The sequence below is a fragment of the Corvus moneduloides genome, chromosome 10, assembly GCF_009650955.1.
Source record: "Corvus moneduloides isolate bCorMon1 chromosome 10, bCorMon1.pri, whole genome shotgun sequence".
Lineage (NCBI taxonomy): Eukaryota > Metazoa > Chordata > Aves > Passeriformes > Corvidae > Corvus > Corvus moneduloides.
This window is the reverse complement of record NC_045485.1, coordinates 12116853-12405210: the sequence shown is the minus strand read 5'-3', so window position 1 is coordinate 12405210 and position 288358 is coordinate 12116853. Positions and strand designations below refer to the sequence as shown.

Here is a 288358-nt window from a genome sequence, read left to right as displayed (position 1 = left end):
AAAGGCAAGTCAGGATTCTGAGGTCCTTAGATCCTCACACCTTTCTTGCAGGTCAGCATTAACTCCCGTTACACAGCAACAAAACTGCTTCATTTTGGTACTTCCTTGTTTTATATTAACACTGAAATCCTTTTTCCATTATTTCCTAATTTTAGCATTGTGCCCTGCTGTCCATTTTCCACTTACATGAAGGAAAACTAAAACAGCTTCAGTACAGCCTTTTCCTTTCTATTGCATATGACCTTAACAGGCATCTGAAGACTCAGAAAAACTTGCAGCACTCAAATCAGACTACGAACAACATATGCACCAGCAAGTACTTCATTTCTATAGGTTTTTTTTGTTGTCTGCTTTTTGTTTGGTTTTTGGAGTTGCTTTTTTTCAATTTTTCTTCTGCAGAGAGTGTATACCATAAAAAAAAAAAAGGCCATAGAGAAATTAGAGATAGAAACCATTAACAGCCTTCTTTCTAAGCCTGTAAGAGTTTAAATTATAAAATAAAAGACAAAAACACCTGACTTCGTAAAAAAATAAATTAAAAACAAAACAAACAAATGTAAACCCCCAGAAAACAAAACAAGCAAGCAGACCCCAAATAAACAAAATAAAACAAACAAAAATCAAAAACAAAGTGTTCTTCAAGTATTTCTAGATCCCCCACTGGGTGGACAGGCCCACCTCAATGTAAAAAAATACACTTGTGTCCAGGGTGGAAAACACATGAACATTTCTCACTAATGAAAATAAATAAGCAGCTTATTTAAACAGGGAGGGCAGTAGGACTGTTAAACTAGCAATAATTAGCATAGAGCAGATTAATGAGTAGCATTTTAAATAGCTTCTAGACATACAATTTTAGCTAAGAGTGAAGTCACTTCTGTATGGTTGGGCGCTATGGACTTGAATTTGGCCATGCCAATTAAAGCTCGGCATTAGAAGCAACTGAACTAAAAATGTATTTTGAAATCTCTCCTTCTAAATATTCTTCACTTCCAGGAGGTGGGGGGAGTATGAGCACCAAATGCAGTCTTTGGAAATACAGCTGAGTCATGAGCTAGAATAAGAAAAAAAAAAATCTATCTCCAAAAGAATACAGCTACTTATTAAACTCAATTCAACCAAAAGCCAGGAGAAATAAAGAAAAAAAAATGCAGAAAAAAATCAATCCTTTTCTCTTTTATTTGCATAGAAAGCAGCAAAGCTACAGATAACTTACCAAGAATAAAAGGAAATGTAAATAATTGTAGAACTTAATTGTGTTATGATGTCCAAATATAACTTAATACCTCTAGCTATCAAATCTAAATAGTAAGCATGGAATTCTGATGGACTTTAAACAGAAATGTCAGACAAATGTCCCCAACAGCAAATCTATGCCAATGATAGAAACCACAGATTTGTAAAAAAATATTGCAAAACTGGAGTAGTTTGACCAGATCTGGATGGAAAAGCAGAACTTCTGCCCTTCTCCATTTTTTTCTTTTTAATGGCTATATTTCTGCTGCAGCTAGACATAAACAGCAGCCAGAAGAAGACTGGCTTTAAAGTGAAATCATTGTATTATTACTGAACCATTTCTCTAAATTGTGCCATACATACATTTGTAACAAACACAGAAACAAAAGAAAGGAAAGCTTATACAAATCATGCCGTGTCTCCATCAGGATTCCTGTCATTTCAAGACTAGAGTACACGAATAAACATTTTCTTTACAAAAGGAATGAAAGCCAGTGACTGGTGGCCTAGCACAGCTGCAGTGCTAGCACAGAACAGCTGGTTTCATAAGCCACAGCCCTGGCCTGTCACACATGGTCAGCTGAAATTAGAAACAGCAGAGTTCAGGGGTTAAGAGAGAAGTTTACACGACACACCAGCTACCCAGAGCATTACTGGAATTTGCTGGTGAACTCTCACTGAGGGGAAGAATTTGTCAGAGAGGTTTTCAGCAGAGGAACAATGGATGGGAGTTCTCAAGCCCTCAATTTGTAACATGCTGTCCTGGCAGTGAGCAGGCTGGGGAATAAGAGACAATGTTTAATCAAGCAGAAGTTTTACAGTACATTTCTATGGTTTCTGTTTTTAATTTGATCAGTGCAGCCCACGCTAACATACTCTTTCTAAATTGAAATGCAGTGTTGTGTGCATAACCACCATGAGAGCAGTGAGACATCCACTACTTCCTTCCTCTACATTTTGCGTTCAAGCTTCTCTCAAACTGCTGTTCCCATATGGAAAGCCAATTTCTACTCTGATGTCTTTTCCCAATCCTCTGCCACTTTCTACAGTCAGGGGGTTTGTACTTCCCTCTCAGCAAGCAGAAGACTACAAAAAAAAGTTTATAATCTCATGTGCAACACAGGTTATATTTTAAGTTTAAAGTCAGTATATTTTAATGCAATAGACCTTCACCAGTTTCCAAATGCAAAACTTTTGTGCCATTCGGCAGAGCTTTTCTAGATGTAAGGAGTCTCAAGATCTGGTAATTTATTCTTGGAAAGACATTGCAGTCTCCTATTTAGTGTTTGACTTATCTGCTTTATCAAAGGACACTTGCAGGGAGATAAGTTATTCACTTTAGAGGCTATACCAGCAATACCAACAGTGCAGCCTTTGAAGAGCTCGTGCCACAACAACTCATCCAGTCTAGACCCTCTTGGTCACCTGGGGGAGCACAAGCACCTCCCCACTGCTGGGAACTTCTGGCACAGTCCTGCTGCAAAGAACAAGTGTCATTGCAAACACCACAAACCAATGCTTATTGCTCAGAACATCCTTACTGCCAGTAGTGTCATGCCACTTGTCACACCACTTCCGTGAATAATCATTTATGGATTCCCTCCCCCAACAGTGGATACACTATCTGACCTTCTAACACTTTCATTTCAAAGACAGAATAAAGGGGAATGAGTTGCATTGTTTAAAAAGCAGCCCTATAATATGGATCTTACTGAAAGTTACTAGAACATCACTCATGCAGTCACATCATCTTCAGAAAAAGAGCCCTGCATTCCAGCCTTCCTCATTCATTGTCATAAAGTGGGTAATTGGCATCATTAACATTCTTCCCAGCTGGAAAGAATGCCCTTCTTCATTGCAGCTAAAATAATATCTTGTTCAGAGATGCCTGTTCTTCCACAGACATTCAGTGGCAACTCAAATTTTCCATTTATTCCTTATATGTGGTAGTATTTTAATAAAGAAAGTATTCCTTGAACTCTTAAGGAAGCTAAAATATATCATTCAAAGAACAAATTCTGCAACAACTATAAGCCAGCAATGACTATTTTGGCATTTCAGCATGACTATATCATACCCATTCCTGCGACTGGGAAAAACAAAACTGTAACTACTAAAAGAATCTCACTGTATGAAAACAAAACCACAAATCCCTTTTATACAGAAAGCATACAGTGGAAATTAACACCAAGTGACAGATGCTTAGTTTTTTCTTATGAAAGTTTATGCAGGCTGTGATTTGTATGTCTATTTATATGAAAAGCCAGTTCTCTTTACATAATTAGAACAGCTCTAGAGGCAGAGAGAATACAATAGGCAGTAATGACTTCGAAGGGAGAAAGCCTCTCTGGAGTTAGCACTACGTCACAGCCAAAGCATGTTGCATAAGGAGAGTTCTCAAAACAAGACAAAAGCAATCCGGGGGAGGAGCAGCATTCAACTGCAGACATTTTTCCTATTCCTTGGCTCTGAACACGAACGGCTGGAAAACTGACAAGTTTTCACAGGCATGACTGAGCCCAGTCTTGACTCAGAACTAAATGGGACATAAGGCTTCAGCTGGCCAAGATCACTAAGCATGAACAAAAATTAAAACTAAAATTACCTTCACTGTTTATATCAGTGTAAGAAAAAAAAAAAAAAAACAAGCCCAAAAGTAATTGGGAATGGCACTGTTTATTGCTTGGCAGGAATCCATCATTACTATGGGCTAATGAGAACTGAAAAGAGAGAAAATTAACCTGAGTGTTGTTCCAACCTGGACAATAAAACTAGTAAATTCTTTTTTGCCCAAACTGAAAAATAAGTTAATTGTGTTTACACCTATGATTTCCATAGATTATGGCTTAATTTTGTAAGCTAACATGATCATGCTTTGGGCATTTTGTACTTCATCTGCACTTGTATTTCCAGCTCCTGCAAGTGCCCTGCTGGGGTGCACAGAGCCTGTATGTATCATTGCTGGGTTGCTGAATGAATCAGTAGGAAGGGTCCATGGTAAAGCTAAACCAAGAGGTTCCATGTTAATGGCATTCCCCCACAGCAATACTGATGTGAGGCAATTATTATTCCAGCTCTACCTTCACAACAGTGAAGACCAGCATGAACAGAGGCACCATGATAGTGCTGGCAGCTCTCACCCACAGCCCCTGCAGGCAAGTACTCAAAGCAGGGTGTCAGAGGTAACTTAGCACTACCTTCATGCCTCTTCTACAACTGTGCAGCTCAGAGCTGTTGCCTTCCCACTTAATGACTTCATAAAGCTGTGGGTTACAGACTAAACTGATCTTTTCCGTTTGCTCATGTCAGAAAATAAAAGGCTTTGTAGTACTTTCTACTTCTTAGAAATGAGACTGAGCTGACAGGTTTACTGGCACTCATGACACTTGAAACCATGCTAACTGGACAAAAAACCTGATGAACAAGTTCCCTGCTGAAGTCTGGCAAGCAACTTCCAAGCATGGTTATCTCTTTACAACCAAACAGAAAACTACACTGTAGCCACATTAAAAAAAACATAAGCTGGAAGAAAAATAAAAAATTATCAATGAAGTTCTCAATTTCTCTTAAAAGAACTCTAAAAATCTGAGTCCATTTACTTCATTACAAAATTATCCCTTACTATCCCTATTCCAGCCAGTATAAGCTAGCTACTTATTTACCCTAAAAATAAATAAATTCAGCCCATTCAACATTAACTGACACAAAAACAAAAGCTTAAAATAATTGTTGCAATCTTAGGTTTCAATCTTGCAAAAAATTAAGTGGATGAATAATTCTGTATCTAAGTTATCCCCATTGACTTCAATATATGCAGAGTCAGCTTTAATATCATATTTCACCTGTATGTAATTTACATACACCTGAGGAGAGTCTACAAACACAGAGTAACAAACACTGGTTTAGAGGGATAAAAATTGCACAAAAACAGACACAGGGGAAAAAAAATACTATCTAAATTTACAGTTCTGAAAGTTATAATGTCTACACTGAAACATAGTCCTGGAACTAGTAAGTGGGAAATGGGGAATCATAATTCATTAAAAATTACCTGCTAGTAAAGCTGCAGAATTATGAGCAACTTCTTGGCTAAATTTGGGCCAATGATGAAGGATGGGAAAGGTTGTGGAAACCTGCAAGTTTAAAACAAAATTGCAGATAAAACCAGTTTTGAATAATGGGGAAGTCACAGTGGAGAACAAACACGTAAAACCTCACAGTAATACTGATTAGCTTTCATCAAATACTAGAATTCTGTTTCTGAAGTCTGCCCATAAGATATATGACTTCTTTTCCCTGTTTATTTGGCCTCTCATTCTCCTCTACACATATGCTACTGTGCATCAAAACAACTCACAAAATATTCAAAAAGAAGGTTCAGTACCACTTTGATCTTACCATCTTTGACAGCACCAGATTTTTTTAAAGCAGTTTAAAAGTTTTAAGTTTATATAAACAAAAGTGTTACTACCAGAGCTGTTGTCCTATGAGATCATGGTAGTCATGGAAGACAGTGGCAAGGCCACTGGAAATGCTTGCTCTTATATAAAAGATACAGCAAATCATAATGATGTCATTGTACCATGTGTGGCTATGGTTTGGATAGGTGACCAAAAGAGTGTTGAAGATAACAGGAATGTTTTAGCTGTTGCTGGTCTGTGCTTGCACAGCATCAAGGCCTTTTCCATTTGTCATGCTGCCCTGCAAGCAAGGAGCCTGGGGGTGCAGGAAAAGCTGGGAGGGGCACAGCCAGGACAGCTGACCTCAGCTGACCACAGGGATGTACCATACCATACGGCATCATGCTCAGCATATGACGGTCGTGAAAAGAAAGAAGATGGAGATGTTTGGAACTACAGTCTTAGGATTCCCAAGCAACCATTACATATGGTAAAGCTCAGCTTCACTGAAAAGGGCTAAATATCTGCCTTTCCACAGGAAGCAGAGAATGAATTCCTTATTTTGCTTTGCACATGCATTCAGCTTTTGCTTTACCTATTGAACTGCCTTTATCTAATCTCCAGAGTGTTCTGACGTGTATGACATGGTTCAGGCAGCTCTATAGTCATTGCAGAGCTTCTAGCTCGGGTATCCAATCAGAGAAATCAGAGGTGGATGATACCAGTGAACTGCTATCATGTAGTTCACTTCTGTTCTCACTGCCAATGTAGGGCATTTTTTTGATGTAGATGACAGTATCCCTTCCCATCTCACTTATACTCTTTCAACTGCTCCCATTCCCCTCAGGAATCTCTTGTGCAATAGTCTAATCTCACTGAGCTAAACTGAAATGTAGACTATTCTCCCTTCCTGGGGAATAAGAACAAGGTACAATTTCCCTTTCATTTGGTGCCATACTTAGACCTCAAGTGGTAACACACAAAATTCAGCAGGAAAGTACTGAAAGAGGCAGGTGAGAACTGGAGAGAGGCATGGCTCCAGTCTTGCTTCTCAAGAAGAGCAGCTGAAACAGCACAGAAGTGAAATACCACTGGCATGTAAATCACTAAAGCCCTAAACAAGCATAGAAAATACACTTGTGACTGTTTCTGAACTAATGCTTCCTGAATTTCTCCTGAAACACTTGTTCAGTGTTTTGCTCCAACAAAACCAAAAATTATGAAAAATCTCCACCACACCAAAAAATTTATTTCTTTGCACTACTGAAAAATCAAAGCTATTAGAAACACAAATTAAATTAGCTGTAGCATATGAATACTACACTCAATCATTTTAGTTCCTTCTATGACAAGGCTGTTAATCTTAAAATTTTAAGCTGCCTTCACAAGCTTTAGGTCCAAAATTTCCATCCACCTCCACAAGCTCTTAATCTGAATCCAAGTCTGTAAGACCCTATAAGCTATGCAGCTTCTACTTGCCCCTTTTTTTCACTCTAACCATAACAAGAATGAAACCATGAAAAATTTTCAGAAATATTTTACAGAGACAATTAAGCATTTCTTAGGACATTTTGGCAAGCTGGTAAGTCATCTCCATCAGCCTCTATTTGCAGGTGAATAACTGGTAAATGCTCTTCCCTTCTGAGCCAGCATATCCATCTCTCTGTAGCCCAGACTGACACCCTGTGTACCCCTCCTCTGAGAACAGTTGGGTTCACGGCAGGGAGATCAGTGCATGGGGAAAGTACTAACAAACAACAGAGGATATTTAAATCTCACTGCTTGGAGTTTATTCTTTAAATTTCAGCACAAAACTTTGAATCCAAGAGAGAATCCCAGTCTTGGATAATAGCTATGATGTTTTTCTTTAAGCTTTTGATTCAGTCTGTTAAGAGAAATTTCACTTCCTTCTCCCTCCCTATTAAGAAAATAGACCTTACATAGATCCAACTGTTTACCCAATAATTTATCATCTTTCCCAATATTTTCAACAGCATCTTTTAGCTGATCAGAGCCAAGGCTAATATCCAGACATAAAATCCATTCTCTGTCCTCCAATACAGCAAAAGTCCAAAATGACATTTCACAAACAGCAAGATTTTTTTAAGTAGGCATCCATCAAAAATGCATTTTTCCTTGGTACCTTGGCCTTGAAAACACTGCATTTTCCAATTTCCTACATGCTGCTTAATGTTTTGCAGTGTCAGTCACACCACATTGTGTCATTCTATATAGCAGGTCAGCAGGAGCCACCATGTTCAGAGGTACCTGATATTTTGCCAAATCATTTGGCACATCTCACATTCTCATCAGTTTGAATTACTTGTAGATCATTTCAAAAGACGGACATAATCCTTGGCAATCATTCAGAAAAATGGCAGACAGTCTGAGTGCTTTGCTGGACTTTTCCTCCATCTAGAAACTGCAAGATAGACAGATTTCCCTAAAACAATGTAACTGCATGTCAGATTAATACCTGTGCAATTCTTGCTTACATTTACTATCTCAGGGCAATGTTTTACAGTTCTTCCTTAGAGTGAATTGTACTTCATTCTACAGCTTACCTCAAGGCAGCTCATAATCAGTGTTATTAGGAATACCAGATTCTGACCCTGAGGCAGAGATTAAATAATACTCGATTCAAGGGTTAATTCACTACCTTATACTTTCTAAAGTAAGCATATGTCTTTCATTCTTTCAAAAAATTAATTCTTACAGTAATTCTACACCAACTAGAATAATTAAAGCATTCTTTACATGAAACTCTAGGTGATAAATCCCCTTATTATTATGCACATCTGTTTTTGTGTCTCTTAGAACATTGCATGTAGGAGCACAACAGATAAATAGTGCCAAAATTGATGGTTAAGTTCTGCTTACACAAATAAGAACATTCTTGGAAAGGCCACAGGTAGTGAGAGGGAAAAAAATCCCAGACTATATGTTATATAACAGTGAGATATTTTTCCACAAAAAAATATTTTGCTCTCTGCAAAGCAAAGCAGAGAGCTTCTTTCTGTGTAGAAAAACCTTGCCATCAGAAACTACAGGGAGCTGTACTACAACCACAGCGACTGCAGTTCAGCAACAAGAAAGCATAAAGAATGAAACCAGGAAAGCATTCATTTAAAGTAAAACAATACCAGCTCTTCACCTAGCTGCAAAACAGGCTCCCATGCATAGCAAAAAGACTGCAGAGCAGCAGTAGACCAGAGGATAAAGATCTGTGGTGAGTTTGCACGGATAAAAACGTGGGCCAAGAAGATCGACCAGCAACTGAAGTCTGATGGATCTGACAGACGATGTGTTTGGGGGATGTGCCAAGAGCCTGCAGCCTCACCCAAGGGCAGCCAGGGAGATCCTAGACTGAAATGTCAACACTCTAGAGCCCGATCATGAAATACAAGCCCCCAAGCAGAGAAGACTTGACATTTTCATAGGTTACTTGGCATAACTGCTTTGTCAAGTATAGTTTTCTAATTTAAAAGCCTTGATTTTAATAAACAATAATTTTGAAAGGGGCATAATAGATGATTTATATAGCTAGCAAACCAAATTTACAGAATATACTCCAAAATCAAACCCCAATCCAAAGACCCCCTGAACTGAATTATATGAGTCTCTGCATCCTTCAAGCATATAAAAAAAATATATTTGTGGTATTTGATCATGACAACAATTCAGTGGCCATTCAGTGTATGTTTGTAGAGATAACAAAGAAGATGGAGGCTGTAAACCTCATTACCACCTTGAAGAAGGTGTGGCAAATAGCTCCTCACAGGCAGAGAATTAGAGCAGTTCAAGACTGAACAAGCAGCTTTCCTTGTGATCTGCCAAATAGTGACAATTATTTCAAGTGAGAATATTTTAGGTTGTGCAGGGGATAAAATAGTCTTTGAGTGTTGCAAGGCAGCTAAAGGTTACTCAAAACTATATCTAATTTCCACTTACAGTTTTACTAAACCCAATGATTCAAACAAAGAGTTTGAAAGCAAACCTGAAAACTACATGAACTCATGGACTGCTAAGAAGGTGTTTTGCTGTCAGATACAGCTGTCACTTGTTTAAGATGAAGAAGGAGTAGTCCATAAAGAGGAAGGAAAAAGAGAGTAGGAGAAGTGAGAGTTAGGAGAGAAAAGGAACAGTTGTGTCTAGCAGAGGTGACACTGCATAATACAAACCTTATAAGAAACTGGTTTAATTTTTTATAGTTAAATGAAATCCATTGTCAAAAGAATTTAATTCTGCAAATTCTCAGTAGAAAAGGCTTGCTAAAGAGGTGGTGAAAGTGAGGAGAAAATTATTTTTTATATTCCATTCTATATTGAACAATAGCACTTGTCTAAAAACGGTCTTACTCATACTCCTTGTAATTGCATTTTTCTTTCAATCACCTTCTTTTTCCCCAGTGAAGTTCCGTGTAAGTGAATGGTCTCTTTTCTCCACTGTCTGTAAAAGCAGCTATGCAGCAAATCTAAGTGAGGGTAGACACAGGAATATGCCACCAACATTTCTTTACTAACTTCTCCTGGTTTTAGGCACTTCAGTTAGGCTACTATCATAATATTAGTAATTTGAATTCTATCCCAAACAAGCCAGTACAATAAGTTTTCTGATCAGAGGTGACAAAAAACAGAAGGTTCAACACAAAAGAATATGCATGCTTTCAAATGTTGCTTCCACAAATGAATTAACTTTTTTAAAAATCAAGTGATTGGTTTTGGTCAAGCAAAATATTTTATTTTCTCCCAAAAATAATTTTTCCTCCTCTCCTAGCATTTAAACAGCAGCAAAATCTTTGGACATAGGTAATCAGCATGAGATACAACCACATACAGTGCTTGTGTCCAGATGTTCATTTGTTCACAAGCTTGAGCATTAAAAGTTCCAAAGAGCAGCAATGTGAAAAGCAGAAGTGCACAGTGAGAAAGATAAATCCCTTCAGAGTCCCTCCATTACCTACAAACTACATTGGATTGATAAGGAAACATCAGCATATGTCCTTATACCCACCCCCACCCCCCCAAATTATTGTAATTTCTGGTTTCATTTAAAAGAAATTATATTTTTCTCTTCATCAAAAAGGAATTTTGGTACAGACATGAGTTTAAAAAATAGGGCATGACAGGGGTTACAGTCTTCCAAAAATGGGCAGGTATTTACTTCCTTTCCAATTGGTGTCTTCTTTCAACATTGTGGCTCAGATTTAACGGCCTTAGAATATGACTTTGACTTATAGCTTTCATTATTTGTAAGAGCTCCTACAAACGAATTCATCTGTTTCCTTGCTTTCTACCCAGATTTGGAAAATTTTTATGGAACACAGAGCTCCAGTTAGTCATCAGCATTGTTGGAGCACACAAGAGCCCAGTCAAGATCTGCTCTGGAGCAACAGGGCACTTTGGAAGGGGCCTTTGGTCCAAGGAGCTTAAACTTTTGAACTAACACTGAGAGCAGTTCTGCATGGCTTAAGCCAGGGTTAACTGCACTGCTAACACAAGTGTCAGGCTTCACAAGTGTAAGATTTTAACTGATAATTATGGAAAAAGAAAGGATCAAGCTGAAAATAAGATCTCTTAATTATACAGCTGGGTATTATATAAGTACAGTACAGGCTGATGGCACCTGAAGGTATTAATTATCATTACTATTTCAAGAAAGATCTTCTGTGCAGATGTAAGCCATCACTTGTTCATACAGTTTGCCAGTTACAGGTATCTCAGTGGAATTTTTTTCTTTTTTTAAATTTATTTTTAAATAACAATAAAAGTTTAATTTAGTGATCGCTTTTTTTCCATCCTAGTACTTATTTCACTAGGACCATTTTTTGTGCTTGAAATTGAAAACATATTTTAGCACTTTTCAGAACTAAGCAAGAACTTATAGCCCATAGGCTGTCCTATGAGACATGGTCCAACAAACACAGCCAGCATCCCTGCAGCTCATTGGAAGAGGCTCAGTAAGAATCTCTAGGGAATATTAACAATAAAACTCTTCTCAAATAATGGACACGTGGAGGACTTGGCAGCACTGTGGCAAAAGAAGCTCAGATAAAAAGGTTGTTTCCAAGGTGCTGTGTGAACAGATCCCACGTTCTCTCGAATGAGCTGGTTGAACAGGACTGATAACACGGTTCTGAACGGGATGCTGTGCTAAGGACATAATAAAACAACACTGCAATGCCCCCTGCATGGGGAGAGGCAGATGGACTCAGCATGTTTTCATGCTTGGTCAGGTGTTATTAATCTATGACCAAGAGAGCAGGTGGCTGTCACAAACTGAAAGAATTTTTCAAAAATCATTCAGCTCTCCAAAGCCTGAATATGCTTTTTAAAAAAGACAAAGAGAGAGAAAAAAAAGAAAGAAAAAAAAAAAGAGGAGGAGATTGCAACCAAGTGCTATTTCAGTAATTGCTAAATTTAGACAATGGTGCATAGCATGACAATTTTTGCCCTCTAAAACTTAGCCTACAATAGTGCTTGCTCAGCACAAACAAATATTTCAAAATATTCCATTCTTAAAAAAAAAACCTTAAACCACATATCCTCTTGACAGTAGGTTCCTCTGAAGGATTACCATGGGAAGCTATAACCCAAACCCTGACTGCAATGTTCCCTGAAAGAACATATACAAAATCTCATCTAGAGACAACACACAGAGGTCAGGTTATTGTCTCATAAGGGTGCCTGACACATACTAAGCAGGACAATTTTTACCAGGATAGTATAGGAGAGAACTTATCCAGTGAGGATTTTATGGGTTCATGTATTTAAAAGTCACCACTTTACCTTCATAATAAAGGTAAAATTGTAAAATATTTTTCTCCTTTTCATAAATTAACGCATCTGCTCACACTTTTACTTTGCTCAGCCTCAACAATAAAACTAATTTTAAATGAGGATAGAAAGTCAGTTTCAATGTTTCATGGGCAAAAACTGTCTCAGAAACCCTCTTATCTGTGCCAACTACAGTATCCCCATTCAACATAAACCTTTACATTTTATCCATTTACATTTCAAAAAAAAATCCCTCACATTATGCACAGAGTACATAATGAAAAGTTTAGAAAAGGCAGCTTCATTCAAGCACAATGAAAAACAGATGTTTTCCTCAAAAACTCCTAATTCTGCTACTCTTCTATTTAACTTGGATCCAGTGAACTAAATATAACACTGCAATACTTACATTTGAAATAATTCTGTAATTATTTTTCTATAATCCACACAATTAATATTTCCTTGGAGTGCTGTTTCTCACTTCCACAGTGTTTTGGGGATTGGATGGTTCAATTAGGAGAACAAATAAAAAAGGAGCTACATCCATCTTGTGTTTCAATCTAGGCAATGTCACTGGACATAATGACTCCATTTCCCATCTGTAGGAAGATAATGCAAAATTATCTACTGCAATACAGGCATATTTAAGCAAAAGTATCCTTTCATTGTAGAACCTTTTGGACTGACACAAGCTTTCTCCTAGCAAGGAAGTAAATAGCTGTTTTTAGCTCAAAAGTGTTCTTCACCCTTGTCACCAAGCTGACTGCTCAAAAAATGGGAACTGAGAAGGCAGGGCAGAGAAGAGAACCGACTAAGCCTATAACACAATGGAAAAATAACTCCTGGGTATGTATCTTCAGTGTCAGTGCCCCAAGACAGATTGTGTTAGAAAATGAACTCTAGATTTGCTGGCTAAGTACTGGCTGAAAATCCTTTAGAGAACAGCAGCAAATGCATATTGTCTGCTAATAAATACAAACCAGCAGTAGTATTTAAAAGTAAAGGAAATCCACTATTTCGTTTACAATTCAGTTACAATCTGATTATTATTTCCTTCCTAAAACCAAAGGCACTTTTTCTTTTGAAGGAGGAAGGGTTTAAAAAAACAAACAAAAGAACAACCTCGCTATGTTTAATTGTAATGATTGTTTCTATCAGCAAGGTCATTCATTAACTGCAGCACTGTGATAATTGCCTCTTTTTATTGCAGGGGTTGCCCAAGACTTGATATTCTGTTGCAGCATTGTTGAATAGTAGAAACTGGGCACAGGTTCAGGCAAACAATGTGGTCATTCAACCACCACAAATATGAATTGCTGTTTCTTCCCTGCTTGCAATAACTGATTATCTCAGTAGGCATTTTCTATATGGCTTTAATTTTACATATAATCATTAAAATCTAATTGGTGTGATCTTTCCTTGGAGCAGACAAGATATCCAATATAGTAGTAATTACTGCTTAAAACGTACATTATCCCAGTCTATTTTAAATGCAAAGGAAGAAGTACTGTTATGACAGTCACAACCTTAAAAGACAAAGTTACAAAATATGACCATTGGAGAGGAGCAGGATTCCCATGCAATACCTTCTGAATAGGCAGCGCTGAGGAACTGGGGATGGTTCTTTCTGTGATGCACAGGTCTCCAAAGCTTGATAATATTAACCTCAACATGTGAGGCAGTACTGTCACGATGATACAGTGCTGCCTGCAAGCAAATAACCCTGACAGACCCTATCCAACACTGTCCATGACACAGTCAATCTGTAAATAAATGCAAGCTGACTACCTTCCTGCCTAAAAAAGCCAGCTTGGACTACTGCTTGCCAAAGTATTTGAGAAGTCATGCTGATGTATTGAGGCAAATATTTCAAAGAATATTAGTTTCTTCAACTGTTTTGCAAAAGAGATTAGGTTACGCTTTCAAAAAAAAGGTTTCCCTTCCAAAATGTCTTTGGAATTGCAGAATTTAACATACAAAATCCTACTTAAAAATCAAAATTATTTAAGTTTTTACATTACTGTCTAGACTGAGTGGTGAAGAGTTTACATAAATTCTTTACCTAAATGTCACTAACAGATGTGAGCCATAAGACAACCACCAACATCAGAACACCAAATAGTTTCAGGGAGTATGCATAAATTGCAGAATAAGGCCCCTTTACTAAAAGGCACAATTCTCAGACAGACCACTTCTTCTGGGAATAACTTAAATGAGACACTCCAGGTGGATGCAAGGATCCAAAACTGCAAGAGATGAGTTTCCTATTACGAAGCATTTAATAATAAAGAAAAATGCACAGTCTTTCTATAAAAACAAAGATTGGGAATTTATTTTTCTCTAGCTTTCATCTCTCATTGCTCCTGTAAGCCTAGATTAGTATTTGCAACAATCAAAACCTGTATGCAAAAATATTACACTATTTCTCTTTGCAAATTACTTTGGCTGACCTGTTCCCTGAACACATTTTTAGCATGCTTTTAACACATACTTTTCCTCTAAAAGCTGTTAAAAGGCCTCAGCTCTGTTAATGCAGGCATCCCTTTATCTGACACCAATGATTTTTACCAGGTCACTGGTTTAATGCCTTTAAGCCCTTTATAAATTAATCATCAGTGCCGCCAAATGATTTTGTCAACTTCCTAACAGTATCTGCAGTTCTGAATAACTGGATTCCAGTGGAAGATCTGCAACGAAAACCCCTTAGCAATTTTTAAAATCTCCGTTTGTCCATGAGAGCTAAGGGCTGCAAGGATCGTGCTGCTATCGTTACAGTGTCACATCCCACCCTTGCAGATGGCAAGGCTTGACAAAGGTGGGGAGTGGGAATGGAATTACATCAGGGCAACTGAGGCGTTTTTATTTCTTAGGAGTTAAACACTCACCCCTGTCTGCCCCCCTGGACCAAATCCAGGAAACCATTTCAACTGGAGATCTTCCTTGCTGATCTCAACTGGCCATGAGCATTTTTAATATTAGGCATTGTTTCAATGCTTGCTGGATCAAGCTGCAGCACTAGTTCCTGGATGTAAAGCTAGAAGTACAGTACAGAAATGTTTTACACATGCAAATGCACTTAAAACTCAACATTATACATCTTTGTCTATTTAACACTCCTCCAAAAAAAAAAAAAAAAATAGGTGGCATAACGTAACAGAATTTCAGTCTCCCTTATAGAAATCAAATTCCTTCGTATATAAATTAGAACTCGTAATCGTGTTAAAAACGCAGTCCATGTGGGCCTGAAATCACTGATAAAACAGTGCTTAAGTGAAGCAAATTTATATTATTGATGGTTCTCATGACCTGTGAAGAACTTCTGGAGAGAAGGACAATTCCAATTACTAAACCATTCAGCACTCTAATAGGATCTGCTTTCCTCCTTAGAGAACAATAGGATTTTGGGAGCCAGCCTTAAACGTCTGCAAGATGTATCTGCGTGGGAGACGTACTGATCTGAAAGCATACCTGTTTGGGTCAGGAATCACCACCAGAGTGAGTGGCAGATTTCCAGTCCCTGGCAATGCTGCCCCTCCCCGAGGAGGACAGGGCGTGGGCAGGGCAGCTGAGTGACCTTGGTACACAGAGCAGGTCGCAAGTCAGCATCAAAAAACCACACCCCGGGGAAGTTGTGGTGTTATCAAAGCAAGACAACTGGAGAAGTATTGCCAGAGGCACTGCTACTACAATAAGAATTTGTGAGAAGGGGGAAATGAAAGAAACAGAAGTTGTTGGGAAAGAGGATCATGACAGGGGATGAGAAACCAGCAGGCCAAAGAGAAAGAACTTCGTGGATGTATACAAATCTACTTCATAAAAATAGCTAGCTGCTCTGTATTTTCACAACGTTCTTGAATGTCAGGCATGATGCAGCTAAGGTACCAAGCAGCTGTGCACAGACAAAAATGTATCCTGTGTGTTACAGTTGAGCTGAACAAATAATGAATTACATTTTCCTTAACCAACTAGAAATCACTGGAGGTAGAACTCTCTGTAAAACAGATTCTGACCAGAGAGACAACATATTTATTTCTCAAGATGAAAAGTAATGTATGAAGTATATGCAAGTCTCTAAGGCAATTCTCATAATACATATTCCTTTTCTTTCCCCCTCACTCACTGCTAGTTTTCTATTAGTTTGAAAAGGTGGTAGAGTAAGAGCCTGAACTCTCATTTAAACACCTGAGCATATTTAAAATTGCCATTGCCCATTCCTGTACCAACACAATTCCAAAATAAACAGGAAACTAAAGGCATTCACAATTAGCATCAGCAAGTAAATAATTTTCTATTCTGGATACACATGCTGAAAACCTTTACGAAACCTCAAAACTGGACAGGGGAAAGGGAGAGTGGAAGGGAGGCAGAGTCAGATCTCATTGCTTTGACTTGCCCTAGAGTGGTTGTAGTCCTCATTCTTTGTTGGAAACATGAACCCCACAGTACTTTTCACCGGGCTAAACAGAAAATGTTTGGTTCACAGCATTGTAATTTCAGCATTAAAAATGCTTGCTGGCAATTTTCTAGCCATCTGTAGCTGTTGTTGCCAGGAAGTGCTAACAATCACCAGGAGCCAGATTCCAGCTAAACCTGTCAGCACTTCAGTTTTTGGCAAACATTTCACAGATAGTGTTTTGACGCCTCTGTGCTCACTTGCAGTCCAGTCAGATTAGAGATCACAGGTTGAAGTACGCTGCACTATCGTGCTCTTTAGAACAATTACCCTCTGTTACTCTCTGAAATGAAGGAAACCAGCACTGGCTTCTTAGCAGGTGTTTCAAAAGTAGTATACACTCTGTACAACCTCATAGGTGAATTGCACCCACCTCCATACTAGCTTCCACAAAACAGTCACACACGGGATGAACTAGATGGCCTTTGAGTTCCCTTCCAACTCAAATTGTAAAATGATATGCAGAAGAAATGGGTTTTCCATCGGAACGTGGGAAAATTTTAGTACATAACCTTAAGATTCAGAAAACTTCCACATCAAAAAATGCAATGGCACAAGTGGCACCTTTCCATTACCAGGACACTTTGCAGTCAATGCTTGTACTTAGCTCAAACTCAAATTTCAAAGTGTCGTGAACCTCTGTAGCCACCCAGTGAGGCACCTGCAGATGTGCACAAATTCAAATCAAATTAAAATGGAGAAATAGCCTGAAAAGGGCTCATCCTAAACCTAGGCTCTTACTGTCCCCTCCTCACCTCCAATCTTGGACTCAGCTTCTTGTGGCCTTCCTTGTCAGATTCACATTACCTATTGCAAGTCTCTCATATTTCCTTCCTGACTTCACCTTAGAGGAAAGGCATTAATATACTGAATTCTAGTCCCAAAAATGTTCCCACTGGAACACATTTTGTACAGGACCATGCCCCATTGTGACAGCAGCTGGAAATTTCAAACCAGAAAATAAAACATATTTTCAAGAAAGTAAAATAAAGTGTAATTAACCTTTATAACAGCTTATCAGGGTATGTGGCTTCCAACACTCATCATGTCTCAAATCAAAAACTGAAGATTAAAGATCAGCAATCATTTTAGCTAGTGGGCATGATACTGGAGTTACCTGTGAAATATTCCCACATATTATATAAGGCCAGACAGTAAGATTCCTCTTAAATGTACAGGCAAGAATATCAGCCTGTAATAACAAAGAGAGCTCTATTATCTTTTTCAATAAAAGGACAGAGTTTTGTTGCTTCATCAATATTCTTTAGACAAATTCTGTCCACTACTGCTTCAGGAAAAGGCATCAAAAAATCTAAGACTCGAGTTTAGATAGATTACTAACAAGACACTCAGAGGATATGAAGTACAAAAGGCACCTTGTTTGCAAACCAGCAACCACAATCAAAAGAGAATACGGTGCCTGGAGTTAAAACAAAGTAATAAAAGTTGTTGTCTCTTTAGTGATCCCAGCAGTATCATTCAGGCAGAAAGTAATTATCTCTTCTTTTACCGGGTTGTACTTGATAGTAGTCCTAACATTTTAGGTCGTACAGTTACATCCAAAAAAATAAAATGTCTTGAAGTTTTACCTGGTACAAATAGTAATTTCATATAACCTCATTCAACGTACTATATGTTCTGATATTAAAAAAAAAAAAAAAATCAGACAGAAAAGGTTGCAAACAAAACTCAGACTAGAAACATTATAGGCATACATGACCAGGGAATAAAACATATATACTAACATATTGACACAATATCAAAACGAACTATTGCTGTTTCTTGAAACTAATAATAAAAGTCATCTAGCCTTTGGCATCATTCAGAAAGGTTCATTCATGTTGTAATAGTATGTAAAAAACTGAATCTTATTAAAGCATTGAAGGGTTAATCTTAAATTATCTACATAATCTGAAATGATGCCTGAAGAGTGTATTAGTCTCTAGAGTACTTTTGTTTTCTGACAGCTGCTTAGGCAGCCAAGCTGTGCACTGAATACACTGATGATGAAGCATTCATAAGCTTAAACTGAAGCACTGCTTCACCATATACTTATGCATCACTTTCAGTGTGTGCTTTTGGGATGACTTTTCTTAGAAAGTTTGTAGACAAAAACTTTAAAAATTGGAAGGTTTTTAATTGAAAAGGACAGCCACACCCCAGTGAGGTACCCGGGTGGTTTGTGACTCACTCCAGAACTCTCATGGCTGGGCTTGAAGCCAGGGCAGAGAGGTTTGGGTTTCAGTGATGCTGTCACCTACACAGTGTGTCTGTTCTGCAAACTTAGAAACAAACCCAAAGCACAATGCAAAGCAGCTCCAAAGGAGAGCCAGGATAAATCTTTGCACCAGCGCTCTCAGAGGACTCAATGCGTTGCCCTCCTCGGCCCTGGCTGTCATAGCGGTGACAAGCAGGACCCCGCACAGGGGACGTGCCCTCCATCAAAGCTCCCAGCACTTGTCCCCCAGGAGCTGTGCTGCCAGATCACACTCTGCTCACCCTCACAAATGTCACAGGCACATGGAATACACAGACAGTTTCCAAAGCAACAGCATCTTACACAGCCCACAGGGGAGGGCAGACCGCGGCCCTCCCTGGGGCGCATGACTCTCCAGATGAGACAAGTGTGAAAGGGCTGCCAAGTGCCAGCAGGACGCTCACGCTCATTTTCCTTCCCCATTCCCACCTTCTCCCAGCCATGTTGCCCCTTGGACTGCTGGGTTTGGTTCTCTGTGCTCTCATATGACACTCTCACCACAATGTCCCTGTGTGCCCAGAACTAGACTCTTCTGGAGCAGGCAAAACACGGCACCACCACAGCCTGCTGCTTGGCCCAGCAGGTGAGGCGGCACAGCACGATTCCAAGGAAGAACACACAGTAAAAACAAAACCAGAAACACAGATTAAAAGAGGAGAAGGGTGTGAAAAGCAAGGCTTTAACAGCCAGAACAGTCAGTAAATGTTGACCAGAACACAGCCCAAGCGATGGTATAGCGAAAACAAGTGGTACCCTTTATTTAGGGACAGGCCCAAAAGCTGCAGATAGACCAAGCTCTGTAAACAGTCACATTGCTTTAAAACTAACTGTTCCTAGAGGTGACGATCAAACGGATGCATGAACCACAAGGTTTTACACAAACCTATGCTTAACCAAGGATTTACTGCAATATTCATTTTGCCTACTCAACCAGTGAGTTATCATAGTTAGACAAGTCAAAATTAGTCCTGGAAAACTCATCAGCCATCTCCAGAATCTCACTGTCAGTAACTTTTTTATTGGAATGATGTCAAGGAGCATCCCTTGCTGGCACAGAGCTATACCAGTGCTGCACAGACATGGAGCTAGCACACAGTGCCTGCCTCCACAACACATCTATGCTAAGAGGTGTGACAGAGGAAAGAGCAGGGCAAAAAGGGCTAATTGAGTTGGAAAAATAAATAATTCTGAGAAGATCATGATGTTTCTTCAAAGTTGTTTATGCTGATGAAAATATGCTGAACTGTTCACTTTGCCTTTCAAGCTAGGCAGCTGCTGACTCAGCTCATACTGCAAATTTTAAGTGCTGTGTCTTCAGGGTATTTTGCCAAACTAGAAACTAGTAAAGTCATTGCACAAATAGCTTGTGAGATTAAGCAGTCACAGGTTATAAAGAGGGTCAGTCATCAAAGTAGTTAAATACAGATTTACTCTGTCATATTTTAAGTTAGTTTGATATGCAGGAGGGCCATTGCCTTATTTCCTCCTTCAATCTGTGTTACCTAAAATAAACCAGAAACTTGGTCCCTGATACAAAACAAACTGAAGCCTGAAAAAAAAAGACTATTGCATTCTCCAGTAACGTGTCTCATGGGATTCCTGTAAGCTTCAGTAGGCATAGTTTTGAAGAGAAGGTGGATTAATAGGAAAATATGAAATATTCTATAAGATCAATAGGCAAGGCAAAACATAGTTATCTCTTTTTCCAAGTTAATAATGAAAAATATTTCAGTTAAATTGTCATGGTGAATTTTTTTTCTTTTAATATTAAAAATTCTATACTCTTATGGCACCTGATTTGACCTCAGTCTCATACCAAAGTACACAATCCCTGCAATAATAAGGAAGAAAAGATCTTTTCACAGACCAATTTTTCCTTCTATTTCATAATTTAACTTATAACTTGTTCCATAATATGTCCATCCAGTTGAACAACCAACACACAGGCAGTGCAGGCAGGACAGTAACCAGCCCAGATTAGATCTCGGGAAGGAAAATTAGACAGGAAAAGCAAAAGGAACATATGCCTTCTGAATTTACTGATCCATGTTTTTCTACACAGCCCATAAAACATGCTCCCTGGTAGACCTTTTAAACTGGTGGAATGAGATCAATCTTCTTTAATGTAAAACAGAACTGCATCTATTGTGTATTTTAAATAGTAATTGACTCTGAGATCATTTGAAGAAACGAACTAAGTTTCATTAAAGATGATAGTATCTTTAACCAAGAGGCCCCAGAAGTGATGGGCTGACATGGGCAGTAAGTGTGCACACCAGAGATAATAACCACCCTTGCAGGAGGCAAATTGATTTTCTTCTTCTGTGAAGCCTAACAAATGCTACCACATTCTTTGTTCCCAAATCACTCTCAAACCACTACCATGTTTGTCAGATTTACTCATTCCCTTATTTTCTTTTTTTAATTTTAAAAATTAGCTGTTTATCTTTCAAACCTAGTACCATTTTATTGGACCTCTAAAAGCACAGCAGCTGGTAACTACTGTGCTAGGAAGTTTCCCTTCATCCCCATCATAGCAGAAGCAGTTCCTAAAAATATTGTCAAGCATAATGAGATTATTAGAAATTATTGACTGGGTTTCTGCCTTCATACAATTTACTTGCTCCTGATTTATTATTTACAGAACCTTACACATATAATAAGGGTTAGACAGATCCAGTACAGGACTGACAAAAGATCATTTCTTTCCTATTTGCTGAGCCAGCTTTTTGGGAAGACCTATCCCACTAATATATAGCTGAAGCACGTTGGCATAAGCTCCTGCTTGTGTTTTCATGTGCTGCGTAGGTACTTGCTATATTTAAAGCAGATTACTGTCCATAGGAAAAATAATTCATTTGGATCCAGTAGAAATGCACTGAGGTGTACAGCATGCTTGTCAGAGAGATTAATGTAGACCTCAGTAATAAGATTCACCTCAGCACTAGGGTTAAGCTCTAGTTCAGCCTCCCTGCAGACCGACCAAGAAAGCCACAGCAGCAGAACAGACTGACACCACTTCCCCACGCCAAGGCCGGCAAATGCCAAAAGCCACACACAGCCCAGACAAAACCAGTTAGTCCCTTGGGTGACCCCAGCAGCTATCTCTGCCAGGGTTTAGGCAACATCTCTGAGTTGCTACCAGAGAGCAAAACTCAGAAGGAGCCAGTGTCCAACATACTTTCCTACCCCTGGGCTGAACTTCAAATGAGTGGGAGAGAGGCCCAGGCAGACATCAGCTGGGAGCTGGGGAGTTCCAGATCAACATGCTTCCAGTGTTTTCTGCCAGTTGGTCATAGCTCCAGGGATTTCACCCCAAAACATTAAATGTGCACACATATGAGCCACCTCTCACAACAGCAAAAGACAAAAATCATTCTTGGTTTTACCTACAGCTCTGTATTCTGAGTTATCAAATGTATTATTCTTAAACAAGAAAAGAGAGCTAGAGCTAGGACAAGGCAGAAATGGACTCCTTTTAGGCAGCCACCAGAAGAGCTTCTTAATTAGCGGGCAAAATTTAAACCTACTTGATCACAAAAAAAAAACCAATTCACAGGAATCAGCTACACAGCTGCCACAGTCACAAAGGTGTTAACCCCTCCTCTAGCACAGCTGATTCTGCAAGCACAAATTACCACCATCTTCCTCTCCCATCAAAACCTGCAGCTCTCAAATAGTATCTGTATTTGAAACAGTTTTTATTTCCCAGGTATGAATTCAGTCACCTACAGCATAATTGCATCACTTGGGGTAACTCCAAACACATCCCAAGATGTCTGATTAGGCAGTCCCAAAAAGCCATTCTTGGATCAAAAGCCATTTTCTCAGCCAGGTGTGCTCTAAATGAATACACTAAATGGATTACAGAGAATAAAACACAGACAAACACATTTTGTAGGTGTTCCAGACCTCTTAAATATGTTTGATTCCTGTGAGCACCAAGGAACACCAAACTGCTGTGCTTTAACAGTAATTGGAGCTGAGAACAGAGAATGAAGTTTCTTTAGCTCATTACTCCCTCTGACAAGAACAGGTTTTGCTAATGTAAAGTTAAAAAATAGGGAAGCTGCAAATTTCCCTTAGTAGAAGCTACTAAAATGAAATAGTCTTTAAATAGCAACAGTGGATCTCTCGTTGCTTGGAGAATTTAAAACTGCACTAGCCAAAACACCAAAGTTGGTACATAGCAATTTTCTGCTGGCAGGAAATTGATCTAGAAGAGGAAGAGAATCTTTTTGGTTACAGTGAATTGGTATTTATTCCACTGGTATGAAAACAATGCAATTGTACTGAAGCAGTAATAAATGTTTCATTTTGTGAGACTTAAAAGGCACGGTAAAAGACAGAGATGTTCAGGTCATGTGTTGGTTATGTGTGTTGTCATGGACTGTCACCTGCAAAGCATAAACTGCTGCAGGCTAGACTGTCCTCGGTTACACCTCTGCAAATCCTGCTGAAAGCTGATAGGTTTGGACAAGTTTATTCAAAGTTGTCTCTTAAGAAAGAAATAAAGGGGGGCAAAAATTTTTAATAATGGCCTCATTTAGCCTGTGGTGCTCTTGCAAACAGCAGTGGGGCTGGAAAGGAAAGTATCTACCCTGGCTTTCAGATTTAGGTGAGGTTTACAGAGCTAAGAGAGATCAGAGAAAATCTTTTATGCATAAGCAGAGCACAGTGGATAAAATTCCATTACAAAAGAGAAAGTCTTCTGGAGTCATTGGCACTTTTACAGATCTAGCATAACCAGTTTTGATTTTGACTTGAGAGAATTTTTTTCTCAAGAGACCTACTTCTAGAAGGAAAAAGTATACTCTTATCCTGTCATCCCCTGTCCACAATGGCACACCACATTCTCTTTATAGAAACTACATTTACTGAGATCATGAATATTAAAAAACTGAAATTTTTTCATGCCACTGAAGTAATAATTATAGCTATTTACATAAAAAGTTTTACAAATTAATTAACTAATCTTAATAATGATGCTACCAAATCCAAAGTGAAGCAATAAGGATAAGGCATGACTTGCATGGAGAAAGAGTTCAAAATGAACAATGAAAAGAAGGTAATGAAGATTATTATGTCATCTATAATCGAGGAAGCCATGACATTCCTGAGGGATTACTCTTACTAGGGAGGAACATGACTCTTGGATTAAGGTCAATCAATATAGAGCTAATCAGAAAACCATTGGCTCATATTGATCTCGTGCAGCAGAGCTGAGGTTAAGAACACCCCAGTGCTTGATCTATCGGCACTTGAAGATGAACTGAGTAACATTAACATTTCCATATGAATAAATTCTTTTAAGCAAACTAGTAGTAAACTGGCCTCTGCACCACAATATAGTAACTACGCCATTGTCCTTCCAGAAATAAACAAACTTTCGCCAGTTTTTTGATGGATTTTTTTTTTGCCTTCGTATATGATATAAGATTGAACCCTCTGATCTAACCAAGCACTTTTACTGCAATTGGCAGATCAACAGAGACTATGAACTCCAAAGGAGGTGGTGATGACCAGCTGGAGACAGTAATCTCTGGGATCAGTAAGGAGGATACAAACCACAGTCTCACACTAACATTTTTGCTTATTGCTCTGAGAGAAAGGGGCTACAGAGCCAGTTTTTCAATCCTGTCCTGGCTTGTGGAGTAGCATTTACTCCACTTTCTGTTTGGAAACATGCCCAGAAACAGTGTATGTGAACTGCCTCAGGAGATGAGCAAGTCTTTGCCAAAGTACCTCTAGAGAAAGCCAAGATGTCTGTTCCGTCTCTTACATGCAGAGCTGACAGTACCTCTTACAGTCAGCACATTCAAAGCCTTCCATGATAAGACCTATTTTTAGTTGTTTATAACTTTGCCAGTGTTGACCATTCTGAGGAATTTCCTGTGCTGCTGGGTGATTGCCTCAAGCTGAAAGATTTTGGAAAGCGTCAGCTTAAACAAATGAGCCAATTTCAAGGAAGATGCAAGTGAATAATGATCTACCATTCAAAAAAAAGAAAGAAAGAAGAAATAACATTTCATTTAAAAATTTTGATACCTTCAAGCTAGAGAGTAAGAAATGGAAATTTGGCAGAAGGAAAATATCACTGCAGTGTCATGGTGTGAAAATTCTCCCAAATTTGTTTAAAATATAAGCTTCCAGAATTCCAGTTCCCACGTGAACAGCTGAGACTTTTGGTACAGCCTGACAGTAAAATGCTTTGAATATGCAATTTCTGGCCTGAATTAAGAAAAGGGTTTTTTCTGTAACTGCACAATTGCCATGGTTAATTTAACACCATACTTGAGAAACAAAAAAAAATAAACTCCTCCTACGTTTTTGTAGCTTTGGCTCTGAAGACAAGAGTGAGCTGTGTAATTCAGAAGAAAAGAGCTGAGGCATTTTGGAAAGACAAGAAGTTACAAAGATTTGACAGTGACAGGAGGAAGAAGAAAAAAGTTTAGTGAGAAAGACTGAAGAAAATAAAAAGGATACAATTTAGAAGGGAAGGCATGAAAAGAAGTGGGAAATGGTGTAGAGACAGGATAGGTACAAACATGGTGCCAGGATAGGGCAGGGAATGTGCTGCTAAGGTCCCTGCGGACAGCTCAAGCAGTTGTCTCAGAACGGGTGACATCCCAGACAGACACATGCTAACAATTGCAAACTATTGAACCTCCATTATTTATGTGAAGATCTGTGATGCTTCACATCCTTTCTCCTCTGGCACAGCTGGCAGGATTTGGGTCCAGTCTGGTTTGTCTAAAGCCTTCCACTGTGTTCAGTCTCACCTGAAAGGACATGATCTGCTGAAGAGATCAATAGCTCATCAGCACCTCCTTTTACCTAACTCACAATCATAAAAGGTGGAGTATTTTGTGGGATTTTTAAGGATTATAGAAGCAAGCAACCCCTTGGCAGGTATTTAGTCCCAGCAAGGGTATTAAATTGCATAATAGCACTCTTCAGTTCTCTTTTTCTCAGCAGGGTTCATTTTCTCCCTTCTCACGCCAATGTAACCCTTTGTTGGTGAATATGGCCATGACCTGCTAGACTTGAGCACAGCTGTTAGTTATTAAATAAAACAAGAATACATTCTCTAGTTTGCAGGTTTCAGAAATTTGAAGTGGTTAACCCAGGTGCACACCACCTCAGAAGGCTGTTTTCCTTTCCTGTTTTCTGCTAAAAGGTGTAGGACTGAAGGCTTTCCAACAATATACTGAAGTCCTTGATCTTCTAATCAGAAATCAGAGGATATGCAATGCAGGAGATAATTTATCAACTCATAAATGGAGAGTGATTAGTTTGTACAGTATGGAGGAACAGAAGGGCAAAACTTACCAGTTGCAGTTATCAAGGCAATGCAGACTTCACTAGAACCATAATATAGTTAAGGAAATGTCTCTGATCAAAGTACGGTGTGCTCTTGCTTTTGAGCTCATTCTGAGGAAAGGCTCAGTCAGCACTTTGCTACTGTAAAACTGAAGCCCTCAACCTTTGAAGTTATTAAAGATTTTAGAGCATTTTTCACAATGAAAAAGCAAAGTTTAGCTAAGTCTCTAAGTACATTATATTTGAAGTAAGCATTTCTTCTAAAATCTTAACTAAGCATTTCACTTGCTGTTCTAAAGCATTTTTGTGATGTTACTTCACACAGCTAAGCAACAACTGCATCACGTTTTAGCTTTTAGTGGTTCTGTCAACAGAGTTCAATTTACATAGAGAAGAACATTTTAGAAGGTACAAATTTACTCCTTCAGCTGCCTGCAGAATTAGATAATACATGTGATTATTTTATTTCAGAGACATCCAGTTCTACCCTACCCTTAAGGAAAGGATGTCTGGGATATTAGGTAGGTCATTTCTGTGACAAAGTCTAAAGATAACTGCAGTGCAGGCACAAGCTGCAATGCTGCCAGCCACTGCTAAAGATAAATATTGTGTTTGTTCTTGTGCCCTAGATAGGAAAGTGGTGTGTTAGAGGAGCTGTATCCTCCAGCCTGCATTGAATAAGTGACAGTGGAGAACACCATGCTTTAATTACAAGTCCATGGTCAGATTGGCTCTCTTCAGTTTCCTCATGGATAATGGATACAGAAAGGCAAAAGACACGTGCATTTCTACTGCTTGATTATGGATGAAAATCAGATACACGTCAGATTAAATTACAGATTTGGCGTTTAGATTCTGTGTGAGTAAAACCTTTCCATTTTCCCAGGCAAAATGTTCTCAAATTATGGGTAACTTTCCACCACTTTGCCATTCCTCAAGCAGAAAAGCCTACAGAGGTTACTGGTACCTACATGAGGCTCTGACAACCTCCACAGCTATCTCTGGGCACTCTGCACTGCTTCCTCTGATGTTAATAAAGACTTGGATGTCTATGTTTCCCCATACTTGTAATTTTTTAGCCAGTTCTTAACCCAAGCCATTTTCTTTTCATCACAGAGCTTCCAGCCACCAGTCAATGGCTATTCAGCTGCTAAGAAATAAATGATCAAGATTTCAGCAGGATCCTTTAAGATCAATTTAAGATTCTGCATGGGAGAAACAGAAGGTTTATGTGAGGCTTTAAACCTATTTTTAATTAACTTGACCAGATAGTTGTTTCTACTGCCAACAATAAAATATCTTGTACACACAGTCAGTATAAGACCAGAGTAGATTGCATTTTACAGCCAAACAGTCACTGGCTATTTAGTTCCACATTTACTGAAAGTGGTCTTCTTTCATTTTCCTTTCCTCAAAGGAAAGAAAAGAGATAAAGGAGAAATGAGCATAAATTAGTTCCTTTCCTTACCTCTGAGCTCCAAAGACAAGTGTTCTCTAGCAGAGGTGATTTGTACTCACTTTCCCAGTCACTCTGCTGTGTTTAAACACAGTTATTGCTGAGGAATGCTAACAGGTAACATCAGGACTCTGTACAGAACTCGACCTTTTAACTACCCTTTCAAGCAGACAAGCTGCCACTTTATGGGCAGCTGGGGGTTGCAGTGCTTCCCTAGTGCTTGCTTCTTTTCAGATTATATATTTGAGATAGGGGCAAGAGAGCCTCTGCTGCATTGATCAGCTTTTTCAGTGAACTACTGTGCTTCCAGTGACATCTGAGAACAATAAAATGAGTGTATAACTTCACACCTGCACCATAGGCCTGACACTGTATTAGTGCATCAACTTTGTCAGCTACATTGCATTAATTATGCTAACTTTACTAAATACACACTGCTAAATCCAGATACTGGAAAATGAGGCTTCCATTGTAAAATGTTTCTCTCGAGAATAAAGATATTTCAGAAAGCTTAAATACATACCTTTGCTTACTAATGATAGTGTTCTTGATATACAGAACATTTTAATTCTACAGAGTCTTTAATGTTCCCTGAGTCATTAATTTGACTAGTAAATTCCACACACTGCCTGGAAGCAAAGATCTTCTAGTTGCATAGGTCCACAATGAAAGATAAAGACTGCATCTCAAATTATGGGTTTTGAGACAGCATCCAAAAGTCTTTGAATATGCCTGAAAATGACTATGAAAAGGGACCTACGTTTTTCTTGGCATTTGACTGCTTTCGTTTCTTATTCCACAGTTTTAAACATAAAATTGCTTTTACACTGACTATCTATTTAACTTCTGACTTTATAGCCAGGAGCCTTTTGGGAATATCTAATAACACACAAAGCAAGTTCCCACAGAGGGTGGCATTGTATTACACTCTCTGGCTTCACAGATTCCAAATTTTCAGCTCTTGGCTAACGAAGCACTTCTGAAAACCTTCAAATACCACCCCAGAAATATTATCTTTTTTGCTTGCTTCTTAATTAAGAATTTAATGATTTAGACTTTTCCCAGGACATTTTTCAAGACAAGTTAAAATTTGAATTTACATAAGTTCTGTTGCACTGCATAGATATGTTTCCATTGCCATCAGTATCATGAGCCAAAACTATTGTGAGGAAAAACAATTTATTCTGGTTCAAGTATCAAGTAGCAAGTTTTCTATTTTCTCATGGCACTAGCATCTTTCTTGTTAATATTTTTTGCAGTCCTTTTCCAAGACCTTTTAAAATAGTTAATCTTTTTCTTAAGGCATAATTCATTCAGGATAATAATTATATTTAACAAAGTAGAAGAAACAATTTCTGCTTGGCATGATTTATAAGTCATATTATTTTATATTCATGTATTCCAGAATCATTACTGACCACTTATAACTGAGACAGGGCCCTGGTCTGACTGAAATTTGCATATTGCACTTACTGATAATCTAAAAATATTCTAGTATGAGAAGTTGCTTTCCTTGGTAGCATTTGCAATGACACCTCAGTGATTTTAAGGCCTAAACATCCTTTTTACAATCAAATTGGTATTTATGTTGGAGCCCAATTTTGAATGTACTGACAGCATTCAATACACAGATCTGCAGCCCATTGGACCATGCAGGAAGGCATTTGCATGATTTGGGAAAGCCCAGTGTGTTCTTTAGCTGGTCTTTAGACATCCAAATCCACCCAAAATTTGGCATTAAGTCATAACTGAAAGTGAGACTTGGTTTACAAACTTATTTGATTCTTGCTCTGACTGACAAATATTCACCTACTATTTGACATGGTAGAGAAAACCAACACAGCAGCCTCCATGCAGCACACTTGTGGTTCTTTGGGGGACAGGAAAGCCAGCTTGAATACCTATAAGGGTTTTCATTGACTTCAACAGCTTTTGGATCTGCCCACGACTGACAAAAATCTCTGCTGAATATTTTCAACAATGCCACTGTTCATTTATTTAATTATTCCTCACAAGATCCCTTAAAAAGTTTTATTTTCTATATAATGCATAGCTAAATTATACTGATAAAGCATAACATGGCATCATTATTTCCCAGCAAAAATGGTCATGACTTTTGTTTTATTTTTTAGATGTTTAATTCAATTAATCTTCTAATTTCTCTGAACAGAGAAACCTGTGTATATGGTGGTTTCCAGCAAAGATCAAAGAGCTTAATTTCATGGCTTATCAATAAGAAAATCTTTCATTTTCCCAACTAATGTTTTTATTCATAGGTTGGAAACGGAGATAAACTCCCACAGAAGAATAAAAAGGCATTTACTCTCCTGTGAAGGCTGCAGTCTGCTTGCAGTTAGAAGGAAAGCAGCTCCTGCCAGATGGGTAAATCTCTGGCTAAATGGAGGGCAGAAAACAAGGACAGTATTAGTGCTGCTTCTTTTGCAGCACTGCACCAATAAGCACAGGGAATTCCTCCAACAAATAAAGGGGGAACAAGGACTAAGTGTGACTTCCTGGCTTGAGACAGCCAGAAAGGTGCTACTTTTTTGCAAATGGCATTGCTGCTGTTCTTCTGTTTGTTCTCCCAAAAGATGAGAATAATATTTACCTTATGCAATATGTAGGGATTTGAGGATAAAAAGCACAGGAAGCATTGATATTATAAGCTGCTGAGCAGTTCTCTCAGATAATATGCCATTAGTCCAGGAGATGACAACGATCCTAACCTTAAATCCTCAAAGAATTCTGCCACGAATATCAGACTACTAGAGACAATCATGTATGTTTGACTAGGGTATAGGAACAGTATGTGAAATAAGACAAGATTATATATTACTATATGCCCTGAACCAGAATTCAGTAACAATTTCAGGGCATAATTAATTACTAGCCAAGGTTATGTCTCCAAAAATAACTAAGTATGACTGGCAGCACTGCTCTGACTAAACCAATGTCCATCCTAAAAGTGAAGGAGCTGTGAGAAATAAAGAACACACAGAATCCCAGGCAAAATGAAGCACATTCATCTTGTCTGTACTTGCAGAACCATCAGCCTTGAGTAAGAAAAGACATATGACTACAGTTTTCTAATAAAAGCCCGCTTTATTTGAGAATGAGATTCATTATATTGATAAGGATTTTAAAGTATTCTTTTTGGTTACTGGGGAAAAATCAGAGTTAGAAGTAGAACTGTTTAGTAGTAATTTTTTAGCATAAAAGGCAAGTATTGGGATGGGATGATCCTTGACTGGCAACACTGCCAAGTGAGTAAATACTGTTCAATAAGTGTGTGCTCAACCCCAAACCTCTCCAGTGAAACACCCGGGCTGTGCTCACAACTTCAGTGCCACTCAGAGTTCATCATCCAGACAAGCACAGAGCCTCCAGAGCCTGCTGCAAGGAGAGAAACTTCCAAGAATGTCATATTGACTTCAAATCCACCTCCATCCCAGAAAAAAGCCTGATGTGAAAGTACATTTCCTCAGCCTACAAGAGATGAAAGAGCTGTGTTCAGGTCTCCTGGCCTGCAGCCCAGTGCCATTCCACCAAAAGATTTAAAAGTTTTCCAATGAGGAGTGTGAATTCCAAGTTCTCCAAATGACCAAGATGAAGTTAGGGAAAAATGAAACATATATATACTTGAACTCAGCGCAGAGCTTTTTATTGGAAGAAGATGGTTTGGCTGCAGTAGAATCCTGTGCTTAAAATGTAGAAAAGGATTGTGGGTTTTCTTCCCTCTGGGATTTTGTCTTGTTTATTTTACAAGGCTAACTTCTCAAAAAGGTGACTTATGTTCCAAAGCCATGTATAAGTAATTTATATAATTTGGTATAATTTAGAAAAAAAAACATAGCACTGGAACACTGACTCAGTAAAGTACTGAATATGTGCTTGAATGCCACTATGAATAGACTGCCTTTCCTACAACTAAGCTGAGTACATGAACAGGCAATAGTATGAAGTAACTTGTAAGAAATCCACTTATTCATTCAGCAGCCCCACAGTGTATCCCCTATGCATCCCTGTGTGTCCCCTGTTGCATTAGCACATGCCATCAAAGGCAGACAAGTGCAGGACAATTCGGGACAACCCTTGCAGGCAGCTCTGCTGATTTTTCTTTCATGCAAGTGTCCAAGTGTGAAACAGAAGTCAGGAAATGAGAAAAGGAACAGCTACAGAAAACTGTTGCAGTGGCCCCAGAGGGTAAACTGGTAAATTATGAGGTAAGAGAAAAAAGCTTCCAGTACCTAATATTTTAACTAAAAGCCTAGAAGAACACAAGGAACGTTGTGCTGACAACCATTTTCACACAATGCTTTCTTACATTTTTTATTCTATCCTAATGTGTCAATGTAACAATATTGCCTATCTTGTCAAGGCTTAGAAGGAAAGGTATAAAAAAGGAAAAGCTGAAGAGACAACAAGGAAAGAGTAAATATCAGTAAGAGAAATGTGACTTGACAGGAATGTTTCAGGCTTTTTTTGTTCTCCTGTCTCCTAAATATAACTGCATTTTCCTAGGGTGCAGTAGTGTTCAGATTTTGACCCACTGGTGTTTATCATAAAGGAGTCAATGTTATTCAGCCTTCATTCTGACTTCATTAGTCATTACAACAATTCCATGTTACAGACTTCTCACCCTTCACTTCAGGTTTCTGGTTATTTCTATCAAATCTGGCAGCCTCTCACCACCAGCAAATTCTGATGAACATAAGGGAGTTTAGCAATTAGGAAGAGCTGAAGGCAGGAATGTCTGAACTTCCCCTGCCCTGCAGAGGTCTCTTACATCACTGTAGCCAAACACGAACTCTAACAACTTGCTGTGTCTTGTTCTCTAAGATCTTACTTTAGAAAGACTTACTTTGTTTTCCCAGACTGCTTCTTCCTCCAAACAAAATGGATGTAACCCAGCTTCTTCTCTTTTCTTCAAGGGAGTCACGTATGGTCACATTTTTGGAGGACATTCACACTTCTACATGAAATAAAAAAATTTAAAAAAGAGGCCCAGTACTGCAGCTAGGCTACATAGCTAAATTATAACAGGGAAGAAAATGTGACAAGGGCAACTAGAGCAGGACCAGCTCTTGAACGTGTAAGGTTTATACAAGTTCATTAATAGTGAGGAAAATACATCTCTTGAAATTACTGTCTGCCATAAGCATCAGTATTTCACAGTAGCCTAAAAATTTGTTTTCATATCTATCATTTAAAAACACATGGATACACAAAGCAAGCCAATCTCCAGACAGCTGCAGCAATACAATTTTCAAAGGTAAACTGAGACCTTATGTAAACACTAGTCCCAAATTCACTTCTTATGCTCAGAAAGAGCAACTTACTTTCAAACCAAATTGCACTGGTGATCTTTGCTTTTTCAACCATTCCTAAACATCTTTTTTTTCCCCTCTCAATAGAAATACTATTTTTGTGTTTCTGCTTCAAAACACTTTAAAATTAGTTTGTCATTTCCCATACTACTTGAGGGCCAAACAACACGGGCTTCTAAAATTATGTCAACATTTAATTTCAATAATTTGTACATAAAAATATGTCAATAATTGTTGTCATAAAATTATAAGAGTCATTTCAGCTTCCAGTGTATCCACTGTTCACAGCATTGTTTACAGTCCTTGCCATACAAGGTGCTGGAAGGGTTCTCTCACAGTCACTGTCATTATGCCAAAGCCTGTGGACCTGAACCTGGATCATACAGGTGCATTTTCCAAGTTAGCCAAAGCAGCAATTCTGAAATTCAGGCTGCTTTATGCTTTTATGGAACATTACTCTGGCTCCAAAAGACAAATAATACTTCTTCAGCATAAATGAACTGGTACAATGTTAACTTGTCAATAATTTAAAAACTTATCAGAACATGCACAGGTTTTACACAAAGTCAGCATTTTTGCCATTTGCCCACAGCAATTTTTTCAGTACAAAGAGGGAGTGCTAAATTGGGATTTATTATACCATTAAAACACAGCCCAACTCTGCAAGTTGAGTATCTGGAGAGAAGTACAGTCTCCTGGGTGGGAAGGCCTTAAAATCCATTGACAAATTTAGGAATTTTCATAAAGCGAATGTATAAGGTGATAACGGAGACACTGGAATGGAACGGAGTGAAGTTTAATGCAGTGTCTGTCAAGGTTTAATAGTACAAGAATTATAAAAGGCCCAAATATCCCCAATGTATCAAATGCTCCAAAGTCCATGCTAGGCACCATAGGGAATTGCAGCAGAGCACTGAATCCAAGTAACAACAGAGGGACATTGCACAGCTGCACCTTGGTCAGGCACTGTCCTCAGATGCACAAACATGCAGGTTACGCTGCTCATCTGAGGGCTGTACGTACCTCACCTGCTCACATCCCCAGGCATCGTGAGACACCATCATTCTACCTTCCCTCTACACATCAACGACACCTCTGAATCCATCAGAATCCACTGAAGTTACCCACATCTAACACCTCGAGCCTAAAGCCTGTTGCTCCCTTTTAAGACTCAACAAGACTTGGCAGCATTGCCAAGAGGCATCGACCTCTATGAGCAGCTTTAAATTAAGTAAGAGCCTCTAAACTTCATTATGTGTGGTACCCCGGAAGGCTCAGCTGAATGAAGAGTTTGCAATAATAGCTCAGCAAAATAATTACACCAGTCCCAGATCTGTTGGTTTGAAGCTCATCCATAACCTTCAATTTGGGTTTCACACACATAGATACCATTGTAGAATTGTCATTTTAGTTCTGGTTTGCATAGATTTTTGTTTAACAGTCTCAATTTCAGCTGCCACTTGTGCTACATCACATCTTCGTACAACTTTCTCTCAAGCTCTCAGCTCTTGCCAATGCATAGCAGATTAAAATAATTGTTAATAATATTTTACCATACTGGTTCTTTTCCAATACAGCTTTGTAATTTCATCTCTTTCTCAGCATTGGTGTGTTTTTCTGAGCTCAAAATCAACTAAAACTAATTATTTTTAAAATTATGTAATTTTTATTAAAGAAACTTCTATCATGCAGTATTTTAGTAAAAGGTGTACTGATCAAAGTACTATAGTTCCTAGAACACGCTATTTTCACATGAAGTTCTTTTTTTCCTATCCAATTAAAATAGGAACTTTTGTTACTTTGAAAAGCCCCTATTTCTGATACAAAATACATAACATTTTAAGCAATGCAACACCTTCATAGTTGCTACATCTGTTAGTCTACCTTTTCAGTATGATCTGACCTACTGATTTTATACTCTATTTAAGCCACTTTCTTAAAATAAAATAAAACAATCCACATACATGAGAAATGATTAATCATTTACAGTTTATAATACCTTTCATGAGGGAAAATTAAGAATAGTTTTATGGATTTACAGTTAGTTATCTGTTACTGTGAAGCAGTTTTTGCAAAGCAGTGCTGAATACAGGGACCATTTAATGAGAGCAACCTCTCACAGAAAGTGAAAAGTTATTTATCCAGCTGAAGCTGGAAATGCAATAATTTAATGTCAGTGTAGTACCCTAGATCCACACTGGGACAGTGGCTGATATTGGAGTGGAGAATGCCCTACAAGTAACCCTTGGGAAGCCCTCCCCTTTAGGCATCCAAAATTGAGCCTGTGCAGTCTCTGCTGCTGTGACAGGTTCGTGCTGCTGTCTGGGGCTGGCTGTCATGGTGATGATGGCTCTGTCACAGTGATGCTGAAAAACAAACTCGTAATCTCAAATGTCATTTGTTGTTCCAAAAGCCACAAGCATGGATGAGAGCCTTGGCTGTTAAAATGCTAGAACGGGTTTCAGCTACAGCCTGAGTGATTCTGTGATGCCAGTGGCACCTCTGTACCTCTTAGGCAGGACACATGGCATTTCCTCTGTTGGTGACCCCATGTGCTTAGAATGCCACACATGTTTTGGCGAGCAAAATGACACTTCTTCTTCATATGACTTATTAACTGCTATTCACATTACCTTCTGCAGTGTCTGGTCAGCTTTTAAAAGCCTCAAGACAGGGTACATATCCATCTTCAGAATGAAACAGGACAAGACAGCAACTCAGAGGGAATTTCTGTAGAGTGCAAGCGAGCGGGTGACATGAACACATTCAGTGGGTGTTTCATAGTAGGCAGGAGAGACCTGCAGTTTCCAAGGCGTGCTTTCTGACCTAAGCCCTGTCAGATCTGCCACCTGCCTTGCTGAGAGGCTGCCTCTGGCCCCCAAAAGCACTGAGGCAGCTGAAAGCAGCTAATGCCCCAAGGCCAGATCTGCTCTGTAAAAATAAGCTACTTCAGCACTCTTACTATGCCTTTGCCTTACTGACTTGAAATAGCCCAGTCTGACCCAAGGATGTGCTGTGAGGGATTTGGGTATTGTGATTTAAAAGTGCTGAAGGGCAACTGTGCCACAGGGACAGGTCATTAGTGTTAATCATTGGTTCTGCACAGTTACTCAGTGAGATATTGGGTGATTCCTACTTGTTTTCTTTCTACACTGATTGTAGTGTTTATTCAACAGTTTTCTGTGCTTTAATTTGGTTGATTGACATGCCCAGAGAACAGAGAGTTCTGGTCCTTTTATAAATTCAGAAGAAAAACTAACACAAAATAAATTGGCATTAACCTACATTCAAAAAAAGTGAACTACCTAGCTGATGTACAGTTTTAATCGTGCTTTTCCTGATGCAGGGTAAAATCCTATCCTCAGTGTAAAATCCTACCCTCAGTGGAAGAAGCCATTCTGGGGACAGGGACAAGTGCCAACCACATGTTGTTTCCAGAGCCACCCTGCTGTCCCAGTTCAGCAGCACACACTGCTGCTGGTTTTAGGAATCATTAACGTACCCTCCATCACCGATAACATTAAGCTCCCAGCTGACCATCCATGCTCACTCAGGCCACCTCCAGGAGTGTCCTGTGTTCTACTCCAGCCCCACCCAACCTCTCCCAGAGTTTTTCCCAGCCATGGAAAAAAAACTAGAATGTAACTGCCAAGTGACCTGCTTCATGGAGCTGATTCAGACATCCTGGAGTTGGAAAGCTTGTTTTTCCTCATGAGTTTTCATTTCAGCTGCATGGAGTGGCTGCTCAAGCTGCAGGTTTGCCAGTGCCTGAGTGAGGACAATGGCAGGACTACAGAGCTGGGGAGCCGCAGGGGAGAGTTGAACCTGCAGGCTCAGCTGCTTTCTGGAATCTTTCTTCTGTGTTTGGTCGGCTTTTCTCACCTACAAAGGCAGGGAAGGAGCAAAAGATATCTCTCCCAGTAGCATATGTGCAGATCAAAGAGGATTCTTTTCCTTACACTGATTTCCTGAACCAGTATTTTAAATCTTTTCTAAAACATAAACCTGAATTTAATATCAGTAGTATCAGAAGTATTGGGACATAAATTAAGATCTTGCTCTCTAAAGTCTCATCTCCATCCTACTCATCAACAAATACTGTAGCTAGGTTCTGGTTTTCTGTCTCATCTAGTCTAGACTAACAGCACATGAATATTAAGTTATTCTAGATTCATAACAGTATAATTGAAAGCATAATTTCTCTCTCTTAACTAACCAAGCGGGAACAAAAAAACCCAACCCAAAAAAATACTCTCTCCAAGAAAAACAAAATGAAACAAAACTCTGTAGCTTCAACCTAACACCATTTACAAAGAACAAGACAAAGTGAAATCTGAAAACTGCAAAACCTAAAATCTCACCTCCCACAACACTGGTAAAGCTTGCCAGTTTTTGCCCCACCCTCTTACTGTTAAAAACTTTCTCTCGCAACCTCTTAAAAAATATTTTCACGTTGTTTGTGCCTTTTAGAAATTCAAATGAAAAGGTAACACACATATCTTAAGCCATCTAATAAGCTTTGATTGTAACACTTAAATTGCTCAACAAACTTTCTTGTGCAGTAAAGTCTGCCAAACTCATAGCCTTAGAAAGCCCTGAGATCCTGAATTTTTTAAAAAGAAAGTAAAAAGTGAAGAAGTTGTTATTATTTTAGATAACTTGGAAAGGTTTCTGAAAGTTAGATACAATGCCTGAGGCCATTACACTTGAAATCTTAATCATCAGTGTCTCCAACACTTGGGATATGAAGGTTTTATTAAAACAGAGTTAATAGACATTTTTAAGAGTGTCTAGCCTTTAAAAGTGGTAGGTGCACACATAATGTGCCATCCCCTAAAGAATTATTGGCACAGATTTGATATGACCTACAAAATTAAGCCATGGCTCCACTACTTCCAACTTGAACTCCGGAAACCTCTGAACTCATTATATTATTACTCTGTTCTGCAGATACAGAACTGAACTTCAAATCAATATATAACCCAATTACTAACCTTGTGAGCAACAGAGAGATCTTTCTCAATATTCTTTCCCCCCTACTGTAAATGCATACAAGGGCTGACAGATTTTTGAATGCTTCATTGTTTATAATTTGTTTCACGATTGCAAAAAGAATGCAATTTTGATGATTCTCAAATCAGAAATCTCTCTGACTAGTAAACATTCACCACCCAAAAATGAGTGATATCTAAACAAGTCCTCCTCTAAACATCTGAAATGGGGCATCCACATCACCACCATTTGAAAATAAAGCTCTGTGTGCATACTAGAAGGACACATCCCATAAGTTAAAGCTGAGATGGTGAGCACTGCACACAAGCTCTTGGGGGGGAACAATCTTTTGATTCTCTTTGGTTTGCACAGCATCTGTATTGCCATGCTAGACTTACCCATTTGGCCTTCACTGGTGTGCTGTAGATCTCACTTGGGAATTTAGAAAGGCAATTTTTCCTCTCTTCTCTTGAACAATTATGCAATCTCCAATGCAGGGATAACTCATGGTGTGGCTCTAGGCAAAAGCCTCCTGCAGAGGCTCTGCTAGAAATGCCATTAGCACAGCTGATACCAAGGTCACCCTCAAAGCCTCTCAAGAGCAGCTGCACAGCTTCCCCACCTTTTTGCATATGCTTCAGCTCTAATATTGACTACATTAACAGAAGAACATAATATCTGATTTTTACTGAATGAGGTGTAACATTTGTTGCCAAATTATTTAATTGCTTGGGAAGCAGAAGCTCCAGATACAAATGTATCTCCAAGAGAACGATTAATATACCTCCTCATTTAAAAGTTTTCAAAGACACTGTGTTTTGGTACCCTGACCTATGCTATTTTGGGCATTTTAGGGAGTTGAAACTGACCTCTGTATATTTCCTTACATACCAATAAAATAAACTAAAAACTTAACTCATTACTTCAATTGCTTGCAAGTTTTAGGCAGTTGGCAGTAAATTTCCTTTTATATAAATATAAGTGTTATCTCATTACCAACAATCTCCATTAGGATCTAGCAGACCATGAAATAGACTTTGCAAGTTCAAGCAGTGTGCTAAGGCCCAGAAAACCATTACTTCAGCTCCCAGCTCCAGAAATTATGAGGGAAATGAAGCACTATATTACAGTGTAAAACACACACGCTAAACAAGCCTTTTTAGTCAAGGCATTAGGAAAAGAAGCACAGATTACTCATTACTGTGAAAAGTACAGTTGGGTTATTTGGCACCTTAGCTGAATTTCCTACTGTTAATAACTTCTTACAGAATGTGCTTTTTGCAGAGGAGAGGCTGTAACACATAATGCAGGATCATGAAGAACTCATTTTATACCCTAGGGAAGGCAACTCTATTCTAACATTTTACCCAAAACTACTTACCTGTTCAGAGAAAAAAAATATTTACAGATCTATGGCAAGAAAAAAATCAAAGTACCACAAGAAAAGACAAAAATATTGCTCCGAATGCTAACTAAAATATTTGAGCTTCCCTAGTGTTTGAATAGAAATAATGTTCTGTTTATAAAGCACACTGAGCTTTAATCTCCCTATGAGACTAAAAAGAGATAGTTTAAGTCAGTTTACTAAAATAACAGAGGATAACATTTGGTTCCCTAGATTCCATAAGACACCTAAAGCTCAGGCAAAATGCAAACTGTCAACCAAATACAGCACTGAGCCATCCTATCCACACTTGGTGGGAGAACAGCGATTTTTATTTTGTAAAGGAGCTGTGGCTTCAAACTTAACTGTACTTCCCAAGGTTTCTTGTCAACTTGGGTTTGTAGAGAACAGAGACCCAAATTAGTAAACCCAAAAGGGAAGATAAGCAGAATCAAAAACTAAAGATATTTGCTCGTCAGCAACCACTGGAGGGTCAGCAGTCTTCTCTCCAAACCTCAGCACTCTGTTCTTGCCCTGTGGGGGGATGGAAAACAAGGGAAACCAGCTTCAGGGGGCTGAGGGTACAACACAGTCCAGAGCAAACATGTTTGATTCACTTAAGACCTTAAGAAATGACTTTTTTCTCTTAGCAAAAAAAAAAATATATATTTTTTTTCCCGTCCACAAATATTAAAAAAAAAAAGAGAAAGATAAAATGTTGTGCTCCACAATAAGAATGCTTTTGGAATTCTGTATTTATCACTTCTTCCAGACTTACTTTTCCTGAATCCATATTTAAAATGATCAGAATCAATTTTTAAATTGCCATTTAATTCCATATGATCTTACATGAGCAACAATTGAAACCAAATTTTGTGACACAGAAATCAAGCCATCACAATAACATTATAGTAATCATAATGGTAATACAGTAGCTTCTAGAAATGCATTCAAATACAGGTCTATAGGAGCTTTAAAATGTCCATAATTGATAAATTAAACACCCTTTTGTGAGAATTTACAGTGCAGCCCTCCAGAAATTCCAGCTTTTGCTTTTCAAAATATTAACAATGATCAAAATTCTTTTCAGAATCTGCAGTTATTCTGTGCAAGTGGTTTTGTTATAGCTATATCATTATTATAACATCAGGACAAAAAGAAAAAATGTATTTGTTTGCCATGTTAGTGCTGTTTACAGTAATAGCAATTCTCCAGGTTAAAAGTCAAGGTATTATGAACACTGTATTCTTAAAAAAATAAAGGAGGGGGACATTTGAAATCAATTTCGCTGTATTCTCTCCCCCAAATTACTCCAGAATTATAGTGTCTTATGTATTATATTATTTCTCCCAGTCACATTCTTGAAATCAGTTGAAAACCTTCTAAACTGAGAGATCTTGAGAGTTTAAGACTAAGACTGTAATTCCTTTGGGCGATAACAGGTTGTTCAGCTGTAGCTGATAAACAGTAGGGGCCAGAAAAACCAAGCAACTTTTACTGAAAATCCCTCATGCTGCTTTCCTGCAGCTCCTCAGCCGTGTTACACCCTCAGAGCTGGCAGCAAAAGAACCCCAAAGCAGCCACTGCTTTTCACTCCTCCCTCAGTCCAGCTCCCAGGGCTTTGGGGCCATTTGCCATCAGTTTTATTATCATGCAGCCAGTAGGAAATGTGTATCATGTGTAGGACTCAGCAGAAGATCACATCCTCCACCACTGATTACTGGCATATTTCAGGGTATTTGAAATAAGTACTGAACTGTGCAGCCCATGGAACCTCGTATTCAAAAACAGAGCACAGTCCTTTGGGGTTGCTGAGATAATGGGAAATTGTTCATTTCTGTGGAGAGAATCTGAACTGCTACAAACTCAAATCTAGCTGAGACAGCTACTGTGGGCACTAATTTATCTGTCTGTCTTTGAGAGATATAAACTCACTCACTGCAGGGTACTCCAAAAAAACTCAGAATTGTGCTGCTGCTCTGAAGGGGATTTAATCCTTCAATGAGTTCAAACACAGCTGAACTGTTCTATCTGAGTTCCTATATAGCACCCATCATCCAAATGCCCAAGTGCCTGAAGAAGTCTTTCAAGAGTTAACTTCCATTCATCCCCTCGTGCCACATCAAGACAACTTTGGGTACCTCTTTCCCACAGAGCTTTTCTGAGCCTGTCCGAAAATATTTCCCATTCTCCTCATTATAATTAGGTCATGTTCAATAAACCACTTATCATCCAAGCTCACTCATCAGCCCTCCTAATAGGACAATATCACCCCCAAAATCCAAGAGACTTAAACTAAGCATAAATTGTTGAAATAAACATATTCTCCCTTCTAACAGCTACCTTTGTGAGTCTCTCTTCCACAGTTCCACCTGGATTAATTCAGTACTGGCTTTGGCCAGGCCTGGGTTAATGTTTCATGGCAGCCCATACCGTGCTGAGGTTTGGGGTTGTGACTAGACCAGGCTGGATAATGCACCAGTGTTCCAGCTGGTGCTGAGCACTGCTGGCATCCTGGCAAGGCTTTCTCCAGTCCCCACTGTGCCCCCCAGGAAGCAGGGTGAGGGTGAGCAGGAGGGTAGGAGGGGACAGTCGGGCACACCCCACCCCACCCACAGCCCTGGCACCATTGTGGCACAGGGAGGAACCGGGGTTGCCTTGCCAAGGCGGCTGCTGCTCTGGGACTGGCTGGTGGGACGTGGTGCGTGACTCCCTTTGTGGCACTGAGGCTTTTCCTCCATCTATTAAAATGTCAACCCAGGAGATTTCTGGCTTTTGCTCTCCCTGTTCTCTCCACCAGCCTAGGTCTATTCATATTACCAGACTTCACTGCTCAGGTGCCAAAGCCACTGGACATTTAGCACAGAGGTTTCTGCATTCAACTTCCTTCCTCCCTCAGAAGTGGTTATCACAGTTTATAGAATAAGAGTCATAGGGGCAAAGGAATCCAACTGCTGTTAAATTTCCGCCTCTGAACAATTTGTCTTTGTTCTTTTAAAAATATTTCTGGAAATGCTTCTGTCCCCCCAGAGCAATACATCTTCAGTGCCATGTTATGCAATCACCTATATATGCACAGAGAACACTTGGCAAATAATAAACTCATTAGAAAAGCCACTCTTCCAAAATACTGAGAAAGGTTGGAGGTATGCAGGCTAGCACATATTATGCAGGAATTTTCAAACCAACAGAGAAAACAGATTTCTTGGCCGAATCTCCTCATTTTTAAACAGTCAGGTTGAAAGATGGACAGTTCCAGATGGCACTTGGGTGAAAACATGCAGCTTCACTGACAATGTTTACCAAAGATGTTAAAAAAAACCACAAACAAATAAAGGCAAAGTTTTACAGCAGCATTGTAAAAACGATTTCTTAGCTCTTGAAACCTTAAGAGAAACAAGAGGGTAGCACTGCAGATTGTATGGAGCCGCTTTTTTTTGAGGACAGATTTTTCTCAGTTTCCTTAGGGGGAAAAAAAAAATGTTTACCTGCTAAAAGACAGCGTCTCTGTGGAACAGACCTGTGGAAACCCCAGTGACCACATATGAATGCTCAGAGAAAATGACAGCTCTGCACATTTCTCATCAAGGATTAGTGTGTTGAATCTGAAATACATTTTGGTTTACTGTAACCACATTTAAAGGTTATGAGCCGTATGTAATGGAACTGTGACATTTCAAGAAACATTCATCTTCGAAGTTCAAAATACTGAAGCACCTTTTTCAATTTTAGCCAGCTCTCCTATGCACACAATACTAGAACAATCACTTTTAACTTTTACCTATTCAATTTCATTTGGGAAATATTAAATAACAGTCCCACATTCATATATATCTCTTAGGTCAGACAATCCATGGCATTAAATTTGATATCCATGCACCAGCATTTTTGCTTTGTCTATTCCTTTAGCAGAATTTCCTGAATATTATTGTTTCATTTTTTAATTTATTTTCTTTTTTTAGGTAATATTGAATAATATCTATTTCTAGAAGTAGGTTTTAAACCACTGTCTGAAAGAGCCTCTCCATTATTTATGGAAGGACCAGAGTATAAGAACTTAGTTAAGAGATGATATTGAGACACACCCTCAATGAAGCCAATATTTTAAAAAATGACTGCTATCATGCCAAGCTAAAACAAGTTTTAGTTTCACTAAGGCTAAAATCTTACAATAAGTACTCAAAAGACATTTTCAAAAAATTAAATCAATAAAACTATGTCTCCTTTGTAAACCAAGGAAGAACAGCCCTACACTGCCTGGTAAGGAGACGTTGTCCTCCTCTGCAAGTTTTTTTCATAGATACAGGAGCTCTTCCCTAACTGAGAAGGTGCTACAAATATGTGAAAAGGATGATGCATTCTGTAAACCAGTCTACTCAATTTGCTGCCTCCCTTCAGTCAAATATTACTCCAACTGTAAGAGGAAGTTGGAGATCAATCTTTCTTTAAATGTTTGTCTGATTATAGACTTAAGTCAGCAGAGAAGCAAAACCGAATGGTACTACCAGCTTCTGGATATTTAACAGCTGAAAATGTAACATACAGACTCTAAAATTTACAGAGCATATTCTTTTCACTATTACTAAAGCCTTTTACTTGCATGATAAGCTTGATGCAGTCATAATAATGGTTTCTTAAATATTTTGCTTCTTCTTAATTTTCTATTCTGATCATTAAACCCAAAAAACCAATGGACAGCGATCCCAGTGCATGTTAAGGTTATATAAAAACTAGATGTAATCAATTTCCTCTGGTGTCTAATATTTCCTGAAAGGATGTTTCCTGAAAGGATGGATGTCCTAATTGTCCTCAAACACTTTAAACAAAAAAAATGTAAACTGCATTATGTGCAACTTCATTTAAACTTCAATTTAAAGTGTGTGTTTAAGTGCTTTGCTGAATCCATTCAGCACTGTGGTATAGGGAAGATTACAGTGTTCATATCTTAATTTTTTCAAAATCATTTCCAATAGGACTGAACTCCTCTGATCCTTTCAAGCTGACAGGAAAGCACTGGAGTAAATGGAATCAAGATCACAAATGTTTTTCTTTTTCCCAAAACAGAACAAGGCAAAGTTCCTGCTGGAACTCTTGAGGTGTCTTTTCCCACAGAGGTTTGCATTATGAAACTCTGTACAGGCAAATATTATCTTATTACAGCACAGCATATAAATGCATTCACTTCACAGCATCGTAATCTGGATTTAAAAGCTGAAGAAAAACTAGGAAGAAACGTGTACATCTAAGATGGGAGAATGGGGGGGAAGAAACAAAACATTTTCTGAAAATCAGAATCGTAGCCCGGATTTTCCATGTGCTTTACATTTCAGGATTAACCATTCTTTGCCACTTCTCAGCCTCCCTCCTACACTTTGACTTACTTGTTACAATAAACCACAAGGTATTTTCAAGCCCTCTTCTCAGAGGACTCCTGGACTCCTCTGAGTCCACACACCTGTATTTTCCTTCCGTGAAACCCAGAACATGCAAGGGAAATCAGATGGGAGATTATTACACCTTTCCTACAGGGCTTGGAGAAACTTCCTGCTTCATTCTTCAAAAGTAAAGAAGTATATAGATATTGTAGCACAAACCTTGAACATTCAGTCCTCTGTGAGAGATTTTCACAGCTGAGCCACACTTTAAAGCCAGGAGTGTGGCACTTTACTTACCCAAAAGGATTGCTTAGCAGCCTTACACAGCTTCAGCAACTCCCAAGAGTTCTCTTCGGGGAAAGACTTGGCCTAGAACAGTCTACTTAAAATCCCCACGTTGTACAACAACTGCAGTGATTTCTTTTGTGTCAGTCACTGCTGGAAGCTCACCCTTTCCTTGCTGAATTGTGAAGTGGTAAGAGATTCCCTCATTCCCTACAGCCAGGATGCCCATGGACAGGACAATATGGCAGCAGCTCAGCTGGTGAACTACAGCAGCAGCTTCCAGTGCTCTCCAGGTTTGTTTTATTGTTACCTCCTCCCACATCATTTGCTGGTCCATCCACGGCCCCACCAATACTCAACTTGAGCAGATTCTTTTTTCTTTATCTTTTTTCCTTTTTAATTTCTCCAGGCACTGTTTTGTTCCACCAAAAACCAAGGTGGTATCAAAATCTTTTTTTTTTTACAGAAATCTTACTGTTGTACATGGGCTAACTGTAATGAAAAGATCATCACACAGTATTGTACTGAACATATAGTATAGAGACCTTATGCACAGCAAATAGAAATGAGAGGTTTACCACAGCCTTTTGTACAATTTAACCAGCAGTTAATGCACATGTTCTTTTATTCTATCTTTTTTCACTAGGAAAACAAGTTGGCAGTTAAGAGGCTATAGTCTAGAATTTACACTATCAAAGCAGTTAAATATTACTGGCTTTTAGTACATTCAGCAAGTAAGGTAAATGTTACCAGATTCCATTCAGCTTTGAAATGCGCTCTGTAAGTATTAAAACATTCCCAAACACTGGGAAAAACATCTGCAGATGTACAACCAGGATGAATACAAAGGGTATCTACGAACATTTTGACCCCAAAACTGTAATCAATATATAAAATAAATAAATTTTAGCACTGCTTGGTTTTGAAGCTGCTGAATGCATGAAACTGCATGTTGTTCTTGTTTTCCCCTGTGGTTTGCTACAAACATCAAGGGCTACTTAGCTGTCTATAAGTAGGACAACTGGCAAGAACCTAGGGGCCTTAACAAAAGCCTAGAGAAGAACAGACTTCAATAAATATAACATTAAATAACACAGATATTTGAATTACAAACATGATCTGAATACTTTTAAGTGGTTTGCAAATCATCTGACCATACCTTTCAGCCACTGTGAATTACATCCCCTGACAGTCAGATACTGGTGGAGAAAAGTTTCCTGAAAACTGGGCTCAATCCAGCCACAAGAATTGCAAAAGAATTTTCAAGGCACATGGGTATCCCACAGTTAAACACTGTTTTCTTTTTAACTGGTACCCAACAAGGTGCACTGGTACCTGATAAGCTGCCCCAAAGCTTCCTTTGGCAAGCTACTACTCCACATCAGCCTGAACCAGGAAATAATTTCCCCCAAGTTCTTTGCAGTCTGGAGGGCTGTGGAAGTGAAGCCCTGTGCCCCTTCCTGCAGGATGCGGCACAAGAGCCACCAGCACCCACCAACGCTTGGCCTGAGGCTCCTTTGCCACTAGGTAAGGAAAACATAAGTCAAATTTATTCTGGCTCTTGAATGCAAAGCAGAAAACAGCTACCAAAATGAAATCAGTAGAACAAAAAATCAACATCTACGTGGAACACAGGATGGTCATGGGCTACTGAACAGATTTCCTCCTGCAGACATCTGTCCGCTGCCTGGACCGAGGTGCTATTTCAGCAAACATCCTCCCTTCATTGTTTCTGCTCTGGAAGAAAAAACTCTTACCCTGGCTCATGGTCTTCTAATTATACTTCTTTTCTTTTTGCTAAATATTAAGCACAAATAAATCTTCAAAACAGATCCTGACCCCCCAATACCTGTTCTTCCTGCAATTCATATGCTGATGTCATTGTATACCACATGCAAATCGCCATGTGTAGCTCATGGGAACAAAAGCTCTTCTCTCTGGATGACTTTCCAATGTGTGGGTTATTTTAAACATGGTTCACTCTGCCTGCAATGCACATGAAGTGAGGATTTAACTTCAAACCCATTGCTTTTGTATATTGTTCATTAACCCACTCTACCTAACCTTACCAGCTACTTTCAATTCACACCAACATACCTCAGCCTGTGGCTCATGTACTGGAACCCAAACAGTGCAGCACTTTGCTTAGTTGTCTGTAGAACAGAGAAGTTCTGATAATCTACCACTAAAGAGCTGTGCTAGAGACAAGGAACAGACCCCTACTCCATTTTTAACTGCAATTGTGTCCTTGTTACACATCAATTCTAGCAATAGCAGACATGAAAAAAAGAGTGCCTCCTGGGTAAATCCAAGTGTGATACTAGTGATGGTTTTGGTGGGCAGACAAAGGTCAGTGTATGGAATAAATTGCTAGCCCAAATACAGAAAAAAAATGTGGTTACACTTGGCAAAAATGTTTGTAATTAACTGCTTACTTATGGAAATACATCACATTAAAATTAAAATATTCTATTTAAAAGGCACTAATACAAATTGCTAAAAAGTGACTTTTGCAAGATTTTAACATTATAAAGGCAGCATAGATTCATCTCACAAAATGTAATCAGTTGAACTCCAGACAAGTACAGAATAATGCAAAAAAAAAAAAAAAAACCAAACCACAAAATCACCTATAAGAATATATTTTCTCCTTTTCAGAATGCTTTTGCCTTAAGGGAGATGGGTTACAATTTCTCATGTCTCAAAAATCCAGGCATCAAAAGATACAGTCTGCCTCAATTCTGCATCTAGTGAATTACAAGAGATGTGGTACTTGTAAGAGCATTTCAGAATTCCTACACTGGACTCTGCTGAGGAATGTTGGATGTCTAAAAGCCAGAGCTGCAATCTTTCTCTCACAGTGCTAACAAAACATCTGAAAGTCTAGAAGAGCAGTATTCCAAATCAAAACACTTTTATAACTACCAAAACAATCAGAAGCCACAGTTCCTTTACAGTAAGGCACCAAAATATAAATACAACAGTAGCATGTAAGCTCAGTTATCACATTGCAAATCAAAAATTTAAACTTGAAACGACTTAAAATAAGACCAGGAAGATCATTAGTTTGTTCCAAATAATAGCTGGTTACAGATCAGTTTTTAGGTCCTTAAGACATCAGATCTGATGAGCAGTCGCATAGATAAAGACAAGGTGGGGAAATTATGTTATTAGACTTTCCACAAGTAAAGCACTTCAACTGAGTAAAACATCATTAGTTGAGAACCTGAATTCCAATCTGAATTCTGCAATAGCAGCTTAGGCTAAATACACATATATGGTATATACATGTATATAGATTTGTATATACAGATAAAATTTGAATATGACATTAGCAAAAACTAATAGATAAATAATATATAAACTTAACTCTGAGGAAGCTCAGTCAAAATGCAGGATTCTCATTCTGCCTAATGAAGAACACATTTAGCTCTCAGTCTGGGTTTATATTAACCCTGTTCAGAAGGAGTAAGGCAGATCTGAAATGAATCTCTCAATCCTATTCCTGCTTCCAGGTGCTGGTTTGGTTGCAGAGCAGTGTTGATGCACATGAACCAGGTTCCTTGCCAGCAGCTCTTACCCACATGCACACCAAAGGTCTTCCAAGCCCAAACAAATATAAATTGGAACTGCTAATTGGGCAAAAACACACTGAAGACGTTCAGTGGAGGAGACAAGTCCCAGTTTAGGCTGAGGCAGATCTCAGACATGCACACACTGAGGATGCACAGGCTTTTGTCAGCACTGAAGGGATCCGTAGGGCAACCCAACCCCGAAGGAGCAGAGGGCAGTGCCAGGGGAGAGAGGCCCTGCTCAGGGCACAGAGACCTCCTCAGTTTTTGTCTCCTTCCTGCTGCACTTGCTGGTCAAGCACCTGGATAATGCAGTCATTTATAAATTCAGACAGCTGTGTCCACAAGCAATTTCTACAAAAATGACAAAAAGCATTTCTGATAACATATTTGGTCCTGGAGCAGGTGCATATCACAGCAAGTATGTGCCACATAACACTCAGGGCTGGTCTGTACTTCCACAGTGTTTTCACGTTTCAAACACTGAACACCACCACCACACTTCCACCAGCCAGCTTTTTACCCAAACCCCACCTTCCTGAAAGGAATGAGGTGACCCTAATACTTCTATTTCAAGTGCCAATTAACTATTTAGGAAAAAAGACAATGTTAGCAGAAAGCAAATCCAGTCTATTTATACTATAATAGTCCTGAATTATGCTGAAAATAAACAGGATATATAAAGATCAAAGACAAACACAATTTAATTAACATATGTATACATAATTTTACTGTTTGGCAGAGGCAAAATACCACCTCTTCTAGGAAGATGTTAACAATAACCCTAATATGTTTTCTATAATACCTTTGGGGAAAAAAAGTAATTAGAAAAATAATTGGGAAAATATTGTAATGGACTGCTGACAATATCCACAAGAGAGACTGGGGAGAACTTCAAAAGTATGTACAGCTGAGACGGACAGGAAGGCAAACAGCTGAAGGAATAGTTATTAAACTATCTTCCCTGGCAAGTTCTCCTCCTTTGTAAACTAGGAAGTTTTTAAAACAAAACATCACCAACAACAAAAATAAACACAACCAAGAACATCTCGGTCAAAGAATGCAGGAAGGTGGTCTGAGAAAAGAATGCATTTTCCTAACCTTTGTCAAGTCTCACCCTCCTCTAAAACAAATTGAGAGCTGACAGGTGTTTACATATTTTGATTATATAAAACAGTAAGCAAATGAAATGAGACTTTTTTTACAGAATATTGATTCATATTAGAACTGGAAAAAAAGTAGGATGTGAAATTCAAGACTAAAACCCAGAGTGTGCTTTGCCATAATCCTGTAACTGTGTGCGCTCGCTGTACAAACTCCACTCCTCACAAAGTGTGCTGGCTGTCGATATAGAAGAGAGCAACTCTTAAAAGTTGTTTATGACTAAATCTGCTTTTTGCCAGAGCTCTAAATTTATCCTTAGGAAAGCGAGTGTGAGTGTGCTAAGCTCAACCATCTCCACATATAATTTCTCAAATGAGTGTATCTAAATAAACAATTAAAATTGCTCCTGATATTCTATAAGAAGGGGAATAATTAGGCCCATTATTGGTATACTAATTTTCTACCGTAAGGCACTGAAGTCAGCAAGTTTCCCTTCATTCAATTCCCCAGCAATATTCCCCCAATTTCTTTGCTCAGAATTCTGGTCATATTTTTCCATGCCCTCTCCTGATGGAGGAGGTAGGCCCTTCTTCTAACTGAGAAAATCAAAATTAATTTGTAACAGTAAACAAATTTTTTAATATGTGAAACTACCAAAAATCCCCACTTCTGATGATGGTGCATTCTGGAACACTACAAAAACTAGTTCTATGTATATTTTAATGCATGCTAGACTACGACAATCCCAAAAGACTCAGTTAATCCTAAAAGACTTACTGACCTGAAAATGAATAGCTGAGACAAGGTTCTTAAAGTATTCTTTATTAATATCATTAGAAGTTGCAGAAACAACTTTCTTATAATATAAAGGCACAGGGAGACAATTTTGATAAAATATTCCAAACAAACAGTAACTTACAGTACAAAAGGACAATTTTAATGCACATACAAACCCCAAACATCTCATTCAAAAATATTTCACCATGTTCATCAATAATAATGGGCAATGACTAAAAATATAAATTGTTATTGTACAATAAATATCTCACAGGTGCAAATGGAACAAGATTTATTGCTCTCCACAATGTTTTCCCTGTAGTGTTTTTGTTGTAGTGGGGGTTTTTGCGGCTTGTTTTCTTTTCACTTCAAAGTTCCTTTTACAAGCAGCTTTAGTAACTTGTTTCTGGAGGGACTAAACCCCAAACAAAATCTAACAGAACATTCTGACAGTTACAGAACTGTCTCAAGTAGTAACCAAAACTGGCAGTGTTCGATTCCTTCACAACTTCAACAATCATACTCCACTCTCTCTTTGGGAAATGTGGTAGATGTTTAAAAATCAACTGTAGTGGTAAGTCAAGGCTTTTATGGTAGGGTGGTAGTACCTAGTCTGAGGATTAGTCTATTTTCTTCAAATAAGTGGATTTTATGAAGAAATATAACATGAACCTTTTCCAATAGCTTGTGCCAGAACAAGCACATAAAACTGTTCAAATGAGGGGAGAAATTAAAATTAAAAGCTGCACTGAACATTCTAACTTCAGAAAACAAGACAAGGGACTGGGAACAAATTAAGACTACAGCGGCAATGATCGCGTAAGAGTGAGAATTTCCAATTCTAAAATATACTTAATCATAGAATCTTTAAAGTTGGAAAAGATCTTTAAGATCATCAAGTCCAACCAGCAACCCAGCACCACCACCATCTTCACCATTAAACCATGTCCTCAAAACACAGCGACTTAAGAAATCAAAGAGCACTCTGCATCTCTGCACAGCTCCACTCTGAGCTTTGAGAAAGAAGTCAGTGAGTTTGCCATTTCCCTCACTTGCACTTGCAGAACAATTTCCATCAGGCTTTGATGCAGTACAGGAGGCAGAGCAGCCTGCTCTTGGAAGTAGCACACATTACCTTGCTCAGAACTATGTTTAGCTCGTACAAAATAGTGTTTTATACACGCATTTAAGAAATGTTAGTTTCCTTCATTACTGTTACAAGAAGTAATATGCACACATTTCCTAAGAGTATATTTGTATGAACAAGATTTCAGGAAAATGAAGCATAGTAGTTGTAAAAATTAAACAAAACCAAAAACTGAGGAGCAAGCTTTCAAGTGAGTTCTTGTAGCAGTAACTGAGGCTTTTACAAAAACTGTGATTTATGAGAACAACTCTGTATTTACACAAACCTCAACAAGTCCATTTCAACTGCACTGGGAATAATCAAACTTAGCTCATGAAAAGGTACCTAGAGTGAGTACAGCTTACTGGTAAACCAAAAGATGAATATTCAGGAAATTCCATTCAACACACCTCGAAGGATGTAAAACAAACTGCTAACTTGCTTGACATTATTATTCAAATGAGGGTTTTCTCTAGCATAAGTACACAGTTTTAGAAGTTCTTCAGAAAGTAACCTAGGACAATCAAAATCTGAATTTTGAAAATTATTAGCTTCACTAAAGTATAGCATTTTTTGTTTACTATGTGTTCAAAAACTAATAAACAAAACCATTTTCTTTGGTTTATGCTTAACTACACCAGACTAGTAATTTTTTATTTTTAGTCAATCTTCTATCCCCAATTCAAATTAATACTGAACTTTTTATTGTAGTGTCTTTCCAATTTTCAAATTATCTCTGTTAAAAATAAGAGTTTGCTCATACCATGATTTCCTGTTAAACAGCCATCAGTATATACTGGCACGAAGGGAAGTTTTGTACAATAGTTACATTAAGTGATATTTCCAACAGCAGAACCACAGAAGACATTAAACAAATGTTAGTTCAAGTGAAATTTGAGTTTATGATGATCTCAAAAAAACAAACCACAATGTCTAAGCATGGCAAAATACAGTGTAAAACCCCCTAAAATTAGACAGTAAACTTCAGAATCCTGCACTCACAGTAGGAATGTTCTGCACAGCATTGATGTGAAAGCCTGTTCAGTTTGAAACAATGCAGACAGCTAGATTTACCTGGATGTAAATGCCACTTCAAGGTGTTTAAACAAACACAAAAATGAGACAATGATGTCAGGAAAAAGGCCTTTAAAACAGGCCGCCAGTCTAACTTGACTTTCCAAGTAAGAACATCAGTTTCACAAAACTGTGACACTAATGCAGTTTTATGTAAAGTACCCTTTGACACACAAGCTGTCAATTAAGCTATCACAGTCTTTTGTGACCTACTCCCTTTCAAACAGTTAGGGAGGAAAGTCAATAGTAGCTCAAGTTTTAATTCAGTAAGTACCTTGTTTGTTTGCAAAGGAACATTATAACACCATAAAATTCTATTTTTACAGTATTTAGAAAACTGATAAACTAGGGTTTTTTATTCTCTCTTTTTAACACATGAGTCCAAAGCTTCTTTTTTCTATGTGTCTTTGCAATAGTGTTTTAGCCAGTGTTGCAAAAGAATTTCACTGTGGACTACCTCACGTTGTTGCTCAGTTGTGCAAGGTATTCCCGGAGTTCCTTGGCGGCTTGGAATCGACCGTATCTTTTCTTTGGGTTGGCACACTCATCCAGCAGGGCTTCCAGGCGCCCGTCTTTGGCAATCTCAGCTGGGGGGTCGTGGAGGAGCCCCCCTGAAGTGCCTCGCCATGTGGCATGTCTGGACAAAAGGTTCTGACAAACGGCGTAATAGTTGTGGTCCACAGTGACACGAGCACAAAGAATCTCTTTAGAGAAGGACAGACAAGCTTCTTTATCACAGTCATCAAACTTGCTTTCGTACCACACGTCCCAGTTCTCAGGTTTATCTGTGAAATATAAGGAGACAGGAAAAAGAAGTGAGAGGGGGGAGGAAGAAGCGTGTCTGAATACCATCAGAAGCTCAATACACAGCAAACTGCTAACATTTAAACTACAAACCAATTTTGTTTAGATAAACTCTGAAATGTATTGGCCTAAAACTGCATCTGATAGTTTGGTACATCCTTCTGCTGAAATGGTCCTGACAAAACAAAAAATAAGGGAAAGAAAGAAAGAGGGCAAAATAGATTGCTGCTGGTTTTGCTTCCTTCTCTTTGCTGAGTAAACACATGAAATCTACATTCACACATACCCAGAGGAAAAAATGTAGCATGAGCAAGTACCAGAGAACAATCCACAGCCAAAGCTGAGAGAAAAACAAACAAGCAACATGATTTATTCTAGCAACATAGATTTGGTTTCTCCAGTTGCCCTGGAAACTACTGCTGGCAAGTGGTCTACCAAAGCCTAAAACAACATTCCAAAGTAATTACTATAAACTTCTGAAACTTTATCTTCTATCTTACTTTTGACATGGCAGTAACCATTAAGAATATAAAAAAGCAGATGCATTACTTATAATCTTTGAAGAAAGTAAAATTCAGCAAAGCAAATGGCATTTATGTACAAGTACAAACCTCTCTCCTTGGTAGTTTTCTTTAACTTAAAACCTGATCTACATAACATACCTTATGCAGTAATAATACTTAAAAGGTTACTAAGTGGGAGTTCTCGTGAGTTCTTACTACTTATTGCTAGAAAACTTTCATCTTAAGTTTCCAGACTACTGCCAGCTTTGAGAAGAGGTCCTTGTCATGGAGTCCCATAGCTTTGCAGATCTCTCTTAGCAGTGTGAGGTACAAAAAAAAATTAATCTGTGCTTGGCTAGTCTCTGAGCTGACTATTGGTCTTCTCATTCACGGCACACTGACAGTTTAGAAAAAAAAAGAGTACTGAAGAATGACAGTTAAAACTATAAAAACATGGTGTAAGATGTGTAGAATTAACAGTAAATTCAATGTGGAAAAAAATCCAGCAAAGGAGAATGGGAAAAAAGGGCTTCAGCAAATTCAAACATGATATATCCCACACAGAGTACAATCAGGTACTACTGTAGAGTGCAACTGGATAGAACGTACACACTGAAATAGCTGAACAGGCATATTAATCATTCTGGACAGAGATTGTCTAATGGAACTTTCCAGAAGATTCATGAAATCAGTATTAAATGTCAACCACAACACAAGTTATTGTGTTCTTGATTTAGATCATAGATCACACACCAAAATCCTGGCTGGGACAACAGATGTGACACTTCCAGCATTCAGCTTCTGCAAGGAGCTACTCGCTCCTATTCCACATACATATCAACATTTTCAGAGTTCATCTGGATGTCTTTCTGCCTGAGCAATTCAGACATGCTCCAAAAATGAAAGCCTTCAGTAATATTATTTTAAGAGGGAAGGAAAGGAACAGAACAGAAAAGAATGGAATGGACAGAGTTCTAAAGTAAATGTACTGGATATCCAACACATTAAAAGGTTTCCTTGGTAGGCTCATAAAGTTTTAATCTAAGCTTTAGAACGTATAATAAATCTAATAAAAAACAACCAAACAAACAACCCCGAAACGCATTTCCTTGTAGAAAAGTGTGGGGATAGAAAAACACAGTCCAAAACTTAATTCTGCAGCACAACATATGAAGCCTATATGCAAAGCTTAATAAATCCATTCACCCAAAGCAAACTGGAATCACTTGGCCTGTTGCCATGAACTTCTGCAGAATCCAGGGTCTCATGTTCAATGTCTCCAGCCCTTAGGTCTGTTAAATCTTCCTTATAAGCTCAAAAAGAATATAAGCCTATGTGATGTCACTTTGTCAAACACCTCTTCTGCTGCCACTGCTTTGAGCTTTTACAGTTGACAGAAAGAAAATTAATTTGGAAACAGCACTATAATCACCCATTCCTTCAGTTCCATTATTAGAGAACCAACCAGAACCACTGAAGCAAAGTCAGGCTATGGGACTAAGGCAAAGCAGGCACTAACACTGTTAGTCACTCACGGAAAGTAGAATTCCAAGACCTCTAAAAGTGCTTCCGGGAAAAGACAAAAGGGACCTCTCTCTCTTAGCTAAGGTAGACAAGACAGCCAGGCTGCTTATCTGTCCATTTGTCCAAACACACCCAGCATCAACACTCTCTTCCCATCCCCATCTCTTCCTTTATGCAGCTTTACAGTACTTAAAAGTGTCCAGGTACGCTCTTCATGAAATTGACAAATTGGTCAAGCTAATTAGTAGTCTAACTGCAGAAGAAAGCTAATTCGTTTGTTAATTAGTAGTCTAGTTGTAAAGCCAACAAAATACGTATTTAGCAACCACACATACTTTAAATATTGCAGAGAAAGAAGTGAGACACATGGGGTGAGGGGAGTGAAAGAAGAAACTTACTCTGTCTGATCAACCTTTTGTCTGCTACCAGAACGTTTTCTGCATCTACAATGATAACTTTTCCATCTCTTGGTCCCACTGCAAAGTTGTCAAAGCTGACATCAAGGAGGTAGAGTGCAAATTCAAAGTCATTATTTGTCAGCTGCTCAGCTATTTCCATTAATTGCCAGGCCAGATCCACTCGCTTCTCCCATGGTGCATTAAAGTAACTCCACAGCTCTTCTCCCACATAGTTGACAGCCACCATTCTTCCGCACGCTCCCAAGTACTTTGCGAATGGCCAACCCTCATCAGATGGAAAACTCTGTATATAAAAAATTTTTGACATTTTAATTAATACAAAACAGTTTAGATTTTAAAAGGCTTTTCAATAAAACTTAGAAGAAAAAGCTGTAAATACCCATCAAAACTATAATCCATATATTTCTAAGTTTCAAAGGGAAAGGAAAAACAATAGAAAATGTATTTATGTGAGCAAGAGGCCTTGCTGAACTAGTGAAGGGAAAAAGTTGGATGACCTGAAGCAATACACAACCCATATCTAGCTTTCCATATATACACACACACTCACATATATTCACACACACAATTCCACCAACCATCTTTTTCTCTTGGTGTTTTATTACACATCTCTTGTAGTAATTCAAGTATATTTCCCATCAAGATATTCTTGCATTTGATCTTTTAATTAAAATCAATTCTTTTAATAATCTAAAGAAAAAAAACTTCACAAAGTGGCACCTCCTTCTCTCCATCACCATCCCTTCCATTTTTCCTAGTTGATGGGATTCTTTTGAGGTTTCTTATTTTTCTCGTATACCATAACAGTCTATCTCTTGATTAATTGCTCTATTTATACTATGTGCTTCTTACACAGGGCCACTTAACATTTTTATCAACAGTAAAATCTGTCTCCAACAGTACCTTTCTGTGAAGTTAACACAAGAGACTGAACAGAAATGACACACTAAAAGCAATTACAAAACAACCCACAACACACCAGCATGGTTTTCCTAATTCAGCTATGCTGAATGTGCCCTAGGACTTCGATATGGACAAGCACTTAAAAAGTACCCTCCAAACTGTGGAGGAATGCTGAATAGGAATGCAACAGGAAGAAACTACAAAAGCACTAATTTAAGAAACCACAAATTTATAGAAGTTAGCACTCTAAGAGTATGATGTACACTAATTTTAACTATTAGGAGATACCACGTGCCCATGCCCCTTCCTCGTGTTCTACCTTGCTATCATGTCACCAGACACAACTCATGACCAATTCTGCAGCAATGATGTAGCAAAGGTTCTACCACAGTTGGGGTGAACAGCATGGTGGCGTTTCAGGATGCATGAAAGCTTTATACCTCCTGGAAACCACAATGGAAGAAAACACTTATTGTAAACTGGGGAAAGAGACTGGAAGGAAACACCTCATGTAGACGGATCTGAACTACAAGACCATGCAGGGAAGAGGTGCCTAATATAACAAACCTTGTCTATATAGTACACGTGAAGAAACTAAAATCATAATTAATATACATAATTGACAACGTTTGCCATTTTTATGGCAAAAAGGCATGAAGCTGCTCTCTAAGGTGGCAAAGCGTAGAAGACAATTTCTGGGCAAGTAACCATGTTTACCACTGCAAAGAACCACCCTTCTTGGTTGGGCAAAAGAGCCATGTTAATTACAGAATAGGTTCAAAGTTTTTGACGTGTCTGTATGTCTGAACTTCAACTCTATTTTTATCACGTGATCTACTCACGTAAGCAAAACAGGTTGTGATAAATCCTGACAATAATACAGAACTAATTTCACAGATTTGAGACCAGTATGGCATTTTCAAGCTGTGATACCACATAACTCAGCAGAACTAAATCTCTCTCAGTAATTAAATCTACCATGCAATAGGGAAGACATTATCCAGCCTCCAGGCTTATTTACCTGCAGGATTCAGGGCAATTAATGAAGGTGGTAAGTACAGCCAAATATCTGCCAGTTCAGGTCAAGTGTCACATTCCAGAGTTAAGAGGATTTTGGGGGCATTTTTACTTGTTTTGTGGTTAACAAAATAACCTTCCAACAACTGAAGTATGCGCTAGTTCAGTATTCCTTACTTATTCTAAGCAGACTATATAATAAAAACATGGCTGTGGTATCAATAAATGTCACCAAAGGGGTATTTCATGTGCATTTATCATGACTGTATTCAGCCCTGAACCAAAACAAAATAAGAAGCAAATGGCTGTTTTCCATCAAATGAAATTATTTTACCTACATCAGATAAACTTCTCTTTAAATTGGAGAAAAGTTACCTGATTCTATTTCCTGATAAGCACAGGCTTAACTAATTTCACCAAATGTGCATGACATTTTCATATTGCTGCATTGTATCAGCATGCAACTCGATGCTTAAATATTTTTATTTAAATATTACTTTGGACCACCCCACTCCTTTTCTTTTCCATGGTTCTCCTTTTCTATGTTCCAATCCTGCCCTGCTTATGACTCTGCCTCCCTTTTCAAACACAAATTCAACCACAAGCAGTTGAACCTGGCAAAGGATGTGCTACCATTGGAAGCAAAGGTGTCCCTCCCTTCCAACCCACCAAGCACACTCATTTCAATCCCCTGCACATCATTAGGAAAGCAAGGCTGGTACTTGCTGGGCTGGTGCTCCATTGGCTCAGAGCCCGATCGATATCATCACAGGCTGGGATGTACTGGTGAGAGGAAGAGAGAAGGCCTCAACAGCCGAGTGCAGAAGAGAGAAGGAGCTAAGGGGACTTTTCCTTTCCAGCAGCAGCAGTGATTTATGTAATGGATTAAACTGATTTTCGAGGTACAGCTTTAGACACTGATCTTTCAAATATATCTATTATGGTTCCTGCACTGTGTACACTGAATTTCATTTCAGACAAGAAATCCTAGGAGCAGTCTGGTTTATTCAGAAGTGCACACCTTCATGTTACCAGTAGAATATCTGCATGCCATGCTGTAACAGATATATTTATAACACTGTGGCAATAAAAACATCTTTTGACAACAGGAGTTCGGGGAATCCTGCCAACATCTGCACATGTACAAACAACATCTCTGCTTTGGCCCCCTTCCAACTGGCATGTAACAGCCACATCTACACTTCATTACCCAAGTCAGTAGCCGAAGAAGGGGATAAAAATATGTACAAGTGCCTCATTCAGCAGTTTTTATATTCACTTGGTGAATTTGACAAGAATATTAATTGAGGTGCAGATCTCTTGTCTTTGCAAGCAGCGATTTGTAACTTTTTGCACTATTCTATTTTGAAAGGTGTTTTCTAAGAGGAAACTGCAGCTAACTTAACACAAGGATTTTTTTGTTCATGTATTAAAATTTTGAAAGTAAGAAATGAAAACAAATCTGTATGACTAATAAACATGTTTTCCATGAACAAGTTGCATTTAGAAACAAAAAGCTTCATAGATCGCTGTCAAAAATCTGATTTCTGTGGAGTAATGCATAACCTTGGTTTTGGTTTTATTTTCTCAAATTATCAGTAGTCTAAATATTTAATTAGATAATTTTGTACTTGAATATGCTATTTGCAGACTTAAAAATGTGCATTTGACAATTAAGGTAAAAACTAAGCTCTTGCTGAAAACCAGAATCAGCTGTTTTGTGACAAAATAATCTGATTCTGATGCACCCACTCACATTTCATCTGTGAACACACACATAAATGCCATGGAAACCATAGATATTTAAACTTTTTAATGTGTTTTAAAATAAAGTAACACATATCAAAAACTACAAATAGGTAGCTTAGTAAGTTCCCCCTCAATAACGCTGTTATCTTTCTGTATTCAGACAAATATGTATAACCTTCTAACAGAAAGCCGGAAAACAGTAAAGATACCAAAAACTTCTGCTACCTTCATTCCCACTGACACACCCCCAAAACATATTTTGCTTGCTCTAATTAGTGTAGCTCCAAGATATCTCTCTAAGCAAGGCTCAAAAACCTAAACAAACCCTGTCAAAGGGACAACAGATATGCTGTTCCTGAAAGAATAATACTGCATTTATGCCTTTAAAAAAAATACACTGTAGTCTCAGAAAAAATATTAAGAATTAACAGAGCAAATTTATCACTTCACTGAAGCAGAAAACACACTATCAGTGCATTTGTCTTCCTCACTTCCATCTGTCTAAACCTGAGAAGATGCCAAAATGTGCCAGTGCATTTTGTTCAGAGCTGTGACTTAGATCAGGCAGTGAAGACTCACCAGCTTGAAGCTGATAAAGCCTATTGTATTCTGCAGTAACACAAATCCCCTTTGAATTAAACACTTAAAAGAGTATTAGTTTATCATAATGAAGCATAAAACTCATAATCAAGACCAAAAAGCCAGACCAGCTTAAGTAACAACTGACATTTTTGTTCCACTGTATCACTAAAATCCAAGCTTTTCATTCTCAAAACTATTCCAGAAGATTCTCTGTATGTCACCTCCAACATTTGCAGGAAGTGAGTTCCAGCTCAGAAAAAATACCCCAGACAAAATCTGCCCAAACAAAGACCTACCTCTTATATGTGATGAAATTTTAAAAAACACACACAAAACAGAGTGGGGACTTCTCTCCGTGGGACCCTGAAGAACTTCATGGCAAAATTACCCTCTCCCTGACGCCTTCATTAAATCATCCTGCTAAACCGCATCTGCCCAGGCACAAACAGGCACGGCACGGAGAATTTAAATAGCATGTTCTTCCTCAAAAGGAAAATTGGTTCTCTCTCAGAGCACTGCTGATTCTGCAGTGTAAACAAAAGCAGCACTTGTACTAGTACCGAGGCAAATAAGCAGAGCTCTGGAACCACGAAGAGCTGGAGAGCAGATTTTACAATGATGCTTTTCGGATCAAAGGAGTTACAAAGCACAGTCTAAACACAGATGCCTCCTTTTGTCAGGAATTGATCTGCATTCTGGAAGATATGTATTCAAATGATTTTCTGAATGCTAGTGAGTACAATGAAAACCATTTAATTCTGAACTATATGCCACACCATTTGACATTTACCTAGAAGTCCCACAGAAGTTATACATATATAGCCAACAGCACAGAGTGAACAAGAATACTCCAAACATTGGTGTTCCCATTGAAACCACGTTTCTTTTATTTATTTGACCGCTGTTCAAGTTTGACTACATTTCAAACAGTTATTACATACAATTCATGCCAACAAGAAGTACATACCAGGCTTAATTGACATACTATAGGACAAAAATACACAAAATTCTAAATACTCAATTTTTAAGTTGAACACCTCAGCTATAAAAGCTGTATTTCACAATGCCAGCAGAGATATGCCTCTTTTCCAAATAAATTAATGAACAATGATTAAACTCGAGAACCATAGTAAAGCAAATTTAATGTCATTATTGGTTGTCACCTGTTCAAATTAGTTCGTAGTTCATAAAAGTTTGTTCAGATTAAATTTGCAACAGATGAAAATAATCACTGTGTATTTACTTCTCATCAGTAGTGAGCGAGACAAAAACAAAGCCTCAATTACTTAATTCAGGGAAGTAAAACACAACTCCCCCTATACATCTGACATACCAGAACAACATTGGTATTACAAAGTTTGTAATGTGGGGTAACAAGCATTTTTCTGCTACTGAAAACTACAAGAGCAAGAATTTCTCAGGAGAATTTCTATTTAAGTCTATATAGTGACTTCCCTGCAGCCTTTAAATTCAGACAGCCATTCATCATAATATACACCCCACAATAACGTCAAGAATTTCTAGACTATTTTAAAATATCCCTTATAATTTACCCTACATGTTTTCAGTCTAGGGAACTTTCACTAGAAAGAAGAATGAGAATAGTTTTGATAATTTAAGGAACATAATTAAATATGACAGTTAACATGACAAGTACAAGCCAATTCTGGTCTAATATGTACAGTCATATGTCACTGCAAAAAATGATTCTTCAGTTTTCAATACAACCAAATCAGTGGAACATTCTTGTAACATGAGGCCACTCCATTTTAATTCAACAAAGAACAATTTTCCATTCCTTTTAAAAAGATTCACAATGGAAATTCAGTCTATTAAAATCCTAGTATCTGTATGAGCCAGGATTTAAATAAGTCCACTCAAGGACATGTCAGGTAGTGCAGATAACTGCCTTAAATCCACTACTTGGTTTATGGCAGCAGAATTACAGATCAGAAACACCAAATTGAGTAAAGAAGAAAGTTTAAAGGGTCCCAAGTATTAAAACTGAATTGCCATTCTACATTCTACCAATGTATTTAGAATAGAGCTACAAAAAATAACTTATGATTAGAAGAGCGTGTATGAAAAAATAGAGGAATTTGCCCATTTACTTCTTATGTCTAGATCAGCAAAAAGATTCTGTGGAACGTTTGGCTAAATTGCTACTTTGAGTGAATTCTGTGCAAGAAATTGTTTCAAAGTGATCAGCTGAAGTTTTAATATATGTTTACCAGATGTCAACTATTGCTCTCCCCATAACAAAATCAAACAGAAAACCCAATGATGACATGTAGAGAAACCAGAATAATTTTAGGTTATGCGGCAACAGACTGTTCATGCAGAGTAATTATACTAGGAATAGAGATACAGCTGTTGGGTTTGTTTTGTTTTGCTTTTTCCCCACAAGGAATAAGAATGATCAGAAGTTGTGAGAAAAATAAAGCCATTAAGCTTAAGTATTTAGAGAACTAAAACCATATCTGAGGGAGGGGCAATGATTTACACAGGCTATTAAAAATGCAGAAATACTACTATTTGGCACATAGAGATTGGCATTTCCTCTTAGAGAAATAAAAGTCCTTGAGACTTGTAATTTAAATCCCAGACACAAATGTTCACTATCATTCTTTGAAGAATTGTCATTTAAACTGGTTGTTAAAAGCTACAGCTTGAGACAAAGTTGCATTAATGCACTCTGGATTTAATTGGCAGATACCTTCTAGAGTTAGAAGAAATATTCCTTACGTGAAAGCATTTTACCTTAACAGCAAAGTATGTGTGCAAATTCCAAGTTTGCTTTGTGTTGGTCTAATTTTTTCCATAGTAGCTGGTGTGGGGCTGTGTTTTGGATTTGTGCTGGAAATGGCATTGATAATTCAGGGATGCTTCAGCTGTTGCTGAGCAGTGATTACACAAAGCCAAGGCCTTTTCTGCTCCACATCCCACCAGTGAGGGGAATGGGGGTGCACAAGAAGCTCAGAGGGGACACAGCCAGGACAGCTGATCCAAGGAATATTCCATTCCATATGGCATCATGATCAGCATGTGAAGCTGGGGGGAAGGAGAAGAAAGGAGGGGGGACACACATCCAGAGTGACAGCACATCTTCCCAAGTCACCATTCCATGTGATGGAGCCCGGCTGTCCTGGCAATGGCTGAGCACGTGCCTGCCCATGGGAATTGCTGAACAAATCCCTTGTTTGGCTTTGCCTTCCTTATTAAACTGTCTTGGTATCAACCCACAAGTTTTCTCACTTCTACTCTCCCAATTCTCTCCCTCATCCCAGTGTGACAGGAGGGAGCTGCGTGGGGCTGAGTTCCCAGCTGGGGTTAAACCACGACACTCTGAAAACAAAGCAAACACAATGACATTTCCATATGGCACCTGGCAACACTGTAAACCAACAACACAATGGCAAAATTGAGGGTTGCAAGACCAGTTATATGTGCACTTTTGTGACAACAACTTATAAACCCTGTGTTTCAGTTTTGCCAGGACAGACATAAACTGTCTTTTCAGGTAAGCATAAGATCTTAGTAGAAATACAATCTAACTGAAAAACAGTTTTGTAATCTAGAAACAATTTTTATTTCAGCTGTCTTGAGCCAGATTGAACTTTCTCTAACTCTGAGAAAAGAAATTTTCTGGTTTTACCCTGGATTTGGGGCATTGTTGTTTTTTCTTGTTTTAAGTACTAAACTTAAAACTTTGCCACTGGCAAAATGTGTCAGACACTGCGTGGTTGCACACCATGGCTCACAGCATGGCAGCTACAGTGGCACGACAGCAGCAGCTCAAGAACTGTTATCCAAAACTGTTAGGAGACTGCCACAGCGCCTCCAAAGAGGAAATCTGGAGGCTGACAGGGATCAGGGCAGGAGCTCTATGAAAAATAAGAGGTACCACACCTTTTGGTTCTATTAACAGTAAGTTTATGTTCCAACTTGCAAGTGAAGATAAAAATTAATCAAGTTACTTGATAAAGTTGAATAACATCCACTATTTAAGCAGATATCACTGTTGAAAAAAATCTCAAAAACTTTCTCCACTGCATGTATTTTACAAGACAAACTAGAAGCTGGGTGGTTTATATCAAGTCCCAACACAAGGATAAATCTGCTTACATCCATGGCAGTTCTATGAATTCTACAAAGAGCGAACAGTCACACTGCACTCAGTCTGTAATTCAAGTTATCTTTTAAATTTTTCTGTTTCTTCCTAAGGCAACTTCGGCCAACCTATCTTTGCAAGTGCTTGATGCACACCATCATCATATTCAGTTGGAAATAAGATACCATGCATAGATCCTATCCTCCAGGTGATTCCCATTTAAAACACTCTGCTAATCAGTGAATGAATTGAAACAGCACCAAGTTTTGTTGTTGCTTTTGTCCAAGTACAATGTTCATGCCTATATGAAATACTGATTTAGATGTAGCATTTTGATTACAAATATGACCTTATTTTATTAAAAAGTATTCATCTTTATTGCAGAAAACAGCTATTAGGAGGAGAGAGGAAAAAACCCCAAATCTATCAGAAGTTAAATCTTTAGCATGTAAGTTCTTTCGTTCAAATGTGAATTCATATGAAAACTGCAAAAGGATTTAATTAGTGAGTAGTTTAGCAAGATTCTACAGAAGAAATATTAGTGTTTTAATACCCCAAAAAAATATGTGAACTGTACTTGAACAATACTACCGCTGTCATTCCATTTCCTTAATGAAGTAAAATGGCAAAAGGGTCTGAATTCTTCCCTGAGTACACCTGGACAATAGATGTGAACAAAGGTTAACAAGAAAGTTATGAAAAACACAAATAGTGAGTTAGGATTACAACATGTAATCTACACTAAACTGTGCAGTGTTACACTTCTGATGAACAGTAACATCAGGCTATGGGTTAAAGCCCCACCTGAAAAATTCCCACAGCAGAAGCTGTAAATCAGTTGTGACGATGCAGTTCATGAGCAACATCGCTTCAGGAATAATCCATACTCCACACAGGCTTCAAGCTAAAATCCCAGTCGCTGATGAAAAGCCTCATAATCCACAAATTGCTGGGTCTTGTAGATGACTACAGTGAATTTTCTATTATAAATGAAAGATCAAGCTTTGAATTCCTACTAAATTGCCTATTTACATTTAGCTGTAATGCAATTAAGCAACACAGAACTTAAATGCACTGTACACCAGGAGTTTAGACATTATCTCTACTTCTAAACCAAAACTGTTATGAATAACAGTGCTCAGTCACTGTAGTGTTCCATGAAAGGCTCAAGGCAAAAATAAGCAATATTTTTCCTTGTGCCCTCCAGTGACAGACAGCATGAGTTAAATCCATCTATTTATTGATTTATTTTAAATTAAAATCTGATTCTTCATACAACATTGTGTAGGTTTCTTTTCTTGGAAGCAGATAATTTTTAAAACAAGCCTATAAGTTTCATTCCCATAGCACTACCTGCCTTCATCGACACTGCAGAAACTACACCATAAAATGTTTTATATATGTTACGTACTAATACAAACAACCTTCTCAGTAGTCAGTTATCAATTCTAGAAAGTAACCACCTCTCGCACGTTGCTGTTGCAAGAGCTGCAGAATACAGAATTACCCGTTCCTTACGTGTTTCTCAGGTAGACACAGAGCCTGGAGTACTAGGGAATGGGAAGAGCTCATACAGATTCATGTATTTTAGATATTTCATTCCTAATTGAGGGAAGGTCTTCAAACCTCAAGTACCCATTACCAAAGTTAATTAACACTCTTCTGGAGAAACACTAGGAGTGTTTAAGCACACAAAGCTGGCCTGAAGCTCCCCAGAAATATTGTCCAAGCTATGCCTAAACATCAACATTTACAACACTATGAAACATTTTTGATCTGTTAAAAGGCGGCAGACTTGCTTTAATATGCTCTGAACTGTTAAAAGCTGTCTCATTTCCCACCAGTTTGACCTGCTCTGTTCTCAGCTGCACCTTTGCTAAAATAAATGTCGAGCAGAATGCTTAAGTCCATCCAAGATTTATTCTCTTTAGCAAATTTGCTTGACAATCTCAGGACTCTTCTACAGTTCATCAAGAAGCTGAGAGGAATCAACGGTCTTAATCAACCCACTGCTTATGATCCAGCCCATTACAGTAAATGCTGCAAGTGTACCATACCCTTTGTAAAGAATACGTTGCCCTGTGAATTATGAAGAAACACAGCTGTTCTCTGGCCATCTAGGTCTACGCTCAGTATGTTGAAACCACTGTTGAAAACCAAAAAAGTAAGTTGTATGAAATGCAGCCAAAACAAATCACTTCTCAAAGAATTTCTGAATATACTCAGCAGAGCAAAGCAGTTTTGATTTTCTTACTTAAGTGGAGTTTCCTTTCTCACTGTGCTCAGGAGCAACTTCATAGCAAAATGGAAGAGACTTACTGTTCCCTCAAGTCTGCTGAGAACCAAACTGGAAACACACTTTGAAAACAAAACTGAAGAGCTGTACATGGAGAGACTGAAGGGCAGAATGCATACCACCCAAAAACATATGTAATTTGTAATTAAGTTCATAAATTGATTTTATAGAAATTAGTCAGTAGGCAAACTTTCTGGAGGGTAAAGCCTTGCAGCACTGCTTTTTGAGCATTTCTTGGCCTCTCACTAGAGAAACAGCAGATGTTAACAGTAATCATGAGGTGATGTTTTCAAAACATATTTTCAAATATTATTTTAATCATACACTGGATAAAGGCAAGGACAGTTTAGTAGTTAGACAAAACAGTTCTTATTCCAAACCTAGATACTAAAGGCACACTTGGGAATTCCCTTGATCATGTTAAAAGCCAAAATGCAAGGCATCCCATCTGAATAGATATAGAATAGAAGCAACTGCGTGGTGCCACAGAATAGAAGTTTCCTATGCATTTTTCACGTAAAAATTTACGTAACATATTAAAGCACAAATTTCAGGTAGGTGCACATAACCCACGCCCCTAATTAAAGACTAGGAAATAGGTATTTGTAGTCCGAAAATAGACCGACGAATAAATGAACAGTGTTCTCTCTTCAGCGGTTACCTATCTCTAATTTCTACCAGCAGTAACTATATTTAGTTCACATTAAGAACATGACATAGCACATGAGTCAGTTTCTGACAAGGAAAGCACAACAGCATCGCAGCACAGTCTCTACGCACTCTCTCTTGAACTAGACCTTAAGAAATGAATCACGGGCACCCACAGCTCCCTGGGAATATATGAATTGTGGAACACGCTGACACCGAACTATGCGAAAGGCACAAGTAAGCAGAGAGCATCAGCCGCCAGCACTGACCCGCTGCGCTCCTGCGGGACGGCGGCTGCCGCTCGGTACCCGACAGCACAGCGGTATGGGGATGGAGTTAAAACCCTGAGGAGGACGGCAAATCGGGAAAACACACGCAGTCTTTGAGGGAGGAAGGAAGGAGGAGAGCTGATGAGGCTGAGCGAGCTAAAGAAACGCCTCCTGCCCGGAGGCAGGGACCCGAGACCCTCTGCTCAGCCCGCCCCGCCGGTACCTCTGCAGGAGAGTCAGTCAGGGCACAGAGCCAGCGGCGGCCCCCGCGATCCGGCGGGATTTGGGGCCAGCTGCCCGGGAGCCCTCGGCCCCCGCCCGCAGACACGGCGGCAGCGGCGAGGGGCAGGAAGGGCCATTCCGGCGAGGGTCCCGCCGGGACGGGCAGCACCGGGAGCACCGGCGGGAGCAGGCGGACGCCCACTGGGGCACTGCCGGCCGCCCTTACCTGCAGCACCAGCGGCTCGGGGTTGAAGGCGAGGGTGATGAGGAGCTGCATGCGCTCCGAGTCTTTCAGGTTCCGCAGCAGGAAGCTGCCCGAATCCTTGGTCTCAGCGTAGCGGCGCACCAGGCGGTCGAGCAGGCGCTGCGAGGGGCAGTGCACCAGGTCGGACCAGCCCTCCACGGCGCCGGGGGTGAGCAGCCGCACGTCGCCGTTCAGGCTGGCGAACTCGGTGGCGGGCAGCGCCTGCAGCAGGTCGCAGCGGCCCCTGCCGGTGGCACGGCGGCAGATCTTGGTGTCGATGTCGGCGAGCTCCTGCGCCGAGCCCAGGCGCTTCAGCACGACGCGGCGGGAGCCCTCACGGGGTTCCCCGTACCGCGCGAAGTACACGTTCTTCACGTTGAAGAAGTCCAGCAGGCGCAGGCGGCCCCAGCTCTCCAGCCGCAGCTGCCCGTTGAGGAACTTGCGGCACCAGCTGGTGCCCCAGCAGGCCGGGCACTTATTGAGCTGCAGGAAGCGCCGCTCCGACAGCTCGTTGCGCTGCAGCGAGGCCAGCAGCGAGTGCGTGTTCAGCACCAGCGCCGCCGCCAGGCTGCCCAGCACCGCCAGCTTCACGTAGCGGTACAGCCGCCCCAACTTCAGCGACACCAGCCGCAGCATCGTCCCGGGCCGCGCCGGGCCCCCCGCCCTTCGCCGCGCTCGCTGCCCGCCCCGGCCGCGCCGCGGCTCCGGCTCCAATAAACTCCCCGCCTCGCTGCCCGCCCGATAAAAGGCGGCCAAGTTACTGAGGGGCCGGCGGGGAGGGGGAGGGCAGGGGAGGGGGGGCGGCGCCTGCAGCGCGCGGGCCCGGGCGGACCCGCCCCCGGGGAGGGGCTCGGGCTCCGCCGCCGCCGCTCCCGCCGCCGCCGAGCCCCCCCCGCCCCAGGGGGCTCCTCCCCCTCCCGCCGATGGACACGCCCCCGGGGGCGGGGCCTCGCGCGAGCGCCGCCGGCCGCCAGCGGTTGGCTGCGCGTGACGCCGCACAGTCGCGTGCGGCCCCGCCCCCTCCCCGCCCCATCCCGGCGCTGGGGGCGGGGCGCGGCGCCCTTCCCGCCCCTCGGCCCCCGGCCCCGCCGGACTCTCGAGCCGCTGTGGGAGGGGGCGCGGCGCTGGCGGTGGCTGCCGCCATGTTGTGTGTGTCTGTGTGTGCGTGCGTGCGTGCGTGCGAGCGAGCGAGCGACTCTGTGTCCGTGTCCACCCGTCGTCTCCGTCCCCGCTCCGTCCGGGCCACCAGCGCTCGCCCGCTGCCGGCGGAAACCGCCCTACCCGAGGCCGGCCCGGGACGGCCGTGCTGCGCCAGCAGTGTCCGCCACTCTCCGTGTGGCCGCCGCAGCCTCAGAGCGCTGCGGGCGCGCGCCGCCCGCCCTCAGGGGTCCCGCCGCGGTTCTGGCCGTACCGCCGCGTCCCAGCTTGGCTTGCTGGTGCCACGGGACAGGTTCTCTCTTTCCCAGTGCTGGCAAGGGGCAGTTGGTGTGTCTCGTTTTATCGTTGGAACACTACACCTGATCCTTCGAAAAGCATTCGTCCCATCCCACTCCGGGGGGGAAGAACAGTGCAGTCACCCTGCTGAGGAACGTACCGTGCTGTGAGGCTGCCTCCACAGCGTCCCTGTGACTGGTGTCCCCGGCAGTGCCTCAGGCTCAGAACCATTCTATAAAACTAACACACAACAGATAACAGAGATTAAGAAAAAGGGTGAAAGTCTTGATCTCGTTTGACACTGTGCCCTCACCAGTTAAAGACAACTTTCATATTGTGAGAAGTACCTCACTTTATTACCTGTTCAGTTCCAAAAGTGTAGTGGGAATATCATTGGGAGAGAAGTGTAGCAGACGGCATAATTTCCAGTTATTCCATATGCGTTATACTAACATCTAAGTGCTTAGTATCTAGAATATTGGACACACATTTGTCTTTTTATATTAGCATATACTGATATCCCTATGTATTGCGTTTTGACATTTTTATGTCTAGTCTAAAGTATTTATCATACTGAGATTTTGTCACTGTCTATATCTGATTCAACATGCCTTGTTAAATGCTGCTGATAGCAGCAAATTCTGGTCTACAAACTAGTGAGTTTATTACAAAAGAAGTATATACATAAACAAACATATATCATCTCCCTTAACTCAAGTCTTCAATAGGGGATGTACTGCTTGAGGCTGTATTTCATATAATCGTAATTGATCCTGAAAGATGAACTGATTTTTTTTTCCTGCGTGTAAACGCCAAACTCACTAGCTAAACGTGTTTGGTCTTTACATGGTGGTAGTGGTTTTTTTTATCTAACAATATCTAGTCCTAAAGTCATTAAATCACTAACAAATCCAAATATAAACAAATATACTGAATTAATGTTTATTTTCTGCATTGCTTATTTCTCAAGTTTTCTCATTTGCTCCTTTTTAGGGAAACAGCTTGATCCTTCTGAACATGAACAGAATATTTTAATCTTTACTAGATGAAAACATTTTAAAGTACAAAGAATCATTTAAATCATTTATTATGCTCTCTCAACAGCAATGTAGTGTTCTTAAAGCATTTGATATCGCAAATTCATAAACAAATAAATCTGTTTTTAAACAGATCAGAAAACTCGTTCTGTAGCTATTTCTGGTTTCACTGGCATTCACTGGAGACTCTGGGGGTTGTTTGTGAGGGATAAAGGAAGGTGGAGGCTGCCTTTTTATACATGTCTTTAACTTGGTTTCACAGATTTATGAATTTTGGGTAAAGAGAAAAAAGAGACTGAAGGGAAAATGCAACCATTTGGATGACTAAAATGTGGGGAAAAAAAGGTTGAGGCAGAGTTGGAAAGAAAAAGCAAATGAGGGGGACCAACTGAGTAAAAAATGGTTAATTCTGAAAGAATGACAGATGTATCTTGTAGCTTTTAGAAAGTCTGATTTGTGGATGATCAAAGTGCAGGGGAATGCAAAATAAACTAGATAATGCATTATAATGCATGCATTTCCCATCTTTCTAGAATTGCCACCTTCTGACTAACCTTCAAAAACAACTACAGTAGTTTTCCTGTGAAGACTTCATTATATATGACAGTGTAATTCATCAAAGGTTGCAGTGGCTGGGATGCAAACACAGGCCATCAGTGGAGTGGCAGTGCAGTTCTCTGATGTTTAGCAGGTTCTCACAAAGGGCTGGGCCATAGCACAGCAACAGGGTCTCAGTTTGCTCTGTGGTATGAAGTGCCATTCCAACAATTACCTATCATTGCTGCCTCCGTCCGGGGATTTTTTACATCTCCCATAACAATGGTGTATTGGAGTTAAGCACAGACCTTTTATACAAGTGGACAGAATATATTCCCACTGTTTTCAGAGACATCAAGAGGCCTCATGGTGATCACAGACTCTTCAGCTGCAGAGATGTCTTACACAACGTTAAATTATCTGGTATATTGATTTGAAAGAAAACTTGAATAGATCCAGGCCTCCATAATGAGAAAGCAAACAACCACCCAGAATTTAAACAGTTTAGAATGAAAAGAGAATCCAGCAGCTCTAGTGAAAGGTCTGACAACAGACTCTCCCTTACTAGGGCACGTCACTCTGAGCTCTTGTTTCAAACTAAAGAGTAAGCAGCTGTTCAAAATGGCAGTTATCTCAAAATCCTTGCAGATACTGCAAAACTGTTTAGAGTATCTTTTTTTTCTTAATTGTCTAGACACTCATTCCCACACTCAATCACCAAATCACCCTGCTGCTTTCAAAATAGGGATCTCCGTCACTTTAACCAGGCAGCACTGAAAGATGTGCTGGGAAAAACAATTCTAAGTTCTGCACCTGTATAACCCAGAGTTTACATATTTATGTTCACATCCATCAGGCTGACTGCATACCCATAGTTCAGATGCCCGTGTCCCAGCAAGGGCTGCTGTGGGCATGCCTGAGATTTCTGAATATTTTACCTTTTTATGTTTGGGGGATAGCCACAGGTTGGGACAAACATCTTTCAGATTTGATTCTTGAGCAGAAAGTAGAACATATCTGAAGGAATCTGGGTATATGGCTGGACTGTGTAAAGGATCTATCCAACCAAACATCCATCACGCTCATCTTAGAGGGAAGGACACTGTTTGCAGTTGTCTGAGGATGTGTAGCACCGTTTCTGTTCTGTGCTCTACCTTCTGCAGATTGAAAATCTGTTTTGTTATGTTGTATCACTTACTCATAACAAAATGAAATGAGTATTGTGCTTCTGAAAAAATAACACCTAAAAGGTGGGTTAGGTTAGTCTGTTCATCTTACTAGTGGAAGGGAGTGTCCTTCTTTAACCAATAAAAAATTGCAGTAAATTGTAGTTTTAATTGTCTATGTACAATACTAATTCTTGCTTACAGTGCAAGCAAAAATGAGAAAAAGCAACAAGATGACAATTTTCATAAATAATCATAACATTTTTAATTGTGTTGAATTTTATTCCCATAACATACTGTATTTGGTGCAATGTAGCACAGAAATACTGGCTCTGTAGAATTTTTGCCTTTAGTAATCTGGCATTTTTCCTCAATTTCTTATTCCTTTTAATTGCTGCCTATTACAGCCTCTGAGCAGCTGAACAACATTACAGATTATTTTGCTGAATCAACATCCTTGCAAATGTGCTTTATCATCATGAATCGGACATTGCCTGGTTATTGCACTGAAACTGAATATCAAAAGCTGCAAAAGTATTTTCAGGTTCTCCTTTCTCTTTCCTCACATCTTCAAGTATAGATTAAGGATGGTCTTTGTCCTTTAAAGTGAACATCTATTTTCATCCTGATTTTGTGCTGTATGTTTTTTATATTTGTGTACGAACAGGGTGACAGTGCTTATGTCTTGTGTAAAGTCTACTTATTTTGTTTCTGATCGAAATTTTGAGATTCTCAATGAAATTATTTGTTTTCATCTTTGAACTTTACACAATAGTTTTACCATAAACACATAATATTTTTGCTTCCAGTGCAGAATTTTGGTGCTTCTATGTGTAACTCTTTTTTTTTTCTTTAATTAGCTCTACATGCATTATATAGTATCTGACATCTGTTTACTTAGAAGTATCATTGCTTAACATGGACTTTCAGGTTTGTCTGCTGGGAGGGTTTAGGTTGGATTATTTCTTTCTTTCTCTATACCACTCAATGATCAGACTGGTTTATATTATACTAATCAGAATTTTCATGGCATGGAAGTTGTGGGCTTGTGAAATTTATTCTTCTTTTTGTCTTATTTTCTGTAAGAATGAACCTAGTAAGACTGCAAGAAATTTAATTTATCATTGTTTGCACATTGGCTTGGACTTCTAACGAGTTGTCCTGTGTCTGAAGTAACTGATTCAAAATATAATTTACTTCATCATGTTCCTTCAGTGGGGACTGTCCATCTGTTAATGAAGTTATCTTATTGTAAACATCTAAAATCCATAATACAGGAAACCACATGAATGCTATCAGCAACTTTGCATTCTTGTTTACTAAAGGCACTCTTATTATAAATGAATTTGAAGATGTCTATGGGAATGCATTGCCATGGTAACTGGGATCCACAACAGCAGCTGCTTGCTCTTCATTGCTGTTGCATATATACATTAAAGCTGACAATGCCTCTTCATTCAATTTTAACATGTGTAGCCAGAAAAAAATATATCAGCATTTCAAAAACTACACATCTGATGTCAAATGCAACCAATCTGTGAGTTAGGTTTATTTGGTTTTTTGTTTCAGTCTTAGAGTTGTTGAAAACTAGCAAAAACCTTAGCTTTAACATGATTTTGTGCCATGAGAGGTTACTCTTCCATACTGTTCTGTCAAATTCAAAACATGAGAAGATTTTCCAGTAATTCAGTTTCAGAAAATGCCTTTGTTATTCATACTTATTAATTGTTATAGCAATTACAGTCAATAGTTATGAAGTTTTTGTCACTTGCCAGCCTTTCTGGGAGGCATCTATAACTCGGGATTCTGTTCCATTTTTTAATGTCCCATACTCTAAGAACTAAAATCCAGTCAGTTGTCCTCCAGCTCTGTGCTGTATTCTGTTTAACATTTCAGATGTGTCTTTAGGTCTAAGCTATGCCATTCTGCTGTGCCATTGAGACACTTCCTAAACAGTGTGTCGTTTGGTCCAGTGGGCAGAGGAAATATGAAGTGTGTTCCTTGTGTCAGAGTAAAATAATCACATTCATCTTTTTAAAAATCTAGTCAGAGAAGTATTTTATGTTATCCCTTCCTTAAAGATGAGGAAAATATAACACAGAGAGATTACAAGTCAGATTGAAATCTCTAGTATTACTTGTAGAATATTACGTGGCATAGAAAAGAGTTGAAAGAATTAAAATCCAAACTTACAGTTTGTTGTGCTGGTCCTGTTAAAAAAAACAAACCATAAACTAGGACTGGAAAAGATTCAGAGAAGAGCTGAAAGTTGACCAAAAATACAACTTCCTCACTAGGAGCCATGAAGTAAACTAGGACTGTTGGTTTGAGAGAAAGATATCATGGAAGGATATGATAAAGTACAAGATGGTGAGTGTGATGGAATGGGTGGATATGTCTCACAAGTTCTTCAGCTTCTCTATCACCAGAACTACAAGAACCAATTAACCCTGGCCCCCCAAGTTAAGCTTGTAGGATCCTGTTTCAGAGCAATGAGTGCTGCAATGCGTAACAGAGCTGTGGAACTCCAGGCCAAAGGGCATTGCAGATGCCCAGAGCTTCTGTTGGTTCTCAGGAAGAATGGACAGTTCACAAAAGAGAAGCACATGGGGGCTAACCAAGTACATGGAAACTGACTTTGGAAGTCCCTGAGCTGAAAGGATTGCTCACGTGCAAAAAGTCTGCAGAAGTATTAGGCAACATTGTATGTACACCCTATTTGTGCTGCTTCCTAGACATCCATTTTCTGGATACACTTAATGACAGGCTACTGGTCTACATGGATATTTGCTTTGGCCCAGTAGGCTTGTCCCTAAGTGTCTGTACCCTGCAAACAGCATCACCTTTCAAAGTATAAAACAACTATAAGATATTTAGTTTGACTATATTTGGTTTTCACACATGAAACAAATGCAAATATTTGAACATTGTTGGCAGATCAACTGTTTGACAGTAGGTCCATTATTATTCTGTTTATAAAATATTGCATCTTCAAATGCTTCAACTTCAGTGTAAACTGAAGAGCTTAAACACTTGCTTTCATGTCCATTTATTGATATATTTTTTAAAACCTAATTGAAAGTTTGCTGCTGCTGGGATGAATCTTCTAAAGGATGTAGAAGTTCTCTTAACTGCATTTTGATAACTTCCAAGAGTAGGGAACATAATGTGGAATCACTGAGCTCATTAAAATTAAGTCATACTAGAAGAAACAAAGGAACAGTTGGTGACTGAAAGTACTTACCACAGTAATGAAATGCGGGACTTGACTTAGAAATAGCTGCCACAAAGGATGCTACTTTTTTAACAGCTGAGGTTTTTTCTATTCCTTTATGACTATCACTTAAGGTACGTTCATACCACCCCTGCAGCACACACACACCACGCCCCTCAAGCAAAACCTTGCCACATAAACCCAATATAGAAATCTTTAAGAAAATTGAATCTTTGAATATGGTATACTTGCCAAACAATCGTAAAGCTTCACCTAGCAGATAAATAATTACCTAAAGTAAAAGAGAAATTAAATAAATTTTACTGTGGTACAAAGTATGTGCTAGAACCATTTATGACAGCTAATGAGAATAATGGTAATGAGAAATATAAAATTAAATTTTAAACTATGATACTAGGAGTTAAGTTTTTTAAGGTGGGTTAAATACAAAGAATGAAACCAGAACATACTACATGGCAATAATTACATTTAAAAATTAAGATTTGATGTAGAAAAGATAGAACACAGGTAGAAATTGGTAGATAAGCTCAAGCCTTAGCACAGGGCTGCCAATATGACTGCATCTTTAAGTAGAGCTTTTGAAAACACTGCAAACTATTGTAAATAATTATAGTCAAGGGACTGCACCATTTTTAGATTATTTGCTTAACAAGGGAAGATCAGAAATTAGCTTCTAATTACAACATGTTGCAGTCAAGATCAGATTTCCAAAGTAAAAGATTAAACGCTGGAAGTGTTACCAAGATCCACTAATAGCAGACATGCCTCTCCTTAGCTAAGGCTACTTTTTTTCCCTGTGAGGATTCTTCCCAAGTTGTTGTCTCCTGCCTAGCTCATAACTGAAGTCACAGACGACTCAGCTGTCAGCACTGCTGCAGTGTTCTGGAGGCACCAGTCCTAATTCCTTACAGGTTCAAGTGTCAATGATAAATGAACCACTCACTTTAAACTATATCTAATAAGCAAGAAGGAAGTATGTGTTAAAGCAACAAATGGTAGAGGGTTTTTTTAAAAGACCTGGAAGGCTGAGTCACTGAAAACAGCACTACTAAAGGGAATTGAGGTATTTCTGCTTTAATGCTAAGTGTTGGATAAAGCTTTGATTTCTGTGGAATGGAAAAAATCCACAAAAGATGAAATGAGGCTTTTACATCTTACAATAGTGGATAAAACCAAACTAGTTTTGTTACTCTTATACGAAAGAGAACACATAGAGACACAACCTGGAGAATAATGAACCACACCAGGATACACAAATTTTAAAAAATTGTAAGGCCCATGCTTTCAAAGAAAGGCCTGACCACATAAGAAATTAGCCCACCTCTTCCCAAAAAGTACCATTCAAAAAAGAATGTATTTTTTTTTCTTAACTGTTAAAAATGTTATTTAGTTCCAAATCAGCACTATTACTATATAGGGGCTCTGAAAAGTTCCACATTGTCCCATGAGATGGATTAGTTTAATCTAGGAAAAATTCTTTCCAAAGTGTTTGTCTAATAAAAGAGAAACTTATCTCCAGCAAGGAAATAATTCTCTAGAACAATTTTGCTTTGGCTTATGCAGGCAGATTTTTCCTTCTTCTTAGTCAAGCAACCACTGAGGATTCTTAAGGATTCAATAAAACAACCAAAGTGTTTTGGAAGTAGAATTCTCTTTCAAAGTTGCAGGCTGGTTTACAAGTTTGGAAAAAAAAATTTTACTAAGAGGTGGAATCCACTGTGTCAGTCAGCACCTGCTGCATCTGACACCAGCTCTCACCACGGAGACAGTTCATTCCCATCTATCTGTAAAACCCCACAGAGCCATTCCACTGCTCTCCCAAGGTCTCATAACAAGTAGATAACAAGCCTAGAAGGGTTGGGGTCTTATGGAATCAGCTGAAAGCAACCCACACTGGGCATACATTCATGAGGGAAATGGACTACATGACCTTCTGACTTTCTTTGCATTCTAAATTAATCTGTGATTCTGTGATCTTTCCAATTCACCCTTGCAGAATAAACTGTTGGTCGGTTAAGCAATGAATTTAGCTTAATTAAGGGGTAACTGTCTTAACTGCATGTAGTATGTAAGACACCTAACTGTATGATTTAGTGTCCTTTCTGCTCTAGGAAACTATGAAGCTCATGAAAATGCAACCCAACTTTATATGTTACAATAGTAGATATACCGGAAGGAGAAAAATGTGTTTGATATATACAGTCATCTGCTTAACACTCTACTGAGGCTTTTCTGAGAAATAAATAACAAATTGCTGTCAAGTTGGCGTAACTTAAAAGCCAGTTCTAGCTAGTTTTTGCTTCAGCCAGCAGTTTCACATATGGAAAAACATACAGTGCTTACCCAGCTTTGCAGATGGACAGAGTAACAAGGCCTACATGTTTGCAGACCTCGTAATAAGGATGACTAGAATAAAGAGATCATGGTTACTCATGCCTCAGACTTTCCTGAAATTGGTTATGTCCACACAACTACAGCAAATTCAGCTCAAAGACTGGTACTTACTGGCTGCTCTGTGTTACATCACAAGGTGCTTTGGGTCTTCAGACCAAAGTGGTTTATCCAGGGAAGTTTGCAGATGAATTACAAAGCAGCCTTTGTGTCTGAAGTTTGACTTAAAAATCACAATCTGAAAATACATAATTTCTAGCATGCACTTATGAAAACAAATAGAGCTGTACTTTGTAATTTGCAGTCCAAAGAAACTTAGTTTTAGTGATCTGAGGTCATAGGATTGAGCAGCAGTATTATATTGTGCAATTTTATTAAAATGGCATGCCTTTCAAGTTCACAAATCATTCACATTTCAGAGCTAGTTTTGCAGCAGTCCTTATCAACCACTGATACATCTCATATGAGGGAGAGAAGAAAAAAGAAAATGGCCTCACCAAGGAAAAACATCAATAGTTTCATCCTCTGATTCTGAAAATTCCTATAAATACAAGGTCAGTTAAATTACACACTTTCTATACTTTACTCCAGCTGACAATCTGCTGGTTATAATGCAAGAACACAAGGGCTCAAATAGATTTTTCTGCCATGGTGTGCCATCTGGCACAGAGCAGCCTCACAAATGCTGCTTCCCTGCTCTGCTTCTGCAGATCCAGTGACAGCATAATTGTAAGCCCTGTCAGTTTTCAGCAGCAAAGTCAGCTTAATGCAGTTTATCTGTAGGTATCGAAGTCACTCATGCCAGATGCAAATGTTTCATGGCCCTAACTTAAAGATGTAATTATATTTCCATGCAGAAAAAAAATCTCCAACATTGGAAGTATATTTGAAAGTGCAGGAGGATTAAAACAAAAAGTAGGGGATTATATCTGGGAGTGGTTGGTATATTGGTGCTTAATGGAATCATGCATTAAGCAGCAGATAAGTTATTTCACTGTTATGGTGCCAAATTGTGATCTTGTTTTCCTCAGATACAAGAGAGATGAGGATCTGCTTTTAAGAAGTGAAGCAGTGACAGAATAAACCATCATGCAGCTGCTGCTTAAGTGTTCCCAAGCAGCACTGTCAGTACCTCTCACTACTGAGGGAAGGATGCGTGTCCTTGTAACTTTGATTTCAGAGCATTCGGAATGATGCTCGAATGTGTGGTAGTGCTGGGATGCTGCACAGATGGTGACTGGAATAAAATTACTCTTTCATTTGTGACTCAACTCAGAATCCAACCTTGTGTCTCCAGCAGGGACAGGATAGAAAACCAACTCACTGCAACAGCTTCTTTTCTTTCAATGAAATTTTTAAAGTATCTGTCTAAATGCTGCTGTTGCAGATGAAAATCTTGCTTCCTTGACATTAATGCTACAAGGAAAAAAGGACTGCAGAGTTTATAGTAAAAGCATCATGTATTAAGACATGCTAAACATCCAGGTCTGCTATTCTGAAAAATACCTTTTAATACAAAGATTCCATCCTAGTTTTTCCCCACACTTATTTATGTATGGCACTGACTGGTATTTATTTCATCTTCTTCAGTACATTATTCAGTATTCAAGTGAACAGAAGGCTCTCCTTCAACCCTATTATGATACAATATTGTTCACTGGAGTTAATATACATCTCACACTTAGAGGTACACAAAGAAATTGTATATGCTCACATTTGACAACCATAATTTTGTACTCCTACAGGCAAGGTTCCAGCTTTCTGTGATTCTGCAGTTTTAGAAATGCAGTTCTCCCGTGGAGACCTCTGTACACTGTGGAAGTAACTTAAAAATGGAGGCTTCTGAGTTACACTCCATAGTTAAGTGCTTAGAGAACAAAGACACCTTAGATTACTGTAAATGGGACTAAAGCAGAGGGCAGTTGGAAGGAAAGTCTTCTGTATAACTATTGGCAGCATTTCTTGAATAGCATATCCAAGTAAAGGGTTGGGCATGGTGACATCAAAATATTAAGCCCCCTCCATAGCAGGATGTGTTACTTTAGACAAATGTTGAATTACTTGGCAATTCTTCACTTACACTTCTGAACACTTGTACTGTAACTACTCAGGAATCCCAAAATCATTTGTAAACAGAACTAAATTATATCTCACAACGAGACATATATGATAACTACCTTATGGAAAGTACGTGGCAAAGTCAGGCAAGGAATTCAGATGTCTCATCTCTCTCGTTCTGGACTTTAGAAGTTGACATCATTAGCATTTATTTTTAGCAACTTTCACTCTGAGTTTGTCCTGCCAAAAAGATCAATTTCTGAAAAAGAAGTGCCATAGCCCCCAAAATAGTCATGCTGGGTTCAAAGAAAAAACAAAACCACTCAGTTATTGAGAAGTGGCTTCCTAACGCCTCTGTGCTTTTGGGACAGTTTTTCTCTTGGTTTACAGGATTCATATTTTTGAGTGATTCTTCCTGCTTCCAATTCCATCTTGACGCTAGTCTTGGTATTGAGGGCTCAGTGGGTTTCCTTGATTTTACATATTAGCTGAATTTGCCTGTCCTTCCTGTATGAGTTTTCTGACAAGACAATGTGACTGTCCCATAGGAAATGGTTTCTGCTTCTTCATGAAAGAGATGGGGCCGATTCCCTCTTTCTTTGTGGATGTACTACCCTGAGCTGTAACTGTTGTCCAGTGTCTCAAGAAGAGCAAGATGGAAAAATATGTGGTGATTTGTTGTGAAGAGTAGTTTAATTCCAGAAGTCCTTTTACATTTTCCTTCAAGGTTTCTTAATCACTGACTGGTTTTTGTTGTTGCTTTTTGTTTGGTTGGGATTTTTTAAGAATATCATATCTTGTGAAAAGGACTAGGAGGAAAAAATCCTATTTATAAAGCCCCAAATTTTTCCTATTATTTACGAAATAAATATCTTTTTCCCCATTAAGTCACGCTGTATTGACTCCTGTTTGCCTTGCAACATAAGCTCAGAAAGCAACTTTTGCTTACAGATGAATGCTGGAAACAAAATCCATAATTTACAGTACTTTTGAAAATGTTATCTCACTTACAGGAAGATGTTTGGACTATTTAATTTTACTGCTTCCTTAGGACAAAGCACATACTCTATTTAACCGTGTTAGGTGGCATTTAAAAAAAAAAGGCAGCCTAAAATGGCTAAATTCATATGTAAAAATATCAAGTGGGATTTACTTTTATAATGAATTCAGGTAGAATAACATAACACAAGTAACAAGTAGTGATGGTTTGTTTTCATGGCAATATCACCTTTATGAACTGCAAAACAAATGTGTCTGCTTTATATTTAGATTGCACAGAAAGAAAAAGCCAAGCTGGAAACAGCAATAATTTATGGCCAAGCAGATGGCAAATAAAACTAAGTCTAGATTTAATTCCTGAGCAAAAGTTCGGTTTAAAATACATTGTTTAGCTGGCTAGCTATTCTTATGGTCTCTTCCCATCCACTGCAAATGAGTGATACATTTGAGGATTGTCTTGGGGGGAGCTCTTGCAATATCAAGAATTGTACTATTTTCCTTTACAAAATTAAAATTTTAATATATATTCTAAAAACATTGAGGAAGGACATATAAATTTTCCAATTCCCATTCAGTATCCAAATATTCCTCTATTTGTCTACCATGACAACAATTCAGTTTAAAATCACATCTTAACCTACCTTTTAAAATGCTATCTGTTGAAATATTGATGAAAAACATGAAAAGTGACATGATACATTTTCTTTTAAAAAAAGCAATATAGTAAGAGGTATGTCTCAGCATGCACATCACATTTCATTTTGGGGATATGCTGAATGAAGTTTTAGTAACTTTAAATAATATATTAAAACATTTTTGCTAACTTTTTTTCCTAAAAAGTCTAGATCTTATGTGAGATGTGAATTATTAAGTTCCATGGAATTGTTTTCTATGGGGGATTCAAGTGGAGGTTTTGAAATCTGAATTTTCATTGAGAAAATGCAACCCATTGTATTATCAGAATATCAACATACTGTTTTATTCTACTCTTTTAAGACATGAAAAATACCTATTGTCATAAAACATTAAGATATACACATTCCAAATGTTTTTATAAGTAGTATTATATTTTTAAACTCATAATTCTGATAGAGGAACAACTCCCAAAGTCAGATAATGGTATTTGCAGTTTTACTTCTTTTAAAACCACTAAAATTAAATCAGTATGCAAGATGCAAATGGAACTCAAGGAATTGCTTTCTTTCAGAGGCAGTAAGTGACCATTTGCTCACCCATGTTGAAATGTATCTTTCAACAAAAGGCCATATTCAAAACCAGAGAACAGATAGACCTAATAGCCTGTGTTTTGCTGGCAGAGTCTTCCAGAGTCACAAAGAGAACCTTTAAGCCGGCACAAGAATGTGGCAAACATGTTTTATGATGTAATAGATCCCATTTAACACCCCAAAAGTGCCCTGGGGGTTTTTTTCATGAAGAATATTGTGAAATATATGAAGAACTACATTCAAAGACTATTTCTCTATACATTTAGAAGGTGGAAAGAAGATCTAAGCAACAACAACAAGCTCAATCTTTCTGACTGTTCTGCCTTCACATCTAGTAAAAGGCAGCTGGTCAGTAAGTTCCAATTTTCCTCTTTTCCAAGACCAGTTGAGTTGGTTGCTCTTTGAAGTGACAGAGTATGGTGGATGCACAGAAGTTCTGGGGTTTGCTGCTAACAAAACAAATTTTAAAACAACTGCTGTGAGACATTGATCTAATAATCCCTTATTTATGGGTCTTCCCATTTTAGAGAATCTTGTTTCTGGTACGTGAGGCCCTACCCTGCAGTCTTCTGCACACCTGCAGGGCTGTGCTCAGCAGGTAGAGTGTTGCCCGGCTTAGACTGTCAGAAATGGTGGAGAGAACTTTCGTGGAAGAGTTCAGGCTGTGCTCCAGAGAAGCCATATCAAGCAGCAACAGTATGTAAAGCTAAGTCCAGCACCCTTTCTCCTTTTTTTCTTGCTAGAGCTGCTTTATAAGGAGCAACTGTTTCTTCTGACCTGCAATGAAGGCAGAAGACTGGCAAGAGAAAGGACAAGGTGGATAAAGAACACTGTAAACAGCAAATCTGAGAACAAAGCAGGGATGCCACAAGTGCTGGCTCAACTTGAATAACCTCCTACCACCTTCTATCTGGGATACTTAGCTGATTTATCCTAAAATTGTTTTCTCATACTTGTAAGGATGTTGGGCAGATATACTGTTTCTTCCTAAACAGTGTCTAACCTGTGAGAGACATGAACACCCACAGCAGTCTCAGTGTCCTGGGAGTGCACTGTTTAATCAGTGGAGCATTTATTAGAGAGCACTTGTCAGAAAACAGGTGTGATTTGGAGACACACAAATCTAGCTTTGTTCCAAGCCTTCAGTACCCTGGGATGGTGAGCCCCTGCAGTTCCTCTCCCTGACAGGGCCAGAGAACTGCTGCAAGTTTTAACGTGGGTTGTGGATGGAAAGAACAGCCTCAAACAGGGAATTAGCATCTGTTTGCCTTCTGATAGCAGCAAACACAGCCTTGAGTTTATTTGTTGCTCATGTTAGATAATGTACTTTTACTAGGAGGATAGGAAAATGATCTCTCTCTTTCAAATACCAGAACGTGGTTTGTCTATAAATCATACAAGAATTCACTAGACATCCAAGCAGACTATGTGAATAATCCAAAATACATTGTGTATGCATGTTAGAAGACAGGACAAAATTCCTCACAAGGGTCAGTAATAGATTACACAGAACAGAATTCATAAAGCTTTTTCTTGCAAGGCAGAAAATCTTGCCAAAATTAATGGTCCCCAAGAATTTTTAGTATTTCAGTGTTCTGTGTCTTCCATAACAGACTGGTGAAAGATGTTCATGTAAAGCCTAACTTAAGCAAGAAAAGCAACAGTTTTAATGTTATTCCATGTCCAAAGTAACAGAGGAATGAAAATGCAGGAGTCACCATAAGATGCTTTGAGTACGATGAAGTTTATATATGCCTTTTGAATTTCATCTCTACATTATAAATGTTTTTTGTGTATATAACTCAAAACGCTGATGTTACTGAATGGAATACTTTTTTGTTTCCTCTCTCTTACACCTGCAAGTCAAATACCCAGGAAAGCAAAACAAACAAAAAAAAAACGCAGCGAGACACTGAGCATCTTGGAGCCTGACCTAAGCTGGTTCAGACTTTGGACCAGATGACCCCTGAAGTCCCTGAAAATCTGAATTATTCTTTCATTCTGATTTTTTGGTGCTAAATTAATCAGAAATTCAAAAAGATAATTGCACAGCGTTCACAATTGACCATTGTTGACACTTCATGAGCCTCTCCTCACAGAAAGCCTGGCATTCATAAACAGTAAGAACAACCACTTTGGCCAACAGGCTCGTGTCAAAACAAAGAAATGTCTAAATGGACTTCGATAAGCAGATGAGACTGATCACCAGAGGAGAGCAGAATTCATTAGAAAGGATTTTTTTCTTTATTCATCTTAGGAGTCTTCCACAGCTTATCTTTGGAGAGCAGAAGAAAGAGAAATAAAAATGTCTGCTACAGCAAGAAGAAATGTCAAGTTTTAAAGAAATTATATGAAGGGAAAGGAGAGATAAGTGAGTCTGGATTCCTTCTGGTTCTTGGTCTGGGTACAAAAAATGCTACAGAGCAGTGAGCACACCAAAAGCATCTGAGTACACACAGAGTCTTGATGCTCTGTGTGTATCTGACAGTACCTGGGGAGTGACTCTTGTAGAACTGTATACACAATATGTGCTGACACCAGGTGTCACTTGAGTTTTTCAGTGGTAATGGCAATGTTTCTCCATTCCTTACTTTTCCCTTAGCAAATGAAAAACTCTACTCTGTTCATTCTGGCCAGCTCTTTCCAAAGAGATCAATGGCAGTTATTTCGGGTACGTTTCTTTCATCTAGTCATGACTGCTTAAAATGAGCAGATTTTCATACAAAATATGCATGGTAGAAGTCTGTAAGAGCACTTCTTTGGTTTTTAGTTTGGCAGCAGCTGTTGAAGTGGGCATGTCAGAGTTGTTATTCCGGGCATGCTGAAAATTAGACATTTTGTAATCTTGCCTTTAACTTAACCCTTATAGAGGGGATCAAGGGGAAGAACTGTTCTGACACAAACTCGTAGCAAATTTCCCTATAACTTCACAGAAACAGTGGATAAAGAAGAAAACAATAATGAGTTCCTGAAAAGGCTGTCAGATGAAGGCACAAATGACTACAACAGTCATAATATGGGATAATTTGGGTATAACCTAACAAAACAAACATTTGTGGATGGACATATCAAATACAGTGCTTTTCAACCTCAACTTCTACTTGAATTGGATTCCTCTGGCTTTGAAACAATCTCCAGGATACCTTAAATAGAACAGAAATAGCTCAAAGTTGACTTTAAGACATTCTTCAGAGGTCATTCCCATACTATCAAAAAAAATCCAGGGAAACGTCCAAGAAGTAACATCCTTTGGAAGAACAACATTATATCTACCTTTTCAGTAGGGATACTTCTTCTGTGAAGTGGTGATACCGCCTTGAAACCTTTCTTGTCACTATTTCCACAAAGCAACAAAAGGGAAACATTTCTCCTGGAAGGAAAACAAATGGTCTAAGTATTTTAAAGATTACATTTTTGTTTCACAATTCCTCTATTTAAAAGAATACACATAGGTCCCCACAAGGACTATGATATGTTTGATCTGAGAATTGACTATTTAAGCACAGAATTTCTATAATATTCAAAAGGAAAAGAGTATCTTTTAGGTCAGACTTTACTGAAATACAGTCACAGACATCAAATCTTTGTTCCCAGGTTCAGCGGTTACTGACTAAATGAAGCCGTACTCTGTTGGCCACAGTGCTGAAAGTGGATTCCTTTTGTTATTTATGGACAGAGGAGTTTAGGATCAAACTGTGGTCTCACTGAAGTTAATGGCAAAACTCCCACTGACTTCAATTAGAACAGAATTTGGCTCACAGTCCCATTACTGAGCATAACAATTAAAAGAAGCTTTTACAAGTTATATTGCTGTATAAAAGGGCATGAACCATGTAGCAGATTTCATTGAACCCACAGCCAACAGTCATTGCTATAGCAACTGAGGTTCTAACAAAGGTAGTCACTGTCTCTGTAGTCATCAGGTGTCTCTATAGCAACTAGACTTTCCAGAGAACAAGAGAAAAATATTTGAAAACTGTCAGTTGGAAGAAAAGAGGTTTGTGAATAAAGAGGTTGGAAGCAAAAGCAACGTAAGGGTAAAACATGGCTCGGAGTAAAGAGAAATAGTTGTCCTGAACATATAGGGTGAACTGGAAAGGAAGAGAGAGCGCAGGCCAAGGGCTCAACTGGAGACAAGAGAGGGCTTTCCCTTGGGTAAGGAAAGCAACGTGGCACTCCAAAGAGATATTACCACAGCTAAATTAGTTATGTTTTGGACATAATTCTCTTAAAGAAAAATTAGTTACTACAAAAGAGAAGCAGGGCCAAACTTTGTCGGCAACAGAAGTTACAGTCCACCAGGTTTTTCAAAAGCACCTGCCTGCCCTTCTTGTGCCCACATTCCTTTACAAACATAGCCCTGTTTCTCTTCAAAATGGAAGAACACAATCTGTTCTCTTGAAACACTGCTGCTGATAGCACAGTACAATTATGTAGAAATGATGATGAACTGTTCTTAATGTTACTTATTTACAAGTTTTTAAACAGTGTTGAAATGAAAAAAGGAACAGCTGCTGTTTGGATACTGATAGGGATGAAAACAGCATTGTTAATTATAGGTCTGTTTCTGTAAAATATGCTTTTGGGCTCTGAGGTAGGAAGATAGCAGGGTTATCTGCATATAAGAAAGGCCAGCATATGTAAACATTAAGTCCCTGCAAAAAAGAATTTAGTGATATTGCAGAATCTATAAAATAACAACTTCAAACTAGCTGATTCCTACTGATCTAATGGAAATAAGAATTTGGGTACAATATTTTATTTAACTAGGAATTATCCAAAATGTTCATGTACACAAACTAAAAATAATTCATTGGATCAGCATGCTTCCTCTGAAAATAAAGTCACAAAAGTAATTATGTATTCCAAATGGGATCCAATCCAGTACACTGAGGCACTACAATGCTTTGTCTAAATAAACCAAAACCTATGTTTAACCTGAAAAATTGAGACCTAGGAGTGCTGAAGTCAGATTTCCATTTCATGTGTAATGAGAGCCCTCTAGTGGGATGTGCTTTCAGGTTCGACTCATTGAAAAGAGTAGCCATGTCATGCAAGGCAGTTAAATCAGGTATTTGTTCCCACGTTCCTTACTAGCATTTTGTTACAAATTATATTACATTGTACTGGGTTGTATCTGAAACAGAAGTCACCAAATGACACACTGATGAACTATGAAACTGAGTAAAACAAAAAGCACTGTACCAAAATACTTTTTCACGCAGCTTTTGGGGTATGGGGTTGATTTTTTTTTCTTTTTTTTTTTTCTTTTTTTTTGGAGTTTGGTGGGGGTTTTATGGTTTTTTGGGAGGTTTTTTTAAGCCTTAAATGGCAATGACAGTCAGGATGTTTGCTGCTGTGGTGTGGAAATCCTGAATTCAGCTGTATTTCTGTAGTTGATGTTTACCTAACACAACTGAATCAGTGATGTGATATCACCATCACTATGGAAGCATGGGGTATTAATACTAACAGCCCAGGAGAGATTGGTCTCAATGAGGGCTACTTCAAGCCATGAAGAACTCCCGACATGCAGAAAGTCAAGCAAACATGGCAGAAGGTTGGTGTGGATGAAGAAAGAACACCTGGCTGAGCTCAAATGGGAAAAGAAGGCAGAGAAATGGAAGCAGAAACAGGTAACACAGGAGGAATACAGAGACACTTTCTGATCAAACAGAGAAACAGGGTTGTAACTCAGTAAGGATATAAGGAAAAGGGCAGCAAAGTGGCTCCTGCAAGTGTAGACCCAGGCTGAGTGGGGCAGAGAAACTAGTGACAAGGACATGGAAAAGCCAAAGGAATTCAATGACCTTTTTGCATCAGTTTTTAGTATACACTTTCCAGCCTGCAGCATAGTCTGTGAGACTGATGCATTGCCTGCTTTTATAGGAAACTAAACTTAAACCAGTGGATATGCACAAGTCCATGGTTCTAAGAGCTGAACATGAGTCAGTTCCCCAAAGTAGTCTACCACCAGGAAATTGTAACTTAGAAAAATTTAACTTAAAATGGTAAAGATTAAAATTATCTAGATTGTTTTTCAGTTTATTAAAATATAAAAGAAAAATACCACAGGGCAGGAGTTCAAGCTGAAAATTAACATTAAACCCACAGAAGTAAACTTGAAAATACCTCCTGATATTCAATTGTGTGGATTAATTTAAACTGCATGAACAGGTAATATCAGTTTCCCACAATTTTCGTAGGAATTCATCTTAGTTCTGAACCTATTGGCTAAAACTGTCTAAACTGGAGCAGATTAACTCTCCTATAACAACTCTTAGAACCAAACTGGAACAGATTAACTCTCCTGTAACAACTCTTAGAACCAAAGTGCTTTCTGCCTTTCAGAGCTTTCATTTCTTCAGGCATGCTGGCATTTCTGTCTTCGCAGTGAGAAAAGCACACGTGAGCATTTCAACTCTGTCTAAACTGAATTTGGTCTCCGAAGGAAGATTCCAGCAAGATGATTACATCTGCTTGTTACATCACAGGGTGCATGAAATTCATTCATGCTCAAAAGGGAGAAAAGACTTTCCTGTGTTAATACAATGCCTGGAGACAGTGACATATAAGCAGAAGTATCACAAGTCTTGGGAGATTAAAAGTCCAGTTCCACTCAATTCAATGTATATTCATCATAATTAGTACAGTATTTCAATAAGTCAGTAAAACAGGCTCTCAACCACGGAGGGAAAAAAACCAAAACAGACTTCACCTTCTGGATAGAAAGCTGTATTCCAGTAAGCAGAAATTATTTTTAAAGCTACTTTTCAGCTAAGTGTAATAGCTGTAACATAAAAGATACATAGAATTATGTGGATTTATTTCTGTCTCTGGAGGCTCTGTGACCCCTGTAGATTGAATATGAGCAATATCAAATAAACAATAGTAAAACCAGAGTCTGACCTCAGAAAAAAAGACAACAAGATCCGTAGCAACCAACAAATAAACTGATTTCATAGCAAGACTCTTCTAAGCAGTAGAAGAGATTTTAAAATGCACAGAGGCCTGGCAGTTATAAATGACACTTAGCCCACCACTGTGGGCTTAGTGGCCTTAAGTGGCCTTAGCCCACAGTATTTCCTGGGCAGTTGTGTATGAGAACAGGAGCTAGCAAGGGAGATCTTCTTGGTTGGAATGGATTAGAGAAGGATAATCACTTGTGATCCCACTAATCCTGTTCCAGTCTGTCTGGGGATTTTAGTCAAGCGAGCTGTGACAGAACATTTGTTATCTGTGTACTCACAATATGGTTGATTTCTCAGTTTCAGAGTTGGTTTTGCTTGGTCTTTTAATAACACATACAGATGCACTTGTTTTCAATGTTTGCTTTTACTCTTGTCTGTACTTGTCCTATGCTTGCAGGATTGCCAGTGGTGCTAAAGCATTGTATCTTTGCTTGGAATTCCCACTAACTATATTAATTACAATTTTTACATTATGCTCCTTTTCTGACTTTACATCTTCCAAGGTGAGAATCCCTCTACTGATTTACAAGACTCCTCTTGCTTTCTGTTCCATCTTGATAGTTTCTATAAGAGCAGACTTCTACATCTGCCGAGCAAAGGGAGGAAAGGATTATTGTTCTGTGAAACCCATAGAGTTGATAAGGTGAACATAGAAAATAAGTAAGACTACTACCTCTTGTTCATTAAAATTACATGCCAGAGGAGATAAAGAAAATAATATTTGTAGTAAGAACACAGTATTATGAGAATTACTTAACATACTCTCTTCCACAGAAACTTTCACTTGTTTTGTCTGTGTCCTTGGCCCTGTTAGGTAATATTCAAAATATCTTTCCCATGAAAACTTTCTTCATTCACCTGGTTGCCTGTTCTTAAATCCAAAATGTAACTTTCTATTTTATCAAATTCCCTTCATTCTTAATTTATCATCTGTTATAAATATTGGAAATATGATGCAGCTGTTGCAACGGTTTTCCTATTTAACCTGGAAAACTGCCAAAACCTGGAGAGAAGTTATTTATTTTTAGGAAGGGAAATTACTGAAGGACCTGAATACTGCTGAAAATGGTGGAAAGACCTAAGCACAAAAAAAATCTGATTACCTAGCCCCATTGCCAATAGTTTTTCAAGTCAGATCTTATTACAAACCCAGATAAGGTTTGCCAAGGCCATACTGTTTTTCTGTATATTTTTCATAGATAGCTCTACTTTCTCAGTAGAGCTGCTCCTCATCTACTCAGACTCATCCTTGTTTACAAAACTGTGTATAGCAAAAATTTGCTAAAGAAGCACTGGAGAGGTGATTTGGCTTAATTTAGCTCAAGAGGTATCTGGCTCTGTGAATAAAATCACATGGCATACAGAGAACAATAATAGTGCCCCACCAATCAGCACAAAGTGTAACAAAATTAGCTGGATTGAAACAGTTCATACCAGCTCTTCTATTACTTACAGGTTTCCCATTAGCTCTTCTCCATGTACAACCCTGAACATTTGAGGCATCCCTCTGAGTAGACTATAGGTGCCAAACGTCATCAGATTATTAAAAGCAAAAAGCACTCTTAAGGTCCTGCACCACTTAATTCCAGTATATTTCCCCCAACAATGCATGTATAAAATTCTTAGTTACAAACATGTTGCAACAGTTATCCTGCCTTAGTCATCATACCTTTTGCATATTTCAGATAGTGTATAGTAATAATTAATACAATGGTTGAGAAGGCAAAGAAAAACAACAGTTTTTAGACATCATTTCTGTATTCCTCAGAAGCTGTAACTATGATGAGTGGCTGTCTGGAAAGCTGGTTTGAAACTACCTTACATCTCAGAGAGGAAAGCAACACCTGAAACCCCAATCCTGTAACATGGCAAGTGCTATATAGAACCAGACCTCCCCAAAATTATATAAGGAGCTTTGGCAGAATTTAAGCCCCAACTCCAACACCTGCAAGCCTGATACTAAACCTGAAACTCTGTTTTCATTTAAGCTCTGGCCTGGTGCAAATTGCTGTCACATGTGATTGCTTCACAAACATGTATCAGATCATCTTCTGAGATAGGGCAGAATCATAACCCTATTTTGCAAAAGGGAAAAGACAGCTTTGGAAATTAACACTTACGTGTTTCAAATATTTCAAACCACCCTGCTCTAGCAGTAAGACTAAGGAATTCCTTGTTGTTTGGTGAAAAATACGAGTTCAGGTAAATTCAAATATAAACATGAGCCTGGCTCCCAAATCTGAAGTGAATAGTCTAATCACTGATATTATCAGGATTAAATTACCTTTTTTCACTGTTTTGTGCTTCTTCTCCATTGATTTCATTATAAGTGCCCGCAAATTACCTATTTGACAGGGTGGAAAAGAACTGGCTCTCATAATAAACAAATCTTTGGGTTTTATTGAAAAAGAAACTGAATGTGATTCTTTTCAATTGATTTTTTTGCTTGCTTTTGATACTTCTACATTGGAGATGGATGATCAGACTCACAAAATTGAGGTCACTGTCATTTCTAAATTGTGAATATGAAAACCAAATCAAGCCTTCATTTTTATTTTTTCTCCTCTATGAAAGTTATAAGCCTTGGCTATGTGACTAACATTTTTTAAACAGTTGCATCAGTTGTATAATGAAACTGCTACACCTAATTCCCTTACATTATTTTTTAATTCTAAATGCAGCATTGAATAATTCTCAAGAAATACAGGTTAGCATCATTACCCTCACTTAAAATTGAGTCACATGGTTCATTAATTTGGGAGGTATTATCTGGTTTCTGCCAACTTTGCATCTCACAGAGACTCCTTTGAAAATTAGTTCAGAAATACAGTTTTGACTTAAACAATCCTGACGGTGTTGGCAAATTATCAGGTAAAACTACAAAAAGAAAGAGAAAATGAGGGAAACACAAAGGAGAGAAAATAGTGGAACAGTGTAGAGAACAAAGTTAAACCACTTATAGAGGTTGAAAAAAAAAATCTGGTAAGCAAAGAAAAGCATTAATTAAAAAGAACTAGAAGGAAAATAATTTTCTTACAAAGTGAAAGTAAAAAGAAGAAACCTGTAAAAGGGATGAAATTAGCTTATACAGAGGATGCAATTGATTGATTATCAAGAAAAAAATATTTTAAAACATGGTAGATTGATTGAAGTAACAGGACGTCCTCAGGAACATTCCTCAGGAACATGAGCTACAGCCCCAGAATTACTGAGACAGCTGGGTATTCCTGGGTTATTCACCTTTGACACTTACCTGACTTGGAATGGATTCTGTAATGATTAGTTTCCTCCCAAATGTATTTTTAAAAAAATGGGATTTTAACATCAAATAATGAGAAGATTATCTTTTTATAATGAGAAGCAGAATTGCTGTTTTTTCTGATAAAGATTAAAGTTTGTTTGAAATTCTCTGTATGTACGTGCATTGCAGCCTTGAGCTCAGACAGAAAAGCATGCAGGAGTATTTGCTCTACATAGAGTATTTGTTTTTCTGGCTTAACTGAATAAGGAATTGAGTAAAAACCTGTGAACAGCAGAAATGATGAAAAGTATATTCCACTGCATTTTATTCAGTTCACTGGGGGGGGGGTTAAGCACTTCTAGTTCTAGATAATTGGACCCTTGCTTTTACAGATATCAGTCTTCTGGCAGGATCAATACAAGTGCCTAAGTCTTGAAATCCTTATTCATTGATTTCTTTTTATTCTTCCGTCTTTGCACCATAGTAAAGCACCACCTTTATTCTATGTTGTTTACATTTAAATATGGGAAAGTGGGAAAGAGGAAAGGTTCTTAAACTTCCAAAATGTAGTAAAGGTTGCTATGCCATTTTTTTAACATAATTTTTTTCCATCTTAAACTGTGAAGACAAAATATGACTTTTATGATTCAGATTGTGCTGTTAAATTACAGGAAAAAAACATTATGAACACACACTGATTTTTAAAACAGAATTTCAGAAACTGGGAGTCTGAGCCTTGGAGGCAATTTGTGCTTCCACAGCCAGAGCAAGCGCAGTCCAGCAACACAATCGTAACAATAAAAATGAGACAAGGCAGCTTTAAGAGAGAAACAGGAAGCTGTAACTAGAATCCAGCTGAATTCTGAGCTGGGGCACTTTACCATGAGGCTGCAAATGAAACAGATGTGTTTGCTGTGAATGTCTGTAGTGTCTGGACTTTTTGTACCAAAGGTGACAACACTTTCCATCCTGTGAATTTTTTTTCTTCTTTTATTTTTCACGTACTTTCTATAAAGGGAATGAAATGGAGAAGTTGAAGAAATATGTATCAGTGAAAGATGAAGATCACTTTTATCATCAGGGAGCTGTGGAGCTGCTAATCTTTAACTTTCTACTCATTCTTACAATACTAACAATTTGGTTGTTTAAAAACCATCGATTCCGCTTTCTGCATGAAACTGGAGGAGCTATGCTTTATGGTGAGTATAAATTCAAGTGCCAGCATAACATCAGACTAGTTGTATATTTATGATCAGGCACTTGAGATCAAGTGCTGAAAAAGCTCAGAAAACGTGCTGAATTAAATGTCAACAGCTCCATTAGTGTACGGTAAAATAATGATGTAACAGCATCTCTCCTGAAGTAGCTAGAGGCTGCCTTGAAGGGGGAGCAACTGTCATGAGCTGGTTATCCTCAGGATGTGCATGTTCTGCACCTCTGTGGTCAGACAGCAGAGAGTTGGGGAGTTTACTGTTTACAAAAGAATGAAATCCTTTCAGTGACAGAGATTATTTCATTTGCTTGGGTTTTTGTAACATTCAAACCTGTTAGTCTGAGGAGCCTAGTAGATACAGACCTGTTGTCTAATAAAGTTTAAATGATATTGAGAGCTTTCTTTTGGCTTTGCTCTGTGCCTTTGAAAAACACACTGAAGAATGCATCTCAAGTTTGCTCTCAATGCTGTCATTGTAGGGTAACTTCAGTTTGCCTGTCTAGTTCTAATCTTCTCTGAAGGTTTGCCAGGTTGCATTTTGCTTTCATGCGTAACTTTCCGCATTGTCCCCTAAGCACTCTCTAGCTTAATGGTACGCACTTACACATGTAATGATTTCTCTTGTCAGTCTCTTACTGCTGTTTCACTCTGAGAGACTCTACTGCCATTTCTACTGCCATAAAATACATACAGGAGGGTAAAATATCAAAATGGAAGACAGAAATCAGCAACTCAGTCATTACCTGAGTGCCAGCCTGTTCTGACATGTTCTGTGCACACCACATCCTCTAGCAGCATAATACCCAAAATTGATTTTGTTAAGATTGCATATTCTGAAGAATATTTGTTTATCAAGGCACACCACATGCAAACAACTACATATGGAGGTTCATCTACAAGCCTGCAATGGCAAAGGCAACTGACACCTACGTTTTGAGGTAAAAGTTTCATTTTCTATGTCAAGCATTGTAAGGTGATCTCTGTTCCACTAGAAGACTGAAGCAGATACCAGTCTTCTTTGTATCCCCTACAAACTATTTTTTTTGATAAACTAACTGTATGAAATGTCAAGAACAGGCTAATTCCTCTTCTTGGCTCATTGTCTTCACAAGAAACTTGAAACTTCAAAGGAAAGCAAGCAAAAAAGAAACTCTTGTATTAATCCAGTCATTGAGCCCCTATCACCTGGGTCTGCAGGATCTCTTACTTCTCGCCTGCCTTGCCTGTGTTTTAAAGTTCTGAAAAAATATTTATTCAATAATCTACCCTTTTTCTGACCTTTAAATCTGTTACACATGGAAAACACATCAACTGAATCAGTTGAGACTGAGATACACATCACATGATACTTAAATGCAACAGTTTTCACTGTCAGACATCACCTGAATTGTTTTTTAACAATTTTATGGGGTGCAAGTTATGTAATACTGAGAACACATTTGCTTGTTGCATTTCTGTTAACATTTCTCAAAAGGAAAATCATGAGACATTGTGCAATATATTATGATCAACTTGTAAATTGTTTTTCTAAATACATGGGTGCCTCTACTGCAATAGCTTCCTTTTCACTAATTGTGCTGTTTGCCAAGTGCTGCTGAGGACCTTTTCTGAAGATTTAGACAAAAGTCTGTCAAAACAGAAATAAAATATGGGAGAATACAATAAAACAAAACCAAATAAGTATGGAATTTGCTTTTATCTGCCATTTGATTCTGTTTTGCTGCCTGCTCAGAACACACTCTGCACATCATGAGGATAACCTGCTCATATTCTTTTGATTGGTTAAGAGATTAGTGCTCCAGCAGGACAGGGCTTTTGAATTATTAAAACATTCCTCATGACTGTAAATAAACTATCTGTTTAGTCTTGCATTATTTATGGTAACCTTCGAACAGAGAAAAAAGCTTATCTGTAGAATCCAAAAAGCTAATGATGCCCTTCTTATCCTTCAAATTTTTGGATATGGGTGTAGTTTTCTTTAACATTGTGGAATGTCAATATTGAAAAGAAAGTGAAATTTCAGAGGTCATAAGAGAGGTGCCAGCTCAACAGGCAGCAACTTTGGGAGAAAATCTTCATGGCACCAAGCACTGACAGTGAGACAAGTCCTACCCTCACTTAATTTTACCTTCCTTCCCTATCCAAACAAACAATTCTGATTTCTACATTTTCTGTACAAAAAGAGGTCTCCATCCTACAGTTTGCTTTGCTCCAGCCCATTAAGCTCTTTATTAGATATGTGGATAGCAATACAATGAACTGATAATTTGGCTTCAAGTGACAGAATATGGGCACCTTTTGCAGAGTGTGTCCCACAGGATGACAAGTGGGTCCATATTCCTCAACTGTGACCTTAGGGGAGTAGCAGTGGAGAGGATAGGAAGGCAAAGTGTGAGTAACACCAGGGCAAAAAAAAACAAACACAGAAAGACAAAAACAGGAAGAAGTTTTACAGTTACTGCAAAGTGCTGAACAGCCACAAACTGAACACAGCCTGATAGAGAGTTCTATTTAAAGTACAGAACAAATGGAAGGGTGAGTTGGCTTTTTTTTTTTTTTTTTTTTTTTTTTTGCATAGGCTCTGTAAGAAAATTCAGTTCTAGGCTGAATAGTTCCAGCTAGGAAAAAAAACCACAACCATACTGTCCATTTAGAAATTTGAACAACTGAGGTGTATTTTTTTTTTTAATCAAAGTGTGGTTCAACATTAAGTATAGCTAAATTTAATTCAAAAATCTTTCTACAAAGTAAAAAAACTAGAAGCATTTCAAATAATGCAGAATTAATTCACAAGAATTAATTCAACAGGAATTCAACATTTCACAAAATATATATATATATACACACATACACTGGGAGGCATTTAGCTTGAAAGTATTTAAAGACTCAAAATATTTTGTTTGTTTTGAGACCAAACTGAAAAATCACTCACAAAGAAAGAGGAAAAATACAGACTTACTGGTTTATTCATTTATTCCCTGGTTTTCCTGGGTCTCAGAGAGCAAGTTTCTCTGCATGTTGTAGTTTGATAAACAGACCACAAAGAGTAAACTCAACTTAATTCCTGATTTCTGTATACCAGGGAGGCAGATGGATATGAGAGAGTTTGCTAGACAAGAGCACACTCAGGAACAGTGTGGGAGATGATCTACACCAGCACTGATGAAAACAAAGCTACTTCTCTGGTATCAGAGTAGGTGACCCATCTTGTAGCACCAGGCCCCAGGATGTGGCCTCTTAGTGCTGGAGAAGACACAATGAGCCAATAAAACACCAAAGTGCCTGTAGGCACCTCATGCAGAGCCAGATATCTTTAGAAACCTCAGCTATAAACCATTAGGCACCAAAATCCCCATATAAGATGTAAGTCATGGCTCTTCACATTAGTGCAGCAGTAGTCCAGAGCTACACAGTGACAAACTGAGTTCAAGTATCCACGTTACTCATCCTCCCCAGAAGTCAGGTATCAGGCTCACATAGAGGTACCACCTCTCAGCTCTGAGTAAGAGGCTAAAACATTCTTGCAAGTAGGCAGCTAGAATTGAACTTCAACAACACAAAAACCCAAACCAGCAGCAAGCCAATCTGTGCCTTTTATATGGGAGGTTAATTACCAAATTTAATTGAAATTTTCTCAGCTTGAGTAATTGTCACCCCTAGGCAGGGGGTGGTACCCCCTAGGTGGAGGTGGGGCTGACTGCAGATGTACCAGCCTTCAGTTATGCTCCATGGGATTAGTGGATCAGACTGGAGGGAAAACAAAAAAAGGCTGAATGACAGAAGAGCCATTGTGGTGCTCACATAAAATGGCTTTGGGTTGCAGTGGTTAGAGGTGTTTCCCCAGGTTTTGAGGGGACAAGTTTTGACAGGTGTGCAGAGGGAAAGCTGACTCACAGTAGCCCTCTGCAGCCCCTTCTGAGGATCCCATTAGTGTGTTTGGAACTGAGGCACAATCAGTTCTGGATTCAGCTTTGGGGGAGGTGTCTAATGATTAATCACTATGATTCTTTTACTTTCTAAATCCAGTATGCCTCTTGTGTGAAATAATTGTAGTTGCCTTCTAATGGTGTGTTCTGAGTATCCCTGTTTCTCACAGGCAGAAATGGATGTAACAGGTCCCAGAAAGAGGAATCCCTGGACCTTAATAAAACAGAATATTTTATAGTCTTCCTGATTGCAGCATTCACAATGAAAAAAGGTTGTCAGGACTCAGAAGACAGTATGGGAAAATCACAATTAAGTCAGAAACTGACATTTTGTAGTGGTGAGGTGAAGAGAGGAACATCATTTTTGAGGCAAACGAAGAAATTTGAAAGAAAATCTTAAATATTTGGGAAAATCAAGTAATGACTAAAACTGCATCCCTGAGTGTCCTTACTAAGGAAAGCATTTAACCGGTGACTATATGAAATCCTGGGGAAACAACAGTCCTGTTTAGCTCAGGAATTTGGCACGGTGACTTAAAAAATCCCTTCCAATGGTCAAATCTATGATTAAGGATTTTATCCTGCTTCCACTGAAGAAGCTGGAAAACCTGCACTGCCTTCAGTTGAAACATGACTGAGCTGTAGTTAGAGTGAGATTTTGCTTCAAGATCCGACTTCAAAGGACAGTTGAGACTTTTTAAAGAAATCTGTAACATTAGTGACACCCTTTTCTGTTTCAATGCTGCATTTAAATAAATGTGCTTAAAACACTTTTTGATAATCTTGCACAGGCCTTGGTGAATGTCTGCAAAATATTTCTGTTACCTGAGCAGATTACCTGGTAATAGAAGTGCATCAGAGACTGTAGTTTAAAACATTGAGTCATACGGACAAAAATGGCAAAGGAAAACCTGTAAGTTTTGTGCTCCAGAGAATGAAAAACATCGAGTCTTGTTCAAGCATCAAATTAAGTTGAATTTTTAATGTATTTGAAATTGAATTTAAAAATTTAATATGTGGTTCTTCTAGTGGAAATCTAATAAAAATAAGATGAAAACCCTGACAGTTTTAACTAATTAATGGTTTCCTGGTTTCTGACTCGTGATTTTGGACATCTGGGCTGACCACTGTGGAAGTCATATTTCATTGTAACACGTGCAGTGCTTGCTTCCCTTTACATATAAATGCTTTCCCCTAACATTTTGAGGAACTCTGTCTTTTACTACAGCCAGATTTATTATCTGATTTATTGCATGAATGCTGTGTAACTTAAGAAAGTGGTCTTGGGATTTCTACACCTTATTGAAATTCTCTATCATTTAAAGAAAGCAACCATACTAAACAATAGATTCTAAACAAGCGCAAAAGCGTGCACACACTAAACAGGCAATACAGCTGTTACTCAGCATCACTGCAAGAAGCTACAAACTTGACTTACAGGTGCACTAGGAATCTGCAGTTCTGAGAGTCTCTCTTAGGAGAAGATGTGACAATAACACAGACTCTCAAGGTCCTTGTGATCACTTGTATCACCATCTGATTATGGGATCAAACTGAAAATGTAACATCATGTTTTGCAGATGCTTCTCTGATATTTCCTGTAATTTAATTTCTTTCTTATCTTTCACTAGTAAGTGTGTCTATCTAGATGCTTAGGTCTCTTCCATCAATATTTAATCTGAGTATTCTTAGCATTTTATGAATATGTTAGTAATTAGTAACTGTAAAATTGTTCATCCTATACACTGGACTTAAAGCATATAGGATGCATAAAAGAAGTATGGAAATTAAATTTTAAACCAAATCAAAGTCTCTGAAGGTGGAAATAATCTCAGTAATGTTATCTAGCTAAATATTACTCACCTCTCCTAAAGTAAACATGCAGCCTCCCACTAGAGCCAACAGAAAGAGCTATACCATCCCGAGGATGGCTGCAGAAGTACATTTTCCTTCCTGTTAAGTGTAAAGAGAGACGAAATATCTGTCTTAGGTAAGAGTCCTAAATTGTAGATAGTCGTATTATTCCTTCCCTTCTTCCTGATTTATTTTTCTATGTTTATGCAGTCTCAAAAATGCAGTCTTCTACAGAAAGCAGAATGTGCCTGAGGATGTGTCAGAGTTTTGTCCCCACAAATGAAGTGTGTAAAATCTCCAACAGCACAGCTGATGTTTATAGGCTCAGCACAGCACATGAGTTGTGCAGGCATCTCCCTGCTCAAAATAACTACTGAAAACGAAATGGATGAGAAAACTCAGTTAATTATTATGCCAGAAACTGGATCGCAAAAACAGGAGTATGACTGTGCATATGTCAAACCAACATCTGCATTCTAATGAAATGACCATTTTGAAAGAATATTTTGTGGTCATCCATGAAGTGTTGAGAGAGGTTCTGTAAATGTAGAAACCCTGAGAAGGTTTCCTACGGTTTTGGAAGAGCTAATTTTTCTCTAAACTGGTAAATCTGTAGCATCAAATACTTAAAAATACTTGAATCTCTTTCATTTTTCTTTTTTTCTTTACTCTCCAGGCCTTTTAATGGGATTAATTATACAGTATGTGACAAAATCACCAGATGTTGAAAGTGGGACTGTTTATGAATGTGAAAAGCTGAAATCTGGGCCATCCACTCTGCTTATTAACATAACTAATCAGGTCTACGAATATCAATACAAAAGAGAGATCAGCCACCACAATGTCAATGGTCACCAGGGCAATGGGATGCTTCAAAAGGTAAAACCTATCTTATTTTTGTTCTAAACTCTGTAAGATATTTATTTTATTTTCACCCTTGAAAGAGGAAAATAAGCTTCAAGTTAAAATGAGACAGAGAGAGAGAGTCTATTCTGAGTTTAGGGTGAGCAAGGTAAGTGATGAAGAGCAGTAAAGGAAATGAGGTGTGGTAGAACCCTGACCATCATTTAGCTCCAAGCTGACTGTGTGCTTGCGGAGTGGTTGCCTAAGCTGTTTCAAATGACAGTCCCATCTCCTGCAGACACTGAGTTCATTACAGACACAGCTGTTAACTTGGATTCATTGCCACTAAACCTTTATAAACCCCACTGGTATCTTTATTTTTCCTCTGTCTTCAAAGGGACTTGCTCTAGCAGGATAATGCAAGGGGAGGTTACCTCCTGTGGACAGCAGAGGAAACTGCCAACTCTAAACATCTTTCAAAACACAAACTTGTAAATATGTACTTAATGTACATTTTAATTCATCAGAGCATTCTCATACATTCTTCCACTCCTGCAGTGGTCCTCAGCAGGGACTTCGCTGCCATGGGGAGATACCATTGTGGCAATTCAGGCTGGATGCAAAAAGGGAAGTGTGGGAGAAAATTTGCAGTCTTTCACAATGTCATGCCCTTTTCTCTTTTCCAGTATATAACAAAATATTTTACTTTGTTATTAGAGTCGTTCCCTGCCTATGTAATATTTGCTTCTTATGATGTTCGCTTGTTTTAAAAAATGGCAGCCATTTGAAGAACACTGCAGTGCAGAGGCACTTTTTAAGACCTGGATTTTGTGCTCAAAGACATTGTATATTCACATGAAGCTTCTAAGCCCTTACCAATGGCTTTTTAAAATATTGCAATGCATTATTTTGCTTTCTTTCAAGTATTATTGTTTGTGTAGCACAGTAATACATGACCCTGTGTATGATACGGTTATCGTTATAAAAACTTTTAAGTTATGCTTACAATGTACACTGGGGAGCTCAGCAGAATTAGGATTTAACCATCTGCTCAAATTTCTTGCTGATGCAGCACCATTGTGTGCCTGTCTGCTGTTCTGCTGTTACTGCCAGACTTGCCCTTCTCAGAAAGAACTAGACTGTCAAGGACCATTAGAGTTGTGGTGGGTGGAGACAGGAAAATACTGTGGCAGTAAGACTAATCAGGTTTTGCTGAATCTTCATCCTTTTTTCTGCTAGCTGGTTGCAGTTGCAGCTTTGTCTTAGCCAAAGTGTGTGTTTAGTTTCCAGGGCATATGTACTAATCCATTGCATTTGATCATCTTCATCAGACCTGGTACTGAAGCTGACTTAGGACAAAGGAGGAGCACTGACTTGCACAGAAATTTCTGGTGACCTTACAGGGAACTGCCCGATCTTGTTTCCATAATCTCACTTTGCTGGAAGGCTCTTAAAAGTCTCTACTGTGAATTGTAGTTCCTCTAAATTATTGGAGAGACCTCAGTCTGCCTAGATTTTCACTTCTTTTTCCTTTAAAATTTCCTGCCAGATGCCCTCTTGAAAAGAAAATAAATAAAAAAGGAAAAGGGATAAATTCAGCTGTATTTAGGAGACAATGCCTGGCAGCCTTCCTGACTGGCAAAAGCACTAATGTAAAAAACAGAAAGCATGATCACACCATGCTCTGTGTTTTGTACAACTGTAATTCCCTTTTGACTGCAGTAAAAGTGTTCACTTAGTGCCTTTTATCAGAGAGAATAGATTGTGCCATGACTTACAAACATGCATTCTTTAGAACATGGTTTTGAATAATAAAACATGCAGTCAGGATTTCTGATGTCCACAGAAAAGATATTTTGACATATTTGCTGAATTCATTCCAAAATTAACATTTGAAAATGTTAGTTCATAAATGAAGAAAATCCTTTTTCCATCATGTTTTCAATGATGGTGCCAGCACAGCTAATGTTGCTGGCAGGTTATTTAGCTCGCTTTCAGCTTTATAACTCAAAGTGAGCAAGATGGAAAAAAGTCTCAGCTCTCACTTCCTGTTTATCAAATCAAGCTGTTAGTAAGAAGGCAGAAATAATTTTGTAGGCAGGTCTTACTCTTTTGAAGAAAAATAATCTAGAATACTGTAGCCTTAAAATATCACTTCATCTGAACAAAATGCAAGCCTTTGCACTAATTACCTCCTGTCACTTAAAAGTATTGATATAATATAGCCCACTGACAGAACACTAAGCAGTACACAGGCTTATTTAAGTTTGTTTTTTTCTCCAGCAATGCTGTAATTTTAAAGAGAATTCTATTTTATTGAAAGCTATTTGTAATGAATTGCAGTGGCTGGGCAATGTCCTTGGTCTTCCTCTGTGCCAGAAGTTGAAGGCCTCAGTGCATTTCCTCATTCTAGCATTACTTTAAAATTTTAATGGCTATTTTAGAAACCATTTCCTTCAAAGGAAATGTTACATTGGTTTTGGTGGTGTAGGCCTTTTATCGCCATTCTGTACACAGGGAATTGAGGCCCAACGCTGCTGATGTATCTTTCCTGAAAGTGAACAGGAGATCCACGTCTGACCCAGGGGTCATGTCATGGGGACTGTCAAGTTGATGTCTGGTAGGGCAGCTGCTGTCGCAGGTAACGCTGCTTTTATGTGTTACCTGTAATGTAGCACGTGATTGATCTCCTTCTTGAAGGAATACTTTTCAAGTAGTAATCTGCATCTGTAAACTGTAAGGAACTACCCATTTATACTTCCAAGAAAACAATTCAGAATAATCCCACACACAGTGGAGGTGAGCCTGAGATCAGTCCTGATAAGAAGATACAATTAAAACCTATCATATCAAATTAAATGCTACTTTATTTGTTCTTACCCTCTCTTCTGTCCTTTCTGGCAGATGACCTTTGATCCTTCCATCTTCTTCAATATTTTGCTGCCACCCATTATATTTCATGCTGGATATAGTTTGAAGAAGGTATGTGTCTTTTTCCTTATGTGACAAAAGGGACTGAGTGTGGCTGCTGCTCTGTAGACCCAACAGGCCAGTGACAGAGGACAGAGTCAGCTAACAATTATACTGCCTGGGAAGAACTTGGCAGGAACGGATTAAAATGAATGATCCATGGCCCTCATTCTGCTCCCTTTCTGTCCCTGCGCAAAGATCTGATCGTGCAGTTTAGGACACTTAGGCCTCCCTGTTTTCAGAAGAGACCGCTTTGAATGCCATGAACTGCAGGCAGGAGCAGCCTCTCTGTGTTTCACATCCTGCCTGATCAGGACTTTGTTCAAGGCATGGGGTTATGATACCATTTGTATCAGGTACTTCCAATGTGAAATTCTGCTAAGATCCTGAAACATTTGTCCAGATACATAAAAAAGAGGGAACTTTGATGGCATTCCACTTGGGGAAAAAAATTAAAGGTCTTTAAATTGTATTTTCCAAAATAACTGAAGTTGCCAATATTGTTCCATCTTCTATATGTGATAAGTGTTGTAACAAATGGTACTGCTAAATGTGTTTCTACTTGGTCTGGATGCTTTTTTATTCACTATATTACAAAGGACTTTCTTTCCAACTTTCCTCCCCAGAGACATTTTTTTCGTAACTTAGGATCAATTTTAACCTATGCCTTTTTGGGAACTGCCATCTCCTGCATTGTCATTGGGTAAGTGAGTGTCTTCTGCTGTTATCACATGCTTGGTATTTTTTTTCAATTAAAAACTAAACTGTAAAAATAACAGACCCTGCATGGTCAATAAATAACAGACCCTGCATGGTCAATATACTTAGCAACTTGTGTATCAGATAAAGTAATTCCTTCTCAGGGAACGCTGAGATGGAAAAGGCAAAACTCTTGGATAGCCAAGGACTGTCCCAGGCATTCAGAAAATTGTGTCCTTCATTTTTGGTCTGTGACTGGTGTAAGCATAAACTGCCTTCTACACTCCATAGCTGTAACCATCTGTCCTGAGAAATAGGACCATTGTCTCAATTGAAAATCCATGCTTCTAACCAGAATTTCTTCTAGAGAAGAGCAGATCTCTTAACAGTAAGGGAAGGACTTTAAATCTCAGAGGGGGTAGGAATAGATACCTCATGGCATATATGTAAAATAACTGGAGTAATTTCAAAGGCTAAGTGAAATTTTTAGTTGAAGATCACATGAAAAGCCTCAGTCTGGAATTATGTGTCAATTGAGCCTGGGTGACTCAATGGCTTCTACAGAAAAAGAGGAAGGAAAGAAAGTAGAGGGGCAATATATCCTGTTTTAGTTTCGGACCTGCTTAGGGAAAAGTTTCTAATTTTTTTTCAAATTTACCTAACTAAAGAAAATACTTGCTAGTCAGAAATGGATTATATCTTTCCAGGCTGGCATGGTGTGAAAATTCTGTTTGTCTGTTCGATTCACCCAATGAAAATTAAACAAAACATTTAAAAATCCTTTTGGATCTTAAAATTTCAAGTTTTTCATGATATTTATGAATTTCACATAGATACTTCAGCTCTCACATTCTGGAAAAATTCCTGATGCAGGGGAAAATGAATGAGCAGAGTTGGACTCTGCAGTGAGAGGGTCTTTGTGCCTGCCCAGAGCCTTACTGAGAGGAGCAGTGCACTGCTCCCAGTTAAGCCTGAGCATCACTGACATCTCCTGGCATTTCTGTGCTGGGGACTTGCATGGAGATGGCTGAGCTACCTCAGTCTGGATGGTCTGGGGAGGTGATGGAGCAGTGCTGCATGGAAATGAGTAAGTCTTGCTGAGAGGCTTTGATCTTGCTGGTATTGTGCAGAGTTAAATTGGCAAAAAAGTCACAGAACTCTCTGGTGTTCAGGTGTTAGACTAGGAAGCACACTATAATTTGTAGGCCTTATTTGAGAGCCTGGGCTGTAGAACTCTGAAATTTAATCTCTGCATGATATGGAAAGGTATGTGGAAAAACCTCAGGTATTGTGAGGGCGCTTGAATTTAGAACTGGTTGAGGTTCTGTATTGACAGCAGCATCAAATTATAGAAGCAGTTAATTTTTTTAATGTCTGTCTTTCCCTTTCTTTAAGTAAAGATGTATGTGCTGCATCAAGGTATAAAGCCCTTGCTGGCATCATTACAAGATGGAACTTTCTCCTTTAATATCATTTTAATAATAGTAAAATACATGAACAACCTATAACTTAGAGTTCAATGATTTTAAAACCATTCTTTTATGTGTATGTCATCATACCTATCTTGATCTCCTAGATTCCGAATAATCAAGTAGCTTAGTAAGCATAATGCACAGGAGGTATTGTGTTATTAAAAGCTCTGCAAGCCATGGTCACTCCAAGTGCCAGGAAAATTTAGACTCTGCAATCAAAGTATGATCATCTTCTGTGCTGAAATACAAAGGAGTGTAAACTCTCAGTGTGGCTGTCTCCCCTTCATGCAAGAAAAACCACTGAACATCTATGGGCTCAGGAAAAAGGATGCCTTTCAGACCCAAAGCTGTAACTACAGGAGGCACTGTGCCATGTGTCACATTTATTGGAGGAGGAAAAGCTTCATCTCACTTTTCTTTGTGAAAATTTCCTCGAGAAATGGCACCTCATCACTTCTTGAAGTTCACAGCTTGGACAGCTGCACCACTCATATTTCTCCTCTGTCTTTATTTGCATTAACATACCTATGAACCTTGTTCTTGTTTCTTTTCTTACCCATTTATATGGCAGCAAGCACCCCTAAGGTTGAAATTATAAATTCAGTAAAAAAATCTACACCCTAACAACAGTTTGAGCTGAATGGTAGCACAGTTCTGAGGTAACAGTGGTTCTGGATCTCAGTTGGACTCTTCCTGTGCTTCCTCTCTCTTGTCTCGGCTATTCAACATAAACCAATAGCCAATAGATCTGTGAGATTGCAGGAAAGCATTAGGGTTGTCCAACCTAGTAATGCTTTTAAACATGCATTTAGTTTATGACTCTGACATTGCCCATGTTAATGGAAAATTTCAGAGCAGCTTTGATAATTTTGTTAAAATAAACATAATATATTCAATTTAGCCTATATTCCAAATACTTTCATGCCTGTATCCATGCTATTTTATTTAAAACAGAATAAATGCAGATAGAATCTACTTCAAAAAGTTCCTACTAAGAACAATTCCTACTAGCAATTCAAAGTTCCAGCCCAAAGTCAGGATAAAGATCAAAAGGAAACCTTAAGGGAGAGAGTAGTAAGCACTGGGCCTTACAGGGTGTTCTTGTACAAACCCACAACACCCACTGGAATCACTGCAGAGAAGGCAGTAATATATTCAGAGCAGGGCTTGTGTGAATGTGAAGCATGTTTGCATAATGTACATGTCAGGATAAGAAGGAGATAATGACTGCATGAAAAAGAAAGATTATATGAAAACTGTACTGAAAGGAATGAAAAGTAAGTCCTAAAAGAAAAATATGTCTTCAGACAGAAAGGGTGAAGAACTAGTTGCTGTTACAAAAGAAAGGGCAGAACCCTGAGGTACTTCTAGGTTTCATTGCTATAAACAAATATTTTGTGCACAGGTATGATTAAACATGTGCTTTCTTCTCATTATGTGAGCACAACACACACATAAACAGTACTTTGATATCCACAGGCTCAAGCTCTGTGTGTCTGCAGCCTCTCACTGGGGCTGTGTTCCTGCTGCCCGGGTTACAGATGAGTGAACCCTTCTGGGGCTCACTGAAGTGGCAAGGCAAAACCTGTAACAAAGAAGGACCAGACCTCTCTTTGTCAATCAGAAACAGCTGGGAAATATCATTAATAAAGAACAGAAACATCATTTGGATTGTTGCAAACTCTTAGAGTGCTAAAACGTTGCCATGGAACACACAGATACAATGGTGCCTGTCTCCTCTTTGTGAGTCTTTGCTTTTGTGTGAAAGGCCTCAAGAAAGAGGAGCTGTGTGGAATTTGAGTGAAAAGGCTATAATCAGATATTCCCACTGAGGGTGAGAGAAGGAGGAGTAAGAGAGAGTGGGGTTTTTTAGTGAAGATTGTGCCAAAACGTACTTGCTTTCAGCTAAGTACTGCTCTAAGGAATGCCTGCCCATGTTAGCTGTAAGACTGTCCTCGGCCTCTTAACATACATGAAGGATATAAAGCTTCCCCAGCAAAGCAAAATTATGCCCTTTGTACCAAATCTGACTACCAAGGATCCATGCAGAGAGATCCTATAAGGGAAAGGGGAAACTCTCCCTCTCCAAGCCCTATTGACTGCAGAATTGCTGAAGTGGTCCCCTTCATGGTGAACAGTCTGCTGACTCCAGGTCTGCATGACATAAGATTATATAAGATCCAGTCTTTCAACAGATCTTTTCTCTGTCAGTGGTTCCAGCTTCCTATCTTCTGAAGAGTAGTGTGGAATAATCACTGAGACAGCTCTTTCTTCCTAAGAAAAGCCATACAGGCCAAGTCTCTCTGAGGCTCAGTCTGATACAGAGCAGGCAGTCTTTTGTTGGAGGAGACTTCTTGAGTTTCATAGACTCAGAGGATAACTTAGGTTAGTTATCCTAACCTAAATTAGGATATCCTGGAAGCAATGTCTGGATGTCTGTAGTCATCCAGAACTCTGGGAAATCTGTTCCAGTCTTAACCACCATCACTACAAAGACTGTCTGTTTATCCAATTGGAATTTTCCTTGCTTCACCTTGTAACCCTTGCCTCCCATCCTTTCCCTATGCAGCCCTCAGAAGGTGGCTCTATGTTCTCTGGACCCACCTGAAGATAGCACTTAGCTCCACTCCCATCTACAAGAGAAAGCTCAGCTTCTGTCTCTTCTCATATGTCACAGCCCTCGAATTACCTTGGTGGTTCTCTGCTGAGCTGTCTCCTATCTGTCTTCCCTGTACTGGAGTCCAAAACAAACCCTCTATTCCAGATGTCACCTCTCAAGTGCCAACAAAAGACTTCATGTCTTCGCTTGGTTTGCTCACCGTGCTTCCATGAACACAATGTGGTTTGCAGTCACCCTGCATAGCTGCTCTTGTGAAGTCCCATTCTGATTTATGCTCCATTTGATATCCTCCAGGACTCCAGGGGTTTTCTGCACATACTTGTGTAGCCAGCCATGCTTCTGTGGGACTGCTACATAGGGTTGCTCTACTTTTCCATATGTACCTCAATATTAGCTGTATATTATGATCACTGTAAGCTGAAGCACCACTGAGCTGATGCTACTCAGTGAGTGCATGAAAACTGGGCTGCTGAAGTATTAAATGAACATCTGCCCCCTCTTGCCTTTTTTTTAGGTTTTACACCTTGGAAAGAAGCAGGGAGAAGGACCTAATTTCAACTTCTGCAAGGAATAGTGTTCTCTTCACTTAGATTCTATTTTTAATAAACTGTGCTGGGTTACATCTTCCAGAATTGATGTCTGTCATAGATATTTTCTATTTTGATAATGGAAGAGTGCTTAAGTATTTGGAAAAATCTTGACACTATGGTAACAACCTATCAGAGCAACATATTGAGCAGCAGAGGGTGTAGAACTATTTGCATTTTTCCCCTCTTGAAATCCTTTTGACTTCTTTGATCAGCATTCTCAGTGGCAGCCAGGGCCAAGATGCCTATGCACAGGAGCACTGACATTATTAAGTTGGGCTTATCTGTGATTTTTTATTTGGTTTCACTTGGGTACTCTCAAATTGCAATGCCAAAACAACATTTTTGATACTCAGAATGCAGCATGTCTGCAGTCACTTACTCATATTTTTCCAGCCTGTCTACTACTTTTGGCAAGGCCTGATTTTTCTGGAATTTAAAACTATCTTAGTGTGCAACTCAAATAACAAATGTATTTGCAGAAAACATGGGCCAAGTTTGATCTGTCTTTGTGGCTGCACTGAGAATTTCGTTTGAATAAAGCTGAGATAAAAAATGAGGTTTGGATCAGAAAAAGTAGAGTAATTATAGTTTTGAACAAGTGAAGTTACAAAAAGCAAACAAATGATAAGAGTGGTGTTAGCAAAAATCCTTCCAGGATGATCCCTGTTTTAAGAGGAAGGATGCTGGTGTTGTTATTAGCTGCTCAGTTTGCATAACCTTCTCTGGCTGGGGAGACAGGACTTCTCCATAGGTCAACTGGAGGCACAGGTGGTTAGTTTGGCTTGATTCATTCCAGTACGTCTGTGAGCACATGGATGCTGGATTTACAGTAACCGTGTCAGATCACTTCATGGCAATCAGTGCTCAAAGTTCAACTTCTAATTAAAAAACCCTCATAGAATCAAGGTATTTCTTTTGTGTGTCTGTGTTTAACTGCAGTGACTAACAGCTTGGACAAAGAAGTCTCTTCTGACATTTAAATTCAAGTGTGAGGAATAAATTAATCATACTTGATTCTCACAGGCAGTCAGGAATCCTTTCCTTTGCCATTTCTCACCATTCTACAAATGAATATTCAAATGCTGTCTGCATATGATCACTAAATGCTGAGACTACAATAATATAATATAATATAATATAATATATTTATTATATTTATTATATTATGTTATCTTTCTAAATTATTTTTTTAAAAACTGAATCTTGAATAGTTTTACTTGAAAACCAGGACAATTGTTTTTGTTTCTATACATAGACATACACCTATATAAGAAAAAAACTTTAAAAGAGAAAAAGAAAGGAGTATCAAGAAATATCAAATACCTATCCAGATATTTTTGTTGACCACAAGATTAGATTTTCCATCATAACTTTCTATGAAAGTAGACATTCTCCATTCAAATATCTGTGGTATCAAGATTCCACCATCACATGAAATTTTTTTCTTCACTCTTAACTGTACTGTTTTAGCAGTCCCTCTTTGTGCCTCCTAAAGAAGGATGGGTTGGACTGAATTAATAACATTTCTGCTCAAATGCAGCACTACCAAGGAATGTTCAACTTTCCTTTGCAGAGTTTACCAGGGTAAGATGCAACTCTTCAGTCAGAGATTTAGTTCTCTCATTGTTATACCTACCCAAACATTATTCTAAAAGTGAGGAGACACGCACCCAAGAGCTTCAGCAGGCAGTATTTGTGGTTACTGAGCTCTGCAAGACTGGTGATATTTTTTTATTTTCACAGGTATTTTGGTAGTTTGGCAAAGGCTAGAGGGAAGTTCAGTGAGGTTATGGGTGTGTATATTACTTTCTGCTGGAAGCTTAATGGAATATACAAATGGAGTCTGCTGATAGGAAACAGTACTGAGCTTATTATCTGGCTGTTCTTTCTCACTGAAGGGCTATGGATAGACTTTACAGCCTGGAAATGAAACACTTGTAGCTATGTGCTCCAGCAGAGCAAAGCCAAATATTGTTTGGCTTGAATTTACTGTGAGGTGCTGTGGGATTCTTCTGGATTTTGGAACTGTTTCTGCAAGGGAAAATGGGGCCAGGTTAAGGGTAACAAAAAACAAAATCTCTGTTACAGAGCTCTCCATAAACTAAGAAAATAACTTTACAAGGATTATCTGCTGCTGCACCAGCTAAGCTCTTGCCTTCCCAGGTGATAACTTTTGTATTAATTTAGGCTCAATTCATGTATAAGGAAAGTAATATTTTTTTCCTAATTAAAATATTGTTTTCTACTGCATGTTCCCATCAAATGACATAAAAATCCCCAGGTCCCTCTTTCCTACACACACCACTTGTAAATAGCAAATGCTTAACCTCCCCACAAGCAAGAATAAAAGCTTCATTTTTGGTACAAACAGAAACTGGTGAGGGGGAGTGTGAAAGTATTTTGGTGCTGTAGAAATTAACTGAGGGAGAAAGAGGGAAAAAATATATATAGACCACTTGCCCTCCTCAGTGGTAGAACCCGCTGAACATCAGAGGTCTGACTTCAACAATTTCTAACAATCTTTTGAAGCCAGATATTCAGCCTATGAGTGGAAATAAAGGGAAAACTAGTACACAGACGTTCACTGAATGTACTATAACTGTTGTAAGAGTACAGTGCCTTTGCTGTACCCCTTTTTTAGATTTTGGCTGCTTCCATGTCCCATCTTGGAGTGAATGCAGGCATTTTCTTTCAGTCATGAGACAGAATTGCTTCAGTTTTGCATTGACTTGAGGAAACTCAACAGAGATGATTTAGCTGAAAAATCAAGCTAAGTCTCTCCAGACTTCTCCAAAGAAGGCAGATGAACACTGAGCCCTGGCAGGAAAAGAACTAGTGTTTAGTTGTTAATGTGCAGCTCAGGTGCCCAAAGCAGTAGTTTTGATTCTTTGGTCAGTCCAAATCTGAGGTCATTCCACTGCAGTCTGTGGAGTTGCCACATACAACTCGTGGCTGCAGCTGCAAGGGGTAGTTGCTGCTTCTCACTTTTTTTCAAAGGTGTGAGGTGAATCCAAAATGGGTTTGTAAGTGTAAGTTTAGAGAAGCTTGAAAATACACACCCACTGTGATACCTGGGTTGGGGAATTCTGCACAGGGAGAAAAGAGGGAAGAGGCTTCTTCATAGCCACAATTCAGAGTTCTGGCAGGTCTAAAAGTTATAAAGTATTTTAAAAATCACCTCCTATTTGTATGACTTGTGAAATTATGAATAAGAAACTGGATTAAATCAAGACACTGATCCAAAATAGCATTTCCCAGACCACTGACACCCACACAGAGTGGAAAGTTCTTCCAAGAGTACTTTGATGCCTTCAAGTATGTGTTGCTGCAAGTTCAGTCAGAATTTGTAGCTATTTCACAATAAGCATCTGACATTGTTTACTGCGGCAGAGCTGATCATGCAGAAAACAGTTTTTCTTCTCATAAACAGATGTGCCAAGCAACAGGATGTAATTATTTGTATCATCCAGAAGAACCCCTCAGCATACTAAGGAAAGACATGTATGATAGGGAAAACCAAAGGTGTGGGGCTGCAGAGACAAACAGAACCTGGACTAACAGGAGATTCATCTAAAATAAAAAGAATGTTTCATTTGGTATTTGATACCCAGCGGGTTCTCCAGGAATCCATCAAAAAATTTAAATCATGCACTCTTCTGAAAAACATGCAAATAACATTTGTTGCAAAACAGGCAAACCACTCAAGTCCAGATATTTCCCTGGAAGGAAGAGTCTGTGTGGTTTTGGTTTGGTTTTGTGGGGTTTTTTTACAAAGTGTCTTCCCAGTTGCCTTGAAAGTCAAAGCTTTAACTGCAGGAAAGAATACTCTTGAATAGAGCTCCTAGTGTCTTCTTCCCTGATATTCATGGATCCTTTAAGAATTAACACACAATGTGGCTTCCAAAGATTGCCAGTCCCCTATTTCTCTGGCTGTGGATCATCCATACCCCTGTGCAAAAAATCTTCCTTGGCTGCAACATCATTTGCAGTCTCAAGTTTGCAAGTCTGCTCTTGCAGTCTCTACAATGACTTTCAGGGAAAACATTTTTTGCAGAGCTGGTGAAATGGAAAATATGCATCCCTCATGGCCTCTTATCCTGAAATCCACTGCCTTTCTCAGTATATCCTATCTTTCCAGAGCAATTCCAGGCTACAGAGGAGATGAAAGCAGAAGGAGGTATATTGACTCTGATGTATTAGTTGATTTTCTACCTCTTAGAGATATTTTTCCACACTGCATGAGAAACCTGCACACCAAGCCTGTAGTAGGGAGGGCATCTCCACTTCAGCCCAAGCTGTGCATCGCTCCAGGCCATACATACCTGTATGGCTTTGCTAGGTAGAGAGCCAGGCCATGTTTCCTTCTAAGTCAAAATGGGCAACAGCATGACCTCTACCAGGTACACATGGACTTATGAGTTGGTTGCAAAGTGCTTCAAGCTGCTTCATGCTGAAAGGTGTAACAGAAATTTAAAACAGAGGAGGAAAAACCTATTCCACTAGAGTAGCATGGAGCTACCTGCAACCTGCAGTCTCTTCGAACTGACACGTTTACTCTTAGACAGATCAAATGCTGAGCAACATTGGGAAGTGTACAGATAGCAAGTAACTCATTGGAGCAGAAAGAGAGTGGGTGACTGAGATCTCCTACCTGTTATCTTGAAAAATTCATAATATGCCAGCTCAAAAGATGCTTTGTTCGCCCACCCACCACCATTTTACATACCCCACTTCTGAGCCGGTTGATCAAATGGTGCTCTTGTATCTGACAAGTTTTTTATAGAGCACAAGTGTTTTTGGCCTGAAATGTTCTGTAAACACACCAGCTTTCATGATGGCCCTGGGACAGATGGGGCACTTGGTGGAGACAGAACCTTCGAAAGCTGCCTTGGTCAGGTAACCAGATCCTACACAGTGAGAGGCAGATGACATTTAAATACTACACAAAGCTTTCCTCTGAGTATTAAGACGACAATGAATCATCTAAGGTGTGTCCCTAGTCTTGGTTCTCTTTAAAATACCGATTATGTAAGAACTTCAGTACATTTGACTCCATATTCCATACATTTGACTACGATGATAAATTGCAGCAAGTTCAGTGTACGGCCACCAATATGGACAGGGGCTGGGATACTTGCCCCATAAAGACGAAACTGAAGAAACTGAGCTCATTTAGCCTAAGTAAGAGGAGCTTTGAGGGGAGATTACCAAGAAAGAAAAGCCAAGCTCTTCACAGTAGTGCATGGTGAGAGGACAAAATTGACAGACATAAATTGTAATTTTAAAAGACTTTAAAAAATTTATCTGACTTGATATAAGCAAAAGCTTTTTCTTCATGAGGACAGTCAAGCATTGGAACAGGTTGTCTAGAGATTCTGGTTGTGTAATCTCCATCCTTGGAGGTTTTCAAAACCTAAGTGGCTAAAGCCCTGAATACTCTGATTTGAGCTCATAGCTGACCCTGTTTTGAGTAGGAATTTTGACTAGAGACATCCTCTGGTCCCTTCTAACATAAGTTAGTCTAAATTCTATGTTGCTGTAAATACCAAACCTTACAGCAGAACATATGCTGCCCCTAGTCCATCCCTTTCAGCCTTTTTCGACTTTCAACTTCCTACCACTTTTTCTGATTCAATTGTCTTGGTCCTCATTACCCCACAACCAACAGTTATCTTCCAGGCAGTTTGTCTTTCTCCTCACCTCCTCACCTTTTGTTGAAATACAGCATCTGCAATAAAAAGGTCTTTCTGACGAAAAATTAGGATTATTTGACTTCCTTCTGAAGCAAGGACTTTATGCATGAAGATGGCTCTTAAAATGCTAGTTATCCTCAATTCTTAGTCAGCTCCATACCTAAAAAAGGAAAACAATCACTTTTCTTTCTGTAATACACTGATTGGGCACTTCCTTGCTCTTTGCAACACCGCCTCTCCCTAGCTAACCACTCTCTAGCTGAAGCTTAGCAGCAACCAAAATTGAAATGTGAAAAGACAACAATTACCACTCCTTTTTGACCTCTCCGCTATTGAGAGCATGGGTGCTTTTATCTCTTATATGGTATTTATGTGCACGGTGCAAATTTTGAGCAGGATGATGTCACTGATTAAAAAAAATAACACACTTGATCTGCAAAAAGACAATGACTGACAGTGAAACCTCTGCAACAGGAATTTGAGGTCACGTACAGGCACAGTGACTGACCCAGCGGCTGCACCAGTGATGTCTTTTTATAGCCTGTTGATGTATGAGAGGGTTGCTGTTCTTCAGACTTAAAATGAAAAACAATTTTTTCTTTTAAGGACACATTCCTTTCTTCCATCCTTACTACCCCCTCATTGATGAAAACAAGAGAAGATTCATTTTACCGAGGAATAGGAATTATTTTCAGAGTTCTGTTTGCCTATTTTATTTAACCCAAGTGGGACTGCATGTGAAAACATTAGCTTTGTTCCCTGTGAATAATCTTCTTTTATTTGATTTTGGTAGGGGAAAGAGTTAGTGTTTATGCTACCTCAATGGAAAATAAGTATCATAAAATGAAAGTAGGAAAGCAGAGAACCTATCTGAAGCTGTTCTCTATTGCAAATCATGTCATGTAGTTTATGAGACTGCCCTCCTTTGTTCATCAGGATGTGAATACCGCTGGTTTCAGTTTCTTTGCCTGTGAATAACATTCAGAGTGAGCTTACTCTTCACCACTCTTTTATCACACTCAAATAATTTAGGATGGAATTGACCTTAGGTCCAATCCCCTGACAAAAACAAAGCTTACTTCAAAAGCTGGAGCAGGTCATGTGGAGCCTGCTGGTCGCGTTTTGAACGCACCTTGGTGTCCATCTCTGAGAAGCAGCTTTACTATCCAAGTGCCAGCTGGGTTTCAAACCAGTGGTCATTACTTTCTGAGCCCAGCAGGAGGGAGGGTGTGCCACCTTCTAAATCCTTCCGAGATGGGTGACTTAACCAGCTTTCCGTAATCTTCCTATGAAAGTTGTCTTGTCTGGCCCATACAGAAATCCCTGGTTCGTGCTAAGCATAACAAAGTACCTGTCTAACCTGTCTGCTACTCAGACGTTCTCATTCAAAGATATTAAAATACCTTTTAAGCTGGGCTTGATTTCTAGGTAGCAGAACAGTGATTTCGCTCCAGATGTGGAAAAACGCATTTGCTGACAGGTTACAGGGTGTGACTGTTCACACGGTATCAGCGACAGCTGGGAGACAACTCACAGCCCCTTGCCCTGCCCTGCCCTGTGCTACACCATTTGCAGCACAACCATGACTATCTGAAAAGCATCCTTTTGCCGTCATCATTCAGATGGCTCAAAAATTCAGGTATCACGAAGGGAGAACAGCCTCAGAGAAGCTGGCACCAGCGAGCTCTGCCGGAGCCAGAAGCCTTATCGATGGTTGAGTATCCCGGGATACTCATACGGAAATGTCCTAATCCCCTTTTGGCACCTTTCCAAAACACCCTCAGCTATGGCCAAAGGATCATTTGTGTCTGATGCTCCATCAGACCGATGCTTCTGATTTCGTTCAGACTCTGAATGGTCCCATCCTGCTGTTGATCGCACTTTAACACGCAGCACGCGTGGCTGGGGCTGTACAGTTTTAACTCCTTCCGCTCTCAGACCCGAGCCGTCGGCTTTGCTTCCCACGCGCCAGAGAGGGGAGAAAAAACTCATCCTGACTACTTTTAAAACACAAACAAACGACGAGAGAAGGAGCAGGCACAGCGTTTCTCAGCAGCGCCCGGTGCCGCAGCGAGCAGAGGCGGAACAGCGGGCACGGAATCCCCGCAGTGCCCGCAGCAGGCACCGGGCGGCGCCCGCGCTCCGCCCGCAGCCGAAGGCGCAGCCCGGGCGGCGCGGACGGGAAGCGTGCCCGGCGGAAAGCCGCGTTTCCGCCCGCCGCAACCAAAACTTCATGTCAAGCCCGTGGTTTCTAGTCAGGGCTTCTCTAGGCTGGTCCTGGGGACACCAGGACACATGGGGTGGGGGGACTAGTCTGGGGGATCCAGATCCAGGATATGCTCCAGTTCCAAATCAGGAGGAGCCAGCGCCAGCTCTCTTGTTTATCCTGTGACAGAGCAGTTTCCAAAGTCTGGAGCAGCCAGGAGTCGCACTTCTCTCTTCTCAGACTTTGAGCACGGGTTGTACTGGGTTTACTACAAGTTACTAAATAAGCCTCATCCTTTACATGTCACTCTTCAAACACTGATCTACCCAGGGGTTCTGAATAACACAGTAAATGAAACAATTCTGATGAACCATCATTAGAAAACTAGGGATGTCTTGGGGATACAAGGGAGAGTCTCTTAGCTAACATTATTGTCCAGTCTGCAAAAATATCAGTGTTAATAATCAGTATGATTTTTAAAAGTTTTCATATAGTTTTCTAAGTAGGGACTTAGTTACTGGAGCTGTGGCACAGTGATTTAAGGACATCACTAACAAAGTTACACAATTTGTGGGAACACTTTGAAGAATGGAAGTGACTCAGAAGCCTGCAGGAGTTGTTACAATGCCCTCCTAGTAAAAAGGAATAGACTGCAAAACCCATTACAGTTGCAACCTCTCACTGGCAAATTGCAGCCTCATTAGTAATCTTGGCAACATGACGGGGGTTTTACATTACTGATCCTCTTGTTAGCCCCTCAAGTGTGCCACTGAAGCGCTCTTTCGGGAGCAGTTTGTGGAAGTGAATGTTGTAAATATACTGCCTTTATAGGCAAACAGACACTCTCTGTCTTTGGGGCCATCAAACTGGTGCATTCACAAACTCGCAACTCACTTAAAAATAAATGGGAAGAGAAGGTGGTAGTAGTAGTTAAACCTGCCAAAAATTAGGATCTAATGATAATTGTAAGCACATAAATTTTGTAGTATTTTCCCAGTGAGCCAAGACACATACAGTAACATAAAGTAGCTTCTTTTCCCCACAAAACTGTCTCTTTAGTGGTGTGGATGTTCTAGATAACTTATAATTCTATATGCAAGGATGACGTACATACATACATATATATATACACACATATATAAGTATATTTTTTGTTACTTGTAAAACAGAATTATCTATCAACAGCATAGTGACTGACTTAAATGCACTAACATTACTGTAGAGCAATAGCAGTTGTTCTCAGGCAGGCAGGAGGAGGTCCTGTTCAGGTGCTCCACTAAGACAAATTTATATAATTAGGAATCCGTCTGTCACAAGCATCCCCAAGCACTGCCTCGATGTCCCTCACACCACAGTCCGGCTGACAGCATGTGGTGATGCATGTAGTCAAGAAACATCATTATCTCTCCACTGTGCCACAGTTTTTGTCATAGATTCTTTAAACCAGTCTGTTCTTCCATTAAGCTGACCTGGGAGCTGCGGAGCATCCAAGCAGACTCCTTCCACTTCAGTAGAGCACTGGTAGGAGTTTAATACATTTCCCAATAATTGCCCACAAATGCTCCATGAAGGACAAACAGTTCCACAAAGCTTCTCAGATAATATTCTCCCTGATTACAGAGTCTCCGGAGGGCTTTTCTGCCAAGGAGAAAAAAATGCCCCACCTTGAGGTTAGCTTGTCATGGGCTGTAAACAAGGTGTCTGCAGCCATACTGTTCAAAAATTTTCTCCTCTGTGTTCTTCCTCTGTTCATTACTGGCCCCTGTGTGGCTTCTGCTTTGAAAGAATTAATTATTCAAGCTGCCTACATACGACTTTTCAACAACCAGCCCCATTGTGTTACAAGGACAAAAACGTTCCACAACAGCCAGGACAGATGGCTGAAGCCTGGCAACACATTTCAGAGCAGTGCCACACCTCTGTGTTATCAAACCTGGGTTTATTTGCAAACCTCCTTATCTTTGATATTTTAATTATAGTGCTACTCTTGGGGATACTCTTGTTGCACAAAAACATCATATTGAATTTTTTTTTAGGGCCTCATTATGACAAAAAAACTGGGAAACATGATCCAGATGCAAACTAAAAACTGAACAATCCAAAGAATACAAACTATGTAATTTAATAAAGATCTTGTTTAAGGACTTATTATTTATCTTTTTCTAGCTTTTTAACATGTTGGGGATAGAAACACTGCTATATTATTCAGCAAATATCCCTGCTGGAATACTTTCTTCTTGCCACAGTGATACTATGTAAGCCGTGCTATCTCAAGGGAATGTGTAACACTGCAGTGCCAAGATGCTGTGCTGAGGTATATGTGCCTTCATACTTCCTTTCCTGCAGGGTTTTCTGCCTCTAAAAAGATGTCTGAGTTGCTTTCTCACACTTCTTTGATCTGTTTGATCATTATAGTCTAACCCATTCTTAATTTCCTCTTGCTGGCCCGTTTTGAAAGCCTCATGTATGATTTCCAGTTGACAAAATTGCCATTGGGATGCCCTTGCTTTCCCTTTAGCGTTGATCATCATCACTCACGAACAGATGCTGGGGAGGCAGATGATCTTTCAAATGTAGCAAGGAAGACTAGGAGGAGAATGCCTGGAGGCAGATGCAAGTACTCAGAAGGGTGTAGTCACACACAGTGGCGTTAGCTTGCTTCGGGGAGGGAGGGGAGCGAGAGCTGAACATCAAAGTGCAATGGAAATGTAAAATCCTTAGTGCTGTGATTCCTCCTTTCATCTGTGCTTTTTCTCCTGGCAAGGTGTTGCAGGCAGTTCTGCTTTCTATGCCACCGAATAGACTCAAGCTTCAGTGAATGTAAATGGAGCCCCTGGACCAGTTTTTTATCCTTCAGAAGTTCTAACACTCTCTGAAATTAATTTGAGATTGGATATTTTCAATCAGCAAAAGCAGCTACAAACAGTTGTTCTAGGACAAACAAGGCACAGGTATTCTTCAGGCTCAAGCTGCAACAAGATGGGGAACAGCAGGAAAATTGGGAATAATCCATCCTAGGGGACACTTTAGGCTGGTTCAAGCCGTACTCTGCGGGGTGGTGACAGACTGGCATCTGGGACTGAAGCTTTGGTGCAGGATCCTGCCTATCCATGGATGCCGTGTCTCACCCCAAATAGAAGGTGGCAAATACAGGCTCACTGTGCTGGGGGCTTCCCCCAGCCTGGGTTCCACAGCCAGGCCAGGATCCCACAGGCACTGCCCACCCTGGGGCTCCCTCAGCCTGCGTGTGGAATCCAGATGTGTCCCCTGACCTCTGGTTCTGGTGCTGTTGCTCGGCTGCAGCCAGCTCTGCTGTGCTCACTCAGGTACCAGAGCAAACATCAGCATCCTTGTCCCCTTGTTCAGCCTAAGTGAGTGGTGCCTCCAGTTTGGGGATGTGAGTAAATCTGTAACATCTCTGTCAGTGCTCCCAGAGAACAGTGATTTTGTACACAAGAGATTGCCGTGAAAAAAAAAAAGGCTGTGTGTATTAAAAACCCCTAAGACATAATATGAAAAGTATAATACAAAGTTAACACAGCAAGAATTCTGAACTGAAGGAAGGAGAGATTTTAAGACCAATTGTTAAAGTTTTGTCAAGAAATTCCAGAAATATTTACTAACTTAATTACCTGGAGCTATACCAACAGGCAGCCTAAAACAATGCTTACTTATTTCTGAAGCACTCTTAAGTTTTGTGAATAGTCACAATTTTTTTTCCATCTGTGAAGGCCTGGCCTGATTTAAGGACTTCTCTAATTTGACATGAGCAGTATCTGATGAACTGAGGTTCAACCTACAGAAAAAAACTGCTGCTGGCAACCATTTTGAGTAATCATTTGTCCATATGAGATTAAAGGGGAAAAAAAATATTTCTGCAACTTACAGCTTACAGTGAGATCTAAATAGACACTCTGTTAAACTGTTCTTGTGTCAGGCTGACCCTGCTGACCCACCAAAGCTCTGTCCCTGCCCTCCTCAGCTGGACAGGGGAGAGAAAATACAGTGAAAAGCTCTTGGGTCGAGATAAGGGCGGGGAGAGATCACTCACCAGTGACTTTCATGGGCAAAAGAGACACAGCTTGAGGAAATTAGTTTAACTTATTACCAATCAAATCAGAATAGGATACTGAGAAATAAATACAAATCTTAAAAAAATCCCTTCTCTTTTTCCCCAGCTTAACCAGTCACACGTTCACTCCCTCCTCCCTATGGCTGCACAGGGGGACAGGGAATGGGGGTGGTGGTCAGTTCATCACACCTTGTCTCTGCTGCTCCTTCCCCCTCGGGGGAGGATTCCTCAGACTCTTCCCCTGCTCCAGCACAGGCTTCCCATGGGGTCACAGCCTCCTTCAGGCACATCTACCTGCTCTGCCATGGGGTCTTCCAGGGACTGCAGGTGGATCTCTGCTCCCCCATGAACTTCCATGGGCTGCAGGGGCACAGCTGCCTCACTGTGGGCTGCAGGGGAATCTCAGCTCCAGCGCCTGGAGCATCTCCTGCCCCTCTTTCCTTGACCCTGCTGTCTGCAGGGCTGTTTCTCTCACATATCCTCACTCCTGTCTCCATCTGTGCAGGTTTTATGCCCCTACTGAAATAGCTCATCCCAGAGATGCTGCCACCGCTGCCAATGGGCTCAGCCTCGGCCAGCAGCAGGTCTGTCTCAAGAGCCTATTGGCATTGGCTCCATCAGACACAGGAGAAGCTTCCAGCAGCTTCTCACACCCCTTTAAGCCACCCCTTTAGCCCCCTTCACTACCAAAACCCCACCACCAAACCCAATAGAGTGTTAAACGAATTTGGCTACAGCTGCTCTATAAAATCAATCCCAAAAGTGACTGTAGCTCATAGTAAGAATGCTTAGTGATGTTGGTGTCCTCCCAATGAGGGAATGTACTTCAGTCTTGCTCATTTAAGAATATAATCTTTCTCTGATCTTTGAAGTGATGAAATGAAGACGTAGATCATGGAGGCACAGAAATTAGACCAGTAAAAGGGCTATTAGACTGTCGAGCTCATTATTCCACCCCTAAAAGGCTACTTTGCAGTTCATTCTTGGGTGTTTTGTCCAGTACACCTAAAAACCTGGAAGCATGGGAAGAATGAAGGAGCAATTCTAGCGTGCAGAAATGTCAGTCCTTTTCTCTCTGCTTTGATCCAGCTATAGGATGAAGCAAAGCAGTAATTGCTGCCATTATAGAGAACAAATCTATTTGCATTTCCAAAGTGCTTCAGCTCTAGCTGTGAATGCCTAATCAGTCCTATTGCTGGAAAAATATTTTCCAGCCTCTTGTCAAATCTATGTCTGATTGCAGTGCATTACTGCAAAGCCACTTCACCCATGTCCTTGCCCACATCACTAGAGGGCTGTGTGAGAATTTCTGAAGCCAGCGCTGGTGTGTAGGAAACAATACAGCAGCGTCTGTCAGTGTTCAGTAACTGAGCCTCTAACAGAACCCTGCCCAGCATAACAAGCAAAGGTGTTTGTGTTTCTAGAATGGTAAACCCCTAAATAACGGGCGTGTAAAGATCCCCTTACGCACTTTTGTAGGAATAGTAACATTTACCCCAACGTCCATGCAAGCCTTAGCCATGATAATTACATTGCATTTTCCTCACCCAGACTTCCCCAGCAGTTTTGGCTGTAGGCTGTTTCTCATTCCCTGTTCTGCATGCTTTATCAGAGTGATAAGCACTATCGAGCTACTGCTACATCCTGATGCAAACGTAGCTGCACAGTGTGACACATATTTGGATATTTACCCTGAATCCCAATGAGTTGCACCTGCTTTTCTACTAATCAGTAGTTTTGTTCTACCTTCACAAACCCTGAAAGTTTAAGGACAGTTTAAGCTTAGTATGCAGTTCTCAGGACTGATATAGCTGCTCTGTTTCAATCACTCAGCACAGAAGTGTTTCTATTTAATTTGATATGCACGTGAGTCAGACAAAAATCATTTGTCCCATGATGGTTTTACATACACATTTAAGAATTTTATCTCCTGTAATCCACTGTCACTATGTTAGAGCTGTTCCAAAGTCAAAATAATTTATATAAATATCTCAATCTTTTCTCATCAAAACTATTCATTTTTCATGTATTTACAAAGTAAATTTTCCATGAGAAAGCAGCCAGCACCTCACAACTGCATTTCCATTTCATGAATTTAATTATTCTTTTGCCTCACCCAGGAAACATTTAAGGCAATTTTCCACTTAATCATTTCAACTAAAAGCTACAGCAGTAGCTTTGGGTTTAAAGACTGTCAAATCTCATCCTGTGGAATGGGAAACTTCGTTAAACAAGACACAACAATCATGAAAGACCCTGTAATGGGAACAGCATGTCCTGTAACTGGGCATGTGCACTTGTTAGTTAGAGAAGTGACCTCCCTGAGATGCACCAAATCAGTCTGTCCTAGAGATGGTACTTTCACAAACTGTTCAGGAATGCTGTGGGAAAACTTTCTTTTATACACCCAACTTATGCCTGTGTAAGTCTCCTTATCAGATCCCAGTGCTAGAAAAATAAAATACATTTACTTAGAAGGTCGTTCTGCCTTCAGGGGAAAGGAAATGAAAACCTAGACAGGGAGTGAAGCAGATCTTGACACATCTGTATATTTATGCTAGAGGTTCCATCATATATCCTACAGGATCCTATAGGTTTATATCCTAAACCCCAGAAGGAATAAGAAATAACTTCCACCTACTGCCTTCTGCTAGCAATAGCTAACCAAATTTTTTGACAATTCCTAAGCTTAAATGGGATCTGTCCTTGGCTGTTGTCAGTGAGAAGCATGAATACAGGATAAAGCCACAGAACATACGTGTGCTGCTGTGTGGGTGGGCTTTGTGCAGTGTGAACTATAGTAAAAGAAGGGAAAAAAAGAATTCTACATGGGGCTTTTTACATGGTTAAAGCCTGTGAGGATCCCCCTTGTATGTCCAGATCTGACAGAAAGCAGCTTGCACTCTGAATATCTAGAACTCAGTAGCAGGGACAGGATGTTGTCATTGGCATTGTCATTCACTACCTTGAACTTGTCCAGTTGCTTGGAACATACCTAAAAGCAGAGGATTAGGGAATGACTTCTCTTGTCCACCCCTCACACTCTCCACAAACAGCAATTGCCTAACATTCCACGTGTTTGGTTATTAGGAGTCTTTGCCCCAAGGTATTTACTGTGAAAATGCTGCACCTCTTGAGGCTGAAGGTAGGTATTTTTGGCAACAAATGTGGCAGAAATTTTTGGGACCTTTTAGGCCAGTCACTGCCATAAAGCCTGAGGCTGCCTAAGCAGCAGGGACTGGAATATAGAAACATAGAAGCATAAGTTGTCGTACTTCCATCTTGTTGCCCAAATTCACTCTTCCCCCATTAACAGTGCTGCACAGGTCTTTGCCATAGACGTTTTGAGGCATCAGCGAGGAGAAAGTCAAATCTTCTGCACATCATTCTTATTATCATAATTAGCCATAATTAAAGAACAGATACATACTTGATGCACTTTGATATAAAAATAACAAAACTACAATGAAGAAATGGCTGTGTACTATGGAGAAGAAGCAACACCACTGTGTGAAGGAGCTGACTGAAGTATTTGTGTTCTACTGGCACTGAATCTGTGGGATCCAGGAGCATAGTCTGGTGGGGAAGATGCAGCTCCCACAAGACAGCAGACTCCTCCTCTATAGGACAATGATACTTGTCAAACTCATTATTACAGCTTCAGAAGCCACAAACATATTAAATCAGAGGGTTTTAAAATAAAAATACAGTAGCACAATAGGGGGCTTCTCAGGGACCCTGCTGCTATATTTAATGTTTTAAAAACCATTTCTATCTAGCACACCAGTTAAGGATAACTGTATAAGCAGGGGATAACCTGCTTGCCAGAAGTTAAATGTTTCAAAGCTCATGTCCTTCTGATTCATTCTGAATCATATCACCACAAATACTTTCACCCTGAGAAGTTATTTCTTGGCTTGGAAGGTTCCTATTTCTGAAAGACAGTAGTTTCATGTCACTTTAGGCCTATCTGCATGCCTGTCCATCAGTTAATTTTTACTTCTTTTCCAACAAAAACCCCAATGAGCATCATTGCACATTAATGCTCTTAATCCCTAGAAACAGGAGCTAGCCTGGACATAAGAAATTTTATCACTCTCCTCCATCTTTGTTCATTGGAGGAAGGATTCTGTTTAAAAGCAAACCCAAACTTAAAATGTTTGTTAAAGTTTGGATATGTTTCTTTTCCTGTCTATACACTTAGAGGAATTCTCACACTTCCAGAGGTCTAAATTTTGGATTTCAATTACTAAGGCACAAGACTGATCCATATCCCGAGAGGTAACCACACCCTAGTTTAGAAATGTGGAAGTTTGGTATTTTAAAGCTGGTTGATATTCTAAAGTGCCCCTTCTTTCTAAGGGAGACTGAACCAAACCCAGGTAAGTACCTGGAAACTCTCAAGCCTTGGCAATATCCCTGTCTATCCTAAACACAATTAACTTTTTCATCAAACAATACATTTTACATTTGAAAACTGCACTAACTTAAATATCTATTGAGGGTACCTGGCAATCTTCATTTATAGTGCAGGTATGAATTCCTCTTTTCGTTGTTCTTGAGCTATTTGTACCACTCTTTGACTGAGCTAATCCAATAAAAATGTTAAACTGTTTCAAACATGTTTCTTTATAGTTCATTTCATGCCCTATTTTACAGCAGGTTATTCCCTAATCTCATTTACATTATTCTGAAATCACAAACTGATCATAATTACCTTTTAATGATAATACAAGTTCATTTAAAGGGAACATCAGGTGCTCCAGTGAAAACCTACTGTGGCAGTTCCTTGCAAATGAGATCATGAGGTTTATGTATTTTGATATGAAATACTAAATGAAAAGATTTTCTTGTTTTCTATGTTAAATTAAATATTTACTTGGTATTTTCAAATGTGGGGCAAAAGTGTTGTTGTTTCAGAATCTTTGGAGGAGTTCATTCTGAAATTTAGAGAATAGCTGAATTATTCATTAATTAGTTCAGCATGAATAATAACCAGAAGCATGAGTCTCTCTTCAACATAGATTGATAGCAGGTTAGGATCCAGCAATGTTTCTATACTTGGAGAGGGAATTAAAATCATTATTGGCTCTAATTCCCTTGACTCAAAATACTTTTCTTCTGAATTTCTGCTGAATCAGACTTGTTTTTTTCCTTTAATCACTCAGATCTGAGAGGTTTGAGGACTTTCCACAGACAGGTCTTTTATACTAACATTCTTGACTGTCCTGGAAACTATTTCTGAAAGTAGGATTTTTCTGTCATATGGAGTTCTGAAGAAAACTCATAGAGAAGTTTTTTTGACACACGGAACGTTCTTGAGGTTGAAAAGAAAAAATTATCCTCATATATCCCTCTGTCAATATAATAATAAGGTGATACACAGTGATATTAAATGCTGGCACATTTGAACCTTCAAAGGTGAAGAAAAGAGATACAAAGTTTTGTTCTGGGTCCATAGCTAATCTGTCACACTTAATGCTATCAGATGTGGCTAAAGCCATGGATTTAGCAGAGTCTTTAATATTAAAGTCAGACATTTATATTGATAATGGGATAGGATTAGGGGTCTCAACTTTTCAGAATACAAAGCATCCACTCAGCTGAGAACTAGAGACAAACTTCTCGTATTGGAGGCAATTTTACGAGCTGCAACAGCTCATAATGTCTAAATATTTAGACAAGACTAAATTTTTCAGAATACTGACTTCTTGTAGGTAAAGAAAGAACCTTGCAGGTTAAGATTGCTAGAATTATGATAATCATTGAAGTATTTCATTGGTGAAGTGAATTCATTGCTGACTGACTGAATGAGCCAATTAACCAGTGAACCCAATTTACCCGACCCCTGACTGACTCTGTGTGTTAGTTCAGGATGAGACAACAGTTGTGTAATCTGAGAACTCTGAGTTATTGACATTTAATTACATTGGTTTTAACTCCTGTAGATAATACAATCACTGTCTTATTTTCTCTCTGTAAACGGGGTATTTTCAGTCCTTTTTTTTCATAATGAAAGTCCCTTGGTGTCACTAATATTTTCCTTAGAATTCCACCATCTTCTGCAAAACAGTGATTTTGGAATTTCTAAAATAATTTTCATTATTGTATCTGAAAAATCTTATGTTTGATTTCTCTAGATTTATTTTTACTGTCATGAGGATGTGTGTCTCAAAATATGTGTGTAAGACTGTCAGTAATTCATTATCTCTTTGAGGTTCTCTCAATTTTTAACACTGAGTAAAATAAATCTTGAGGTAATGTTTAAATTTGAGTAGTGCAATAAAATATTAAGTGGCACTATGATTTGGACACAGTACAGTTGACTTTTTTTCATGGCTCATTTACCCAAGTAATTATTACATTTTACTCAGCACTCAAAGATCAAGTGCAGGTTTTTCATTGCAGAGGTTCCTGTTGTTAGGTATATGATGTGTAATGGCTCTAATTTAAGTGGAGATCAGGGATCCTGAAGCTGTGTTATACTCATTAGAGAAATATTAAAAATACATTAAATTATCTGGGGCAGTTGTGAGTGGTGGTGAATAGATTTGTATGTCTGTGATGCAAACTGTTGTAAAACTCTAATACAGTAAGACCTCTTTGAAAGTCAGTCAGAAAAAAGAGATAAGAGATTTAAAAAAAAAATCCAAACCATGAAATACCATTTATTGACAGATTCCAGCAAAGATTGGTGACCTCAACTAACTTTTCATCTCATCTATGTTCACACCTTACCCCCTTTTATTCACTCCTTACTTTTGCTACACTGTTAGTATTTACCAGCAAAATCTACAATTGTGTCTTGAAATTTTGAACCTGGGCAAAATGGATTTTTTGCATTTTAAAGGAAAGCATCTCTATATTTCAATAGATATTTCCCATGGTTGAATGTACTACAGAGGACTATATTCTTTACTTTCATGAGGAAAAATCCATAGGAGATATTTTTAATTAAGCAAAGGCTCAGACACTGAGGCCTTCTGCATAGTCTCGTTCAAGCCAGTCCTAAAGCATCAAACACAAATATTGTTGGTCTTCCCTTAAATGAAACAACAGGGAATGACAGCCCTGCAATTTTGAAGCCTCTCTCAGATTTCTTCACTTTTTCAATTACCAGTTGCCCCCAAATTGACTGATATAGAAACCTGGGCTGCATTTTTTATTTACTTTCAATACCTGTTTGTTTGATTGAACACCTCTGAACAGCCTTCACTTTCCCAAACCTCCAGTAGCACAGGACTGTCTGAGGAGCCAAGCTACCTACAGAGCCATGGTTACTAAAACGCAGCCTTTCTTTCCCTGTCTCTGAGGTGCAGAGTGTGTTTCTCTCCATTTAGTCTTCCCATCCCAGCTTCTGATGTAAGAAGCAAACAGAAGATGATCTGTGACTAATAAAATCTCGATGGAAGATCTTTTGCACTGCCCATTGGGAAAAGCCCAGCAAAGGCCCTTTGCACCTCCCCAGAGCACAGCAGGGCTCACTGGAGCTGTTTGTCAGATCTGGTGATGCTAAAGCTTTGTGAGAGCTAAAGCTGTGCAGTTCTAATGCTCAGCTGTTGGAGAGTCACTGTGCCCAGGTAACAGAGGATGCAGTGAATTTGTAAAGTCAGGTTCTTTTCTGATCTCTGTTATTTCTATAGCCAGAGGGGTTTTCTTCTTGTGTGATTTATACAGAATAACTTTAGGTAATGCTACTATTGCTTTATTGTTATCTAACACACTTCAGTGAGGTTTTCTCCTGCTTTGATTAGTAAGAAAATGATTTTTTGGAGAAATGCCCAAGATTGTACCCGTTCTAGTGACAAAACTAATTTAAAAGATGACTAAAAGAAGGAAGTAGTAGCACATAGAGCAATTTGAAATAACGGATCACTACAGCCAGAACATTTGATGTGAAGAATTCTATTGTATGGAAAAAGTTATGGAAATATATTGGTACGGTAGAAATAGAAAAATCAAAATAAAGGAATGAGTTTTTAATTTTCATCTCTACTATTTTTTTCAGCATATATTTTAAATTCTGACAAGTGACTTCTTTATTTCTATTATGGTATCAGTCAATCACTGTTATTTCATATACAAGCAAGAATAAAATAATCTACTTTTCCTATTGTTGGCTTATTAATATCATTATTCCTTGTGAAAAAGAAGAAATGTGAAGGAAGAAATTTTTTTCACCTTTTACTTGTATGATTACAATCTGGAGCTATGTTCAACTGGCTTCAAGCTACAAGATAATCATGTCTAGATAGGGTAAGATTCTTTAGGGAGTTAGACTATGAGATAAAAAATTCTCTGCAGCCTAGAAAACATATTTGGCAAGAAAGACTTAAATTACAAGTATTTTCTATGCTACACAGCATAACTGCACAAACACTTTAAATCTGGAATTATGCTTTTAAAACCTTTAACACAATAAAGACCCATAGTGAGATTCAGCAGTGATAATGCAATGAATAACAAAGCTGAAGAAAATACAACTGCAGATAAAATCATCAGGCAGATGGGGCTGTCTGTGTTGAGGATACAGGGCATGTGTGTGTGCACTGTGTATCTTCACTTGGCAGGTTCTGTTACATTCTCTTTATGTCCCCTACAGCTTTAATTTAAGAGTAGAGTCTTTTAGAACTGGTAGCTTTTCCCAGTTTAGTTAGCATGAGAGCATGCAGTTACTTTTCAAAGCAGTATCCTATAAACCAACCTGGCAATATATATTTATTGCCATAATTTTTTCAGTTTGCTCTATTGCAGAGGGATGGGTGCTGTGATGCCAGGTCCTGCAAGCTGAAGATGTGGCTGGGATTTTTAGGAGACAAAGATCAGCACAGATTTCTTACCTGACTACACTATGGGGGCACATTTTTACCACAAGAGATTTGAAGGATTTATTTTGATTTGTATTTGTCTCATCTCACATGTACCTAAGGTACCTTATGCACTGTCACCTTGTCCCCCTTTCTGCACTGTTCATGCATATACAGCCGCTCTCAACAGGTCTTTTGGACACCCCTGCTGTCTCACATTCCCAGGAGTGCTGGTCTCAGGCTGGTTTTTACCAGGCGCCTTTAGGACTTTGGGAGTATGGTTGCCTTTTGCTGTATGATTACGTGTCAGGTGTGCTGCTTACTACGTGTAACATGGCCTTTCTCAGCCACCCATAGGACTAAAACTCTTGCCAGGCATTCAGCCTTCCTGTCTTGAAGACTCTGGTAACTTTTCCCTTCCCAGTGTTTGTGACTACTTAAAATGCTTCTGTCCTTTGCACCTTTCCTGCAGCCTCCCTGTTCTGCATCAGACATACCCCACTTTCTCCACTCTAAAACTACAAATTCTCTCTCTTCTACTAGCATTATGCTGAAGAGAGGTTTTGCTATTTAGAGCTTTCTGACAAGCTTCCTAAAAACCCCCAAAGCAATTTCACTGTCTCTTTTCAGATCCCTTAAAACCAGATGCTGCTAAAGGAAACTCCTGCAAAAAAATAAGCCTCTGTTGAGCTGCATCTAAAGCTCTTCCTGAGTATTTAGAAAGTTTTGTGTGTAGTAATTACTCTGTAAAAGCCTTAGGAGATGGCTCTCCTTTTTCCCCTCTACATGTAAACAGCAGCTAGTTCAAGAATGTCCGAGAAGCTTTCCTAGAGAGCAGCTTTATAAACAAACTCACTGGAACCTGCCAGCAGTACACAGACAGCCAGTGTGCTTTCCAAACTCCTTTCCTCAATGCATAGCAGAACTGTGGTAGTAAAAGAAATGGACCCTTTACAAATGGAGACCCTTCCCCCCCCACCTTTTTGACACCAACAAGCTTCAAAATTCAGCCCAGCTTCAAAAATATAAAGACAACCCAATGTTCAGAATAATTAAAACCTTGAAGAGTTTTTGTTCTGGTTCTTCAGTGTCTGTTATTTACTTTTGTTAGTTTTGTCAGTTTAAAGAGGTTTTTTGTATTGTTGTGCTGAGATTTTGTGTGGTTTACTTGCCAGTTCATACTGGAAATTACCGTAGTTAAAAGTTCAGTTTCCCAGAAGATTCTTACTTCAGCAAGTCAAATATTTATTTGGTGTCTCTTCTACTGTGTAATGACAGCATTCTATGTAGCATTTTTTAGAGATGAGGTACTTTGTAAGTGCCAGACTTGCATAATCTAGAAAATTCTGAATTCTCATGTATTTCATTACATTACTGTTTTTCTCTTTTCCTGCTGAAGTGGTAAAATACTTGCTCTAGCTTGATGAGCTCCTCCCCAGATTTAAAAAAAAAAGAACTTTGGGTGTAGAAAATGTCAGGTCTCCTGCAGCAAAGCTAATCTCAGTCTTATTCTTCTGTTTTCTTACTTTATTAATGTTCCAAATCTATGACTTTGTTGCCTCCCTGTCACTGTGAGTTGTTAAATATACCCATTTAGAGACCTTATGTGGAACTTTGAGTGCTGCTAACATTTAAAAGCTGATAGAACAAAATAATTCATTTAGAAATACAGAGCAACCCACAGAGCTGATAGTAGAACTGCCTTTGTTTAAATGTTCTACATTAGACAAATTAGTCTTAATAATGTCTCCTTAAGCTTACCTTATCTTTCCTTTTGAAAAATAAACAGCCCAAACCATTGTTCTCTGCTAACAGCAGATGGCAATTACTTAAAAAACCTTTGATTTGGAATTTTCTCTGACATTTTATACAATATTTGACAGTTGAACAGGAAATGGAATTTCTGTATTATACCTGTTTATGTTCAGTATTCATGTTGTACATTCACTGAAAGAAGCTGAAGAGAATAAGAACCTGTTTAATACTGTAAATTAAACATAAGTATTAAATACGCTGTCTGATGCCAGTCTTATCTTTGCCCTGACAGGTTGATAATGTACGGCTTTGTGAAGGCCATGGTACACATAGGCCAATTAAAGCAATGGGAATTCCACTTCACTGACTGTTTATTTTTTGGATCGCTGATGTCTGCCACAGATCCAGGTAACCATTTCAAATGAGTTACTTTTTCACTTCTTTCAGAAGAGTAAATAAGAATTTTATATGCCATAGAAATGTTCAAAATCTCTGCTCTTGGTTTTTTCTTTCCTTATCTGTTAAATATCTGATATTCTGATAATCATAAATCAAATCAGCTCCAGAGGACCCTTGTGGGTTTTTAATAATTGGTTTTTCCTAGATTTAGCTCACAAATTTTATAATTGAGGTTGCTGAAAAGATTTGGAATATGTTCTCCAATCTTCAGGACACCACCTGTTGATTGCTGATATGAGAGCTGCTGTAAGCTGGAGCCTCACAGATAATAACTACAACCTCACATCCACGTGTGACCTAACCCAGTTTAAAGATATGGGGAATGGAGCATTCAGATTTGGCCATATAAATACTGTTTATAAGGTATCAGTGACAATTTGAGCAAAGTGTTCATGATAAATACAACTCTAAAAAACCAGATACCAAGAAATTGGCTCAAATTTGCAGATGTGAGATTTAAAGCCTAAAGTTACAGTAAATGGCAAAGTCTGGGAAGCAGACTCAGTCAATTTTGGAATCACAGAATTACAGAATCATTTAGATTTGGAGGGATGTCTGGAGGTCTTCTAGTCCAATCTCCTAATTAAAACAGGCTAATCTCAAACTTGGTCTAGGTTTCATAGGTTTGTCCAGGTTTTGTTATGTTGAAAATGTTAATAAGAGTACTCAGATATTAAAAGGAAAGTATTGCTATTTGCAACTGTGGGAATACAGTAAAGGAGAAGGCGAACAGAAGATTTTTTTTTATATGTTATCTACTAAGACAAAGTACAAAAATTGTGCAAGGGTACATTGGAATTTTGCAAAAATTTCAGTTGAGCTGTTAAAGGAAATGGAACAGAAAACATTTTGTGATGCATGTGAGATGCTGCATTAGTGTTAAAAAACTACCCTAGAGAAGCTTGTTCAAGAAAATTAGGAATAAAGCTTTCAAATTTCTCGCTTTTAAAAGAAATGAGAAAAAGCAATATTGTTCTACAAACTTTTTACAGTCTTTAAATGAACTCTCAGTATCTAACAAAAGATTTTGGGCTTGTGATTTATCATTCTGATGGTTTAAAAGTACGGTCTAAAACAATTTATTTCCACAAAACCAGTTGTTGCAAGATTACTGTAAAAGCTGCATCAAATTGCTATTCTCAAATTAATCCAAGCATCCAATATGCTGCCACTTCTCAGATCACCCAGCTACATTAATAAGATTCAGCACATGATTGGAGCCTATCCTCAGAGCAAGAGAAAAACACAGAAGTTGGAAGCACAAGGAAAACCTAGGAAAATACTCTTACGGAATAAAAGCATCCTTTCAATTTCCAAGTATATTTCTTGATAGTGGTAAGAATAGGCCTTTGCAGCTGGCTTAGTTTCTTTTCCTGTTTTCCAGACTATTTAGTTTCACAAATGTTGACTTATGACGAGTAATGTGTAAGTGCACTGATTTTGATTATAAGAGTATTATAAGGGTATTAAATCACCACTGATTAATCTGGAACAATCACGAGAAAGGAAAAAAACCCAACAAAATAAACAAAACAGAAGCACCTCTTGCACTGTAGGAATAAGCTACAAGGATTACTTTTCCCAGAGTTTTAAACAGGCTTAAAAAGCTAAAGCTGCAGGTGGGAAAACTATTTTTAGTGTGACAAACTGTCATTGATTAATATTGTTTCTAATTACTCGTCTGCTTATATAGTGTCTCTGCACGTCCAATAGCTTTTAATGTTCAGTCTTGCTCCCTCTGCTATCAATTCACAATATTATAAGCTGTTTCATGTGTTCACTAATCTTATCCATAAATTTCAACCCTTCAAAGACTTAAGAGAATTTTGAATTAAGTTTTTCATTAATTAAATTGTTGACACTGCTGAAAATATTTCATTGTGTTGTAGGATTTGCTAGTGAATTATAATCTCAAGTATGTAAAGAGCTCACTGGCATTCCAAAATCAGTTAAAATATGGCACCCTAGAGGACTGATACATATCAGGGCATAAAATAATCAGTATAAAGATTTTATCTGTGATATCTAGGGTTCATTTTGGGGTTTTTAAAGAAATCTTTAGTAAAATGTTGTTAGTGTTATCAACAATAAATTAGTCTTAAGATGAAATAAATTCCTGTCAGATTTGCTACATGATTTTTCATTTAATTCTTCACTGTGTAGGATTATAAAATCATTTCAAAAAGAGATTTAATTTCCCTTGGCTGTGGAAAGCAATTAAGTCTCAAAAGATGCTAAAAACTGATCTGTTGACTTGACAGAAGTTGGTTTGATTGAGCTCCTTATTTGAATTAGTAAAGATGACTGGTAGATGTTTACGTGTTAAATAAAGACTTTTACTGTCAGGGCAGTAAACAAACATATACCTGCTAAATTTTTCTAGTATTATTAAGAAGATGGAAATAATGTCATAGCACTCTGCAGGTTTTAGTTCTGAAGGTTATCTGAAGATTTTTTATCTAGATAATTTTGCATAAAAATAATTCAGAAGAATTGTTCTTATATGTTTTGTGTTCTCTTACATAAAAAACTAGCACTTGAGCTAAGATTAAGAAATTAATTTATGATTGGATATACTTGGGACTGTGTTTTGCATTATAGGCTGTGATCCTTAAATATCAACCGTACTTTCTGATGCCTCAAAAAACTTTCATGTCTCTAGAGAGGAAAGTTAGAAACTTCAGGGACAAAATAAGGTTACTCTCAACCAAATAATTCGTCTTACAGAGAATGTCTCCTTCAAATTATTTATCATTTCCAGTAGAGAAAGTTTCTCATTTTAAGACTTCAGGTGAAAGGTTAAATTTTAAGAAACAGAATTTTAAAATTCCCAAATTATCCCTTGGTTATTCTTGGTTTAAAACATGAGACCAGTATTTACATTTTTCTTTATTCTGATCAATAGGTATCATTTATCACATCATCAAGGAAATCATATCTTCTTATTGTTTCATCTGCATAAAACAGCACAGATTTCCCTGTTTCACTGTTGAATGGTTTCCTTGTGTTAGTATTAGGTTTTGATTTGTAATGTACCCTGACTCTGGGAGTGTTTTGGTGTGAGCCCTTCAAAGGGGACAGAGAAGTTCCTCCCTATGTTCTCATGCGTGTGTCACGCCTCAAGAGCAGCAGAGTGAGTGAGGAAAAGGTGCTGGTGTGGAGCCCCCAGATCTCAGTCCCTGCCCATCAGAGACCTGCAAAGTGAAACTGCAGATAAGGGAATTGTGGCCCAGCTGTCCCCTGTGATTGACAGGCAGCCGCAGCAACGAGCCTGGGTTCAGGGTGCCTGTGGCTGTAATGGAAAAATGAACAGAACAGACCTGGCACAGGGATGTAACGATCAGACCTCTGCCCCAGCCACCAAAAACACGGGAACCGTACAATTCTGACAGTCTCCAAGGCTGCTATTATTAACATGTTTGGGGCAACGACCTTCCCATCCAAAGACATTTCACATACCTTTAGCCCTTCCTTCTTTTTCTTTTTTTTTTCCTAATTTTTGACATTTCAAGTATAGAAAACCGATTTACCTTCACAGGGCTTGCTGAAGCACAGCTATTTCTGAGCTATGTGAACTCCCTTACCTTTGGTCACATTGACAATCACAAGGCTCTTCCCTATTTGAAGTTACTATGGTTACAGCTGAACTGGAGCTGTGGGTTGCACTGCTCTTGTTATTGATAAAATTGGATATTTATCAGAATGAGCAGTTTCTTTTTCTCATAAAATCAAAGGATTTTGCATTAGGAATCATAATGTATAAATACAAGATAATGCATTTCAAATACTGGTTATGTAAGACCATTTATAAATGTGTTTTTAATTAAAATATGTGTCTGCTTTCTTCTTATTCACCACTGAAATAATCTGTGAGTGCTGTGACTTATTAATAGGGAAAGTCTATAATTCAAATTGAAATATTTATTTTTAGATAAAGTCAATAGGAAATAAAAGATTAATTTTATTTTCTTCCCATTTGATACTGCCCTCCTAAAACAATTTAGGCCCATGAGCTATGAAAGATATTAATAGTTCTAGTCAGAAGACTAAGGTACAATAATACCAGTACTTTATTTATTAATTATTTTATTAATTTATTTTTTGAGTTTCCTCATTCTTTTAAAAGTAACAGCAAAGTAGCATTGAATACAGTTAGCATGGGGATTGTTGTAGTTTGATGATATTTCAGTTATATATACTTTTTACAGGGATCTATAACAAGCCAGTTTGTTTCTACATTTGCCAAAAGATACCATTCACAAACCAGCTCCACAGACACTTCTAATGACTTGGGTACAACTGAAATCATGTTGGGCTTAGCATGTGACAGATGTTACCTCAGTGCATGAAGTCAAGGAAGAAGTGAATCAGACTTCTGTTGGCATAAATACTGTGAAAATCTTAGATGCCTCACTATTTCCTGCTTCCCATCACCGAATTTTTAACTGAAGTTCACAGCCCTTTCTGAGTGAGCAGCTCTGGTACATTTTATTTCTATCTGTGTCCGATTTCTACTGCCACAGAAGGTGTAAGTGCTCCCCCAAAGACCTGTCCTTCCAGCCAGTTCTTTACCTATCTCTATTTCTGTCCTCATATGCTTGCATTGAAATAAGAGATGCTGTGTACTTTAATGAGAAGTAGTTTGGTCTTTTTATAATACATATTGTATCTAATGAATATACAAGTATTTGAGTAGTTACCACACACAAAGCAGGCCCTACTTACTGTTCCTCAGCAGTGCCTCCAGAAAGCCAGAGGCCGAGCTGACTGCAGTGCAGCATCTACGGTCCTTACTTAAATATCAAAGTTCTCACAGACTAGGTATGTTTCTGTGGTATAGAATTATTTTTAAATTATTTCCCTTGAGTTTTAAAGTCATCCATTAGACAAAACACGATGTGACTTCGTTGGACATGACTGTTCCTAGAGCATTATTCTATCAAGAGGTAACTTAAATTAACTTTCTTCCATAGCAGAGTATCACATCCCTTTTAATGTGTCCATTCTGACCTATGCCCAGCGATTCTCATAATTAATGAAGGCAAATGTGATCATGGGGAAATGACTAGAAACTGGTGGTGAAAACAAGGTGAAAATGTTTCCTTGAGCTCTTAAAACACAGTGGATGTGCTAAAGATCCTGCAGTTCTCTGTTCTTATGCAGATTCTATTCATCATTTTCATTAATGAATTGGCTAGCGCAACAGAGGGTGTTTCTTTATTGTACAATATTCTGCTGAAAGGAGATTGCAAACACTTTGAAAGACACGATCAGAACTCAATATGATTCCTGTAATGATTTAAAATAGACAAGAATAAATGCTACACTTAAAGCATCTTCATAGATAGCAGATAAGTGAGCATTCACTTCTGAAAACAATTTCAAGTTTACAACATATGAAAATGAGTCAAAAGTACCAATACATAACAAAAAAAAAAGGAAAACGATTTATTAACATGTTCTACACCATTTTTTTCATTCTATTTCCTGACAGCTAGTGTCAACTACATTACTGGGATCTGATTTTAGGCACTGTATTTCAGGAAAGATATGAGCTGATTAGAGGGCAAGAAAACACTAAATGGAGGAGATTGAAAGAAGTGAGTCATTTTAGGGAGGAGATGTCTGAAATGAGTCTTTGAATAGATAAAATGCTGCTGGAAAGAAAATCGGAATAAATATGACAAATTATTCGTCTCTCATTAGGCTAGGAATGGAAATTACAGACTTGAAGAGCAGGAGGGGAGATTTGGGTTAGACATGATTCAGGAGTAACTGCATTTATAAATTGTATGAATACTGAAGAGAGAGTTAGACTCCCTTGGGATTTGTGGAACCAGCATCATTTCAGTTCTTTAAAAACAAATCAAAGAAATATCTGTCAGCAGTGGAAGATCCAATAACCTCCCCTGGAAATGGGGAAAAATTTGAAATGGAAGATACTTTCTGAGAATTGGGTGAACTGAGGAGTTTCTCCCAAAAGAGGCAACTGATGCATTACTGTGTTGCTTGCTTTATTATTTTGCTTTCATTTGAAAATATTTTAAGTCATATTTTTGAGGTAGAGTTGGAAGAGAAAGCAAGAAGAGAAAGTTGTTTACCTAGGAGGCAAGAGGAAGGAGAGGAATGTTTAGGCATCTGTCTAATTGGCTTGGCCTGCTACCCACACACCCCAGCAGTACATTGGACTTTGATTACTGTTTTCTTTTTCTTCTATCATTATCACAGGGACTATTAATGAAAGCCCAAACTAATTAGCTAATAAGCAAAAGCTGAAAGTGGCAAATAGGTTTAGAAAACAAGTCTGTTTTTATGCCAATGACATTAGAGAGCAGGAGACTAAACTGAGTCCACATTTAGCATATTAAGTCAGCATTGCTAATCAGGCAAAAAACATGAATATAGATGTTGGTGAACCAAGAAAATATCTTTTGTCAATAAAGCTTCTGCCTACACCTTTGAGCTATTCTGGGGAAAGAGCTCTTTTCCTAGTTTAAATTATAACTGCAGTGGGAGTAGATGGGTGAGGTTACCAGGATGGTTAAATATAACTAGCTACTTTAAATATAGCTATATCAGCAAATGTTCAGCTACACACATCTCCTAAATTGTCATCTGTAGAATAACACTTCCAAAATTCTTCAGAGATAACACATCAACAGAGATCACTTTGACATAAAATCTCACAGGAGAACTGAGAATCTATTTTGGGTTTATAAACTGATTTTGAGATTACATAGATATTTAAGTACCATTTAGAAAATCTTAGCAGTAACACTTTCAAAGTTCCAAGAAATGTTATTAAGAGAAAGCATAATCAGCTGGTCATGCTTTTGTGTGAATTATCAGCAGTCATGTGAATGTAAAAGTATATAATTTTCATTTCTAAAATGTCAGATGTGAACATGACATCCCAGAGACACTCCTAGTCTTTGGGATTCCTGGGCTATGAGGACTGAGTCAATTGGACAATTATGTACTAGAATGAGTACCAGTGAAGCAGTGAGTTGCCATGTAACTTTTTACCAGACAAGTAATTGGGGGTCTTTACATTAAATTCTGCTTGAAAAGAGAAAGCTCTGCTTTGTCCATGCAAAGAGAAAATAATAAGAATAATAAGAATTAGAATAATACACACACAGAACAGAGACAGCCTTCTTCAGCTGGAGATTATGAAGTGCAAGATAGACCACAGGAAGGACTGTGATCCCCTGTCCGCAGGGAAGGAAACTGAGGCACAAAACAGATAAGGCCTAAGGACTTAATTACCTGAATATGAACCAAATGTCTAAATGCTCCTGGGGATGTGTATCTAAATGATTTGCTCACTTTCAATTTAAATTCAACACACTCTATTTTTTTTCTATTTCACTGGTAAACTGAAAATCAAATATAGGATTTGACTCAGGGAGAAGGAAGGAACTTAAACTACTGATATGCTGAAGGAACCTTAGAATGGGTTACAGGTGTCAGATATCCTGGTCTGTGTCAGAGGCTCCATGGCTACCCATGAGCTACATCCAAGCTGAGCATGGGTCAGGACAGGGTGGTTACAATGCATGTTCCTAAGTGACCATGTATAACAGATGGATAAGTGTTATTCTATCCTTCTTAAAACAGGTAAACCCTTACTCATCACACACAAAATCCACAGCAAAACCCAAGTCTTTTCAGCACCCTTATTCCCCTGTGGTCACAAGATCACAGTGCTTGCGAAACACGCTGTGACATTTTCATTTATGTAAGATTCTCTGTGTGAGAGGGAAAGCTTCTTCCCACCTCAGCTGAAGCACCAAAACTCATAGACTTGATGAATGTAAGGATCTTATATATTCCAGTTGATCTTTTTAACTCATTTTTATCCACTTAGCCAATATATACGACTAGGTTTGTCAAAACCAACATTCTAACGATGCTTTATTTCTTGAACTGCCAGAGGAATATGAAAACAACAACTCACTTTGCTTTCTTTCCATACAGTGACAGTCCTTGCTATTTTCCATGAGCTGAATGTGGATACAGATTTATACACACTCCTGTTTGGAGAGAGTGTCCTAAATGATGCTGTGGCTATCGTGCTGACACAGTAAGTTACACCCACCTCCATTCTTTACTTGGGGAGATAATTAAAGCTTTAATCACTGATATCATTCTCACTGATATAGTTTGTTCAAGTACAGCTATACCATTTGAAGGTTTTGTTACAAAGATGTAGTTTTAGAATTTTTCTTGGTTTGTTAAACACTAGAATTCCAATATTGTTAATAGCAACTGTATATCCAGAATGCAATTTTAGTTCATGTTCTTCAACCCAGAAATCAGTATATTCTGTAAAATGGTAAACTTAATTTATTATGATTTCTTTTCTCATCTTAACAAGGTATATTGAAAAAATAATGCTAAATGAGCCCCTAGGACATAGGACAACTATAAAACTCAGGACAGTTCTTTTTATTTTTGCAAACTATTATTTTCCAAGAGTAAAACCACAGTGATACACAGTATCTGTTTCTCTGCTTCTGTCTACAGAAGCTGGCAGAGCTTCAGCTGGTAATGTTATCTTAAATTTATGTATAGCTTTTTTATTCTCAGGAATCCCCAAACAGATCATAAATGATGGACCAAAATCACACAAGTATGTGCTGTCCTAAAAACACAGATGCTAAGTACATGATTAACGGGATCTCAAGTTTACTCCACTCTACATGTATTATATGCTTCCTGGAGCTTTGCTAGAAATACAAATAATCCTCTCAGATAATCTTAAAAGTAACAGAACTGCAAAATCAAATTCAGTTCTCCATGATGCTTGAAGATGCTTCACAGTAAGCCTCAATTCAGTGCCAAGTTTCTCCTTAAAACATGGTCCCTTGAACTAGGGTTTATCCTATCCTTCAGAAAAAAAAACTTTTAAAGAGTTTACAGTAGTTTAAAAACGAGCTTAATATTTTGTCTGTAGCCCTATGGAGTGTCAACTTATAATAATTGAATTGCAAAAAAACCTCCCAAATTTGTTTCAGGATACAAAAAAACCCAGTATTCTTATTTATCATTCTCCATTACCAGTCTAGTAACCTGCACCTACACTAAACTCGCCCCACTGTTTTCAGAGCAAGAGCAATATTTTCAAGTGTCTGAGCACAGACGTTTATGATAAGATACAGCATGGCAGTCACATCCAGGGACTGGGGCTGGAATGTGTCATTTAGGAGAGCATCTGGTACATCAGATAATAAAATGCACAAAAGGAAAACTAAGCAAAGACCAGACAACTCGGTAGAGAGAACAGACAGAAAAGCATTGAAGCAGCTATTAGAATTGGAAGGAAGCATGTAGGTGGCAATAAGTCTGAGATTTTTATCTCTCTCCCTTGTCATCGTTTAATAACGTCCCAGACATTTTCAGCTCATTTAGACTCTTCATCTGATAGTGCAAGGTTCCCAAACGAGGAACAGTAAGGCTCCAAGCAATTCAAGGGAACCCAGAATGTTTTAAGTCTCTCTAGTTTTCAGTCACCCTGATGCCAAAGCACACGGATCTCCCAAAGGAGCAACTCAACTGAGAACAAATCTAAAAAGTCCCATCAGATTCCAGTTCTGTCAGTATTCCAGTACATGATTCATGATTTTCTACTGTTCCCAGTACTCAAGTCTAGGTTATGCACCTCAGCCTATCTCCTTCTCATGTTTTCTTTGCTGTACATGGGAGATTACAAATCTTTACTATAGAATCTCTTGTCACTGGAAAACTGACGTATTTTTTTTGTATATTCACTGTGATTGATTCTTTGATTTCTACAGTCATTTGTAGAGACTGAAGAGAATACATGGCACCATGAGTTTCATATTTCGTTACTCTCTGGCTTAAATAATCAGCTTCTGCACAAATGCAATGCTTCTTCAACCCAATATAATCTTCCTGTAGCATTTTAAGTAAAGATATACTGTTAATAATGTCAACTTCAGGTCATTAACACCCTACTAAACCAATTTGAGTTTAAATGAAGAAAATTGTTTTTCTACCACTGCAAAAGAACAGCTATTTTTTTTCCTGTAACCCATACCATTCTTGTGTGCAAACACAACATGTTCATAATTACAGCAATAGAAGTCTATTTTAAAAGGTGTGAGAATAATGTTTACAGATCTGGAAAAGCAATAGTAAGTAATTTAGTACACTGCATAACGAGAACCAGAAAAACAGAATCTGAAAATACACATTGTCTTTCATTATCTAACAGAATAAATGAGATTATGTCTGCAGGAGTGACTCACTGCAGGAGAGGCAGGAAGAGAAAAGAGAGAAGGCCCTTATGGCTGGAGGTGGCAATTTGGCAAGGTGAAGGCAGTATGGCTGTCTGCCAACAAGGGCTTAGATTGATCTCTCTCCTTTCTTTCAGCTTCTCCCTCAATCTCTCTTTTTCCTGTGCTGTTTTCATTTAGTTTAAGAAGGACAGAAGCAGGACCAGCTACCCCTGCATTTTTCCTGTGGGTTTAGCAGTTCGCACGAGCTCTGTGTTTCTGCAAGAGTGTGTACAGACAGTGGCCAATTGCCCTCAGAAAATACTAATCAAGGACACAAGTTCTCTGGGCCAGTTTAACAACTCTCCTCTGGCTATCCTGCCACACCAAACACCTGGGTGTTTGTGATAATTGCAAGATTTCATTTATAGTGTGCTATTTTAAGATAATCTGTGCAGGAGGGATCAGTGTGACTCAAATTGACAGCCGTGGCTGCAGGAAGGCTGACAAGCTGTTGTGCATCTGGGAGAGCTCACACACACAAGAGCCTCTCTAAGCAAGGGCACTGGAGATGGAATGGGGTTTTTCTTCTATAGAAATCGCTTCCAGAGTTCCTTACAACTTTTCATTATTAGGATAAAATTCTCCTTTTAATAAAAATTTGTGAGAATTCTCACAGAAAATAAACATCAAGAATTCAAAGTATTTAAGAAAAATGATAACAGAGCCTTACTTATTAGATTACTAAACATGTCTGCTTTTAGCCAGAAAAACCTATATGACTAGCTATCCACAAATATTTCATACATACTTTGTTTTCCAGAATACTGACTGAGGAAAATCCTGGTAAAAGTAGTTTCATGGTTCCTCTAAAATATTTCCAGGATGAACATCTACCAACTCAAGTCATAGTACATCTTCTTCGCTCAAAAAATACTTTCATTCTATTCTAGTTATACCTTATACAAGTTAATATCATGCTCAAACCATTCTTTCTTGGCAGAAGCTTCTATAGGGCTTTCAAAAATAACATGGCAAAGGTAACTAATTTATTGAAAGGGTAACAAATTTATTGAAAAACAGTATCAATTTCCAGGGGAAATAACTCAGAAGAGTTCAGCTCAGTTTGTGCTGAGCACCCTCTAAGGTTGTCTTTTCTTGGACAGTGATTCCTACAATTATCTTAGGCAGACAAGAGAATTCCTTCTGACACACAGTGATGATTCTTACTGGTAGGCACAGTCATCATATTACTAATTTTAATACAGTTGAGATCTTTTCAAAATATAAGAAACTCTTCTGATATAATGGAACTCAATTTGAAAATGAATAAGAATCTTTAAACCTTTCTGGTTCTAGGTATTTGTTTACCTGTATTGTTTTTATTTCAGCAGTTTTAATTCTGTTATTTTGTCATTGAACTTGAAGGTAGCATACACAAGAGAGAAATGTAATCAGAGGCTGAAGAAACAGATATTTGACAAACCTCAAATGCAGTTACAAATATTCAGTCTCTATTTCACGTGGTCATCGGCCCAGTGAGGTAACTGTGCGTTATCTACAAGCGTTACTTCCCTACTTTTCACAATTTCTAATTGTTATTCCTTGTGTATTATATATTAAAACCAGCAGTTCTGCAAAGGACAAGAACAGATATTGCAACTATGCTGCTGAATAATTAAGTTGGGAGCTGGGAATTGCGGGAAATAATATTGGCATTGAAAGTTATGATGGGTGTCTTCTTGAAGCATATCTCAGTAGATGTGAAGCTCCCTCTAGGATTATATTTTTCTTCTTTCTTTTGTCATGGACTCTCTCTAATTTGGATCCATTGCCCTTCCATTTTTAAAGCATTATTCTGTATAGTTTTTGCCACACTTTGATCCCTGAGCACATTGAATAACAAATGTTGCAGAGGAAAGACATCTGAATGTTCTCACATCATATTTTTCCCACAAACTGCAGTTATATTCAGAAAGTGGCCTTTAAAAGTGACATCATGGGCTTCCTATATGTACTATGTCAAAATCTGTTGTTTCATGTGTATCAATTAAGAAACAAAGGCTTTTCTCTTAGCTAATCCTCTGTCTCAGGTTTCTCCCCACCTGTAAGTAACTGGGAGTTTGTTCAGTCTAAGAACACAAGGAATTCTGTCAGCCTGAATCCCCTACCTCATGCTGAGATTTGCACTATTAGCAAATGGCAAAAAGTATTGAGTTATCACATAAGGAAAAAAAAGAATGCTGGTTTGTCTATAGCCCTTATATTTTTAGCCACTTTTAAAATCCTATATTCATGCAATTCTTAGTGTCTTTTACCATACTATCTCAGCCACTGGAGTGAAAAAGAAACTCATTTAAGTTCTATTTATTTTCAACATGTATCTGAGTGCGGACAAGATGTTATTCACACATCCTAGGCATATCAGTACATAAGAAATAGTGTAAAAAGCCACTTCTATGCATAAGTGGGCCTTTATGTACACACAGTTAATAGCTTTAGTGTACCTACACATAGAACTCTTCAGCCTAGGTAATTTTTTTCAAAAGGATAAAAGCCTCATTCCTTGCCAGCTACTGTACGAAGCATGCACAGAGCCTTTCCAGGAAAGAAAGAGGGAAATAAAAACACCTGTGCCACCAGACAGGTGACAGAAAGGTAAAAAGTATCAACACATGCAACATTTTCCTGTTCAAAGAAAACAGATTTCTCTGTGTGAGAAGAGATGGTGAAATGAAGATGTAAGAAAATGAGCTGGTGAAAGCAACAAATGGACATTGTGAAGGCATGGCTAGGAAAAAGAAGCAAGAAACAAAGATAAGGCACATTGTGTAACTACAGATCATGACAGTGATACATAAACCTGTAGCTAGGACTCTTCAGAGGGAAGAAAAGCTTGTTTACTCATAGGGATGCAGAGGAAAACCTGATTATCTTTCTCTGATGCAATTTTTCAGTTTTATATTGTTTTGTTGTGAATGTCTGTGTTGAAATCTTTAAGTAGTACGTCAAAATCTGCTCCTGAACTGTAGAACACTGGCAACAGAATAGGAATTAGGACAGCCAATGCTAAAGAGCGATATGCTGCAATCAGGAAGTGAATCTGAATTCAGAAAAGGAATGAAATTCTGCTAGAAATACAGGGGGTTGTTCTCAGACCCTTTCTTTGTAGCTGTCTTTACATTGGCTGGGTGGGCAGACCTGGAGGGACTGAGGCCTGTATGAGCTCAGTTTGAGCAGTGGCAGGTTTAGATGAGCGGTTGCTTTTGCAAAAGCTGACCTAGAAATCACAGCTCAAAGTAAGACCAGCACTGGAACCCAACAGGCATAGGGAGAGCTGCTCCATGGTACTGGCTTGCATGATCTTGTATCCTTGACAAATATTTAGGGATTTCAATGTCTGTGACCTACAATTCTGGACATATGACTAACTGGATCTCTGGATAAACGCTTGCCTCATTCCAGATAAATACTATTTGTGATTTTATTCCCACAAAGATTCCTGAGGAGGTATGTCTGTAACATTGTGGAGGAGAATAAAATAGAATCCCCTGAAAACCTGAAAAGAAACAAAATGCTGGATGGAAGCTCAGCCCAATCATTTCACTTACTGGTTCCCCTTAGACAAGACGAATTTGGCTACTATTCCCAATATTGTTTGAAAGGCTTATATACCAAGCAGCCCTTCAACCAGTCAAATAACAGATTAATTTATAAATTAATAGAGCAAGGAGTTAATTGTGCAACAAGGTAGTGAGTGATTTTAAAAGGTAGATGAGGAGTCTTTTTTCTCTATTATTTCTATAATAATGAAATTATGGTTGTCCATCTGCTCTTTTTACCTTTGAGGGAGGGTTTAGTCCCAGCTTATTTTGTTGATGATAATTAGAGTTTCACGTCACTGACCATCTGGAACAGGACATGTGAGCACTGGGAAACTAACCAAACTTGCTATTAGCAGGAACTTTAAAAGAGCTTCTTTCGCAGAATAGAGGAAATCCCACATAAAATGTTTATATCCTTGCTTAATAAAACTTCTTTTCTTTTTCCTCCATGAGCTTTACTGTACAGACCAGTGTTATGCTCAAATCAGAGGAAAAAAATGCTGTTGAATTTCTGTAATGCTTGTTAAAGCTGGAATTTCGGTATGAAAATGGGCACTCAGAATGTTTTCAGGAGTTCTCACTCCTCGATTTTTTTCATATTTCAGTATTTCATATCCCTTTTTCCAATATTAATGTCATATTAAAATGTTACTTAGATCTAGTTAATATATGCTAAAGGTCTTCTTACTCTCGGTGGTGCTGGGTCTGTCTGAGCTGGAGTTCATTTCCCCCCAGCAGCCCTCACAGAGCTGTGCTTTGTACTGGGAGCTGGAAAGGTGTTGATAACTCAGCAGTGTTTTGGCTGCAGCTGAGCAGCACTGGCACAGCATCAGTGCTTTCTCTCCAGCATCCCAATGGTAGGAGGTGAGCAAAGCCTTGGGAGAGGACATAGCCAGGACAACTGACCCAAACTGACCAAAGGCATATTCCATACCATATGATGAGGTTAATAATCAAAGCTAAGAGAAGAGAGGAAGGGGCAGATAAATGTTACTGCATTTATCTTCCGGAGCAACTGCTACACGTGCTTGGCTGGGCATCACCCACCAATGGAAAGCAGAGAATAAAACTTTTGTTTTCCTTTGCTTTCACACACAGCTTTTAGTTTATTAATGTGCCTTTATCTTCACTCCTGAGCCTTTTTCCATCTCATTTTCTTCCCCCCCCACCCCACCCTGCAGAGGAGGGAGTGATGGAGTGGCTGGGTGGGCACCTGTCATCCAGCCAGGGTCAGCCCACTACAGTTCTCTAATTGGCACTGCTTTATCTATGCAATTTATTTGAATAGGCAGCCTTCAGTGGCAGACTGCTAAGCTAGAGTAGATTTCAGTGAGCAGTGTTATGGAGATTGCCCTCAGGGATTTATGAAGATATAGCTTAGCTCAAATCAGCTGGGAATGGCTGTACTTGTCAGACCCAATCAAATCAGAGTAGCTGCAGGTATCTCTGTCCACTTATACACAAACAGATACATAAGTTTTAAGTCCAGAATTAAGAATGTTGCTTGCAGTCCTTGCAAATCACACCTAAGTGGCAATTATTTAGCTACACTTTCCCTACAAATGACCAAACTGGCATCAAAGCTTCTTCATTTCAAAGATTTCTATTGGGAACTCTTCAGAACTGAACTACACCTTGGTTCGAGTCAGCCTGGTTTTTGAGCTCTTCCAGATGTTTTTTCTTGTCCAGATAACCTATCTCTAGTGAATGAGACAGATTTTTCCTGAGAGCAAGATAATTGCATACAGAGTCTAATTTTACTTACAGAGACAACTCCCTTTCAGTTTAAAATGATAGTATTGATATTATTTCCCTTGAAGTACTCCAAAAGAAAGCTCATTTCATCCTCTCTGGATGAAATACTGCATGTAAGAGTCTGTCTGGCTCTTGCAATAAATCAACATACAGTTCATGTCTCCTGGCAGAGAAGACAAAGGAGGAGTGTGTGTCAGAAAGGTGAGGGAGACCTTTCCACCATTTCATTTGCAGGGTAGCCACCAATACCTACTCCCTGCCCAAATCCTTCCCAGAAATACAGTACTGGAGAGCACAGCTGTCTCAAAGAGACGAGAGTTTTTCACAACAGGATACTCCACAAAAAATCTGTTATTCTTTGGCGATCAGGTAATGATTACATGAAGGAAGAACCCATTCCTACTGTGGGAGAATGGACTATTTCCTGTGGCTACCCAGGAACACCAGGAAAGACTGATGTGTCTTGTGATCCCTCTGTGAACCCCTCCAGAACTTTGTGCTACAGTTCAATTTGAATTTCATCATTCTGACCTGCTCTAAGCCTTTTTTTTTTTTACCAACAGTATCAGGTTAACTGCTTCCTGCTGCAAGCCTTTATCTTTTAAGACTCAAATCCTTAAGCTACTGAGGCTGTTAAAACTGACATAACACACCATGAAATTCTTTTACATGTGCATATGTGCAAATAATTTTTTTTCTTTGTGCATGGGGAACTGTCCATAAAGCACATCAAAATAATGCAAATGTTATCAAAAATCCAAAAGTTACATAATGCCCAAAAATTTTCATATCTTTCAAATGAGGAATTGAGAGGTACCTTTTGTAAACATTTTAATCAAATGTAATTTTTAAGTTTATTTTTTCATACACAGAAACCCCCCACTCTCCATACCCAAGACATCATTTCAGTGTGCATTTCACCTTTTGGACTAGGAACTTTAGCGGTTTCAGGATATATTTTTGTCACTTGAGCAAAGAGAATAATTGATAACAGTAGCACCAGCTGCCTTCCCTCAGTGCCAGGCACAGCAGGAGTGACTGCAAACCTCTAGTTACTGCACTTTGCAGCTACTTAAATGCTGAGACTCAGCAAATTTCTATTCTTAGAATTTATTCCAGTGGTTACAGAGCTCCACTCTCTCCTTGTTTCCATGTGCTTTTGTACTGGTCTCAATCTCATTCCTTGTCTCTCCTTTATCTTTTCACAAGACAATGGTCACCTTCCCCATCTCTCTCTACCCATTCCCCTGAGCTGCATGACCTACTCCACCACTTCTGTTGCACTCACCAGTGCCTAGGTCTCCCATCAGAGATAGAAAGAAATTATTTCTAGAGATAATCTAGGACTGTAAATTCCAACATCCTTCATACCCTAAAGCCAAGAGAGAGCCTGACTTCATTTCTGGTGCAAGCACCTCTTCACTATCCTTCTTACTACGTTGTGACAAACAGAGGAGGTAACAAGGACAAGAGGGGTGATGTGACGGTCAGCTCTGAAGGCTGGGGACAGCAGCTGGCTGAGTCTGGGGACCACCAGTTGCAGGGAAAAAACACATATTTAAGTTTTAGATGGTACATGCCTAAAAAAATGAGATCTTGGAAGATTTTTAGTTGATGAAGTTTATCAGATCTCCACTGAGATTTGTCAACTAAACATTTCAGAAACCTTTAAAAATTTGCATAATTTTGTCACATTTTCACAAGGGCGAAAGATATGTAGGAAACAGATGGGTAATTTCCTCTCTCCTCCCCTTAGAAATGACAAGTCTGAATTTCAAAGTGGTACAGTGAGAAAGCTTTGTAACTATGTGGCTGTAAGGTTTCTGTCCAAGATAAGCACAAAGGTATTTTCTCTATACTGGCTCTACAGAATGCCAATTTAGCAAGGAAAAAAATAAAAATGACAAGAAAAAAAAAATCTTCATGGAAATTACAAATGCAATGTGGCCATGACGTCTCAATGGTAGCATTTTGGCAAAGTCACGAGCCGTGACAGAGACAGGAAAGACTCAGGGCAGCACTTGTGCAAGTGGCCCTGAGAGAGCTCATTGTGACAGAGCTGGTTCATTTCTGCTGTTTTTAGGGCAATGGGACTTACGAGCATTCCCTGTAAAGACCATTGTACCAAGGAAAGACATCCAGTCTTTTTATCAGTTTGCTCTTAATGTGTTTGGAACTCTGATGTTCCCTAATTAATTGTTAATTATAATGATCTACATATTCTGAATGTAATATACATGTGTATGTTATCTGGATTCCTAATGAAATTTCAGCACGTTTCTGGGGAGTCATAGTAACACTAGAATTTGGATTTTGAAAAGGAATGTTTAAATATGATTAAAACTTTGAACAAAGTAGTATCCCAATAATACACTGAATAAACTGATATTCACATTTTTCCCTTAGTAATTTCTCCATTACAAAATCTCACAAAAGTGATATAATTTTCAGACTTTAAAGCATTTTCATTTTGTATCCCCATTCACTTCATGTTTACTTTATTTTCACTTAAAAGAAATCAAACAGTTCTTTCTTTCCACATTGTTCTACTGATCTGTAGCAAGCACAGCCAGAAGCAATAGTGAGAGAAATGAGAATAATAGAGTGCCTAGCAGGCTGCTGTTCCCTGCCTCAAACACACTGGGAGAGGGTTACAGCTAGATGAAAATATTCCTGAAGAAAATTTCAGCCTCCTGAGCCATTTAACAGTGTACATCTTCTTTATTACAGTATTTTTATTCCTAGAGAGTAAGGTTAAAGGTATTTCCAAACTCTCATTATAGGATGTTCACAGTTTTATATTTTATTTCTAGCATTAGCAGGACTTAGTCCATAGCTTGGAGAGTATTTTCATTGTGCACTGTTAGAGTGAATGCAAAAGTTTCTGAGGTAAGACTCCTACGTTCCAATAATTATGAGGGTAATGAAGCTAGGCAGAATTATTTTCCTCTTATTAATAGCTGTGTTTAAGTCTCATAGAACTTCCTGTCTAGGGAAAGTATTTATTTTTAAACTAAGTGGTGGAAATTAATGTGTTATACTACATGTTTGTCCATAAATCAATGGAGTCTTTACAAAGCCAGAAGGAAAAATTGTCTGTTTGGCTGCCTATCATTTCTGTGTGACCTTTTCACAGTGCATGGGATAGGCCAATAGCATATACCTTAATTTTAACAAAGGAAGATGTTCCTTAACTCTTTCAATCTTGGCAGTGAGGAATAATTCACGATCAGCTGGCAGTTGTGTCCAAAAGCCTTAGCATGTGTCCTTATGAATAATGAATTCTTATCAAAGCAAAAACTCTCATCCAGTATATTTGGTATTAGGTATCTTTGATCGAATGGTTTACGTTTAGGAAATTAGGGTGGGTAGGATTTTATTATCCAGATTATTTTGAAGATTCCCATTAACTTTTAGATTTTCTTCAAGTGGCATTTGTTTATGTAGCAAGGCTTAAAGGTGACTTATCATTTGAAACTCCTGCACAAAGGATAAAAAAAATACAGTCTTCCAATTATTTTGAGTAAAATATCCCCAAAGATGGAAGTCAGAGATACAGAATGAGTGTATATTTCTGTGTGTTTACTGTTTTCTCTTCTTGCTATAATCCTTAAGGATAAAAAGAATATTTTACTATGCTGATTGCTTTAGAATTTGGGACTGAAATTCTATCCACATCAACTTCCCTGCCTAAGTGGTGATTCCCTCTCTTTGTTTAATTTTACCATGAGTGAAGTTCAGTAATCCTCCAGATTGCCAAGAGGCATTGGCAGGTGTCATAATCAGCACTGACTTAACGCTTGAGCAAACCAATTTCCGCAAGGTTCAGCGGCCCCGTGTCTGTTCTCTGCAGCCCCAAGCTGCTGAAATGAACCCCCGAGGCTGTGGAGAGCCAGTTTCGAAGGGCTTCAGACAGAGCAGCCTGTGCAGCTCCAAGGCAAGGAGAAAAGGTACAAGACGGATGCAAAGCCACCTCTCAGCCCATGTGCCATCCTGCCCGAGTCCCATTCCCTGTCAGACTGCGCAGGCTGCCTCTGAACACCTCTCTGCTCATGCTTTGAGCTATTGCTTTTCAGTCAGCATTTACCAGAGGTAAAGCTCACTTTCAAATAAGTCTGGACCTATTCTTCTATCACCATCTCAGAAATTCTATCTTTAAATATTTTTTTCCCAAAAGAGTCTTAAATGGACTATTTACCTTCCCAGCACAGTGGATTTTTCCAGTGGATAACTATTAGTACATGTACTGGGACTTGTTGGATTATGCTTTCTTTATAGAGCACTGTCCAGTAATTTTGTTTTAATGTTCTAACATTAAAGGTATAACAGCTTAAAGAACTTCAGGCTATAGAGTGATAAGGTAGTAAGCAATAGGTAATATTGCAATTTTAGGATTTCTACCATGGCTGGTATTTTTCTTTTTGTTAAGATGTAAAAAATAAAATGTTAGCATATTAGCAGAAAGGTAAATGAGGAGAGCTTGAGGCCTCCCTTTTTCCTACTGGAATATTACTACCACTCTCTATGCAAGGCTGACCAGCTTTTCTAGCAAATGAAATGCCTCTTTCTAAGGTGAAATTTCATTCTGTTTATTTGCTATATTTGGATCAGGAACAGAGACTTACAATTCAGAATATGTCTAAATCCCCATCCTCAACTCCATTATCTCAAGAAAACAAAACATGTAACATGTTTTGTTTCTGACATTATTACTGCCAACACTAGATCATGCAATTCACATCTGGATTTATTTTAGACTTTCTCATAACAACAGCTGCATTCCTTGTCTTCAGTTGGATACATTTTTAAAAACTAAAATTGCCCTGGCAACAGCTGCAACCATTTATTATAAAGCAATAGAAGTGGAACTAATATTTGTGAGAGAAGCTTTGTTATCAGGATAGTATTCATTCAGACAATGCCCGAGTCATTTTACCCTAGCTGTTCCATTTTTTAAAAGAAAAATATAGAAAATATTTTCAATAATGAAATGTAGGTGGGATTGAACAGCTCAGGAGATTAAAAAGATTTTCTTCTTTAGATTACTGGCTCATCTCAAATCCAGATTAGCAAGAGGCAAAAATTATCAGCTGTTTGGTGGGCACGTGGAAAAATCAATAGTGGTATGGAGCTCTGAAAATCCTGTTCCCATAGCAGCTATGTTCTCAACTGCAGCGCAGAAAGAGACAACTGAGAACACAGGGTGTGTCTTTATTGGGGGAAAAAATTATGTGACCCATCCTTGAGGCATGATAATGACTAATGCAAGGGAAAACTCCATAGGCAGCTTGCAGTGCTAACACAAAACAGTTCCAAATGAACTGTCCTGCCCTTCCTATCCCTTGCACTGTACTGTGTTACCTGACAGAAGAGAACTGTTTTCCTGAGTAAAATGTGGCTAAAGAGGGATGTTTGGCACCAGCCTCAAGGTTATGTTGTTCCAAGTCAGGACTGAGGTAGGGTCATCTAATGTATGGTCTGGCCACATTAGAAATCATGTGAACCATTTTGTTTGCATCTATTGACAATATTTCTTGGAGCATTAATCCTTTAAAAAAAAAAAAATCTCTAAGAATCTGGGGAGGAGATAGACAAATTGTACTCCAGATATTAAAAAGCCATATGAAATGCAGATTTTTCTTATTTAACCCCCTTCTGACTATGAAAGAATCTATTTTGCATGCACAGACTATACAGGGATGATATACCACATACCAAGGATTATTATAAAGTCTTAGGCAGAGCTGGGGAGAACACTGAAATAGAAAAAACTTTGGACAGACTTTCATACTACTTCCACTCTAATTTTTGTGGGATTCAGTGTACCTTATATTTGTCAATTACATCCAGCCTCAGGCCCCCCAGTGTACTGCTCTGTTCAGAGGTTCCTAAAGATGCTGAAGTTCAGTGAAGGCAGTAGACTCGGGGCTCCTTTCTTAATCTCTGACAGAACACGTGCTGGAAGTGAAGAAGCCCAAGGCTGTTGATAGGCCAGAAATTTGGCACAGCCCCATAGTATTGGCAGTAGACCATCCATCTCCTCCAGGGACTACCTACATCCTCTAGCAGCACATTTAGCTGTATCTAGGATATAGTAATTTAAACACAAACAGTAGCTTAAAAATCTCTTAAAAGACAAAGAGTACCCATACGTACTAAGCTCTAGGTTTGTTGCAAAAAATTATCATACAGTCTGACTTCATTAAATTACTTTTGTGTCATGGACAATTTATTTCAGGGAGGTAACAGAGGAAAAACAGAAGAAAAAACAAAATTACACCTTGTGCCTGAGAAAAAAATCTATGAAAGCATAGCATTCATACATTCTATTTTTATAATGAATTCTGATAGAATATATGACTGGTAGAATAAAAAACTGGCATTTGGTAGAAATCACAAAGATAGTTTTCTTTTCCTGCTTTCTCACTTAACCTTTCAATTCTTTGTAGCATATTCCCAACAGCATGGTTCCAATTCTGTCCTTCCTCTTCAACATTCCTAGGTAAGCTTTACACGCCCTGTTACACTTCAAGCAGGGCAGTTACATGGGACAGCCGAGGCTTGGCAGACCAGTGGTGAGAATGGGGTCCTTTCCTGTCTCACCAACAAGAGAGAAGCAGTGAGCAAAGACTCTGTTTTCATCGAGGTGAGGCAAACTGGGCACTTAGAGCTTCCTCTCACTGTCTCTGGGAGTACTGAGCTGTGTACTCAATTCGGAATGTCATCTGTGAAAAGACAGGGGTTGCACCACCCTTGAACGCATCAGTCTCAGGATTTTCATAAGCAGAGGTCACAGAAGAAAAAGGTCCTTTGAATATTAAATAAGAACCTGCTGTATATGTTCTTCCATTCATCAGTTAAGCAGTCTGATATTGTCCCTCACTCCTTTGTTCACATTCATTCAAGGGGATTTCAGAGAAGATTACAGTGTATTGTAGTACTGTTTAACTGGCTAAATCTCAGGGACAAGTTGGTTTAAATGCTGGAGGAGGGTGAAGTGAGTAGGACTATGCATTTGTGAAGGATAAGAAGCAGCTGTCATTTCAAAGGAAATGTTGCTATTCATCCCTGGGTATGTCACAATGCACACAGGTCGAGTGGGTTCTCCTGCAGTGTTAGGACAATGACTCAAATCCTAAATGAAGGGAATACTATCAGCATAAAATATACATCATTTTCTGTTGTTTCAATCTTAAACTGCTCCTGAACAAAATCATGGGCTCTGTGATTCTAAGAAAATTATTATTTAATAAAGGTTTAGTGGAAACTGTTTCCATTTAAGCTCTGCTAGTTGCCCATAAGAGCAAAGGACTCTTCATGGCTAACCAAGCTGCTTAAAACCTTCCTTGAAGCGTTTAGGTCATATCCTGCTTTTTTTTGTAACACCAGTGTACATCTAGAACAACGGCACTGAATCAGTGGAGTTACTTCAGATACTCATCACTGTAAGGGTAATTTGAGGCAGTTTCTCCTCTAGAGCAGGATGACAGTAAATCACAGTGATTTCCTGGTAATCTGCTGCAGCGTTGTAATGCTCCAAGCAGGCAACTATCAGCCTGCATCATTTTATCAACAGGCAGGTGGAGTTCAATGGACATAGATAAATGTATAATTTGTTTGCAGGAGTGAAGTCACTGTAAAAGACAAGGGTAGTTTAAAGGTTTTTTTACCTTATCCTTGAGTTATCCCAAAAATTTTAGTACAAAAAGGGGGGTTAAATTAAGACTACCCGTTCTTCCAGTAATCACCTTCCCTACCCCTTAAGGATACATCAGTCAGTGTCTTGTGAATGTGCTCTGCTGTTTTATTCTTTGCACTCTGTTTGTAGAGTAAATGAAGTCCCACAGTATCACATTTTGCCACTTTTGTGCAAATAAACCTGAGGCGTAGATCAAATTAGGCCTCCAGGAACACATTAAACTCTTTCCTATGCTGACAGAACACTTGCAGTTGCACATTAACTCAATTTTTTACTTTCAAGAGAGATATATCATTTTCACAGAAAATCCTTATTCCAGGGTCTCATCTCCCTGCACTAATGAGAAGAACTGTCACGTAAAGGGAAGGTCGAGTAAATGTTCCTGATAAATATTTTTCAGCGCTTTTCTAAGTAACTTTGGAGACTAGTGGCTCACAAGTAAAAAATTGAAAGATAACACAAAGGTGAAGAATGCTATAATGAAGAAGAATAATGTAAAGCTAGTAGGAGATAGAGATGTAGCTGTATATGAAGAAAAGTGCTGCCCACTATTATCGGAGAAATACAGATCTTTAGATCATGTTACACGTTTGGCTGGTGGGTCTAGAAGTGCAAGAGCTGGGACTGGACGATAGCTCCCAACTCCGGTGGCAGGGGTAGGGAGGCAAAAAGATGGCTCATGGACCAACATTAGCAAGAGTGTTAACACAGCACATCTAATTCCGCTTATGGCACAATTAGCATCATGCAGCAGATTTGGTTTAAATAACACAGAAAACTATTTCATTTTTCCTTCCAGATATTGACTGAAGAATTTGTTCCTTGTTCATTGTTTCTTGTTATCTCAGAGTGTTGATGGTTTGTGACTTTTACAATCATGTTTTCTTTGCAGAAAAAATGCATATTTTTTACAGTAAACTCTTCTACCTTGCAAGTTCTATTTTGCATAAGCATAAGTGATTACAGAGAGATGCAAGGCAGGGGAGAAGTCCAGCTCTTTGTATTAATACAATCATAATTTATTTATACATTTATCTCTTCCTTGGTGGTTGATTCTTTGTTTCTACTTTCTTAGCACTATGTGCATCTTCCCAGTTGCTGAAGCCACTAAAAAGCCTAACTGGGAGGACAGACTTCAAGCTGCTCTAGATACACACAGGCCTTTCCTCTTCATGCAAGATTTAAAAAGAATAGGAATTTAACAGTGAGTTGGATTACAGTTCTGATATCCAACGAGAAAGGATCATATTTGCAGGCACAGGAATATGTAAATTATGTGCCTTTTGATATCATCAGCTCGTAAGTAAGGACAGTCAGACACATAACACAGAATGCAGCACATGTCACAGATGACCCACTATCAGCCATCTGTTTTCTGCTGATGTGCTTCATTCCTCACAAAGATACGGGACAGGAAAGAGTTGTCACTGTGACTGTGATATTTCCAAATAGATTTATGAAAATTAGACATTTAGACTCAATAGCAGTCATTTGAGAATGAAACATTCCTATGCCGAGCCTCAGAGATACACAAACATATTTTACTGTTAAAGCCTTAGTTTTCTTTTACATAGATTTTAAGCCCATGTTGCTGTTCATCAGAATGTCTTTCTGTCAAAGATAAAAACAGGTTGGAACAAGGTAATGAGAAGCTAAGATACTTGTACAGATGACAGTGCACACCATTTCTCAGATGCGCTGGGGTAGAGAAGCTCCACACCAGATCAGAGATGATGTTAGACTTGAAATTGCTCTGCCTGCAGGCCCATTAGGTCATTACTTATTGTCAAAACTATCATCCCATGTCTTCTTTCTATGAGTCTGTAGTGACTGCAGCCCTGTGGTGAGCAAGTTCTGAGCAGGATCAGAAGGATGCAGGGCGTCCAGCACCTCTGTCAGTAGGGACTTGCAGAGTTTTTTCTGGGCACCAGGGAAGCTGAGTTCAACCCCATCAGGTGGGTGAGATACCAGGTCCTTTTATGGCAAAGGTGGTGAAATTTTAGGGCAAGAATGGGATCACCAGTATAGATGATTTCCAAGGTTCCCTAAGGAGGTAGAACAGACTTGCTAAGGATAATAGGTTGGGAGACAGAGAAGGACGGAGAATGACAGATTTTCTGCAGTCCCTGATGTTTGGGGGTAGATGAGAACCAAGATCTGCATTAGGGAAAGTCTACCTAGAACAATACAAACTATTTGTTGTTTTCTCTGACAAGCTGCTGCTGTGTGTCAGCTCAGGCCTGGACACAGAAGAAAACTGAAAAGAGTTACAGTGTAAAAACAACAAAAGCTCATATACAACAACAGTAAGTGTTAGCTTAGTTTAAAGTAATCAAGATAAAATGTCCTCTAGTATTTTAGAAATTCTGGAAAAGCCTAAAAGGAACAAAGTATGGTCAGAAAACAGAGGAAGAAAATAAGCCATGACACAGAGAAAAAGAAACAGAGTGTAAACCCAGATAGAAAATATTTTCTAAAACAACTGCTAGACCTTTTTCTAGAAGTAAAAACAATAATACTAGTAGCAGTGTGATGAAACCAGGCTATAAGTGGAATAAAAACCATGATGTGCTGTATTGCCAAGGAGAATAAAATTTTGGGTATCTATAATGAAGGTTCAAATGCTGGCCACTTGGGCAGTAATTCAACTACCAGTACCTTTTTCTTTTTCTTTTTCAGCTCTTATATAAAGATGTATGTAAACAGAAATCTTAATATCTATATTTCTGCAAAGTCTCTGTTTCAGGAACCTTAAACTTCTAAAAATTTGCAAATATTGCCAGGAATTAATTCCGTGGAGACAGATTCCTTTATACAGAAGGATGTACAAAAGACTCCTCTGTGTTCTTTTAATGTACTGATCACTCTTTTAACACATCTGAAAAATACAATAAGTTTGTTTGTTGTTTGAAATTTTTGTCTAGAAGATCTCCATACATTTGCTTCAAAACTGTTAAAATTGACTGCTTCTGCTATTCCTTAAGCCTTCCTGCTCCGGGTGTGTCTCTTCTTTGCCTTAACTGCCTGCAAAGCTTCTGTGCTTCATACATGCTTTTACTGGCTTGGCACAGTCACATCCCAAACTTCATTTGTTTTTATCTTTATAGTTCATCTACTTGCTCTTCCTGTGTGAGATCTTTTGTGAGGAAGCCTAAGAAGGCTCTACCAGCCTACGACTTGCCAAGAGAAGGTGTGGGTGTCTGGTGCCATGCATGGGCTTTTACTTCTGGCTTCTAGTTCAAGCACATATTGTGGGTAAATTACAGCTCTGACTTTTCGGCTGTCTTCCAACACTCTTAGGAAAAGTATACAGTCAAAAATTGTGTGGGAACAGAAATTGTTTGGTTCAATCCACTTCTCTGAAAGATCCAAGTTTTCAAACATGCTGTAGTGACCTACCTTTTTCTGTATAATTATAATCTCAGGAACAATAACCTTCTTTCTCTCTTAAAAGCAACCTTGAACTCTAGAATACTTTTTTCTGGCCTGTTTTATTTTTCTTAATTAGCAGCTGAAGAAATCACCGTGTAGTGCTATAATTATTTATCACCTGAGGGAGATCCCACTTCATTCAAGGAAGGTATTTTAGGGAACATCTGACCTTCCTGTATTTTCAGGTATTTTTTTCTTTTCTTCACGTTGTTCCTGATTGTCTTCTGGGCAGTATTACATGGCACATGACGAAGTGGCAAGGAGAAAGAAGGGCACCTGGCTAAAGGAAGCCATTTGGCTTAGCCGGCAAAACGAATGTTCCTCTCCAGAGCTGTTTATTTTCATGTTGGTCAAATAGACAGGAGGAAGACAGGAATAAAACAGTCTGTTTACTGGTTATTTCTAATAACTGGTTCTACATAATTCTATTAGAAATTTCCTGCTGTTTGCACACATTTTCCTTCTGATGCTTGAATGTATTTTCTTCAGCATAATGTGTTTTCCTAAAATTCATCCAATACAGGTGTTGCATCACTTTGTCTTATATCAAAACAGAGAGTCTTTATGTTGTTCTGCTAGTTAAAGCTGACTAATATCTCTTTATTTAGAGATATTGCCACATTAGCCCTCTGTACATCAGGTTTGGACAGAAACAAAAGTAGGATACAAGATTTAACCCCAACAACATATTTTTCCTCAAAAAATTTGCATGAATTACTGAAAAATATCTGCTGTAATGCTAAATGTTTTCCATTTTATTTCTTTTTTCCAAGGAAAATACATTGTGCTGTACTCACAGGCTGTGAAAACTAACAGGAAGAAAAAGATCTTATGAATAAATGAGATTTTGCTTAAGAATAACTGAAGATGCAAAAAGTACTCAATTAAGATGTAACTGGAAACATGACTGGATGCCTTCTATTGCAATAGCCCTTCTGTCATGCAGACCTTTAGTATTAGATCCCTATGAAGTGTGTAGAAAGAGTTTGTCATGCTGAGCTTTCATCCTAAAGTGATCTTAACAGATGAGGGGAGGGAAGTGGAATGATTAGCGTGGTACTACTGACACAGACTGTTAATCCTTCATCCACTTCAAGCAAAAGCTACCACCCTAACTTGCAATATATTGTATAAATAAGTATTGCCTATATTTCCTTTTTTGAAAGCTGTGAAAGCACTTGACCCTGTCCAATGTTGTTTGCTCAAGGAAACACAGAAGACATGGAAATAAAAAGAGATCTGTTAAATAGCTTTCTAATACAGAAAGTGCTGGCTAATCCTTATAAGAACCAGCCAAGAAGTGAAGTATTATTCCTGACTCCAACCAGAAGGAGAGGCAGAGGTTACCAAGCTCACTTACAGACAGGTAGTAGGGACTGTGACATACATATATTGAGCATTCAGTGAGGAGCCAAAAAAAATCTCTAATTCCTATCCCTGCACTCTTTCTCATTATGGGTGGCAAATAAAGCAGGCCTTCGCCATTAAATCTGTTCATTTATCAGTCTCTGAAAACAGTTCTCTACTGCACTTACTTTGAGGACTCCCTTAATCCACCTCTGATACAAATTTACAAAAATAAACTCTTTTTTCTTCTTCTTCTTAAACTAGTTCAGTGTTTAGAAAGCCTCTGAAAACTAAACACAGTTTAAAATTTAGTATCAAACTCTCCCACACTTCTTATTAATGAATTGCAATCAACCCCTCTGTACAAAGAGCAGATAGCAGAGACGGCAGGTCATGCCAGCAGGCCTCTTGAATTGCTCTCCAAGGAAAAGGAAGAAGAGTAGAGGCACTATAATTTTAATTATGGTTCTTTCCAGTGTTAAACTTTGCAGTTGTGTTTTTAGGTCAAATAATTAGTTTGGGAGGAAGTACTGGAATAAACAGGATAAAATCCCGTTCTGTTAAATTGCAGCTTATCTAGGAAAACTGCCAGGTAAATCAGTGTGTATTTTGGATGCTTGAAAGGATTAAATGTTAGTGCTAAAAAGAAACATATCCAGAAAAATAAATAGCTCTAGTACAGAATAAAGCAAAATGAAAAGTAGATGTAGATATTCTTTGAGCTGCAGGGAAACAGGAGTTCAGTGGAAAGATTTAGACCTGAAACTATGGTTAGCATAATGAGCATATGTTGTGATATGGTGCTTTTAAAAAATCATGGGGGGCACACTGAGTAGAAAAATTTCTCAGTGAGAATGAGTCACTTCATATTCATTCCTGAATTAACTACATTAAGAATATCATGCTTTCTTCTAGTTTTCTTCATACCTGAAGCCTGTTGGTAGATTAGAGGGCAAACTGTAACCCTAACCAGTCTAAATAAAGTCAACTTTTCTTGCCCTAAGATTGACATACTCAATAAAAAACCATTTACTGACTATAGGTTACATTTGACTAATACATTTTCACTCCATGTCAAGACCTTTCTGTTACTGAGCATCCCTACCATGGTCAGATACCCATCATTCTAATAGAACCATTTTCCTTGATTTTAGGACCTGTTTGAATTCACCACTCAATGCAGGCCACAGCACCACTGGCACAAAAGGTCATTTCCTGATTTATAATTCACTAAGTGAAACAGACCAGCAGCTGCAGACTGTGTACTTGGCTGGGACAAACATCAAAGAACCAAGTGGCTGCTTTGCTGTCAAGACACACCTACAAGCTTTTAGGCAGGAGAAACAAAGAATTATAACTGTTCCCCTGGTCTAAGAAAGTCACCCTTGAAAAAGGACTGAAAATTTAGATAGCAACATGTTGCTGATCTGCTACCAGTATTTTGTGTCCTCGTATCAATAGCACTTTCCACTACAAATCATCTCACTAAATTTGTGGTGGTGCTAATCAGCATAACTGGAGAGAACAGATTTTAGTCCTCATGTAGTGCATGAGCATTCACCCCTCATATCTGTGGTGCTCCACCATACACCTTGAGAATCCTTGTGCCGTTTTTGCAGACTGAAGGCATGAGAACTGTTTTCACGTGTTCGCGTTATTTCAATGCAATGGTTTAGAAAATCTTTTATACAGAACTTCGACTTTAAGCCTTATCTCCAAATGAAGAACATCAGGCTGCAAGGATCACATTCTAAATATCCAAAAGCTTAAAATATTCACAACTTGTTAAAAATTCTAAATTTTTAATTCTTAAAATACCAATTGTTTTCCAGCAATCCAGGGTGCATTCTGGAATCCTGCGCCAAGCTCAGCACATTTTCTGTGACAAGGATCATGAAAGTACTCAAAGCAAGAGAACATAAGGATCTAAAATGTTGCTTAATTATTTTGTGAGGCTTAGAGCTATTTTGTATCAGCTAAATATAACACTTCAACAAGAAAAAAATACATATATACATGGAGTTACTGGTGTTCTGGGTAATAACTGACTTGTGGCAAATAACAACTGAGACACTCAAAGAATTATTTAGTGCACAGCCCCTTGGCTTTGGTGGCATCCTTTCCCATTCCAAAATGCTTGTGGTGGCTGCACTCTGGGGTGGGATACAGGAGATCACCTTGGACAAATGCAGCAGTTTCTCTCTGAGGGACAACATCCATTCTGTCCACAAGGTTTCCTATTGCTGAGCTCTTGCTACAGCTCCAGCTCTGGTTATGAAGGGTTGCACCAGGAAAGGAAATACTTGGTGGTTTGTAATAAAATTGCTGCTGCACGCGTGGTACCTGCTGTGATTTGTGTTACCCATTTGAACCTCAGCCACAGAGATGCACTTTTTATCAAAGATATTTGCAAATATGTACTGCTCTGAGGACATATGGCCAATAAATAATTCAAAGTTATCTATCTTCCCTGCAGTTTTCTTATCCACCTACCACCTTTTAATGTTTTGTTGGCCTGGAAACAATATTGTTTATGGCACTTCTAATATAAAAGTGTTATTGACTGGCAGTAGACTATTTCCAGTGTGATACCATGAAAATAAATTGGCTCTCCCTAGTCTCCATCTGTTTTGCTCTCATCTGCTGTTATCCCAGAGAAGTCTTGTTTTGCATTTTGCGTGCCTAAAACTGTTCATTTTCAATTATTGATTCCAAAATTGTTACAATGTGATTGAATTTGTTATTCCTTTTTTCTCTCCCTCTCCCCCATCCCTTTGTTTTCTTTTCAGCTCTATATCCATTTACAGTCCTAAGGAGAATCCTAATGCTTTTGATGCTGCTGCTTTCTTCCAGTCAGTGGGAAATTTTCTGGGGATCTTTGCTGGATCATTTGCCATGGGATCCTCTTATGCTGTTGTCACAGCTTTAATATCCTTTATGGTTTGTTTTCAGGGAGCAAATCTATATATGTTGGAAATGATATGCAATATCTGAGACTGACCATCTTTAGTTTGAGCCTGACACCTTTCGCTCTAGGCTCAAGTGCTTGCAAACAAACAGACAAATCATAAATTGACAGGAAGTGTAATTTGTCTGAATCTACAAATTTCTTTTTTACATTTAACTTTAGGCAGGACTCTGGCCTTTATCATCCTATTTGTAAATAATTGCATTTTAAGGAAGGTGTTTTGAAGTATTTTGAGGCTAAAACATGAATTTATTAAGTACAGCAACTTATTTATGAACTCCAGGCTAGCAGCAGTTACACAAAAATACAAGGGAAACACTACACTGTGTCAGTGTGACTGAAAAGTCCATCAGTTTAACTAAGCTGGAAGTGAAAGGTCTGTCTGTTGCCCTGCATTTTTTCTTGTGTTTTACAGTTCATATAAAATGCTACTGTAGAAAGATCAATGATTTTGATCTTTCTTGCATTCACACAAATATAAACAAACGCCAGTTTGTTTATAACACTGGACAAAATTACTTCGTTTTCCTTTTTTCTGGGAAAAAGAATGCAACCAACTAAGTATTAATTCAGCCTCCACAAAAGTACTTAAAATAGCTGACTTTAAAATCTGTTCTGGATTTTCCTCCTTGACATAAGTTAGAAGCTGTGCAGTTTTTCCCAAATTCAACACGTATAAATGAGTATGGTGGGGAAGCTTGCTTTCTTTCATCCTTTATCAGACCTGGGCTAATTTTAGCCTACAAAACAGCTGGGTTTTTATTTTTCCTTAGTAATCTTTTAGCACTTGACAAAATTTACAAAGCTGTGTGAGTTTCCTATGTTGGAGACAGGTCTGTTTTTCCTCCTATCCTGGAGTGCCTTCTTATCAGCAGAAGCCGCTGGGCTTACAGGTAAGTGTTGCACTTAACTGAATAAAAGCAGTTTTATAATATGCCTCTAGTGTGGGTAAAAGGCCTGGTTTATTTTAGGCATGACATCATATATAAAGCTTCTAAAAGCCTGTTGCTATATTGAAGATTGTTTCATCTTTAAGAACAAATCTGTAGTGACATTGAATTGTCTTCCAGACAAAGACATAATAGATCAGGCTCAAGTCCTCACTCTTTCTTCCCTGCATTATCCCATCCCTATTAGTTCTTCTATTAATCCCCCTATTTTCTGGCCAGCTATGGGACCAAAGATAACAGTAAGTACAAGGAAGGAAATAGGCAGTACCATGTGATTACCAGAAACCGTGTGCTCCTCTGCACACACTGCGTGTCCTGGGCCCTTCTCATTTTTCACAATTATCAATAATTGAGACCAATTATCAATAATAAACAGTGAACAGGGGCCAGTGGGTGGTATCTACCTCTACATTTAGGAAAAAAAGTCATCTTTTTCAGTGCACCTACATGTACATCTTTGGCACAGCCATGTCCCAGTGACAGGTAGGAAGATGTGTTATCTGATTGTTTTTTCATTAATGCCAGGAAAGAAATTGTGCAATCACAGTCAATTATGTACCCAGGGCCTCCATTAAAGTGTACACAGAATCTTAGGCAAAAATTGTAAATGGATATAGTTTACCTCTACAGCAACCTATTGTACAGTGTGATTCAAAAGAACAAAGTTCGTATGACCTTGATTGTTTTTAATGCTCTGGAGGTTGTCACCCCTGAAATCTAGTGCTCTACTTCGTGTCAGGGAAAATCAGAAGAAAAATGCTTAATGGAGTGGTAATGCCCCCCATGCTGGCTTGTTTGCAAAATTGTTCAAAGTCTTTTGAAGGCAACAGTTATATTTTTACTGAGTTCTCTGGAGCAATCATGTTACTTTTTTAATAGCAGCCACACAATCAAACTATTTCTGAATGGGTATTAACATCCTCATCTTCTGGCATCTTTCTCTTACTAATTATACAACTTTTCATCCTGTTTACTGCCAAATTCTTCAGGCCAATGAATAAAAACAGTGTCACATGAACTGAACAAAAGGGTGGTATTTCATTACATCAAGAAAATCAGATACCAGGTTGAATTAAAGTCCATTTCGTCTCTTAACAGCTCTGTACTGGTTTGGGTGTTAATTTTCTTCACAGTAGCTAATGTGGTGCTAGAAACAGCATTGTTAATTCAGGGATATTTCAGGTATCACTGAGAAGCACTTACACAGAGCAAAGGGATTTCCTGCTCCTCACCCCACTCCACCAGCAAAGGAGCTGAGGGCGCAGGAGAAGCTGTGAGGGGATGCAGCCAGGACAGCTGATCCCAGCTGACCCATTCCAGAGCAAGAGAAGCTGGAGGAAGAAGGTTTTTCACACATAACCTTGTCATTCTCTCCCCCACCCGACTGGGGGGAGGGAGTGAGCAGCTGGCGGAGTCTGAGCTGCTGCCTGGGGTTAGACTCAACAAGCTCTTAAAAATGTGGCATGAATACTGCAGAAAAACAGAAGCAAAGAAGGATTATTGTTGATCACTTGCCTCCTACTGGAGGTACTGATTTCTTAACCCAGTGACTTCCAAGTAAGGACTGTTTTAAAACGCATTCCTCACAAAGCACAAGGATGCTATGTTTCAGCAACTGAGCAATTGATCATACACTACACAGAAAAAGTAGATTTGTAAAGGAAACACTAATGTCTTTCAGAGCCTCAGGTGCTGCACCAAAGGTAATTTCCATTTCTCAGGCATAGGAACAGACTGTACGTCCAGACAAAAATAATTGGCATATGTCTTTTTTAGCATACTGCAAATGAGATGATAGACAGCAGAGTCTCTCCTGGTAGTTACCCTGAAGAGCGTTTCATTGCTCTTTTCTGCTGTAATATATAAAATATCTGAAATAAAAGACTTAATTATTGAACACCACAGATGGTGGTAGTAGCCGTGGTAAGGAATTTTAAATGGACAGAGGCAGACACAGAGGAAGAGATTGGAACCAAAGTTTCAATTTAAGGGAAAAAATAGCAAATTGTTGGGAAATATAACTAATTCTTATCAAAAAAGTAACTGATGGAGGAAAGACAATTAATTCACCAACACATATATCCTAATAAAAATTACCAAGCCCTTTTAGGTCTGTCACTAGCATTTTTTCATGAGTATTTATTCATGGATTCTGAGTTTCAGGTGGAAATTTTTTAATTACACTGTTGTGAGAAGGCAAAGTTTAGTCTTGAAACTTTTACTGGTTAAATCTTTGTCACTTAGTTTCTGTAAAAGGCTTTTGTCAGAAGATGTTATTATGGAAAAAATCATTGAGCCTTTCTTGTGGCTTCAGAAGTTCAAAGCTGTGTTTTATAAATGCATTTACTTTATTAGTACTGTGCTGACATTACCCTTTAGTTGTCTGGCTTAACCATTTTTGATGTTGCTTTCATCTTGTCTCAATTTCCTCTGAAATAGTTTCAACTCCCCTCCTTTCAAAATATTATTTTAAACTCCCAGTTCAGCAGGAGAAATACTCTATTGGTTAAGACATTTTCAACTGACTTTGGTTCAGCTGTGATTTCTCGTACCTGCGCTAAGGAAACCTGTGCAAAATGCAGTTGTGTGCAGTCCCCACACAGGTGGGTTACACACGAAGCCCCTGTTGCAAAAGGCAGGGGGAGCCCAGGAAAAGTCAGTCATCCTTCAGGACGCAGCCAACTCTTAATCCACACTCCACCACTTCCAATCTTTTCCAGCTTTCTTGCTTTGCCCTTTGTCTGTCTCAATGCATGGACATTCTGGTTTTACAATCAACTGTGCCTGTTCTTGAAAGCAACTGTGAGAATCCAGAGAGCCTCACTCCAGCAATGGCACAGCTGCACCACTGCATTCAATGGACCACACTCCTAGTTTGAACTCTCTGAATTCAGCTGACACGCTTCAAAAATTAACTTGTTCCATTAGACATTTATGCCTATATTCATCTTCATATTCCTTGGATATTGTGTTTTCTCTGTTCCTTCCTTCTAAATGAACTTCAAAGGATTAACACTAGATATCAGTACTTCCCTGTAGCTATTAAGTAATGTAATTGCAAAATAATTTTAGTCTTATAGTGCTTTCCACAGCAGTCCTTCAATCATTCTGAGCTTTTTGAAGTGTAATATTGAAGTATTTCATAATTTAGAAATAATGGGCTATACTGGCTTTTTAGTGGGTAAAGTAGGTGGTAGGGTTCACTTGTTTAGCTTGCAGATTTTTAAAATAAAATTTAAATGGAGAGTCTTACAGGTCAATATTTTAGAGAATATTTCATTCTTCTGCCTCAAGATATCCCATGATATATAACACACAATATCTGGGCCTGACTCTGGTTGAAAAATGGATGTGATCGAAACAGCAAATCAAAATAAAAATCTGGGATGACTACACAATTATTGTTATACTGGGAACTGGAAATTATAAATTAATGTTATGGTTATTAATCTCATAGCTATATCATCAAGCTGTGACATATGCATGATAAATTGATTCTTATACAGTAAAATCTAATTTGTGCATTTTCTCATTTGCCCTGAAGTATATCATTCCGGACTGCTGAGCAAAGCTGTAATAACAGAATACTAGAGTAAGATTAGTGGTAATAGAGTTGTTTTCATTTGCAAACTTCATTACATAGTATTTACTAGTAGGCTATGAAAAAAAAAAATCATAAAAATTTAAATTCAACACTTGTTTAAATAAATGAGGAAAGTACATCTAGCATTTATTAATTGCTTGTTCTCTTGTTTTATAATGAACAAAATTTTCTAAATTGTAAATGATCACTCAGTCCGGGGAAGGTTCCATGATGAACATGGGCATTTAATGGTCATCTCAGTTAGACCTTCTCTATCTACAGCTGTAGGAAGGGAGTAGATATTCAAATAAAAAGACATTAATTCACCTGCAGAAATACACTCAAGCATATGTATGGGAATTGGCTTGCATGTATGTGTTCAACTGATGCATCTTCAAAGTCACATAGGGACTCAGAGTAAAGGCATCAAAATTGCAGCCAAGCACCTCTGATTTTTACACAGTAAAGACCTGCATTATGAAGACAAAAAAGACAATAGACCTTGAAAGAAAAAATTGTTGGAGAGCATCATTTTTGTTCCTTTACTGGTTTTCAGAGCCCTTTGATTTCTGATCATTATAAAGGGAAATCTTGTGATAATAAATTACTGCTGCTTCCTCACCTTCAGCAATCCTTGTCTGAACATTTTGTGATGTGTCTGCCTTTGTGACACCTGCCTTCTTATTCAGGGGCTCACAGAGTCTATCAAGCAGGAAAGCTTTTCCTCCTTTTCCTCCAAAAATAAATAAGCAGCATACTATGAATGAGGTACCTAGGATGGGTCTAAAGATCTGGTCCCTCACTGGGGCAATTTTGTGCTACCTTTGTATTTAGGACATAGCAAGAGTAAATGTCACCAACTTCCATTTTCTTTAATACTGCTGACAAAGTGCATTTATCCTCATGCTGTTCAGTTCTCTTATCTGTTTGCTGTGATTTGTCTAGAATCCGTCATCTACCTCACTGCTTTTTTAAAATGCTGTGACCAGTACTTCTTGTGACACTCTCAGAAGGGATCTACTAAAACATTTCTATCTTCAGTACCGAGCACTGTGAGCCCAAGGCAGTTTGGTGCCTGATGGGCTTTAGTTCACTGAGCTGACATTATTCTACACAACGAAGATATTCTGGGCTTTAAATTCTAAACTGTGTGGTTTTCTTTTCTTTATTCATTAGTAATGTGCCATGCTGTGTCATACAGAGTAGGAAAACTCCTGCCAATAAGGAGGGAGAAGGGATACCTTGGCTTCCAGGTCAAAAGGAAAGAGACCACAACTCTTGTAAGCTCTAGTTCTGCCACTCCCAGGAGCACAGGATGAAATCTAAGCCTAATTAGGAAAACAGGCTCTTCATAGGTAAGAAGAAGGCACTTGCACTGCTGTGCAGAGATAGATGACAATGAGCTCGTCTGCTGCAAATCCCTTACTGGAGTCAGGGCTTGGGTCTGGCTAATTTAGGGGCTGCTGTAGGTACTGCCTTTAAAGGCAGTGAGTGAAAAAGAGAAAGGTGCATGTTTTTAGAGAAAAGTACATCTTCTAGCAAGGTATTAAGCTGAGACCAAAGATCAGCTGCCTAAAATGTGGACAGTGGAATCTTATTGCTAGTGCAGAGGTTCAGAACAAACAGGGTAAGAACTCTTAACATGTCCAGAATAAAAGCTGTTATACGTCACCATGGGAGTTCCAATCTAAATTGAATTCAGCAATTCATTTGGGGTTACAAAAGTACAACACTGAAGCCCAGGTCTTACTTGAAGTAGCCAGGTGCAATACCAATGAACAGTTCTCGGACAAGGGCCTAAAAAATCCCCTCACCTCTATCTTCTATTGCTTTCTTTCATTTCAACATAAAATCAACCTAAGACAACTCCAGAGATAAAAGCCTCATTAACAAAGCACAAGCTTTGGTTCCGCATTGGTGCAGGTCTGTGGAGGAAGCCTTAAGTCCTTCCTTTAGTATTGAGAAAATGATTAGTCACACTTCATACCCCAGTGAAAACAGCCTGAACGGGGATAGTGTTGTATGGCCTTATTACTGCAGCAATTTGAGGCAGACCACAAAGTCTCGTTTCCTGCCACTCACACATTCAGTCTGCATCCCAATAGATGCTGTGGAGATTCTGACATAAATATTACTCTAAAGCAAATTTATCTGATATAAATAATTTCTCTTTTACCCAGTCCTCATTGTTCCCTTTTCCATGGATTTCACCACCTTTGATGAAAGGCCAGTTTCTTCTGCTTTACTGTGAGATTTCAGGATGTTGTGCGTCTTTAGAGAGGCACCCCAGAAGCTCTGGCAAACTTCAAAGTTGGGACGAAAACTGGTCAGTTTGCTTTTAGATCTTTTGAAATGAAGCTGTATTTTTATCTATTCCTTCGCTTCCCCAGAAGGCAGAGGTTTCGGGGGTTTCTTTTTCTAAATTCCCTTTTGTACCACCAAAAGACCTGACAGCTGGAGACAAATGTCAGTTTTAGTCTCTCAAATTAGCAAATTCTCAGGATTTGATTGTGGCCACTCACAGGTTTGCATTAAAAGCACATTGCATATGCTGCTTTTCTCCGACACTGCTTTCTACATGTTTGTGAAATGATGTAAAAAAAGATTTTGCCTTTTAGTGAGACTATAGGAGCTATTTTCAGATTAGCACTTTTAAATTAATTTCCACACTATCATTTTAAGGCTGACACTATCAGCAAAATACTATTAAATATACACATTCCTCTCCTATATTTTTTATATTAAATAAATAAATATATAAAATATTAATATTTATATTACTAGCTTTTGACTTAACCATTTAATCTACATGTATTTGTAAAAACTAAAGTAAGTTCCCTAGCTGTATTAGCAGCTAACAAGCTGTCTCTATTCCTCTGTTATAAAAAAAATCAAATAAAATGGTAGGATTTTTATTTCTAATAAACCTCTTCAAAGAGGTTGATCTGCAGCTGAAAGTTTACTAGTCACTAAAATCATTTTTCTGTGAAGTGTCTCATTTTCTATATTAAGAGAAAAATTTCAGTAATCTGTTAATGAACACAAGAAGCTGTATTGCACTTAAAAACTGACCACCTATTTCAACACTACACATTCCCTGCTTACTTTAAGTTAGCCTTTTGTGCTGCAATTGCAGTACTAAATGTCTCAGTAATTGCTAATTTTTCCACTTAAAAATATAACGAGTGAGCTGTCTCCAACAGTCTGAAATTGAGGACTAGTAAAAGGGCCATACTGCTTTATCTGCCTCCCAACATCTAATGGATGCTTTCTGTTTACAACTCCAGTATTGTCATTTTTGCTCTTACCTGTTTCTCTCCGAAATCAAGCCCACAAAAATCACCTCGTTTATGTGCCATACTCTGTCCACTCAGTATTTTGCTACTCAGCTTTAACTTCAAAATCCAGCTTTGTTAGTCCTACAAAGAAATCCAGATTGCTTTTTCCTTGTAACTAAAGAGTTCTGTGTTTGCTTCTTTCAGTACTTCTCTTTCCTTTTTAGTTAACATGTAATTGGTCATTACTCTGAAGTAATAATTTTTATGGGTAATCATTACAAACAATTTTCTCCAAGCCTTTTAATGAACTCTTCATTGTGAGAGGCATGGCTGGTACATATTAAGCTTTCAACTGTAGCAATTGAAATATTCTACTGCATTCCCCCAGTCTTCCCTGGAAACAGGGTATCTGGTTTCTACACTTGCATAATTGCAAGGTTCAGTTCATTTATTCTTATTGCAAAATCAGATTTAAGCCATTTTATTCCTCATGACACCCTCTCAGTTCTCTCACTACCCATAATTAACAGTTTCTGAGCAGTCAAAACCAGTTTATAATCACAGTTGAATTAAATAGTCAATTTTCAAAATGCAAGACTTGACACCCTGATGATTAATAGAGAAGAAACTGCATCAGAAACTCTTATCTCCATTTTGGTTAGTGAGCCTGGAGCTGATGATACTTAGCCACATTACTGATTTGCTGTATTTTTAACTGAAATGTCATTGTTTGAGCATCCCATTGCATATTATTAATGCCTTGAGAATTTTTAAATTCCCCAGATCAGTTCTGCACAAATACAGTTACTGAGAAAAAAGAATTAGACACATTTATGAGAGCAATTAGACCTCACAAAAATATAAACTCCCTAGAATGTATTTATGCAGTGAAAATCTCACCACTCCCCACATTATTTACAGTAAAGTTTTAGTGTAGCTAGAAAAAAATAAATGTCAAAACAGACTTAAGAAAATAAATATTAAGAAACAAAGACACATGAAAAGCTCAGTGGAATTTCTCTTGGCTAAAGAGTCAGTATTCTGTAGAAGCAGAACAGGTAAATTTACAATATAAAGAGAAGCCAGAAGCAAAGAAAATGTCCACAGTGGTTTGTGGGGGGAAAAAAATATATTTGTTTCCTTATTTTCTCTCTGATGCCAGTTGTCCCTTGTGCCAAATCAACTCAGAAGTATTTACTCTATACTTTTGTCTTCCATCAAAGGCATATTAATGCCAGGCCTGAGTTCTTCCCAGAAAAAAGAGGGGCTTGCAAGTAAAGAAAATTGGATTTTTTGCCCAATATTTTCTCAGTTAGCAATCTAAGGAGAGTCTAAAGAAAGGCATAGTAAGGTAATGATTAATTTAACTGGTATGTGACAATTCACAGAGCCCACACACAAAATCTTCCCCAAATAAAATAGTTTCAGCATTGTCTAAATTATTACTTTGATTTGTTTCCTTATCTGTGCTGTGTCTCAGGGCAGGAGGATATTTCACCTGCCTCAAGGGCCCTCTTGCTGCTAAAGTTCAAACTTTTAGAAATTTGGATAAGCCTGTTAAAGAACCTGTTGAGGCACCAGTGCTTGAGGCAACTGACACTAGTTCAGTGTGTTGCTATCCATTTTGTCCTGGAACTCTGAAGCCTGGCCTGCTCCTATTAATGCTTTTGAAGTAGCAGATTGTTTGTACTGGGTTTGCTGTGCTAGAGGTGCCGTGCTGCACATTCTCCCCTGTTACTGAGCCCCTTCTTGCTGGCCCTCATAAAGTCAGGAGAGTCACCATCCTGGAGAAGATGGAGGAAGCTTTATCCAGTTTCCAGTCCAGGACTGGAGGAACAGACTGAGATTATTTTCACCATTCCACTTCATGCTCTTTGCTTCCAGTAGAGCTGGTTTATATGTTTCAGTTCATGCTTGTTTAACCCTATAAATGCCTAGAAAGCTGTAGTACAATCACATCACAAGGATGAATAGTGCCTAAACCTGGACAGGCATCTTTCTGCTTGCTTTGTTGCCTCAGACTTATCAGTATAATGTCAGTACACGTGAGCAGCCTGTGAGCTAAAATCTATCTTGCAATGTGCAGAGCAGCCCATGAAGAAGCAAAACTAAAAGGCTAATTAAGGCATGCTGCAGGAGGCAGGGAGGAGGAGGGCTGAAAGGCACAAGGACTAAAGCACTGTGGGGTGGATGGTGGAAAACTGTGTATATGTGAGCCCTGGAGACGCTGGGCACACAGCGATCCCACTGTTGGCTGGCTTTGTGCCCAGCCACTCCACGTGCCTCAGGAGGCATGTGTGGAGGGTTTCAGGGAACGACGATCAGAACGGACATGAGAAAGCCCTGAGCTGCTGTGCAAATAATTACCTATGTAGACACGCCCCGAGTTTAACAAAAACACAGAGCTTTCTTCCTCCATGGGCATCTACATATGGCTACTGATGGGCACTACTTTTTTGTTTGCTTCCTGTGTGAGTTTCTCCTGCACTATCTGTGTCCAGACTTTACAATCTTATCAGCTACTTTAATTACAATACTGCATTACAATGATGTTACTCTGTGATTCTAGTGAGTTAGGACCAGGGCCAGGGAAGAAGTATTGAAAAATATCACTATAAAACAAACTTGTTATTATTATTCTTGACAAACCTGCTTCCCTGCTCCTCCAGCCCTTCCAGAAGCTGGGACTATAACTGCTGCCATGTGTCTACAGTCACTGACCTGGTTGCTCTGGGCAGCACAGCTTGCAGCTGCCAGAACAACACTTTTAAGCAATGTGATGTTGTTCTCCCTGATATTGTTACCCACTGCTTGTGATGAGCTACAATCAGGCACAGACTGAAATTATTTTACCCTGTTGCAGTCATTCAGTACCAAGTGGTCTCAAACCATTTAAATGTAACAAAACTACTTTTTCCTTTCCTATTCAGTGCCTGCCAATTTTTTTCAAATAATCCAAAGTGCTACATATTACAATTGTTAGTCCTGCATTTACAATTACTGTCAGTTAGATTATGGTTGGATCATACCACGTATTAATTGAAACAAGTTTTCTACAGCCTTTGTATTTCCAAATACACAACAGTGGAAATGTTATGAAAGCATGATTGTCCTTAGAACATATCTCTCAAATTTCTTTCGTTATAAGAAGCTGTTAACAGATTAATTTGCTTTTTCATGCAGCCTTTTGCAAGCCTAAGTAAGAAAACAGAAGAAGCCAACTCTGTTTTTTCTTTGCATTTCAGGCATTGTTGCTGTCCTATTCTGTGGAGTCACACAGGCCCATTACACCTACAACAATCTGTCACCAGATTCCAAAATGAGAACTAAACAGGTAGGGCATGGAAATAACTGATATCTTGTCTTCCACTGGTGTAAGGAATAACAGTTACTGGAATATAGCTGGATGGGATTACATTAATGCAAAGCCAGAGGCTTATGGCTTCATTAGGAGAAAGACTGGAGATTACCTGGATAAGCAAAAAATATAAGAATTTAAGAATCTCTTCTTCCCAAGAGACCTGAAATATCAGACATGTATGGAAATAACAGATTACACCAACTTCCATACAAAAATTCTTCAAAATTAAGGAAATCAAAGAGCTCTGGTAAGTAAGACAGAAGTGGTCTGACAGATTGGATCCCTGTCGATTTTTGCAAAGGGACTGTATGAAGTGCAGTCTGCCCCACAGATTTAAGCAATGACATCATTTAATTTCTGTTTCATTAAAAATGGTCATAATTAGAAAGACAGAGATTTTTTCTTTCCATTGTGTTATTTAGAGTTTAGAAAGAAATGTGAAATTTGATCATCTGGTTTGTTTGAACAAATGACTAGTACAATTGTAATTAATTTTTAAAACTTGAGGCGGTTCTCAGATCTATGGCATTCAGAGTTCAAAATACTTTTCAGCATAAGGAGTAATTTTAGACAACCCTGTCACCACCTAGATACTGTAAGAAGTCATTTAAATGCAGTTTTCTTCCCTTTTAATGTTGACTCATATGTCCCAAGAACCCCGGGTTGTAGGAAATCTATCTCCTAGAACAAAATGGAAACACATGGTCCAATACTATAATTTTCATGATGCAATATGGTGCCTTTTTCAGCAATTCCTTTCTTTTAAGTATTGGAAATTTTACATAGAAAATTTCATCACTTCTTGCACATCTCAATTTAATCAAAAATCCAATTTTCTATCAAAAACAGCTTGATAGAAAAAAAGTACTGGCCACAGTATCCGTTCAACTGTTAGAGTCTCACAGATTTTAAATCACAGAAAAGTTTCTGGTCAGTACTCCTATAAGAAAGTGTTAGCTATTGAACAGTATAAGTCTTTTCAATTGTATTTCTTCATACCAGCAGAGGCTGATACTTTCAGAAAGTATTCCAGCAGAGAACTAACCTTTCTCTGATAACTGTATTGTAAGAGAACATTGAAATCCATTATAGAATTGTTTCTGTTTTGCAGAAAGACTAAATTACATGTGCCACTACTCCCTTTGCATATAACTTACAATTTGAATAGAAGGTTTTTTCAGGGATTCATCTGCATGTTTTAGTGATGCCTAGCCTCCGAGGGAGACAGAAAAAGCCAAGGTTGTGATATTTTTAATCACCTATGAAGCTTTTCAGCTGCAGAATTAACTAATATTTTGTTTAAATGCATCCTGGTTTTTTTTCATGCTTACTCTGTTATTCCCTCCTATTCAACAAGTGCAAAACAAAATAGTGAAAATAAACCAGATTTACCCTTGAACACACAGAAAAGAGATTATGTGTTTCTCTATGGAGCTCTGAGTTTTATGTACTCTTTCCTATTCTGTTTTTCTCTTCCGCATAAGCCCTTAATCCTCGGCCTCCTTTGCGATACGGTTCAAACATTGTTGTTGAATTCCTTTGAATTCTTCTAATTTATTTTCTAATCCAAATATTACCCTTTCATATGCAGCTGTTTCAGTGAGACCTCCACTGCCTCTTTCTTTCTCTCCTCCCAAGAATTCTCTTCAAGCAAATTTAATAAGCCACACACTAGGCATTCTCATAATCATATATAACGTCAGTGCAATTTAAATGAATATTGTTGCTCACACAGTTGGCTTTGCTCCCAATCTAAGTCATTTTTGTTACTCATTACTGGCCAAAATCAAGGCTGTTCAGTTCTTTTATAGAATTATTCCAAAGCAGTCTCTCTCTTTTGTTACAGTATGACAAATCTTTCAGTAAGGAGTGCTGAACTGTAATGCACACTGACAAAAGAGTGAGTTAAGGCTGAAGCTGAAGCTAACAAAAATCATGGAAATTAGATTCAAAACTGTAAATCAGATTGCAATAATTGTGTTAGCTGTTTTTAAACAAATAGCTTTTCTTTACTGCTCTGCGTTATTTTCTTTACATTTTTTACTTGCTTTTAATATTTTATGGCTTGATGGTAAAATCCAGTATGCAGTGATAGAGAAGGTATTTCTGACCCTGGTCCCAGCTTCTGCATTTCCCATAATGCATCGTCATTTGCTCTAAAAAAATAAAAAGGTTTTCTTGGGTCATTGATGTAAAATGAGGACTTATCTACAGTTCTTAAATGAGAATTTAAGAACATCCATAAAAAAGGCCTGTTAAAAGATGCCATGTAATTATTAGTCGCCATGTATCCTTTATTATTCCATCAATCACTGTTTAACATTCCATGAAAGAGACATACTAGGTTTCAGGTATCTGAAACTTACAGAATCTGAAACTATAAAGCAACATTAATTATTTCACAAATAAATGAATTATTTTGACACTGTCATAAGTAAAGTAATATAACAAAGATTTAGTGAAAATGGAAGCTTTAGATAGTTTTCATTCAATTCAATTATCGCCATTTCATTAAGTATTTATAAACATTCTGTGTGTTCTTACAGACATTTTTTAACATGGGTGATGTTTTATGGCAGTATTTTTAAGTCCTCATCCTTGACCTGACCATGGTCATCATGATTTTAACAGTGAGATTGACCCTGCCCTCCATGGCAACAAGGTTAGGTCAAACAGAGTGCTCCTGAATTTCAGGCACTTAAAGTTTAATTTATCCAATGTATCTTTAGTGAAGGAGAAGATGAAGCTGCTGGGATCTGATCGAAAGCTATCTGATTCTGAGCAGCTTTCTTTAGAATTATTTACAGCTGCTATCTGACCTCACGTTATGCTGCAGCCAGACAGTTGCTTTTAAATCTTGGGACATTACAGCTCAGATTTTACATTAGGCTTCAGATGTACAGCTGGGCTGGGTTGATTTGCTCTGCTACAAGTCAGTGGCTGGGTAGGGTGTTGTGAGATAAATAGAAATCCCTGGTTTGTTAAAAGTGGGCAGAGTGTAAATCCCTACAGGTCACCCCTAGAAAGGGATGCACTGTGTTTCCTATGGGAAGATAAGACATTCCTTGGTTTCTTTTGCTCTCTGCCCTCTATCACTTTCACTCAAATGCCAAGCTAAGACGAGCACATTTTCCTAGTGGTGGAGTACTGACTAATAGCCATAAATATTATCCATCATACTTATGAGTTGAATCATTTGCTGGTTATGTTCCTTTAACTCTGGGGAACAATTGCAATGATAAGAATGGGTCAGGGCAATACCTCACTTTGGTTGAGTGTGCAAGGGTATAGAGAATTCTCTTTGCAGCCAAAATAGTGTCAGCAAGTTATAAATTCTGGAAAGGGAATTCTGAAATGCATCACCTATGGAAGAACAGTCAGGGAACTACAAGAATACACAGGAAAGCATGTCCAGCCAACGAGGGAGTATGTAACACTCTGCCCTGCCTCCATTCCCCAGTCTAAGCCTTGTTCTCATGGTAACCTCTGAAACTGTTGGTGAAGGTTGCTTTCTCACATTAGATGTTGTAGCCTTTCTAATCACACTGGAAGTTAAACAGTTACTCACCTGTTTTGCTGCTCCTGATAGCAAACCCATTAAGGGAACAGCTGCATTAGAGACAAGAGCTCCTGGCCTGATTGTTCAGCTGCACAGGGCGTGCTGTGTGCACAAGATTCCAAGCTAAGATTTCAGTGGCACTTCACCTCCAGGGTTTAACACAGGCAGGAAAATGAGGTAAAGATACACCAAGAGAGCTCAGTGGTGCTTAACTTCTGAGTAACTTTACCAAGACATGTCTCACGAGGAGGCTTGAGCAAATCAGTTTGCACCGGAGGACTGGAAGTTCAGACTGATCTTGGGCTTTGCTCACTGATGGACATAGTACTGATTGCTTCAAATTTTAATCTCCACACTATAAAGCAGACATGATTATCTCTGATTAATACAAGTCATCACTTTGCAGGGGAGTGGCTAATATTTCCTGGAAATCCCTGGAAAATACATGAAGCTTTCAAAATGTTCCTAGCTCATTGATGATGCAGCTACATGTCTTCCAACAAGGATGCTGGCTAAGGATCAATCAGCTGATTGCTGGATCAGAAATTAAGCTGCATTCCAAAGACACTTTTGTGTAAAAGGATTGTGGTTTTAAGCATATTAATTTATTATAATTAATCACTTTAATCAAAACAGGTTGAAAAAACAGTCATAAAACATGTTTTTAATTTGTCAAAAAACTGCAAATCAAATCATTATCGTCCCTTGTCCCTAATATGTTATAGTATAGTCTCAATATAGACTTAGAATAAAAAAATCATTGAGGTAGGAAAAGATTTCCAAGGCCATCAAGTCCAATCATCAACCGAATACCATCTGCCACATCTACTCATTTATTGAGCACTTCCAGGGGTTGTGATTCCACCACTTCCCTGGGAGCTGTTCCATCCATGATTATAGACTCACTTTAGAAGCAAAGCAAAACAGTAGAGTAAAAGTAAAGTATGGCAATGGAGGTGTCCAAATCAACTGAAAGGGGAAAAAAAAAATCAATCAGAGGAGTGTTACGTGAATGCCAACAATGTTTACTAAAAAGAGCATTATAGGACTAAAGGCAAAGAGGTGACTGAAGTCACTGTATCCAAATGAAGCACCATCACTGGGATCTTGACATTCTACTGCTTTTCTGCTGGCCTATGTATCTTGTAAACCAGGTACAAGCAGACCTACAGCCAGCACTGGAACTACAAATCTCCTATCTCTTACAGATACATGATACTGTCTTACAGGACTCTTCCATCAGCTGTCTCTTGACAAGAAAATAAATAATGCTCTGCAAATTCTGCTTCAGCAACAGAATGATTTCTCCTGAGTTTCTTGTTAAAAGCACATGCCAGGAACTGCGGCTACTGTTGTTATCTTTCTGTGAGAGAAGGAGAGCAGCTGGGAAGAGATGACGGTGCACTACCAACACCCAAACTGCGTCGATCTGGTTTGGGAGGGGTCCCACTCCAGATATCCAGCACCCATAGTGTACTTGGGAGAAGCAGCCCTCTAGCTTCATTGGGAGCTGCAGCACAGAATGAAATGGTTTGGTGCCTTTATCTTAAACCCTCCACAGTCACGCTGGACATGTGTGTGCTCTGGGGCTTTGGTTATGCTATTTGTGCGAGTGTTTAAAATCAAAGAGAGCTGGGCTTGCTTCTATAGCACACAGCCTATACTAATTTATCTCTGGTTAATGCCTACTATTTTCTATTATCAAACATCGGACTGTTTATAGATGATGAGTTTATACTTCTAGGAAGAAAAGTACACGCACAAATGTCAGGTTATAATGGCTCTTATAATTCAGACTCTTAATTTATAAAATATTTGATAGTATTTCTAGGCTGAGGAAAACCCTACTTATAGCAAAATGTCCTAGATTGTTAGCAAGGCAGAACTACCACAAAACATAAGGAAACACAAGGATAATTCTCATCCTTTTGAAATGAGCAGCCTAATTGACAGCTGTCGTGATTCATTCAGAAACTCTACTTAGGGAAAAACTACCTTTAAGGCACTGCAAGAGGTCAGATATTTCTACACAAATGATTGGCAGAAAGAAAGACTGAGAGAAACGTTATCTCTCAGAAAGGTTACCACTAGTACCAGATTCTAATCAGTCTTTGCATCTGTGCTGCGCAGGAGGAATCTGTTTTCTCAGCACACCACAATCACAGTGCTTACAGGAAAATTTCATACCAGAATGGGGGTTTTACTATCTTCTAAGGTGTAGAGCTGGTTGTCTGATATGAGATAATGTATTTGATGGCTAGTCCTTTGAGAGTAAACTGGAAATTCTTTTTAACTAATGCATGGCTTTCAGGTCTGGCACTCTTCAAAAATACACAAGAGACCTTTGCCTAAAGAACCCAGTAAAGCCCAAATTCTTGGTTAGCATTAAATAGGCTGCATGCATGAAGCACATTTATCCATTTAAGTGGAGACTGACCATAAAAGTTAGCTCTGATGGGCGCTGTCACACGGTTCCCCTTCTGCAGCTGGACAAAAAAAAAAAAAAAAAAAATCCCTAATTTCCAACCTCCTTGAACTCCTGCAAGTTCAGACTCAGAAGTGATAAAGACTGAGGCTTCAGGTACTGCTTCTTAGGAAACAGCACAGGTGGCCAACTAACAAGGGTCAATAGAAAAATTGAGAAGATGCTCCTTTTGATAACAAGAGTCTGAAAATCAAATAGCATTTGGGAAGATTTAGTTGTACTGGAATAGCATTAGAATAGTTTTGCCCATATTTTAGTCAGTTTTGCTTAAAGTAAATACTTTGGAAATGAATAATGTCAGGGAAAGACCTTGCTCTTGTCTTATTGCATTTCACCCAGATTTTTCCTTTTTTTTTCTCCTTTTTTTTTTTGAGACAAGGCCTGTAGAAAAAAATCTTCATTTTGCAGCTGTTCAAAAACACAGAAATGCCCCTATTGTTTTTCTTTTTGAGAGAAGAAAAGGATAAAAACATAAAAGGGTTGTAAGCGCAGTTTTTAAAAGAATGGCTTATGCAATATTTATCTTATGGTTATTAAGAACAGATACTGGCAATTGTAACCTATATTGGAAACAAAATAAGCCAGTCTTCTACACTTCTAAAAGTGCAAAAGCTGAGGTCTCTAGACATTAGTTATCATTACAGCTCCAGCCTAATACCCTGAAAAGAAGCAGCCCCTCATTCTTGTCCTGTGCTTTCCCTTATAAGCTCCAGTTTTCCCTCCCGAGGCACTGATGAGCTCCAGCAGTGTCACGGACGTGCTGGCTGAGCCCTGTGTTCCTGATTGCAGAGCCAGAGCATCTCTGCTGAGCCCCTGGGTCTGTTACAAACAGCCTGCCCTCGTTCAGCAATTGCCTTTTTTTCTCTAATTGAATATGCACCACATCCATAGTGCTTGTAATAATTATTACCTTTAAAATGGATTGCAATTGACAGGAAGTGTATAATGAATTCCAGTTCTCTGCACAGCTATTTTCTGTGTTTAGCAGTAAAAGCTGAAGATTGGAAATGTGCCAGGTGCATTGTTTGACCAGATGTATCATAAGATCTTATAGAACCCTGTAGAACAGTGTAATGCTATAAAGAAAGCTAAAGCTGCTTACTGTATGGGCTTAACAAGAAAAATCATAACAACACAAGAAAATCTTGATTTCTGCAAAAGGAATTATACTAACATGTCTTTCAATCTGAAATTCTTAACAAAATCCCTCATTATCTGACTGATGTTCCTGATTACTTAACCGTGCTAAAAGAATGTTAATCTGCAGTCTCTTTACATGCAACTTCCCTTAAATTTATGTGAAAATGCTGTAATTGTTTCCTCTCTTTCAGCTGTGAGCTACATGATGGATGGTAAACAGCTAGGAAACATTGCTATGAGTAAACCAATAATGGTAGACTTTATAACTCTGGTGTATCAGTAATTACCTGCATAATTTATGGTTTATATCATACATTAGCTGCTGTTCTATCCATAATACTGAAAATATTGGGTGTCCATATACAGGAATCTTGTTAGAATATTCAGCTCTATACTTCATTCTGTAGTTTCCATTTCTCTCTGTCTTTGTACACCTGCATTAGCGATTCCTTAACTGAGAATGTCCAAATGTGCTCTGGCCTCATTAATTCCCATCAAGCATGTGTCCCTTTGTCATCAGCATTTTATGAGGAATATCATATTCTAGTATCTTAAACACACACACACAGAGAATAATAAAAATGTACTTTGGACCTAGGAAGAAGAGAAATTCTCTTGAAAAACAAAGAAAAAAACATTTTCCTTCCTTTTGCTTAAGCACAGAAACTGGAAAATAACATGCTCAAATGTAATTCATACCCTGAAGCAACCCAGAACTATAATGAAGCAGTATTTCTACAGAGAAGCTCATCTTGTTGAAAAATGATGTCATTTTTGATGCTGGTAGGCTAAGGAACATAATACCATATGCAAACTAGTTTCCAAATGGCTTCATTAAAGTTTTTACAATCTGTTTAAACATTAAACATTTTCTTTAAATATTAATAAAGATCTTAGATTGTTAAGGGTGTAGGTTACTCTTTACAGCACAGAATCAGATGCCAGCAGTTAGCTAACATATACCAAATGGAATGATAACCGATAGGCCAAAATCTCTTTGGCATATGGAGAAATGTGTAAGGAACTTCCGAAGTGAGACTCGTGCCATAGTTTCTCTGAAACTGCCCTGAGTCACAAATGAGGCTCTGATATGTCTTGCTCTGTGCAGCAGAGTCAAACTGCTTGGGGCTGTGTGAGCTGCTGCAGAAGCCAAACGCTGCCTTGTAGAACTCTGCAGATTGTTACTGTCCCTCTTCCCACAAGAGGTTTGAAGAGCGACCTCTGAAATATTTCTCCCTACTTCAGGTAGCTAGCACTTATCTCTAGTTTTTAAGTCTGCAACCATGCAAATACCCAGCCCTGTGCCCCACGTGTGGAAATCTAGTTTTGTGAAGTGAATTCCCTCTAGGTAGGTAGCCTGTGAAATCAAGCCCATCCTAATTATTGCCACCCTCCTCATCACAGCAACTATGGAATGCATAAAGAGAAAAAGAAAACCAGAATCAGTCTAGTCCTGGGCTAGGAACATATTGTCACATCATCAACATGTAGTGCTGAAACAGCAGAGTGCACTTTAACATCCCATACTTGGAGTAAATATGGTTAACTTTAGTTCGAAGTATGGTTTATAAAAATCTCATGTTTTGTAAAAGTAGACAATTATTACAATTCTTTCAAACATGTAGTCAGTCACAACTCCCTCACGTGAGAATTTGTGACAAGGATAAAAAATAAAGGTAGGATTCTTCCTTTAAGTCTTTCTTAATTTTTCATACAGGTAAACTAATTTAGTAGAGTTTTATATAATGAACCAAAGCCCCTTGACTTTAATGACATCTGGCTTATTCTATAAATGAGCAAGTTCTAAATATATGTAATAAGAGAGGTAAAACCACTCAGTCTTTTACTTAAAATATAGTTAAGTCCTATGGTAATGATTTCCTCTGACTTGATAACACTGACACTTTAGATTATTTTAGTACCGGATTTATCAATAAATTCTTCAGTTATGGAATAAATCTCTAGAAAAAAAAAAGTCTATTTTGTATTTCTGTGCATAGTACATTATACTGCTAAATTGGAATGCAGTAAAATTATTCAGCACATAGGTTAAAATAGTTTTTAATGTTGAGGATATTAGTAATAGGTTCCTTAATTAGCACCCTGTGTTGCCTTACACTTGCATGAGTGTGTGTCACCGTGTTCATAATTGCTCTTCCTGTGAGGCCTGTGTTTGGAAACACAATTAAGATGCTATTTCTGGCATGGTTGGAGAGGCTACGCTGGGATCTTTAGAGAGCATCGAGCGTTCTGCTGCAAATGTGGACTGACCTCACCCAAAGCAGTCTGCATGGTTTGGGAGCTTTGCTAGCTTTTTACTTCATAGTTTTTTAAACAGCAATGATTTTGCTCACCCAGAGAGCTTTGGGACAGTGGCAGGCCTTAAGGAATCTGAACTGGTTTGTGATTCCTGACAACACCAAACTGCTGCTGACTAACATCCATTCTTGCAGTCTGAAATACATTTTGGATGTTTCTCCTTTTTAACTTAGATGATTTTTGCACAACTGCTGATTCCTTACAGTTCTCTTTCAAGGGTTATTACCTGCAAAATTCCTTATCAGCTATAAGAACTGCACGAAAGCTTTGGTCAAAACTTGTAGAAGTATGTAGGTAACACTAGAATTCTCACACAATAAGCTGCAAGAAGAAAATAAATACATGTAAATAAGGCATTATAATAGTCTAAAGCACTTGCCAGCATCCTGTCTTTTTAGTGACTGCACAGCTGTGTTTCCATTACATGATTAATGGATTTCCTACCTTCCAAAGAGGCATTTGTACCAAATGGTAGCACAGTGCAAGACATACTAAACAGCTGACTATCACTCATCTCTTTCTCATGGTACCGTCTGTGCACATAATTAAGGGCTAAAAAGCCCTTTGTCAAAATTTTTCACACTAAATGTCTAAATCATGACTAGGATTCAAATAAGTGCCCTATCTTTGCACATATTTTCATACCTATATACTTTAATTAACCTAGAGTAATCAAATAGGATGCAAGTTTGAGGATCTTTTTCAAGCTTTTGACTTTTAATTCTGCTTCAGTCACACCTATTAGGGGGGGTATTGACCACTCTATGCCTCCAGTGAACCTGAGAAGAGTTAGGAGTGTTTGAAAATTCCAAGCAGACATTCAGCATCCTCAGAAGTACCCACTCATTTAGTAACTAATACTTTTCTTGAAAAAACATTTTTCTGAGGTGCCTGATCATATGTTCCTAGTTCACCCACCTTCTGCTTTCCCACGGAATCTTACAGAAGGTATTTTTAAGATGCATTAGTATCTTTTCACTACAGATTCTTAATCTTATATGTAAAATAGTCCCCCAAGCTCTCAGATTTAAGTACAGTTGAAGATGTATCTTAGTGTAGAATTTTTAATTTCTGCTTATTTTGCTGTGTCTTTTTTTTTTTCCCTTTGGTGATATCAGTAAAACATCACCAGTGAGGCCACAAGTAATTTAGTAGACCTGAAAACACTGGAAATCTTTGCAATACTTTTTCCAGCAGTTCAGCAGCTTCTATTCTGTTTCATCTGGAGTCAAATTATGTCCCATTTATCACATCTCCATAGAGCACACTAGATTACAGCTTTAAGTGTAAAGGACTGTTAGATGAGAAAAGTCATGTACTCTAATACTTAGGAAAAAAGTGTGACACAGAGCACATAGCTGCTATTCACCTTTCTCAGTCTTTTTGTCCAAATGAATCATCAATTCTTGAACAGCAGCCTACATCAGGAGGCAGGGAAGCTGTTTAAAGATGACTGGAGAAATGAAACAGAAGAATTCCCCAAATTCCCACATATAAACATGTAAGAGCAGATCAGTGAACATACTAATTCAGTATCCTGCTTCAGATACTAATACTAGAATTGCAGAGTAATTGCAAATAATTCTGCTCAGTGTAACTCCAGGGTGGCATTCTGCCAAGGTAATGTAGTTAAAAGTTGACTCATCAATAATAGGTCTTCAAGAATAACAAAAGAAGCTTAATATCGTCAGGATCTCATACTACTCAACACTGTTCACAGCAAGAGCAATTGTCCAAGTGAAGATGCTCTGCCTGGGTTAGACAGTGGTAAGGCCTTGTCCCTTCCCCTCCAACCTCTATAAACAAAGCAGTGTATATATGGAAAACCCTGAACAAGTAATTGCAGCACAGAAACTAGATAAGCTGTATAGTAAAAACTCTTTTATCTTAGATTAGGCCCTGAATAAAAATAAAACAACATTGCATCAGAAAGATGCATGTGAATACTGCTACTGTTGTCTGGTTTAAGGTAAAATAGAGTTATTCCTATTTTTAGCTCTACAGCTTTATTTTTCCACAGAATTAGTTTTAAAGACTATGAAGGGAAACATCAATATTGGTAGCTAGGAGCTCCAATATAATTTCTATAGAACAGATGCAAAGGGGGCAAGTATTTGTCCTGTAGTGTCAGATTTGCAGTGAAACTGAAATCTCATAATCAGGAAGAAAAGACATCACAGACTTCAAGAGAACCTTTTGTTTTTATTCCTGATAGGTTAAAGGCCCCCATATAAGTCACTAATTCCTAATATGTCAAAGGCTAACTGAATTTCTTTCCAACATCCAAAACTTGGCAAGGAAGGAAACTGTTTTTAAGAACACACTTCAAGAATTAGTATTAGCATATATCCTCTCAGCAAATTGAAATAAAATAAATTGCATTTAGTCCTCCTTAGAAACTGCATTGATTGTAAGAGGTTAGGACTGTAGTAGCAGGTCACAGAAAAATAAAAACACACTTGAGGGGAATGAAAGGAAAAGATGAGAATGATTTTGTGTTTTAATTTTGAAAAATCAGCAGCAGTTCCTCTAATTCTAATATAAATGCAGAAATGCAAAGGATCTATTAGCTCATTGCCATTTTAAAAGTAACTATATTACATTGATAACATTCCTATTTTTCTTTGATCAGAAGAAGAACAGTCATGTTTTATAGCAACTGAGTCTCCTTTGTTATCTCAAATTTGCTTTGGTAAAGCCACAAATTCTTTCTTTGCTCTGTTTATTTTTTAGTCACTGTTCTACATAGCCCTTAACTCGCAGTTTATGTCCTCACTTCCACATGATCAGTGATTTGCCACCCCAGAAATAACCTTCCAAGAAAGTATCATTCAAGTTGTTCAAAATATGTCCTTCAGCTTCATTTTCAGTGATGTTATTATTATCTTGAATTTTTTTATTCTTTTTCTTCTACACAGAGTCTATTCCCTAATTTCAGCTTCATAAGAATACTTGCTTAATCCTGGACAGCACAGGCTGTTAACAGCCTCTTCATTTTCCATTACCATCATTGCCTCTATCAGAGAATGGAAGAGGCATCAATGTTCCCAAAAATTTCCAAATTCACCCCAAACACAGTTATTCCAGTACTACCACTATTCGCTGAACAGTCAAAAGTTCTTTATATCCCTTCAAACAATTTTCCAGCTGCACTCTATTATGCCCCATCTGGAGCAGAACCCTTTCTTAATCCTTGCAGAAAACAGTCCTGCTAAAATAAACTTAGCGAGTTTGAACTGCAGAAATCCCTGAGCACATAATCTTGATACAACAGAGCACTGGGGTACTCCTTCTTTTGTGCCTGCAACATCTCAGTTCAGGAATTTAAGATAAATAAGCACTTTGAAAATGTTTTTTTCTAGTTTCTGAACCAAAGAAGAACTTGGCTGACAAGCTGTAGGAGCAGCAGCACCATCCCCTCTCTTTGGGGGCCACCTTCCGTTCAGCGGTCATTCTGGGGTTATTTTTAGGCACCATTTAAGGTGCTGTATAATAGCAGAAGTCGGTTGTGCTGCAGGAAAAGGAGAGACTGACCTGACAAGGTTCCCTCTCTTTCAAACAGAGCCATGTTTGAAAAAACACAGCTTTGCAGAAATCCCCTTTCCTAAGCAACTTAGCAAGACTAATGATCTAGAGCTAGATCCAAATTTGGTTGAAAGCAACATTTAATTTAAATTCCAAATTCTTATTTGGCTGTCCAATTTTCAACATTTTTGGTTTAAACTTCTTTTTTTAAACAAAGCCATTCAAGGCCTGTGATAAATTTAATAGTAGGATGTGCCTTTATATCTGAGGCCAACAGATTTGCTTTGCTGGTATCGGTCAGAAGTATATTCTGTGCCAGTATTATCCAGCTTCTCCCAAGCTGAACTTTGGTGATGGGGAGTAGATTATGCCAGAAAGAAGAAGCCATACCATGGAAATGCAAAATATTGCTGGCCTTTCCTTCCCCTTGGTGCTACTGTTTTCTTTTATATCTTTTTCCTTTCCTAGTTCATCCTCAGGCCTTATGAATCCTTTAAACCTCCCAGATCTATAGGGAAATAGAAAGTTATTGTGTGCCTTCAATAAATCTGTTGGGGTGAAATTCATTTAATTCAGTAGCAAAGCCGACTGATAAAAAAGGCCAAAATTTTTCCCCAGGGCATTAAAGATCTTGTAAGAATTTCTCTCTGCTAGAGTGTTTGCAAGTTTAGAGTCAGATATTCTTGCATGTCAAAATTAGCACCATAAACAAGTTTATATTCTGTCATGAATTTGAGTTACTTTTGCTGATCCTTTCATCTAAGCACGTTATTCAGAAATGAGAATTATAACTGTGTGCTGTGTAGATTCATTATAGCTGTATAAGATTTCAAGCAAGAGGTTCAAATCCAAACCTTTTTCCAATTTTGAACCTCTAATCAGAAGAGAAATTAAATAAAGCAATTAGGCTATAATAAAGGCTTCTATAATCTCAGGAAAATTATGGTAGTTTGAATTCTCAATGCATTTTAATTCAAAAGAGTTAAGGAAAAGCAATTTTCATCAATTATTAATTTATCAATATCCTTGACTTCATGGAATATTTTTGATATCTGGGATCTAATTAAATAGCTTTATTCAAAGATAATAAATTTTATAACCGTCACTTAACATCAACTTCCTGGGTTTTTAATAGCTCTGCCACCTTTAGATCTCTCTTAAAAGTATAATCAATTTTACATCCTAGCTTCCCAGCTCCTGTTGGACTGTGGAAACTCTCCCTGTTTTAATGCAAGAATATATCACTGTAGGGTGCACCCCTCAGACAGGTGGCATTTTCCAAGTTTTTAGCAAAATCAGTGCATCTACAGAAGGCCTGCAGGTACTTGCAGGTGGATGACATTTCTGCAGCAGATATTAAATCAAGTGAATGAATGCAATATTGCCATCAATGATTAAAATTCACTAAATTTTGCTGGAAGGAAGTTGTGGGTGTATTTCAGCTTCTACCCAATACCTCCATACTGGTGTTATTCCCTCAAGAGGAAGGAATGCTGTTTGCCATTCTGCTTTTACCCAGTCCTGTCATACTGACTTTATTCCCTTGAGATGGAAAAGGTTCTTTAAAATATCAGTATTTGAAAAATCTTACATTTTCCATCTCCCCAGCCACAAGGGGACTGTGGCATAGATTATGTTCATTTTCTCCTTTTGATGCTCCTTTAAGGAATTCTATTTTATTGTAGATGAGATTGATACTTAGTGTGTTCCATCTTCCAGGTGCACTAATTACTTACCTAGAAAATCTCTCTAACACTCAGTGAAAATATATGTAGTTCTAGAAAATAAATCAAGTTGCAAAAGCCATTCTGGCATAGTTTATTGCTCTAATTGGCTGGAACTTAACTGTGGGGGTAGAGGAAAGGAAGGAGAGGAAAAAAGACCATGTTTTCCTTATCTCACTGAAAACATAAAACTAATACAGTTTTTATATCATATAAATTGTTTCACTTGAGTTAAAATAAAACATTGGTGTAAGACAAACTCAGCAGTTACGGCAAGGCTTAAGGTGCAGATCGCCTGGATTGATTCCTTCCTCTGCCAGTGAGAGCTGAACTGCAAGTGGCATCTTCCAAAAGAATGTCCCAGCTTAAAATGGAATTTTTGCACATCCCTCCTAGTACTTACAGCAGCTGAGAGTAATAGAAAAGAGGAGCATATTTAGTGAATGATATGTTTTTAAATACATAAATATTATGTCAATTTAAATTTAAATCTTTTGTAATAACCACTACTTACAGAGGAAAGTACCAAAGCAAAGCAAATACCATTTTCAGTAACTCACTGAGCTAAACACCTAAACCAAGTGCCTGGATTAGTTCTGATGTGGTGTTTTTGTAATTAATACTCTACTCTGCAATGGGTTGACATTGGTGATTTATTACAGCTCTTACATTAAAAGTATAAGCAGATTTATAGACTTCATGGAGAGTTAGAAATGCCACATTACAAATGAGGGGTTTTAGTTTCATAACAAAAAGATGTCTTATTGCTATGTGTATATTAAAATGGTTTTCTGATATCCTTGGAAAAACTAATGGTGATGTATAAGCACTTTATGCCAATTTCATTTAGAGTAGAAAGAGATTGGTTGTCTGTGTGGGTGGCAAGGGAAAAGAATTTATGGTTATAGATAAAATGCTTCCAGACACTCAGTATCCAGGATTTAATCCTAACTTTTTCTTCCCACAAAAGTAATCCCACTTGCAAGTACATATATCCAAAATATTAAAAATTTTTCAGTGGCATTAAAGCAGACCATGGACCACATCATGGACCTGGCTTATGGCCCCTCAGACAGGAGAGGATGTCACCCAGAGGCTACTGCGTATGGTGCAACTCCTTGGGTGACCTAGGAATTTTTAAATTCCGGTTCAAAGCCTATTCCTCCTACTTTTCTACTTCTCATGCAAAAGATCTTGACATCTCCTCTTTAAAATAATGACAAACATTTGACTGAAAGGCATGATAACTTGGGCAAATGCTCCTATGGAAGCTGTTTCTTAACATGGTTTTCAGAAGCTCTCTTTAGAACAAATTGTTTTGCTCTGAAGGGATTTGTGCTGCACAGCACTGACAGTTAAGCGCTACATGGAATCTCTCCATGGGCTCTGTGTTACTGTTGAACAAAACACAGAAGCTGAACACTAAATAAAACACTGTGCTTAACTACACAAAAAAAAGTAAAGTCAGGAGAACAGTGGGTAATCTTTATGTTATACTCCCAAGTGTCATATTCCAGGAAAAGGCATGCAGATATCACTTCTTTTATGAAAATAACTAGTTCTGAAGCAGTTGTTTTATTTAATTTTTTCTAACTCGTGGAGGGAAATTTGAATAAGTTGCAGTCAGAGAATAAATGTGTCATATGAGAGAGTGATAGACTTTTATAAAGAGAGAGCAAACTATGTGGGAAACACAGAAGATTCTGAATGAAGATAACAAGCTACTTTTACCATTTTAAGGAGCTGAATCTTTGATATGAGACTGTATCACAGTTGTGCCTGGAATAAGAAGGAGTGGAGCCTGCTCTAAATTAGCTATTGAAATAGCACCTGGATTTTTGCTACACAAAGGAAGAAAAGTAGTCTGGATTTAATCTTCTAGCAAGCAAGCAGTGCACTGATAGAGAAGGATCAAAATACAGAGAAACTAGAGATAAGAGAAAAAAAATAACACAGTTCAGCAAAGACACACATGCACAAAAAAAAAAAAAAACACAAACAACTCACAGAGGAAAAAAGAAAAGGATTTGGATTATATTTGCTCTTGTGAAAAAAAAAAAAAAATTTATGTCCAGCAATGCAATTCCAGCATTGGATGCATCTGACACAGATGCTGTGGCTACAAAGTGTTACATCCACTGTGAATAGAGGCCAAGGAAACCACCAGGCCTGTGCTGTGGGACGTGACACATTCACCCAGAGAGCAAAGGAAGAATGTATTGTTCATGTTGAGTGGAAACACCCAGAAAAGAATGAGGGATTTTCTTCTCTTTAACAATCATTTCTTCTCTTTAACAATCATCATAAAATGAGCCTGGAGGTTTGAAGTAAGATGAAGCAGGATGCATGTATTGAGTAAAAGGAGGTAAAGTTATAGGGAAATGAAAAGGATGCACTAAACCGGATTCACAAGAAATCCGCAAAGATTGTATCTTGGTCAGATTGCTGGGAGACAAGGGGTGAGAAGTTTAAAACCAGCTATGCCATGAAAGCACTTCAGGCAAGAGTAAAAGCTTGCATTTAGTAAAATTGCTGAGAAAAAGTATAGAGCAAAAGCAAAGATATAGCAAAAATCTGTTTTCCTCCAAAAATGTATGTTAACAGAAGTATTGAAGATACAAGAAAGGAAACTTAGTTTCAGAATCTCTGTTTCTAAAATGTATCAATAGTACATCTACTTAAAATTTTTTGGAGTCCTGAATGGTACTTTCTAAACGAAAAATGAAATATTATTCAGCTTTAAAACCTATGGAGCACTTTATCTCATCCCAACAATTAAAGTATTCAGTTGTGGCTCCTCATAGCAGTATCCTTCCCTCAAAAGCTTTTAATATATACATATATATCTATTTTATAAGAGATGTAGATCCTGTCATGGCACTCCTGATACATCTTTCTATTGTTTCAAACAACGCATCAGATGACATTCCCACAAAGACATGGGATCATGTTTGCTCCCAAGTGGAAATGCAAGGATTTATCATCATTTCTATGGGTCACAAGATCCCATACTTTGAAGTTTTTGACAACTGGTTTCTCTTATCTAAATTTAATTCAAATAATTTAAGACTGCTAACCTGCAAGTATTTTTTGTGTTTGTTTTCATGTTGTTCAGTACTGCAGCACAAGATGAGGGCTATGGAATGTGTGCTTGGAATAATTGATGGTGCTGCCATGGGGCCCAAAATATCCTCCCATATACTAATGGGTTTTATGCCACTTTGCCTCTCAAATTTGTCTTAATGATTGTGACAGCTCTTATTTTTCCTTTGTTAAATTTTAGTGACTGTTACTGGATAATTATTTTTGGGACCACAAACATAGTACACAAAATACATAAGCCCACTGAGGATGAATAAAACCATAGTAAGATCCATAGTAATGTTCTGGATAGTGATGTATGGCTGGTTGCAGATAGACTGACAAACTTCGGTCCTAACTCTGCATCAGGATTTGTTGGCGTAGAATCCTGAGCTCAAAAGTGACTTCAGAAGTGAAATGCCCCCTTTTTTTCTTTGTGGTTATTTGGCAGCAATGATTGATTTTTTCCAGATGTAGTTAAATAGGAAAATTTGTTTTATTAGTTTTAATGTAATCAGTTGTAAATACAATCAAGAATATACCCTCAAGGCAAATAAATATTTTGGATTTGCTTGTTTTTTCACAGAAGAAATTCTACCCTAATCATGTATTTTAAGCTTATTTTATAATACCTTTAAATGATATTTTAAATAGTTTGGGTTGAAATGAGTTTTGTATTGATGTCCATACAGTGCAATAAGAGTTTCCATCTGCGGGATAATATTCATGGTAGTAAGAAAGACTGTGCTATATTTTAAAGGGACACCTTAAAAGTCCATTAAGGATTTTTTTTCTCTCTCTAGGCATTAGTGTACCCATAACCCAGGACTGCATTATGTACAGCCACTTGTATAACCAGGAGCCATTTCCCAGGCTCACCCCCGTAAACATGAGTGAAACTAAATTCGCCCAGCTTCCTTGCAGTTTGAATTGAAGTTCATATAACTTACTTGCTGTTTATGTATTTTACCAGTTGTCTATGTCAAGCTTACATATACAGAGAAAAACATGCAAGCAACTATGATTTTTAAGGATAAAAGACACCTTGTTATACTGTATAGCAAATTAGGTGGGTTTAAAATCCACCCTTGAAGTAGCACCAACTTCTATTCCGTTCATCTAAACAGTTCTGTGTTCCAAGGGAACCTGGGATATTCAGTACTTTGTTATAGACGTGAATCATAATTATGTTCTTTCTCTCTCACTTAAGTTGTTCGAGTTCATGAATTTTTTGGCTGAGAATGTCATCTTCTGTTACATGGGACTCGCACTATTTACATTTCAAAATCACATCTTCAATCCTCTTTTTATATTTGGTGCACTTGTATCCTTTGCTTTAAAGAAGTATGTATCTCTGCACATGTGTGTGTGTATATATATATATATAGAGAATGCATGTTCCGTGTGAAAAAAGTCAACAAGCAAACCAATCAGTTCCTGGAATACTAAAAATCAGTATTTTCTCAATTCCAAGTAAAATCATCTGTTACATATATCCTAATCATTGCCCCAATGCATGTAAGCACATGTTCTTTGTACAGTTGCTGTTTTGCTCCTCTGCTACAGGCAAATATCTTTAAACAAGCTGGGGAACTTCTGCCAATGGTTTACAAGTGGGTGGGAAATTGGGATCAGTATTGGGACACATCTGTGGGGACAGATGCAACACAAAACCTTTTTTCCTGTCTGGAGCCAGTGCAGATCCACAAACTGGAGAGCTGCCTCCAGACAGATGTGTGCCATAAGCAGGTCTTCCCCACAACTACTTAAATGATATGAAGTCATTAAAAATCACACAGTTCTGCTTCGCTCAAATCTTTCCTTCTTTATACTTGATATCTCTAGCCTATATGGAATTATTTACACCATCATGTACCTAGAGACTGGTAAAAAAAGCTCTGTGTCTTTAATTCTGCCATGGTTTCCCAACAAATCTTACTTATACAGTGGTATAGATTCTTTTCACACTGACAATTTATGCAATGAAATTTTTTGGCTCAGAGCAGCAGCCCTCTGCTTATCACTTTTAAATGAACTATAATAGCTTTGAAAGTTGGAATCATACTGTTTACATGCAGTAACTTTTATATGCAATTTCGAAACGAATAATCAGAACTGCACCAGAGTTCCCTTGGCTACAGGTTGGGCTGGGTGGCAATGAGGACCCAAGAGCTCACTGTGTCCCCAGCCCTGTCCCGGTATGGGGAGGCAGCAGGAGCAGCACCCTGGATGGGGCTGAGCTGCAGAGCAGTGCAGGGACCTGGCTCTATCCCTCCTGTCTCAGAGCCAGCAGCCTGCAGAGGGGCTGCCCAAGCAGGGGCAGGAGAACTGGATGCTCCTAGTGCCAGTTCTCCCAAGCCATGGAGCTTCAGGGAGCTCCTGGTGCAGCTGATAGGCTACAGACATCACCTCTCAAACACTTCTTCTGTCCTCCAGTCCACAGCATGTCTCAGACTGGGAGCGTCATAATTGAGCCCTGAGAGCCACAAGACAAGGGGAGGGCAAAAATGTGCAAAATGTGCAAAAAGCATATATATTCTTTAAATCTGATAATGGCCTCATGTTTCTAATTGAGGCAACTTTTGTGATAGTTCCATAGAGAAGTAATAAAGAACTTCATCAGAAGAATCTCCACAGAGAAGGGGAAGAAAAAGCAAAACGTGCTGGGTATAGACAATATGAATTGCCAGGAAACAAGGAAGTAATAATCAGGTCTAAAAGCACATTTATTCTCTGCAAATTCCTGCTCAAGGAGACAATGCTGTCTCTGCTATTGATGATGGGCATTTTCCTGAAGGGCTGAAGATGAAGTCACATGTGACACTAATGTGATGGGTAGAAGTAGAGTGATTGAAGTGAGATATATTATGATTAATATAAAACAAGGATGTCTGGGGAAGGCAAATCTCTGCCACTTCACAGTTTTATTGGAAGCAGAAGGACATGGCACGTAAAAATGAAAGACAATAATACCATATTTCTTTAATTACACTTTAAAAATAATTTTAGAGAAATATTTGGATTAAGTTAATTCTGGTTTTGTCAGTAGTTTGTCGACTATTTTCCTCAACATCTTACATTTTAGGTGGCAGTTTTTGTAGCAAGAGCTTCCAACATATACCCACTTTCTTTCCTTTTGAATTTGGGTCGAAAACAAAAGATTCCCAGGAACTTTCAGCACATGATGATGTTTTCAGGTAAGAGCTATTTTGGTATTTTTGGTATTTTTCCTGTCCACATTTAATGACTGACAAAAATAACCATCTATCACTAGAAAAAGCCACATCTATCACAAAGAATTAATTATCTTAAAACTCAAGGTCATCTCTTCACAGTATTGAAGCAAATGGATGCATTCTGATCAACCTCACTGTGCTCTTGACCTATTTTAATTAATGTTTTGGAAACCCACTGCCCATTAAGCCATTGTCTTTCAATCCATTGTCCCCCCATCTGTCTACACTTCCATGACGATTTGGGAATACCATGTTTTTATGTTGTGCTGTTTTAGAGGCACCTGTAGTATACCTGAGAGTATTTTACACAGCAGCAAATAAATATCCAACTGGGACAATGTTAGTACTGATACTCAGATCAGACATGGTCTTTGGCAATTCCTTAAACTTCAGGAACAGTTTTATTGTGAAACATGAGACTAGAACACTTTAATTCCACAGACTTTTTCATATGTATTCCAGCTTGATATTTAATTTTATCGATTTTGTTAACATCGTAGAATAGCAAAAAAAAAAAAATTAAAAATCCAGAAGAGGGAGCCATGTTCTAGTCTGATTTGAACATCATCCCCTGAACTGTTAAAGCTCATCTAGATACCATATTTTTTAACTTGTACAAGCTAGAAATAATTCCACTTGCCTTTATGATGCTAGTTAGGAAAAACTCACTTATAAGCAAAGAATATCTGTTCAGTAAAAGACAGAAATGCAGACCCCCGAATGCTAGCGATAATTTTCTAAAATTAGAAACTCAGTACCTTTCTTGCTTCATTTTCCTTCTTTTTATGCAAAAATTTATTCCACATTTTTATGGATAAAAGTTCTTGATTGGCAGCCTTGATGTACAGCGATCCATTTAGCCAGATAACAAGTGAAATCCAATGTGCGGCATTTCAAGCTTCCTCATCAGGAGTACTCCACATCAGGGGGCCTCATTTATGCCTGTGTAATTCCAACTCTCTAGAGAGCAACACAGCAGTTCATTTCTATACCCATTTAATCCTTCTGCTAAAAGCTGCCACTGAAAATGTCAGCTAATTCCAGCAAGACTGGTGTGAGGGATGATGACACATCCAGCACTTTCAGCCCGACTGCTCCCTTGCGATTGTTCCACGGGTAACTTGTATCTATAGATCCCTCTAGTAAGCCTAGCAGGTGGCCAACTAGACAAAAGCATGAAAAATAGCTTCATATCATTTGGTATCTAGTTTCTGGGCTCCATTTTGGCTTTTGGTTTTCATCAGCTAAAATATAGAATGAAAAACCCTCTGCAATCTCTCTTATTCTTTAACTTTTCTGTCCTCATTTTCTGCAGTCAAATTTCATTCTCCGTGGAAAAGGAGCAGAAAGTAGCCTGCAGCCAGAAGCTGAACATCAGGACTCACACACATTAGCTTTCCAGGACAATCTGGCAGCTGAGAACTGAAACAGTAGTATTGCAGTCTTCTAAAATGTAAATGTTCAAATTCTCAGAAAAGTAATTTTTAACTATTTTTCAAAGAAAAAACCCCTCATTTTGTAGAAAAAAAATCTTTATATTATAATAAAGCAATAGCATAATCTGCAACTAAAATAGTAAAGGCTGTCTCTCACACTGCCAGCAGCTGCGCACTTCACAGAACACAGCATACACAGATTTTCTGTGTAATTCTATTTTCTGTGATGTACCAAGATTTGTGCTTAGTTACCAATAACATTCTTAGTGCTATAAACTGGTCATACTCCATATAGTCATAAACAGAGAGAACAATGACTGCCAGAAGAGAGACACATTTCTGACGAGTAAACAAGACACTGAATTCGAGTTTGAAGGAAAACATTATCTAGAAAAGATCAGTAGCAATACTCATAGAAGAGTTTGGGTTGGAGGGAACCTTTAAAGGTTATCTAGTCCAACCCCCTGCAATGAGCAGGGGTATCTTCAACTAGATCAGGTTGCTCAGAGCCCCATCCAACCTGACCTTGAGTGTTTCCAGGGATGGGGTATCCACCACCTCGGCGTGTGTTTTACCACCTTCATTGTTCTGATACAACATCAGGTTCTAGCTGATCACAGGGGAAAATGGACTTCATTCACCACAGCATCACACATTCAGGTGTAGAAAACAATGCATTTGAGGTTAGTATTGTTTTCTGTGCTATCATTACCAAATCCACCAAACATTTACTGCTTGTTTTACTGCCACAATCACCAAAATGATTGCTGAGAAAAATTGCTGAGAAAAGCAATTAAGGTCAGGCAAGTACATTGTCGATTAGCATTTGATTATACCTTACTATGCAAAGAACTCTCCTGAAGTCATTAAGTTCTGCTTTTTGATGAGTATTAATACAGTTGAGAAAAGGTGGAAGAGTTAGGCTTGGAGGTGGATTATGTAGAATTTTGATTTATCACATTCTTTATCTGCTTCTGCCACTCCTCTAACAATACATTACAGAGGGTGGATTCACTTCTACAACTGTTTTTAATCATGATTCCTGATAACATTCCATTGTAAATGGAAACTTGATTAGTCCTCTCTACAAGGACTAATTAAGCCTGGGCTTCTCAAATTAAGTTGAACATCAGCTAAAGTGAGCAGTCCAGCAGTCTCTACTCATGTGAAAAAGAAACATTTTGAAGTCTTTGACTTTATATCACCTTCCACTCTTCTAACGTCTTTATTTACTTTTTACTTTGCTTTCCTCTTCTCTACAGCACATAAATAGGCAACAGAGAGGCTTGTGGTACACAGTGCTACAGGGGTGGTTGCTGTTAATATAAGGCATTACACAGCAGCAGTGAAGTCTGAAAAGGATGAACATAAATGCAGAATTAAACCAAAAAATGCTGGTGTACAGGCAGCTGTTGTGCAGGCATTTACTTCTGCACACTCATACAGACATGGAGGTGGGAAGTGTCAATGTGAACCTTTCCAAGAAACATAGAGATGTAAAGAAATCAGCTAAATAGAAAAGAAAGCAAGGAAGAAAAGAGTAGAGAACTATAGTTGAAACCAAAACACCAGATCTACCCAAAGAAAGTTTTCTTTCCTGGCAGATTTTTTTTGCACCAGCAACAAACACTCCAGCCCTCACAGGCTCTTCAAAGGGCTGGGTTTGGAGAGGTGTCTGTGTGGGGTACAGGCAAAGGATGGCTAACAGCCCTACAGGGCACATGGGTTCTGTTCTGTGGGAGCTTAACCCTGGGCTGGTTTGCTTTGAAGGCTCTGGCACATTAAAAAAATATTGCTTAAAGATGAATCCCTAATGGCTGGCACAAAAAAAAATACAAAAAACTGTTAGGAAATCTGTGATACAGCCCAGGGATGAATGGATTAACAGAGATGTGGAGCTGCTGTCAGTGCAGCATCTCTGAAAGATAAGGGGAGAGAATCTCTGCTAATGGTTCATCAGAGTTTGTCCTTCGACCACACCACTCTCTCCAGGTGTAGCTGAAGTACCAATGTCCACTGCATCCAATCATTCCATTGGGCTTTGTTAGCATTTTTCCCTGAAGTTTTACAGAAAATATAATCTAAACTTCAGTCTATTTCAGTACCTTAACATTTTCTGAGGTTGTTAAAATTACCTTCCTTCATTTGTATTACTACCTGGAAAGTATTTTGAGATAGATAGATAGATAGATAGATAGATGTATATAGTAGTGTTCCTTGCTTCTCATTGAGTCTTTACATTTTAGGTGCATTCATCTGCTTCCCACTGCTTTACTTGGAAGCAAATGCTTAGTGTGATTATTTATTTTACTTTAGACATGTCTTCAGTTGAAACTGAATTATCTCTTCTAGACCATGTTGAGTCTTTTATAACTGAAAAATGCAGTGAAGTCACTCACTATTTTTCTAAACTGAAAGAACAGCCATTCCAGTGCTCAAGAAGCAAAAACATCACTTAATTATATTATAATTAATAGATATATAGATGATATACATAGATATAGATTAGATATAGATGGTATAGATATAGATAATATAGATAGATATAGATATAGATATAGATATAGATAGATATGGATGGATAGATAGATAGATAGATAAATAGATAGATATCCCCTCTTGCAAAAATAGATGTTCTAGATTTAAAATGGAAAGTGTGCTGCAGTTGTGGAAAGCAGCACTGTTTTCCACTGAAATGTAGCTGGTTTTATCATCCAGATTACCACTATAACCACTGAAAAAAGACCATTTCAATAGTGGGTCATTCCCTCCTCAGATACATGTCTAAAATGAGCTGATATTTTTTCCCCTGTAAGAAAACAGTAAAGCATCTGCATTCTCAGAGACATCTTTTACAGAAAAGCAAAGCCAAGGACAAGCCCAATGTCTGCCTGCAGTGTTTTGAACCTGCTGCCACTGAGATAGTGCACCTCCAGTCTGCTTCTTCCTTGCAGAAATGGCTTTGTGCTGTTCCCTGGATAAACTGCCCAGCTTCTATACCAAATAATTCACATTCTAGCTATGTAATCTTGAAGAGCTTGGGAGTTCTAGGCCAAAAATAGCTGCATTTAGCAGTTAATTAAATGATTCTGCATATGTCATCAGTGCCTTACAAGAGGTTTGATTACCAGATTTAATCTCTCAATACTTGCAAAGTACTTTTTGCATTCAGTGTGTATTGTATACACATAATGACTTTGCTCTCTACACTTACTTTGTGATTTTTTTTAGAAAACAATAAAGTGCATTTAAATAGATAAATGAAAGGCATTGTAAAATATAGAGTATTATTTGTATTATGCATCCTGAGGGCTGCAGGCACTAGCAGGCTTTTTCTCCCTCAATTTTTAAACATGGCATTCTGTGAAGACCTATTTAGTCACCTTATTACTACCTAAGGGGCTTTTTTTAAAAAATTCATTTAGCTGTTTTCACCACCTTTGTAATTGCTTGTTTATTCAGTCTCTGTGGGTGTATAATTCTACAACTATTATAATGTTTCAAGTACATTAATTTCTTCCCCTTTTAGCCATTTAAAATCATCTTTGAAAAACTATTCATTGTTTTTAAGTCATGTTTTTTCTGACTAGTCTTACAACATTAAATTATTTTATAAAGGAATTTTAAAGAAATATTCTATATTTTCAAGTAAGAAATGAGTAGCATATTTGGGTACAGATTTTAATGGCAATCCTCTTTTTCACTTTCTCCTGACTTCTTGAGTAGTCTCACTTAACACAGGATATAGATTTCTTTTTCAATCTGCATTAAGTTCAAATTACGACTTAATTTGCAATTATTCAAGACAAATAATTCAGTGGATGTAAAGCAAATGTGTGATTGTTATGTAAATATGAGAGTACTTTCATTGTTCATTTTTGCAAAGTTGCTGCTTTAAATCCCACCCTTTCAGTTAGCACGATTCGGTGTTTTATAAGCAGAATTATGATCTGAAAATTTCTTCTGCCCTTGGAACTGGGTTTGGACTGAAAAGATTAAAATTGTGTTTCTCCATCACTTTAAGTTCATCATCCTTGTCTTTTCTCAGGTTTACGTGGTGCGATTGCATTTGCATTGGCCATTCGAGACACGGACTCCCAGCCCAAACAGATGATGTTCACCACAGCCCTGCTGATCGTGTTCTTCACAGTCTGGGTGTTTGGGGGGGGCACAACACCAATGCTCACCTGGCTGCAGATCAGGTTAGTACTGTACAGCATTAGCCAGCAAAATGGAATGGGATCCCTAAGGATAAATCACTATATTCTTACAACTTTCTAATGCTTACATATGTGCTTTTTATGAGCTTTAACACACACAAAGGAAGTATTTAGCTACCTGTAAGAGGCTCCAGACCACAAGGAACAGGCTCTTTCCAAGTTTGTTATGAGTTTAGACCTAGGTCAGACACATCCTTGTTTCCTAAGAGTTTGTTTCACTACTGCTCCTTTGAACACTGTGAATAAATGTTAGTAGTGTCCTCCTCACTGCTGAAGAAAGACCTATAAAGGCAGATTTTACCCTCATCTTAAAATCTGTAGTTATTACACAAACATGTAATAAATCATGTATTTCTGTTTATAATGTGAATATGCTGGAAAAATCTACCTCCACTGGTGCCTTATTCAGGCATTAATTTATTACATGCTATTTTATATATTCTTCTTCGCTATGTTATTTTTTAAATTACTTCATAATCACTGGTATTCACAGAGAGCAATGATTGACAAGGAAGGTTAAATGACAAGAGAGAGGTAAATAGAAAACTGGAGTAAAAAGGATCTATTTTAAATGCAGTGTCCTTCCAAGTGTGCTTTTTCGAAACCCAACTTTTAATAATGAGTGTACTCATGCTGGTTACTGATTCTGCTTAATTCGCAATCCATTCAGAACTCCCTGCTGTGATTTGCAAGATCACCACAGAAAACCTCAGTATTGAGATAGGCCTGCAATTCACAATTCCTTATCATTTATTCTATATATAGCATATCTTTTCCTTGTTTACAAAATGATGCCTGATTACAAGTCTTCATTTCAGACTCTTGCTATAAAATAGCAGCTGAAGATAACCAAATTGGGGCTTTTACAAAGAGCATAGATAAAACTTGCAGACAAAATAAGGACTAGCGTACAAGTGCACTGGATAAACATAAAATGCAGGCATCCATATACAGTGTGGAAGCTTTCTATTTCTGTGACAGTTTGATTATTCATCATGACATGTCTCATGTCCCATAATGTCAGTCAAGGCCATTACAGTTTGGATACACTCTGGCACTATCAGTCATCTTTCTGAGATTTACCACTTTTTCACTGTCAGTCAGCAAGAGTTTTTCTGTGTCGCAACAGAAATGTGGGTGAGGAAGAGAATTCTCATTAGATCTTGGGGACCAAATGAGCCTGGGTTTCTATAACAGGAGATAAGGAATAATTCTGAGAATTCAGTAAGGGAAAAGGCTGTGAGCAGTAGTCACATATGCAGTCTAAGAACTTGGGTCACTAGATGCCCCTCTTGGTTTAGCTCTCTAGGGAATTTTTAAATGAAGATTGTCAAGTGCTTTCACTAACAAGCAATTGAATTGGATGCAATGGCATTTCTTCTACTACTAATGGCTACTTAGTGCTGCCCAGAGGCGCAAAGCCCCCCAGGACCACAAGTGAGGGGCTGACTCTCATATTAACTGTTTATACTGTTCAATGCATGTGCTTCTTTCTCTAGTCTCCTGTACAATAGATTTCACCAAAGACACAGACAGTATTGATTTTAAATGCTCATCTCTGAGGATTTCCCCTGAATCCCATCAGATCTGCCAGACATTTTTACCAATAAAATGAATTGGTTTTGTAACCAGGATATAGATTTTCTTACTATAAAGCTATGAGGTTCATAATTTCCACTTAATTCCTTGACATTGGAACATACATCTTCATAAATTATGAGGAGGTCAAACTGAGATAAAATTTTAAATAGACATTTTTAATTACAAATGTACCTTGAGGCCCTGATTTCTCCTTATAGTGAAGATACTTAATTGTCTTTATAATTTATTACACCTCAGTATGGAATTTTGTCCTTAGTTGCCAGCATTTGTGTTTTCAGTCTTAAGTAATTTTGCTAAGTAATTGTATTTAAAGGTGGTGGTAATTCATGACAGTTGACACTTATATGGATTCTAGCAGGTGAGTTTGCTGAGGAAAGTTATGGAGCTGTTGCTAGTGACACCAGCTTGCTTGGTGTAGTACCCCAGCATGCTGGCAGCTGTACCTGAACAGCAATTCTGAGCTGCGTCTATCCCCATGATTCTTTAGAAGAAAAAGATGGTATTTTCCAAGCTAGTTCGGAGGGGTCAGCTCACAAAGCCAAGGGAAACTGCATTACAAGTACAAAAATTATATGATTGTCTCTGAAGAGATTTTTTTGGAATAGGTTGATGTGTCATCAATTACAGAAAAAAAGGGGTGAAGCCAGGGAAATTCTGTAACCACGGCTGTAATCACAGAAGAGGGGAACTGGTCTCACAGCAGCCCTTTGTGTTCAGCTGATACAAACGTACCTCAGGCTCCATCCTGGGGCAGTTTGAAACTCTTCCATGTGATTCCCCAGTGCTTCAGGGAATCAGATCTACCACTATCGGTCAAATCCAAAGCTCAGTTAACCTAAACAACTAAAGTTATTCACATTATCAAAATAAGGTGCTTACAGGAAATTAAAAATGTATGAATGGTCACAGTGACTACACTGGCTTTCCCTACATAAACTACAAGTTGCTGTATAGGTAAACCTTCTCAGGAGAGAATGATCAAAAACAGCATGATCAAGCAAATAACAGTCCCAAGCTGAGTGTGCTTTTTTTGCCAATTTTTCATCATAAAATAATTATCCACCAGATAATATATCTAATTGAACTGGAGGCATTCAGAGACTAATAGAGAGGAGCATGTGATTTCTGAATCTTTTTGGATGGGTTGAATCTTACATAGACTGTTTTGTGTCCCCTCTCCCTCTGAGAAATGGCTACAGTTCCTACCATTAGTTCAGGAGATGCAACTCTAAACTCCTCAAGCTCAATCAACTCAGTCTTATCCTATGAGATAAATGCTTGAGTTTACATGGTACAGACCAACTTACCCACAGTTTGGTTTTAAAACATAAATAAATCTATCATCCATTCAATTCAAGATATGTGAAAATAACATAAATCAGAAAGAACTCACACCAATACATTTACCAGTTGCTCTACCATAATGCATTACACTGTTAGGGCAGAAGACAGTACTCAAGAACTGTACAGCCTTCTTGCTGCATATTATTGCCTACATATTATACCATCTTTCAATTATTTATTGCACTCTCCATGATTTACATTGTGAAGGTCTCATAACAGTGACCAGGACTCTTGGCATATAAGGGAATAGAAAAATGACAATTTTAAAATAAGAGTAGGAATGAAACTTCTTCTGAAAAAATCAAACTTTGTCTCCATAATAACTGGAATTTCCATAACTTCCCCCCTCTCCTCACAGCAATAGCATCAGATCTGCACTTTTCTTTTTCAGTTAAAATTTAACATAATGTAAATATAATCTGTCACTCTATTTTCAGAGACAAGATTAGGATGTGTCCTCAGAGATAACTACCAGTTGATTTATTCCAGGAATATGCATGGCTTATACAACACTTGCAAATTGTTGCTAAAACATATAGTAAGACACACTATCGAAACTAACCACGTGCTACCAAAAAAGGCTCAACTTCCATCTCCCATTTAGTGCAGTGACATCAATCAGCTATGTCACAAGAAACTAGCACTGCTAAGAGCTTTTATAAAAAAAAAAAAAGCTTAAATAGACCCCAGTAATTCACTAAGTTTATTAAAGTTAAGAATTCTACTTCCCTTTATTTAACAAATTAATTATATTAAAACATATATTCCTACTTAAACTCTATCTTGAATCTAGGAAAAGTCTTGGAAAGTCTTAAAGCCATGGAAATATCACCTGCTAATCATAGAATTTATGTCCACATGTGTCTATATGTCAAAACACAGTTTTAAAAGAAATCCATACCAATAATTCTCATTTTACTACTGCATTTACTCATACACAGCAGCCTTCAAAATGAGTCTTAAAATTCTTGGCAAAGAATGAATATTTCTTAACTTTGTTATAAAAGAATGAAACACGCACTTTTGGAAATGTCTTATTTATTTTAGCTGTCTCTTCTCTAAACATCTGAAACTCTGAGTTCAGGGAGTGTTGAATGTTCCCTTTCTGAAAATAAGGTCCTCTTTAAAAGTTCCCAGTTGTCTGGTGCAGTAACTGGTGCATTTCCTAGCACAGAGACACATGCACGGTGTTTACGGCATTATCAGCTGCCATGCTGAGAGCAGAACTGGCTGTACCGCATTCCTAAATAATACATTGTCTTTTGGCTTATCTGAGAGTTGTAACAGGAAAAAAAATTGCCTTTACTCCCCATGTGAAGGAGTACAATATTCAGTTCTTGGCAGACAATGAATAAGCCTGGATCAGTGAGTGAGAATAATTTTGTGATACATCAACAACAAAACAGAGATAGCCATTTAAGTCCACAGTCAAATTGAAGTATTCAATAAATGTGCCTTCAGAGATGTTGAGAATTACTTGCTAATGCTTTTGGATATATGATTCCCTTCATTCCCCGTACTCTGATTAAAAATAGAGAGCTACATTTTACAGTAAATCTGCAATGAGAGGTTTGAGGATAAAGGATTCTCCTGACAGACAGAGCAAAATTTCAAAGCTGTTAATAAAGCATGTCCTACAAAAGCCTTGTGCTAGGTATTATGTCTTGTTTGTTTATCATCACCTCTTGTGTAAACATTTATCAAGGGATTGCCAGACTCTCTGTGCATCTCTTCGCAGCAGTTCTTCAGTTAATAGGAAGAATTGAATTCCGTATTGTAAATAAATACCAAGCAGCATTCAACAGTAACTTTTACTACTGTGCCTAGCTGGCCATTGCTTTTAGTAAATTTGTTTTAGAAAAGACCCGTCTGTGTGCCTGGCTGCCCTTAAAATCACACCATTTCTAGTTCACCTAAAACTTCAGTTCCAAACATCTAACTTTCTCTAAATACTGAGGCCTGGCATACTATATCTTTGGGGGGATGACCGAGGCTGACTGAACTCACATTCTCAGCAAAAGCATCTCACTCTTCATGAGTGATTTTGGTTCCTTCGGTATCCAATAGTTTGTTTCAATATCAAAGGCCTTATAAGGCAGTGTGTATGCTTACCAGAATGTCTTGTTAGGGATGTAGATGGGTGGTGGGATGAAATGCTGTGCCTTGACTGTGTGTGACTATGGCTGTCTACCACAAAAAAACCAAAAACCTGGTTGGTAGAATATTCTGTGTTTATCTCAGCCCTTTAACAACTAGTTATAGACTACTGAAAGACAGAACTTTATGACAGAGCAACCACAGTAACAACACTATCTTGGCTAGGATTATAGCACTACTCTTTCAGTAACAAAAATATTCTTTTCATTATTCCCAAATCCTATAGTAGCATTCCTGTGTTCAGTTGTGTTCAAATGTGTGCTGCAGAAAGGCACTGGAAAGAATGGTCTCCTGACAGGTGACCTGGGCAACAAGGCTGCAGTCAGCTGAGGCGAGGAAGAACAATCCTGTTGCCCAGGTAAGAGAATATTGTGCTGCATTGCTGAGTTCTGCTCTGCTCATGCAGAAGAGCATGAGATAGTACATCTTACAACCATTCCTTATGAACTAGATTCAAGCTAGAGCTCGATCTCTAGTGCTTCTCATTTATTCCTAAATTAAGGAAACACCTCTTGGCTTTCCTTTCACCTTCACATGGGCACACAAGGATTATCGTTCCTGAAACAGGGCTAGTCCATGAGACACTCTCAATGTACCAGCCAAGAGTGTGTGTACATATCTTCAGATGATCCATAATTCAGTACTTAGGAATTTTTATGAACCTTGTTTATTGTTTTGCTTGTATTCCTTTGAACATATTTTCCTGTCACCAAATGTCAAGAAGAAGGAAAGTCAGTTTAGAAAAGAAGGTTTAGCTGAATGTTTTTTCCTGGCCTTAGCAGGTTCTCTCTTCTGTAACTGTATTCTTTTGGGTCATATTTCCCCTAAAGTCCTGGAAAACAGTCTCATTGAAGTGAAGCATCTGTTATTTACTGTTAAAAACAGAATATTCAACTGTAATTTGTGAGCGACCACAACATAGAGATGAACAGTGCAATTAAAGGCAGGATATTTTCAAGCACAGTTGTATTTCTGTGCACTCTGTACTAGTTATTATTTTGTTTTGTGTTTAGAATAGTCATAATCAGCCTAACTGGTGTTCCCTCTCAGTAACAAATATAGTTCCAATAAACAAAATTTGATCTGGCTTGCAGGGTCATCTTGCTCTTTAGCCATGGTACAGTATGTATTTAAAATCACACTGCAATAAACACTCCTGTGTAGAGGCCAATTTCAGCCAAGTCTCTTCAGCCCACTGAGGTTTTTTTCACCCCGACATGCTTTCAAGACAGATCACAGCTTTTTTTGCCTGGAAAAGCATTTAATCCTAAAAAAACCCCTCTGAAATCCAGAAACAGTTGTAATTTAATGTAACAAGTCTAACCATAAATGCTGCAACTATTTTTAATATAATGCCCTTAGCTGGCCAACTATCTGCTCCTGTGAACATCTACAGGACAGCCTTCTGCCTGGCATCTTTTATACTGATGACAGTTTGAATATTCCTGCCTTACCACTAATGGCATATACATAAGAAAACATGTTGCTGACCCCGAGGCTCTCCTCACCATTAGGATATTACTGATCTATGTGCAGAATCTCAGGTCACAAAATCTACTTTTCTGTTTAAAAAATTATTTTCACAATTGTGAAGAACACCTTGAAAATTATTCAAGTAAAACTAAACTAACAAAGAAGCTTTGGTGTGTTCATGGACAGCCCAAAACAATGGCTCAGAGGAGACACTGTCCCAGAGTTATTGAAGGAGCATTATCTTCAAGATACATCATTGTATCTCATTGATGAGCTCCATCACTGTTCGCACACAATATTCTGGGTACAACAGAAAAATAGTAATTTGGTACTGACTTAGGAAACTGCATGGCTGCCAGTCACTCTCTGTCTACCCAGTAACCCAGCAGGGTGGGGAACAACTGGTTCAGGAAGACAGTGGAAAAGGCAGAGTTCTGACTTCAGCTGTAGAACATAGAGCCACTATAAATAACATCTGTAATTTCAAGTTTAACCAAGCACATTAAATATCATTGTGATTTAGCATTTGAATAATTTGTATTGTAATGGATTGATTACTTGTGACATGGGTCACAGAGAGCAGAAAATCAGACTCTGGCTTATCACTTTGTTCCCCTTGATCCCCTGTAGTAGCACAGACTAAAATACTGAGATAGAACCGAGTCAAAGGCCTTTTTTTAATACAAAAATATTGCTAGATGTGATACTTTTTCTTTGGTTGTTGGTCTTTGAAACCAGTTCTGGATTTGTGGGTATGTAAGCACATCACGCGTAGTAACTACGAGAAACAGCAAATGGTCAGGAGTTCCTGACTGAAGTCATATTAGAAAAGCATTCTGCTTCAAACCCAGAGGTGTTCAACATCACACATGAAATTATCTTTGAGCAAAGAAAACATTTCTTGGGGCACACCCACACTGAAAGGGTTAACATGATAGCTGCTTTTGTAACGGTAGCTAGAGCACGATTAGCCTGGGAAATGCTATAAATCAAGAAGCACTATAAAATTGGACATTAAATGTATTGGATGTTATTATAAAAAAAAGAAACTGGATAATTTCCTTTCATTTCTATCTGAAAATGAGAAATCATCCAGGTAATGAATCTCAGTGATGTCCTGAAATGCCTGTCATTTATTTGCAAGGTACTTCTCTGTAAAGATAAGGTGTGCATTTGATCTCTCTCAGTTTTGCACCACAGCATTTTGCCTGAATGGCACTAAGCAAGATTTATAAACATTTGTGCTTGATAATAAAATAAAAGACTGAAATACAGAGGACTTGAGCTTTCTGACTGCAGCTGTGAAGGCAGTCCGGGGCAGATGTTGAATGGGAGACTTTAGATTGCAGCTGTGACTCGTGCATGACTTGTACATGACTCCAGCTATCAACTCTGTTGGTCTTTATTGGCCAGAGGGGCCTAATTTTGAGCACAGTCTCCTAACAGGGCAGAGAGCTAAATCCCACCTCACACAGCTTGTATTTCTAGCTCCACACAGCTATTGAAGATAGAAAATGAAAAATATGAAAAATACACTTTTATTGCTAGAATATTTGGTACAGGAGAGAAGGACAATTACACAACAATAAAAGATTCATGCCTTTCAGTTTACTAGACAGAAATGGTAAGATGAACTTTCCAGAGGCCAAAAATCTGAATAGTTTATGGATATTTCCAGAAAATTATAAATAAATCTATCGTTTGGAATAGAATCCATCCAACTGGATTTGTGTGAATTAAACTATTTAGTTTATCCTGTTTTAAAATAGTGTTGTTTTGATATGTCTGAGTATGCTAAAAAGAAAAGTTTTCTTCCATCTAATGCAATAATTTTTTCTCCCATTAAAACTTTTCTCCTTGTCTTACAAAAGGTAGCTGCTATGCAGCAGTCAACATGATGAAGTTCTTCAAATTACAAATAAAGAATCAAACAAACCTGTCCGGAAATAGTGCTAGGGACCATCTTAATTATTAGGAACCTCGGAATGAAAATGATGATTTATTGCTTTCTACCAAAATATCCCAAATTAATCTGGAGCTCTAACTAGTCTGTCAGAAGTAAATTGGTGTAAGCAGAAACCCAGGTTATTTCAAGCATATGTCAAAACTGTCATTTGAAGGTAAGCAAAAGGTACAGAAAAATAGTTTGAGCCTTTAAAAGTTTGAGATGAATATGTGGTATCAAACCAGACTCTAGAGAAAATAAGGATCACATTTACTAAGATGAATCTTATATTCCTGGTCTGTAAGTATTGAACAAGATACTGCTTAATTCTTTCTATTATTGGTCAGAGACTGTTGCTTTCTGCAAAATAAGTGCTCTCAAAACTCACTGAACTTTCATATTTTAAGAACTGTGTGATACTGTCAGCTGGACTGAAAAATAGAAGGGCATGGAATTAATGGTTTTCACATTTGTTAGTTTGCATAATTTCCGAAGTGTGTATGTTCAGCCTTCTCCTATTTTACTTGACTGAGAATACTAGAATTCTTCAGCAAGAAAATATTAAGTAAAGGGTTCATTTAGAAGGGATGAAAATTTTCAGCATGACTTAAAATATCATTTCAGTAGGAAAAGAACCCAAAAAATTTTCAAACTTTCTTGGGTTTTTTAAGTTTTCCTGTGGTTTTCCTTCCTGCTATCTAATATTCCACAAAGTGCAAAAACATTTCATTCTGTTTTTAAACTCTACATGAAGAAAAAAACCCCAAAGCATACCTTGTGTCTTCCAACAAGAAAAAAGGTGCTAACTGGGAAGACTTGCGGTCTTAGGCAACATATGGACTGTGACATAAATATTCTAACAATAGTGAACCTAAACAATAAAAATGTTACTGGGTACGTCTGGGTTTGCAGAGGAAGTTTTGTGACAGAAGAGAACTGTGACTTCAACTTTCATGAAACTGGCAGCTCTTGTGAAGCATTCCTCTGCAAGTTCTGAATTTTGTGTTCTTTTTAAAAATGTAGAGTGGAAGGACAGGTCTGGCACACTTGATAACAAGCCTATCAAATTGTTCCAGAATTAGTTGAATGTGAAAAGTTAATTAAAGCAGATATTAAGTAATCGAGGCTCTATATGGCAGTCTGGGCTTTTAGCTTTTAATAAACAGATAATTACAGTGTAATAGAGACTTCTGTATAGTGAGTTATTGGGGACAGCCCAACAGTGGCTGGCTGGTCAGTACATCGAAGAGCTATAAATGAGAAAATTACCTCTTATCTCAGCAAGAAGTACTTGATTTCAATGCCCTTAAAAGTATATTCTGCTTCTGCATTTTTTAGTTCTCTAAATAGATACATAATTTTGTTATACTGACAAATAATATGTAAAGGAATCTTGAAAGCATACACAAAATTCTGGGTTTATAAATCCAAAATATTTTCTTTGCAAATAAATATACAGAAAAGATGTTTATACAAAAGTTTATATTTATATATTTATATAAGTGGTGGTTATGTAAAATACAAACAGGAATCCTAAGAAACCACACTTTGCTAATCTAATCTTACAAGTAGACAAGATGTTGTATAGCGTGACCTTGGAACTACCCACTTGTCTTTGCTACTCACTTATGCATGAGCACTAAGCCTGGTCAGGAATCACAGTGTAGCTTCAGGGAGTCTGCCTGCATCTTGATCTGAGTCCTAATCAGTCCCTGAGCTATTCTAATCTCCACCCCAAAGGATTCCTACAAATGCCATGGCAGCCTTTTTCCCATCTAGACCCAGCAGGAGCAGCTGTGCTCTCCCTCTTGCCTGCTGCATCCACAAGTGGCATGGGTTTGATGGTTTGCTTCCTCTGCCTCACTCAATTTCTTCCACCTTTCTGGAACAATTCTAGCCCAAACCTCACCAATTCTGCGTGTGTATGCATATACATTATGAGCTGAGGAAAACAGAGAAGATAGAAAATAATTTTACTTCACCAGAAAATGAGATAAAATTATTCTGTAGACTGGTGGCTAATGTGTTCACTACGGAAGTGTCAGCTTCTGTCCAAATAAGTGTTTCTGTTCCATTTCAAATCAGTTATCAACTAAAATACAGTCATCTTCTGCAGAGTAAAGTTCAGAATCCAGATCATCCAGTACCATATTCAGTAGTCTACAGAAGAATGATTGCTCACATGCTTTCTGATCTAGTACCCCTTACATATACATATATTTGAATTTTAATTCTATTTGCTCAACTTAATTCCAAAAGAGAGTCTACAGCCAATGTACTTTCTTATTTATGCTCAATGCAATACCAGGAACAGAAACATTGAATTCTCTGTCAGAGCATTTCTTTGTGTTGCTTTATCACTTTGAAATCTAAGCCATAATAGATGTGTGCCACTTTGCTGTCACTTACATTGAAAATCAGAATTATAAACAAGTGACAAGCTCCCCAAGTTAGATTAGGCAAATGTCGACACAATTACAATTATGTTGATACATATATCTCAACTTGCATGTCCCAGAAAGGAGTAATGATACATTTTAAGAAGTAAAATTGTTTAATCTGTTCTTTGTTTCACAGAAGAAGGGAAGAAGGCTCTTGCTCTTCCAGATGTAGATGTGGCACATGCTTTACTTGTGGACTTGGCAGTGCTAGGTTAACGGTTGAACTCAGCAACCTTAAAGGTGTTTTCCAACCTAAATAATTCTGTGATTCTGGGGGGAGTTTTAGGCATTAGATTGTTTTAGGAATTAGATTTGCCTTTCAGCTATGAAGTTTACTGGCTCTTCTCAGTAAGGTAGGAACCTGAAGCCAATGCCAAAGTATCACGACAGAAATATCACACTGCCTGAAGTCACTGGCCACAGAGAAGTACTCAGAGCCTCAGAGAAGCTGTGTGGCAGTGGAGAAATGGGGACAGATCCTTAGTGGGCTGTCATAATGACATTCATTTATTTTCTTGGCTTGTAGGCAGAAGTATACTATGCTTTCAGAATCCCTGATCGAGGCAATTTCTCACTCTACTTTCTCACTTTGTCTCTTCTTAATCTCATGCAAGCTATTACTCTCCTTGTCATCACTGCTAGAATTCAGATGTTGGCTCATACTGCAACACACAGCAGTTTATTCTTATTTTTACAAGAAGGCAATGGAAATAGAATTCCTTTCTTAACCATGATGCAGCAAAGACCTCCCAACACACTGCAAAGCAACAGAAGAAGCTTAAATAAAACTATGAAACTTCATAGCACACTCCCTATCTCATCCTCCCAGCACTCCTTTTCCCCTGCACTCATTTTAAACTTCAACTGGCTGCTTCAGGCTTTTTGCTCAAGCTGTATATAGCTATAAAGAGAAGACAAAACAAAATTTAAAGAAAAAAACCCCAAACACTAGAAAGTTTGAAGAGTGTTTTTAAATGCACTCGTGAAAAGATAGACTTTATTTCATTAAAATGAAAATGTTTTACCAGTGTTTCTCAATTAATAAGTACTATTCAACAAAGGGGTGATTAACCCTCCTCCTGGGTGTTCATGAAAAGCATGCAAAGACTGGTTCAGGCAGTATTAAAAAAATCTCAAAACACATGTTTATGAGAGAACCCCGAGCAAACAAGGCAAAAATGCCAATTTGGTTCATTACCAAAAGAAAATTAGGAAAATTTTCACTTGAGATCAACAGAATTAGCAGAATCGAGAGGTTTGCAACCACAGTTGAGTTGCTGACACAAAAGGAAAAAGCCAACATTGACATCTGAAAGCTTTGCTTTTCCAGAATAAGAATGCTCAAATGCAAAACAAGTGCCTGACATTTCCTCAATTCTCCTGAATACCATGTAACACAATGGAAATAGATGTACACAAGTTGAATTTCACCTATGTTAGGGCACCAGACATGAGCTTCTGGATCATTTACATTCCATTTAAGCTCTTATTCTCCTCCAAAAAATGAATTTATTCCCAAGTCAAAAAAAAATATGGAACAGCATAAACACTAGACAAAGAGAAGCATACTTTTCCAGCACTTCTACAGTCACTCTGTCAAAAAGACTATTGTGTTTTAATTGATATTTGCTACATCAGGTGGATATAATCTACGTAGGTTTGGGGGTTTAAATGGTATAGTAAAAAATTAAATAAAATGGGTGTCTTTGAGTCATTGCTTTATTCTGTGTTGCTGAGAAGCAAAGTGCTGTAAAAGAAATGAAAAGTTAAATTTTCCATTAAGCAGTGTTTTAGAACATTGCCTTCAGAAAAGACACTTCTGTTTATCCTGCTGTATTTAAAGTGGCTTTAAAGTGTGTTGTGACACAAATGTGCGCAGGTGTTTTTCCGCCATTTAAACAAAACGGTAATACTTACTGGCACTGTACACATCAGACAATGAAAATTTAGGCAAAACTTTTCTGTTTTAGTACCCAACATTTTCCTGAGTCTGAGCCCTTTTTCCTCGATAAGGAAATATAGGAAGATCCTATCAGTGCTTGCTCAGATCATGCACTGCAGTGTCTCTGCCTACGAGCAGAGTGACCTCAGCTCTACACACCCTTGTGCTTCATGGTGTTGAGAATTCAGAAATGCCATTTTGATTTAATCTTTGTTTTAAAAAAATAGTACAGCATATCTTATACGGTATACAGGAGAATATACCTTCAACCTGCTTTGTACAGCTTCGGGTCAATCAATCCATACAAGTTCTTACTATTATTCCCTGCTGTTCTGAACATTTCGGACAGAACTTACGTGAAGATATTTCAAAGCAGGAATTAAATATGATCTTAAGCAATGCAGCTGATTTACAAACTGCTTGTGAAAAGGGTAGCCTGAATGGGCAGATGGGTGACAGCTTTCATGGCACCAGTTCTTAGCAGCAAAGCCAGAAGCATTTACTCAGCATGTTTTGGTTGTAACCTGCATTAAGCTTGACCAGCATTACTCTTCCCTTACAACAGCTCTGTGCACAATTGCTCCCACTAGCAGCTTCATATGATAAATTTTAAATGTCAATGCAAGAGATGAAGTGCATGATATATTTTTTCCCATGCCATGAGCCCAGGGAACTTAGAATTGGTCATCTCATTACTTAGACTACTGCCTCATGGAGGATTTAATGTTTTACTTCAGGTTAATCACATTAGCAATAATATAATGCATCTACCATGGCCTGGGCTTCTTTCCAATGCTGTAACTGTTTATTTTCAAGGAAAATAAAGGAACAGACACCTAAAGTGATTCAGAGAACAAACATTTTACTGCTCTAAAAATCATTGACATAATTCACTGAAGGGAACTGTTATTTCTGAGCCAGAAATTGACTAATCTCATCTATAGGATTTTGTCAAAATATATCTGCACACAGTTTCTTTTCCTCATACAGATCTTCTGTAAAATCAGTTCTCATTTTTCCTTGCTGACAAAGTTTATTAGAAGCCTAAGTAAGACACAAATAAAATGGCCTAATTCCTTTTTTTATTTTTTATATTTGCTATGTGCAAAAAATGATATTTTCTGTAACGCAGTGGTGTTTCTGTCTTTTTGCGTTAACTGAAAATGCATTTTTAATAATGTTCCAGGGATTTTTTATTAATACATTTTCAATATTGTGTACAGAGCATTTGATCTGTAGACTTCCTCACAGCATGTGGAGAGGTATGGTAATAATAATGAAATTCTTAAAGCACAGGGAGGCTGGTCAATATTGTGTTTTGTGTACCGCCTCTTATTGAAAAGATGATACACAGATGCATCTGTGTGTCTAAACCTCTCCATTTGCATTATCTTAAGTTAAAGCAAAAAAAGCACCTGCCATCACCAGTAGCTCCTTAAGACATGTAGGTTGGGATCAGTCCCAGTAGGTGTTACTGAAAATACAAGATCATTGACTTAAATAAAGTATGGGAAATCAAAACATACCTCCCCCCCCTTTTTTTTTTATTCCCCCAAAACAGATAAAGATTTTGGATGGGAGGCATCACAATCACATCAGGACAACCTTTCTACACTGTGCTGTGATTCAGTATTTCAAAAGCTCACCTTTGTTGGGATTAACTGCTTTGGTCCTCAAAAGAAATAACGTCATTACTACCAAAAAAGGGACCCAACCCCATCCTTTCTTTGAAGTCAATGCTGCATCAATACTGTATATGATATCAAGGGATTCTCTTGTTCTCTGAGTCCCAGTACTCATCTGAGATCTAAAACTCAGGGGAAATCTAAATTGCAAAGTGACATCTTGCTGAGAAAGTGATAATTGTCCTGTATACCTCAGCTACTACCATGCACACTCCTCATATCTGAACTTCTCCTGCAGTTTTATAAAATTATTCAAGTCTCATTATTTTTCATGTGTTATTATTTTTCAGTTTCTCTAATTTGAACACAGTATTCCTGAGTGATGTGACCCTTGTAACCACATTTTTCTCCAGAGGTGTCTCCATCTCAACTAAGCCTGAAAAGCTTTTTTCCAATTTAAACAAAGCAAATTTTTAATAATTTTTTAACATTTTCATATCAAATAAGCTACTTTTAGCATAAGAGTTTCATTTTAGAAGTCGTCTGGTAGCAGTTATCCTGAATTTTAGATTTACAGAGGGTCTGGGGCTTGTTTTTTCTCTGTAGCTAAGATAAAAAATAAAAATTCAGGACGGTTACAGTCCTTTCAAGCTTTCCCATCCTTTGCCCATAAATCTATGTCTGATTGCCTACAAGTAATCACCTCCCTGCTCAGTAAATGCAGTGTTACTCTGAGGGGCAGTGCTTATTAACTGACTGTGACCATGCCTCCTTATAACCCTGCTCTGGACTTCCTGCTCCTCTTGCACTTCAAGAGGGAGATTATAGACAGAACCTAAATGCTTGAAAAGCAGGCAGTAAAGTGCTTACCTTGTTCTATGGATCTCAGGTTTTACATAAATGAGTTGCATAAGACAATCTCTTTTTTTCACTGAGTCAATGACAGCAATGCCAGCGAGTGCCCATCTCCTGTTAATGTTAATGAAACCCAGGCTGATGAGCGATGCCAGCGCAATCATAAGTGGAAGGTTAAAATGACCACCACATCCCAGTATAACTCATAAATGCTGAGAGCTGGCAAAAATATCAGGGAAATTATCTTTGGAAAGACACAGTGCTAGTGTAACACTGCTCCCTTTGAAGTCAATGACATCAGTGACATTGCTTGACTGGTAGTCAGACCCCTGAGGAAACCTCCCCTCACACACTGCAACTCAGAGCCTGCTCAAAAACCAAAGGGGGCATTTTAGGATAATAATGGATGAAAAAAAAAATGCTATTTTGGTGCAGGGAGAGTGGAATGGCTCACAAACTAGTGTATGAGCACATGACTCACAGACTAGTCCTCACTGAGGAGTGGGCAACAGGCCAAAGATTTGCCAAACTGTCAGAGGAATCTGAACATTGCCAGGTTCCTAGAAAAACAATTCCATCTGAGATACATGTTTTCCAAATAAGGATATAAAAAAAAGAGGGAAAAGTGGTGGAGTTTTCCACATACTTTAGAACAGAAAGTTTATTAATCTATATGTGGACTACTAAAAATACCTTTATATGGCAGAATTTTCTTCTCCCTAAGGCAGAAGTAGAAAAACAAAACATGCAAGTGAGTTGTTACTCAGCAAAGCAGAGATATAAACACTAAAGTAGAAGGTGATAGCTGGATCACCTACCACAGTGCAATGAAAGGTACAGGAACAGCATATGATATAAGCACATATAAATAGGAAAACCAAAACTGAAAAGGAAAAAAAAAAAAAGGTGGGGGAAGTAAAAAAGCAAAGCAGTGTTGATCAGCTGATGTCCCAAGAGGATGCTTAACATTGCTGCCAAGGGTCGATGGGTTTCACTAGTTGTCTGTTGACCACATACTGAATATATTTAATTGTATTATTCTTGTGAAATCCAAGAAAACAGTTCTAGAGAAAGCACAGCAATCAAATTTCTCACGCATTCACTTTGTATCAGAGGCAGGAAGCAACTGTGAGTTTGGGTCTCTAAAGACACATGTATATATACACACAAGAATGTAAAACTTTTGTAAAGCCCTGCATTTTTCAGCACCATACTTTAAAACAGGAAACCCCTGCAGCCGCTGCCTGAAGATGAAAAAGTGCTGAGCTGATCCGCAGCCATGGGCTATGAGCTAAACCTCCTTAGCTCACTGTGAGTAGCATGGTACTGGGGCAGAGTGGATTCAGCACAGTCAGTAGCTGCTATTTTTCCACTTTGACAGGGAATTCAGTATAGTCCATGCCAATACTGTGTCTGTGGACATAAATATACAACTTGCACTCCCCATCCAGCTAGACTTGGTAACCTTTGATGTAACAAGCCTGAGTGCCAGAATAAACAATAACACCTTTTATTCTGTCATAGAATCTACTATAATAATATTTCCTTAAACCTGAAAACTCATCCCAGTCCTGACACTGTCACCAGAAGTTATGTTATTTTGGTTGCTTCCAATTTTCATGCTGATTTTTTTCCAATTCTATTCACGTGCAGTGATACTACTACAAATGACGATTACTAAAAATTCTACAGAAGTTATGTTAATTTTAGCCAACTTAGGTTCATATTTTCAGGCCTGATTTCTCACTACAGCTATGTTCACACAGCACAGTGACATTGATAATGTACTGTGTGTGGCAGAAGCACTATAGGGATGTAAATCTCAGGATGCTGCACTGGAGTGCCTTGCTCCCATGACTGAAAAACATCTGACATTGCATTGTGCCATGCAGATGTACCTTGTGGCTTCAATGTGGCCATACTATTTTAGTGCCCCTGCCCCAATATTAGGATAAAATAGGATTATCAGAATGGAGAGCCAGATACCGCTGTCTACAGATCCAGTTCATCAATCTGGCTGCTCTGCAAATAAGTTCATAATGTAAATGCAAGCCATCATCTGCCTTTGAACTTTAGCATTTTCTTTACACAGCTGCACAGCTATAGGAAAGTGGTAAAATTTTATGCAGTGACATTACCCACAATTTCACAATCTTTTTTATTCTTGAGATCACATCTAGGAACTATAACTTGTGGCTCTCTTATAGAGCACTACAGTTTTTTCTTCAGCCTTATCTTCTATTTGCATTTACCTATTATCTTCATGCACTGCACCCCACATTTATTTGGGCACCATTTATACAGGTGTATTAATTTAGCTGTCAATTCTGCAATCAAGTAGTTCTCCATATATCCACCAAAAATGGTGCATAGACTTTAACCACAGAACAAAAGTTTAGCATTTTAAAAAAACCTATCTTACCAGTTTTATGAAATTCCAAGTTCAAAAGTCAAACTATATCACAGTTATCTCTTACGTGATTTGACAGGTTTAAAATTGTACTTTTTGTTCCATTTCAGCATGTTGTGTATAGGAAGTATTAGCTACATGACAAACAGCTGTCATAACCATTTAGGAAGCATCATTTACCTGATAATTTATTTTAACCCTTCTCAGCATGAAATTAAACTAATTTGTTCTTTCTGCTGTGAGATGCAAGTGATTATTCTTGCTTTAAACTTAAACGGAAGTGTTTTCCTTTATTAACAAAATCAGCTTGAGCTGAACTTTGACGATCTATACTCATGCCATAATTCTTCATTGTTTTATGTCAATAAAATACTGTGCTATAAAAAAGCAGATGTTTTTGACAGCATCAGTCCCCAGAAAAAGCAGCATGTAGCAGCAATAGAGCAATCTAGAAACAAAAGTAGATTTCAGGTATCAGTTTGTTAGGAATACACATCACACTTACTGCCACATGGACAAGAATAATGTCCTGAGAAATCATTATTTATCCTGAAGGTTTTTTAATTTCAATTAAAATGATTGATTAGAGATCATGAAACAATCTATTTTTGGATTTTGCTCATGTTTCTAGTCTTTACAGTTAATAATTCTGTACTGAATGCAATATGCTGCTGATGGATAGCTACAAGCTTGAGATTTATTCATGCAAAAATATTCAATACTTCTGTTGCAAATGCTGTTTAATGGCCATCTTTGAAAATTGGGTTATAAATCACATACTCAAAAAAACCTTCCCGGGATGTGTAGCTTTTGAGAGGTAAGCTGAGGCTTAAAGACTGGTTTAGTTACAGTGAGACAGCCAGTGGAAGGCTGAGGCGATTGCACTGATGAGGTGAGTTCTTCCAGCGACACTTTTGACAAAGAAGCCAATATTGTTATTAATTAACTTCCAGAAGCACTCTTAGAGCTCTAAATAAAATCATAGCTCTGCTGTGCTAGATTTTGTACAAACATAATAAAGGATGTATACTTACAAACTAAACACACTAAACAGATGAGGGTGAAGGAAATACTGTTATCCTGGTTTCATAGTATGAGGCCAGAAATGTGTAGAGATGCCAGACTTTTCACCTCTTGAACTGCCTTTGTTTCCCCACTGATGTGGAAAAGGATGTAAAGGAGATTTGGCTAATCCTGACCCTTATGTGGCACCTCTGTGAGGTCTGTTCCATCAGGTACACATTTACCATCATACACTTAGATCAGGGGAAGATTGCTACTGGCATTAGGAGATATTTCTCTTTCCCGAGCCAGATATTTTGTTCATTAAATCATTAGCTGCATTAAATAATACAGATGTAAACAATTGTTTCTAGAGGCTTCAACCAGATAGAATCAATTACATGCTCTCAGAACAAGTTTTCAAATAAAAGCAGTCCTGGCTGCCTCAGCTGGAGCACAACTAACCCATGTGAGTCCATGGTAGCTGCAAACCAGACCAAGTAGGACTGCAAGCAAGATTCAGCTTGCATGAATCAGGCTCTGCTCTGTGAGTACAGAAAGGCCCAGAAGGATCATTTCAGTAATTAGAATTCAGATTTCAGAGAAATGTCTCTATTTACAGATTTTTCAGCACTTAAAGTGAGGGAGGGCTGAGAATCACACTTGTAAGTATAGACACCAAAAGTTCTGCTCTGTGTGCCTAGGTCCACATGAAGATGTGAGTCTATATGGTTTCTTGTGACTTCGCTGTGGAAAGCAGAGATTTTATCCTACATTGTCAATTTTGTGGTGATTTGAAGTGAGGGAATTAAAAGTTTACAATGCCTGAATAGTGATTTACTACTCAGTATTCCTATGGATTGAGTGTGTATTTCTTACTGCTGGTTCCCCTGACAATTTGGGATTTATCTTTCAATCCATTTTCATTTCAAACCGCATAAGAAAAGATGTTATCAACTGCTTTGTATTCAGTGACAAATTCCTTCTCTTATTATCAAACACATTCTGACTCTCGCTAAAAAAATGATGCACTTGATAGCACACGGGGATTTAAATCCCATCCACTGCAAGGGGTGCTTGTGCAGATTAATGCACAGTTCCCAGCAATTCTTAGGCCTAATTGCTAGATGCTGGCTGAAGTCAAAAGCTTCCCTTCCAAATTTTGAGCATAGCAACTTGAAGCATTTTCTGAATCCAAGTTTTGATCCAGTCTTTATTCAAAAACAATAAACCACCACGGCACACACCCTACCACACCCCAATCCCCCGCCCAAAAAAACCAAAAGGACAATACAGAGAACCTGTCAGGGTTTTGATTTCCTTCCTATCTAGAGCATTTGGACCTGAGATATTACTAAAGCCTACCAAAATACACAAACTAAACTTCACTGCAGTACAGAACTGATTAAAAAGTCTTTGCATTTGTCTTCATGGAAGAATAATCATCCTAATGTTTAATGTATAGAATAAAAAGACGCAAAAATAGAAAGGCAGAAATAAAAGCATACAATATTTAGAAGACAAACAAGGAACAGAGAGCAACCAGGGAAAGTGGGACAGAAAGACACAAGAGAGGCTGCAAGAAGTTAAAGAAGACAACAGGAGAAAAGAGAAAATAGTTGACAGCAAGAAAGGAGAAAAAATACTGAGAAAATACTTTTCTGAGCATCCATTAGATCTTCTCACAGGAATGGAAACCTGAGAATGTTAAAAGGGGGATGATATTTGTACAAATATTATCAGGATATTTCTTAGAGGCAGTTATAGTAATTAATATGCATTTTAAGCTTGCAAGTTCTACTGGCAATAGCATTAGATCTAGCAGGTCTTTTGAAGAAGTCAAGGATGTAAACTTGAAGTGCATATCTATGATTAATTTCAGTCATCTTGACTGACTATTATAATTTGTTATACTTTGTTTTTTCAATATTTAAAATATAAAAATAGCATTCTAGTTAATGTCCAGTATATCAGAGTTAATTATAGAAGATCATGATTTTCAATACTAGGTGCCTGATATTAAGCTTCCAAGCCTATGTTTGGACATGAAATAATTCACCTCAATTTCAGAACTGACTGGGCTGAGTTTGCTTAGTTCATACTTAATAAAATTACAGAAATGTATTGCTATTTTAATGCACTAAGGAAATCTCCTATAGAATGGAAAGAACAATTTCATTCCTTTGCTATGGGACTTTAAATCACTTGGTAATATTTGCTATCCATACTAATTCCCAGTAGTGAGATACTATTCTACGAGGAAAAACAGCAATTACATCTGACCATGTATTTTAAATGAGGGCAAATAACAGACCAAAGAAAAGTGTCAGCTCAGGCTCTGTGAACTCATGTGGCATTGAAGCCTTCTTTTTTTTTTCATATGTGAAAAATTTAAGTTTGATTTCCTTAGATATTTATTGTTGCTTTTTTCTGACTTTAAATGTAATGCTCCTGTTAGGATGTCATATGAGAATCTTCATTTGTGCCGTATTATGATAATCTGTTGTCTACAAAATAAAGAAAGCAAAATGTCTAGCTGTCACTGTAGCTGTACAGATGAGAAATTATAGATGCAGAGAAGCTTCAGCATACCACAAAATCTGCAGAACTCAGGAAAAAAGAAATTTGGATTTACAATATCAGTTAATTCCTGTCGTCAGTGGGATTAGCTATTAGTTATATCCCTGCTACTGAATCAATATCACAGCCAGAAACTGTTTCCTATCTTCCCCACGGCCTCCCTTTTCTCCCATTTGCTATTACAGTCCTTTGAGTCCTGAGTGAAACATTTTCTATTGTCTTAGCTCAGTCTCTAATAACACATCACAACTCCAACACACACAGTCAGCCACAAGTGGTGGTTTCTCAGCTCCAGCAAGGTGAGAACTGCATGAAGGCTAAATTACTTCTGTTCCAGAACTGACTTTCTTTGAGGTCAAGTTAAGCTCATGAAGAAGAGAGTGTTGGGAGGTCTGAGCTGTAGCCCTGCCTTTCAGCCGCACCTATTGCATGTAAACACATTGGATGTTTTACTTCCAGAACTCTGCAGTCCTCTAACTAATGTACTGCTGGTGGGTTTATCTTGGCCAAGTGGTGAAGCTGGTGAACACATCTAACAAATCAGCACAGTCCAATAAATGGTGCCTGTGATTGTGTTCAGGAGATTCTCTTTCTGATTCTGACCTGGGTTATGGGTTTGGGACCACAGCACTCGCATTTGTACCACTGCTTCAGCCTTCACTCCAGCCACTGTCCTTCCCCTGCACACACTGCAGGGCAGGGCTGCCTCACACTGCTCTGTTTTACAGGGCCAGCACAGAAAAGGCCCTGGACACTTCTGTTCTGCACATGGCAATAATAAACCCACTGTCAGATAGATGGTTAAACCTCTGGGTAATGATTCTTCTCCTTTTCATATGTAAATGTTTCCATTTTATTGAAATAGAAATACCTTACTTGCTTTACTCTAAACTAATGAATAGGGTTAGTGTCATCAGAAGCTTTTCCTTGCAATTTAAGGGCCAAGAGGACAGAAAAAGAAAAGAATGAATCTGCTATTCATTCTGTCTCTTCATTGACTTAGCACCAGGATGGTTATTTTTAATAAAAAAATAGAAATATTTATGTCTGAAGGACTCAGGTTTGCTGAAGCTCAAGAGCTATGATAGAAAGAAATATCTTTATTTTTTCCCTCCATTCAGTATTTACATATAAAAAGTATCTACTTTGCATATACTTTCTGTCATTGTCTCCAATTCAAAAAGAGTGTATGCATAACATTCATGGGAAAGATTGTTGAGGCATGTAATGGTTAATATTAATATCATTTTAAAATATTATGTGATGTGTTATTACCAAAAACAAAACTATACTCAAGAATTAAGACTATCAGAAAACCAGTAGAGCGGCCTTAAATTAATAACTAGTGAAAGACAACTTTTTTTTTTGTATCAGTAAATTCTGTTTCAGCTTGGTGGACCTGCTACTATGTGGGAGCTTGTGAGGCATATGGGGGCTGTTGGTCACCTTAGCTGTGGGCTTCAGATTTGGGTGATAATAAGGTGCATTATTCATCATCCCTCACTGCTTTCCACACTTTCTTGTGTCTTTCACCAGTACAAGCCTCTGTTGTTCAACTTAAAACATTTTTCAATTGCATTTCTCCTCAGCTCTGCCTATCAGCCATACCCAAAAGATGTCAATTCTTCCACCACACCCCTTTAAACAGCCAGTTTTATTTTTTTCCCATCCATATGGGATGGGAAAATGCCACCCAGGTTATCATCATCTTGCACATCACTCACTGCAGTCTCTCCTCTCCCTTCTGGGTTGCTTCCCTATACCTGGTGTGCCAAGCCTTTTCCAAGTGCTTCAGGAGATCCATAATGCAGCACAGTCAAGAAACACCGGAGTTCTGTAATTCCATCCTCCACATACCAACTGCAGTACCTCAGCACTGCTCTTCTGTCAGCAATTAAGGATTTCCTAGCACAGGTTAACAGCTTGATTGCCTCTCCCCAGAGATGGATCAGAGCCAGGAAAAAGATCTAATCTCAGGTTTTAGGAGTGGCAGTTATAAGGAATTTTAAGTTTCCTAAAAACTTCAGAACTTCCTTAATTTAAAAAGTGATCCTAATGTTTCCCCAGCTCTTATCCTCATTTCTCACCTAGTAGGAGATGAGTGACACAAGAAACATTTTCACACTCAAAGCAGTCTAATATACATCTGATCATTACCATATGTCCTCAGGTTTGGTTTTTTGGGTTTTTTTACAGAGTTGGCATAGATCCAGATGAAGATCTGAAAGCTAAAGCTGCAAGCCAGGTATGTCAGGCTTTTGGACATATGTGCAGAATTACAAAGTGTTCAATTTTTGGCAGATCATGGCTGCATCTGTGGAAATGAGACATCTCAGAACAATGTTTAATTCCTCTGAATTAAAAAGGAGAATGTGAAATGTTCAATTCTAGTAGGTCAGGTTTATGAAAATATTTTTCAATTATTTTTCACATGGAAGCCTAAGTACACTGTGAACTTGAAACCTTTGAGGGGGGCTACTGAACAGGCTGCAGCTGTCCATCTGTGCCCTTCCCTTTTTTGTCATGCATGTATGGCACAGTTTCAAATGCAGCACTGCCTGCAGCAGCAGGAGAAATCTGTAGGGGGTCAATGCACAGAGACATAACCTGTGGCTCAGCATGGGAAGTGGAACAGCAATAGGATGGCAGAGGAGCCACAATACAGCTGACAAGGTGCCAAAGCAAAAAGCAAACAAGTGCCTAATGCTGGTAATACCATCCCATGCACCCTTTCAGACTACACAACTGGAACTGAAATTTGAATCATCCAACAATACTATAAATTGTTTTGTTCTGAGTTTGAGGCGACTCATGGCTAAATTCACTTTCCTAAGCATCTTGGTAGGAATTCCTGCAATGCCTCTGTCTGAATTCTGAACAAGGGCATGACACAGAACCACAGCCTATTCTTGTTTGCAGTAAAGAGATACAGAATTGCAGAAATTTTCTACTTTTCAGCACTCAACGAATTACCAAAGATCAGGGAATGCAGAATGCAGCATCAAATTGACTGAATGCATGTTTTGCAAAAACCTGATTTCTTCAGAGGCCACTAGGCATCTAATTTTCTCATTCTTTTATTAAAGATGAAAATAAAAATGTTTATTTACAACAGTAACACATCCAGTGTCCCAACTGTGCTCAATGAATTAACACCTATCTCTGCTGACAAAACTCAGCAATACAACACAGAAGGTGTAAATAAATATAACACTTTTCATGCCCTGTCGTGTCCAGTTCAGCATTCCTTATACTAGTATATTATACAGTGGGAAATAGTTTTGCTTTTCTGATTATTCTTCCCCCTTCCCGCTCTCATGCTATTTTTTTTTCATTTGTCTGACTTTTTTTGTATTTGACATCTCAATCTTTTAGTAATTCAGACCTTTGCTGCATTCTCTGTAGCACTCACTGTTTTAACTCATCTCATATCTCCCTCTCTTTTTTCTTCACTTGTGTTTCTTTTTTCTTTCCCTTTATTTCTAAAATGATGCTTTAATTTAGTTTACCGTTCATTACTTTTTATTTTCTTCCTATGTTACTGTGTCTTCACAGTGAAAGCAGTTGATTTCCCTACACATATATCCCTGCACAAATAACATGTCAGGTGCCAGTACCTCCCACTGCCAGTTAAAGCTCTTGCCCAGATGACCTTTAAACCACGTGCCAACTCTCAGTGCTGTTAATTGAAGCTTCAGGGGAGATTGTACCAGAAATAAGAACTAAATATCTTAAAGAATAAGATGTTTAAAAGAGAGCAAAAATTAATGGAAAAGAAGCCTCTAGGCTTCTCCCTGCTCAGACTACTCAGCCAGAGTGGGAAAGCTACAAGGTCTGCTACCAAGATTTGAATTTAGCTCCTCTGTGACCACTCTAACTACCAGGACACCTTGCTGTGTGAACCTCTCAGTCCATGTCTGTAACCATACCTAGACTTTTTAGGGGCAGAATAAGCCTTAAAGACCTTCCACCTCATGGGTACTATGTCAGATGCAATACCAGCTATATGACTGCAAAACCCTTTTCCTTCTTCACCTCTTCATCTCCCTTCTTTCCTTCCTTTGCCTCCCACAAATTCAATTTTCTATGAAGAGATTTGATTTATTCAAGAATTCTATGTACACAGTTATTTCTAAACTTCTTATTATGTTCTATTTTGGGCAATCTGAACCAATACTTTTGGCAATCAGCTGGCAGCAAATTCCAGTTCAAACTGTAAGACCTGGCATCCAGAACTCCTTCCCTAGTAAAAGTGTAGAGCCTTTTTATGTATAATTAACATCTGCACTTCACCGTACCATGATCCATCAAAAGCATTCTCTCTTGCCACCCTTAAATTTGTCATTAAATCATTATCACAGCATAAGCATAAACAAAAGAAAGTAGCCTCATATTCATACCCATTTACTTATTGATGGACTATCATAACTTATTTCTGAAAGAAATTACATAATACATACTAAAATAATATACATTATTGTATAGAAAATGGTATGTAAAAACAAACCACTTTGCTGCATATCATGTACGTGCAGTGTATAAATACCAAAAGCTAATTCTGAAAAGAACAATGCAGGACACATAATCACTAAGCAGAGTTACAAAGTTGGTCTATTTTAAAAAGGCAAAAGCTTTATGGCAGTGAGCTATTTAACTAAATTCCCATCAAGAAAGACGGTCAATAGCATATTTCATTCAGATGGCTTATGTATCTCAAATTCTGCTATGTTAATCTCAGTTGAGACACAGTAAGAATATATTTTCTACAAGCACTCCAGAAAAAGTGTTGTAGATATGCTATTGATCTCAGGAAAAACTAAATAGCCTGCAAAACGCTTATCAATATCATCTCTGTCAAACTAATCTGCATAGTTTATTTAACCGTCCCTACATCTTTGTAAGTATAATAAGGAATTTAGTTACACTGTTCTCATCAGTTTCATCTACCAGCTGGTTGGTGAATTAATTGCAAGGACTAATGAGAGTAATCTCCATATGGGCAATTCCCATATGGAAGAAGAGATATGAAAAACTTGGCATTTTCACTTCCCAGAGAGGAAATTGTGTGGAAGAGGTAGAGCACTGTCTCCCCGACTTTTACCGCTCTGAACTGTAGGGAAAGTGAAAAGTTACTTTTTAAAATCATAGGATCCAAAATAGGATCCAAGGATCTTCAAGAGTCCTAAAACATTCACACCAACATCTCCTGTCATCTCTTGTACTGTTTATGCAAGAGCTGCACTCCAGATAACCACCCAGATTCCCACTACTGCAAAAGCTGATAACACAAAACAGATTTCACAGACAAAAGGAGGAAGGTGCAACACATGTCAAACTAGAAATAAAAGAAGGTCCCGGTCAGGACCAGAAAACCCTTGGGGGATTATACTCTTGTGTAGACTTCTTTGTCTACTGCTTTCATACAGGAACAATTCATGTTCCCGAATGAGGAAACCTGCTCCCTTAAGAGGAAGCTAGAGGCACAATGAGTTTGGAAAGAGGAATTAGCCAACACTATGGCTTCTGAAAACATTACCATTCAAAGGACACAGGCCATTTACAGAGCACCCTGTGCTTTTAACAAGCCTTCCTCTGCATCCCACATAAGCAGCCCACTCCACATGTTTATTTCCATGCCTGTCATCCTCTTCCTCACCACTACCCCTCTGGGCTCAAGTCCTTCACTCTCCTTTATTCAGCATTCTTGTTCTGACCTAACACAGACTTTACCTACAATCACACTTCCTGCTTGAATATTTCAACCCTTTTCCCAATCTTTATCTTGCCAAAATGCACTATTAGATGTTTAGAGCCTGGAAGAGTGTTCTACTGCTTGGTTAGGGATTAGTACCATCTTCTTTCCCCCCCCCAGCTTCCCCAGTTACTGGGAAGAGTTGCTAAAATATTCAATTCAGTTCACAAGGAAACAGGCCTCAAGAATAATATTTGTTCTATTTGGTGAATTTACATGTTCAGTGTGACCACATTAGCAAAACCATACCAGCTGCAGCATGATTCTGTGTAACCTCATTCAAAACTCAGTGCTGCCAATGTTCTCATTGTTCCAAAGCTCCCGTGAACAGGTTGCCATGGAACTAGACCTTACACTTTTGAAGGTCAGACCACTGGTATTATTATCATCAGCCAATTTATATATATCATGTGAGTATATTAGTCTATAATGAAATATTTTATTTTAATATATTATTAGATTAAAATATGAAAATTAACAGATCAATTGGTTTAAAACAGCATAAGGAAAAATATTCTCGTTAAAACCAACCTAACTTGCCACAAAACACAGACAACAGTTGAGTATCCTTAGAGAACTGGCCATCCCATTCCTGATTTCATCCTGCTAGTAATGCTTCCACTAGTACTGATGTGATACCTAGAGTATGACCAAACTGGCTGTCTTTGTACAGATAATTGTTCCTAATGTGTTATTCCAAATTATGACCCTGAGGAAAAGGATAGTCCACCACTCTACCCATGCATCATGTCACAGAGTGAGCTTGCAGAACAGAAAGGGTATTTTGAGCCTTGTCAATTCAACTCATGTTCCTCTCCCCTTGGAAAGAAGTACAGAAAGAACTTTCCTAGTTATTAGAATATCTCAATCCCTTTGGGAATGACATCTTGTTAGATGTACACAAACAGCCTCTGATCTTGTAGGAGTAAACTGAAGTAATCCCACAACGGCAATTAAACCAAAATATCATTTTATTGATCTTAGAGTATAGTGCTTCTCAGCTGCTTAAAAAGATTGGAATCATTAATAAAAGTAAATGCTACATTCTTCCAATCAGTGCAGCAATGAAAAATGTGCTATATGAGCCAATTTTTTCCTGGACTGATTCACAAGAATGACATTTGTGTGACAAAAGCTTTTTAAATTTAAAAATAGTGCAGTTAATTGTAATTTGTTCAGACATGTATTTTTAATATTGGAACTCCATGTTTTCTTTTATAAAAATACTTCTCACTTCATTCATTTGTTTATTTTGCAGAGTGCATCTAACTTGGATAAAAATACAACCAAAGCTGAGAGCGCATGGCTGTTCAGAATATGGTATGGCTTTGACCACAAGTATCCTTTTCTGTTATAAGCCATGAATGAGAGTTTCATTAAAATTCACCTTCAAAATATTTAAGAATCAAAAATTATTATACTTTTAAAAACCGAAAGTGTAATCTGTTTTAATGTGTTTAGTAAGGAGAAGAAGTTTTGCACGTCCAAGGCAGCAGAAGGTCCAGCTGTGACTGAGGCTACGGGGAGAGGGAACAAGTTAAGGAGCTCTGAGCTACAGTAGTACATAGAGAATATGTTTAAATGAACTAACCTTCTTAAATTCCTGGATAAAACGAATCCAATAATTGTGTAGATAGGGTGTGGATTCTGTGTTTGGGGAACCAGGAGGTTGGAGCCAGAAGCAGCCAAATGCCTGCTGCCTGCCCATATGCTCAGAAAGCAGTAGCTACCTAAGAAAAAAATAACACTGTTTTTCCCACATCTCTAAAAAACAGAGAAAGAGGCATCCATTATGAAAAGCTCCCAGGACTTTCCTGAAGCTCATGCTACCTATTCCCTGGATTCCTGATACTGTGCTTTTATTCACATTCCTACTGAGGCATGTGTAGTAGAGATCTTGAATACAGCTGTCTGATGCTTTATTCCAGGAAGACCCGTCTCTATGTCTTTTGCATTTCAAGAAAATATTTTAAGTGATAAAAGAACATCCTCTGTAAGCCAAGGCAGAACACACAGTCTGACACTAATGCCTGTGCAGAAATTGTAAAAGCTAGCATCTTAATTTATTGTCATTTTAAACTGACTCTGCACAGGCTTTGCATAGCTGCCAGTGAGATCCCACAGTAACAATGACACCCTAAGCCTGTAACACAGACATGCAGTGAATATAAGAGAAGCCCACCTACTGATTTCTGTGCATGCTGGCTCAGGAGCTGAACGGGCAAGGCCCTGCCAATACTGTCTCCATTATCCAATAGCACATCTATTGGTCAACCACCCTGCACTACTGAGCAGAAATTAATGTTCAGCCTGCATATATGTTTTTCCTGATACCAGCTACAGCAAGCTAGAATGAAACACATTTCAGCTGATAAAATGTAATTCTTTGGGAATACAGCTTCCTTGCAGAGTTCAACTGAAGTTATCCTTCAAAGAGACTTTTGATGGAAAAAACATCTTTTTGGTTAAAAATGAATGTTTTGCCTTAATTCATCTACTCAAACAATTTTAAAGGCCAAAAAGCACTTAGCATTAAAATGTTTCCCTTGGATAATTCTCCAAGTATACATAGAAATAGTAGGTAAATGTTATATGAAGTGAGAAAATACGTTTAAATGTTAATGCTGAGTACCAACATGACAGGCTTTACCCACCCCTTTCTCAGAAGAAACAGCCTGTGGTTGTGGTATATCCTAGAAACCGTAAGACAGAAGGAACAGATGAATGGGGTGAGAGAAGGGGGAATTTCTCCTGGGAAGAAAAAAAAAGAGCAGGCAAAATGTGAGAGGCAGAAGCAAGACAGAAGCATGGGTCAAAGACATGAAAAAGGGTAGAAATAGAAAACAAGGGACAGAGGCAGAAGAGGGAAAGAGAAATAAATATGAAAAAGTTAGACAGCAGTACATGTAAAATGAAAAGTCTGTAGAAAGCACCAGAAGCACCACTTCTCAGAGATTATCTGTATGGTAGAGATCTTGAATATGGGTGCCCAATGCTTTATTCTAGAAATTCTGGTTTCTATGTCCTTTGCATTTCAAGAAAATATTTCAAGTGATTTTAAAAAATAGTATTTTCTAAAGAACACATTTATTCATGTCACTCATAACCAGTCAAGTCATAATCTTTCTTTAGAATTCAGATGTTCAGAGATTATAGCTGTGCCACTACCCTAAAATATATATTTATTACAAATAATACATCTACATTTCACTAATCCTGAAAATGTATGCCCATATTCCTGCATGGAATGATGGTACAACCCACTAACGCTGTGACTCACAGCTCTAAGCTTTTCTTTGGTATGACTATTTCTGAAAGACATTCTTTTCAAGGAGAGAAAAATTATCCACCCAAACTTTCTTTTGCCTTTCCCTGCCTAATGTTATAAAACTGTGTTGCTAAATTTAGAAGAAGAAATTGTCATGTAGCATAGTACTTGTCCCCAGTACAAGATTGCAGAGAGGATTATGATAAAGTTTTCAAAGAAAAATACAGCAAACTGATAATCTATCTGTTCATATACTTCGAAAGCATACAAAACTCTGACATTTCTATAGTTTGACATTTGCTCTTAGGCATTAACACAAATCTACCCACTCTTCTGGCAATAACATCTCTTATGCCTATTTATTTCACAGGAAGAAAGCAAGAGGGAGGAAATATCACTAAGGAAATCAAAAAGTTGTGCTGTTCCTTGCTGTCGTTATGAATGATTTCCAATTAGTTCAGTGATCTTGGGCAAAGGAAACATGCCATGCTAGGGTAGAACTATGCAAAAAATCCCTGAAATTCTGTTTGAAAGTCAAATTTTATTTTTATTCTGAAGGAAACATCAGAAGCCTGATCCAGAACCGAATGGGTTCAATGAGTACTGCTTTCTTTCAGCAAAAGTCTCTTTGAATCAGGTATCAACACCTAGGAAAAACATATCATTCTCTAAAATCTAGGCTAAGAAATGTTAATATTGAAATAATAACAATGAAGAACAGATCATTTTCATACTTAGAGTTATCCTCTTGGATTTCCATCTCAACAACTTAAACAAGAAAAATGCAAAATAAAATACTTGCATCTGACAGGGGGCAATTTCCAGTGAGTCTGTGTCAACTTGTTTTTACAGCCTACAATGCATTACACCATTTGAAGCCGTAATATCCTACTGAAGGCTAGTGGGAAAGCAAGGGAATAAACAAAGGTTTTTCAAGAATTTATCAGGAAAAAGGGACACCACAGATTTATAATCCAGCACTATACATGTATCTTCAAACTGTTGTGTTTTTTCAAAGCAGATGTAGGCAAGTTTAGCTAACAAATGAATGAAATTTCATCCTGCAAGGTCAAGAGCCTGTGTGTATATGGGCAGAGCTCAGGCAAATGGCAAGCAAAATTGTCCCATTCCACAGCATCCCCAAAATGTTGTAACTTTGCTCCCAGCTAATAGCAATTTGCTTTTAACTCTGCTCAGTCCCAGCATCTCTACTTACTCCCTCTAGCAAATATCACTTGGTTTTGCCTGCATAGTCCTCAGACATTGTGTACCTGACTAGAGCTGGAATTCTTCCTTTACACAGGCCTGGAATCCCAGTTACAATTCTAAAAAATGAAGGAAAATTAGTGTAATAAAAATGTCTTGCAAGCAACCTACACCTGTTTTTCCAGCTGCTCTAGACTAAACTCTGGAATAATTTCTGGCTTAATATGATTTTATACAAGGCTCTTCATCCACTAAGGATTTTTCTCTCCCAGAATTCATCTAATTCTTGCTTCCTCATGTGGGGGCATTCTCGCTCTTGCTGGCTGTTCTGTAGCATCCATCAGGAAGATAACTACATTTTTCTCCCAGTTTCTCATGCTCTATAGTGAGAAGAGAAAGAAGGACTTGGGATTGCTGCACTAAAACACAGAAGTGTAAAAATAATGAAAATTGAAGATGAGGAAAGGAGAATGCAATGCATGCACTAAGATATTTCTGGATAGAAGTGTTCACCATCTTCATAAGGAGAAGCCTACATTGTGTTGTGGGACACGTACTTCAATAGTACACACTGAAACTTGTACTGAGAAAAAAATAGTTACTGCATAACAGGAAAACATATGCAAGATTAAAATAGAAGAAAGCAAGAAGGGAAGGAAGAGGGTCAAAGACATCAAATGCATGGTAAGTTTCTTTAAATACTTCATAAGTGTTAAATTGCAAGACAGGTTTTGGACCCACCTGCAAAAAGTCTAACCATTTTTTGTCGCGAAGGGGCGAGGATGGTATTGCACATGATCTGGCCCTCCAAGACTAACATGACCAGAGTGGTCAGGCTGCCTATCTCATGGCGTATGTGAGGGGCCAGAGGGAGGCAGGAGAGGTACTGTGGTTGTTGTCAGCTTGCTGGAATGGCTTCCAGGAGTATTGCAATGACAGGCCTACTGCACCCTTGATATTGCTCCAAGCTACCAAAGAGCAATGTAGCTGCCTAACTTTGCACAAAACTCTGCTTTTTGAGTGGTTCACACACAGTGATACCAGGAGAGTAGGGGGAGGAGAGCTTTCTCCTTCTTTACAGATTTCTTTTCAATCTGAGGAACTAACACTAAGGTACACTGAATAGAAGCAGGTGTCTGGGACAGACTGAGACAATTCTCCATAAAGTAACTCCTAAAAGTGTTTCTGCTTAAACTGCAGTTATCCATCATTCAGATTCATGCCTTTCCATTTGTTGTTTTGGTTTTTTTAAAAATAAAGCTGTTTATGTCCTTTGCACTTACCTGAAATCAAACAGCCAAAAGGAATTGCATTATTCGTAGACTTCAAAAGTTTATCCTCCTTATCAGGGCACCTATCATTTTATTTCTCCTGTGCTTTGTACGTGGATAAAACAGACATAATGGCTGCCTATTGAGCAAGATAAGTACTATTCTGTGCCTGGGAGAAAATGGAAAAGCTACTAAAAGCAAAAGTGCATTCTAGAGTGAACAGACAATCAAAGAGAAACTCAGCATTTTGTGGTCTTTTCAGCTGAATTTTCCTTCTGGGCTGACTTGTCACTCATATCAGAGACAGACATCTTTGGAAGGAAAAGGCAAGGAAGAGCCTGTAAGCATACATGTACACACTATTTTCTTTTACCTGCTGGAGAGGTTTCTTAATTACTTCTAAAATAACTTCTAAAAGTTTCTTAATTACCAATATTCTGATTTTTTCTTGTTTTAGTACTTCAGTGAAAACAGCAAAATAGCATATAGCATCCTAGTTTTGGACCAGAAGCTCATTTTGCTGCACAGTTTTCAAACAGAGAAAAGAATCTTATCTGAGAGAGAATTCAGTCCAATCATGAACCAAAGCAACAGTAGCCAAGTTAGCTCAAGCCAAGCCAGGTACCACGGAAGCAGTACTGCAGAATGGGCTGGCAGGAAAGGTAGCCAGCATAGCACAGATATGCCAAGAGAGCCCAAGAGTCAGTTTTGCAGGTTTTAAAAGCAGATCATCATAAAAGCTGAGATGAAAGCACAAACCACAGTAAATGAATTATAGTGGATCTCATAAGATGAGCACGACAGAAGCAGCTGACTGTGTCATAAGCTCCCTCAAACAGTGCAAACTTAAGCAGTACTGAAAGGGTCCCCAGAAGGTATTTTATCATTAGAAACAATTGCCTGAAGTTGGTTCAAAGCTCATTCCCAAAACACATTTTCAAGTACACGATCTAGAAAAACTCATTTTTCTTTCTACAGCACAGATAATCAGTAAAGCTGATTTGGTGCTATTTCCTGACCCTTTCAAGGACATAGGATTGTTGAAACTCTGAAAATTAACCTAATAAATAAACATGGCTAATAATTAGCCATAATAATAAATGACCTCAGTTTGTCCTCCATTCACAGAAAGAAACCTAGATAAATAATTCTGAAACAATTCCATGCTGAATAAGCAAGTAAAGTCATTCTCATTCGTAAAGTTTCACTCATGTCAATTCTTTGAAAGTCTCATTCATGTCCAGGTATTTTTTTTTTTACAATAACAAATTACTAAGCATGACTTAAATAACAAGTATGAATGCAAAATCAAATGCAAAGTGTTAAAGAAAAATCTCTGGTTCTTATACAATATTTGACATATGATCCTTTTCACTCTTATATTGCAGGGAAACACACAAAGATTATTCGTAATCATTTCTTGATATTTTTATCATAAAATATAAAACTGTAAGCCCACCCTTTCAACACCACAGTCCTGAAATAAAGGACCTTCGGGTATTTTGTTTCCACAAAATATAATCAAAAGGAAATAGAGCTTGAATTTTGACTATTTAGGTCTTTCATCCTGACACTAAGATTCAGGGCATTGCAGAAAGGTCTGTTTACATGTTTAAAACAAAAACAAACAAACAAAAATTAAATTATAGAGAAAAGGAACAGACAAGGGAAAACTATAGAAAAATAAGATTCTTTTTCATAGTCTAATTTTAGCTCTTAAAGTTACATAAAATAATACAAACACTAAGTCAATCTGGAAATGGAGTTTTTTTGCCAAAGGTGTTACTTCACTGGTAAGAAAGCCATCATATCAAGTTTCTTGACTTCTTTAAAGCATTCAAAGTAGTATTTGCCTTTAAAGGAAGAAATAGTCACATGGGAGAAACTTTATGGGAATTCAAAAAAAAAAATCTACATTCAATTAATGGTTAAGCAATGCAGGGACAGGACAAGTGGAGGAGGAGAGCATGTCATTATTGTAGCAATCTGAGGAGCAGGGAAGTGCTTTTCTGGAAGCTGTTATCCAATCCTTGATGTCATCTATCAGAGATGCTGGGCCTGGTTTTCTGTTCTTTGCATCAAATGCTCATTGATTTTTATGAGAGTTTTGCACAGCATTTAAGGCAGAACCTGACCTAGAGCTTATTGTGGACGATTACACAGAACTACCAGCTTTTCTATTTAACATCCTGGCCTACATGACATATTGTACCTTTCGTGTGTGTAGTTCTCCGAATTTCTGATAACAAGGACCTCAGTTGAATACAGAGACTTCTCACAGATTCTAGTTGGCCCAATATAAGTACATGGCTCTTTATGCAACTATAACCATCTTTCATGTAATATATTAAAATGATTAAAACCTGCAATAGATAGAAATCACAAACATGACCCCATAGGGGCATTTATGATTTAAAAATAAAGTTATTCATAGAGGAAATACACCTTAGTCTTTCCAGTACAAAATCACTCCCCCTCAAAAAAACAAAAACAGAACCAAAAAACCCAAACCAAACAAAAAACACTTTCCAGCTCTGCACCTTATTTCTACCTACATACATGCCTGTTACAGTATCTGTCAAATGAAAATACACAACTTGAGGGAGTTGATCTAAAGCTTAGTGAAGTAAATGGACTTGCAGTTTATTGAGCCAGACAAATTATAGCTTAAACCATCATGATTTTACTGATAAGTATTATCTTTCTGTGTGACAATTCTTTATTTCCCTCCCCTTCTCACTTTATTATTACAGCAAACTGAAGGTTGACTGTACAAAGAAGCAGAAGCCTAGGCTTGTATGAGTCCACTCAAGCATGAAATTATAGTTTGTTGGCTGACAATACTTAATAGCACCCAAGAGACCTAAGTATGATATAAGAGTGCTGGAAGCTTATTGCACAGATTCAATCAAGCATAACTTAAAACCTTCTATCGAGTCTCTTATTATTTCATTTACACCTCTGTATGTGCAAGAAGTTACTTTGCAGTACATCTAAGGTGTTTTAAAGTGTTTTTCTGCATGTGTATCTTCCACTGTTGTGTTTCCAGACATTTAATGTATATTGGAATGCCTGGACGTGCACGCAGCACAGGCAGCACCTGTAATACCATCTATAAATGGCACTTCTTTCACAGCAGCAATTGTCACAGCAAGATATTGCTAATTATAACATCACCTAGGCAAGAAATTGGTAATACTTCCTAGTAAGGGGCTGTTATTAATGTTAAATTACAGCAGTATTCCGGTAAAAGCTGTGAGACTAAAGGAATCAGTATGATTAATGTTATCAACCAAGAATGGCAAAGAGCACATTAATGATTTTCCATCAGAAAATATTGTTGAACTGAACTCTTTTACAGAAAGTTAATATCTGGATGCAAACTCCTTAAAGTCACAGATATGTTCCAGTGCATTCAAGTAGGTATGAATGAGACCCTCCATACCAGACTTATTTGGAAGTTTGGCCTGTACTACTGGCATCCTTCCCATTTTAGGTGTTTGCTCTGGAAAAAGCACCATTGGTACCCTTAGTTTGTGTTGGCTAAGATAGTTTCAATTTTAACTAAACTACTTTTAGCACCCTAACACAGCACCACCTCGGCATAAGGCTGAGGTGAATGTGCAAATGTGAGAGGAAAGAAAATTTTTTTGCCTCTAATTTTAAGAACACTCTGGCAATCAGCAATTCAAAATGAAGCAATTTTTGGCAGCAGAGAAACTCAAGAGCCATTTTCTATTTTCTGACATTGAAATAGATGCATGATTCACTAGAACATGAACATCATCCTGCATTCAGATAGACTATGAATCAACCAATCTTAGTACCAGTTCTTAATTCTGCTCTTCTTCTCAAGGGGATGCCAAGGAAAGATGAAGAGGATAGATCAGAGGAATGAAAACACTCAGGCAGGGCTGACTACAAGTTTGTATGAGGTATTGCAGCAGATCTTCACATCTTACTAGCTCACTTTAACTATTGTCAGAGGATGTAAAAGTCCCAAGACAAAGGCTGTCTTTCATCTTACACTATAATACAAGCTTCTTGAAATGCATACTTAAATACATGAAGGAATGGAATAAGTATTTTGATCTGATTATTTTCTTCAAAATTTTTAACTTGTGCTATTATACCCAAAGAAAAATAGTTTTCATCTCTTAAATACTTAAAGTATTGATAGTTTTTCATCTCTTAAATACTTAAAGTATTGCAAAGGATGTCTTCTTTATGCAGACAATTCTACAGATTTTTTAATTTTGTTCTTCCATGTAATTATGTACTGAACACAGTTGTGCTATGAATGGTAAAATCTAAAATTCTAAAAAGTTCCTAGTGCTAATGGACTTGGAGTGCTTTGCTATTTGTTCATTAGGAGTTTATAGTGCACGTTTTATTCAATTTGCCAAAAGCAACACGGTGATTTTCTGAACTCATTCAGTAAATTGTTATTTATTATATCCTTAGTAGGCAAACTTCTGCTCAGCGCTATCTATTTTAAAAAGTAGAAAGCCCCAGCTGTGCAACATCTCTTAGGCAGTTCAAGAGGAGGTTTCCCCTTATTTCATTTTGCTGTTTGCTCCACTAAGGACCTGTGGTCTCAGCTCAGCGACTGTTACACCAGCAGAACATCCCTAAGCACAGCCCTGCAGTCAGGTTCACACTGTGGGAGGGCTGGCAGTGCACATCTGCAGGCCTTTCGCTGCACACATCTTTGGCTTCAGTGTCTTCAGTCTCAGAAACTCACATCCACCACTTCCCCACACTAGTGGGAAAGGAAATTCCCTTTGTTATACATTGGTTTAAGTTGGATTCCTTGAGACTAAATATGAGGAAAGTGGATTTTCCTCAGCTCTTGCACTATCCTACATAGTCTTGGCCATGAAACTGCTGATGCTGCCTCATTCTCTGGTGATCAGCTGTCAGGTGGGAAGGGGGGCACAGCCTTCAAGTGCAGAAACCTGATTTACACTTCCACTGTTGATACAACATCTAAAACCAGTTTGAGGAATTTTGAGCAGTAACAATAAGCCCTAGTATTTCCAATATCATTAAGATGTGATAGACTGTTCTTTAACGGGGAAGCGCAGAAATGGTTTTTACTCATAAAAAAGACCGGTATAATTTATTCAAAGATTGAGTCCTCATTAAAGATACAGAATAGTGCATGTCACAAATGGTTAAGGCTTTGAAATTCTTTGTGGGTTATTCACCAAAATTTGCATTGCTACACAGCATGAACTATTTTTGGATTCTGCATAAATAGAATATCTAATACAGAATTACATTATAATGAAATATGCAATAATGCAATTACCCATAGAGTGCTTTTCATGTACTGCAGCCATCCAAAAGTTTCAAATGCATAAAAGATGGTTACACTTTCTGCACAAATGACTGCATATCAGGTTCATTCCCATTTAATTAAAACTCAGAAGTAAAACATAGATACATACAAGCTGCTATAACGTAGTTAAATTGCTACTGATATTTTGTAACATAGCAAGTATCAGCGGCAACTGGAGTGAATAAAGATTGTGATTGGTCTTTAGGGCTTGGTCCTCCCAGCTAAACTGGAGACTTACACTTTGTGTGATGCAGAAAATGCTATTTGTTGATGACCCATGAAAATGTAGATAAGGCAGCTCAGGATCTGATTTTTCCCTAAGTTGCCACACAAATTTAAAGAGGCAATATAAAAACACTATTATGTTATCTTTGATAGTCAATAATACCTTAGATCTTAAAATATAAGGGAAGAATAAAAATATTAAAATACTCATACATTTACATCCATATGCAGTCCACATTTCATATTTTTCTACTGTCATTTCCCTGACTTTCATTCTCACACAACAGTGCAACTTCAGCAGCAGGACTGAAGAGAGAAAGCATAGCCTCAACACAGTCTGATCTCTATCTTGCCTGATAGGATATTTTTAGGAAATAGAAACAGTGGTTTCAAACTCTCTTGGGCTAAGAGGAAGCAAAAATCCTGATCTTTCACTTCCCAGATCAGTGCTTTAACGCCTAGGCTATTATGTAAAAAAAATGGCCAGTAACTCACCTGGCAGCAGGAGGGGTTTTTTTGGTTGAATTCACTGCTGTCTCAATGTGTTAGGGATTGTACAAGGACAACTAACTTACCATGTCACTTTAGGAAATAAGGCAGAAATGAAGTATCTTCACAACCCTCTCCAAATTACAGGGATACTAAGGCATCTACCACTTTGATACATCTCTTCCCAGCCCAGCTTGCTTCTTAACATGCACAGGGATATGATTAGGAACCTAAGGAGATTAGTGGCTAATAATGCAGGTAACTTGTGGTTTATTCTTAACAGGGTAAAATGCCAACTGTGCTCCTTTTATGCACCTTCACCAGTTTTTCCAAGCACACAAAGTATAGCTGAAAATTACATTTTTACTTTAACTTCTTACATAGCAATACATACACCTACTTCTCTATGGTTTTGCTTTAGGCTCTTTTGCTATAGATTCAATAAAACAGCCATGTATTTATGGTGATAGTTTTACTTTTGCATCTAGAAGGGCTAGGTCCTATTTTTTAAGCTTAAGTACATGGATGCTTCCATTATGGTACAACTGCAAAATTAATATTATGTCTTGGATTGCTTTCTCAGTTTTGCTCTATTAACATATCCATCATCTGTAAAGCACAGAATAATAATCTTCTATCTATTTCAATAATGACACACTTAAAATATTTTCCTAGTATGAGACAGGTCTGATCAAAATAGACTTCTCCTGGACCAAACCTCGCCACACTCAGCCTGGGCACACAGCAGTTCTGAGAGTGCACAACACTCCTGCACAGTGAGGGGTACAGGAACATTCCTACAGAACTGGTCAGATCAAACCTGACACAAGGCATAAAATAAGTTTGGGGTGTGATTTCATGCCCACAGTGGCAGGTCCAATCAACACAAATGAGCCCAAATGGACCCCGTGCCGGCTCTGCCTCCATGTGTAAGGGAATTGCCACCTGAACCCGCACATGAGAGCCGTGCCAAGCCAGAGCTGCTGCCTACTGAGTGCGCATTCAGGAACAGATCAAGCAGTTCAGCTATTAAATACAGCTGTAAGCAAAAAGTTGTGGATCTGATCAGGTTGGAAGCTCAAGGCACCACAAGTGCTTTCTCATGAGCTCCTCATAAGGTATTTTGGGGACCCACTCCCATCCCCCTTCCCTGAAAGGCGTGCTGTTCTCTGGGGTGGGGAGAGAGTTCCTGCAGCAGAAGCTTCAGCAAATCTTGCCTCCCTCTCCACAGCTTGTCACTACAGATAGATATTTTCTACTCAAACTTTCTGTAGGGTAGTTGATCAGCTGCAAAGCAAATAGCTATGACTCAGTTTATCGCAACAACAGAATGGGAATTAACATTAACAAGCTAATGCTTCATCTGATTGTAAGGAGGTTTTTTAATCTTGTTTCTAATTAATTTTGACAGATTGAATTAAAATACTTATTTGCTTTGCATTTGGTGTGCATTTGGGGACCTTCCTGACTTCCTCTCATAAGACATGCTGTCAGCACCAACTCTTTTTTTCTAGGCACTGGACAAGAGGACTAAGTCCTTATTTCCACTTTTTAGAGGCTTCTGTTTTTTAGCAAGGTCTTCCTTCTTTTTATGTTGTTTTGCTTTTAATTTTTCAGATGTAGAAGTTTTATTTTAACTTGGATAATAATGCATAAGCTCCCACTTTAACTATGGAGCCCCCTCACTATATTCTTTTTTAAAAGCCTTCCTGTGTTAGTTCCAGCTGAAGTATTGGAGGAATAGATCTCTTATCCTTCTCTGTACTTTCTGTCAAAACACTTGGAAGAAACCTTTTTGAGCCATTTCAGCTGGAATTAACAAGAGAAGACTGATTTCCTAAGGTACGCGTTCCTTCTCCTGACAGTCAAGGAGACAGGCTGCTTCAGGAGAGAAACTACTTTTCTTGCATTCTTTTCTCCTTCTGATGCATGAACAATTCTCATTACCATTCATCTGAATTCTAGCTGCTTGCAGGGGTGGGTGTAAGTTCCTCAGCACTGAGCATTTTTTAGAGCTACTGTGTGCAAAACTGTAACTATCAAACAATGCTCAAGACTAATTCTCAAGAGCTACGATCTGTCACAGTCAGGAGATTATTAGATTCCTGTGATTCTGTACCCTGTGCCTTAATACCTGCAGTTTTGATGACTGCTGCTAGAGTGCACAAATTTCAGGGAAGGGGAAACAAAAGAGGTGAATAAAGTCTTCTAGCAAAACATTTCACAGTAAATGATAAAGATCTTGGAAGGTCAGGAGGTATAATGATTCTGCAAAGAATTCCAGCTACTCCTCTTAGACTATACATCAACTACATTTGTAAAAGGCATGGCATTGAGCACACAGGTGACTTTTTTGTTCTGTGTTTTAAGAAAACTACAGTTACACAAATTGTTGTCAAAATAACATACAGGAAAAGTGAATAGATGAATTACATGCAAAAATAGTCCACATTCACTGCCACCTTGTATTAGCATCAATAAAATAGCCAACAGCCCAACAAAAAAGGAAATCCAAAATAAGCCCTTTGGAATTAATGGAGTTGATATGACTCCTGACATAACTTAGCTCTTGCTCCAAGTGCTAAACCCAGCACAGATGGAGTTGGTTACTCTGCATTAGAACTGCTGTAAACTGAGGGAAGAATTTTCCGTGGTGACTCCTTCCAGTTGTTTCAATGGTGAGGTAAGAGTGATGTAAAGTCTTCACAAAAAAAAAAAAAACCATCTGTGAGACCCTGTCCTTTTAATCATCCTAGAAGGTGTTATTGGACTGATCTAAGCTATTGCGTGTAAATCATTATTTAATAACACCATCTGCATAGACGAAACAACTTTTTGATGACCTCCAATCTGTAAGTTAAAAGATCTCTATAAATCAACTGGTATTATTTTCATAGATTCATTACCTTCATTGGAATCGTCCATTTTCTCAGTATTAGCATGCATTTTCAGATTTTAAAGTTGCCTCATGACTGGTTTAAGAGCTACATGTGGATTTTATCATACATATGCACGTAATACAAGTTTTTTAAGTTTCGTATATGTTAAATGACATGAATAGATACATGAGAAAACTAAGAACCACCCTTTTCATAAATATTAGTTAAGCCATATACAATATAGTGCAATTCCAAACTGAGCCATTCAAAACCTCTCTATTTACTGTGGAAGGCAACTTCCATAATTACACACAAAGCCTCCCACCAGTGTAATTAGCTCCACTCTTCCCCACTAGGACAAATCACAGTACTTTGAACTGATCTGTAAGGGGAGAAATACAGGATCACATATTTAAATGTAACTCTCTGCCTTCAGCCTGAAAATTACAAGCCAGCAAGCTTGTGATTCAGAAAAGCTTGCTGAGGTATTTTCTCTACTACCTGGAGAAATTTCCAATGCAGAGAATTCTCTGCAAAGGATGCAGCAAGAAAAGGTTCTGTCCACTACTCCATTAGCAAAATTGTGTCTCGGTGATCTTGGTGAAACTATGAAGTAGCTGAATTTCTTCCCTACCCCAACCCCCCCAAAAGCAGAGTTGTCCACAATTTGAAAATCAGCCCTTTGTTGCTGCAACACATTTTAGCTTATATTTCATTTAGAGACTTTTTTAAAATGTTGTTCTTCACAATTCAAGTGCAAGTCTCTCGAGGTTTCTCATTCTTCAGTTAAATATACCCCAGCATGGCCACTGCTTAGCAAATTGTAAGCTCTAACACCAACAGGCTGTGACTAACAGCCAGTGGAGAAGGCAAATTGTTAACCTCGTGTGAATGGAAGCTTATTTTATGATGTTCACAATTATTTGATAATGCCCTGTTAATGAAGCTTCAGTTGCTCTTTATTCTTGACAGAGGAGAGCATGTTCTTTATCTTACTAGATTTAATGACTATGACAAGTCTTGCCTGTCTGCTTCTAGCAGTGCAGTGCCTGTCCTGACAACTGAGTCAATTCCCTCACAATTGATCCCCACTAAGCCGTGCTGCTCCTGCTGCCACACTGCCAGAGCCTGAGCGAGGAATGGAACAGCAGCAGGGGCAGCCTGTGGAAGCTGCAGGGGCACCTCTGACAGCAGCACCAAGTATATCATTGGATCTAGAGGATAAGTGACAAATCAGAAGAATGAACTTTGGCATAACATAAACCAAACAATGTCCTGGCTTACAGAGCTGACAGCTCTGTGACGTTGAGGGAAGTTTTGTCTCCAGTCTTGGGAGGCAAGGATGGCAAAAGACTACGTGATTTTTTTTTTTTTTTATAAGATGCACAGCAACATCTTTCAGTGCTGAGGGCACAGAGGAACATTTGGGGAAGAGTAGTGCTCTGGCTCACCCAATCCCTTTCCCACCCTCTCTCAGCACAGCATGGTCAGCCACTGAACCCCAGCAGCCATGCCCTGGGGCTGTGTGTCCTCAGAGGCAGCACCACCCCGCTCCTCAGGCAGGGCCTTAGGGAACCCCACCTACTCCAGCTGCCATCAAACAACTGGGCACTCAGACCACATCACTCCCATGGTGACTGTGTTGATTCTTCAGCGCCACTGTGTGAGCCTAGAGTGGGCAAGTAACATAATTTTGCCTTTTTAACAAAATTTAAAATATGGATACATTGATTATATTTTTTCTTTCACCAATTTCTTGCTCTTCTTTACTCCAGTGTTCCCCTAAAACCAACTCTGCCTTTTCTGTGCTTTTTATTTCTATGGAAGTTCTATTTTGAATGCTGAAATCTCTCCCAAATACTTCAAATCTTGGTCATGACTGGTTCCCACAGCATTTATTCTATGCCATGTGGCACCAGTAGATACCATCCACTCCTGAGCATGAGCCACGCTCTGTAATGATTGGCATTTTCACCAATTAGCAATCCTTCCATGAGATGCACATGTCAAAACAGTATGCAAGTTTGATTTCATGCTGCTGCTATATGTCTTAATTTGTTAATACTGCTTAGACATAAAACCCAAGAATATTGCCCAACTTCTGTGATTTTTTTCCCCCTTTAAATATGGCTCTAATTTTAGGAGTCAAATTTCACAAAATACACTAAATATTCAAGAACTGCTGAATTAGAAATACTCTGAACTTTCAAGAAGAATCTTAAGGAAACTTCTTCTTAACCACAAATTTTAGCATATGACAGAGGTTTGCAAGGTAAAGGACCTTTGACTTCTGTGCCCAGATTGGCAACAGTTTCACTGCGTAACTTGCCAGAGTTGCACGGGCCACGATCAGCACCAGTGAAGTCAAGGGAAGCTTTTTAATCTCTCTTAATATGCACAGATTTGGCCCTCTTTGGGCCCAATTTTCAAACCAAAGGCCTTTAATGCATGTATCAGAAAAGTCTGTCAGCACAGGTCTCAATCACCTTACAGTATTTATTCTTTCAAAAGCATGTCTGATATAAATATTACTGTTCCCCTTTTGCAGCTGAATAAACCCCAGTACAGAGCCTTTAAGTACCAGATACCCATTTCTATAGATGCAGGAACAGTAAATTGCACCTGCAACTTTGCTTTCAAAGATGATTCACACTTTTTATAAGGATTTTTTACTCTCCACAAGTTGTGGATATAAAAGTACTTGCCAATAGAAAGGAAAAGTGTTCGTGGTATGGAAGACAGTCTGGAGAGAAAAAAAAAAAAACTAGAATGCTTTAAATTTTCGAAAGGAAGAAAACATTAACTTCATAGATCCCTATTTTGCTATTGTTCCAGCTCTTATCAAAACTTTCTCATCAGATTTGCTGTCATGAGAGAAGCAAGCCACAAAACTGGCCAGTGAGCATTTCTTATGCTATCAGTGTGCTGTCTGCAGGCAGAGTCACTATTTTTTGCTACAAAAAACAGGTTGATATTTAGAAGAAATAACAAAATGAGAATCTTGCTTGAAAACTCTGCTTTTGTGCACATGTTAAACAATTGAAGAGAAGCAAAAGTAATACCATTTCTTTCATGAAGATGGGAATGATGAAAGATGCCAGTTACACAATGTAACTGCCACTGCATAAATGGAGAATTGAATGCTTCTATATACACAAACACATATGCTGCTCCACTGAAAAGAAAGGGGTTTTTTTGTAATCCAGAGGAAAAAAACAGAAGGGAAAAAATGTAAGGAAAGCAACTGACATAATAAAGTAGGTGGAAGAAAATCTTGGTGCTATCAAAATAGGTGGAAATATTTCCACTGACATCACTGAAGGATTCCACTGCACCTCTATACTGGATTGAAAGCTCTTCCCTTTGAATACTGACTCATCTTGACAGTGAAGTATATTTTTAGTGACAACAAAAGGCAATTTTCAAGCAAAAGGGATTCTAAATAAAGGTCAAGTAAAACTGTACATAAGCTCGAGGTCAGGTTTAGTATGGCCTTTTGGACATGAAAATGAGGAATAGTTTGCTGTTTGCAGCTAAAAAGTAAAAATTTTGGAAGAAGTCTTTCTTGACCTACTTATATGTGGAAGCCTGATGACTGTGGAATATTTCCTACTGGGAAAAAAATTTAATAGCATCTGTCCTTTCCAAACTGCACACACTTGCCAACATTAAAGGATGTGTATTCTTATTTTCCTGCTCACCACAAACAAAAAATACATTTTAATATTCTACAAACACCTTACAATAACTAAAAATATATCATTTCCCAAAAATCAATATGATTTCATTTGCTATTTGAAAATTCATGTTAGACTTTTCCCTTTTCCATGGATTATTGTATATTTTTCTTCTGACCCTTCTTTCCCTTTAAGGGAGGAAAAATGATATATATGTTTCCTAAGGGAACGATTCTGCACCTGGAGTGTCAGCCATGGCCAGTCTTGGAAAACCCAGATTAGCACATGTTGTTACGTGAAAGGTGCCATGCATTTCTTCCACTTCAGCTCTGATTGGGTTGTTATTTTCTTTTGCAGTAATCTGATCTGGGCAAAAATTTTTAAAGTACCACAGATAGTAAGAAAAGGAGTAAAATGCACCTTCTGCCACTGTTCAGATAAATAAAAATATTAAATATGTTTTGAATTCACTAATTGACAACTTTATAAACAAAGTGAAGCTTATGCAAAAAGCTGTGCTTTGAGAATCAGATTTATCTCACAGATCAAGAGGCCAAATAGAGCCTTCATAGATTAACTGAATAGATCCCAAGGTTCTTAACTAGAATCCCTAGACTTGGAAGAAATTCTAAAAAGTTTGCCACAGCCTTATTTTCTGCTCCTGTTAATCTGCATTTTATGACATTTTCTCTGTTTTGCCACCTTTGAATCTCATCTCAAAAGCTATATGTTCACAGTAGGCTGACATGTGACCTTCAGGTATCTTTATTGTATTCTAGATTTATTTCCCTTATCTTGAAGTTCATGGTGGAGCTCTGAATTTTATCAAATATCATGATGAGAATCCCAGAGCAACGTCTTCCTCATCTGCCCTTTCATTTGTCATATTTTTTATGACAAATTTTATGCTGCCTATGCACAAGCTGTTAAGTCCCTACTATTAAATCTGATGCCTGGTAGTAAATGCAACCTAGAATGAAAAATAAAATAGGTCTTTGTGTTTACTCATACTGTAGTAACTGTATAAAAACACTTAAGAATTTTTTTTCTCAATGAAGAGTATGCTTTCAGCAAAGCAGATTAGTAAATATATTTCAGGTTACAACTAAAAAATATGTTTTGATTCAAGAGTAGGAACCTGAATGTTTCCTGGTGTTCTTTGGACAGATATCAAGAAGGGACATCAGTTCTTGTGTTTCTAAAAGGTAGAGTAAGTTATAACTAATCCACAAAAACAACATGTATTCAAAACAATACAAGACATTTGAAATGCAACACACAAACCTAATTCAGTTGACAGAGAAAAGCAAAATGCAAAAACATCAAAAACACATTTCAGGTTTAGTAATCACAAAGGTCAAACATTTTTAAAGTATTTGTGGGTTCAGATACAAAGAAAAATAAAAAAAACATTAAAACACATTACTAATCCTCAGTTACAATGTAGTTTATTAAATGTAAAAATTTTGAAAGTAATTCTGAATGTCAAAAAAAAAAAGAGAAGAAGATGAGTGCATTAAAAAGTAAGTCGGGGAAAAGAGAAAAGTATCTGGAACAGAAGCCATTAAAAGGCAAAAAACTAGTAGGGAAAAGCTACATACAGGATGTTTGTTTTATCTGTGACTGACCAAAATCGTGACCTGACCTGCCCCTTCTCTGTGTGTTCCCACTGAAACTCTCCAGTGCTACCAGCTGTCTCTCCTTTCCTGCTTTTCTCAATAGCTTGATCCAGTTAGGATTATTGCCTTTCCATAGTCCTGGCTACCGGGGAGCAGGGCTCTGAACAGAGTAGGCAGACCTTTAGTTGGTACAGGAATCGTCCAAGAAGACTTGTAAAGAAAGAACATGTGGGGAGGACAGGTCGATCTATTTTTGATTAATTAGCAGAGCACTACTCCACTTGCCTAATGTTTTAAATAGATACTAAGATGACACAAAAATATTCCTACAGCAGAATTGCCTTGTGGGCAAAATTGAGTTGTTAGGCTACTTTTTTCCCCTCAAAATACTCATTTAGCTATGGAGATTTTTCTGTATGTATTTGTTATGAACACCTTTCTTACTGACTCCAAACAGCCTCTTTTCTTAGTGTCCAGCTTCAAACACACAAAGGGTATGTCTATCTGGATACTAAAGAAGAAAAAAGCAGTTAACACCTTGGAAAAGGGCCCACTGTATTACAAAATATCGTGCCCCACACACCTGGCTTTCTCAGTATAGGAAATCCTTAGCGTGACTTGGCAGTTATCTTTGGGATAAGAATCTAAGCCTGCAGAAATCAGTGCACCTCAGCAGTGGGCCATGCTGCATTTGAAAGCAGAGAGGACTAACCCAAAGTTAAAGAATAGCTGCATTTTTGCACAGTAAATAGTCTTCTTGGTTAACTAATGTAAATGCAATTCCATAAAATATTCTTCCATTTTGCAGGCAGATATCCTAGACAGATATCCTAATTCTAATAATACTTAGATTTATTATGCTATTTCTCACTTTTCTATTTCCTCTTTAGTCTGTCACCCAAGGGCATCAGTTACTTCTTGCTTTTTAGTATATACTGACTTGATTTGCATAGACATCTCGCATGACATATTTCTTATATTATTGTATTTCTCTGCGTAAATAATTTTCTAAAACGGTTGCAGTGCTGAGCTAAAAAAATACATATATATATATATATATATATATATAATGCTCCTGATATATTTAGGGCTCTAATCTTGTTTCATAAAACTACAGCATGATTCACAGGATAAACCCAAAGGAACAAAAACCATTGGATTCAAGAACACACTTTCAGTGTGCCCAACTAAAATTACAAGGGCACAAGAAGCAGTATACCAGCATTCTATAATTTCCAGAAAAAAATGTCCAAAACAAGTTAGAAGCTTCCAAGGCTCTACATATGCCGATGGTTATCAATCTAAATGGCAGACATGATACTTTTTATTTGTGAACTATTTCCAGAAGCATCTACATTCTGTGTTGGTAAATTCCTGGCCCAGATGTCTGTATTCCCACCAGCAGGCAGAGCCTTCAACCCAGCTATAAGTGCTGCCATCCTGGATCATGCCTCAAGACTGGCTCTGCTCCTGTTCTGTAGACATGCTCACAAGAAGACAAGACCCTTTGAGGGCAGCTTTTCCCCATCCCAGCAGAGCTCACCAGCTACTTAATGTATAAAGAGCCACATATTTGCATCAGAGAATGAATCTCAATTTTTAGAAAATTTTGAAAACCCCTTCAGGTACAGAGTTCCCTTGGTTTCTTCTATTAAAACAACTTTATCTTGTCTAAACGATTAAATGGTCCATGAGGCAGAGAGATGAATGGACTCTGAAGCCTGTCTTTGCCTCACATGAGGAAAATTGAGGCTTACATCTAAATACTACTACTACTATCATAAATGGGACTCACAGAGATCAATCATAGAATGCCATGTAGCCCTTACTGTGGTTCAACTTGCAACTCTGGATCAGGCAAAGTAAACATGAAACAAGGCTTTGGAATGTGCTCTATTCCCCAGGGCCATTAGGTGTCTGGAGTTATGGGAGGCAGCACTACTTTCCACAGAGAATATCTAACATGAGATTCTAGTTCAAGACCCAAGACCGATCCACTGATGCAAGTGCCTCCCAGAGCAGAGAGCCAAACAGGGAGAGGTATTTATGCTTTCCACCCCCTCTCAGCATCTCATTTCAATGTAGCCTCAGTGGATTTTCACTCATCAGGACTCAAAAGTCTCTTTACGACTAAACCTTGTTATTATAGAACTCAAAGCTCACGATTCCAGCAGGCACTTTGGGATCTGGCAGTTAGGTGATGCAGTGCTGAGTGCTACAACACCCAAATATCCCAAAGAATCAGTTTCAGAAACATATTTCATAAGGACTTTATAGAACCTCAGCAGCATGGAGTCCCATAACTCCTGGGCACACTACACCATACCTACACAAATGAGAAGGTCAGAGGCTTGCTGAGAAAATGGTTTATCAGCAAGGACTATAGAACTGCACCCCCTGACCTATTATAACAAAGCAATATCATAACTACATGTAAGTGTTCATTAACATTTTTTACATTATTATGTATCTACCACCACACTTGGTTCACTGCTGATCACAAAAATTAGTTACTTCCTTTTCTGTTTTAAAAAGAGATGTCTGCAGCCCAGGCACAGGGTATTCCCGTTTCAGAACAAAGTCCTGCCCAGTCATGCTGGCTAGACAGTATAAGGGGAAAGGGAAGCAATCTATCTTTGCAGGACTGTTTTGCATGAGCTTGCTATTTTCATCTAGCAGTTTGGTTTATGTGACTGCTGGTCTAATGTTAACTTGTGAAAAATCTCTCTTCCCCTGTTCTCAGCATTACCCCATTAAGCAGGTGGGGAACTTACACCCAATCTTTATTCAAAGTCATGCTGGCTCCATAGAGATATTTTAAAACTGACTTAAAGTCAGGCAAAACCTTGAGTGGACACCTCTAGTGCACTAGACACTCAATGTACCTAATTTATGATTGAATTGCCTGATTTAAGTTTCGGTGGTACAGCCGTGAATATAAACGTGCCCAAAGCTAACAAATTAAGTAGCAAAACCCAGCAAAAAGTCTGAGCATTCTAGCAGTTCTTTGGAGAGATGCCAAAGATTAATAGCACAAACAGAATAAATAAACTCTATGAACAAATCAAGTTTTCAAAGGTAACATCTGTTCCACACTGGCTCCTGGTGTGAATAGATTCATCTGTGCACACATACAAGTGGGCTAATGGGATTCAGTGTGCTCCAATACCCATCAGCATGCTTTGTTTTCATCAAAAACTCTAATGTGGATGGGACTCCAAAAGTTTTTTCTGAAACAAGCCAAACAACTTATACCTATTTTGCAAACTGTTTCATATGAATCATTAATTCCGTGGAATCAAAACCTGAGAACACTTACTCAGAAATGTAAACAGGGAAAGGAGTCTGAAAATCTGAGGGAAATTGTTTCCCCCTGGTTCCAATTTTTGAGTTTTGCCCTTTTGATAACTTCCCAAGACTTCCTAAACACCAAAACTGTGATGTCCTAGAAGTCGTGTGACTGCTTTAGCTTATGCTATGCTTCATCAATTTAAACCAAATTTTCCATAAAGTATGTGGCACAACGTACTTATATCAAATACAAAAGAGAAGGTATGTGAAACAAGTTGCAAAAAGGATCTTTTATCTTTGTTTTATGAGTTCTCGGAAGGAGAAGATATCAATGCTTTAGTTAGGCAGAAATTAGACTTCATATTATGCTATGAATAAACAGATTAAATATTAAAACTAGCAATTTTAAAATTATTAAAATCAATCGTGCCGTTACACAGGTCCATCATGCAGATTATAAGGAAAATGGTGGGTTTAGTGTGTTGAGCTCTTCCTCAATACTTCAAAATTGCATGTTGGTTTAGTTTCTTTTCTATTACTTTATTTCCTTCTACAACTTGATAAAAACCCTTCAAAGCTTTTTTTTCCCCAGCATGATTTTCATCAAATTTTGCTCACGATGTAAAGTTACACTGTCCTCGTAAACACAACCCTTGCTAGCAAACGAAATTATTAATTATTAATGTGAGGTGTTAGTTTGAGGACAAATATCCAGATATTATGTTATTCTAACATCTCCTGGGAGCTGTGCAGGTAGAGGGGAATCAAGCCGTATCCTGAAAAACCTGGGAAAAGAGGATAAGTAGACTGGGTCAGAATCTTCCTTCACATATGATAGTGTAGCAGTAGCTTCACCTTCAAGCAATTGCTGCAGTGCAAAAGAAAAGCTGAAGAACTTGGCTGATTCCTAATCTCAGCTAACACCTCCTTCTGCCATTGCATCTCTCTCATTTCACAGGTGAAATGCACAGATTTAACCCAAGACTTGGCATGAGACTGTAGCCACTGCAGCTGGTCACAGATGGAACGCATGCAGAGGGGCAAGGAAGGAGGGAGCATGATTTGGCCATTGTGAGAAAATACCTAAGTGCCAACATCACACTATTAAGGAATTTTCAATTTCGGTCCAAATAAGACTCAGATAAGCAGCTGTGATTGACAGGAACATTAATTCAACTGTAGTCACTTTCAGGATCAGATAATATTCAGTAGCAGAAAGAAAATTGGCACATTAATGCCCAAAAGCCAAAGAGAAACTCATTTTGAGGAAATCACTCCTGCACTGCATAAAAGGGTACTGAAAGACAACAGAATGAAAACCAACCAAACCATCTTGTTTATTATTTCTTAGGGTTCGAGGTTTTACTTTTTCTAGTTTTAATTTTGATCTTTAACTGAACAACGTAAAATCATGAGTAGGCACCATTTTAATAATAAAACTCCTTTTATACTTAATACTGGGAGGTGAGGTATGATGGAGAATGTGTGTATAAACATCATGATAGAAAACTCCTGCATAATATTAATGAAAAATCATCTGCTATTTTTTTATTATTATTTCTATACTTTTTTTTTCAGAACAATAAGTAAAAAACTATAGGCTCTGCTGTGCTAGACACTGCACAAAAACCAAAGTTTTTCCACACCCTACAGGACAGCAACCTGCAAGACACATACAGACCATTCAGAGATACAGACAATTTCTTTCTATACCTCTATCAGACAGTATATTTTTTGTATAATAATATAATATCTCAAGGAACTTGAACTAGTTAAATCTTTTTTGAAGTATTTTTCTAAGAAAACTCAATGGAAGTGTGAGGGACAACACAGAGAAAATGCTGTCTGGAAAATTTAATAGGTAGATAACGTGTTAAGATGCTGACCAACAGAGGTAGAAGGACAATTCTTAACCCTGAGTGAGACATGAATGATGGGGTAAGAGTTATCTTTGAAAATTATGTCAAGCAGAAAACCCAGGGAACAAGACAAGAAAGAGTCAAAAGGAAGAAGAAACAAAAAGGGAGGACATACTGCGTACATGAACCCCTGGGATTTAGAATGACAAATCATCACCAAGTCTAAAATCTAGGGGATAAGTCAACAGCCCCTTAGCAGGATCTCACTCTTAATAACAGCAGCACACCAAAAGTTTTTGCTCTTCTTCTAAAGCTACAGTGTTTCAGCTCCAAAAGTTAGAAAATATATTTTCATTCAGCACGCAGTGTACACTATGGTACAAACCAGTGTTTAGCCACAAAAGCCTAATTTTCCCTTCAAAACTATTTTGCTCATGTCTAAGTGATCATTGCACATGCTACCACTTTTTCTATCCACCTTCCCATTGCAGGCTTTGCTCACCTCTCAACTCTCCATCCAAACATCAGGAGTGAGTTTAATATGACAAGTTGATGAGCCTCCTCTCCCAACCCTTTCATCTAGCTTGACAGACACCCAAATGCAAAATGCATCCAATTATGCTGTTCCTTGTCCCTTATTACTACCTCCTAACTCCTCCAAGTTCACTCTAATTTTCATGGTGTAAACACAAATGCACATGTACAACAGTTTATCTTGGCATCTCAAAGACAAAGATCATTAGGGCAGGTCCAGAACTGGAGGAGGGAGGAAAGTGAATCACAAATGTATTCCAAAACAGTCATCCTTTGGCTACTGAAAAAACATTTAAAATGGAAGTGTTTATATGAGTTCAAATAGCTTTTAGGTAGCATTACATTGCCAATAGGAAAATCCAAATAGTATTAGTACTGGTATTGTGTATTCGAATTTTCTGCCCTTTGCTAGGCCACCCCACGATGATATCGTGCACACATACACAGAGGGATCACCTGTGCCTTAACTGAAAGTCAAACCCCGCAGGTATGGACAGTGCAATATTGAGTAAACTAGAAATTACTTGGTACAGCAGAGGCACAGATACTGCCTGGGAGCTGGGACCTGCCAGTCCTCAATTCCTCAAGGATATTGCAGGGTATTTTCTGTACATTGCTGATGCTAGGAACAGAACTTGAAGTGAATGTAGCTCAGCTGGTTATGGCCAAAGATTGAATGAGTTCTCTCAGTTTCCTCAGCGACAGAACTGAGATGCAGGCAAATAAAACTACCTGACACACAGAATCTTAAAACTAGGTCTGTTCCAAGTTCCATCTCATCTTTACACAAACATAGAAGCCTGATTTAACCATCCAGACAATGTTACTGCAGCCAGAAAAGATAATCTGCTGTCATCTTTTCTTTCAGGATAAGAAGTCTTTTGCTTGCCTCTCAATATGATGTTTTAAGAGTTTCTTTGTCAAAATTGTGAGGTCAAAAGAGTGCTCTGCTATTAAACCTTTCTGCGTCTTAAATTCCTTTCACTTCATATGTCACAAAAAAAAAGCAGGCTCCTTTCAGTTTGCTCACCTGAGAGTTCACAGGACAATGCCTCATGCCCCAGAGTGACAGGAGAGGAAACATGCCACGTCTCAGGCCAACCTCTCATATGTCAGAGTGCTTTACTGTAAGTGACAATCAGCGTGATACTGAGAGAAACAACTAGAAATAAGAAAACCAAGGAGGGAATGATACAGAGAGGGCATAATGTATTTTATAGTAACTGATAAACACAGCAAAGGACAGCCATGCAACACCACCAAATTCAAAGTTCTCTGTTCCCACGACTTGGGCCTGAGGCACACCCCATACAGCCTCTCTTCCCTTCCTAAATGCCCTTTCTAAGCTGGCTGAACAGGAAATTAATTTCTTATCTGTCTTCAAATGCATACTATTCCCCTTTGTCTCTCTCAAATAATAATGTCCCGTGAGGTAACGTACCTTATGTGCATTACTGAAAACTACATATATATATTTGATTTGCTACTTCAACCTTGGCTAGCCAAACAGTTATCTTATCAAAGACAGATACTGGTCTAATCTGACACAATTGGCTTTTGTTTAAAACACATTGTGTTTTATCCAATTTTCCACGTAACTCCATGTCCTTGAATTACCCTTTTCCATCAAAAGTGGTTCAAAGACTTCATTTAGTACTGAGGCCAGACATACATAGCCATCCTAAATCCAAAATACTTACAAACTTCTGTCCTTGACTACTGTCCTAAGTAAGACAAAGCTGTGTTTTTCTTTAATGTGATGGTCAAATTTTTTCAACTGAAAAATCAGCTTGCAAACTGAATAAAAAAGAGCCCTTGGAAAAAATTCTGACTTTTCATTGAAGTGTCAGGCATCTAAACCCAGAAATATTTTCAACTGAGAAATCAAAGATATTTCTATTATAAATGTTAATTTAATGTCTTGCAGAAATTTAGTTCAAATCCCTCACTGATCAAACAGAGCTTTCCCGGGGTTGGATCAAGAACTACTACGAAAGAATCTGGAATAACACCCCACCATCATGCACAGATACATAAAATAATGATTTGGAAGGGCCAGACTTCCTAAATTATTTGGCATATACACCTCTAGACTGTAGACAAGAGAGCTCTTGCCTACTATCTAGATGTGTATATGCCAAAAATAGCAGAGGGAGCTGCTCCAGTGGTCCTCTGGAAAACAATTAGCTACAGAGTGAAAAATACATATTTTTAGTAATGGCGTCAATCGCTTTTCTAGATCATGGCAATGCTAATGATCCAAATGAATGAAGGGAAATTGACCCTTCAGGGTATTTCTGTAGACTGAGGAAGTACAACTAAGGAGAGGCAACCTCATTTAAATCTTTCGTGACACTGACACCCACAAATGATTGCTCACACACTAGATACCAGCTACTGCCACACTATTAAACCTTCCTGACAAAAGGCTGAACAGATTTCTGGAGACCATACCCAGTATCTCTGTGTTGGAGTTCACTTAACTCCGCAGAAGATGAGCATCCACCACTGGGAGAGAAATTGTCACAGGCAGAGGCACTGGGAAGACCCTGCCCCAGCACAGCTCCCTGCTTCACTGCTGTTCTCCTAGGTCCAGACATCCACAGTTGATCACACTCAGGTTTGCTCTGGCTCCTGGGGGAGCAGAGAGAGTGGCACTACTGGCCAGGCAGAAAGGAAGAAAAAGCAGTCCTTGTCCAGAAGAAGTAGAGACTGTGTAAAACACTAGGACAGGAACTGGATAGCACAGGAGTGAAGAAAGACACAGCATGGAAAGGGGATGGTCTCAGCTATCCAGGGCAATATATGGCCACACACAAAACTACTTACTGTAGATACTGCCTCTACCTGGTAATTTTACTGCTGTTCACCAGTGAAACATTAATCATGATGATGTTCATGGAGATTGAGTCTACTTAAACTGAGCTTTAAGTCAGCCTCTGTGACAGTACTGAAGGTATCTATTGCCAGGGACACCTATTTTGTGCAACACCTACAATAAAATAAACATTTGAGCCTCTGAAAGCTGTTTATCAATAATCATGTTCTGGCTGGGATAGTGCTTTACCTATGTACCTCACTATAGCATCTTAATAACAGTTCTGCAAAAATAGAGGAATCTTTGAACTGGTGCCAATTGCCACAAGATCTGCAATGCAATTTGGAGATTTTTTTTTCCCAGAAAAAGAGAATAGTCCACTACTGTAATTGTATTCTTATATTAGAGATAGGAGTTTAACAACAACAACAAAAAAAATACTTCAAATCTAAATACATTGCACAAGTTTTCTCAATATGCTAAATGAGTTAAGCATTGCTTTGTTGACAAACTTCAAGCCAATAATTATAACTGAGTACAAAGCAAATACAGTATTGTAACACTCATTGAAGAACTACAGGTTCACACACAAAGACAATGAAGTACTTACTCCACTGCTAGAGAACAAAGAGGAGCTTAGATGATGTGCTCCTATAGAATGCTAGCAAGATAAATGAAGCAGAGCTAAGCAACTAGGTATGGTTTAGCAAGTGTAGTCGCACAGACATAACCCAGGACAACTAGGAGCACAAAAAAAAAAAATAATTTGAAGATTGAATATTTCCTCAGATAGTAATTCAACTAATTTTGCAGAGGGAATTAGCTTGAACAAGTACTTCCATGACTTTCCTAGTGACAAATAGCTTCTAAAGATGTTAACTAATTAAATTAATAAAGCCTAAATTTTAGACTGCGCATAGTCTTTTACATTATCAAGTCTGAACTCCTGGCCGTCAGAGACACTTAATGTTTGTCTGTATTGATTTCAGAAATTTGTGCATACTAAAGAATACCAGGTGTCAAGAAGGTATCCATTCCTAATCAGAAAACACCAACTATGAAGATTTCACTACTTCCCTTAAGAGCATTTACCACTGATTAGTCGCTGTTAAAACATCTTGCATCTTTTACCACAGATTTAGTTTATTGCCTGCATTAATTTAATTTCTTGAAAATTTAAATAATTTCTAGTGAGACATAGTAGCAATTTCCAATTTTGACAAAACCAAAACATTTAATTCATTAAATCCCAATATCCACGGACAAAAGACCCTTGAACTAATTAAACTTAGAAAGTGGTACGTTTATTCAGGCACCGGTGGGCAGCATGGGAGTAGCCTCCTAAAGACATGCCAGCAAAGTACAAGGTTCTTCAATCTCTATTTATTACACAAAGTTTTACATCTTCTACATATCTATGACCCCAGCACCTCCCATCCCCCACTTCATATTAAAATAAGATCATTAGTCTTTCACACATGCGCAGTTTCTCTCTTGAATTGGGTCTGTGGTCTCGAATTGGGTCAGTGGTCCTGAAAGATGAAGTCAGGAATGTCTTCCTCACAGTGACCTTTTTACCTTCTTGCTGTTGGCAGACCTTCATGACTTCTGGGCACCACCCAAGATCTCCTACTTTTGATTAATTATTACGAAACCCAGGTGCTGTTCTTAGTTCTATTGGTTTCAATTAGTTTCAATTTGTTTTAATGACAGTTCATTTATTCTGTTTCCTCCTACAAACAAAACTTAAAACAAAATACAATGGCAAATAATACATCACTTAACCCTAGCTTAGGCATCTACTAAACATTAACTTATCTTTTGTTTGTCTACTCTATATCTTGATTAATACAAATTTCTTCTAACTCTTGGCAAAAATTTTATCCTTTTAGAACCTTGACTCAATTTGAGCCTTTGCTCTTCCCCCTTTTTGTTTTCTTTTTATTTTAAGAATTTGACTTGAACTTTCCAGGCAGCTCATTTCCTGGGACAGCACTGCAAGCTCTACATCTTTTAAGGATGTACCTTGATGCCAGCAATTTCTATACTGCAGTGTTACATAAAAATCATTAAGTACTCAAAAATAAGACTGCTACTGCTAAGATACCCAGTGCGTCTAGCAATGTGTTTTAAGTTTCCACACTTTCTACAGGTTTTTTGGGAGGCTGAAGTTTCTGGTTTGGGGTGGAGGGGGGTGGTACATTTGGGAGTTTTTGCCTTTTTTTTTATGATGCTATCATGGATTTTGATTTTAAAAATTATTAGGAGTTATCATTCTCCTAATACATAATAAGTGACCTTCAATTTGGATTATTAATTAAGAAGACAAATGCAGGTGTAGTGGGCTGTACCAGAGCAGTGGAAAGCCTTGCTAAGTCAGGTGTCTCTGGCACTGCTGCACCTCAGCTTGGCAGGAGCTTGGAGGACTCCATGACCTCAGCCACTGGTAGATATGCCAAGGAATGCCTTGCCTGGGAGTCTTAATGGTGAAGCTCTGGACAAGCACTTATTACAGCTCCCCATGAACAATTCAGCCCTTACACCACACAAAACTGACACAACCTCAGTTTGAAGCACAAATCAATGTATACTGTATATGGATTTTCACTTACTACCCCCTCACAGGACTTTTGCAGTTCACACACAGCGAGTCTCATCCACTGCTTAGCTCGTACAGAAAGCTGGAGGCACGTCAGAGCTGGAGCTGCTCAAAGCTCCTCCGCTTGGTCCCAACAAGATTTCAGTTCTTCGCTTGATCTTCTGTTCCCTGCCCTGGAGTGCTTGGGCTGTTACTGAGTTACCTCTGGCCACACCCTTGCAGAAGATCAGTTATGTATAAAACCAGGCTATCCGTGCTCCTCTCACAGGCTTAGAAGTCATTTTGGCATCTGACAGGTCCTAGCCATAAGCTTTTTGGGAAACCAAAGTGAACAAGGCAGCTAACATAAATCCTGAAAGCTGAAGCCCCAGAGAAGAAAAGACCATGTTTCACTTCCCTTCCACAGCAGACTGCAGAGCTATGTAAATGTGCTGCACTGCTCAAAACAGATCCCCTCTACAAACAACAAAATTCTGTAAGAACTCCAAGGTGTCAAGTGTCTTCAGGTGACCAAATTCCTGCTTATGTTCTCTCATGGGAAAAAGAGATCAACTGGTAGAGTTATCTAAATGTTGTCATCATCCAATCCAGCACCAAACCAATAACTTGACCATAACCTCCCAAAAAAAAAAAAAAAAAAAAAAAAAAAAAAGGTGACTAGAGTGAAATCTGAGTGGCAAGCTGTTTTGGTATCAGATCTGGATTAGGAGTTTAGCACAGGAGCTGTCAGAGATGGGAAAGAGAAAGAAAAACAGTGATCTCAAAAAATGCGTTTCTTAAGCAAATCATGTACATAGAGCTATACCTACTCATGCACAATACTGCTTGCTTTTGTATTATGAGCAGCCCATGACTAAAACCCCAATAAGTGACCTCTCCATCTCTGATAACACACAGAATGAGAAAACCTCATGCTCATTCATGCTGCACTGCATGTTTCCCCACCTCTATCACTGTCTGTATTTGTGTCGGGGGCAGCACCGGTGCATGTGGGCAGTGTACTGGCAGTAAACAGAGCAGAAAGATGCCAACCACAGAAGCCACTTGTCACGCTTGCAAAAAATCTGTCCTGCTCCCACCCACGTCCTGCCCCATGTCTCTCCAGATTTGCCCATCACAGCTCACTGTCCCCACTCACAGCTTGCCAGCATTCATAGGCTCCCAGGAAAGCCTCTCATGCCAAGACAGTTGTCCTGCTCCAGATTAGTGCAGTGACAGGAGCAGGGAGGTGAGCCATCCTGGCTGGAGATCTAGCGTTTGCTTTTCCTATTTCTGATTTATGTTTGATAAGCTGCTCTGCCAATCAAAAGGCAGTTTGATCTTTTAATATGCATCCTCTGTTCTGTTATTTTAATCTGCCACTGTTCATCAACAAAGTATTCTGGTTTACCTATTCAGAATTTTAAACTAATATTTGGATAAATACCTCATATTTCTTTCTATGTTCAGTAATCTGTTTTTTTCTTAGGTATGTGCCATAATTAATTATGCTCAATTGTTCTTTGCACTAGAATTTGCATTTCTCTTAGGGAGCATTATTTTGTGAGAGTTTTCTAGCTGGTCTCTCTCTGTATTAAAATATCCTTACAACAGCAAAGATCTGGCTTGCCAGAAAGCTGCTTTCTTTAGATTACAGCAGAACCTATTCCTGGGCAATGTGTCTTCACATTCTCAACACTGAGCCCTCCACTTCTTAATGTGCTTTCTTCACAAACCTATTAGAGACTGCCAACTCCGTCCAGCTCGCTAATTGTGTCTGTAACATGGGTTACACATTGAAAAAAAGTTGCTGGAGAATCTGAACACAATCTTTGGATCAATCTGCTCACAAAAGTAGAGGTTTTCAGAGGATATATTAAACTAGACAGGCTTTGTATTAGCAAGACTTTACAAAGGCTGTCCAGCTCAGCTCAGCACAGGGAGATGTAAAGACTGCTTATTTTAAGCCAGTCCCAGCACCTCTTACGCATTACCAATCTGCCCAGAAGTACAACATGCTGCTGAGTAAAATACGCTTCTGCAAAATGCTAAACCATGTCCTGATCTTGCCACACAGCTTTTGAATCTACTTCCATATGTGGAATGAACATGGTTTCTCACAATTACACAAAAAAGCAATGCTGCATTTCTGTGACTACACTGTACGTTACGCAGTTTCTGCCAGCTTGCTCAAGGGTTTCACCCAACACGGGTCGTGTTGGTATCCTGCTTTTACGTTCTACAGGGGCAGACACATCCCTGATTACAAGTTCTGTTTGTACACTCATACTGGGACAAGAGAATAGCACTCCAGTCTATCCTCACTACTGTATCAAACAGTCTTCAAAAATTTTTTCAGAATTTTTATTTTCCTTGGAGCTACTGTTCCCTTCTGACATGACACCAATCTCCTTTTTTATGCTTTATCCCACAGTCTTCTGATAAAGGAAGAGAGATTCTATTGTCTTTATACAGATTGTCATTTCTAAAAGACATAGTGAATTATCACTTTTGTTTCTGTTTTTTTTAGTATCTTTACAAAAACAAGCAAGCATCAGAACAAGAGAGACATTGTTCCTCCAAGCCTTCTTCCGTGTTTGTAGCTCATCCTTCTACTAAATTCTGCAAGAAAAGAAGTTCTTTACAGGATTTTTTCTCATAAGGGATCATATTTTCCTTTTAAGTTGTACCTTTAAAACTGTGAGAGCATCCTTTGACTCTTGGCAATGCAGAAGCTGGAGAGTTCTCAAAAACCATCTCCACAGATCTGTGAACTCTTATAACTATTATTGTGCTGCTATATCCCATGTATTTCATTAAATATCTCATCTGACTTGCTGAAAAAATGCCAAATAATTGTTTTTCTATTTGAACATAATTTTGGTGCATTGGCTTTTGCTCTCCATCTGCATCACCAGAGGCCCATAGAAAGACTATTACTCCAGCAGTTGCTCACAAAGTTCTAAAGGCCATTTTCTTACCTTGCTTTCACTGCAGTATTTTAGTTTGAGCAGAATGATGCCCATTTGTTTGGAAACTCTTGTTCACATTACTCTCTTGTCATCATCTACTTCCACCACCCTCCTGGTCCTGAAGTTCTCCTGCTACAGGGTCAAGACACTACAACCATTGCTATCTTCCAGAACTGCCTTGGTGCAGATTCATTGTACCTGATATAATTTATTGATGAAAGGTTTCTGAAAGCCTTCATTTCATTTGAATCAGACCTCCTTTCTCCTCCTCTGTGATATTGAAGTAATTCACTTGGTCAAAAACAGTTTGTACTTACACTTCACTGCATTTTTAAGGTTTATTCTCCCTGCATCCTGCAAATGATTAGAACTGTGGTGCCACTGGTATTAAACTGTCATTAGCAAGGGGTGCAACCACTGCCAGTACTCATTCTTCACACATCTGTTTTCTGAAATACTTCTCTGCCAGATGGTGATGCCAAGGACAATCTCCTGAAACAATCTTCCACACAGAGTGCAGAAACCCCTGCTAACTTGCCTGTGCTTCTAAATTAGGTCCCTCTGCCAGCACCAGGGTTCAAGTATTTTATACAAAAGCTGCACTTCAAGTGAAGAGCTTCAAAGTGATCTCACCTGAGGCAGCTGGCAACAAAGACCTTCTAAGGCTTTGAGGGTCTATGCACAGCCAGGTCACAAGCATGTTCATCCTTTCTAATGCAATAATTTAGCTTACTCATACCAATGGTATCTCCAGTTCTGTAATCATGTTAAATGTACCAATATGCCAAAGTTCCTTCTCTGCAGGAAAAGAAACCCTATTGCCAAGATACAGGTAGAGCAGGTTTGCAATGGCCTGAGAAATTTCTATGCCTTAAAACATGCCAGGAAATCTTTTTAAGTCTTTTGAGGTCAAATTTCTTCTTATGAATCCCAAGTTCACTCAGGTTTTCACAAACTTAACAATTTTGAAGTTTTTGCTGGATTTGGTGCCATCTCTATTACACAGAAATTTATATGGTTTTTATCTTTCTTTTTCTTCTATATTTATTTAATGTAGTATTTCCTAATTATAAATATGATGCCTTTCATACACTCCTAGTTTCCTTGGTATAGAGGACATTGTGTTTGATTTCTTATATTTTGCCTTAGGAACTCTATATTCTCATGTTCTGAAGTGAGATTCATTTCACCAAGTTTTAGGTACTTAATTATTAGTTATCTAAGTCTAGTTTAGTTGTTTAGACTCGTTTACTGTCAATAAAGGGAAAGAAACTCATTCTAATCTCAATTCATTCCAATTAGTTTTATCCTGCAGTGCTGGAGTTAATGGTCTTGGGTTTGGCCATTTCTCTTTACTGATGAAAAAGTAAGACTGGCAGGTTAGATGCCTGCCAGATATCCTGCTATAAGGTGTCTGAAGATAGGGGATACCAGTGATGTCAACTTAAAATCACACACATTTTTCAAAAAAGTCACATGTGTGGCATCAACCCTGTTGGGATTAGTACAATAGTCTTGCCTCTTCATTGTGTGTGTAGCAGGCTTATGCATCTCTGGTGGTGCTGTTTAGTTGGTTGTAAGTTTTTCGGTGTTTTTCATTTGTTTGGGGTTTTGATTTTGGTGGTGGTAGTGGTTGTTTTGTTTGGGGAGGGTTGGGAGGCTGCTTTGAGGGGCAGGTAGTGTTTTTTTGTCAGATGAAGTATCATTTTCTTGTTACTATACAACTGACGGCAGGGAAGGTTTTTCTTCTACTCCTTTTCTGCCTCACATAGTCTGCATCTTCCAAACTTCTCGGTAATGTTAATTTGTCTCTTCATACATTCTTTTTGAATCTTATATGAGTATTCTTCCATCCTTTGTATGCTCTATCCTTCTATTTTCAAGAGTAGCTGCATTAGCACTCATCAATTATATAAGCAGGTTTCCATTTAGGTCTCTGACTTTTACTTACTTGGAGGTGTTATAATCAGGATATAATAGACTTCAAATAACTTGAGTAAGATGTCTTGATTTTCTGTTCTGCCTCAGGGAGCTCTCAACTAAGACTCTGGTCTGCAAATACCCCAGACATTTTACTCAGCACATATAAGAGAACAAGCCACTTCTCAGTCTGCAGCTACTTATATATAAAAAGATATGACTAAGATCAGTTCCACTAACTTCCTCCATTTTGCCCACATCTCTGCAATGCTTCCAGTTTCAAAGTTGAAAGCAGCAAATTTTTAGCCATATTCTGCAAAAAAGCCGGAGTTAATTCTTAGGGTCTGATGTTACATCTGGGTCTGGAATTTAATTCAGACAGATTTTCCGATAAAAACATATTGAACCAAATTTTATTAATACTGATTTTCATTATGCTCCCTTCTTTCAAACACGAGAAAGACAAAGAGAGAAAGAATGAATCTCAAAAAAAAAAGAGACCTGATGATTTGATTTTGCAGAGCTACAGTATTATTCCTTTTATCCTCATTGTTAAGTATTTTAAGTTACAACAGTAGCAGGACTTTTTAAAATTTTTTAAACCTCTGCTTGGAAAGATTTTAAAAAGTCACAAAGAACTAGAGCAGAATTTGCTAGTAACAGCTATAAGTTAAAATTAAAGTATAATTTATACCAGATTTAGTGATTCCTCCTCAGCTTTCTCCACAGTGCAGACTAACTTATCTTTACATGTTAAATCACCATAGATCTCACGGGCTTTTCAAACACACATCTGTTATAACAACAGTTAACTCTGACATAACCCTTGCCCAATTTTTCAACCAGTCTATATCCATCCTTTAAAAATTCCATGGTACATGAGAACATGTACAGTATCCTCTCTTGCAAGAGCCAGGAGGAGAGCTCCCTCTAAAACATCTCTCCTTCTTTGGGTCGCTTTAATCTGCTGTACGTGCCCTTTAGAGCTGGCGATGTCTCTGTGCCTCCCCAGCTCAGTCATGCACACAAGCTGTGCTCTATAGCACCCAAATAATCTCAGTCAGCTGTTAGCAGGAGTCAGCCACGTGCACAACCCAGCCAGAGAAAAGTTCCATGGTTTGACTGCTCCCACTCAAACACTACCAAACTGGAAATGTTTGCTCTTTAGGCTAACACGGAACTTATACCAAATCATCCTTTAAAAAAATAAGACACACAAACTAAACTCTAACAAAGAGCAAAACGTGAATTGTCCTTATTACAGAAAATAGATTGAAAAAATAGAAGTGACATCTTTGCTTTCGTACCCTTAAGTATATTTCTTCATAAACACAACAAAAAGTAATTTTAAAACTCGTAAATAATCTACAAATTGAGACTCCAAAATATTCACAAAAAGGACACTAGAACAAAAGGCTGTAGAATCTCAAGAAATCTCAGAAACATTGCACAAAGGATGGATATTGGGAGTGGTGACATTAACTTCTAGATACTCATACCTGCAGAAATATAGCACCTAGCAGTGGAATATCAAATGACATATGTAACAAAAGTGCATTTGTAGCAGTTTGATACAAGAAAATATGCCCTGGAAAAATTGCTCTATGTAATTTTGATAAGTATCTCAAGAATTCCTGTACTTTGGGGCTTTTAATAGTAAATACAGTGTGAGCATATTTGCCTTTGAGGAGGATGGGATTGCCTCCAGTTACAGAGCCCCCTTTAGGTGATGAGGCAAAGGCAAACCATCTTTGGGGCCAAATACAGGGCTTTACAGAGCTTCCATATGTATTTCCACCTGCGACCACATCATCTGCTTTGTTGAGGGGCTGGGTGGGGTGCTTGAGTGTGGATTTTTTTGTTGCTATTTCACTCTTACTATATTTTTCATAGCAGAGCCACAGTTGGACTAGGATTCTGCTCCTCCAACAAAAGGAAAGTGAACCTCTTAAGTCCAAGTCAAAACAGCCTCAACATTTCTGCCAGAATATCTTTCCCTATTTGAACATGCTAATGCTATTTTATCAAAAAAGATAGTGATTTTTGCTAACATCCTCAAAATTTGACAGAACATATCAATTTAACAAAGTATGGTCACAAATTTTTAACTTCTGATTTTTCATTCTAATATAAAGTGAAAACTTTTTTACATCTCAGATTTTTTCTGTCTAATGGAAAACACGAACATTCTGCAATATGGCTGCAACGGCAGCAGTGTTTCTCCTTAAATTTACCTGAGACTTCTCACTTGAAAATGCTCTTTCAGGTTACCTGTATCTTTGTGAAGAAGAAGCTGTATAGGAGGAAGATTTCCATAAGAGATTATTGTTTCAGACAATGTTAAAAAAAAAAATCACAATTCCATGGTTTGATTCCTGATAAATCTTCATGAGATTATTTTTAAATACACTGCACTTAGAGCAAACAGGACATCATATCAGTCAAACTCAGAATAGACAGAACCAGGAACAGGAAAACACATTTAGATATTGAGCCTGGTGTCAGTGAGATGGGGAGAGGAACCGTGCCTGGCAAGACTGAAACTGTCTGGGCAAGGGAATGGTCAAACAGCAGTCAGGTAAACCAGGATAAAAATCTCTGGGCATGTGAACTGAAAGTGGAAGCCTGGAGCTCAATGGGAAAATGGGTATTTGATTATAAAAGCAGGGCACAGTAATATCCCGGCACTGTGTATGGATTAAATTCCCTATACACATGCCTATACTGGCATCCTTAATCCAGTTTCCCAACTGGATGTTGCCACCTTTACAATATTAATAACGTTCTCTAACCAGGCCATTGTATGGCCAGAAACGTGCAGGTGGGCTGTTCTGCTCACGGAGGGCTGAAGTGCAAAGCAGCGTTTCCCTATCTTCTCCCTATCCCTGAACTGGGCAGGCATGAATTCGGTCCAACTGTAATTTCCAAGTTAGGTCAAGAGATTTGCACTTAGTTCCTTCCAATTTTTTAAAGCAGCCTTAGTGCAAAATCTACCTTTTTCTATTACACTATTTAAATTACATCTCCCTGGAGATGCAACCAAAGCAACTGGAGTGTGATAAGACTTCTTGCCAGCCTTAAAATGCTGTAGACCCACGTCTGATATTCTTTTGAAATGCCAGCACTGCACATGAATTTTTCTTCCTCTTTTATGCTGCCCTAAACGAGGTGATTATGTCTGTAATACTATAAAGCAACTGTGTCAACAATAAAGAGGAAACATTTATGGCATAGGTTATTAAAACAATGAAAAATAGGCCAGTGCAATTTAAGTTCCTTGAGTGGGCTGAATAATATCTAGTTAAATAAGGAACAAAGATAAATAATTTATTACAGAATCATCACAACAAGCATAAGAAAATTGCATTCACTTTAAACTGCATCTCAAGAGGCTTCAGAGCAGAAGCACGGACAATATACAGTGAATGTGTCAGAGCAAATGCAAAAGGAAGGGGATTTAGAGAACCTGTTGCAAAATGAAGTAATTGCTCAACTTCAGAATATCCACATACATAAACACCAACCAGTTAAACACACCAGACAGGAGTTTATGCTAAAAGTAGTAGTGGCTTAGAGGACTGAAGATTACTGTGGTGGCTGGGTAGATTTTCTGCTTCAGCACGCAGCCCCTGCTACTCTGTGTGGTCAAGGCTCTGTGCAAGCACAGGTAAAAACAGGACTAAATTTTACAGAGTGGGGTAAAAGCTCATTAGGAAGTTATAAGTCTGCTTACAAGTAAGGTCTAGCTCAGACATCCTCAGATTAAGAAAGGTAGGGTAATACCTTCAATTACTGATTCTGGAGGAGAATGAAAGAACAGAGCAGACAGAACTCAGTCTAATCAAATACAACTTCCATTACAAGCCTGTATTTTTCATGCTCAGTCTGACAACTCAGTTCAAACAATTCAAGTTGTTTGTAATAACAAAGCAAATATTTCCAAAGATTAAAAACCTAGAATTAGGCTTGTACTTCCATTTTTGGCCTTTTAATTAGGTTTTTCTGAAGTGCTGAAAACAGAGCAACTCTTAATTAATGGCTTTCATACTTTGCTTTTTAATAATAGCTCTTACCAGCCTGGCAGTTTGGAGGTTTCAGATAAAATTGGGAATAGAACAAAAAAGATTGTTTGGCTTGATTTTACTCTTACAGAAATGAGACAAATCTAGACTTGCCCTATACAATTTGATGTCATGAGATTCCCACCTTGATCAGGGTTCTGATAAGAATTTATATTACGATGTCACCATGTTTTCTGAAGTAGACCTCAACTAATTGTTCACACTAACTCAGTATATGACCTTGGATGAAGAAGCCACCCGATCTTCTGACAGATGCAGCTTAACTTCTAAAAATAAATACAAAAAGCGCACACTAAAACACCACTATAGAACAATTTCCATGTCTGTAGTATAGGACAGAGCAAGTTATTCAGCCTTTCAATTTTTAACTGAGATCAGAAGCATATTTTACATTTCTTCAGGATAAAGAATTTGTACTTTGTGTGTAAAGCAGCGATACCATAAAGAGCCAACAATGAAAGAAAAGGAGGCACTGGTGTGGATAGGCTCAAGACCCAGTGTTCCTTCCTCAGTATTTCTACAATATTGCTGCAGAACTTGAACCACTACTCAGTGTTACATTTGTTCCTTTCTTCTTTAAGGAGGTAGGGAGAAAGATTGGGCAAGATGGTACAAGCAAGAAAGCAAGAGAAAGGAGCAGGGGAGAGAAAGTGGGATGACAAATCAGTAAAGTAAATTTTCCCTAGCAGCAAAAATAGCTGACAGATCTGCTTCCCAAAGAACACTGAAAATTACTTTGCGAGTAAAAGTAGCAGAGAAGATAAGTCAACTTGAAGGACTCATGGGAGAGCTGTTATTGACAGATACGCAGATGATGTAGTTGCTCAAGATGAGCAGGTTTTTCTTTTATCTCAATAAAGCACTTCTGGATTAAAAGATTGAAAAGACAGATATGAGACAAGAGCATAAAGCCCATTCCTAACTTACATAATTTTGTATAAAGAACCGTTGATGTAGGAAGTGTAAAAGAAAGGCACTGAATGCTGAAGATAAAGTATTACAGAGAACAACTTACACTCCCAGTGATAAAGGAACTTAATATTTGATGAAATATACTTTGTCTGTTGAAGAAATGCATTGATTTTCCAAAAGGCTGAATATGTGTTTAAGAAAATGTTCACTACTGTTCTTATATAAATTAGCTGATAGAATGGCATCTTAAATTGTCCTGTTTACTCTTCTACGCCTTGCTCCAATTGTGATTTCTTATGCAATTTGAACAGGAGACAATCTAGCATACACTTCCTGTGTTTCAGCTCCTGCTGCATTATGTATCCCATGCCATTCCCTTCAGCCGTTCTGATACCCTTTCAAGACAGGTTTTGAGTATCAAATAGTTTGGGGTTTGTTCTTTTTTTGGAGGAGTTTTCAGGTTGTTTTTTTCCTCTTACTGAAAAACATTAGACAAGACTGATGACAGTGAATGTATGCAGTAATGGAGGGGCGGTTAAGAGATAGTATTTTCTATATTTCTATACAGCTGGATTATTTTCTTGTGCTTTAAAATGAAATTTCGAAGTGTAATAGAGCAGCATGTTAATACCAGTATCTCTATGGCAAATATCCTTTAACAAACCTCACAGATATCTAAAGCCTCTCTTAACCCACACTGGGCCACCTCTCACATCAACGTTACCTGAATGGTGCAGCCCTGTTGCCAGGCTTCTGACCAGCCCCAGCGCATATGGGGTAAGTACCCAGCTTGGTTAATTGTGTTCAAGGTGTTAGCCAAAACCTACCACTTTGGATTGGACTCCTCAGTGCAGTCCCTTTTCTAAAACTTTTGACTTGTAATGCTAAGAATTACACAGTTTCTTCACTTGTGAAGATGACAACAGGGTGCATTTTCATGAACAGCCACTTAATACTATGAGCTTCAAATATGAGTGACATATTCCAAAGAATTCACCCAGGTGCTGAAAGTACTGGCTACCCATCAGCAATATTTAGGCACCAAAATGATCTAAAACATATGAAGGGTAGGTTATGTTTCTCAGCACTGCTTGAGAGCAGAACAGGGTAAGCAACTATTTGCTTTAATCAACAAGATGGTAAATGAACACCTGAGAAATTAAGCAAGTAATGAAATAAAATCAAAGCAAAATTGCACCAGAGTTGTTGTTCATTTAAGCTTTAACAAAAATCCCCCTCAAGAGACTCTCTTCCACAGATCTTTTTCTTTGTTTGAATACAGGATCAACTGAAGGATGGCGACACAGATTATATCATCAATAATGATGAATTGACTGAAAACTATGAACCATCTGCTCACATACCAGTGCCAGCACAGGACAACACAGGCTCCATCCAGGCTACAGGCAGGGAAGATATTCAGGAAGGAGACCTAGGATTGGGAGGGTACAAACTCCAGCTTCAACACACTGCATGTCAACCTCAGAAGAATTTGTTGGCATGAGCAGCGTAATGTTAATTACAAAAAAGAAGACTAAAACAAAGGAACAAAAGATCCTGTTATGTGAACAAGAGGTCAGAAAAAGTGTACTAAGCACAAAAAGCAAAGAAAATTTAGATTTCAGCAACTAAATGCCTGCTCCTCACAGGAAAGGAGTTTGCTATCATATCCATATATCTACAACCATATGCAGGTTTTATGATTGTAGCAGTTTTTAGTATAATAGCATAGGGCAGTACCAGCCCACTGTAAATCCATTACAGTCATGTTTTGTCTTGGCACTTGACTGTACTGTGCCCCTCACATGTATACAGGCCTTTGAATATTGCTTATAGTCTTCAGTAAGTTGGAAAGGAGAGAAATAGCTTCCTAACGTTCATGCTCACATGATGACAGCTCTTTTCTACCGCTGGTCCTGACAAGATCCATACATAACTACTCAGTAGCTATTACATTTGTAAGGAAGAAGCAGAAGATTCCTTTTCCAAGGAGTATGTGATCTGAAAATGCTTAAAATATGCATTGCAGCACCTCAGCCTTGATAGAAAAAGCTCCTTCATGCTCACACTATAGACTTTTCCTGACATCCAGCCAAGCATTTGCTTTCTAAATGCACCTTATAGCCTGGTCCACAGAGGGTTTCACTAGGCTGCCACAAACTGAACACTGACAGTGGGAGACATTGAAGTGTATGAAATCAGCAACAAACACCCCCCATGGCCACACTGAATGGGCACAACTGCTATTTAAAAACAGCAGTTATTCCACAAGACATTTGTCATTACAGCTTGGCAACATGCAAAGCTTAAATGGGGGGAAAGGTTTTCTTGTTTTGAAAGATCATTCTAAACTTATAGCTCGATTTAAGAACTCAAAATGTTTCTCTTTTTTTACTGTTTAAGAAGAGTTGTTTCTAATCAAATATATCTGCAAAACAGTTATATCTTCAGACTGCCTGCTCAAAGGATAAATTTGTCTCTCTGCTTATGCTGGGCACCCAATGTCACACTAGAAATGAGGTGCTGGTTAGATATGAAAAAAAGAAGAAAAAAAAACAAGAGAGAAGTATCAAAGTGTTCATTGTTCTGCATAAACACAGCAAATGGATAACCAAGTGCTCAGCCATACATACAGCTGGCTGCCATATACTATCAAGATTAGTACAGATCAGCTTTGGCATATAGCAGCTAAGCAGTGCAAAACGAGGGAGAGAGCCATGCTTCTCTTGTTAGAGCACGTGCCTTTTCTCACTGCAGAAGTTTCAACTAACTATGCATGTTCACATTTCTATTGAGAAAGTCAAAACATCAGGAGTTTTTAAGGAAGATCATTCTGAGTATACCAAGACAATGGGCAAAAAGAAATTTGGATCTAGAAGAATAAAAATCAAATTGTCCCTATTAATAGTCCTAAAGATGAATAGGTCTTAATTTCACCACAAATAAAACCTAAAATACAAATATAATCAAGTTTTAGTCATTCTTTTCCAGTGTAATTAATTTCTGGCTATATGTGACTCTAGAACAGCCATTTTAAGCATAAATTTGAACACAATGGAGTTGTATGTGCTGTTACAAAAGACCTGAAAAAAACTGGCATTTTATTTTCTCCTAAACTCTAACCAAGGAACTTCAAAGGACCTTAATCCCCACATGGTTTAAAACAAACAATATTCAGGCATGATAATAAATTCTTAGAGGAACTATTGAATTTCCAACGCCATGCTTTGCTTTGTTTCACTGCATGGGCTGGGAAAAGATGTGCAGCAGGTTACAAGGAGGGATGGAAAATGGTTAAGGAGGGAAGATTTTGTGGCCGAGACTGGGAGACAGCAGGGACAGAGGAAGGAGAAGCAGGCATGGAGACACTGGAGTGAGGAATATGTGGCAACACAGCAGGAACCTATTGGAGTAGATGCTAACACCATCCTGACTTCAGTAGCCAGTTGCTGGTTTCAGTCATTGGAAGAACTGAGGGCATGTCATCAGGCTTACTAAGCTTCTTGGGAAGCATGAATTCCAGTCCTTAGATTATACTGGAAATAAAGTGCTAGAGTATTATGAAGATGCAAAGCTGTTTTTCACAGCTGCTACATGAACTGGAAATGACAAGCTCTTCAACAGTTTTGCTCTTACATTCTACTCTGAAATGCATCCCACAGCATACTGTACAGGGGGGTACTGATTTATTTATTGTGCCTATGTCCAGGTTTCTCACATTTGTATAATGTGATAAATGGAGAGCTCTGGGGTCTGAAATTCTCTGTTTATAAAAAAAGACTGCAGGAAATACTTTTCAGTGTTCTACCACGATGCCTTAAAGGGCTACTTTACTTGGTAAAGAAAGTCATCCCTTATGACAGACAACTCATACTTCACATCTTCACAGGTTAGATTTTTATGCTAAGACTAGCAAAGTGGCTGAATCAGTGTTCCCAGCAGGAAGGGTATTTATCATCTGGGACCATGCTCAGCAACCAAAGTATCATTGGCTTTTAGGAAGATTAGTAATATGAGCTGCAAGCAAACCTGAAGCTTCTGCTAAATAGCAATAAGAGTCTCAGTTGTCCATAACACTCACCATTTCCCTATTTTAAGATACTCTTTTCATGACACACAGCTCAAGAGAGTTACAACAACATTAGAACAAATTACATATTTGTATTCAAGAAGAAATTACTGTCCACTAGTAATTCTGCATGACTGTTTAAACAGAGTAATGGATGTTTAAGAGAGGCCTTTAATGTTAATTTACAGTTCATACACTGGAGATTTAAACTACTTAATATCACACAGTGTTTGACTGAATGTGCAAGTCACTTATGACAAATGTGAAGCTATTCCTTCTATCTGACTTAATCTAATAAAACACTGCTTGGAAAATGAAATGTAATATATATTGTTAAAAATGTAGCGACTACTTATTCAGAATGAAGGCCAAAATGTGAGGCAAGGTGGAAATCTGGAATATTGCTAAACCTTTCAGGTTTCAAAAGTAATAACTGACATTTTATACAGAACTATGGAGACCATTTTGCTAAGATTGAAAGCAGTGTAATGAATCCTGGCTACACAGCAGAGCCAGTCCAAAAAGACACTGTACTAAAAAATAACAGATTACTACAATAACTTTCACAGAGAAGTGCAATATTTGGTAACCTCACTGAAAAAGGGGACCACTGCAAGTAGACACTTATGTTGCTGTGTTAAAAACTTAAACTTTTCCATAGCAGCAACATTATAGCTATCTCCAAACTGGTGAACTCCATGTACAACTTCAGCCACTAAACTAATTGTCTTGAAGCCCTGAGAGCAGTTCACACTCTTTCCACCTAGCAACTTGTTCAAGTGCCTTGCTGAGCTGAGGGTAGTCTGTTCAATCGGTCTCTCTCCTTTTTTCCTGTGTTTTGCTATCAGCCATCAAGAAATGTGAGCCCTGTAACACCCTGTACATTTGGGTACAACATAAATGCAGCAATATTCAGAAGTGTATTTTAGGTGCACCTTAGCATTAGACGTGTGCTTTTGAAATTTTTTGCTTTCACAGAGACTGAGAATTCCTAGGATACAGATATTAACTATAAACTTCAGAGGACCAAGACAACACCCTGAAAGCCACTGTAGAGATTGAAAAATGCTACTTCCAACTCACCATATTCTGTGATTCTGTGCTTCTAAAGACAAAATAGTTTTTCCCTACTTCCTTCTAGCACAGAGGAAAATAGCCTTTTTTGACATCTTAAAGCAAACCAATTCTGAGCATTTTAAATAACTTAATACAAGCAAGCTCATCTCTGGCAATATAATCCCAACAGACATGAGTTCTGCTTAGTGAACTGTAAAGGACTCATAAAAATTTTATTTTAGAAACTGTCTTTCAGAACTTGAAAGTTCTCCAGTTGATCCAAATTTTCTAAGCAAATATTAGTTTATCCCACAGCCTTGGTCCCAATACCTATCAGTTTTCAGATCATGAAATCCTATCCTTCCTTGGGCTCAGCAATTAGTTTTTGTGGTAGGCATTGCGTTCAGAAGAGTTAGATGTAACAGCTGAGCATGTTTCCTTGAATACTGGTTTCTTGGCGTTTTGGGGTTTTTGTTCTCGGTAACCTATACATTTTTTACATCATGATCACACAGAGTGCAACTTTCTGAACAGTACAAAAGAAAACTTTGCCAATATAGTAATTATCTCTCTTTTTATTCATGCCTTTCAAGTGGTTAAAAGAACAAGACAGCCTAGTGCAATGATGGGCATCAGCCAGGTGAATATCCCCTTCAACAGCCTTGTGGTGCAAGTTACACCTCCAGTCTTAAAACTGAACATCCTGGCATACGTTTAAAAAGGCAGACTAATTCTTCAAAAACCAAAACTATGTCAATCAGCTCCATGGTGCCAATATATGGCCCAGGTTTGTCTTTCCTCTATGAAAAAGGGACTTTCCTGCAGTTACCGCAAGGTATGTCAGGTGTCCATCTCCAGCTTTGGCTCTGCTCCTAACAGCTCCTTGGTACCACCAGCATTGGCCCACTATACCTACAGTGCTAGAAAAGCCACCAGCCAAGATCGTGTCATACTTCCATGGAATTCCACAGGAAAAACCCACAGCCTACATGTTTCCAATTAGGAAACTGGAATTCCAATCCTCCCAGCTTTCCCACTGTAAAAAACCACACTGGCTTCCTCCCACACCAGCCCACCCTGCCTCTGGGCAGTCTTCCCTCCACACACCAGGGGAGGCAGCGAGGGCTGCACAAGCTCTGCTGCACAATGTGCAACAAGAATGATTCTGCTTACAAATAAACTTTTTTTTCCCCACCACCAGTGTCAGAGCAGAAGCTGCATTTTCCCCAACTAATTCAGTGTTACTGGTCAACGTTATTACCCTACAAAAATCATATCCAAGGTATGGAAGAACAAATATTGTTTCAGGCCTCAGAGGATCCCAAATCTGAGCGCATCAAATTATCATCCTTCTGAGGACGCAGCAGAGCTTGAAATTCTGGTGCAGGAAGCAGTAGAGTATATCCAGGAGTGTTTTCCAGCTACTGTTCTACATCATTGTGTACCACAAAACTGTCTGCTTCTGGTGTGCTACAGCAAAAGCAGATGGTCATAGAGAAAATACAGTACTTTATTGGTACTTTATTGAATAAGGACTTGAGACTAGATGGAGCCTTACATCAAACAATCTAAACACTGAAAGAAATAATCTTATGCCATGATATTAGACATTATGCAAGCCTAGGACAAGTTATATTTAAGTGAATTGAAACAGGATAATATCCCATAAGCATAATGAGATTTCTTATTCCAGAAGTAAAGTAACTTTAGAATGCATGCCTGACTGGAAATGAAAATATAAAAGAGAAAACAACATGAATAAATGAATGATGAAGGAAGGAAAGGGGGAGCAAGGGTGGAAAGAACCAGTGCCAAAGTGATTCAAATTGAAAAATATCAGAAAGATATTCATAACAACTGCAGGCTAAAAACCAAATTAAGCAGTGTGAGAAACTAAGGGCTATCTTGAAGAGCACTCCTAAATACTTTACTGAGCCATAGATAGCCCTGACACTACTGTATTTCAAAACCTTAGGCATTCCACAGACTTAAAGGCAGGAACAGCTACCAGCTGAAAATTGATCAAATTTAAAGAAAATTAAGAAAAAGGACCAAAGCTGAAAGGCTAATCCTCCAACAGCACTGTTGAAAAGCAATAAAAGCAACACAAGCCTGATATTTGCAGAAGGGTGGAAAAATGACTGAAGATGTAAATTCTTCAGTCCTGTTATTTCATCTCTCCCTCCTTTACCAGCTACTCATTTTCATCACCCAGTTGTCTCTTACACCTTCTCTGGTTTACCTTTAAGATGAACACTTTTCCCATTCCTTGGGCTAACAAAATTATTAAGTCCTATTCTGCCTCTGCATGATATCCACACCCAGCACAATTCTAAATAGTTCTTCAAAAAGAAATTAATATGATGCAAGATTGCATGAACTACATAACTTCTACCTCAAGTGGTGATCATGCTCAAAATCAGGGGGTCAAACACATTGCAATATCCTTTAGGCACTTCTCTATCACTACAGATGCTAAGAGCCAGAGCTTATGTATTTTAACTATAGGAACCAAGAGGAGGAAAAACCCTTAAGAAAAGCTGCAGAACCATTCTCAGTGAGGCTGACACGAGGTTTTCAGTGACAGGCAGCAACACCATATGAGCACTCTGTCTGCCTGGTTTTATCTCACAGTGAGGATGGGCCTTCAACAGCTTGGGCACACAGGATTGCATCCAGTCTGGGGAGAGGCCGGCACACAGGCAAGCACCAATACACACCCTAAATCCAAACTCTCTGTTTTCACCCTTTGCACATATTCCCACAGGCTGGGGCAGCTCCAGGAGGGAAAGCTCCCTCACCCATGGGAGAGCTCACATTTAACTGCAGCAGATCAAGAGGGGTTTTCAGCTGGCAGAGCAGAGAACATGGTGCTGCTCTCTTGCTCTTTTGTGGTCCAGGCACGTTTTCCTCCTGGTACTCAGAGAGTGCTGCTGCCGCTGCTGCTGATTAGAGAAGTGACTGGAGCATCTTTTCTGACGAAAGCTAATGTGAAGTGGACACTTGAGACAAGTACTCCAGTTACTGCTGAATGAACCATCAGACCCATGCAAAAAAAAAAAAAAAAAAAAAAAGAAAACACTGTTCTATTTCTTAACTGTTTTGTTTACTGCAAGAATCTGTCTACAACCACCAAGCCCTTGATATTTTCAGGCCTCAACACCAGTAACTGAGATCTGTTAGGAACCCTCAAACTCCCTATATTTGACTCAGAACAAGCATCCTCCCCCTCTACACGAGCTCCCCCATATGCCATCATTTGACAGGGTTTTACACTGACCTGCTTCACTGGAAAACTGCAGTGGTCTATCCCTAAACTGAAATTTTCAAGCAGTGAAAGAGAATTTCAGTAGAAAGGCAGGTACATGAATGCAGATTCCCCAATTCTTAGTGTAGTTCAGCTGCTCTGGAAGGGTAATTGTAAACCACATTTGCCAAAAATTAACTTTCACTTAAAAAAACCCCACATACACCTAAGGAGCACTATTGGCACATGTTTGTAACCAAAGGTAGGTAATCCTGCTGAACTTCACAAGGAATAGAACTCAGGGCTATTTTACAAAAATCTCCACCTTCTGTGCATACAAATATAAAAGTAACATGTAATACTCCTTTCTGCTCATGCAATACCCACAATGAACAAGTAGTGACACACAGTGTGTCCTATAAACATACAGTCAAAGACAAAGTTTGTAGGTGTTTGCATGAAGCAATAATAATAATAAACTTTTAAGCTTGGTTTATCTCCCAACTTAATCAGGTCTTACGAAATCTGGTTTATTCCACAGACAGCTGAAACTATTTAGAGCCTGGTTGACAAGGCTTATTAAAGAAAAAAAAAAAAAAAAGATACATTGGTACCCTTAAAAATAGCCAGAGCTCATAATTTACTTAATATGGCTCCTCAAAAGATTTAGAAATTGTTGTATCATGAGTATTATCTGAACCACCTCAGACTTTCACTAGGTGCTTTTGTTATAAAAAAATATTCAACACAGTATACAATGGAAGTAAGAAAAACCGCTACAGAAAAAAATCTGCCTTTAGGACTTTCCAGATTATTTCTAGACCTGTCAGTGTCTTCTGATTACTTAGAAAGTTATTTTGTTATCCCCGAATCTGCCTGACTAACAACTGTGCTGAGTTACCTGAGCCAGCTAACAGTCTATGAAATCACACTTCTCCAGCCTTGAGGACTGGGACAGGGAAGATACAGATGCTGTTTACAGAGTACAGCCTCCCTTTTGCCACTTCCCTCTTCATTTCTTACAGAAACCTGATGGAGGAGAGGTTGGAGCAGCATATAATAACCCCCCATTCATCTTCAATACTAAACTCATTTCTCACAAGTCCAAGACTGTCCAAAGATTTGCTTAATGTTAAACCGAGATACAATTTCTGAAAGAGTCTAAACTTAAGCTCCTAAAATTCATGGGCTTGTTATTAAATAATCTAATTTTTGCAAGAGATGAATACTGAAGAACTCACACTGAAACCTATTACAGCCCTAAAGTCGCACTGAAGTTAGCCCATAGAAGTGCCAAAACACACACTGCTCCCAGCAGAGCCTCTGAGACAAAAACACAGCATAAAACACACCTTATTTTGATTGGCACAATAAACTCCCTACTCCAAGAATGAAACTGATTTTGTCACAGGGTGACTTGGCTTCTGTGTAAGAAACAAATTAGTGACTGAAACAGGACTGACTCCCTTCAGGCCATTGGTGCTGGATTTGATTTGGGTTTTTTTATTATTTCCTTTTTCTTTTTTGAAGGCTACCTGGGGTGAACCAGGCTAATCATGAGGAGTGATGATCTCATCTTTTGCTCAGCTTCAAAGCCAAGGTGGCGTGGAACAGTCTGCATGAATTCTCAGCAGAGCCATGATTTGTGTGAAAGCCCAGTGTGTTGCAGCTTATTTTCCCTTGGTGCTCCAGCATATGCCTTCTGTATGATTTGTCCTCATGTTCATAACAGCCTTAGTTGATGGGGATTTTTTCTGAAACTTCTATACAAAAAGGTATCACTTCAGGACACAATAGTGCAAGGCTAGAGATGTGGTTTTTAGCATTAACCAGTGCCTGAAGCTCCTGAATTCTTTGTGGTTTTAACATCCAGGATTTAGGCATGTAGAGGAGCCCTGGTTGGGACTCAGTTTATTTAGAAGAGCTTTCACCATCTGTTCTTCCAAATTCTGAAAACATGAAGAGAATACACTTCACAAGCAGCTACAAACACAGATGAGCTCTGCAGTTTACCCTGGAATACACCGCGTGCAGGGAAAATCATTCATAACATCTCTGAGGTTTCTCCTTCAGGCATAAATTGAGGACTGAAGCTCTAATGCTTTCACTTTTTGCCACAGTGAAAGAGTTCTCTGGTTTACATGAATTCACCATCCTACATCTTCACACTGTTAATCAGAGACCCACACTCTTTGAAACTAAGATGACTTAAAATATTTTCTAATTAAACTGGTCAACTTCACTAATACATCACTTGTCATCACACAGTTCTTATAAAGAGATTTTTTTTATACCTAGAAATTAAAATCTCTGAATAATTAGCAAGCTAAGTTACAGCTACAACATTATTTAAACAGCTTCAAACCACAGTCCAATGAAGAAAATCCATTAATATCTACTTTCCTTAAAGTACAGCTTCCAGCCCTTATTCCTGACTTTTCAACCCATTTCCACCTACTTGGCAAATTATGCCTCAGCAAACTCTGCCCCAATTTTCCAGAGATTACAGGTATCAGTTGCCTAACTGCTGGGGATAAGGCAGTGGAGCTTCCCTGAGCAGAATTCTGTGAAGGACCCTCCAAAGGATGACCTGCTCCCAAGGAAGCAGGAGCCTGCCCACACCTGCACGGACAAGAGCCATTCCAGGCAGACAAGAAATACACCCTTCCCACTCTCCTCGTGCAAGGACTCATATTTCCACACTTTACTTCCAGGTGAACTGGCTTGACAAGAAGCCACCACTCCTGAAGGCTGAAGAAACAAATCCCTCTTTCCCAGCACTTATCCTCAGTATCTACTCGCACAGTGTTATGCTGATGCTTCCCTGAAGATGGCAAAACATCCTCCTTCACAGGCCTGGCTCTCCTGCCTGTCATCTTTAGAAGGGCCAGATCTGCCTCAAAACCTGTGAAAAATGCAGTGTGTACACGAAGGGGAAGGTCAGCAAGCAACACCCTTTTGAAGGTAGCCAAAAACCCTCCTGCCCTCAGAATCAGTCATGTCCTTTTTTTTGTCCTCTTCTATGGATAGACTATTCTTTCTTGTCTCAACAATACAGAAAACTGGCAAAGTCAGTGCAAGAGTTGACAGGACAAAGACAAGAGAACTCTGGTCTTGGAATTTATTGATGGTTCATTTCCTATACCTTATTTTATTTCCTCTTGGACAATCATACCTTTGCTGTTCCACTGCAGTGCTGTCCACAGGTTATGGAATTCAGAGTGACTCAGGCATAGTTAAGTTATCTCTTGTTTTTGCTGGGCACTTACTGTAGAACTGGCCAAAAATACCACTCAGATATTTTGCAACAAAAAAAGCACCTTTGTATCAAAATCACAGACCGTACAATACTATGCTGATTTCATTAAAGGCTCCATGGAACAGAAGTCTAACAATCACTTTGACTGTGGCTTTTTTTTGGTTAAAATTTTGCCCATTTATTATTAGTTTTATGCATTAAAAATTAATATGGAGTGAAGTTACTTGCCCATATACTATACCCAAAATCACAAGCAAATCTTAAAATAATTCAGTTATGAAACAATACTGGTTAATATCCTTGTAAGAAATTTCAGGCTTTTATTCTAGTACAGAAGGGGAGGAAATATTTCAGATAGAAGAAATTGCCGTCACCCCCAGGATTAACCACATAAAAACACCAACATGTCTCTTTGAACCTTAGCTAAGAGTCTTTTTAGGCTGCTTCCAGGCCCAGAGCCCAAGTGCTATGGCCCACAGCCCCTCTGGGGATGCAGGACATGCACAGGGCCTCCCAGATAAGAAAGGAGAAGTATCTCTTTGCTCCAGCCAGTGACAGGATAGTAAAGAATGTCATTTATCACATGAACTCCAGCACTCTCAAACCATCTCACTTCCTCTCTTTCCTGGCTCCCCGTTGGCTTCACCCAAATAAGCTCCATCCCACAGCAATAATCTTTTTCCATGACAAGCCCTCAAAACCCCCAGAGGTTTAAATGGGAACATGACGACAAAGCCAGGAAATTCACACTAGTTAAAGGAAGGACAACTGTCTATTAATATGATCACGAGCAAAAGCATCTGTCAAATTCTTTTTTTAACATAATCTTAATTTCAGGCTTAACTCCAGTTTATGAATATATAAAAGAAATTTCTTGCATAAATTATTCAGTATGAATTAAACACCAAGCTGCACATAGCTGACAGATTTCTATTAAAAAATAAAATGGTAAGTCATTCATATAAGCTAGCCATTTGGCAAACATTCATTTTATCCTCTTACAGGGAAAGCAGATATTTTCAAGTGTCACATATCTTTATGTCAAAAGGAAACCTATACAATAGGAATCACATATTTGTAAGAACTAGGCACGTCCTGAGGTTTGCAAAGCTAGGGTTTAAGAGGTATTTTGGTTTGGTGTTTTGATTAAGAAAAGTACTGGACAAAAAAGAAGAATGTATCTAATAAGATAGTTTATAAAAAAAAGAAAAAACTTTTTTGAAGGGGCAAGGTATATGAATCCTTTCCTCGGTAAAATCACTTCCACAAGCATAAAATCAGGACTTCTACGTTTAATAAAAAACACTTTAATTTTCTTCAAAGTCGCTCTTGGACAAACTAAAAAATCTTTTTCAAACCAAACAGCAGAAAAGTGCCATTTTTATCTCCACAAAATCTAATTTTTTATTGCTGAAAAGAAAGCTGAATGCACAAAAATAATTGAGAAGCATCCATTTCCCATTATTTTGCCTTGCTTTTTTTCCCATCCTTTTAAATGCTTTAGTGCAATTAGGACATTTTAAAACCTGAAGCAGCATTCAGTTTGAGGGAGGCCAGAGGAGGTAACACTGATAATCCTAACGCTCAGAGCAGAGGAGGCTGCGGACACAGGGCTCCCACCAGCGCTGGGTGCCGGACAAGGAGCAGCAGCACTCGCAGGCTGCAGCCCCTCCTGCCCAGCAGCGGGAAACCCTCCCGTCTGCCACCAGAGTTGGGCCACCCAGCACACCCAGGCAGCTCACACACCTCCCACCTGTATTTCCAGTGCTCATGACACAGATGCTGCTGGCAACCTTCACAACAGCCCCGTCATACCTAAGTTCTAATCATCCTATTTCTCAGATGTAAGCAAAGTGGGTATGGTTCACCTTAAGGGAGGAAAAGGTTATGGGGACCTAGTGTGATCTTAATTTCAGATCTGCCTGCTGAAATCAATCTGTGCATTACCCCAGCTTCAGGTTTATCATTATGTGTAAAAAACTTAATCCTGAGAAGTTAGTTCCAGCAGGCAGTGTTCTTGTGTTAAGAAAGGGGCCTGCCATGCACAGTGGCCACTGCCCTGTAAATGTTTCCCTTTCTGTAGTGGAGTTTTTTCCCCATCTTGTAGCAGTGGCTTGAATTCAAATACTTAATGTAGCTTTTACCGCAATGTGAAGAGTGGAACAGTGCAGCCAATTTCTCTTAATGCACTGCCAACTGTTTTTTCTGAGAGAATATATCCTTCTGACTAGAAACCTGGTTTGCATTTTTATATTTTACAGGGGGTTTTTTGAAAGAAGGGGACCTGTTTGACTTCAGCAATTTAAAATCTCAGAAGGCAAATATCAAATAATTTCACTGATCTTTGAACTGAACTTTTAACTTAAAGGGGATAACATCAAAAATATCCTGTCTGCCTTTCACCCTAAAGCACCACCTCCATTTGCATCTGGGGATCAGATGCATAAACAGAGCTTCCTCTTCACCGTGTTTTGGGGAATGTAGCTTCGAAAGTTTACCAGGACAGTCATCCCAGCCACATGCCACTGTGCATGTGCCTGGCCTCCTCTGCCAGTGCTGCCAAGCAACCCAGCCACGGGGAAGGCTGTGCCTGCCCTCAGCTGAACTCAGACACGCTGCGGTAGAGGGAGGCAAAGCTGTGAGAGCCTTTGGAATCATCTTTTCTGCTGAACCAGAAGAAGAACTCAAGGTCAGTACTCCACGGAATAAGAGGACAGGGGATTTAGGCATTGCTGTAACACAGCTGAGATGTTAGTAAGAGCAGTCAAAGGAGAACATTTCTGAGAGTGGGTTTATTTACTGATGTTTTCTTACTGGCTGAACCATTATTACAGAGGGCATGCCATACAGTGCTTTCCTGCTCTTTCCTGGCCTTCCGAAGGGGGAGTGGTGGTTTTGGTTTTGTGGGGCCTTTTTAATTTCCTCCTATCCCCATCCCAGTCAAAGTATTAATGAGGAAATTGACTTGAATTCACCTAGTCTTACTCAACAAAGCAACAAAATGTGTTTGCTGGAAGCAATTATGCGCAAATCAGCAACTGTTAGATAACTGAGGGGTCTCATTTACTCCAACAAAAGTCTGTTGCTTTGCCCCTGTTGTATGACAAGCTGCAGATGGGCTGGGAAATGTGCGTTCAGATGGATAGAATTATGGTGGGTTTATATTCAGAGGAGCAGAGAGCTGAGGCTGAACACTGCAAATAAAAGCTGACCCATCTGGTGGGAGCAGATTGCATCAGAGGCTGCTTCTTATTTCTCTTGCAAAAACTCTACACACAAGACAACAGTCACACTTTGAGAGGAACAAGCTTTGTGCTACCAGTTCTGGGAGTGGACAGACCCTACCCAGAAACCAAGGCCTAAAGGATCTCTACCTCAAGTTTGAAAAAGTTGGGAATTACAGTTTGAGTCTTCTATTGCAACTCTGGTTTTGACTGTTTCCTTCATCTCTGTACCCTTGTTTCTGCCACCAAGCCCATGCACATAGTCACCAGTACAAGTCTCCTGATCTCCTCTAGGTACTCCAGTTTTCCAGTGCCAAAGGGGAATATAAAATATATTTAATATACACTTATATATTTAACATATACTATATTGAAAATAAATTATTTCACAGCTGGCTTTTTAGGCTGTTTCATAGATCTGAAGCCATAGATGCCTATGCATACCCATAGCTTGGAAAGCACCACATCACTCCTGGCAGGGAGCATGGAAGTGACCCAAATCTCTGCCACACATGCCAGCACTCAGCATGAGGCACACACAAAATGATAACCTTGGTCTCACTGAATGTGCAGGTCTCAGACCACCATGCCATCACCAGCAACAGGGGATCACTGTTTCAGCTTTTCCACTTTTAGAAGAGCCAGTTGCTGGCACAGTCTGCCTCTTCTTCAGAATGTGCCAATGGCACATGGGCTCCTTTGAAAGACAATATTTCATTATATAACGCCTAAATTTTTCTTCTCTTAATTTCAATCTGTTGCTCCCAGCATGCTGCTCATCATTATGGAAATGAAGCCTCCTTCTTCTTGGCATTTATACCCTTCAGAAACTTGAAGATTTCAATGTTCTCACAGAAGATGAGTTTACTTTTTCTGCTTTTTTAAATGGCCCAAGCCAAGTTCACTTCAGCTGGGAAAGACTGGAGTATGAGCCAAGGAAATCCTTTCTCTTCACTTCCACTTTTTAAAGCAAAAATTTAAGCGGAGAAGTGGTACTTTCAGCCCTTACACCTTTACAGGCTTGGATAAAGAAATGGACAAATTTCATTTAGAACAACCTAATTTTTCTTGCTGAAGCAGCTGGCTCTCCACGTGAATACATCTCTTACATTATCTCAGAAAGATGGACAGGCTTCTGACTTCTGTCAGAAGTTATCAAAAGCTCATTATTAGTGTTGAGCTAAATGACAGATAGCAGTGTTCCCTATAGGACTGAGTCAGGAAAAACATTACCACTCACTGAATCAACAGGATCATTTTACAGCCATTTTTTGGAAGGTTGTTCATCTGGTGAAGTCTAGCAGTGCTTCGCTTTAGCTGTCTACAAAGAACCCAGAAAGCACTATGAACCATAAATAAAACAGAGAATAGTACTAACATGTGAGCTTTACACTTGCTTTGCAACTGCTTCCTTTTCCTGCCCCAGCAGAGATGTGCATAACCTGACTGAACATATTCATTTGTTCAGCAAGACTGCTGGCTGTTTCCACCTCCCCAGACAAAGGGCTGATTATTTTCTCTCATGTTAATGACTACCCCTATAGGCAGGTAGGCTGCCATCTCTCTCTCTCATCACTACCTTTCCCTTTCACAAAAAGAAAGATCCCTTCCTGTGGCACTGAGGGGAACACAGAGCCCTTTGCACTGTCTGCAGTACCTGCCTGGCAAAAAAAGGCCAGGGCTTTTACTGCTCTGAATATCCCCTCCTGAGACCCACTATATTGTCAATTCTTTTCACCAGCCTCAATAACATCCCCTTTGTGAAGGCCTAAAAGACAAATCCATCCTTGGTGTAACACTACTGCCCTCAGTAGAGTGTAGTAGAGTTGAATTTGAACCAAACTTCACTTTGACTTGCTTTAAAAGCTGCTTTGCCCATGTGTATAATTACTAGAGGCAGATTCCTTCTTTCCCAATATCAAACCTCGTCTCTCTACCTGCTATTTCATCTTAACACAGCCATCTGAGCTATAGACATGCCTACATGAAGCAGATCAATAGATGCTCTCCCATCCCTGCCAGTAATAATTCTTTATCAGATATGTCTTTGCCACTTGCCTTTTTAATGTTTTTGTGTAGGAGGTAAGGGGGCTGGCAAGTATTTTTTTTGGTTTGGTGTCTTTGTTTATGATAGATGGAAAGCTTGCCAACAACACACCAAATGCTCTCTAATTAAAGTCAGTTCAGTGGCTGCAATTAGATGAATTGTGACTGACTTCTAAACCCTTCACTTCTCAGCCATAAATCCCTCCTGCTCCCCAATCACCTGCAGTGATGACTAATGCCAGGTTCCCGTAGTTACACTGGAAAATGGGGAAGTGCTTGGGGATTAGACAGTCTGCTGCCTCCAGCTTATTTTCAGGCTTTCAGGCCCATGAAAAAAATTAAATATGATGAAAGAAGCCATATTAACTATATTGCTCCTGTCCTCATTCCTGGCTGTGTTACGTGCTGTACACAGCTCATTTAATTTTCAGTTGATATTAACTGCCATTTCCTGTCATGTTCTCCTCCATTCATTTCCTGATTTTTCATTATCATTCACATATGCAGACTTCTACTGCAATAGCCAGCATCCTGTTAAACAAAACAAAACAAAAAAAAAAAAAAAAAAAAAAAACAAAAAAAAAAAAAAAAAACAAAAAACCACCACGAACTCAGGGGTCCATTCTCTCTTTCACCGTATCTGTGGATTTTCATTCCTGACTTACATCAGCAAAAAACAACCAAAAGGTTTCCTCCTGTCCAATGCTGGGCATTCCCAGCTCTAAGGCATGAAAGTAAGTAGCTCTCAAACACAGACTCTTTTTAGAGAAAAAATTAGGTAGGCATGACAAACAGATTAATTCTTCCCCACATCTTCAAATGCAGTTGGCAAGATGAAGTAACTCCAATACTAATAAGCTTATCTTTTATTATAAACACAAAGGCCACTTCCCTTATGAAGTAAAGGAATAATCATGCATCATAATTTTTTCCTGCTCTAAGGGAATTGCCACCTAATCCCCACATTTCCTCTGTAAATGGCTCCATGGCACAGGCAGCTCACAATACACAACTACTTTTCCTGAAGCTGAGTGGCTTGAAAGAGCAAGGCTAAAAAAATTAAGAAACTTCTCATGGAATTTACACAGCATGTTTTTTATAGCACAGTTTTCTCAGGGAATTCCCATTCCTATTATCCACCTCTCTGCTCTACTAGTAGCACCTACAAAGGTAAAGCAATTGCAGTCTTTCAGCAAGGCAGAGATAACAGCAAATAGTTTGCCTATGAAATATGATAACAGTTCTCAGCCTCAGCCAGAGAAATTCTCAGAAGCTAAGAACTCCTTAAGCACTGGATATAATTAACTCTTTGTACATTCTAAACAGGGCTTGTTAACAGAAAATGTTCTTTGAGAAAGCACAAGGAGCAATCTCTTACCTAGTAACATTGCATAGAAAGAGTTAGGCTACTGAAAGCCTTAAGTGTCTGATCATCACTAATGATAAAAGGCTTATTAGATTTCTCTCTGTTTTAATTAAATTTATCTGTTTTCATTATGAAAGTAGGGTTAAGGGCAATTTGTTCCTTACAGTGTTCTTTAAAATTGAAATGGTCTTAGATAACAGACCGCACAGGTTGGTTGGTCTTTTGGCACCTGCTCTATGACAGATTATTCTAATCACAAACTCCTCTTCATAAAGAAAAAGGAAAAATATCTCTGCAGTCTGTATTTCACTTTTGTCCCCAGTACCGAGAATACTGTTTCCTATAGGAATCTATAGCCAATATGATATATTCTGGCCATAACCCATCATAAACACTAGCTAATATCTGTCACAATGTATTATCCTAGAGTGCTCTGAACCCAGGCACGCACAGCAGCAGCGTGCAGCGTGTCTGCCATGGACAGGACAGCTGCCATGCCGTTGTTCAGGCACCCAGCGCAGGCTGGAGCGGGGCCATCCCTGCCCAGCCCCGGCAGCGTGCGGAGGACGGCGCTGGAGGGGAGGCCGGCCCCGCAGCACACCCGCCTGCCAGCTGTGTTGCTAGGGAATTTTGTCGTGGCAGGAGTGTCAAACAGCTGCTGGCACCAAGCTGATGTTGCCGTGCTTCCAACCAAAAAGCCAAACCACTGCCCAACCACATTACGTAAAAATCCCCACCAGTTTTGGCAACCCTCAAACTGCTGCAGGACCCCTCTATCCCCTATGGAAAAAGATGCTGCATTATGAGGGAGATTATGTCAAATCACTAACATCACAATAGAGCATCTTTGCCTGTGAGAACACTGCATAGATTGTTTGTTGTGTGTTAGTTTGTGGTGTGCTCTGGTTTTTTAAAATAAATTCAAAATTGTCTCTTCAGACAACAGTCAAATCACTTTTTTGCAATTTAAAAGCTGTAACATTAGACAAGAGCCTTATAAAAGATTAAAAATAAATAATAATAAAGAATAACTATGCACACACCCCAATGAATTACACTTTTTGATAACAGCATGTAATATGGATTTGCTGCTCTCTTAGTGAAGGGAAAGGGAGAGAGGGTGTGGATGAGAGCAGAAGAATCCTATTCTGTCTTCAACACCTGCTGGAGCAAACTGTTGGATCCAGCTGAGCATTCGATCAAACTGAAATCTGTAGACAGATTGACAATCTGATTATTAATCTTCCTTGAAAATGCAGCAAGTAGTCATTTGGGGGAGGGGAGTAGTGCAGAAGGAAGAAGTAAAACAAACACTGCAACCATTTTAGTTCCTCACCCATGGTTTTCATCCCTTTAACTGCAAATTGTACCAAATGCCAAATCAATTGTTCCA

The 288358-nt window shown here is 38.5% G+C and overlaps 2 protein-coding genes across 4 annotated transcripts; one reads left to right on the top strand and one right to left on the bottom strand.

Moving 5' to 3' along the window:
* Positions 1-50746: 50746 nt before the first annotated feature.
* On the bottom strand, positions 50747-68911 carry DIPK2A (divergent protein kinase domain 2A). 2 transcript variants are annotated; one of them, XM_032119572.1, is made up of 3 exons: positions 68191-68911; positions 56147-56450; positions 50747-53702 (listed from the first exon to the last, which is right to left on the bottom strand). In XM_032119572.1, the coding sequence occupies exons 1-3, from the start codon at positions 68842-68844 to the stop codon at positions 53371-53373; spliced, it is 1290 nt and encodes a 429-aa protein (XP_031975463.1). In that variant the 5' UTR covers positions 68845-68911; the 3' UTR covers positions 50747-53370. The 2 variants fall into 2 exon arrangements, with proteins under 2 accessions (XP_031975463.1, XP_031975464.1); XM_032119573.1 differs by lacking the exon at positions 68191-68911 and adding an exon at positions 57390-57495.
* A 24453-nt stretch (positions 68912-93364) lies between these two features.
* On the top strand, positions 93365-271916 carry SLC9A9 (solute carrier family 9 member A9). 2 transcript variants are annotated; one of them, XM_032119757.1, is made up of 16 exons: positions 93365-93702; positions 100173-100375; positions 103244-103321; positions 103936-104012; positions 131516-131631; positions 139663-139768; positions 162551-162689; positions 163517-163622; positions 173786-173874; positions 192945-193058; positions 194820-194931; positions 200455-200608; positions 224199-224247; positions 229013-229092; positions 269370-269475; positions 269981-271916. In XM_032119757.1, exons 1-16 carry the CDS (start codon positions 93528-93530, stop codon positions 270200-270202), a joined length of 1926 nt encoding a protein of 641 aa, XP_031975648.1. In that variant the 5' UTR covers positions 93365-93527; the 3' UTR covers positions 270203-271916. The 2 variants fall into 2 exon arrangements, with proteins under 2 accessions (XP_031975648.1, XP_031975649.1); XM_032119758.1 differs by lacking the exon at positions 192945-193058.
* The last annotated feature ends 16442 nt before the right edge of the window (positions 271917-288358 follow it).

Coding starts and splice junctions, on each gene's coding strand:
- DIPK2A (XM_032119572.1), bottom strand. CDS start 68,844: ATGCTGCGGCTGGTGTCGCTGAAGTTGGGGCGGCTGTACCGCTACGTG. Junction 56,451..68,190: donor CCGAGCCGCTGGTGCTGCAG/GTAAGGGCGGCC, acceptor TTTTATATACAG/AGTTTTCCATCTGATGAGGG. Junction 53,703..56,146: donor CAAAAGGTTGATCAGACAGA/GTAAGTTTCTTC, acceptor TATATTTCACAG/ATAAACCTGAGAACTGGGAC.
- SLC9A9 (XM_032119757.1), top strand. CDS start 93,528: ATGGAGAAGTTGAAGAAATATGTATCAGTGAAAGATGAAGATCACTTT. Junction 103,322..103,935: donor CTGGATATAGTTTGAAGAAG/GTATGTGTCTTT, acceptor TTTCCTCCCCAG/AGACATTTTTTTCGTAACTT. Junction 200,609..224,198: donor CTCACCTGGCTGCAGATCAG/GTTAGTACTGTA, acceptor GTTTTTTTACAG/AGTTGGCATAGATCCAGATG.